At 39.8% G+C, this 274,698-nt stretch overlaps 1 protein-coding gene across 1 annotated transcript; it reads left to right on the forward strand.

Annotated features, from left to right (window-relative positions):
• Positions 1-10,107: 10,107 nt before the first annotated feature.
• Positions 10,108-164,840, forward strand: STAC (SH3 and cysteine rich domain). Its single transcript, XM_032269715.1, has 11 exons — positions 10,108-10,373; positions 75,437-75,713; positions 101,709-101,809; positions 103,711-103,792; positions 104,854-104,969; positions 110,565-110,643; positions 122,381-122,445; positions 123,716-123,804; positions 146,037-146,088; positions 146,208-146,345; positions 163,034-164,840. The coding sequence occupies exons 1-11, from the start codon at positions 10,263-10,265 to the stop codon at positions 163,130-163,132; spliced, it is 1,209 nt and encodes a 402-aa protein (XP_032125606.1). The 5' UTR covers positions 10,108-10,262; the 3' UTR covers positions 163,133-164,840.
• Positions 164,841-274,698: the final 109,858 nt, after the last annotated feature.

Genomic DNA, 274,698 nt, shown 5'->3' on the forward strand with positions numbered 1-274,698 from the left:
GGCCAAAAAAGCTTTGTCAGGTGATTCTAACATCCTGTCATTTCTGTTGGTATCTGTTGATTGCTTTTTTTTTCATTCTGTTTGCTGTCTTCCCGTTTATTGATCTAATGAATACTTTTATTGAAACATGGACAATTTTATATTATGTCACAAGACTCTGAATCTTATCTTCACTTTTAGCTGGCTTTCTCTGACACTGCTCTTGCAGAGGAAGTCGGGCAGGCACCACTTTGTTACAGCCAGGTGGAGACTGAAGTCCTGATCCTCTAGGGGAGGAAGATGGTCTTTATTACTGTTGGATGAAGATGAAAGTCTCACTCTTCACTGCTCCCCACTGATACTATCTGACACTATGGATGGGCCTTATTACCAGCTGGTAGGGCTTAAAGTCCTGATTCCCTACATTTTTTTGAGGCACCTCTTTATACCCTAATGAGTGTGAAAATTTGAGTTCCCCCTTCAGCCTATACTGGCATAGGTCGGGGGAGAACTATGGTGTTTTCTGCATGTTTGGCTAGAATAGAGCAATTGTCTAAAAGTTTCTGTCTTGCTGGTCTGCTCCCTTTTTTGGTCCATTGGCTAAAGAGAGCAGGCTTTTGTTAGTGCTTTTTTTGTCTGTTCCCACTGGCATTTCTGGGTTGCAAGCTTCTTCATCTCCAAGTCTGGGATATATAAGGCCAAAAAAAATCCAGGGAACTCACCAATGTGTCGTCCCTCGGATCCTGAAAGCACGTATGAGTGCATTCTTTTCTCTGCTTTCTTTAATCTGTCTTTTAGAGTCTTGTTATGTCAGTTTTATACATAACATCCAGGGATTTTTAATTGTGCTGAGACAATTAAAGAACTAGGGAAAAATATATCTACCCCTTCTACTAACAAACAGAGGTCTACTCATTTTATTCGGATTGTTTGTCTACATCTTATCAAATTTTTAGGTAAATTTTTAGGTTTTATTGAAATATATCTACAGAAAATCTCATAAGTGAGCTACCACCACCAAAAGTGAGGTGATAGAACTTTACTAGCACCCTAGAAAGCTATAGCGTTTCTTCCCAGTTATAAATTATCCCTCTTCCCCAAAGATAATCATTGTCATCACATCTAATGCTAGGGATTAGTGGGGGCATTTTTGAACTTTCCATATATTATATAATACACTATGCGCTCTTCCGTGTTGACTTTTTTAACTCTATGTTTGTGAGAGTAACTGAATGACTGATAACCACATGACAAAGTGCTAAACTTCATTAATCATCAGCAAAATGCGAATAAAATCACAGTGATAAAAATTAAAAATAATGACTGTATAAGTGTGGAAGAAAACAACTGGAATCCTTAATTCACACTTACATGTTAGCATCAAAAGTCACACACAAGAAAGTTCATAGTAGCACCATTCATGAGAGGAAGAAAACAGAAACGATTCAGCTGTCCATCAACACATAATGGATGAAGGAAATCATGGCAGATCCAGACAATAGAATTCTACAACAGTGAAAGAGAAAACATTCAACAATACGAGTATTCAATGATTTTTAAAACTATATTTTACTTTTAATATAGTTTTAAAAATCAAACTATGTTTCTTGAAATACATTAGAAAGAAGAAATATGCCATAGTGCAATATGTTGAATGCAACTTAAAACACTTCTTATACACAAAAATTAACTCCACATATTTTTAAAATATGCATGCATGTCTACGATATACATTTTTTAAACATTATGGTGGGTATCATTAGAAGGGAGGGGATTTTGAGTGAGGATTAGAGTAAATTTGGAACAGCTAATTAAATAAGTTAAAAGGAGAGATGAGATGGCAAGGACTGATTTTGACAGTGCAATGAATACAACAATTCTGGATCCTTTCAATATCTCCAAAGTAATAATAATAAATATAAATAAATAGCTAACACAGCGTACCACAAGAAAACATAAGCAGGATATATACCAATCTTAAGATGCCAGGAATGACCTTCCTCTTCTCCTCCTGGAAAACTGTCATTATCTTTCACTATTAATTTTTTTTCTTTGGTAAATCCTCCCTGGACCCCTCAGTTCAATTAACCCTTTCTTTTCCAGATTCCCACAGCTGTCTTCATACCTGTGGTTGTTATTATTTTATTTCATTTCATTTTATTTTTGAAATGGAATCTTGCTCTGTTACCCAGGCTGGAGTACAGTGGCATGGTCTCAGCTCACTGCAGCCTCCACCTCCTGGGTTCCAGCAATTTGCCTGCCTCAGCCTCATGAGTAGCTGTGATTACAGGCATATGCCATCATGCCCAGCTAATTTTTGTATTTTTAGTAGAGATGGAGTTCCACCATCTTTGCCAGGCTGGTCTAGAATTCCTGACTTCAGGTGATCCACCCGCCTCAGCCCCCCAAAATGCTGGGATTAAAGGTATGAGCCACCACACCGGGCCCACCTCTGGTTATTATTTGTCCCAAATTCTGCCTTTCTAATAAAGCTGAATTTTCCTCTGGGTCAGGTAATCTGCATATATCTGTCTATATTCCTAGAACTAATAAAGCACCTAGTATGCAGCAGCCCTTGGCAACCTTTGATAAATAAATAGGTGAATAAAATAAAGACTTTATTCATTTAGACGTCTACACCTTATTTCATAAAAATCTCAGATATCTTAAGCTCAGTACTAACTCCTTGACCCCATGTCCATACAAGAGGTAGAAACAACAGGACACGGTGACTCACTACATAAGTGGGTTGAGGAAAAGCAAATGGAAAAATAGGATATATTTTAATTTAAAATATGAATATTTATTTCATTTCATCCTCTAGCACTGTAATTGCATTCTAAGGAACTCAGTAATTCCTGTGCAATTCAGAGTTGGTACCCAGGCTGGGCTTCCTCAGAGTACTGGGTCATTTGCTTGGTAGACTTTGGCATTTTGGCAGGTTACATTTTAGGGACAAAACAGGACAAAGAAGCAGTCAAAAACCCCCTCAGAAGGTCCGCCTGAGTAACAACTGCATTGACACTGTCTCCCACTGTGCCCTCTATCTGATAAACTGTCATTATGAACTACTGTTAACTATTATTATCAATGTTGGAGGAGACAAAAATCTCCATTTTTTGGCCAGTTCTGCAAGAACAAAGGTAGATTAAACATAGGTCTATTTCTCAAGTCCAGGCTTTATGGGTAAGTTTGCCTCAGCTATAGAGGGAAGAAACTTGGCATTTAAGGCTTAAGGCTTGAGTCATCTTTTCCAGGCCAATTGTCAAGTGCCTGATGGATGGTTCATGGCTGCCAAGGGAGCAATTGGAGAAACACAGAGGGTTATAGGAGGTAGAAAGACAAAGCAGTCAGATAACCCCCATCCTGAAAAATATCGTAGAAAGAATTTTTGAGATTCATTTGCTGCCAGCATAGCTCTACAAACTTTTGGAACATATTTCAAAGTAAGTGCAAAGCATTATGAATAAAGTGCATCGACTATTATCCATTTTGCTGGAATTCTTGTTCTTTGTTTTGAAAGTCAGTCCTACTGCCCACTTTTTAAGAGCTTCATTTAAGACACATATGATTAAGTGGGATATTCATAATCCTTTAAAGGTTATAAATGTGCAAGCTATATGTGTATTTAAATATTAGGGCCCTATATACAGAATGGGTTTCTATGTCAAAGAGAACCAGAGTTCTCTGTGTCTGGCTGCCCAGAATGGAGATTCTATGTGTGTCTCTCAGAGCTCTGAATTTTAGCTGTTTTTCACTCTGTGACCCATTTAACCCTCCAGCAATCCCTATGATGCTTTTTTTCCCCTCCCTCTATTACTAGTTAGAACAGTAGCATTCCTCCCAGGCTGACTGAGATCCAAGTTTCCTCAAGGGCCATTTGTAAAAGTACTTAAAACTATTATTCAAAGAATTTTTCTAACTCTAATCTTTCCCCTTTTTTCAAGCATTGCCCGTATGATCAGTAAATGTTACTCCCAAAGGTGGGGGGAAACTGTGGAACCAAAACTGAACAATGCCTGCACATGCCCATCTCCGTGTTTGTACTGACATGGTACATTTTGCCCAAGATTCTCTGCTTCCTCTTATCCTTCCAGAAAAATCACAGTCACCCTTCAAGTTACACTGGAATCTTCTCCATCATCCTTTCTATTTGGTAGAACTTATCCTTCCCCTAGACATGCTCTCAAATCAGGTTTTGCAGGTCTCTTACACAACAGTGATCACACTGAGTTTTACTGTTTGCTTAGGTACTATGAGAAGCCTTAAGTTTAGAGTTTGAACATGTGGGCTGACTCCCTACTCTGCACTTACCATATCCCATTAGAGAAGTCATAAACCCTCTCAGGCTTCTGATTACCGTATCTACAAAATGGGTCTAATAGTACTTACCTTACAAGGTTGCTATTTAGAAAGAGATAATGAGTTTCTAATTGCTCTCTAACAGTTCCTAGAAAAAAGCATAAATGATCCCTCAGATATAAATTACTGTGCATCTGTACAGAGGGAAACACACAGTCATTAGAAAAGGATGATGTATCTTTATATTTATTGACATGGAACTATCTCTATGATGTATTACTGAAGGGAAAGGATGTTACATAAATGCTTAATGTCCTGAGATCATTTTTATGTAAATATGAATAAATATAAATGTAAAATATACCCATATATGCAGGTACTTCTAGAAGGAGGTTTACCAAAATGCTAATAGTTATTACCAATGGGTGGTGGAAATTTAGAAGATTTTGAATTTCTTCAGTATTCTTGAATACTGCTTGACTAATGATAAAGCTATTTGCAAAAGAATATTTCGAGATATTATACATATCAAAATTAATTTGAAAACCTGGAAAAGAAAGTTGTGCAGCTAGTAGTTTGGACAAATATTTCAAAGCTGAATAAAACAATGACCAATGGGATTGGTGAGCAAGTAAACTGACACTGGTTCATGTGTCACATATTAGTTGACTTTGGGCAAGTACTTAATCTGTTTAGGTATAGATTTTCCCCTCCATAGAATAGGTTTTTTTTTTTAATTAGATCTACAAGTTCTTCTATAACACTGACATTTTTTCATTTATCAGTTCATTAATTTAACAAATATTCACTTATGATATAAGTACCTAAGCATCAAGGATATATGGTGAAGAGGAAAGATGAGGTCTTTGACCTCATGAAGCTGACATTCTAGATGACATCAAATAAGAAAAGAAAGAAACAGTGCTTTCAGATGGTAGGCACTGAAGTCTAAAACATGAGGAGAGCTGGCCATAGGGAACGGTGGGGAGCCCTAGGACACTAAAACTTGGTAAGAGACCAGGCATTTTGGGGGAGCAATAAGACCAAGGTAGGCTGGATCATACACCTCTTAACTATTACTCTAGACTCCTAGAAGAAAAAAATATAAAGCTAAATGTTAATTACTGGTCAAAGGACCAAAATATACAGGATGAATTTACTTAACATGCATTTCCAAGAAATTTTAGATATTTGCTGCTTCTAAACTCTAAACAAAAGCTATTCCCTGTTTTAGCAATGTAGAATACATCTAATTTTGATATTGCATATGTATTTGACTATAATAAATGTAAATCCAACTCAAATCAAATACATTTGCCCATAATCCTGTGGACGATGATGATAACAACAGCAGACCCTATTTTGATTAGGCACTCATTCTTACAGGAACTCTGTGAAGTAGGGATTATTATCCCACTTTAGACTTGAGGAAATTGAAGCTGAGAGAGATTAAATCAGTTATCTAAGATCTCACTGCTTTTAGGTGGAAGAGCTGGGATGTTTGGATTTTAGTTTCCTGGCCTTTCCACTAAATATAGAACAAAGATTCAAGCCATCCTCCATCTCAAAGAGGCTATAACCAGTTAGAAGCAGCCATACACGTTAGAGAAGAGAGAGAGTCTTAAACCAGAAGGTAAACAGCTATATGAGGACTGGGCCTTGTTATCTTATCTTTAGCTGAGCATCTCCAGTAGACATAACTCTAATGCAGACACACCTTGCTTTACAATGTGATCAACTATTATTGTTGTTATTATTACTAACTGGCACTTAGAAAAACAAGTTAAGGATGCTCACAAAAATGAGTCTCTAAATTATTAGCTTTGATTCTGAGGAGAGACCAATCATAAGTTGCTATGAGACCATAATGAAGCCTAGCATTAACAGCTGTTCAAAGTAAGAGGCAGTGCTGGTAGTGGTAGCGTCAGTGGTAAGACTTTGGGCAAAGCATTTGGTTTCTCTAAGCTTGAAGGCAGATCCATTAGGCTGGATCTGGAGGGTAACAAGTGATGCTAACAGTGGATGCCTCCTGCTTACATTTGTCTAGACTTCTTGGCTAACACCTCTAACGTGTAAATCTGCTCATTATTTACCATTAAGACAAAAGAATGGAGTGGGCAACTCTTTATTATTTGGAAGCTCACCCTGTGTCTTCTATTATGCCTCTGGCTCTCAATTTGCATAGCTCCTTCCTTTTAAGGTCTGCTGCCTTTCCAGGACATCCTGGGTTCTGCTGTTGTCTAAGTGGCAGCAAAGCAGAGAGGCCAAAACTTGGCCCAGGAGCAGGATACATCTGAGTCCTTCTTCCTAAACTGTAGAACCTAGGATAATTTTCTTTATCTTGCTAAGATTTCAGAGTGATTAAATGAAAGAACAAGCATACAATGTCCGTGATATATTAGAAACTCAATACATGTTAGCTATTATTGTTATCAGCAAACTATGCCTTTCTCGTATACCGTGTTATATTGCGTGTCCATCTTGACCCTGGTGCCTCAGGCATGGAGAGCCATCCCTTCCTTGAGATCCTCTCCTTTTTCCTCATCAGCTCTCCATATTATCTTCCCTCTTCTCTTTTCTTGTTGTTCTTTTCAGTACCCTTCGTAAGTATGACTGTTCTATTTAAGAAGTCTTTTTTCTTTTTCTCATAAGACGTATGCCCAAAAGAAGTCTTACTAGTATCTTTTAACCAAATGGTTCTAGAAGAAGCCAAGGTCCATAGGACGAAATTTAGTCTCTTTATACAAACTCAGAACAAATAAATGAGAGAAGGCTGGCAGCATTACACCGTCTTCTGCTTAATGGTGTTTACTGTGAAAGGCCCTTGGATGCAATCAGGAGGAAGGCTTTGCCCGCTTTACAAATTATTGAATAAGTAAATGAACCAGGAGTGAGGGCTTCCAGTTCAAGTTTGTGCAGATAAATTTCTGTATACCTCACACTTCTGCTGGCTTGATGTTTACTCAGAAACCAGAGTGAAATAGACCACGAAGGGAATCTACAAAAATCACAAAGTCCTGCTACAGACTTCAGATTTAGAATAATTATTCACAACCTGTTTTCTTCAGGCTTCACCAGACTCCAGTAGAAATTAGAAATCTTGACAGCCATAGCTGAAATGTCATAAAGCTTCTAATGTAGAATTTCAAGTCTTCTGTGAAGTCTCACCTAAGCATTCCTGGGTGTCAGATGGGGTAACTCACACGTAGCCATTAAAATGTACACTTCTGCTCAGGGATATCAATGCTTCACGAGGATCACCTTTGCTGGTCTCCCATCTACTGACTCAAATCACTGACAAATTCCATTATTTTACAGAAGCATTCAGAGTCTTTCTCCATTCAGTGTTTGCAGGAAATGTGCAGTGACTAATGCCTAGACCATTTCTAGAGCTCAGAGGATACAAGGGTAGCCTCTTTTCACCATCTTGTTAACAAGCGTTATACCAGGAACTAGAGAAACAAGATGAACATGACATTGACCTTGCCCTGGTGGAGTTAATAGCCCAACAAAAGAGCCAGCAATCTTGTCATTGATTACTTAGGAAAGGAAGTCATGGGAACATGGCATTGATTTAAGAACCTAAATCAGATAAATGGGTCAAGGAAGGAGATTTCAAGAGTAACAAATACTTGCATATGTAATTTGAAGAATAAGGTAAGTTAGCTAGATAACAAAAGACGGGATGGAAAATCATTTGAAACAAACACATAAACAAAGACTTGATTTCGTTTGGGACATAATGGCTAATTCCCACGGTAGGTATTATTTACAAGACTAAGGATTTCTGTTGCAGGATCAGGCAATGGGGGAGGTATTAGCTTCTCTAAATTTCCTTCAGGGGACAACATTTAAATGTATACCATTGGCTAATACTGTTGCTAACCTGAGCTAAGCACTTACTAAAAGGAAGGGTGACATCTTCAATTCTTAAAAAGATAAAATCCAAAGATGAAAAATGTATTGTTGTAAGCCATGGCATGCTTGTTCACCAAGACTGGAATTACCAGTAGACCCCGGGAGTTTTGTTTCCTAAGGAAACCCTGGTCTGGCCCCATGCTAGCTCAGGCTTCACATTTGTGCACAGTCATCAAAGTCTTGTACTTTCCCTTATCATAGTTTTTTTTTTTTTTTTTTAATGTGTGTGTGATTTAATTAATCGCTCTTTCTCCCACTAGACTTAAATTCCAGGAAAACAGATTTAATCTATGTTTTCTCTCTGCTGTATCATTAGTTTCTGACACAATTCTGATTCAGAATAGATGCTCCATAAAGATGTGTTGATATGGCTGCTCCTGTCATTATGTCTGTGACTTTGGCTACTAGAATTTTGTCTCCGCTGAACAATCAGGAACTCTGCTGTGAGAAGGAAAAAGCTGAGGCGATTTGGGCGCGCCAACCTGTCCCGGTTAAAGAAGAGACTGATCAGAGAATTTAGAGCATTTTGAAAGCTAAACGCTGAGTAAGAGGCTGACACTTAGACCAGTAGCTTTCAATTGATGTCTGGGATGGGAAGAGTAAGAGTGGTTCATTCTAAAGGACATGAACTGGGGCATGCATGCAGGACCAGACACATAATCTGCAGGGTCAAGTACAAAATGAAAATGTGGTCTCCTGTTAAATATTTTTACAGAATGTCAAGATGGCAGCATTAGTGCAGGGCCCTGTGTGACTGCACAGGTTACACATCCATGAAGCTGTTCTTGCAAACATCTACAGCTAATTTTAAAAATCTGAACAGAAGTTTGCAATCTTCTTTTAAAAAATTGAGAGTGTTTAGTATTAAGGTGGGAAAGGAGGCTTTTAAATATCTAGGTGTATTTCCTTTGCCCGCACACTGAGGTTGTCTTTAAAATAAACTGGACCCTTCTTGTATCTTTATTCAATGGGGTTATCCCTGTGTTTCCAAAAGATTTAGTAAGACAGGCTGGTTTGCCCCTCTGTGAACAGTCCTCAACTCTTGCTATACTGCAACACCCAATTGCTCTTCAGCCAAGACCTGGCCTAGACTTGAGGCTCCACAGTCGGAAATGCATGGATTTTGAAGCCAAAATGAGTTCAAATTCCAGTTTCACCAGTTACAGTTTTAGTAACTTAAAGCAAATTACTCAGCCTTCCTACAACCTCAGTTTCCTCATCTATAAAATGGAAGTCATAATCCCTAGACCCAGAGTAGCTGGAAGGATTAAGTAAGGTAACAAGAAAGGATTTAGCACAAGAAGTGCGGAACCGACGAGGAACAGGTGTCCATATACACACCGCCTTATCGCTCTGCTTTAGATCAAAGCTGAATGGAGGAAGCGCAGTGCCCGTGACTCGGGGACCCCGCACTCGGATGGCTGCTCTCAGTCACTGAACCCTATAAATAGCTTAGCTAAGTCACTGTCTCTCTCAGTCACCATTCCTTGGGGTGAGGAATGAGGGAGTCGTTGCAAGTGGTCCCTTCTGGCCATATCATTCACAGATTTTCTATTCCTTGCGGTTTGGGTCTGAATTTTCGGCATCCTCTCTAAAGAGCCACCCTCACCCGGTGCCGGCGCGCACCCCGCTTTCCACCCTCACCCCCTCTCCAGGGCGCTGCCCCCTGCCTGCCCTCACTACTCCAGGCGTTGGCCGGGCGGCCCCGCCCCGGAGCTGCCCCCGCCTCCTCCCTCCGCCCGCGCGCCAGCTGAAGCCCAGCTCGCCCCGCTCGCCCCGCTCGCCCGCGGCCGAGTGGCAGCCACGACTGCCAGGTCTCCGGCGAGGTGGCCGCGGGCGCGGCGGGGCAGGGCGGGGCGCACTGTCCTCCACGCCCGCGGAGGTGGGCAGGGCCGGGCGGGAGAGGGGCGAGGCTGGAGGAGGGCACGGCGGCGCCCGGGCGAGGATGGGAGTCCCCGGGACCCGGAGCTGAGCAGCCGGGCGCGCGCGGCGGGCAGGGCGCGCAGGGGGACTGCAGCCTCGCTGTTCCCCCGGGAGCCCAACACCGTTCCCGCGAGGCCACGATGATCCCTCCGAGCGGCCCCCGCCAGGACGGCGTGGACGGGCTGCCCCGGGAGGCGGCGGGCGCCGAGCAGCCGCCCTCTCCTGCATCCACCGGCAGCCAGGAATCCAAGGTACCGCGCGCACTTGCCCCAGGAGAACACAAACTCACTGCCCTCTCCTTTCGGTCCAGCGCGGGCGCGGGGGGCTGACACCTGCTTGGGGGGCCGGGGCTGGACAGTGCCTCCCCTGAGACTGAAACGTCCGGTGGGACCCGCTGCCCGCGATGCTGGACCGCGTCCCCGTGGACCCAGCCTTCTCACCCACACATTCACACACGCAATTCGTGGTGGCTCCGGGTCCGGAGATCCATTTCCTGAGGGGTGGCGGCTTGGTTGTTTTGTGCTTTGAACCCGCTTGTGTCCAAAGCACGTGTAGGTAATGGGTGGGCTCTGAAGGCCGAGGGATGGAGACAGCCGAGGGATGCTCTTGCAGAAAAGCAAGTATGTATCCCAAGGGTCTCAGAGACCTTTTGCTTAACAGGGATCATCCCTACCTTCAGATGCCACTCGCTAAAAGAGAAAAAAGAAAAAAGAAAAGAAAGGGGAAATACTGCGTTTGTTTGAAAGTTGATGTTCCTCTTGTGGAAGTTAATACTCTAAGAACTTACACTTGCTTTTATGAAAGTTACACTAACATATACACACAAAACCAAGCCCACGGCACTTCTCCTGTCACTGTTACACTTCTGAAACTCTCGTGGGTGCCAGGCACATGTTTGAAAATCTTGGAAGAGGATCCAGTAAAATGTGGCTGCTTGCAGTGCAATGCCAAATGGCAACTCAACTGGTGGTGCAAAGCCTAAGATGGAGCTTGTAGTTATGTGGATTCTTTTAAGTGTAGAGCTCCTGGCTCTTTATTCTGATTTCATTGTGAGATCCCCAAGCATTTGGGGGAATGTGAGGCAGTCCCTGTATACCAGCAAAGGAAAGGAAAGGCCAGTTGGTAGGATAGGAACAGGTCAGATGGGGCAAGGAAAAGTGCCATCCTGTCTCCCTTCACATGCATCCCTGGAAGCCATTGATACAATCAGGAGGATGAAAATCGCAGCCTGAGTGGCTCTGGGGATTTGGGGTGGTACTGGGCACTGTACATTTCTCAGCCCCCTGAAATTAGCCGTCAATGATGGTAATCTAAGCCTGAACGCTTTGCATCTTATTTACTTTTTTTTCTCCTGTCAATTACTAGCTGCCAGACCTGAGGCATGTGTGTCAACTTTTCTGAAACTTAGTTGGAAATGAGGGAAAAGGCCCCCACCTTCCAGAATCATTGTGAGGGGTACATGAGATGCCCTAATGTCCCCCTGGTTTAGTTTAAGGACTCAGTCATGTTTATCCTTTTCCTTCCTGAGATAAAGAGATGGAATCCATCTCATCTCAAATGACCCACTCCAAAACAATCTGATAACCCATATACATGACTCCTCAGTCAAAAAGGTTCTGGGTGTCATTGCCTGCCATTGAACATCAGTCCCCAAAGTGATATAGGTTAGTGGCCATTTTAGAGGAAAGCTAGTATTCTGTAAAAGAATGTAGCTAAACTCAAGAGTGACACTGGTATTAAACTTTTTGAATTGGCCTGCTACTCTGCAGTAGGTGTGTTCCGGAAAGGGCTTAGCATTTGGGCAAACAGCGGCATGATTCAAACATATTGTATGGATTTGCTATTTATAGATGTCCTAATGGAAATTATTTGGCAGAGCAAAAACCACATATGTAATGCCCGTAATTATCCGCCAATTTATCTGGCTTATGGCTTTGTACAAATTAGTTTTTCTCAAAGTGGTCGATATACCGGATGTGTATTTCTACATTCCTAAATTTGATGTCATGACTTCAGAGTGCTTAATTAGTGGAGATGAACTATGGGGGCCCCCGAACACTAGGAAATTGAATGCAATATTGTATGCCTAAATGTGACTTTTTCTTGGCATAGCATTTGTGATATTCCCAAAGGGATCCATGCCCCTTAAAAGAGGCTAAACTGCTAGTACAGAGGAACATGTGGTAAGGTAAGACAAGGATGACATGAAACTAGAGGAGAGGAAGGCTCAATTCATTCTACACTAGGAAGGCCACGTGTTAAAGCTCACTGGAGTTTACAAGGATCTTCCACCCTGAGCACGAGCGCTTGGTGAGGAAAATGTGAACAAGACCATAATAAGCATTCCATCTTACTCTTCCATGAAGTGGTCTTGTTTGTAAAATATCTTGTGAGACAAACATGGCTCAGACTTCTTCAGGCATTAAACTCTCTCAAGGAAGACTTTTTAAATTACTTTTTTTAAAGACTTATGTTTTTTGTCTTATTATAAGAGTAACAAATATTCTTTGTAGATATTTGAACAGTCCAGACATAAATTATAAAAAGAAAAAAAAATCAGCTGTTGGTTTATCATCCAGAGGCATCTATTAATAGCATTTTGATCTATATCTTACATCTTTTTAAATCTATTTTTATATTTACATAGTTGAGTGAACAATAGTGAGCATCTACTGAATGTTTACTGTAAGTCAGGTATAACTTTAATCTTCACAATAGAAGATTCTGTTAATATTTCTGTTTTATGGATAGGGAAGTGGAAGCTGAGAAAGGTTAGATCATTTTCATTGTGAAAATTTATCTTATTATGGAAAATTTCAATATACACAAAAGTAGAGAAAACAGTATAAAGAACTGTCATGGATCTAATCATGTGGCTTCACAATCAATTCATGGACAGTAGTGTTTTATGCATTACCACCCCCACCACTACCACCACCCTACATGTACTAGATCATTTTAAAGCAAATTCCAGACAAGAACTCATTTCACCCATAAATATGCTATCAGGTTGCATTTCTCAAAGATAAGGGTTATTTTCATAAGCGTGACTATAATCCCATTAGCACATATTATAGGTATTTTAAACTAAGGGCCGGTATACTCTTTGAAAGCCTGTGAATAGTCTTTGGAAAATCTGTGAACAACCTGAACCGGTATTCAAAGTTGTGCATGTACGTGCATATGTGCACCATTTAGGGAAAGGATTCATAGCTTGCAGCAGATTCACAAAGGGTCTACAGTTTCAAAGGGTATTTTATTTTAATGTCTTTTTTCTCTTTCTTGAGGAAATTGAGGCCCAAAGAGGGGCAGTGACTTGCTTGAAATCACACAGATAGTTACTGGCAAAACCCATGTCTATGAACCCCACCTTGGACTTTGGTATCCCAGTACAGTTTCCTTGGAATAAACTCTTGTATGTAAGCACAAGTCATAATATAGTTTAATGTAATTGTGTTTTGTCTTTTTTATGAAATTAGTTGAGCTGAACAAGTTTGAAAGCCACTGATGTATCATACCCCTCTTTCTTCCCACTATTTCAGAAAGATCACAGCCTAATTTATTTTCTAAGGGCTTGGCAGAGACCATTGAATATAAACAAAAATTTCATGTCCCATTATCCCTTATTTCAATGAATGTCTTTTCTCCCACTGACTTATTGACAATATAGAAAGCTTGCTAGTGTCTAATATGAAGGTTTGGTATAAATCTCTGTCATCACTTGTATGGCACAAGTTCACATTTTGATGATATTGAGGGAATATAGGCTTTGAGGTTGACACCTCTGTGAATATGGGCAAGTTGTCTAACATCTCAAAGCCTCAGCTTCCTCATGGGTATGCTGATGGGGCTGCTAATACCCAATTGGTGTGGTTTTTATAAGGCCTAAGAATATGTAATATATCTAATATGTTGTAAGCATACACAATCATAAAGCATTATTAATTTTCTCTCCTTATTTCAAATCGGATGACTGCTACCACCAGCCAACCCCAAATGTCATCATTGGAATAACTTCAGTAATCACAACTAACATTCCAGTAACGTAACTGAGTTTTCCTCTTTGGCCTTTTAGTTATACTAATTGACTACAGTAAGACTTCACTTCAGCTATTTTGCATCCCCAAGAAGATGAGCCATAGACTCATTAGCATGTGACTTAGATTTTGAAATGGTGATATAAGCCACCCAATGCCCCAGGGGAGCCATAGACCAAAGTAAGCCTCATTCCTTGATGGTTCTTTCTGAACCTGGACCTCGATCCAACCTATGAAAAAGAAATCTCTAGCCATGAAGACATGCCCTAAATCTCCCAGAAAGGTTTCTGTGTCCATCCATCAGGAATTACTTATGTATGGAGTGCCTACTTTGTGCCCAGCACATCTCATACATATTTATGAAGCTATTATTAATAAGGAATGTAACTTCTACTCAGGGAAAAAGATGAAAGAAAACAAAACCTTGGCTTTGCAGTGAAATCACCAAGGGAACCCAGGCCATAGGCTAGAACTACTAAGTTGAAGTGTCTGAGAGAGATCTCAGGCATCAGTATTTTCTATGCAGATGTCCACTGAAAACAGAATTAGAGTAGTGTATACACAAACACAAATTTTGCTTTTTCTTCCACCTAATGTTATAGTCTTCCTATACTCTTAAATAATCGACAACACAAATATTAAAGATGGCATGACATTCCATTTCAATGTTCTACCACATCTATTTCATCAGTCCCTTCTGATTTCATAATTAGGTTCTTTCCCAGATTTCATACATTTAAAAATTTTAAAATAGACATTCCAATGCATAAATATTTGTATATGTTTGTGATAAGTTTCATGACAAATAGAATTACTAGGTCTGAGTATAAATACTTCTAAGGTATTTTATTCACATTACCACAGTGACCTCAAAAAAAGTTACAGTCTTTTTTAGTAAACTTTTCATCGAAGTATATCATCCCCAAAACTGCACACATTAAAAGATTATAGCTTAATGAATTTTCAAAAATATGAACTCTTTATCTTTGTGTGACCACCTCATAAATCACAAAAAGAATATTACTAACACCCCAGAATCTTTCCTATATCCCTTCAAATCACTAAAGGTAAATAGTATCCTCACTCTGAAAATATTATTTGCTCATTTTTGAACTTTTGATAAATGGAATTATACAGTATTTTATGCTTGACTTATTTTCCTCAACATTATGTTGAAATTTTCTGTGCCATTGTAGGTAGCAATAGTTTTCATTTTTATTACCATGTAGCATTCCATTGTATGAATTAAACACAATTTATTTACCTACTCTACTGATGATGGACATTTGGATTGTTTCTTGTTTTGGACTGCTATAAGCTATACTGCTATGAACATTCCTTGTATATATTCTCTGTGGCACCTATGAAGATCTCCTATTGGGTATATACCTAGAAGTGGCATTTTGGGGTTATAGGGTATACATATGTTCAGCTTTAACATACTTTTCAAAGTGGCTGTACCAATTCATATTCCTGCCAGCAACGTATAAGAGTTCAATCCACTCTTTGTGCTACCATCATTTCATATTATCTTTCTCATTTTGGCCATCTCATAGTGATTAGTGATATTGCAATGTGGTTTTAACTTGTATTTCCCCAACGATTAATGGGCTTAGCTGTTTTTATATATTTGTTGGCATTTGATATCTTCCTGTGTAGTTGTTCAAGTCTTTTGCCCATTTTTCTATTGGGTTGTTTTTTTCTTATTTGTAGGGGTTATTTACGTATTCTGGATATGAGAACATTGAGAGAAAAATGTATTGCAGACATTCTCTTCTACACAGAAAAAAAAGAGGCTTACCTTTTTTCTTCTTCACAGAAATTCTTAATTTAATGTAGTCTAATTTTTAAATTTCTCTCCTATGGTTGTGCTTTTTGTGTACTGCTTATGAAATCTTTGCCTATTCCAAAGTCATATAGATATTCCCCTGTTATTATTTCCTAGAATTGTTATTATTTACCTTTCACGGGTGGATCTATAATCGATTTGGAATTGCTTTTTTGGTATGGTGTGAGGTAGGGGTCAAGATTCATTTTGAGTACAGGTATTGATCAACTTATCACCTATGCAACTTACGACCATTCAACTTTATGACCACAGTCACTAGCCATGACTGCTCCACATCTGGCAGTGCAAACATTGCCCAGCTGGGCATACAACAGTGCGGACCAGCTTCCGGCAGCACTACCATCTCCACGTGCACCATTTCAACTGTACATATAGCCTACTCAACTTACAACCAAATCGTGTTACGACCGGTCCGCGGTCTCGACCTTGGTCATAAGTCAAGCACCAGCTGTATACCACTTCTGACTGAATATGTGGAAGTTTCTATTCTGCCCATTGGCCTCTTTGTCTATCTTTCTACCAGTACAGGACTGTCTTAAATGTAATGACTTCATTTAAAAGGTCTTGATATCTGGTAGAGTAAGCCCTATAGCTTTGCTCTTCAAAACTGATTTGGGTTATTTTTGACTCCTTGCATTTCCACATGCATTTTGGAATCACCTGATCAATTTACACAAAAACACCCGCTGGGATTCTGAATGGAACTGCATTGAATCTATAAATCCATGTGGAGATAATGGGCATGTTCCCACTCTAGAGTGTTTGTTTTTGTCAAGTCCCCTAGGACATCATTGGCAGGAACGAAATTTTGTTATTTTTTCAGTTTGGGGTTTACCAAACCAACTTTTGTTGTCTAAATTCAATCCTCAAAACCATGTGAAGGCAGATCCATGAGTAGGAACTCCAAGAAGAATATTTTATTTTCTTATTTATTTTGACCACCTGAAGTCTAAACTAAGATTTCTTAATCATCAACCCAACTTGGTAATTTGTTTCTAGTTCATTTTTTTTCTTCTTTTTTAGATTCCATTCCCTGCAGACATCAAAACCAACCTAGGTTTTTCTTGACTGTGGTAAAATATGCATAACATAAAATTTACCATTTTAACCATTTTTAAGTGTACAGTTCTACAACATTAAGTACATTCACAGTGTTGTGCAACCTTAACCACCATTCATCTCCAGAACATTTTTATCATCTCCAACTGTAACTCTGTACCCATTCAACACTATTTACTAATTCCTCATCCCCTTCTTTCCCCAGTATCTGGCAACTGCCATTTGATTTTTTTGTCTATATGAATTCAACTACTCTGAATTTATCATATAAGAGAAATCATATAATATTTGTCCTTTTGTGATTGAATTATTTCACTTGGCATAATGTCTTTCTGTGTTGTGGCATGTATCTGAATTCCCTTTTTTTTAAGGCTGAACAATATCCCATTGTATGTATATACTACATTTTGTTTATTCATTCATGCATCAGTGAATATTTGGGTTGCTTCTGCCTTTTGGCTACTGTGAATAATGCTGATATGAAGCGGGTGTACAAATACTTGTTGAAGTCCCCTCTTCCATTTCTCATGGGTATATAACCAGAAGTGCAGTTGCTGGATCGTATGGTAATTTTTTAAGAAATTGCCATCCTATTTTCCACAGTGGCTGCACAGTTTTGGAATCTGACCAGTAATGCACAAAGATTCCATTTTCTCTGCATCCTCACCAATACTTGTTATTTTCTGGGTCTTTTTGATCCTGGTGGGTACAAGATGGTATCTCATGTTTAGTGATACAGAGCAAGTTTTTATGTGCTTATAGGTCATTTGTATATCTTATTTGGAGAAATATCTAGTCGAGGCCTTCGTTCATTTCAAAATTGGACTGTTTGGTATTTGTTGTTGAATTGTAGTAGTAGAGCCTTTGAACAAGCAAATTTGAATGATGCAGAAGTATTGAATTTTATTATTGTTTTACTTACATTTATTCATCGAAAGGGTTATTTTTCATGCCTTTTTTAATTACTTGTCTTTTTTGGTATGTGAATTATCTGTTCATGTCCTTGTCCATTTTGATACTGTTTACTCATTTCCTGTTGACTGTTTAAAAATTATTTATAAATATTAAAATCAACCATTCATATACATTGCTAACATTTTCCTAGATTGAAATTTGTTTTTCAATTTTATTACATTTTCAATATAAAAGATTCCTTTTTTGTAGTTTTAAATGTCTCAAATTTATTTAGCTATGTTTTCTTCTTTTCAATTATATTTAGAAAGGACTTCCCAATGCTGAGAACAGAAAAATAAAATAACCTGTATCTTTCTCTAGATCCTCAATATGTACTTCTAACTTTTATCATTTTCATCCATCTGGAATTTGTCATTATGTAGTATGAAGAAATCTATTTTTTCCCAAATGATTAATCATTATTTCTAAAACCATTTGTTGAATAATTTATTCTTTTTTCACTGATTCAAAATTTTACATTTATTATGCAATAAATGGTAATATGTATGATTCTCTTTTAGAGTTATCTGTTATATTCTAATGTTTTGTAAATTTATTTTTGCACTTATTACTGTACTGTACTTTTATATTACTATTATCATGTTTTAATTATTGTAGCTTACTAATAGTTTGATAATTAATAATATAAGTACCCATGTGGAAGTTTTTTGTCTGCACTCAAATTTTCATTTTCTACCAAATTATAAAAATAATATTTTGAAAGTAATTCCATGAAATTCCTAATATAATTTCAGTGAAATTTTTAGAGTAATGAGATTTCTCATCCAAAAACGTATATTTCCAGTTAAAATTGAAACACCTTTTATGCCTCTCATAAATACTTGGAATTGCCTTCAAATATTTCCTGCCCAAATTCTTTGTTATTTTCCAAGTGTCTTGGTCCATTCAGGCTGCTAAAACAACATGTCATAAACTGAGTTTATAAACAACAGAAATGTATTTGTCACAGTTCCAGAAGCTGCAAAATCCAAGATCAAGGCACTGGCAGAGGGCCTGTTTCCTGGTTTATAGATGGAGCCTTGTACCTATGTCCTCATCGTGGAAGGGGCAAGGTAGTTCTCTGAGACCTCTTTATAAGGGCACTAATCCCAATCATGAAGCCTCCGCCCTCATGACCTAATCACCTCCCAAAGGCCCCACCTCTGAAATCGTAACACTGGTGGATTAAGTTTTGACAAATGAATTTCGGGGGGACACAAACATTAAGAACATAGCACACAGTATTTTATACTCTGAGTTGCTATTATGAATTACCATTTTTATATTTTTTAACTGGTAATAGCTGACACATAAGAAATTATTCTTCTATTAGCTTTATAATCTAAAATCCTTTAGCTTCCATTTCTTATTCATTAATAAAGAAATAGAATGTTGCTTACTGGTTCAGAGCATGGGCACAGACACAGTTGTGTTCAAATCCCATTGTGCTGCTTTGGGACGCCACTTAACAAGCTTTCCTGTCCCTTGCTTTCCAGAGCTTCACTGTGCTTTCCATAAAGCCAGCATAATAATGTCCTCTGCAGCATTGCCATTCAAGTTAATTAGAGTATGTAAGGTGCTCAACACAGAATCTGGCATATAGCAAGTAAAAGGTAGCTGTTATTTTCAGATTATTATAATATGTGAAATAATAATTTTGCCTCTGTAACTGTAATTCTTTCTCATTTGGAGGAGGAAAGGGAGTTGAAGTGGGTAAGGACAGGGATTTATTAAGGGAGAACTTCCAAAAGTATGGTAAATATTAGAGAGATACGAGGCTGGCACCTGACTTAACTTTAAATGCCACTAGTATTTTACTATCATGTAATATTGTACAGTACTGGTGCTGACAGGTGGCCTGAGCTCTCATATAAAACACTAGCCACTCTAAAAGCCACCACAAGCATGTACATAGCCTGAGAAAAGCATGTGCACTGCAAATTCAACATAAAGATAAATCCATTTCCAACTAAGTCATTTCTTAAGATTCCCTTCTACGCAAATTCCAGACATCCCACTCATGTTCACAATTAAACTAAGGCATCCTTACTCGTTTTAAAGATACATCATGTTCCTAGCTTACGAAGAATTTCCATCAGGAATACATGTGGAATTATTTCAAATGACTTTTTGGCAAGTATGGAGGTAATCATGTGATTTTTTTTTGTCCTTTGGCCTCTTTATCTGATGGATTATATTAATAGATATCCTAATATTAAACTCCTCTTACAATCCTGGAACAAGTCCTACTTGGCCAGGGGGATTTTCTTTTAATAAACTTCTGGGTTTTGATTGCCAATGCTTTATTATTTTTACCTCCACATACATAAGGGAGATTATTCTATAACGGTCACTTTTGTGTTCTTGGTCAGACTTTATTTTTAAGGCTATGCCAAGCTTCAGAAAATGATTTGGGAACATGTCCATGAATGTTTTTGTTTTGTTTTTGTCTTTTTATGTGTGGAAAATTTCATGGAACCCGGAAATAATATTCTCTTTGAATGTCAAACAAAAATGCCAGTAAAATCTAAACCTACCACCTCTTTTAAAATAAAATTTGAAAATATTTTTCCATTTTTAAATTATGTTCGTTTTTTCCTAAATTGGCTTGAATCAGATTTAACTTTTATTTTACCAGAAAATTATCCATTTTACTTAAATCTTCATAACATCTCCAAATGTGTTATAGTAAGACAGCCCCAGGACTGTCCTTCAGTCTCGTCCCATCTTCCCTCTCTCTAGCAGGATTCCCATGGCTTCCATCTTGTTCATACCCTCTTTTGTACTTCTCTATTTCTGTGGAACACTGGTTCCTTAGATGTGGATTTGAAATCAGAAGTGTTAAGCACCAGTGCTCACATATCCACCTTACCAAGAGAAAGGATCCTTTGCTCCCTCTTTCAATCTCTCACCCTTTTTTGGTTCCCCCATGACAGTTCCTCTCTGATCCCATTGGCAATCTGTCCTCTGACCATCCTTCAGATGTTGTTCTTCCCCAGCATTCTGTTTTCTACCCCCAGCCCTTCTCCGTCTTCATAATCTCTCTGTAATGCATCTTTCCCCTTCTTATTATTTCATCCACCAGCTGAAAACTCCCAAATCTGTATCCAACCCAGACATCACTCTTCTGAGCACCAGACCAGTATATCCTGCTGCCCTTTGGACAGTCTCTCTTGATGCCCACATTTTAAATTCAACCTACCCTCAACTGAATGTATCACTCTTGACTCAGCTGTCACCCATTTCTTCTTATGTGCTCTTTTTTTTTTTTTTTTTGCTGTTGATTTGTTTTTTCTTATGTGCTCTTCTTCTGATGAGCTCCTCCATAGAGAAGCATCATCCATGGAGTCAACCAAGCCAGAAAACCAGAAGCCCTTGATGATGCTGAGTGGAGCAGGCTGAGCAGGGAGGAAGCTCTCTGGCAGCAGGCAGAGAGAAGACAAGATGGCTTGCAGCTCCCAGAGGATGCTTCATTTGTCTGAAAATGAAGCATGTACCTGTTGTCTGTTTCTAATGGTCCCCATAGCTGAAGTTTCAGCCAGCATGTTTTCCTCAGGTCTGGAAGCAGCTGTGACTACAGAATGAAGGATTGAGGTCGGACACAAAAACAGGAATAAAGAAGGAAGACTCAGAACACCCTGGGGCTCCCAGGAATTCCACTGCTCCCTTGCCTTCCAAACTAACATCAGGGGAGTGAAAAGCAGCACCAGAGTTCTGTGTGCCTTGATAAGATTCCACATTCCCTTCCCTCCCCTCCAACACTCTCAGTTTTATCAGAACAAGGTGACTTGGAGACCTCAGAAAAGATTACCATCACACCCCTTTCCCAGTGCTGTCAATCACTAGAAGCACAAGGCTGCAAGTCCCCTTCCTCTCTCATAGTTTCCTCTCTCTACAGATCTGCACATCTGCTAATCCAGCCCATTGCCCAACCTCCTAGAGGTCAGTACCCTCCACTCTACCCTCTAGAATTCACGTTTTGGCAAAATCTTCTGTATCCTCAATATCCTCTCTAACGTGTCCTTTACTTCTTATGTTAATACCTAGTCCTTTCCTTTCTTTCTTTTTTTGAGACAAGGTCTTTTTTTTTTTTCTAAAAAAAAAAGAAGAAAGAAAGGAAAGAAAGGAAGAAAGAAAGAAAGAAGGAAGGAAGGAAGAAAGAAAGAATAAAGGAGAGGAAGAAAGAGAAAGAGGAAGACGGAGAGAGAACGGGGGTGTTGCTTTATTGCCCCGGCTAGAATGCAGTGTAAAAATGGGTATGCCTATAATTGTGCTTAATAATAAAGACATGAAAAAAAAATGAGGGAAGAAAATAACAAACAAGCAGCCAACCAATATTTCATTGAAACCTGTAAATAGATGTGATGTGGTACTGATAAGAGTGTATATTTTGTGTATTTAAAGTGGAGAGTTCTATAAATGTTAATTAAGCTTACTCGTTCCGGATCTGAGTTCAAGTCCTGGATATTGATGTTAATTTTCTGTCTCATTGATCTGTCTAATATTGATGTTGAAGTCTCCCACTATTATTGTGTGGGAGTCTAAGTCTCTTTATAAGCCTTATACATCTGGGTATTCCTGTATTGGGTGCGTATATATTTAGTATCTTCTCCTGCTTTCCATTTATTTATTATTTTTGCTCTCCATTTCGTTGGTAAATTTTTCTCCGTCCCCTTGTTTTGAGTCTTTGTGTATCCTTGCATGTGAGATGGGTCTGGATGTAGCATACCAATGGGTCTTGGCTTTTTTTGCCTGTCTGTGACTTTGGATTGGGGGATTTAGTCTATTTAAATTTAGAATTAATAATAATTTATGTGAGATTGATGTTGCCATTTAATGTTAGCTGGCTGTTTTGCCCATTAGTTGATACAAGTTCTTAATTATGTTGATGTTCTTTATTTTTTGGTATTTTTTTAGAAAGGCTGATACTGGTTGTTCCTTTCTATTTGTAGTGGTTCTTTCAGAAGCTCTTGTAAAGCAGGCCTGGTGGTGATGAAATCTCTGAGTGCTTGCTTGTTCACAAAATATTTTATTTTTCCTTCGCTTATGAAGCTTAGTTTGGCTGGATGTAAAATTCTGGGCTGGAAGTTCTTTTCTTTAAGGATGTTGAATATTGGCCCCCACTCTCTTCTGGCTTGTAGGGTTTCTGCTGAGAGATCTGCTGTGAGTCTGATAGGCTTCTGTTTATGGGTAATCTGACCTTTCTCTCTGGCTGCCCTCAGTATTTTCTCCTTCATTTCAACCCTGGTGAATCTGGTGATTATGTGCCTTGAGGTTGGTCTTCTTGAGGAATATCTTTGTGGTGTTCTCTGTATTACGTGGCGTTGAATATTGTCCTGCCTTGCTAGGTTGGGAAAGTTTTCCTGAATAATATCCTGAAGAGTATTTTCCAGCTTGGATTGATTCTCTGCATCACATTCAGGTACACCTATCAAATGTAGATTAGGTCTTTTCACATAGTCCCATATTTCTTGGAGACTTTGCTCGTTCCTTTTTATCCTTTTTTCTCTAATCTTGTCTTCACGTTTTATTTCATTAAATTGGTCTTCAACCTGTGATATCTATTCTTCTGCTTGATCAATTCAGCTGTTAAAACTTGTGCATACTTCGCAAAGTTCTTGTGTTTTTCAGCTCCATTAATTCACTTATATTCCTCTCTAAATTGTGTATTATTGTTAACATTTCGTCAAACCTTTTTTCAAAGTTCTTAGTTTCTTTGCATTGGGTTAGAACAAGTTCTTTTAATTCCTAGAAATTTCTTATCATCCACTTTTTAAAGCCTGCTTCTGTTAATGGAACACAGTCTTTCTCCATCAGGCCTTGCTCCGTTGCTGATGAGGAACTGTGATCCCCTGTAGAGGGAGAGGCGTTCTGATTTTGGGTATTCTCAGCCTTTTTAGGCTGGTTTCTTCCCTTCGTTATAGATTTATCCATCTGTGGTCTTTATAATTACCGTCTTTATAGTTGGGTTTATGAATGGACGTCCAACTTGTTGATTCCCAGCGCCAAAATCTGAGCAACCCACTGCACCGGCCAAAACAGCAGCTTTAGGATTGATGGTGCTTTTCTGACTCTGTACCAAGAACCGCCGCACCAAGGCAGCGGCAAAACCGCCTCCCCGGCCACAAGAGTCACGCTGGTGACCCGTGGGGCTCCTCCGCTAGGAATCACCTGGTGTGTGAGCAGCAAAAATTGATCTGAAAATGTGGCATCCTCTCGTTCTCTGCGCTTTCGGTGGGAGCTACAATCCCGAGCTGCTAGTGATCAGCCATCTTGGATCTCTCTCTCGAGACAAGATCTTACTCTCTCGCCTAGGCTGGAGTGCAGTGGTACAGTCATGGCTCACTGCAGCCTCGACCTCCCAGGCTCAAGCAATCCTCCCACTTCAGCCTTCCAAGTAGCTGGGATACAGGCACACACTATCATGCCCAGATAGTATTTATTTATTTATTTATTATTGATTGATTGATTGATTGTAAAGATGAGATTTCACTATGTTGCCCAGCCTGGTCTCAAACTCCTAGGCTCAAGCAATCCCCTCACCTAGGCCTCCCAAAGTGCTAGAATTACAGGCATGAGCCCCATGCCCAGCCCCTGCAGAGCTTTCAAGTAGTGGTTGTCCTCTCTTTCATCATGCCTGGTGGTCGCAGAGGCAGCCTTACTGCTGTCTCCAGTTTATTATTTGTCTTCCCCTAAAACTTACAGCTTTAAAATCCATGCTTTCAGATTCTTACACTTCTTGCTGTCATCATCAGTCACCTCCCAGCCCCAGGGAGGTCTCTTCTCTTAAAGCCAGGCCTACTCTAGTTCACTCCAGCACTATTCCTGTTGTACATAATCCTTTATGATTTCACACACTGAAGATGACTCTTCCAAATATCCTGACCTCCTGAGTTCTCAAATTTTTCTACTCCTATGATCTTGTCTTCTACTGTCTTCCATATCAGCCATCACTTCCATAAACATTCCCAAGACTTCATTCAAACAAGCATTACACCCTCTCTAGAATCTCCTTTTCCAGCTTCCAACTCTCTGGCTACCATCTAATTCCCTTTAGCCTTTCTATTCCAATATTATTTCGGCCACGCCAGAGCATAAAACCCATTAAATTAGTGAACTTACTTTTCTTTCATTATTTGTCACCCATTTTACGTTCTTAGATTCTACTTTTCCATCATTGTAATTACTTCTTTGCAAACACCCTCAACTCCCTTGCTCCTGTGTCCCTTTGTTCAGAGTCACCTAGAAAAGTCAGTCTACCCAAAGCTCATTTTCCACCTGCTCTGTACCTGTACTTCTGGAGAAAGTAGAGAAGACAGATGATAAACAAGGTCAAGAAAATGCATAACATTATTTTAGGCAGTGATAAAGCTAAATAGAAGAGTACTTGTGGAACGGGGTGGCATGGGTAGCTATTTTACATAGACTGACTGCTATGGACTGAATATGTGTGCCCTCCAAATCTATATGTTGAATCCCTAATCTCCAATGTAAGGATATTTGGACATTGGCCTTTGGAAGATAATTAAGTTATAAGGGTGGGAGCTTTATGACGCAATTAGTATCCTTATAAAAACAGACAAAAGAGAGCTTCCTTCATCTCTCTGCTTTCCCTCATGTGAGCATATAGCAAGAAAGCAGTCATCCGTGAACCAGGAGGTAGGCCCTCAGCAGGAAATTGATCATATTGGCACCCTGATCTCAGACTTCCATCTTCTAGAACTGTGAGAAATAAATGTTTATTGTTTAAGCCACCCAGTCGGTGGTATTCTTATTACAGTAGCTCAGACTGGCTAAGACAGTGACCAGAAAAGGATTCTGTGAAAAAGCAACTTTTGTTTCAGAAACCAGATGGAGTAAGGGCATGAGCTGTGTGAATATCTAGGGGAAGAGAAGAGCCCAGTGGGGAGATCTGGGCAAAGCCCCAGAGGTGGGAACAAGCTTGCATTTTTTAAGAGCAACTAGAAATGTTGGGTGCTTATTGTTGAGTAAACAACAGGAAAAATAACAGGAGGTAAGTCCAGTGGCTCGATCTTCATTGTCCGATATAATAGCCATTAACCACATGTGGCTAGTTAAGTTTATATTTAAACTAATTGAAATTTTAAAAGCAGTTTCTCAGTAACACTAGCCATATTTCAAGTACTTGGTAAGCACATGTGGCTAATGGCTACTGTATTAAACACCACAGATTAGGGGACATTCTCATCACTGCACAAAGCTCTAGTGGACAGTGCTGGCTTGGTCCTATGGATTTGATTGTCCATGCTAAAAATCTAGATTTTGATCCAAGTTTGAAAGAAAATCACTGGAGAAAGCCAGGGAGGAGGAGGATCTGGACCGTACATGACTCACATTTTACAAAGATTACTGTAGCTGCTGTATGCAGTGAGACTGCAGCATAGCAAGAGTGAACATAAGGAGGCCAGTCAGAAAGCTATGGTAGTCCAGATTAGGGAGAATGGCATCTTAGACCAGGGAGCAGCTAGTGGACAATTTAAGAAGTGATATAGGCGAGGCACAGTGACTCACACCTGTAATCCCAGCACTTTGGGAGGCTGAGGTGGGTGGATCACCTGAGGTCAGGAGTTCGAGACCAGCCTGGCCAACATGGCAAAACTGCCTCTACTAAAAAATGCAAAAATCAGCCATGTGTGGTGGTGCATGCCTGTAGTCCCGGCTACTCAGGAGGCTGAGGCAGGAGAATCGCTTGAACCTGGGAGATGAAGGTTGCAGTGAGCTGAGATCGTGCTGCTACACTCTGGCCTGGATGATAAAGTGAAACTCTGTCCAAAAAAAAAAACAATATATTTGCATTATATTTTGGAAATAAAATCAACAAGAGTTTCTATGAATGTATACTGTGAAGTGTGGAGAGAGATAAATCAGGATGACTTTTAAAAGGTTAATAGGCGAATCAAAAGATATAGATATAGATATATAGATATATCTCAAAATCTTTTATGATCCAAGAAGCCCTGTGCAAATGTAAGTTGGTAGCAGTCACAGTAGCCTTCAAAAAGATGGGATGTGGACTTAATCTTCTGGGCAACCTTGCAAAGGTGGAAACAATATAGTTGGCTTGACTGAAATTGCATACTGGGAAGACACAGACAAGAAAGTTGAAAAGGTCAGATGAAGGTCTTGGAAGCTGGGCAGAGGGATTTAGATTTGAAAGGGGAGGATAAGAGAGGTCACTAATGATGCAATAGTGAAATGAAAGATGGATTGGCATGGGGAGCACCTAAAGCCAGGGAGGTGAGCGGTCCATTCTTTAAAAGATGACAGAGAGCAAATGAGAAGAAAGAGAAAAGAGCAGACATGAGAGGAATTGCAATGACAAGTCAAAGTGTCTGTTTCCTCCTCAGGGAGCCATCTTCACACAGCCTGCACAAGAAGTGGAAGTTGGGCTCAACCAGAAGGGCCCTTATCTGGCTGCAGACGACTCAGTCAGAGTGAATGACCAGAGTAAATGAATAGAGATTCTAAGATCAGAGGCAGAAATGTGGAGACAGGAAAAATTCCAACGGTGGGATGAGAACCAAGAGAGCAAAAGGGGCTAATGTTAGCAGTGAGAAGATAAGAAGCAGGATGGAATGAGGTGCAAAGTCATCAAGAATTAAAAGCGTTAGTCTCACTCCTTATGGAAGCTCTTCTCTTCTTTGTTGCTTGGTCCACGTAGGTTATCAGTCAACCTTCAGTCATTAGGATTAGCTGTTGGTCCCAGTAATCTACATTCAAATCTCCTCATGTGGCAAGAAGATAGCAGCAAGGGCCAGAATCACAGAATCATCCAACAAGAATACACGTTGATTTTTGGTGTTCTATAAGCATCTCTCCACAAAATTAAAAAACAGGTGAGAGTCAAGTAGAAAGACATTGGACTAGGATAATTTACTTCAGTCCAAGAGTCTTTGTGGTAAATAATACTTACCTCTGTGATAAAGAAAACCCTCTGATCATAGTTTTCATCATAGAAATTTATTTTCTCCTCTCCCAGTTTATCTTATTCTAAAAACACAATTGGGAGCCCCACCCTGGAGTTCAACAAGCTTGGAGATTTTCAGATTGATTTCTTTTTTTCTATTTTGTTTTAGCAGATATTGGACCAAAGTTTTATCAAGCAGAGTATACATGACTTAGATATTTATAAATTGGATCTCTGTTTATTGAACAATATTTTTTCTACTAGTTTCAGTAAGAAATTTGAAATGAAATTCCTTGGGAAAATAACATTATAAAAATAATAAAAATCATAGCATGCAAATGCAATAAATATTTTACATCAGATTTATGGTTGAAAATGCTAGGGATAATTTTCTGATAACACCTTATTACTACTATACAACGTTAGTCACTACTTTTTTCCAGAGTTCCATATTTTAGGGGAAATTAGCACTTCCCATCTCACAGAAGTACAGGGAAACTTCATCAGAATGCTCAGGAAAGGAGTCATCCAGGAGAACCAAGCTATACTGATAAAGGAGGGCATGAAAATGTCCCAAGCATTTTTCCTGTTCAGAATTTTGCTTTTAAATTTTTCTGGCTCACATTTCCCTGCTTTCAAAAACAGAATATACCAAATGTAATTTAATGCCCATATAACAGCATTGCAAATGCTTTGTAAATTTCAAAACAATTTTATTGTTTTTATAATTTCCTTTTCCTAATTACTCAGAATCACTATTCTGAATGCCAGTTATTGAACTTACTATATGTAGGGTAGTTTTTTCCTCACACTAATGACTCTATATTGCTATTCTCTCTTAGTTCTTATGTCTGATTCTTACATTTTACTATCTCCTCCCTCATAGAGATCATCTCTCTCTCTAGTTTACTCTAAGGCTTCTAATTTGCTTTTGCTAATTTGCATTTGTAGTATAAAATAAACCATCAAACCAGTTGGGGTTTTTTGTTCCTCAAAGCAAAGTGGACACTGAATCTAATGGACTATCAGAAAAGTAAACATGGTTTTGTCTTTTAGTGTTTTTGTGTTTTGTTTTTGTTTTTTATTTAGTAATTAATCTGGTAGTTCAGACTTTTTGTTTATGTTTTCTGATTCTTGGCTATGTGTCCTATTAGTCATTTTGTCAAATGCTGAGTTCCTGACAGGTTTGAAATTTCTTAATTCTTGTTTAAAAGGCAAATCAATTAAGCTAACATTGCTGGTACTCACTTATTTAATTAATACATTTTTGCTGGATGCTTTTGATCAGTTTACTGGTAGTTAGTCCCAATGGACCTGACCTTCTAATTAACATTGAAGATATAAATTTTCAAATATAAGATTTCATTACTGTCAATATCTGAGTGGATATCTTTTTTAACTGCTATATTGGATGCTCTCTCTTCTATCCAGGTATATGTCCTGTAAGTGAAAATGATCAAAACAAATGTTCCATGAATATGTTGCATGAGGCGAAAAAAAAAATGGCAAAAGAAAAAAATCCAATTTACAGAAATAAATCATACAGTTTATGCTTCTTCCATGAATACATGAACATACGTGATGTAAAACCAGGAGGCCTTATGTCAGACCACCACTCAGCCCACTGAAGGCTCAGAAATGGCAGATATTTAATCCCTGTGAAATAACTTCAGAAGGAATAACTTCAATGCACTTCAGATCGCCCAAGTGCTCTAGAATTTCATGGATTTTATGAGCTCGTCTGAAAAAGCAATATATGTTGTTTAATATGTTATTTCTTTGTTTGTTCTTGTGGTTAGGATTATTTTGGCAAAGTTTCTTTCGTAGAGTGCTGATAGGATGACTTTTGCATGCAGCAGGCAGCAAAAAAAATAAATAAATCAAACAACCTAAGCTCAATTTGTAATAAAATATAGTGCTGATGATGGGAGATATTTCAAACTTGTGTATCGGGAGCCAAGAGCAAACTGCCAAGCCATCTAGCTCCATGGCAGGATCTTTTCTGGCTCTCAGCTGGACCTTCACTTGTAAGTTTGTCCATGGCCTGGTTGGACAGCTGCACAAAGAGCCTGATTCTAGCTCTTTGAGCCCATGCACCTGGTTCCCAGACTCTAGACAGCAGCTGTGAGACAGAAGGAAGCTTATGAGGAGAGCAGCAACTTTGACCTCATCCCCCAATAGTCGGACTAAAATGTTACCTGTCAGTTTATGAGCTTTGTAGTAAGATTATTTTACTGCCATCTATGAAGGTATGGAAAAAAGGAAGGAAGGGAGGGACGGAGGGAGGGAGGGAAGAAAAGAAAGAGAGGAAGAAAGGAAGGGAGAAAGGGAGGAAGGGAGGAAGAGAAGGAAGGGAGAGAAGAAAACAGTCACTCATCAGATCATATCATCTGACTTTGAAGAGCCTCTTTCTGACATACAGGTTGCTGTGCTGTGGAAGGTATTGAATTCGGGTTTTCTATCATCCCTTATTCGTCACCTCTAGTTGGGGTCTCTAAAACACAGAGCCTGATGTTCAGAAGCATATAATTCATGGAGGGTGTGCTGTCAGGAGAATATCCTAGATGGAACAGAGCAGGAGAGAGAGCTGAACAAGAATGTGGTCTCATGTAAAGTCTTACCTTGGCCTAACCCACATGGGGTACAAAGCGCACCAGAGTTGCCCCCTCCCTTAAGGAAATATGGCAGGACTTTTTTTTTACTTTGTATCAGCCAGTCTTTGGCCCCAGAAATGGAGGATGGAGGGAAGCACAATCTCCCAGAGGGGACAGTTCCCATTAGTTGCGTGTGATTCTCTAAAAGAAGAGTGATCTGCCTGCCAAAGTCACTGAGAGATGGGGCAAGGGCCCCAACAGGGAGGGTCTGGGTGAGGAACCCATTGCACCCTCTGCAGTGGGGTCCTGCCTGTGCCCCTTTAGCCAGAGCAGTCATTTCCTTTTTCCATACTGCAATATTTGGAACTTTTGCTTCAAAAGCAGAGTGCTACATTTTACAATGGATTGATAGACACCTGACATAAGTCAGTGAGGGCTGCTGGCCCTGGGAACTGGCTGATTACCCCTAGCACGACACTGAGTAACATAGCAGCAAGAGTGAACCCAAGATCTTCAGGGAGGGTGTTTCCTCTCAGAAAGCACCATTTGGAGAGAAAGGATAGCACTCGGCAAGATGTCATTTGGCCAATTTAAAGTGCTGAGTGGTGGCAGACAGGTGGCCCAGCTGCTTGGTCTCCTAAGATAGCCTTAGTGATCTTGTCCCTCATATGGTCATCCTTCAATCTAAAATAAGTCAATTCATGAGAAACCCATGGCTCTAGGGTAACACACTCAGGAATCTTGGAAAGATTTCAATTAAATTGACTCATATACATTCATGGCTTTTTTAAAGGGTCTCCCAACTGACACCAAAGTCATAGATAAATCAAAGCCCAGACCTGGAGTTGACCTGGATCATGCCTCAAGGTTAAGCCAGGTTTGACCAGCCACTGCTAATTCTACGGCTTAGGCATCCCAATCCTAAATGGAGGCACTCATGCACAAGTGCTTTGGAAAGCACTGGGGGAAATTAACAAAGGGAAGGAAAGAATTAAAGTGCTTAAAATGGGGGTGGGGTTATGCACTGGTCTAAGGAGGTACAAGCAATAAAGTAATAGTGAGTGACGTTTGGAAGCTTTCCTGTTCAAGACACAGCGCTAAGCCCTTTGCTTTCAATGTCTCATCCCCTGTGAGTTGTGTGCTTTTTCAGTTTCATACAGGATAAGTAGTCAGTGTCAAATTCAGGTCACCTGACTCCCAAACCTGGGCTACTGTTTTTCAGATTCAGATACATAATAGAGAGACAAATGGATAGATGCAGATATAGAGATATATAAATAAAAACATAGAACTTGCTGCTCAACTACTGTCAAATGGTCACTTGTCCACATGTTATATAACTATGTGAGAGCCTTAATGGAACATTCTGAATCTCAGTTCACTGAAAATATAATGTGAAGGAACATTTGAGATCATCACAGACAACCCCATGATTTTAGGGTTGAGAGAACTGAGACTCACAGAGCTTGAATTATTCTCCCAATCACACACACACACTACACGCAAAATCCACAAGACAGACCACTTAGACCATTTAGACACATATCCTGGGTTGGGACATCTCATAATGACCTTCAGGAATGTTATAGAGCAGTTGGCTGCAAACTTAAGTGCATCAGAATCACCTAGAGGGCTTATTAAAACACAGATTATTGGACCTCATCCCCAGAGTTTCTGATATGGTAGGTACTGGGAGAGGGCTGAGATTTTTCAGTTCTGACAAGTTTCTGTTGATCCTCATGCTAGAAATGCAGAGACCAGACTTTGAGGACCACTACCGTAGAGGTAAATGCCTACCATGAATGCCTGTGATACCCATCCTATTTATTTACTGCTTTGACCATAATTACATCCAGGTGTTCTGTTGACCCAGGCTGGTCTGTAGATATTCCCTTCATTTGAAAGGGCTCTGATTATAGCCTCTGACATTCCATGGATGGCCAGAATTAATTCAAGCAGCAAGGAGGAAAGTGCCAGGACCACACTGGCTCAGCCTAACCTTTCGTACCTCATCCCTTCTTCCCCAGCTATGGACTTGGTTAAAGGAGGAAAAGGAGGTCGGCTTCATATGGCTGAGACGAGCTTATTGAAGCCTCCCTATAATGTTCTGTGTTTATTTTGAAACTACTCAGGAGTCAAGCCTCTAAAAATGTACCTATCTCTACATTTTGGAGTCACTTTTTGTGGCAAAAAAAAAAAAAAAAAGTATCTATTCCTTCTGGAAATAAAGGAACAGATGGTCAACCGGGTCATGAAAGAGGCAAAGGGAACCTCCCAGCTATGCATTTCCTTGGCAGGGATTTCACACTGAAGGACACACTCTAGTTCTTCCACAGCATGAGCCTGCCTTTTTCTGTATATTCTTAGAGGATTTCTTACACTCACTAAAATGCTCATTCTTTGAAAAGTCATTAACGAAAAGGCAACGAGTTGCTTTATTTCCAAAACCTTGTAGAAAGCTACCTTAAGGACCTGGATAGAAAATAGCCAGTGTGTCAAATTGGAGCTATAGTTAGAAATGCTGCAGGAACCCAAGGAAGCCCTCACTGGCTGCTTTAGGAACTTGGGTAGAAATGACGCTGGGAGAGATGTAGCCACAGATAGGATTCCCCAGATGCCGCCCTTCGGCACCTGGGAACCTGCTTCCTCCCTGTCTACTAGCAAGACAGAAATATGGATTGTTCAATGAATTGAATCACAGAAGGCAGAACCAGATGCATAATTTGTGGGGCCCAGCGCAAAAGGGAAATAGGAGCTCCTTGTTCAAACACTTTGTAGAATTTCAAGACAGCAATGGCAAAAAGCTCTAAACGAAACTCAGGGTCCTTCTAAGTGCAGGGCCCCATGCACCCACACACAGGTCTCACCTGTGAAGCAGGTCCGCAGCATGATCGTCATGGCACAGATTCGCAGAACGAGAGAAAGGGAAAGAGAGGGGACAGACATTGCACTTGGATGTGCTGCGCAAGGTGATTTAGCTACATCATTTTATTTAGTCTCGTTTCACAGGTGAGGAAACTACAGAGGTGGAGGCTTAGAAAAGTAAAGCCGCTTGCCCACGGTCACATGCCTGATATGAGTCTACACTAAGATTCGTTTCTGACTCTAAGTCCCCATTTGTTTGTTTTAAACTTTTCCACATCCATATTCCTGAAGCAGAATTGGCCTTTAGGACGAGCTCTTATCTATGTCTTTAACTTCTATTCCCTACAAAGCCAAAGAATGACAACGTAATGAATAAGAGAATTAGCAAATGGTCCAAATCCTGGTATAACGATAATAACAAAGGAAGAAACATAGGACATGGAGGGGAAGAAGAATGAATGAAGGAGGGGAAAAGGGAAGAGAAGAGGGAAGAAGAGGACGGGGAGAAAGATGGCAGTGAGGAAGAAGGAAGGTGAGCGTGTGCTGGACAGTTACCACATACAATCTTATACGCCTTATTCCATTTAATCATTACAACAACACTCCCAAAGGAGCCTTGGTTTTGTGCCCGCTCTGCAGATGCAGAGCTAGAAGCCTACAGCACTTAGTTAACTTGCTCAATGCTAAAGGCTCAAGGTTTCTGTCTAAACAACATCTAACATTAGCCTAGGAAGTCACCCAAAATGGATTTGGAGGCTAGGCAAGGGAGCGGAGTCCAAGATAATTGTAGACTTCAAAAATTGTAAACTGCAAGAAAATAACAAACAGAAGGCAGCTCTATGCAAGAATAATAAGGAGGAGTATAAATAAAAACATTCAAATCCCAGAGTAAAAGCCTCCATACATTGGCATTTGTGGGGGGTCTCCATCCTGCCTGCTTGATCCCACCCACATATCCTAAAGCTAAGTCTGCCTGTCAGTCTTCCCACCTCAGATGGATTCAGGGGACTGATCTACTCAGAGCCTTATCTGCAGAGAAGAATCATTCCAGCTACCTATACAATCAAGCTAGTTCTTCACCCTTAAATATAAACAAACAACTAAAGCATAAACCAAAAGGACCACTGCTCACAAACCAAACAGCTAAACCAGAGAAATAAGATATAACACAAGCATTATGGCTAACCTTGAAAACTTTCTAACTGATATCTTCAGAGGGATTCAAGAAGTATTGTGACCATTTCAAAGGAACTGGTTTTTATTTCTTTTGAAAGGGTATAATCAATGCCTAGGAATGAATTTTTTGGAAAAGTAAGATTTACATGTAATTTTTGTCAATTATAATAATTTTTTAAAAATCAATGCAAGGCCTGAAAAACAGAATGAACAATTCTGAAGACTGAATCAGATAAATGAAAGAGAAAGCTGGGAAATCTCCCAATGCATAGAACAAATGACAGATAATTAACAAAAGAAAGGTCTTGAAATATTGGAAGTTGACATAGGTCAACCAGTCAGCACCTCCACTGGGGGAAAAAAACAGATTTTTGTTTTAGTTCTCAACTTTCTTCTATTTTTATCTTTAATTGTCTCTTCACCTCCATTTTAGGTGAGATATTTTTAATAGGAAAAAGAAAATAAAATTCAGTAGAAAAAAATAGAGTTATGTGTTCAAATTGAAAGAACTCAATAACCAATGAGCAATGAAAGTAAAAGAGAAGTGCCAAGCAGTAAAAGCAAAAACTGTAAAAATTATATGTGGAAAAATGAAAAATCAAATGGAAAGAACTTTGCATACACAATTAGCAAAATCGTGACATTTATAAACTGTAAGAATAGAGAAAAATCCTTGATATTTCCAGAAATTGAGAAACAGGTGACTTCTCATGATGAAACTCAAAGGGCATCAAACTGAGAGTAAAAGTCAAGGGTGCCATGGTTTCAGATTCTAAGCAGAAAGTCAATTCAATCTGGAATCCAATAGTGAGTCATGTGAATGACTCTGAAAAAGAAAGTCATCAGCATGTCTCCCAAAAGAGCATAGATGCACATTAAATCCTGGATAGAACATTAACAAAGCCATCAGTATATTTAAAAATGTCTCCTTGGTTACAGAACCAAGGAGAATGTATCCCACATAGGCAAGGGCAGTGCAACATTTTTTTAAATATGTAATCGGCCAGGCACAGTGGCTCAAGCCTGTAATCCCAGCACTTTGGGAGGCCAAGGGGGGCAGATCACAAGGTCAGGAGATCAAGACCATTATAGTTAACATGGCGAAACCCCGTCTCTACTAAAAATATAAAAAATTAGCCAGGCATGGTGGCGTGCACCTGTAGTCCCAGCTACTCAGGAGGCTGAGGCAGGAGAATTGTTTGAACCCAGGAGGCAGAGGTTGCAGTGAGCTGAGATCACACCACTACACTCCAGCCTGGGTGACAGAGTGAGACTCTGTCTAGAAATTTTATATATATATGTATGTGTGTGTGTATATATATATATATATGTGTGTGTGTGTGTGTGTGTGTGTATATATATATATATATAAAATCATCTACTTTTATTGAAAAAAGGAGAAAATTGCTATGACTCCAGTGATACAGAATCAATTGGAGTTTCTGATTATCAAAAAGAATCCTAGTAAATTAGTATTTGTTTATTTATTAAAAAGTATTCACCAAAAAACCAGCAGCCACCCCATAACATAAGATTTATGGCTAGCCTTGAAAACTTTCTAACTGATACCTTCAGATGGATTCAAGAAGCATTGTGACCATCTTAAAGGTACTGGTTTTTATTTCTTTTAAAAAAGTACAATTAATGCCTAGGAATGAAATTTTTCAAAAAATCAGATTTCTGTGTAATCTTTTGTCAATTATAATAAGTAATTTTTTTAATTATTGCAAGGCCTGAAAAATAGAATGAACAACTCTGAAAACTGAATCAGATAAATGAAATATAAAGTTGGGAAATCTCCCAAAACATAAAACAAATGGCAGATAATTAATAAAAGGAAGGTAGCATTAAATCGTGAGTTCCCATAAAGTAAGGAATGATACAAAATACACATTTGCTTGTGTTCCTCAACATTGTTCTGGATGTCCCAGCATGGGAAAAATAAGCGAAAAGTATAAATATTGGAAATGAAGAGACAAAATTGCCATTATTAGCAGTTGATATGAGAGTTGATTTAATCAACTGAAACATGTGTGACTAATAACACAATTCTGTATGCTATAAGCTCAAAGTACAAAACACAAATTCCATTAAATTTATTTACACCAACAATACCTATGACACACCTATGACTCTCTCTAACAAGAAATATGTAGGTCCTATGTGAAAAAACATGCAAGCATTATGGAGAGAGAAATAAGGAGATCTAAACAAATGGAAAGACATGACATTTAAATGAGAAGACTCAATACTGTAAAGATGTCAATCCACCCTAAATAAATAAGTTCAAGTTGATTCCAATCATAAACCAACAAGTCTTTCTTAATGCAAATTAGCAAGTTCATTCCACTATGCTTCTGAGAAAATTAATGGCAAGTTACTTAAACTTTCTAAGGCACATTCTCTTCCTGCGTAGGATCGGGATCCTAATGAAACCTATTTCAAACGGTAGTTGTGAGAATTAAATGAGGTAACACACGCAAAGCACTTGGCACAATTACCAACTGGTAATAGCACCCACAAATCTTAGTTTATATCATAGTATGCTCTTGCATATAAATACTCATATATGTATGATGGCGTTCATTGCAGCAGTATTTATAAGGGCAAAAATTAGTAAAGCCTCAAATTTCTATCAGTATCACAATTATAATAATTAAGCATAATATACTATATCCAAAGCATGGAAAAATATTAGTAACTTTATTATGACTGTGTCTACAATCTGACATGAACAAAGTAAGTCACAAAACAATGTGTGTATGCATTCATGTAAAAAGTATATAAAAATTGGTAGACAGATGATAGATGTTTTTAAATAAAAGTAAATATATATTAGTAAATTCTCAGAAATGGTTCTGGAATTATACACACCAAACCGTCACCAATTGTTTGTGTATACAATACAAAGATTGATGATACAAAGTGCATTTCCTTTCTTTATTATAAGTACATCTATTAGGTTGGTGCAAAAGTAATTGCAGTTTTTGTCATTGCTTTAAATGGCAAAACCACAATTACTTTTGCACCAACCTAATATATTATCCAAAAAATTTAAAATATTATACAATTCTTGTTTACTTTAAAAACTATGAAATAGGAAAGGACAGTGTTTTCAGACTGCAGTTAAGCTTCAGGAGATCCTTGTGCCAGCAGAGTCGCCCTCAGTGCAGAAGAAGCCTCACACTAAGCTGCCAGCCTCACCTCGGGGCCACCCATGCTTAAACCTGAGTGTGAACCCCTGAGCCACCAATTCTCTCTTCTGCTTCATCTCCACTCCTATCTGAGCTTGCTACCCCTGACTTGCTCTGCCAAACTCCCCAAGTGTTCCAGCCCTCCACCATGTCCTCTGGAACCTTGAGGTGCGATAACCATGCTTTCTTGTATTCTGAGAGTCTTCCCAGTTTCTCTGTCTTGTGACTCACTGAGGCTTCCTGCAGCCCTCTCCAGTGGAGGCTTCTCCCGGCACCATACCTCCAACTTTATGGTAGGAACGTGGAGAAGGGTCTCCTTCACCATCCAGGGCTGTCTCTAGGCAGTTACTCCATCCCCAGATATACGACTGACCACTGTTTAAAGACCCTGCACAATCTAGCCCTTGCATCCCCCTTAGCATTATATATAATATAGCTAAATCCCAGCCACACACGGCAGTTCAGCAACTGTGAACTACGTATGGTTCCCTGAACCCATCATGTGTTTCTTGCTTCAGTATATTCACCCTTCTAGCCAGACCTCTTCTTTCTTCTTTTAGAGATAAGAGTTTCGCTCTGTCATCCAGGTTGGAGTATAGTAGCATGACTATAACTCACTGCGGCCTCCAAACTCCCAGGGCTCAAGCCATTCTCACGTCAGCCTCCCAAGTAACTGGGACTACAGGCGCATGCCACCATGACCGACTAATTTTTTTTTTAATTTTTATTTTGTAGAGATGGGGTCTCACTTTGTTGCCCAGGATGGTCTTGAACCCCTGGATTCAAGCAATTCTCATGCCTCAGCCTCCCAAAGTTCTGGGATTACAAGCATGAGCCACCACAACTGGCAGATCCTTCCTTCTGACCAGAAGACTCTTTCCTATTTCCCCTACTTCTTGCCCCGTCTATTAGCATGGTTCCAGTAGTGCTTTAAGACACAACTTTGATCAGGAAGCCTTTCTCTTCAACCCCCAACCCCCTCCCCACCCAACAGCCTGGATTAAATGGCCTACTTAGGTCTTCTTCACTGCACACACATTCTGAGGTAGAGAATCACTTGCAGGTGGTTTCTGAGAGGCATTTTTGGGAACAGGCCCTGGAAGACACTAGAGAAAGGGAGAATGGGCTAAGGGAGATGTTGAACTGCAGTGCAGTCACAGCAAAGGCCTTGGTCGATTGCATAAGGTGCTCTGAAGCTGGAGTGGTCCATCAGAGTCATTACAAATTGGCAAAAGAGCAGGGGGCCTATACTCTAACATCTACCAGCCATGCCTCCAAGGAAAGGGTTTGATCTTGATTGAGGCTGCTCCCTTCACTGTGAACCTGCAGCCAACAGTGCTCCAACAGCAGGTGAAGGAGGCTGGCAATCCGGGCTGTGCACCACAGCTCCTGCTGTGTGACCCTTCTCTGCACTTACCAGCATGTGTTATAATGCGTCAGTCTTCCCTCTAGACCAGGGCTGAGCAAGCTACAGCCTGCAGGAGAAATCCAGCCCACTGTCTGTTTTGTAAATAAACTTTCATTGAAACACAGCCATGTTCATTCATTCACGCATTGTTTGTGGTTTTTTTCGTATTATAATGCAGAATTGGGAAGTAGTGACAGACTATGTTGACCTCAAAGCCTGAAAGAGCTACTGGCTAGAACTTTACAGAAAAAGTTTACCAACTCCTGCTCTATTATCTTATACATTATTCACTAACTAGTGCCTGGAAATCAAGTCTTAGAGGAATGACAAATGAGTTAATGTATGGATGAATGAGTCACATGGACTTGGGTTTGATTCTTGGCTCTGCCACTCAAAAGCTATGATCTTGGGCACATTGATTAACTTCTCTAAATTCAGGTTCCTCATCAACAAATGAGACTTATTACTTCCTTTCTAGGGTTGTAGTAAATGTTAAATGGAAAAGTATATGTAGTCTAAAAGCACAGTACCTGGCACATACTATATGTTCATTTAAGTGAGAGCCATTAAGTCTATTCAAAAAGTTGTACTACACTTTAAGGCTGAGAAAAAGGCTGAATTATGTCCTTCTCCCCTATATGAATAGACCAGATAGATGTTAGTAGTGTTTGTCTTATCAAAACAAGAAACAAACAAACAAACAAAAAATAAATAGATAAACCTTTAGCACCTGCTAGAAACACAAGGGCTTTCCTGCTGCATAAATGTGACAGATAATCCTGGTGGTTCTCAGAGGTATCATGCTTTATATATCTGGCCCAGATCCTAATTAATTGGTGAAAGCCAGATCCCATAAATGAGAAGTGCCAAAATTTGAGGATGATGACTAATCTGTCGTAGCCATTCAGAATTCCATTTCATTAGCAGGTACAGCCATGCTCTGGGCAAGGCCCAGAAGATTGTTTCCAAAGCAAGATTTCCAGAGGGACCAGTCATGGCACATTTGATGGGGCTGTTGATGCTTTTATATGAGCCACTTTGTTAATGATGTTGTATTTAGTTAGGGTAACACTAGATGCTGTTAACCTCCAGAGTTCAGTGGTTTAGCACAAAGAAGTTTATTACTCATTCATCCAACAGTCCAAAGGGGGTGTGTTAATTTTCTATTGCTATGTAACAAAAAACACCACAAATTTAGCAGCTTAAAGCAACACAAAGGCATTATCTCACAGTTTTTCTTATACAGGAGTCTGGGTATAGGTTAGCTGGATTCTTCCTCAGTATCTTATCTTACAAGGAGGGAATTGAGGTGTCAGGATTTCAACCACATCTGGGGCTTGGGGTCCAATTCCAAGTTCACTGCTTGTTGGAAGAATTCACTTCCTTGCAGCTGTAAGGCTGAGGTCCCAGTTTTCATGCTAGCTGCAGTTCAGGGATGTGCTCAGTAACCAGCGGCCACTGTAGGCCCTTGCCACATGGCCCCCCGCCTCTCGCAACCTAGAAGCTTACTCCTTCAAGGACAACAGGATAGTCTCACTTCAGTCTGCTAGGGTGGACTCTTGCATACAATAACATATCATAGCAATCAGCACAGTGACTAGCCCATCACCTTTCCCATACGATGTAAGCTAAGGAAGGGAGTTACTACCCCATTCTATTCATGGGTGCTGTCCACACTTTAGGGGAGGAGACTGCGTACTCCTGCTCCCTTCAGTCCTCATTATCCTCTTTCTCCTCTTCTCCTTAACCCCTTCTTTCTGTTCATCTCCTCCTACTTCTACCACTAGCCCAGTTATTGTCATTCTCCACCAGGGGTCTCTGTATGTTTAGGAGACCCTACTGTTTGTCTACCCCATAGCCACTTACTCCTCTTTTTCCTTTCTAATAAAATGCTAATATTGCTCTGGTATCCACCCTACTCCGTATAACCATATTCTCAGTCCAAACACCAAAGACGCAAATCCTGATGGGTTTAAGCAATCGTGGTTGTTAAAATTCTGGCCAGTGAGACCTGAAGGAAATCTAATGGTGAGCTCCTAGAAAAGGTTTTCCAGACTGATGAGAACACATACAAGAGAAAATGTCATCATTCTTCTGCTGCGGAATATTTGCAAATGGATAGCCATTTGAGAAGCCAGCTTTAAGACTGGAATGAGGAACACAAAGTTAAAGGATGCAGAGAACCTGAGTCCTTAGTGATGTCATTCTGCTGCTGAACTAACTATCCCTAGAGTCTCCCTGCATTAAGACCTGTTGTTGTATGAAACAATATACTTATTATTTAGATCAGGTTGAAACTGGATTTCACACACCTGCAATTGTAGACACCTAAATGATTGGGAGGGTGTGTGTCAATTTTTAATTGTGACACCATCCGCAGAGCACAGCAAAATTATGTAAAATATTGTGGTGCCCTTACTTCACATACTATAGTGGGAAACACTAATGATGATGACGATAATGATAACCTTAGCAACAAAGTAGACAGGAGCTGCCTCTGGCCAAGGATTGATGTCAAGGTCACCAACATGACATTTGCAAAACCAATTGCTGCTGATTTTACTGAACAGCATCTAGAAGTAGATAAACGTGGGTTTGACATATTTTCTATAGTCTTCCAGATTTAGCATTATCCAGTCTGAGAATTCAGAGTAAAGTGTCCCAGTGACAGACTTTAGAGAAGCCGTTAATGAGTTGATATTAAAAGCTTGATTGAATGCCCCTTTCCAATCCAAATCAGTGGAGCAGAGTAGTCCAAATCAGAATTTCGTTGATTTATGCTTAATGAGGTTGCAAGGAGGTAAATAGAATTCATGCTCAGGCTCCATTAGCATTGAGTCAACAGTTGATATTCCCAATACAAAAATGCATTATCAGTGAGGTTTGTTTGTTTTTGTTGTTGTTTTATTTTTGCCATAAACATGCATCCCACCCATATGGATGATGTGAACGGAGTGGTCCTTGACCCAGAAAGCCAAGTGAACTCCTGAGGAATTGTATCCATTAAACATTTAGTTGGCCTGTAGTGCTGACAGCAATATATCTGATTCTGCACAGTGACTCAGACCTGAAAGGTATCTTGTATCACTCCATCCATCCGTGTGCATCTTGGGGGAAAATAGAAAAGGCAAGCCATGCATTGAGTTATCAAGGTAAAATATTTCAGGTAAGTGGCTCCAGAAAGCCAAACAGAATGAACATTCTACTGGCAGTGTCTGGAGAAATCTGTCAGCCTTATATTTCTATTTTATGTGAATCCAATAAACAGATGAGGCCAAACTAGGGCATTTTGCAGACCTTGAGAGGAGATTTGTTCATGTTCATCAAGTCACATTGCTTGTGATAGGTTAGCAGCAGGTCTCTAAAAGAATGGAATTTTTCTTTTCTTTTAAAGGTGTATTGAAATGAGAATCCAAGCCAAAGATCATCTGGAGTGGTCTATTTTTAGAGACAGCGATTTGCTGAATTTGTCATTCATTCAGACGACAGCACGCTGCGAGCCATGGCAGGCATCAGTAGTAACAGCCAGCTCTTAGAAGAAAGCCCTTTCCATCCTTGGAAAAAATCTTTCCATTCTTAAAAAAGCATGAAAAAGGAATATTATCAAGTGCAAAGGCAAGTGAGACAGGAAGCGAGGGAATAAGAAAATATAAGGCATTTTCTGTATATTTGTGTACATGCTACTATACAAATAGTTTTACTAGTGTGTGTTCATCTGCTCATAAGCTTTATCAGTGCATAGGTGTTAAGATATATGTTTCATGGGTATGTGTGTCTATATCACATGCTCTATGAATGTAATAATAACTAACTAATGTTTATTGGGTTGATACTCTGTCCCAGACTCTGTGCTAAGAGCTTTATGGGGATTCTCTCTTTAAATTATCTCAATGGCCTACATTTTCCACGCAACAAACAGCCTGATAGAACTATTAGGATTCGGAACCAAAATTTGGATCCTGACAGCTTGATCATTTTGGGCAAACAGCTCCCCAGGGTCTTTGCCATTGTTAGGTTATGCTGTATGGTGACTGTGTTTATATGTGTGTTTGGATATTTTCTGTTTGTTTGGAGAAAAGCCTAAAGGGTATCCGTACTTTTATTGTCTGTATTAAATCAGCACATTTACTCAGACTGAGACAATTAACCAAACACACATACCCATATTCTTGGTAACACACTGATGTATTCAGCAGCAAATCGAAACTGAAAAACTAACATCTGAGGGCATTTGTAATTCCTGATTGATCTTTTCTTTTTTTTTTTTTTTTGAGACAGAGTCTCACTCTGTCACCCAGGCTGGAGTGCAGTGGCTCTATCTCGGCTCACTGCAACCTCTGCCTGCCGGGTTCAAGCAATTCTCCTGCTTCAGCCTCCCTAGTAGCTGGGATTACAGGCACGCACCACCAGCTAATTTTTGTATTTTTTAGTGGACACAGGGTTTCACCATGTTGGCCAGGATGGTCTCGATCTCTTGACCTCGTGATCCGCCCACCTTGGCCTCCCAAAGTGCTGGGATTACAGGCGTGAGCCACTGCGCCCGGCCTCCTGATTGATCTTTATCTTCAAATATTATATGTCTCATAATCCACTTAGTTCACTCTGGTGCCTTGCCATCTGGCCTCTGGCTATACAATCAGTTTGTGTGAGGTTTTGGACTATACATTTAGGGGATTCGAACTCTTTTTACACCACACCTTCACATGGATATCTAATAGTCATCACAAAATTAACCCATAAAAAGCAACTACCCAATATGCATCCCCTTCATGAATCAGACATCCTTCTTCACGCTATCATCTAAGTAAATGGCCACTCCCTCCAAAGGCAACTATAGAAACCACAAACCCTAGAGTCATCCTTGGCTCCTCCCTTTTCTTCAAACCCCACATTCAACCCACTAAGAAATTCTGTAGACTATAACTTCAAAATATGTCCAGAGGACACCACTTCTTATCACGTCCACTGCCATATCCCTGGCTTAAGCCATCTTCTGTCTATAGAAATGCTGGTCCTTTCTATAAGTCGTAAGTCAGGACAATCTTTTTAATAGTCAGGTCTCTTCGAATCAAGTAATGAAATTCTATAACCCCGAGAATAAATCCAAAGTCCTTATCGAGAATCTGCTTGTGTAACTTTATCCTTGTCTTTTGCCTCCTCTCCCTCTCCTAGTCTTCTCCAGTCATTGAAGCTCCTTGATCTTCCTGAAACACACAGAACATCTTTTCATCCTCGCTTGGGAAAATGACCAGGATCAAGGAGTGCTAGTGGGAGATGTTCCAAAGTAGCTCATAAAAGAAGTGCCCAGGAAAGGCAGGGAGTATTTTGCTAACTACTTGCACCATAGGAAGTAAGACCACAGCAGCTAGGCCCAGGAGAGACTGTCCCACCATGATTGGGTCTTCAGGCGACAGTGATGACTGGTCCCCAGGTCTCCATTAGGCCAAGGGTTGTAGGCTGTGAAGGCAGCACATATGCTCAGTCATGGGTCAGTGTGGGTGGGTCATGAGCATGGCTTTTGAGGTCTTAAGAGACATACATTAAATTCCTGACTCTACTGCTTACTATCAGCATGTAACTGTGGGCAGTCACTTGGTCTTTCTGAGTCTCAGACTCCTCATATTTCAACATTTTGCAGATTTAATCTCTCACAATAATATTTTGGATTTATCAAAAATCTACATATGCCCATGAGAGTATAGCATATACCTGTTAAATATATTAACTAGACAAATTAAAGATAATTGTGACTAAAATAACATACACAAAAACCCAACTTACAATAATTTAAGCAAATATGGGTTTGTTTTTTTCATACAAAGCAAGAAGTCTGAAGGTAAGAAGTGACTGGCTTAGTTCAGCTACTCAGCAAAGCCATGAAGATCTTCCTTTGCTCGGCCACCTTGTCCAGTTCATTTACTTACTCATTTATTGCACTGAATGGCAGGAGGGCTGCTGCAGCTCTTGACATCATTGCCTATGTTCTGGACTAGAAGGGAAGAGAGAAGGGGAGAGACAACTGTGTCTTCTCTCTTTTATTAGGAAACCAAAACTCTCTGGAGAAATCTACATTGGATGTACATTTCATGGGCCAAAACAGTCACATGGCCATTTCTAGCTGTAAGGAAAGCTGGACACATTGCTGTTCCAAGAAAAATTGAGGGTTGTTTTGTTTTTTTGTTTTTTTGGTTTTTTTAAGAGAAAGAAAAGTAGGAATTGGAAATTGAGTATACAACTAAAAGAGTCTGCCGTGGGAGGAAAAAACAACTCAGAATGGCTTTGAGAAAAATACAAAGTGCCAAAGATATTCTTCTACGTTGTCATGTGTTAGTTTTCTTCATTCACATTTAGATTTTTAATTCAACTGTAAATTTCGGTGTGGTATGAGGAGACAAAGGAATCCAATTTGTCCTAAACCATTCTTACACTCGCAAAATTCTACCCGCACTCACCCACCTGTTTCAGGGCTCTATGTTTGGTTCAATTCCATTGATATATGTTGTTTTGCATAAATATCAGGTATTTTTTTAATTCCTATGGTTTTGTAGTATGTCTTAAAGCTGATTGGGATATCCCTATCTTTGCTCCTCTTTCTAAATAGGCCTAATCCAATCTACAAGGAATTTACAAATTCGGGGTGGTGAGACACACACAGAGTGAATTATAATATGATACAAATTGAAATAAGAACTATATATTTGGAGTGCAAATTATGGGAGACCCAAAGAGAAATCTGTTGATTGGAATAATGGAGAAATCTGCATTGATCCAGGCAGCAGTTTTCTATTAGGCACTGCCTGTGTACCAAGCATTTCAACACTAAGTGTTAAGCTCTCTGCAGTGAACAAGATAAAAAACATCCATACCCTCATGAAGGTCACATTTTAAGAGAGACATAGACAAGAAACAGGTTAGTAAAATAAGTTCCAATTATGACAAAATCTAACACAACAGGTGGCTTTCTGAAAAAGTGAGAGCCTGCTCCCAGACAGAAGAACAGCGTGAACAAAGGCTCAGAGGCAGGAAAGTGCCCACTACTAGTTTATCGCAGCTGAAATACTGAATGTGAGGATAAGGAACATGATCAGAGTAGGCTGGCAGTAAATATCTGGCTTGGTCAGAGTGAGCAGGACTGATTCCTGGCTTCACCATTTACTTGCACTGTGACCTGTATCACTCTGACCCTCAGTGTCGTCATCTATTAATTGGAATATAATTCTTTGTAAAATTGTATGGTGGGTTTAATGGGAGAGTGCACATTAAGTGTCTGCCATACAGTTACTACTCCATAATTGAAATCCATTTTCAAATAATCGTGCTCTGTTCACTGTTCCACTTCCTGTGGAAACTGCTAAATTAGACTCCCGGCTGAAGCCGTCCCTTTCTCAGTTGATAAAATATTTTCAGTTATATTTAAGGACATAAGACTGAACAATAAATGTAAAAAATGAACCACTTGCTAATTAAAAGTTTCACTTGAACTAATTCACTCATTCATTCTTTCCTTCAATATCTTTTAGGCCAACAATGTGCCAATCATTGCTCTAGACAACCACTTGGTGTCCAATCAAAATATAATAACAGCTACACGTGTAATTTTAAAAATTCTAGTTATCATATTAATAAAAGCAAAAAGAAACTAATGAAAATAATTTTAATAAAATCTATATAAAAACATGACTCCGATATTTTAATTCATTTATATTGCCTCCCAAATCAAGTATGTATTTTACCTGACAGCATATTTCAGTTCAGACCAGCCATGTTCTTAGTGCTCAGCAGCACATGTGGCTGATGTCTGCATTGTTCTTGTACAGCACAGTGTGCATGTAATATCTACATATTCACACTCCTGGGAAACAGTGTGAACTATGAACAGCACTGACAAGACTCTCATCTCAAGGGCTTTACACTTTAGTGAAAATAACTGAACATGCCTCTGGATTTCTAATTAATTGGAGTACAAGGGTTATATCTGGCTTTTGGTATGGTGACATTAAAGCCATGGGACAAAGAGCATTTTCTTTATCTCTTATTATTTCTAGGAGAGTAATCTACTCAATTTTCATTCAAATTCTAAATATTGATCTACCATTTCACTATTAGACACTTACAGTTCTCTTATACAAACAGAAATCCCCAACCTCCTGCTAGACCCCCTTCAATTAATACCAGACATAAGCCATACTAACCCTCTCCCTCTTGCTATACTAGTTCTGTTGATCAGTTGTTTAACTACGGAAACACACAGTCCCCAAATCTCAGTGGCTTATCACCATAAATGTTTATTTCTTACTCTTGTCACAGATCAGTGTCAGGAACTTGCCAAAAATTCTTATTTTAATGTTGTACAATCCACCAGAGTTTTACTTTATGACTTGCGATCACTGAGTCTATCTAAGAAATTCCTCCCTACCCAAGGTGCCAAAGATATTCTCCTATGTTTTTGTTAGTTTTATTCTTTCACACTTAGATATTTAATTCAACTGTAAATTTGTGTGTGGCACAGGGAGAGGAAGGAATCCAATTTGTCCTAAACCATTCTGATACTCACAAAATTCTACATGCACTCACTCACCTTTTTCGGAGTTCTATGTTTGATTCAATTCAATTGATATAAATGGTTTTATATGGTATAAGTATACATTTATTTTAAAAATAAGTATCATGTATTTTTAACATTCTTATGGCTTTTTGGTATGTCTTAAAATCTGGTGGGGATACAACTCTCTTTGCTCCTCTTTCTAAATAGGACCTTGGCCCTTTCTTCTGGTTTCTTTATTCTGTAAATATTTTCATTTGCAGATGTTAATTTGTTCAGTATCCTTTGGGAATTACTTTTAATTTTTATAGTAAGTGGGAAAAAATTGACTTACTAAAACTGTTAGGCCAAGCACGGTGGCTCATGCCTATAACCTTAGCCACTCTGGAAGTTGGGGTGGTAGGATCTCTTGAGCCCAGGAGTTCAAGACCAGCCTGGGAAACATAGTGAGACCAGGTATCTACAATTTTGGTTTTTTATGTTAGCCAGGTATGGGGGCACATGCCTGCAGTCCCAACTACTTAGAAGGCTGAGGTGGGAGGATGGCTTCAGCCCAGGAGTTTGAGGCTTCAGTGAGCCATGAGAGTTCCACTGCACTCCAGCATAAACATGGTATACCTTCCTATTATGCAGGTCTTTTCATATATATTTTAATTAAACATTTTAATTATCTGCACAAAATTACCCTTGCTGCTCTGCAACCCTTCTCTTGGTCTCTTTATATCAAGTCTTGTATTTTTTGTGCTCATCATCTCCAGTTGGTTCCCTGTGAAAGACTGCTTATTGCATCGTGCCTCCGACATTGCCCCTTAATTCTTTAGGATACGCATTATGCCTATATTAAGTTTATATTCTGTTCTGGTCCACTCATTGTCTTCTCTATGCCCTGTTATTTTTTCCTGAGGGTTATATTCCCCTGGGAGTATTTGCCGCCTTAGCTGGGGATTTGTATGTGGTGGGGGAAGCAAAAGCGCAAGCCATCGAGCATGTCCCTTGCTGTCATTTGAGGAGTGAGTAATGTACCGAAGAGCAGACTTCCTCTGGTCCTGTTATCTGGATTCAATCACTCCCAGTTTACAACCCCCATCACCCAACCAATTAATGCTTCTTTTCAGGAAACTTCCTGCACCTTCACATTGGGCACTTTTTTTTTTTTTTTTTTTTTTTTGGCCAAAAGCTGTCTTATAGCCCACAAATAGAGGGGAGGCCAGGGACAACTTTGGGGCAGGTCTTTGACCTACCCCTGATATATCTGCCCCCACATGGCAGCAGGCATCCAAAGATTTTCTGCAACCCCACAGCCTCCAGTGTGCCCCAAACTGGCATTGCTGCATAAATGCTTTGCATGGACAAGAGTGTGGGAGGCAATGAACTTCTTAAAGCCATGAAGGAGAGGGAAGAGACCCAACAATAACAAAAAAATAATACCCTGTATATGCCATGGTATTCAGCTGTCTTCTAAGCTTAAGACTTTTTTTCCCATATAAATGGAACCGAAAGGTCTGCTGGTTTCTCTCTTTTCCTGTGTCCTTGGAGCCTTCAACCTTCTTCCTGTCCTATGTGGAATATCCAGGAATGGATTCAGGGGAATCAGCATAGTTTATCTTCATTCTTCTTTCAGTCAGGTGTACTTATACACACACAAACATACTCAGACACACACACACATGTAAATTTTTCTATTGTTTGCTTTACTGTTTATAGCCAGAGTTTTCAAAACAATGTAAAAAATAGTTTTTGTTCCTAGAATAAACTCTATTTGACCACAGAGTATAATTCTTTCAATAGATTTATTTGGTTTCCTAGTATTTCACTTATAATGTTTTTCTTTGTATTTAGAAAGGAAATTGGTTTGTAGAATGTGGATGTTTGTATATTTGTGTTCATGTGTTCTTCACTGGGTTCCAGCAAGGGAATCGTATAGGTTTGAGAAAAAAGTAAATTTGGATCTATTCTATGGGACAGATTATGTAGTATAGAATTTGCGTTTCTTAAAGTTTTGAAGAAACTTGCCCATAAAAAACTAGTCCAGGTCTGGTGCAGTGGCTCACACCTGTAATCCCAGCACTTTGGGAGGCTGGGGAGGGTAGATCACCTGAGGTCAGGAGTTCAAAACCAGCCTGGCTGACATGGTAAAACCCCATCTCTGCTAAAAATACAAAAAATTAGCTTGGTGTGGTGGCAGGCACCTGTAATCCCAGCTACTCAAGAGGCTGAGGCAGGAGAATCGCTTGAACCCAGGAGGCGGAGTTTGCAGTGAGCTGAGATCACGCCCTTGCACTCCATCTGGACGACAAGAACAAAACTCTGTCTCAAAAAAACAAAAAAAAAGAAAAGGAAAAACAGTCCAGCCACTCTTTTGCAGATAATTATTTAGAAATCATTTTGTATATTTTCTCTAATAATTGAGCTAATCAGCTAGTCTATCATTTTAAAATTAATTTTAGCAGTTTACATTTTCCCCGAGGTTATTTTTTAAGGCCAAATATTCTAATATATTGGTGAAGTTTCTCAAATCATTTGCATTTGTGGTTACACCACCTTTCTTATTCTAAATTTTGTTTTAGTGGAGCTATTTTCTTTTCCTATTGATTAGACTAAGTAAATTTTTTCTATTTTGACATTTTTTCAAGAAACTAGTTCTTAGATTTATCTATTTTATGATTTTCTGATATCTCCCCTGATTTATTTGGCCTCACTTTTTCTTTTTATAATTCTTTAGTTGCCTCTTAGTTCACCAATATTTATTATTTCATTTGTAACAATGAACTTTTTAGTGGCTTTGAAGTTACCCTTAAACACAACTGTGATTATATCTCTTACACTTTTTACACTTATTATTTTCACCACTATTTTCTAATACCCTGAAACAGAAGAGGATGTGTGTGTGCGTGCATACATGCTAATGAGGGGTGAAGGTTAAGTTCCAGTTGGTTAGGTGTGTTAATGTTTGCCTTTGGGTTATTAAATGATTGTTCCACAGTTCTGTGCTAATAGAATGTGGCCTGTTTAATCATCTAGTCTGAGGAACTCATTGAGAAGTCTGTGGTGGTTTCTTATAAGGTAATTTTTGGTGAGTGTTTCATAAGCACTTGAAAATAAAATGTATTTACTGAAGTGTAAAGAACTTAATACTCTAGATTAAATCAACATTATAAGTTCAATTGTTCATATATTTTATACTTTCTTTTACAATGTGAGATTTAGCATAGATTGAAGGATGTCAAAGTATTTTACTACTGGTTCATTTCTATTTCTTTTATAGTTTAAAATTTTTTATCTTCAATAGTCTAATGTCATGTTATTTGGTGCACAATAACACATAACTGTTTAAACTTCATTTTGGATTGTACCATTCGCCACTAAATTCGACTCTGTCTTACTCATTTCTTAAATTCAATTTTATCCAATATTAATACTGCAAAGCTCTCCTTTTTATCAGCATTTGTCATTCTGTTTGCTAATCCTCTGTTGATCTTTATGAGTTATTTTGGTTTTAGTGTGGCTCTTTCAAACAACATCGTAAATGTATTTAATGTGGAATATAACCCATTAACATTTACTTTGCAGGGGCAAAGGAAAAGCCTCTCCTTCACCTCCTAAAGGCTCACTGAAAAATTCAACACACAAAAGGCAAATTAGTAGAAGAAATGGCATACAAATGTGTTAGTGTGTTGGGGGGAGAATCACAGAGTGATTGCACCACCTACAATGGGGTAAATGTGAATACATACTCTTCTTCTTAGGGGAAAGGGAGATGAGGAAGTGTGGATGATTTAGCAGGGGCAGCATATGATTTTTAAGGGAATTCAATGGCCTTGAAGAGAATACAGTGGCCTCAGAGAAAGTTTTTTGGACCCTCCGAGCAGACAGTGGTTTCTGACAAAAGTCTGTTCAGGTCAGGGAAGGGACCAGAGGTAACTGTTTTCTTCTTTGGCAGGTCCAGACTTTAGGCAGATAAGAGGACTTCAGAAAACAACTTCATCCCGTACTTTGGAAATCACAGAGGACTGAGAGACAGGGCCGGGGAGGGTCTGAGACACTATGAGGTGCTTCAGTTTCAGTCTGTCAAAGCACCATATTTGGGGTGTCCCAGCCACTGCCATATGTTTGACTTTGCCTCTGTCATTTTATTTTTTATTTCTGGAGATTATCATATTTCTTGCTAATTTTTTTGTTTACTTTTTAAATTATTCTTTGCCAGATGAACTTTTCTCCTGATAAAGTGAAGACAATCTAATTTGTAAAATATACTAATGGCTACTTTTTAAATTCTACTTAACTCTATTGTAACTATGTAACTCTAAAGTATTAACACTGAGAACAGAATAACACATCCTTCTCCTCTTCTATCCTAAGAGAGAATAATAATAGGAACTACCAGATAGTGTTGATCAGAAGATTAAAAGAACTGTAAAGTTCTGTGAACTGTATCTGACACATAGAAAGACTCAAATGCTACTGTAACTGATACCACTGCTGTAGTCATTGTTACTTTTTCTCCATATAAAATGAGGAAATTCATATAACCTGACTTCCTTTTTCAGTCCCTTCCTTTTCCAGTAGTAAGCATTTTCACCAGGGATCCCCAACCCCTGAGCCATGGACCATACCAGTCCATGGCCTCCTAGGAACCTGGCTACACAGCAGGAGGTGAGCGCAGGGCTGGTGAGCATTACCGCCTGAGCTCTGCCTCCTGTTAGATCAGTGGTGGCATTAGATTCTCACAGGAGCAGAAACTTTATTGTGAACTGTGCATGTGAGGGCTCTAGGTTGTACACTCCTTATGAGAATCTAATGCCTGATTGATCCGAGGTGGAGCACTTTCATCCCCAAACCATCGCCACCTCCACCTCATCCATGGAAAGATTATCTTCCATGAAACTGGTCTCTGGGGCCAAAAAGGCTGGGGACTGCTGCCCTACACCACTTGTGTTTTGCTACTACAATTTACGGTACTTTTTATTATTAAAACATTTCTAAACAATGTGTCATCTGTTTCTTTAAGTATTTGCAATGAGTTAATTTTCTTTGTAAGCTATATCTATACTAGTCATTTTAACTTAGCCATGTTTAAATTATTCCAAGCACAAGTATTTTTGTGCCTCACATTTCCTATATTTCCCAATGCTTTTGTTTTCTCTGATCATAGATGGTAATTTGTCTGCTTTAAGAATATTTAGGTTATAACTTTGTCTTACATTGATTCATATTGTGGAAGGGAAATTTGAAGTGATCTAAGATTTCTTTCTTTGTGGTTTACCCATTTTCCTGTCTATATGCTTTGATATCCTTCCTTCCTTTTTTATCTCTCTGATTCTGCAAATAATATTTTAATTCGGTTCCACTTTTAAAAAAGAAAAGTAGTTTCCTTATTACCTCCATAATGAGCACATTAACTAAATTTTCACATACAGAAAACTTAGATACATTCAACTGTTTACAAGTCATGTCTCCATATGTTTACATTCATGTGAAGTATATGAACTTATTTACTTGTATATATTTGTAACTCTTACATATTATACTTTTTAAAATAACTAACACATAGTATGCTTATTTCCTAAAATTTCATTCCTCTGTGATTATTTATGGTGAGGAGAGTCTCTTTTGAAGAATTACAGTAGTTGTAGTCATACTATGAGAATTCAATTAATTTTTGGTACCATCACCTTCTGACGGGTTACTTTAACTTGCTGGCAGGAAAAGAGGTGTCTCTTTTCACTACACTGACCTGACACATGGTGATCCCCCCACTGACAGAGTTGGGTCTTCTTTCTTCATTTAACCCAGAAGCTCTCTCTTATCTTGATTTTGAACAGTGCTTATGCCATAGTCATTCTGAAGTCTACTTCAGGATCCAATTATTTCTTTATATCTTCCTGAATGTCTTTAGTGATTTTCAACTTACTGTACTTTTACTTTGCCTTCCATGAGAATGTCCCAAACATACCCACACATAACCAGATTGCCTTTCTGCAGACAGTCTTTCTCTCGTTCACCTTTCCTACCGTTTTACATTTTCCTATGGCATATATTAGTGGTTGCTACAAATTCTTCCTGAACTCTTCAAGTCCCCCACTTTTCTAATCTAGTTTGGCCATCTCAGCTTTCATATCTTATTCTGAAGATTATGTTTCCTCATATGTATTGAGAGAACAAAGTAGAGAGTATATAAAATTTACTTTTTATTCCAACAGTAAGCATTTTCCTAGTTATGTTCCCCTTTTTACTACCTGAGTGTTACCATCCTTACTTCATTTTATGTTTTAGAAGTTTTCATTGGCACTAGAGCATTGATTGCTTTTTATGTTATTTTATTTCTAAATGAAAAAAGAGTTTCCCAATATCTACAATATGTGCCTAAATTTAGTGAGCAAAGTATCCTATTATGGCTTTAGTATTCATATGGGTGATTTAAGAGTCGTGTAATTCTTGATCTTGCTTTCCCGGTCTAGGAAAAAAAACTTTTTAATCAATTAAAAAATAAAAATAAATTTCAAAGGAGTCATATTATTTTTTAAGCTAGAAGAGATGTCAGGGTATGTACTTGGGTAAGAAAACAACCTCAGAGATCAAAAGAATAAGCAGATTATAAGTCTTCCACAACTGTTGGCCATTGTCAGCATTAGCATCATCATTGATAAACATAACTTCATAAAAATATTGTTATAAACTCATCCACTAAACATATTCAATGAATAAAGTTAAAGATGAATGACAAACTAGTCTCTGTCCATAGAGGCCACATAAACTGATTTATAAACATATAAAAAGATATTTAGCCCCAATGATACGAAATTAAAAGTTTTTTTTTTTAAGTTTTGGTGTCATTTTTACCTATGAAATCAGCAAATATTTTAAAAATTAATTGTAACAAGTACTAGTTAAGGTATATAACAAAAGACACTGTCTTATGCCAGCAAATGGTCATTGTTTATGCAAACATGTAGGTACAAAATGTTCATTCCAGTACAGTTTGTAATAGAAAATATACCAGTAAGGATAAGGATAGGCTGCTATCACAAAGAAATCCAATAAACATTCAGTGACTCAGAAAATACAGTTGTTTATTCCTCTCTCACATAGGTTTCAAGGAAAGCTGTTTAGGTTAGCAGGGCAGTTGTACTCCTTTCATTATATGGCATTATATATGAAAGACCTTGGAAGGCCCAGTTCCTTCGAAGATCCTGTTTAGCCCTTCCCTGGGACATCTTCACAACCTCCATGTTTGAATGGGGTCCCCACCACATCCATGTTACAGCCAGTGTGAAAGGGAAGAGAGAATGAGGTAGGCATGCACACAGCCTTAAGACAATTTCAGAAGGGATACACAGCATTTCATTCTATTCCATTAGCAAAAACACAGTCTAGTTTCTGCCTTTATCAGCCAGAAGCTTTGAAACATATAACCTAGCCACATACCAAGGAAGATAATTAAAATGGATTTTGGTTAAGAACTACAGGTCTCTGCCTCAAGAAAATGGAATTATTAATTAATCTGGTACTTCCATTCAATGAAATATTAGGCTTCAATAAGAAATAAGTTAAATCTCCCATGCTACTAGATACATACAATAAAAAGATCCTCAGTATATATTATGAAATGTAAAAACCATGATACAGAAAAAGATACATTGTATATTAGATGAGTGGTTTTTAAAAGAGGCAATCTATACACTTATACACAGGCATACAGACAACAGTGCTGGAAGAAGAAACTTCATAAAGGTTTTATCCTCAGTTGAACTAGAGATCTGATGTGAGAAAACTTACTTTTCAATAGGTTTCTTTTTTGTACTGTATTTTGTTTACCATGTGTGTATCATTATTAATATTGTCAAATGTAAATATAAATATGAACAAGTTCTTCCCTTGCTTACCACATTCAGCAATTATCTGTTGCTACTAGATGTTGTCAGGCTTATTAACACATCATCAAGCTCTTTTCCTGTCTTAGGCTTTGAACTTGAATCTCCTTTCCTCCTCATTTTCCTTCTTTTGCTCATAAATATTGTCCTAAAATATGCCTCCAAAAATGATCCTGCCTATATTTTTATTTTTTTCTCACAAGACTGAGTTTAATGCCATATAATGAATGTAATAGATCTGTTCATGTATCTCTCTCCCCAAATGAGTGAAAACTTGAGGACAAGGAGCATGCTGTTACTTCTCCTTGTCCCCAACAGAATGGATGACAAAGAGCATGTAGCCAGTAAGTATTTGTGGAAAAGATCCCCCACTCACTTAATTTAACAAACATTTATCAAGGGACTATATGTCTCCTCTTTTAAGCAGGTCATCTGCTCTTCATATGTTTTCCTATTTCTCTTTTTTGCCCTGTGCATTTTCTCCCAAAAAATAACTGTTCCCTCTCCCTCAAGTATAGTTTAAAGGACAGTAGTTTTAGAATCTAGTCATGTAAATATCAATCCGGGAGCAATGAAATTTATTTTAATAAAGAACAACATGCATTGATATGAATACTTGTTTTTAATATTTCTACAGATTGATATAAAAACATATATACATATAGGTAGGTGTATGCATACTCATTTATATATTTCATAGCTCTGTCCACTAAGAAATCTGGAATTTTAGAGCCTAAAATTAATGCCAACCCATAGCAATAAACACATCTAGTCCCCAGACATCCCAGTTTCCAGATGCCATTCCCCTATAAAAGTAACCAGTTTCCTTGAAGAAATGGATGTTGCTTGGGACAGGAAAAATACAACATAAGCCTAGAAAACTCCTGTAGAAAGCAGGGAAGCGTTCGAAATTGACTGGGACAGGGGACATGCCTAAAAGGAAGTAGGTACCAACTAAAAGGAGCTCTGAATGAGCAAACGTGGGACCATTTGAGCAGCAAAATCAATCATGATAATGAGGAATTGTAACCCACAGAATAAAGCAAATATCTATCATTCCATACTGATAGAAATGAATAATTTATTAAATGAATAAATAAATGAAGGATAATTCTGCAGTATGATTCTAATTAATAAATGTAGAATGACTAATAGAAATAGAATACCACTATTAGGCAGACAGCTGGTAATAAGTTTGCAGGCAAAATTCATTAATGGATGTTGCAATTAGAGGGCAAATGTATGGTGAGAACAGGATTTTTGCCATCTCAAAGTCTCACAGTCACATTTTGAAATGAAATATAGGATAATTTTTTTTAAGTCTCATAGTTACATGGTATTTATTGCAAAGGGGAAAGGGGTAATGTCACAGTGGAGCAACCCGGCAAATACTGCTTTAACCCAGTGACCTAATTTAAATCACCAGTAATGGAAGATGTTGACATCAGGTGTTTCCTAATATGATGAACTAAGAAAAGCATATCGCTTTTGTCCTAGACTTTTGAAAAATACATAACCTTGATATAATAATCAGAAAACATCAGACAAACCCAACTTGAAGGATAATCTACAAAATAGCTGGCTAGTAGTCTTCAAAAGGCTCAAGGTTATGAAAGACAGGCTGACTGAGGAGCTGATACAGATGGGAGGAAATTAAACAGAGAAAACACTTCTGTGCAACATGGAATCCTGGATTGGATCCTGGTCTAGAAAAAGGACAGTAGTGAGACAACTAATTCTGACAAGGCAAAATTCTACTAAGATCTGTTAATGTTTTACACAAGTGTTAATTTCTTGGTTGTTTACTATGGTTATATAAGGTGTTAAGTAGGGGAAGCTGGATGAAAGGTGTGTATGAACTCTATCCTGCAGCTTTTCTATATGACTAATAACATTTTAAAAGAAATGTTAGAAAAAGAAATATTTCAGGCTGGGAGTGGTGGCTCATGCCTGTAATCCCAGCACTTTGGGAGGTGGAGGCAGGTGGATGGCTTGAGCTCAGGAGTTAGAGACTAGACTGGGCAACATGGTGAGACCCTGTCTCTCCAAAAATACAAAAAAGAAATAGTAAGGCATGGTAATCTGTGCCTCTGGTCCCAGTTACCCAGGAAGCTGAGGTGGGAGGATCACCTGAGCCGGGATTGCGGGGGGAATTGCGGTGAGCTGAGATTGCACCACTGTACTCCAGCCTGAGTGACACTGAGACCTTCTCTCAAAAAAAAAAAAAAAAAAAAAAAAAAGCGTATTTCAAAAATGTATTACTGGTTTGCTCTTTCACAGATAAAAGGAATCCAAAGCCCTCCTCAATTGAAAAATTCAGAATAACTCTACAACACCTAATAGCTAATGTTTAAAATCAGTTTTCTTTTTCTCATTTAACGTAATCTAACTCCAGGGTTTTTCTTAATTATCAGGAGGAAGCAAAGTCTTCCTTGTTCATTTGGGAAAGGAAACTGCCCTTATCTTATCTCTTGCTAGAGAAATTATAAAAATCAAGGAAAGTATCAGATGAGGCTCTAAACATCGTTGGGATTGTACTTGCTGCTCTGATTCTCCAAGCAGCCTTTAAAGCTGCAAGCTGTTTAATCAAAAACCATTTAGTAAGTTCCTATAAATCTAACATGTGGCTTTAGCAGTATACTGCAGTGGTTTGAAAATAAAAAGTCAAGGATTATACACATTGTTTGAGATACACCAAGTATTCTGAATATAAATTGTTGACTTAAGCTGTTAGCTCCTTTTTTCAAGCCATAAATTTTTCTTGAGTCAACACAATACAGAAAAGCAGAACCAGACTAGAGGAAAGATCTCCAGATGTGACTTAGAAGCTTGGATTCAAGTTCTAACCCCACTAACTCATTTTAAGATCAAATGATATAACGTATAAGAAAACAAGTTTTTAAATACAGATAGGGTCACCAGTTTAAGTAAGCTGAACCCAGAATGTTACCCTCAGCTATTAGCTTTATTTTGCTCCCATCACACTCCTCTAACGTGGCTGGGTGGAATTCTGTTCAGCACCTCGACAACATTTTGGGAAGATCTCATGGCTTTCATTGCTGGTCATAAGAGTCTCATTTTTAGGTATTAAAAATCCATCCCATCTAAAGCAAAATGTATGACAGCTAATTCATTCCCCTTCCGCTCATCCCCATCAACAGCCTCCTCCTTGCCCCGTCCATGATCACCCCAACTGAGGCCTTACCCTTTGGTTGAGAACCTGTGTTGGGAAAATAAGCTGTGCTCTGTTCTTCCGTTAGCATCAACCTTATTTTTCCTCTCCACTTTTCTCACTTCCAAGTCCACAGGGGATTTTGCAAACAAGAGCCCTGGGAGGTCTTAATCATGTCCCACTCTGGATAAACGATGAGCAGAGCAGAACCTTGTTCATGTTCTTGAGGCCAGTGTGACTCCATGAAGAACACCGTGAGTCTGTGAAATACCTCGACCTTCTCTCACATCCTAATATATGTCATATATGAATTCTTCTTTGTGAAATCTTTGCAAATTCTCCTCCAACCAGGGTTGTCACAGGCCCCTAATGCAGTGTTCCCTCTGGGCCATCCTCGGAAATAAGTGCCAGAGAGCTCTGAGCCATTTATGTGCTTTGTTCTGCCCAAGGTGTCTACCTTTGTTCTGCAAGGTGCCTGACATGCCGTAACTGCTGACGTATATGTAGGATAGGGACATTTTTCTGGAATTCTTTGGAGGATGGGTAAGCAGTTCGTCTAGCAGTGAAGTGTACCTGGGCTTTGTAGTCAATCACGTCTAGATTCAGTCTTTCAACCAATATTTATTGAGCATCTAACATGTCCCAGGCTCAGTTTGCAATTCTGAAAGGCAGAAGTTAATAAAGCAGTGAAAATTCTCTACCCTTGTGGAAACTGCATTCTAGCTTGTAAAGCAGATATGCAACAAAGAAACAAATAAATGAGTATATAATGTAAAGAAATTACATATCTCCTGATAATGGTGTACCCAGAGGGACACAGCGTCACTTCTGTGATAATTCTACCAAAAAATATGTGTAACCTGACAGAATTGTGAAAAAAATTCAGACAAGGCCACATTGGGGAACATTCTACACAATCGTTCTGTACTCTTTAAAAATGTCATAAAAAAATAGTGAAAAGCTGACACTATTTCAAATTAAATGAGAATAAAAGTACCTGAAAACTAAAAGCAATGCATAATCCTAGATTAGATCCTGAAGCAGATTTTTCAATGCTATGAAGGGTGTTATTAGTTCTGCTCAAGTTCCGCTCTGCTCATCACTTGTCCAGACGGGGATGTGATTGGGGCCTCCTAAAATGTGAGTGTGAGTTGCCTGTTAGATCCTAGTATTACATTAATGTTAATTTACTATGTTGTATTTACATGAAAATATGGTAATTCTTGAGAGAAATAGACTGAATAAAGTATTTAGGAATAAAGGATCCTGATGTAGTTTATTCCCAGAGAGATCAGTGATGATGACAATAGGAATGACCATAGCAAACCACAATAATATCCGGATGTCAGAGAGGACAATAAGAAATAGTGCAAAATGTTAAGAGTTGTTGAATCTGGGCGAAGGGCACACCAGCACTCATGGAGCTATTGTTGCCAATTTTCTGTGTGCTTACAAGCCTTCAAGATAAACAGTTAAAAAATAAAATCAAATAGTCATAAGTGCTCTGAAGAGGAAAGGGAGACAGAACACAGGGATCGGGGAAGTCTCTAGTGAATGACCTTTGAGTAGAGACCTGAAGCAGGTGAGAAGTGAGAAGACCATGGGAACGGAAGAGCATTGCAGGAGGACAGAGCAACAGGAGCAAAGGCCCTGACATAGCAATTTTCTGGTGTGTTTGTGATCAGCAAGGAGGCCAGAAGGACTGGTGCAGAGTGAATAGTGAAGGAGAATGGTAAGAATGATCAGAGGTCAGATCACAGAAAGGACATAACATTTTACTGTAACTACAGAGAAACTATGCTAAGGTTTTGAGCAGAGCAGTAAAATGGTCTGACTTCCATCTTAAGTAATCACTCTTGGCCACTTGGAAGGAAGTGTGGAGGATGGAGCAAGAAATAGAATATAGCTAATTTATTCAGTCAGGGAGACTTTGAGGAAGGCAGTTGCACAGGTGAGACAGGATGTCAGATTGGGATGATAATAGTAGAGGTGGTGTGAAGTGGGTGGATTCTGCATACATTTTGAAAGTCTCATTGACTAATGTATTGGCTAATGGACTGGATATGAAGAGGAAGGGAGAAATTGGAGTCCAGGATGATTCCAAGGTTTGCGGGCTATTAACTAGATAAAATGCTATGCCCTTTGCTAACCTAGAGACTGTGAAATGAGGAAGTATGCTGAAGGGCTGCTTCCTAGAGGCCCTCACGGGCACACCAGTCAGCAATTCAGGATCCTTTCTCTATAAGAATCCAACTGTTGCATCTAACCTTCCCAGGTCCCACTATGAACCTCTGGTCCTTGTGCTGCCCCAGAAAACACAAGAGGGGCGCCAGAGCAGAGAGAGAGATGTTCCTTATGACTGCCAAGGTGTACCTGCACCCATCTAGGCCTTGTCCACTGTTGGAGGAGGCCTGGGAGTGGTGGAGAACATTGAAACCTGCTCAGAGTCTTCACAGTTCTCACTCTCCCTGTCCATAAGGGGTAACATATGTAACCTGGGAGAGGCTTCCTCTCCTTGCATGTCCTTGAGCCATCTCAGGGCTACACACTTGTTTTCTGGGTTGAAAACACTCTTTGGTATTGCCTGACCACCATGGTGGCTCTTCAGTCGTGAGTATGTGCCCCCACTTCTCCCTGCCTCCTTGGAATTGAGTTGTAGAGCTCTGCCTTTGTTTTCAGGCCTCAGGGTCCACAGGAACACTGTCATCTGTGTCAGTCTGCTCCAATTCCTTACATTATAGACTGGCCTGATACCCTCATGTACCCACATGGTTCCTTGAATCTGGCCCCTGCCTGACCCAGGCTCCTGGAAGAGAAGGCTGCAAGAATATACTATAAAGTGAAATTGGAGGTCATAATACAGGTGAAAAGGGTCAAAGCTGGTATGTCTTGGAGAGGAGAGATGAATACAGGAGATATTTTAAGGAAAGGGAGATTAGCCTTGGTTATTGGTAGAAAATGGGGTTCAAGTCCAGGCACGGTGGCTCATGCCTGTAATCGCAGCACTTTGGGAGGCTGAGGCGGACAGATCATGTGGTCAAGAGATCGAGATCATCCTGGCCAACATGGTGAAACCCTGTCTCTACTAAAAGTACAAAAAAATTAGCCAGGCATGGTGGCACATGCCTGTAGCCCCAGCTACTCAGGAGGTTGAGGCAGGATAATTGCTTGAAACCAGAAAACAGAAGTTGCAGTGAGCCAGGATCACACCACTGAACTCCAGCCTGGTGACAGAGAGACACTCTGTCTCAAAAAAAAAAAAAAAAAAGAAAAAGAAAAGAAAATGGGGTTCAAGATGAGATAAGGGAGGACTCAAAGTGTCTTCTAGGCCAGAACATTGTTCTAGGCCAGAAAATTGAAGGAATGACTATTAGTCATTTTCTTCCCACTAAATGTGGGGAATTCAAACATGTAAGGCAGGCAATCTATTCATTCAGTTACTCACTCAACATAGAATGCCTATCCTATGCCAAAACCTGTAGCCACGTGTTGGAGATTCAAAAATGAAAAGAATAGTCCTTGACCTCAGAATAAGAGTATGCGGAATGCCAATTGTGGTGACGTACTGCTGCAGGTATGGTAGAGAATAAAGCACCTGCATGCATGGAATATGGAGCTCTACGTGGAGGGGTCAGGGAGAGCCTGAGGCAGGGCATTAGAAGCAATACTGGAGCTGAGACTTAGATAATGAGCAGCAGGTCTCCAGGAACATATGTGAGAGAGACATCCCAGACAATACAGCATGGACAGGACAATCTACCCACGTTTCCATCTTTATTAATTAGCCAGTGGAGCACATGCTAGATATATTTGTCCTGTGCAACAGTAGAAACACTACAGAAATATCCTCAGTGCAGCTCTTTCTGATTGCAATTGCTGTTTTAGGAGCATGATATTTACCTCGGCGAGCTTTTATGGAGTACCGTATTAATTTGCTAGAACTGTCACAACAGAATGTTTGGGTGGCAGAATTTTATTTTCTCGCAGAGATTTATTTTCTCGCAGCTCTGGAGGCTAGAAGTCCAAGATCAAGGTATTGGTTTCTCTGGGAACTTTCTCCTTGCCTTGTAGATGATCACCTTCTCACTGTGTTCTCACATGATTTTTCCTCTATGTTTCCAAATTTCCTCTTCTTACAAGGACGCCAGTCAGATTGGACTAGGATACAACCTAATGACTTCATTTTAAACTGCCTCTGTAAAAGCCCTATCTCCAAATAAAGTCATATTCTGAGGTACTGGGGGTTCAGGCATCAACATAAGAATTTGAAAGGGAATACAATTCAGCCAATAGCAAATACCCACTATTTGCAAGGCATTATGAGAAGCAGTACTTGATAAATGAAACCTAGCATCGGACCGAGTATAAATCCTTTTGTTCTGCTGCCCATCACTTAATCTCTAAAACCACTTGAGGTATAAATCAGAATCTAGAAAGGTCCGTACTGTAAAATCCTCACTGCGCTCCACACAGTTTTTCTACCTTTTAGACAGCCAGCCAGCCAGCCAGCCATCATATTTCCATCTTCTCTGTTTTTCACTGGCCTTCTTGGGGCCCAGCACTCTCTTTGTTCTTGGGAAAAAATGCCAGTGTGGTCCCTGGGACCGTACACCTTCTCCCCACTGTCATACAGCAGCAGGAGCAGCAACTCGGAATGCAGAGTGGGGAGTGGCCTCTGTCACCCGTGGTGGGCTTGGTGGCCATGGCATCAGACAGTTTGGCGGGATTCCTACCTGGGGGCTGGATGGCTCAGAGCCCATACTCTCAGTTGCAACCCCTATGCCACCTGGGCAGGCAGGGCCTCTCTCTGACAGGATTCCAGATCTGAGGAGTGTGCTCTGAAACTTGCCATACAATCCACTATGATGCAGGTCCATTATAATGCTGACTCTCTGAACCCACCTCTTCATCCTCCCTGAAAAAGACGCCTCTTACCCAAAACATCAATGAGCGCTGTGCTGAATTTACTGAAGAATTTGAGGAGGGAAACAAAGGGAGAGAGGTTTATAAAGCACATTCCTGTCAGTACTTCTCTTACTCAGAAATCTCTGCCTGCGTACCACCCCAGAATTTGTTTCCTCTCTGCTCTTTCCCCCACAGCTCCCTCACGGCAGCCTCTTCTACTGCCAACCCCATTTCTGTTACTCCTTGTCATCTTGTAGCTCAGGCCTTAAATGTGCAAACTTCACTCTTCTCAGTATTCCATAAAACAAAGGATTATTATTTTTAATTTGAGATTGGTCCTTGAGGAGCCATCTTCCCTAGCCAGTGGCTTCTCAAAGTATTTCTTCTGAATACGTCCAGTTTTGTTTCCCAAGAGGAATCTTTGAATCAGCTCTGACAGTGATACAATCACCCTGTATTGTTACACTGGCATCAGGAGATGAGGAGAGAGGACCATCTCATGAATAAAACATTCAGGAGAGAGGACCAAAAAGCAGTGTTCCTCCACCTCACACTCACCAGATATGGCAGGGGTACGGCGGGGATTTTAGGAAATCAGAGTTATGAAGTAGCCCTTGAGTGCCAAATGCTTTGCCAGGTACTTTAGATGTTTTATATTATTTAATCCTCACAACAAATCTGCAGGGAACCTGCTATTACTCCTATTTTATAGAAGGGGAATTTGGGGCTCAGAGAAGTTAAATAATTTTCCTACGTTCACACTACTGGAGACCAGCAGAGCTGGGAAGGACAGCAAAGCCATTCTGACCCTAAAACCTTCACTGTATCTCATCCTCAGGTATGAAAGGCTCCTCTATCCCTGCGCACAAGGGGAACCTTAAAACTCTACCTTTATTAAGCAACTCATCTTCTAAGGACCTCAGGCATGTCACTTAACATATTTCTGTCCCATTTTCTTCATCTGTAAGATTTGACCTGAGCACATTATTTAACTTCTTTCTACCACCCTCTCCTTGTCCATAAAATAGGGATAGTAATAGTACCTGCCTCATAAGGTTAGCATGACAATCAAAAGATAACCCATGCAAAATGTTTAGGATGGAGTCTGGCATATAATAAGAGTGCAGTAAGTACTTGCCAGTAAATTAGTATCATTACTATGTACCACTGTGCTTCCTGTTGGAAGTAGCTTCATGGTCTGCAGGAGAGCCCCAGAGCAGAAGGTAGAAAGGGTGGTGACACATTACACGTGCTTCACATTGGGGGTCATGTGGAAGAGAGTGTCCAGAGCCACCTGTAAGGAGGGCCAGGCTAGACTCCACAGAGAAATTAAACAATTAAGGAGAACCAGGCATGTTCCAGATACACTGAATGAGACACAGATCTCCCAGGAAGAACAAACCAAGGCACTGAAGGCTCGTGTGTTATTGGAAAACAGGGTCCTGCTTTTAGTGTATCTAAGGTGAATAGGGTGCAGGAGGGGATGACTAGAAATAATACTGGACAGACCAAAAGAGAGCCTGCATAGACAAGTCAATTCTAAGCAAAAAGAACAAAGCTGGAGGAATCACACTACCTGACTTCAAACTATACTACAAGGCTACAGTAATCAAAACAGTATGGTACAGGTACCAAAACAGATATATAGACCAATGTAACAGAACAGAGGCCTCGGAGGCAGCGCCACACATCTACAACCATCTGATCTTTGACAAACCTGACAAAAACAAGCAATGGGGAAAGGATTCCCTGTTTAATAAATGGTGTTGGGAAAACTGGCTAGCCATGCGCAGAAAGCAGAAACTGGACCCCTTCCTGACACCTTACACTAAAATTAACTCCAGATGGATTAAATACTTCAACATAAGACCTAACACCATAAAAACCTTAGAAGAAAACCTAGGCAATACCATTGAGGACATAGGCATAGGCAAGGTCATCATGACTAAAACACCAAAAACATTGGCAACAAAAGTCAAAATTGACAAATGGGACCTAATTAAACTCCAGAGCTTCTGTACAGCAAAAGAAACAATCATTAGAGTGAACCAGCAACCAACATAATGGGAAAAAAATTTTTGCAACCTACCCATCTAACAAAGGGCTGATATCCAGAATCTACAAAGAACTAAAACAGATTTACAAGAAAACAACAAACAAACCCATTCAAAAGTGGGTGAAGGACATGAACAGACGCTTTTCAAAAGAAGACATATATGAGGTCAACAAACATATGAGAAAATGCTCATCATCACTGGTCATTAGAGAAATGCAAATCAAAACTATATCGAGATACCACCTCATGCCAGTTAGAATGGCAATCATTAAAAAATCTGGAGACAACAGATGCTGGAGAGGTTGTGGAGAAATAGGAACACTTTTACATTGTTGGTGGGAGTGTAAATTAGCTCAATCATTGTGTGGTGATTCCTCAAGGACCTAGAAATAGAAATTCCATTTGACCCAGCAATCCCATTACTTGGTATATATCCAAAGGATTATAAATCGTTCTATTATAAAAACACATGCATACGTATGTTCATTGCAGCACTGTTTACAATAGCAAAGACTTGGAACCAACCCAAATGCCCACTGATGATAGACTGGACAGGGAAAATGTGGCACATATACATCATGGAATACTATGCAGCCATAAAAAAGGATGAGTTTGTGTCCTTTGTAGGGACATGGATGAACCTGGAAACCATCATTCTCAGCAAACTGACACAAGAACAGAAAATCAAACACTGCATGTTCTCACTCATAGGCGGGTGTTGAACATTAAGAACAGATGGACACAGGGAGGGGAGCATCACACACTGAGGCCTGTTGTGGGGAGACTAGGGGAGGGACAGTGGGGGGTAGGGAGTTGGGGAGGGATAACATGAGAAGAAATGCCAGATACAGGTGACGGGGATGGAGACAGCAAACCACATTGCCATGTATGTACCTATGCAACAATCCTGCATGTTCTTCATATGTACCCCAGAACCTAAAGTGCAATTATGTGTGTGTGTGTGTGTGTGTGTGTGTGTGTGTATACACATATAAAGAAATATAATACTGGACAGGTGGATGAACAAAATCCAGCAGAAAGGTTCCATACCCCACATTCAGGAACCTGGTATAACCAGAACTAAGGGAGGCCATCAGAGCACTTAAACAGTTGAATTACATGTTTTAACATCGATTCATACTTCAGGGTTTGAAAGAATGTCTCTGTTTCAGCCTCCATTGATAGCTCCTGTTTCTGACATATTAGAATAGGCAGTGATCAAAACACTGAACTTATCACTTGCTAATACAAATACAGGGGCTTTTGTCACCCTCAGAGAGTTTTATGCATTGCCATTTGTCTCTAGGATTAGATCTTAGACTTCCTACAAGTTGAGACTATTTAAAGTCTTTTGTATTTTCTCACCATGCTGAATTCTCAGAGCTGGAAGGGAACTTTGCAGCCACTGAGCTCACTCTGTATATTTATTGGTATAATCTAAGCCAAGAAGCTTGAGAGGTTTGCCCAAGACTACACATTTTATCAGTGGCAGAGCATGCAATCAATCATATTTAATAACTGTTGCTTTACCAATATATTCATTAACAACTGGTTTTTGCAGCTGGGTATGACAGAGCCAGGTCGATGTAAAAAGAGTATTTCAACTTTGAAATCGCCATCCAAATGAAAGAAAATCGATACCTGGAATATCTTGTACTTGCCGTAAAAGAAATCAAGCTGTGAGTGGGTAAAACTGTGGTTGAGAAATTTAATCCTCATACTGAGCACTCCATTCCTGAAGACCCCCAGTGCTCACTGTCTGCCTGTCTAGCTCAAGTGTAAAATGTTAGAGGTGAGTGTGGAAAGCGCTTTGACAAACTACAGCATCAACCAATATTGGAATAGATGAGGTGAGTCTGCATGGCAGCTGGAGCGTGAAGGGAGCTGACTTCCAGAGCGAATGCACAAGGGCTATTGGGCCACAGTATGACAGTTATTTCCTCAGTTTTTAGATGTCATCATTTAATGGTTTATTATCTTCTCACAAAAAAAATGAGAATAATGAGCATTTCAATGCTCTTAATTCAATGAACAAGACATAACTATTTTAGAAAAATTAAGAGATAAAAAAGTGTTCATTTAAAAATCAAAGATGTAGCCCACATGTGAGTATCAAGGAGGAAACATTTGCTTGTCAAAGGTTTCCCCATGACGTCATTTCCACTCAGAAGTAAAAGCCAGCACATTTGTGGTAGTGTTAAATAGCCAAGGAAATGTCCGTAGCATGGAGGCCAACTTTATGGTTAAATGTGAACGGGCAGGAAACCGAGTTGATATGGTGACTGTGCCTCCTGATTTACCGCCTGTGTGTGCAGACTCTTTGCACCAGAACAGCCCCTTTCCCATCTAGTGTGGACTTCAGATCCTGGCAGAAATGATCAAGTGCACACTGGTTAATTAACTTGATGTGCCACTGCGGAACAGACTGGTAAATCAATACACTTGCTATTACATTCACCTTCAGGCTGCAGTTCTCTGTGTTCCAATGCTCTCATGACTCCCAATTTCTGCATTCCCTGACTAATTGCCATAGAAGTGTTGCTCAACCTGGCAACCACATGGATTATTGCTGAAATTCCAGCTGGCACCAGAAAATAAAACACACTAAGCAGAGAAATTTTACTAAGCGCATGTCAAGGGTGGGATACCGTCTCATGAAAGTCCATTTGGCTTTAGGAGCTTTGGAAACAGAGAGGTCTGTATGTGGATCTTCATTCTGCAACTTACCAGCCATTTAACTTTGGGCAAGTTGCCATTTTTCTGTTTTCTCATCTGTAAAATGAGGCAATAACCTGAAATGGACCCTCTGAGCTACCTTCCCATCCTACCACTGTGTATTCACCCTCCCCTATCTCTGAAATGGTTATTCCACATCTCCCTCTTTCAACTTCTGACATCTCCTCCCTCCACCTCCCATTGTCTCTGACTCGGGGGATAGACTTGTTTCTGTATTCACTGAAAACACAGACGCAATCAAAAGTGAAAAGCCACATCCAGCCCATACCAACTACTCCAACCTTTCTCCGTCTCTCTCCTTATGGAGGCCTGCCTCAGTCCAACCGAAAGACAACCCTTCTTCTTGGTTACTGATCCCTCCTCCTCTCAACTACCCAGGAACGTGGTGCCAGCATCCCTCTTTCTCTCTTATGCATCATCCGATTTAACACATGCTGGAGTAAGCTCCCGTATTTAAACAAAACATGCCCAAAAAAACTCCATTTCCCTTCAGGTATTGGGATGCAAAATTTCCCTTCAGATTTTGCCTCTTTTCACCAACCCTGTTTATAGCAAAGCTTCTCAAACCAACTGTCCATGCCCACTGCCTCTGCTCACTTTTTTCCAGCCATCCTCTCCTGAAACCTCCTCAGTTAGGTTTTCACACTCACCGCTTCACTGAATCTGCTACTATTCCCTTTACCACATACAATAACCAATTCCCAAACCTTGCCCTACTTGACATTATTATTTAATATTCATTTGATGCTTTTGGCTATTCTCTCTTCTTTGAATCATTTTCTTCCCTCAGCTTCTAACACACTCCTTTCTTTGGGTCTTCTCCTTCCTCACTAGCCTCTCCTTCTCACGTTCCTTTTCCCGTCCTTACCAATCATTTGTCCTCTAAATGCTGGAATGCCCCAGGGCTCTGTCCTCAGATCACTTCTCTCCGCTGTCTGCACTCACTGCCTATATAGTGATCTCATCTAGTCTCATGGTTTTAAATACCATCAATATGCTAATGACTCCCAAGGTATTACTCCAGCTTGGACCTTTCCCCTGAATCCCAGAATCATATATCCAGCTACCTAACTGGCAGCACCACTTGAATTCAAAATAAGCATTTCAAATGTATCCAAAACTCAACTCCAAATTCAGCCATATCTTACCATAACTATACAAAACCAAGCTAAAATTACTTCTCATCAGGATTATTGCAAGAGACTCCTCCCCCAACTTGTCTCCCTGTTTCCAGCTTGCCCTCCTACAGTCGGTATTTCACACAGCTGCTAGAGTGACCCTTTTAAATAAAGGTCAGAGCCTGTCACCTCCCTGTTCAAAACCATCACCCTTAGGATAAATTCCAGAGCCCTTGCTGTGACCTGCAAGGTCCAGCAGGAAGCTAGCCTGGACACCTCTGCTCTTTCTCTCCCCCATCATTCTCATCCAGACGCACCGACCTCCCGGTGCTTCTCAAACACCCTGCCCTTGATCTCTTGTTGGGGCCTCTGCTCTAGGTCTCCCCACTGCCCACAATGCTCTTCTACAGCGTAGCTCAAACACTCACTAGTTCCTTCAGTCTCTGTTCCACTGTCACCTGTCAGAGAAGCCTTCCTTGTTACCTTCTAATGGCCCATCTCTGACCTTATTTTCCTTGTTACCTCCTCTCCCTGTCCAAATTTATATTATTTATCACTCTGATTATGCACCTATAGTCTATCTTCACCCACTAGACCTTAAAAGGGAGGACTTAATCCTTTTTTCACCGTCATAGCCCCCAAATCAAGGTCTGTGCTTAGTTCAGAGTAATACCCATGACAGATATTCACTGAATGAATTATTTATTGAATGAATGATCCCCTACCCATAAAGTTACTAGGATGATTACATGAAGTAAACTATATAGAGCAGTTTCAAGCACATGGTAAGGTTTTCAAGAATACGTTTCTTTTACCATTATAAATAAAATGGAGCTGGGCCATGGCAGTGGTATATGGAAGCTAATCATTTTGTGGCATCTGCCATTGTCAGGTTTTGCTTCAATTACTGCATTTCATATTTTCTCTCTCACCTGGCCTCTGCTCTTTTAGAGATAATTAGAGAAAGCGTGTTCCTTTGAGCTCATGTCTAGGGCTTAATTTAACTTGTAGGTATTTCTTTTAAGTTCTCCACTTGAATAAGTCACATTGACTTCCAAAAAAAAAATTCTCCAGTTCTAGAGGCAGGCAGGTTCCAATGGCTTGATACAATTTCCAAGCCACATCCCCTAGAGCAAGAAAAAAGCAAGAGGTTTCCTGGCATTATAGTTGAACATCATATACAAGCTTCCAGGGAACACAGAACACCACACCACGTATGAAGAAGGGTTTGAAAGGAGAAGTAAACCACATGAGCACAGGAGGGAAACGAGACTGGACATGCGTAAGCATCCCCTGCTCACTTGCCCTGTCCTGGCAGGAGAGGCCATGCAGTGACCTTTGATGCTTTCCTTTGATACACAGGGCATGCTCTTTCATCATTTTCTAGAAATTTGAAATATATAAAAGAAATAGCTCCCCAAAAAGCAGATTTGCATTCCTGCTCCACATCCTCACTGACAGCCAGAAGTAGTTGTCATCCCCCTGGAGGTGGGGGGCAATGCTCCTCCATCCATCCCCTAAAGACTCACCAGCAGTAGAAAGAGCATGGGGATCGGAGTAAGGCAGATTGAGTTGGAGCCCTGTTCTTCATTCACAGAAGCTGTGTGACCTTAGGCAGGTTGCTTAACCACCCTCAGCTCCATTTCTCCAGAAGTAAAATGGCATCTTCACCAAATGGTTGGGAGGTTGCTTCACCTGGTGAAGCACTTAGCTCAGCTCCATATTCCCAGCTTCTTGCTTCCCCTGTTTTGCACACCCCACATCATCCTCCATCCACTTATATCCTGTGGAGTTCTCAGAGGGCTCTCCCAGACATTATCCTCTGCGACCCTCACAACAGGGTGAGTGCTATTCTGATTTTGAGATATGAGTAGTCAATGTATTGGGTCATCTGAATTCAGTAGGCAACAAACAGAAAACGGTTTTTATTTTTCTGTGTGATGATGTTTACTTTGATAAACCTCTCCCTTGGCTGCACATCCCATGACAAAACCTTGGCAGGTTCCTTACCTTCCTGTTCACTTTAGGGTACTAAATGTCCTTCTAAAATAAAAGCTCAGTTTCACCTCCTGTGTAAGCCTCCCTTCCTCCAGCACCAATCCAGTTTATAGCCTGAAGGACTTGAAGTGAAGAGGGTCTGTTCAGCTCCTTTGCTGCATACAGGTCCTCACTCGAAGGGGCTCCATCTCAATGAACGTCTCATAGCCCCTCTCACTTAACTTTTTCAGAGATAGAATGTCCTCTTCAAAGTCAGTGCTATGCCCCCAAGGACACAAAACTCGCTGCCCTGTATCCATGAGGATACGCTAGCTTATGCCTCAGCAACATGCAACTGCACAGTAACTCAGGGAGACCGCCCTCTTCCTCCTTCTTTGGCAGCTCTGACTCATCTGTTACTTTGAGCTGAAGGGAAGGGGACAAGAGTCTTGGCCCACTGTTTCTGATGTTTCTGCAGGTTGTTGCAGTGTCTCTGGCTAGCCTTTTCTAGCTGATGATGTCCTATTGGCAGCCCTAGTGGGGCTTTTCAGAAGGTTTTGCAGGGCCTCTATTTTGTATGGCTCCCTGGAGAGTTGGCTTTACACAACCACACCTGACTTCAGGTGGGCAAAAAAGTACAATCCCACCACATTCAGGAGGGTGGGGAGAACAGCATTGTACTGGTCATCTATTCCTGTGTACACACAATAGCTACCTAATTTAATGACTTAGAACATCAGTCATCTTTTTAATTGAAGAGTGTGTGGGTTCACAATTTGAAAAGGACTCTGCTGGACACTGCTTCTGGTCTCATCTAGGCACCCTTATGCCTGCAGGGCAGCAGGGTGGCTCTGCTTCTGGGCTTTATCCTAGAGTGGCAAGGAACTGACTGGACCATGTGTCTTTCATAATCCTTCAGGCTACACTGGGCCATTTGGCAGTTTTCATGGGGGCAGACAGAAGCATGCAAGGCGTCTTAAGGCCTGGGCTTGGAACTCCCTTAAAATTGCTTCTGCTACCTTCTATTGGTCAAATTTCAGAAACCAACAAGATTCAAGGAGTAGGAAACTAGGCTCCACTTTTGATAGACTGAGATGCAAATTCACATTGCCAAGTGCATGGATAAGGGAAAGGGGAGAGAACTGCAGCCTTTTAGTAGGCTACCCCAAACACTAATGAGCACCCTATCTTCCTGGACTTCTGAGGTGGAACTTAGGGGGTTCAGGCACAGGTGGTTGGGCTTGGCAAGGCCTTGTAAACTTGTCTGATATATTGTGTAAAAGGAGTCTAACCAGACTTATGGAGATCCTTATTAGACAAAGAGTACTGAGTATCTTTTGTTTCTATTTTTTAATTACTTTTATAATTTTATTTTTAATTGATCATATAATAGTTATACATATTTATGAGGTACATAGTGATTTTGCAATACATATAACGTATAGTAATCATATCAGGGTAATTAGCATATCCGTCACATCAAAGAGTTATCAGATTTTTGAGTTGGGAACATTCAAAAGTATCCTCCTTCTAGCTATTTGAAGCTATATATTATTGATAACTACAGACATCCTACAGTGCTATAGAGCACTAGAACTTATTCCTCCTATCTAGCTTCATTTTGTTTGTAAAAAATCTCTCCCAATCCTCCCTTCCCCCTGCCCTTCCCAGTCTCTACTATCCTCTGTTCTACTTTTAACTTCTATGAGATCAACTTTCTTTAGCCTCCACATATGGGTGAGAAGAAGCAGCATTTAACTTTCTTTTCCTGGCTTATTTTATTTAACATAATATTCTCCAGCTCCATCCATGTTGCCACAAATGACAGAGTTTCATCCTTTTTCATGGCTGAATAGTACTTCATCATGTATATATACCATATTTCCTTTAACCATTTATCGTGTTGTTGGACACAGGTTGACTCCATATCTTGGCTATTGTGAATAATGCTACAATTAACATGGGAGTGCAGATGTCTGATTCCCTTTCCTTTAGATAAATTCCCAGCTGTGGGATTGCTGAATCATAGGGTAATTCTATTTGTAGTTTTTTGAGGAGCCCCCATACTGTCCTTCATAGTGGTTGTACTAGTTTACATTCCCACAAACAGTTCTCTGAGTTCCTTTTTCTCTGCATTTGTTATTTTTGTCTTTTTCATAGTAGCCATTGTAACTGCGGTGAGATGATGCTTCACTGTGGCTTTGGTTTGCATTTCCCTGATGATTAGTGGTTTTGAACTTTTTAAACGTATTTGTCAGCCATCTGTATGTCTTCTTTTGAGAAATGTGTGTTCAGATCATTTTCTCATTTTTTAAATTGGAGTGTTTGGAGATTTTTTTTGTCACTGAGATGCTTGAGTTTCTTGTATATTCTAGATATTAATTCCCTGTCTGATGAATATTGTGCAAATACTTTTTCCCAATCTATAGGTTGTCTCTTCACCCTGTGTCAGTGGGGAATGTGCCGTGTACACAGCAGACCTCACCCCCACAGCCTGGGTCTGCATGATCTATTGATCACAAGAGAGACTGTTCTGTCATTGCATTGCAGCTCCAGAGACTAAAACGATCACTCTCTTTCAAGACCAAGAGTTTATGGAGCAAACATGCTGACAGCTTCTTCCAGCTTCCTTTGCTGTGCAGAAGGTTTTCAGTTTGATATCTGAGCATCTTTTTTCTGCAGCTTTGGGCCATACATGTTTATTCATGGCAACAGAAAGAACTACCATGGATATTCAATTACAAAAAGAAACCACCGTAAAAATGAAGTGACCTGTTGCTGAGTGAAAAAAAAAAAAAAAAAAAAACTATGTACTAAGGGCTAGTGATGGGAAAGCAGAGTAAACAGGAGAGACTTGTAAAAGGCCACTGTGGGGATGGGTGGAGCAAGGTCCACCATGTCCAAGCTGGTATCGGGGTCCAGATTCTTGCAGTTCCTGGAGCCCATGACAGGGAACTTTTCTTTAAGAACAAAGGAAACTTCTTGAGGGACTTTAACCATGAGGCTTGCATGTACGTATCTGTGTTTCCAAAAGATTCCTCCAGCTTTCACAGGAACAGTAGATTAGAGAGGCTGATTAAACTCAAACCCAGACCTGTCAGAAGCTTGTGCTTTTCCACACCTGTTTTGGAGCCTTTTCACAAGTCCCAGAGGCAAAGGAGAAATGGTCTAGTTTATCGTGGCCAAAAGCAACAAGGAGGGCAGCAGGAGGAGCAGAGAAAGTCAAAGGGATAATTCAATATGTCCTATGTCCTAAACACTCACACACACACACACACACACACACACACACACACACACACACACACAGAGGTTACTTATCCAAATGCTTCAGACCCAAGCAGACTTGAGAGTTCCTGGTTTGTGTTCTGCGGACAGTTTAGCAAGATTAATTTTGAGTCAGACAATGGCCTCTTCTGCTTTGCTGTGTGCAGAGACAAGTGGCTGCTCAGTGATCATAAGAGAGAAAGGCCAGCTTTACACATCTAGCCTTTGAGCCCATGAGTTTGTATACTTAATATTTCCGATGATTCTAATTCAAAAGGCAAATTATGTCAAAACCCAATGTGGTGGGACATCTCGACAGTGCACTGGTAAGACTTTAAGGAGGCAGGGGAGGAGGAGCAGGGGGCAGAAGCAAAGGCAAAATGGGACCTCTTTCTGCTCATCTGGCTTGGTGGCAGGGGCGGGGGAAATTCCCTCTTTACTAGGCACTGCCATCACCCCACCCACACAGGGACATTTATGAGCCTCCTCAGAGGCTGCGGGTGTCAGTGGGGACTGTGCAAGTGCACACAGCAGACCTCACCCCCACAGCCTGGGTCTGCTTGATCCATTGATCGTAAAAAAGACTGTTCTGTCATTGCATTGCAGCTCCAGAAACTAAAACGATCACTTTCTTTCAAGACCAAGAGTTTACGAAGCAAAAGTGCTGACAACTTTTTCCAGCGAACCAATAGTGAAGACATGAAACTGCAGGCCCACATGGTGGCTGAGGTCAGCCCCAGCTCCAGCCCACTCCCTGCTCCAGGAAGCCTGACGTCCACACCCGCCAGAGGGGGTCTGCATCCAGGTGACAAGGCTCATGCCTTCCAGGAACACATCTTCAAGAAGCCCACTTTCTGTGATGTCTGCAACCACATGATAGTGGGTAAGGCCTGCCACCCCCTTCTCCAGATCCTAGCAACCCCAGAAAGCTGAGCGAGAGTGGTGTGCCATGGGATGCTAGGGCTCAGAGATTTACATACAGGAAGATCGTTCAGGAGTGCTTTGGGGAACAATATTTGTGAGAAGGTAAGGGAAGCAGCACTGGGTGTGGGAGAAGCTGCGTTGTGATATAGTTGTAATCAAGACTTTAGCTGATCCCCCGCAGATCCCTGGAGCCCTTTAGCGTGCTCTTGCATTGAGATCTGAGGTCTGTGTCTTTGAACACCTGCATCAGCCTGTCACTACATATGGGCAGCGAGTGAGACTTGGAATGCTTGTTGCTTCCCAAAAAAAGCCAGTGTCTGTCATATGTGCATGGACATATCAGTGACATCCAATATGGCCTGAAAGTCAAGGTTCTTCAGTTCTCCTCACCCTTTGCCAAGGCTCAGTTAGGGGGTAGGATATTCAAAATGGGGGGCAATATTAACCCTTCTGACAATCATACACACAAGGCCTGTTCTCATTTTCAGAAAACCTTTATCTACTCACTTTCTCATTTTCTAGTCACTATGATTCATGTTCTTTTAAATGGGCCACATTTGGGAAGAGTGCTTGTGCAGTCAAAGATTTCCATCAGAAAGTTGCCTAAAAGCCACTCTAAAAAGTAGTTTTAAAGTGCTGAAAAGTTTACAAGTTCTTTAAAAATGGCCATGTTGTACTCTCACTCAGGCATCTTCAGGTCGGTTGGTGTTCGGCTGATCCAGACTCCGCTTCACTAGTCCATCTTCTCTCTACTCATCCCCTGCCCTCTCCTTCAACCAGTGTGCTGGCCACATCAGGCTCTTCTCATGGCAAGGACAACTGGGAGCATGCAAAGCCTCTTAAGGCCTTGGGCTGCAGGCGGCATACTGTGACTTCTACTGGCATTTCCTTAGCCAAATTAAATTATGTGGTCAAAGCCATGGTCAAGGCAGGGGCAACCCCAAAGCCCCCACCTGCCATCTCTAGTAGCAAGGACTGCCAGCCACCTGGCAACGGGCTTGGATACAGGGAAGGGTGGAGAATGGGCTTAGTATCTCATCTACCATTTATTATTTTATTTCTCTTTAGTCTAGATCAATTCCTTGCCATTCACATATTTCATAGAAAAAAATGTAACAAACAAGTCAGGGTTGTACCAAAAAAAAAAAAAAATCCAGGTTTATACGGGGCGCTCTATTTACATCTGGGAGCAAGACTGTCCCGGCATCAGACACGGCAGCTGCCCTTGTCTGACGTCCCTTAGCCATTTAGAATGCTCTCTGGGATTACTGATCTTTTTTTGTCTTGTAGAGTCTGCTAAGTCTTGGAGCTCCCACTCTTCCATTTCATGTCTCCATATGGAAGCAATGCCTAGCATCTGACTGTCAGCTTGGGGTGGCTGGGGCGGGGGCAGTGGGAGGGTCTCCTCACGTCTCATGCTCAGAATACTTAGACACTTCGGCCTCTAACTTAGCTTCCGTGCCTGCATGGCTTCTGAATCTGATGTGTCACTTTCAGTTTCCACAGAAATTTCTACCAGGCCTTTTCAAGGCAGCATTATTCATAAATAACCCTTAAATAGGTGATGATGAGCCTCTATTTTAGATCTCATTGTGATGAGTGTGAAAAGACAGAGGATGTGTTTTCCAAAATGAGTAACGGAAATGAGTTCACCTCTGAGGAATGTCATAGTCATCACCCTAAAGAGGAATCTAGGTACACCTTAAGTATAACAACAATTTTGAAAGACTCTAATTTGAATATCGCCAAAAAAAAACAATTGTCCTGTGCTAAAGAGAATTGCACTGTGCCTTTCTCTTGTCAGAAATAAATTTACATTGCAGCTGCCATTTTATCTTTATAAAGAAAGAAAAAAAGCATCAACAAATCTCACTGCTGTTTTCAAGGATAGAAACAAAATAAACCAAATATTAGGCTCCTTCTAGGAAAGAACAAAGGGGTTTAGAAAGGGAATGTGGAGGAGAAGGGGAAGGGGGAGAGAGAAAAGACAGGAGGAAGGAGGTGAGAAGAGGAGGAGAAATTGAGACGAAGTAGGGGCTGGTGCATGCGCTAACTTCCTGAAACAATACAGCGGTGTTTTAATGATCTGATAATGGAGCACAATTGATCTGCCTCTTTATCTTTCTCGACGCTTCCGACATAGCTTTCTGTCTCCGCCTAGATTACCTAAAGATTTGTTTCCCCCAAGCCAGGTTGTCCCCGTATTCTAGATTTTAGGGAAAGATTACCTGCTATTATTGCCTTAGAATAACATCTCAGAAAATATATTAAGGCTGGGTTTTTTTTTTTTCCTTTCAACTGGGAACCAAAGGTTGTATAATGATAATCAAGAAGAATCAATCTCATTTGTGCACTTTCCAGCTCATGGATACTTCTTTAAAAATAAAATGAAGCCGGGCACGGTGGCTCACGCCTGTAATCCCAGCACTTTGGGAGGCTGAGGTGGGCGGTTCATGAGGTCAGGGGTTGGAGACCAGACTGAAGAACATGGTGAAACACTGTCTCTACTTAAAAATACAAAAATTAGCCAGGCATGGTGGCATCCACCTGTAATCCCAGCTACTTGGGAGACTGAGGCAGAAGAATTGCTTGAACCTGGGAGGCGGAGGTTGCAGTGAGCAAAGAGCGAGCCACTGCACTCCAGCCTGGGTGACAGAGTGAGACTCTGTCTCCAAAAAATAAATAAATAATAAAATGAGCCTGACATCCTCAATGGACACTTACAGTTCAGTTTACAAGGACTCACGTTTGTACCTTCCTGACACCTGTACCTTGAAGGTGGAAAGGTCACACCTTTGCCATAAGATCCCTGATCAATAAAAGTAGACCAGGACCCCAGCCTCAATCACTGGCCATCCATTTCTAATTTCCTTAGCTTCTTACTGACAGCTAGGCCCTTGCCCTTGGACTTGACACCTGAAACTGCTACTTACCAGACTCCCAGACCTGTTGTGTTAAGCAGGCACCGTGGCGTGCCCTCCAGTTTACCTAACCTTGCCTTCAACACACTGCTATCCTTTATGATCACCTCTTAGGCTATCCCTTCCCAGAAACTTTGGTCACCTATGCAAGCCCAAGATGAACAACACAGCTTTTTATGGAGACATGATAGAAACAGGCAGTTAGGTGTGCCTGTCAGCTCCAATGCTGAATGTCCCTGCCTTTGAGTCACTGGGACTCAATACTGAGTCTTAGTCTAAAAGAATTCTGAGCTGTCACTTGTACTTGGCTAGAGGAACATATTTCCTCCACCAAGCAGATTCACTCAGGTCTTGACAATGAGAGTCAGGGGTGGGAGAACTCAGCTTCACTGTGTGTGACCTAAATGTATTCCATCCGCGGCATTCTATCTTACATTGAATTAACTGCCTACAATGACTCATTCGAGGAGAGCATTGAATCTGTGTGATAATCTGCATCTCATTGAAATTTCAAAGACTTCAACAAGTCAACATGTACTATTAATATAACTAACTCAATACATGGGTCTACTTCATCAAATAAGGAGATATTTCTAAGGGACTCCATTCTGTTTATTGCCAGATACCTTGCTTCCAAACTATTTTTAAATTAACTAAATGTTTTTAATGAAGCACACTTAGAAGACACAGCATGTTAAATGGAGTCATATTTTCTAAGCAGATATTTAGAAAAATGGATTGCATTGCCTAAAATTTCAAGTTTCTTTACACAGTTGCTGCACAATGAATCATTCACTTTCATAACTGGCATCTACTGGGGAAAATAATAATGGCAATGTCTTAGGAAAGCATCCCTAGAAGCAGGGCCTGAGGTAGGCTGTCTTATGAAAGGGATTTGCTGTGGGGAGTGCCCTCAGGAGAAGGAGAGGCACAGAAGCAGGAGAGGCAGGGGAAGTAGCTAAGCAAGGATGTGGTCTCAACTGGAGTCCACTTCAGACTGATTCCACTGAGTGGTCCCACCTTCAGACAAAGGACTAGCCTTTGTACATTTCTGTCCCTCAGTCATTGGCCATGCCTGCCCCCAGGAAGTAGTGAGAGTATTGCATTTCAGACAAGGAGCATCCCATTTGGCCAAGGATAGCTCCCTAGGAAAAAAAAATGGCAGGGGGCGGGGGCATTGGCATTTGTGAGTCATTGGCTGCCAACACTCACAGCATTACAATGGTAAATAAGATATGGAGAAGGGTCTACTATATCTGCAAACATACTTAATGCTACAAGATGAAGTACAAAGCACTCTCCACTAGGAATAAATTTTTAATGCAGAAGAACCTTGCAATTGCTGTACCTAAAACATTATATTGCTATTATAATGAGTGATATAACATGAGAAAATACTACATTACACTGAGTCCAAGACCTTCCTGCTGTGCTGTTGTCTGACCATTAGGTTGTTTTCTGACCTCTTCTGACCTCTTCCCATTGCCCAATAAAGCCATTAGCCATTAACCAAACCTTGAATGGAAAAAAATATATATGTAAACACACCACACACGCACACATATATATAAAGACATTGAACTAAAAAGACAAAGCAGTGTTTGCTCATCAATGAAGTTGTCTCTTGGAGAGAATGGCCAAACAAAGATCAAGGAGAATATTGAAAAGTAAATGCCAACTCTGTGTATTCTTAGAATGGAACTGGATCTCTGAGGTTCTGTCCATCATTTAATTGAAGTTGTTCTAGGAGCTGTACAGCTTGTAAATAATAAAATACAAATGCTGTCTAAAACTCTTATTTTTTAATGTTTCACATAGATATTCTCCTTTGCGCCATAGGAGGCTTCCATATTGAACTCAGTGGTTTGTCCAGTGCAATTATTGATCTCTGCTGTCCAGAACTTAGCTGCCACTTTAGTACTAGAGGACAAAAGTGCGGTTTAATGTCTGATCCAACAGAGGCAAATAGCTCCTTTCTCTTCTTTGCACATTTGGCCCGCTTGAGAGAATCCTGTTGATTATGGTCACAGTATTTTATTTTGCTTTATTTTATTGATTTATTATTCATTTATTTTGGAGATGGAGTCTCGCTCTGTCACCCAGGCTGGAGTGCAGTGGCATGATCTTGGCCCACCGCAACCTCTGCCTCCCAGGTTCAAGCAATTCTCCTGCCTCAGCCTCCCAAGTAGCTGAGATTGCAGGCAGGTGTCACTGCGCCCAGTTAATTTTTGTGTTTTCAGTAGAGATGGGGTTTCGCCATGTTGGCAAGGCTGGTCTCGGACTTCTGACCTCAAATGATCTGCCCACCTTGGCCTCCCAAATTGCTGGGATTACAGGCATGAGCCACCACACCCAGCCTGATCACAGAATTTTAAGTGAAAATAAGTAAAGCTGGAACATAGTCATGGTAAGGAGATGGTGACCTAGCAGATAAGGAATGTTTGCAGGAGGTGGCAATGTTTGGCTTGGAAACGACTTTGAAAACTATTATCTTAAAATAGTTGAAAAGATCTCATCTGGAAGAGCATTTAAACTCACTCAGAGTCCCAAGTACAAAATGACAGATGATACTGTGAGGCAGAGTTCAAGACATTAAAAAAAGGAGTTTCTTAAAGCAGTTTCAGAAGTAGGCTCCACTGGACACAGTGGCTTGCACCTGTAATCTCAGCTACTGGGAAGGGTGAGCTGGGAGGTGAGCTTGAGGCTAGGAGCTTAAGACAGTGAACCACCCCCACTCCCGACCCAGTCTCTTAAAAAAAAAAATAAATAAACAAAATTAAATAGGATAAAGTTAGCCGGGTATGGTAGCAGACACCTGTAGCCTCAGCTAATCAGGAGGCAAAGGCAGAAGGATCACTTGAGCCCAGGAGTTCAAGGCTATGATGAGCTATGATCACACCACTGCACTCCAGCCTGGGCAACAGAGTGAGACTTCGTCTCTTAAAAAAAAAGAAAGAAAGAAGATGTAAGCTATGTGGATTTGAGGAGGGCATAAAATATGTGCTTGGAAAATGCTGTCTAGCCTACTCCCTTTGGATATCCATAGCGCACATTAGCATTTTGAAGTCCTGCCATCCTGAAAACAACCCAGGGGTTCTCAGTGGAGAACGGAGGCAGTGGGGCAAATGGATTGTAACTAAGGCGTTCCCTATCAACAGCTACTTTTCTGTAATTCCATTTGGCTGCTATTGAACACAATCTGGCATGTATCTCTTTAACATACATAATTCAGAAAGAATTTCCCATGCACGCAAGGGCAAATTCATTAAAGACTTGTTAAGACTTCAATATAAGGTCCATCCAATGTTCTCACAGAGACTATTAAGTATAAATGACACACATGAACGTATGGCTTGTACACAGCACCTTTAAAATAAAAAAGCGCAACATACTTTTAAGCTAGTATCTGCTATTAATCTCCTGAAATTTTATGCCTGCTGCCAAGTACTGTGTATTTTAAGAAATCTCTCATTGAAAATTACTTAAATGAAAAAGTAAACCACAATCCTTTCAGCAAAGATTGAGCAAAAATTGATGCCGGTAGCTCCAAGGAAGGACGTATCCTAGAGTCTCACACAGAAATGGAAGTGACACTTGTTAGGGGATACTGTTGTGCTCTGGACCATTGCGTGTCATCTTAAAAAATCTTGCACTGCTGTCAAAAGGGAAGACAGGACAAGAGGAAGTGAGGGGGGCTGCTCTTGTTATCAATTCCCCACTGCTCTCCCACAGATACTCACTTCGCCATGGAAGGTCCTAATACCATTTTCTGGGCCCATTTTCAGTGCCCTAGCATTTGGCTCTTCCTTCTGGAACATCTGAATGCTGTTCCTTCCTACTCTCTCTCCCCATCAATCCAGTTCTACATCTATCAAGATTCAATTAAAACGCTTTTCCTAGTTCTATGGTGATCATTTATTTTCTCTGAATTTCCATGTTGTTGACAGTGTAGACTTTGTTAAGCTTCTTAAAGGCACAGCCAGCTCTAATTTATGTACCTATTCCCACTGCAGCTACACAGCATATACCTGGCACACAATCAGTATTTTTAAAACAGTCATTAGTGAATGGGGGGAAAAATAGTCTGCCTTGAAATAAAAGCAACAGAAATAGAAGCAAATTTAAACAAAAATAGAAGAACAACATGGAAAATTTTCTAATTTTTCTAAAAGTCACTCCCAAGTATATGAAGGCTCCATCCAGCCCAGAAGGCAGCCTGACACAGAGACTATTTTCCCTCATCTGTCATCTTTCTTCTCATTTCTCCTTTGTGTTACATATTTTAATGCAAAGATACTCAGTGCACAACGTCATAACAGGGATATTTTCATTGTGAATTATACCCATACCCAAATAAAATGGCATCCTATTCAGAGCGTCACTCTGTTGTCCAGGCTGGAGTGCAGTGTCACAATCTCGGCTCACTACAACCTCTACCTGCCAGGTTCAAGCAATTCTCCTGCCTCAGCCTCACAAGCAGCTGGGATTACAAATGCCTGCCCCCACACCTGGCTAATTTTTGTATTTTTAGTACAGATGGGGTTTCACCATGTTGGCCAGGCTGGTCTCGAACTGCTGAACTCAGGTGATCCGCATGCCAACAGCCTTCCAAAGTTCTGAGATTACAGGTGTGAGCCGCTGTACCCAGCCAGTGGCATCCTATCCTGTTTAAAGCTTCTGTCATTTATTCAGCTTTAATCATAATATTTCCACCTTCGTTTTTTTATGTTTGCTTGATAGGCCTTTATCTACATTTACACCCAAACTTTTTTGTCATATTCTCTAAGTGCTTCTTTGAAAAATAAACATAATTCGTTTTTAGATTTCTTTTTTGCCCAACCTGAATTTTTAATTCTCAAACAGAAGAGGGTTTACATTTCTTGTCGTGAGTGAAATATTTGGCTTTTCTTCTGTCACAGGACTTACATGCTTTCTAATTCATGTCACCTGTTTCCTTCCATCGTGTGTGTGTGTGTTTCACATGTGTTCTATGTGTTCTTTCTTTTTAATAGCCTCTCATCTTTTGGGAGATACATGTTTTTCTACTCATAATTACTTCTGAGATTTTCAAAAAAATTCTTTATTCTACATTTCTACATATATATAATATGTTCTATTCTTTAAACATTCTTTATTCTACATTTCTACATATATAATATGATCATCTACTAATAATTATCTCTGAGATTTTCAAAAAACAGGCTTTATTCTATATTTCTTAAACTATTAAAAAGTAAAAATAAATATGATATTTTGTTCCTCTATTATTCCAGATAAATTTACCAAACTTTTCATCTCAACTCCCACCTCCCTAGCAACAGTATTTCTACTTAATTTGCAAATTAATCCAGATTTTTAAAATCAATCTAGATTTTTATTGTTATTTCTGCGTTTTGTAATTCAAACTTTTGATTGAGAATAAATCTTAAGATATATACAAATTTTATAACAAGATTTATACATCTTTTTAGATATTTCTAGCTCTAACTGGTTTTAATATTCACCACCATTCTCTTCTATTACTACGTAACTCCCCAATTCTTTTTCTTCTTTTCTTTCCTTTTCATTGATACATAATAATTGTACCTGTTTATGGATTACATGCAATATTTTGATACATGCACACAGTGTTTAATGATCAAATCAGGATATTTAAGCTGTCCATCACTTCAAACACTCATCATTTCTTTGTGTTGGGAACATTTCAAATCTTCTCTTCTAGCTATACTTAACTTCCCTGTTCTTAAGCTCTTATCTTTGTTCTATTTGTCAGTTGTTCAAAGTATATTTTCAGTAATATTTTTTCAAGAAGGAAACATGAGTAGCAAATACATAAGGGAGTCAATTGCCATGGATCCCACTTGTTCAGCTAATGAGTCTGTTGTAGGTGGGGGCAGATTGGTGAGCAGAGTTCAACTCAGGGCTTTCTGCTCACTTTCCTCAGCTCCACTCTTTAGCATTGTTTCCCTGTCTGCTTTGCTCTCACTGAGGCTACTAGCACATTCTTGCCTTTTATACTAGTCTATAAAATCTAAAGACTTGGTCACTGCTGCTTTATGTTAGCAATTAAATCAGCTGCAGTATCAGGTCTGTTCTTCACTGCCTCTAAGAAGGATTTGGATTGTGAAACTTTTTCATTCCCTATACCCCACACATTAGCATATTTTAAAAATTTTTTTTCTTTTGATTCCTTTATCATACTATCTGATTCTCTTGTATTTTATTGCCAACCGAAAGCAGATTCTGTTTATAATTGCCTTTTGTTTAATATAGTATAACCTTCTAAGGCATGTCTTCCGTTATAGCATTGTCTAAAGGGGTAAAGGAGACAGATTGTGTAATGCAATCACATAGACTGGCACATGGCAAATGTGACACTATAAATTCCAGAGGGCAGAGGCCATGGTGTGCTGTGTTCTCTGGAGTGTCCTTAGCACTAAGCCCAGCACCTATCTAATAGCTGGCCAATATGAATTTGTTAAATGAGTAAATGAGTGTTCAACCAGTGAGAAATATTATCATCAGAAATTTGGTTATGATGATTTTTATGATATGTGAAGCAAAATTCCGAGAATTAAGAATGTAGAATTGCAGACAACTTCAGTCATCTGTGTGAGCATCCCTGTAATGATACCTGGGAACACCAAGTCTGACATCATCATAAATTCGATGAGAGACTGAGAGGTAGCAAAGGGAAGGGAAATAGACATTACCTAGAAAGTGGCAGAAGGGAGGAGCTCTTGCCACTATAAGCCAAAGGCCTGTGGGGCCGCCTTCCGTGACTGACTCTTCAATTGTAGGTGGACAAGTTGGGCTCAACAAGCCTCCTGGTGCACTCACTGGCCTTCCAATGCCAACCCACCCAGACCCCTTTCCAGGTGGTTAGGCTAGAATGTCTTAAAGCCAAATTGCTGCTGAACGGATATCTGAACCCCATTTTGGGTACCAGTTTGTGGAAGTCAGGAAGTCAAAGGAACAACAGTTCCTTAGAACTAGAGCCTAGTTCATCTCAATGACTTTGATCATCATACTAGTACATATTTCTCTAAATCTGTATTCCTTAATACACATATATGCTAATCTTAGAAAGACATGGACACTATCTTCTCCCTCCACCCCATCCTTAAACATCTCATGACTATTAAGAATGAGAAAGGGACCAACAGCAAGAGAAAGTCTTTATAGGCATACAACATTCCAGAAAATAAAAATTTGCCAAGTTGTCAGATGCTGCCTCTATCTTATCAGTGTAAGAAAAAAAAATACAGACCTTCCTCCCTGTAAACTATTTATCTTACTATTAATAGTAATTGACTGAAGTCTTAAATGATCAAATTTGGGGGAGGAGGAATTTTTTTAAGTCAGCCAAAGGAAAGAGACTGTCTCTCTCTCAAATGACAGCTCATGATGTTTGCAAGTGCTTTGGTGATTTCTTGAACCACTGGATAGAGATGATCTTTCAGGAAAGTAAACTTTTTCCTGTCCCTAAAAAGAGACTTGTATTTTAAGAGCATTTTCATATCATACCCGAGCAGAAAGAAGTGACACACAGGAACATATTTTCAGTGCCTATATAATAGACCAGAAAGGTGAGAATGTCTGATCATTTAAGGCGGCCTTTTGTTATATTTTTAGTCATTCCCTAGAGGTCACCAAATCCATACTATTTAGTAATATCACAGCACATATATTCTGACTACATATTTCTATGTTCTTCTGAGACCAGCTGTGCTTCATATATTTTATCCCTGTTCCATCCAGGAAGAAATAAAAATATTGCCCAGGACAGAAGGAAAGGAGATATTATCTAAGGTAGAGTTTGGGCGAATCTTGGGGGTGGACAGAAAGTAGACACAAAAATGAATCCTAGATGCACTTAAGAGTTTTCTATACTTGAAACTGGAAAGCCTTTTCCTGCCTGTGATATTGCTGATTCCTGCCTTCCTGCCCGAGGTTCAGACCAACCCATGACAAAGTTGAGAGGCTGAGAGGCCGCCTGCCTTTTGACTTATTGTTACTTCTTTGTGTAAAGCCTAGGAATCCACAGGAATAGGATATCTGCAGCTATAAACACAAAGAAGATAGAGACCAGTTGGAAAATGTGCATCCTGCACTATCATTCAGCTGCCATAACAGGGAATGCTCCACTGACCTAATTTAGAATGGTCCCCTTGGTTATGCAGCCACAGTGGATACCACATCATAAAATGACAGAACTGGGCCAGTTTTATAAAATAGGACGGTCCTTTGTACATGTCTGGGACTCAGTGAAACAGGCAGGGGTGTGTGTGTGTGTGTGTGTGTGTGTGTGTGTCTACATTATGACCCAACTATTAAGGATAGAGGGAAGAGAAATACATGGCTAAATCCTATTCAAGTGTTTTCTCCATAGCTTATCAAACACTGTCTGATTGCTCAACCACAGAAACAAAGCAGGTATCATTCTATCACGTTAGCCGTACCTTAGTAAGAAAATGCAAAAGCTGTCCCTGCCTCAACAACATAACAATAAATAAACATAGGAAAGCCCATACATACACATGTACATGTGTTACATGCGACACACACACACACACTCACACACACACACACTCCTGCCTCTAGTCAGGGAAGTATGTTTCTGTTGTCATAGCAAGATTGTGGCTTAAAGTCTTCATATCCACTGCAGCTCGTACCAGATCCCTTGCAATCTAAGATCCAGACACCATGCCCCCGTTTATAATGCCATTAAGAGACACACATAATTAAAGAATCACATATAATTAAAACTGATGAGAGATGATAAACCAGCCTGACTGTTGCCTGGAAAGAACGACCTCACTTTGCCTCAGGTTATCCTAATATTTGTTTGTAAGGAGATTTCAGGGAATACCTTCTAAGTATCTATTTTCTCATTTTAAAATATAGAAAAAGACACCTACCTAATAGGTGTTTTGTAAAGTTTAAATGAGTCAGTACCCAAATGCAGTTGTGCTCAGGTTCTAGCAACTTTCAAGGCACCTTGCTTCTTCCCTGACTTACTGTCTTGCTTCCTGCTGTATAGGGGCCCTGCACTGCTGCTGCAGGCCTCCTGCTCTCCAGAGGTCTAGTCTCTTGCACCGACTGCCAGAAGTTTGCTGCCCAGATGCCTTCTTGATGCCAAGATGCTTAAATACACCCACAGTGAGACAAAGCATCTCCTCCCTCACTAAAACCTGCCACTTCACTGATGTTCTCTCTCATCTGAGGGCAGATGGCACCTCATCCTCTCAGCTACCTGGCCTTTTTATTCAGAAATCCCTTCCACGACCACAGTGTCAGGGCTACTTCTGTGGCTTCTCTCCCATCAGCACCCACTTCTCTTCCCCACAGCTCCCAGCCGCGTCCAGGCTTCAGTACATCTCATACAAACTCTTTCAAGTACTTCCTAAATTACGTTGTTTCCTTCTATCCCTATCTCCCCGTCCACTTAACACATTGCTGCCAAATGTCTTCTGGAAGCAAACTGGCATCCCATTACTGCTTTCCTCAAGAATGCTTGCACTACCTCATTGCCTGAAGAATTACAATCATGCTGCCCAGTTTTACTTGCTCAAACCTCCAGTGACTGACAAAGATAAGGTAAGGACTTTGTCTCATTGGCTTCATAGGAAGTAACACTGTGTTCACTGTCCCTAATAGGCATCAACAGTACCACAGGTGAACATCAGTAAGTGATCAGTAAGGATCATCACAAAGAGACTCACAATATAGACCTCCGAGATGTAGGAGAGAGGCAGGGTGGTACTAAGAAGTCAGAGGGTTGGTAGATCGAGTGATCTCAGACAACCGATTTACCTTCTCTCAATCCCAGTGTCTTTAAAATGAGATTAGAAATAACAATACCTACATCATAGAATTTACTGACAATAAAGTGATACCTGTGAAAGCACTTTGTGGACTATAAGACTTAAAACCTGTTCACTATTATTAAACCTATCTCTATGTGTGAAAAACAGGTTGATATTAATCATATCAAAATCCTAGGAAAGCAGTCTAGAAATAGGGGAAAGGGGCTGAGCATGAATTGGCCAATTCATTCTTTGGAGACTTGGGTATCAATACAAATTCTTTAGCCTTGAGCTAGAAGAGCAATTCTGAAGAAAGGACATGAAATTTTGAACACTGCAGACTTCAGAAAAGAGAATAAGACAGCATAGCAGATATTATTAATACCAGGGTCAGGGATGTCAAGTCCAGATGTTTCCCAGATGGTCGTGAGAAAATGAGCATCCAGGAGGATACCTCCTCCCAAAACTTTAAGCAAAACACACAAAAGAAAAGAAGAGCCTACCAGCCATGGTATTAGGATGTGAACCAATGACCCAGAGGGCAAAGGCTGTGGACTCCAACCACAAGGCCCTCAGCCAACCACTCTAATTGCTATTTTTAAAGCCAAGTGAGGTGAGGGGCGGGGGAAGTAGAGAGAGTTTTTCCACTAGTAGTCAGGAACCGAAATAGGAAAGATCAACAGAGGCATTTATAAACAATGAATGCCATTAATTTTTTTAAAGCTAAGACGGGGTTGGAAATGATGTAGCATAGCAAGGAGTGGTGAACACAGGCAGGGAAAGATGGTCTTGGGGTCTTCACGTTTTTAAAGGGTCCTTTCTGCTTGCTTGATGACATTTCAAAAGTTGCTGGTGAATTATATTATTGAATTTCCTGGAAAACTTGGAGACCATCTTATTCAACTGAACTTGGACTAAAGGAGAGATGGAAGGGGTTATTTTACATGAAGGCCCCATACTAGAGTTCAACTGCACTGGAAAATGTGCTCCCTTTCTCCCCTTTAATAGAAAATTTTGTAACGATTGAGGGATGTCTAAAGTTTAAGGGCAGTTTAAGTTGTAATGCTCTAACTCCAAATATCAAGGTCTTTCTAAAACATCACACTGAGAAGACAGTGACAAGTAATCTAGGTCTCCCGTTGGAATGATGAGAAAGAGGTCATTTGTAAGCCCTGGTTCAAGCTGTGTCTGCTTACCTTCCCAGCGTGGTGTGACAAGACCATAAGATCGTGAGGCTGGAGATTAGTATTTTAATTCCAGCTCCGCCGTGAAGGAACAGTGTGATATCTACCAAATCACTTTGCTTCTCTGAGCCTTAGTTTATTGGTAAAATGAGAGGGTTGGCTAGATCTGGAAGGGTAAATCAACTTCCATACTAATTGATTGAAAGTGCCTCCCCAGAGAAGCTTCTAAAGCTGCACCTCAATTTAGAGAGAAAATTATTGTAATGGGTTAGTGATGTTTGTCATATGCCCCAAATGAAGGACTTCAACACATATGCTATGTATTTTCTCTTCCTAGGCTCCTGATCTATAATGCAGGACAACTAAAAAATTTAGTGAGTATTTAAATCACTCAGAAGCCTTATTGGAATACACATCCTGATTTAGTAGGTCTGGCTAGGCCCTGAGATTCTGCATTCCTAACAGGGTCTCAGATGATGCTAGTGATGCTGGACCATAAACTACAGTTTCAATTGCAAGGCTTTAGTATAGCTTCCTGATAAAATTCTCTGAAACTAAAGCTCAGCAAGTAACTTCAGAGTTATGTGAAAGGCCTTAGGTACTAGAGAAAGAGAAAAGGAAATACAAAAATAGTTGAGAAAAGAACTAATTTTATTTTTTAATAACACCTTTACTTTGTTTCTTGCACAGATACTCATCTTATTCTTTATTTTTTCCCCACAGATGCCTAATAAATACAGATTTTCCTAGTAAATAATTGGGAATATGCATAAAAACACCTGAACCAAGGCATATACAAAGTACTAGGGAAAGCCAAGTGTAGAAACAATAGTTCTACCTCAGGAGGAAGAGGCCAGTGAAAGTTTCATAAAGAATGTGGTATTTGAGTTGGGTATTGAAGGATGAATAGGAGTTAATGACTCTCTACCAAACTATCCACAGTTCTTAGCCGCAATTTCCTGTTATGTACAAAGAACCAAAACATCCCATATTTTCTTTAAAAGAAAAGCATAACAGAATCAATTTTTAATTTTACAGAAGATTCCTACATAGTTTACAGATTTCTCTTGCTTAACCATTGTCTGTCTTGATGGACTCCTCATTTAGGAGGCACCATAGCCAAAAGGAAAATAAAATAGTTTCATGATTTGGTTTAGTCAGAAACCGTATTTTTTTTTAATTCTGAATCAGTTTATTCTTTTATTTTTGATTTTTAAATTATGATAGATCAAAGAACTGGTATCTTGATACAACCAGATAATCTAGCTAGAAGGTTTCAGGTAAACCTAGTTAATGGAAGAGGGGGAGAATAAATAAGTAAAGGACATCAGCCAGAAATGCAATGTCAGGTTTGCATTAAGTCAGACCTACCATTCTAGCTCTACCATTGACTAACTAGTTTATCTAGTAACTAACTAGGATTCCAGCTCTACCATTTACTAACTAGTTAGTGTAGTAACATTGCTTAAACTCCCTGATCCTCAATTTTCCACTGTTAAGTGGGAAACCATAGCTAACTTCAAAGAATTGTGTTAGAGAAAGCATATGCAGTCTCTACTTCTTGGCAACCCTGGGTACAGTCCTGTGTCAAATGACCTTGATCTTTATTATCTCTCAGTTTCAAGCCTTCAGGAATAAAGATAAATAGTTCTTCTATGCAAAGGAAGGAAGAAGAAATGTATATTCAGGATACCTGGGTTCAGATCTCATCTCTGCAGCATTCTTGCCCTGTAGCCTTAGACCAAGGACTTCCCTCATCAAGCCAGTTTCAGCTACTTAAAAAAAAAAAAAAAAAATGGCTGAAACCAACTGTAGCTCTACATTGGTGGTTTTCACCTGAAGGAATTTGCCTCATGCGTTAGCAAATAAAGAGATACAACACCCAGTGAAATTTTAATTTCAGATAAACAACAAATTTTTGTAATAGGTCACTGGCAATATTTGGGACACACTTGTTTCATGCAATATTTGGGAAATACTAATACAAAAAATAATGTATCACCTGAAATTAAAATCTAACTGGGCCCTCTGTATTTTATCTGGCAACCCTGTGCCCAGGGGACATTTGGCAATGTCTGGAGATATTTATGGTTGTTACAGCTGTGGGAGAAGGGGTGCTGCTGGTATTAGTTGATAGAGGCCAGGGATGCTGCTAAATATGCACAGGACAGCCCTGCACACATACCCGGAACAGAAAATGATGAGGCCTCAATGTCAGTAGTGCAGAAGCTGAAAAACCTTGATCAGAAAATGTGAATTAAAAAAACATGCTTTGAAATCTATAAAGCATTGAAAGCTAACTAAGGTGTTTAAAAGTCAATATTACCCAAAGCTATTTACAGATTCAATGCAATCGCTATCAAAATTTTCAAATGTCCTCTCTCATAGATGTTTAAAACACAACTCTAAAATTCATATGAAACCACAGAACAATCCTGAATAGCCAAGGTAATCATAAGCAAAAAGAAAAACGCTACAGACATCTTCACACTACCATATTTCAAACTATATTACAAAGTGATAGTAATCCAGACAGCATGGTATTGGCATAAAAATAGTCATAGACAAATGGAACAAAATAGAGAGCCCAGAAAAGAACCACACATCTGTAGTCACTTGATCTTCAAAAAAAGGTGCCAGGAATATACAATGGAAGAAGGACAGTTTCTTCAATAAATAGTGTTTGCAGCCCTAACTTCTAATGTGTTAGTGACAGTGTATGTAATCACCAGCTTAGAGGGCTTGGCAATAGTGTGTGCAGTGGGAGGAAATCTACTTCCACGCTTTCATGCTACATATTTCAAAGGCCTATACTAGGCTGTAGACCAGTAGAATAATCCCTTATAGGAATTATGGGTACCCACATCTCTATAGCAGCTGGCCACCCTGAAAAGTCCTGTTCACATTTGTCAACTATGAGAGCCCATTTGTAACTCACCACAAACATGATGAGAATCACATTTCTCTTCCAAAGAGACGAATGTCTCTTCCAAAGTGGGTGTTGGACCAGAATAGGTGCAGCCCCAGAATCTTCTTAGGAAAATTTTTGGCTCCTGCAAACTCTTGCTGTTTCTCTTTCAACCTCATCCTCATTGACCATGGTTACATATACATATTTTAATTTTATCATTATAGTAGACCATGTTGAGAGCCACAAATGCCCTTTCACTTTCAATGGAAGAAATCTAGACCAGATTAGGGTAGATCAGAGATACGTTAGCGTGCAGATGGCTGGGAGAGGCGGTGAGGAGAAGGGAAGTGAGCTGGGCTTCAGAGTTGTGTAGACATGGATCCTAGACCTGTTCCTGTCCTCCCTAGGTGCATATCCTTGGGCCTTCATACGTAATTGGTAAAAATGAGGCAATAAAAATGCCACACAGACTGCTGAGATCATAAAAGGAAAGAAAAGTTTCAATGTTGAGCTCCACAGCCAGTGAATTATATACCCATCTCAACTCAACATTTGTTCATTCTTTCCAATGAAGTTAACTGTTATCCCTACTTCCCCAGTTGTGATAATATTTTTATATAAAAGGTAATGTTCTTTTGTTAATAAAGTGAGGAAGCATCCAGGAAATTGCCCAATGGTGCATAAAAGTTCAATAATTGTTAATGCCTTCCTACCTTTTTTCCTTCTTATTCAAATGTAAGAATACAGGAGTAAAAAAGTAGAATCAGGATAAAAATTCAAGTTTCTGACTTGTCATACAATGTCTTTTCTCGTGTGTGTGTGTGTGTGTGTGTGTGTGTGTGTATTCACTGACAAACTCCTTCAATCTTAGTTTTATTTTCTCCTCAATTCATTTTCTTTTCTTTCAAATTACCCTCTGTCTATAGGAGAAGGAAAAAAATCATGCTCAGTGGCTCCATTTGGTTTAGATAGCTTTATGTGACTTCAGAATGTTAGAAATTGTCTCCACATCATTACTTCACATCAAAGAGAAGTGGCATGTGAAAGTAATGAAAATACATCGCATATTACGTTTTTATTTTAAATTCTGCTATGGAGCATTGACTTCTTCAAATCATCATGATTTCTTAGATTTTGAAGCCACAGGTGTCAATAGTGACACTAAGGGTGTAAAATTTATGCATTCCTTTGATTGTGGAACTCCATATTACACATGTGATCATTCAGGCCATTATTCATGTGTTTAGTCAGTTGCCTTTACATTGATTCAGTACATGAAACTATGGCTAAATTATTATGCTTCCACACTCCTATTATTATGTGTGTTTCAGTATATGATGGTGGGCACTTCCGGGTTACATATGTGAGGTAAAAGTGACAATAGAAATCTGAGGCATCTGTCAGGATAACTAAGCATTCACAGAGGCTGTCAAGGGTCACCTGTGGAGGCATGGTGAGAACTCATTCTATAAGGAGTAGGCGGAGGCCAATGTCAGCTATTATCTGAGAAAAGTCCAGAAGCAACATTATAAAGGTCAAGAGGCACAGCTAACTTAGTTCTTGTCCAGATAGTTTCCAACATCTGCTTTGAGGAGACTATGAGGATATGAAAAGCCAGCAGCAGAGACAGAGAGTGATTCCCAGAATCAGCTTTCAGCCAGCCACCTAGGTCAGGCAGGTGTCTGATGGAACAGTATCTGGCCTGCATTGCAGGGTGACCTGGGAATTTGGAGAGTTCTGGATGCGGTCACATTAGACCATTGGTATAAAAAGCAAGGTCAGCCATGAAGGATCCCATACATAAAGATCTGAAGGCACACTCAAACCCGGTGGTCATGCAGGCCTTCATTCTATGCAAAGAAGCCTAGTCCTTTCCATAAAATGAAAGGGGTGAAGCCCCAGTATTCTCTCAGCCTGGACACTTCTCCTTCCCAGGCCTGGGTAGGCTGATCTTTCCTGATGGACAGTGATGTATGTTGTATCAGGCACTTCACTGACCACAGGGGACCCAGAGGTTAAGGATCCACCATTTCATGTCAGTTACCACAGAATAGAAGAGGAGCTGTCCTGTTGTAATAGATGCTCTGAGAACAAGGAGGGGACAGAGGAGAGTGGAGGGTTCTGCAGTTGTGGAGCATGGGAGGGTATATGTGCAGGAGGCTTTGGAAAGTACTTAGAGGTGGTTCGTAGAAAGTAAGACTGTTTACCAGTTGAACAAGAAAGGCAGGGAAGGCAGCATGAGCAGCTCTCAAGAGGCACCACCCAGCCACCCTTACCAGGAATCATAAATGATCTGATAAAGCAAAGGAGGAACCCAAGGTTTCATGTTTAAAATAAATCAAGGAAAGTAGGCAAGGGTTGCGTCTTGGAGAGCTGCTTCAGTGGCCTTCATATGATTGTTCATTCCTGCATTAGTGTATATTTAAGAGCAAGCTGCTAATGAATAGAGCTAGCTGCATTATTAGTCCTGTTTTCATTGTCTACCCTTTAGTTTATAAGCACTGACCATCACTGTTCCTGCTGTTTGCACCATCCTTAGCCCTTAAATTCCTCTGGTCTGCCTTAGCACTGAAAACTGTCCACTGCTTTTGCTCTCCTCTCTCCAGCTTTGAGACCCTTCTGTGACATGATCATTTGACCTACTCTGGGCTCTGCACAACTCTTGATGTAGGCATCCCTCACAGGCTCCTCTCCCAGCCATGCCCCTTTCCTGGTAGAGGTTGAGAGGGGCCCAATAGCTAAACCTGGAAAAGCAGAGACCTAGGAAGTGTTTGGACTACCATTTTTACCTTTGAATCACTTATCGATATTTCATATAATCCAAGCGATATTTATGGATATTTCTAGATATTTCTATTTTTATATATGTAGTTACAGATTTAAAAATTTTTTTTCTCAAATCATAGTAAAGAGTCTTTTTTTGTCTAATCTATATTAATTTAATCAAATACATTATAGGAGTAATTCTAAACTTATATAACCTGGAAGCAGACTAATTCTTAACAGGAATTATAACTTGTTCACTGCTGATTTAAGTACTGTACTGATTACATTTCTTTTCTTAGACTAGTTTATGTTTACTCATTCTCCAAATTATTTTTGTAGTTAAGTGGTCTCAGTTGTAAATCACCATTTTATCCTGTTTTATCTTTAACTCTGACATTACATGACATTGGATTGAGGATTCAGCAATGCCTCAATGGCAAAATCTTATCAAAATGAGTCCAGCCAATTATTTTACAGATATATGTAATTAATCTCATTTCTTTAAAAAAGCAGAAGCATGCCATTTAGTGTAGTAGATTCAGCCACTAGCACTGAGAGAAGTTTTTCAATATTTTCTTCCAACATTTATGTACAGATGTCTTTATGCTCCCGTATTTGGCTCTCTGCACACAGCTCACTTACCCATAGTGGTAAATGACACCATGGTCATAAAACAGCCCACTGCCTACCACCTAATCAGTGTTGTATTGGCTTGCCTTGATCCATTCCAAATTCCATTTGAACATTATCACTAACGTTTTTAATAATTTTCAGCTGTAACTCATCAAACTGTCTTAGATTAAGCCCAGAACTTCAAATGCCCAGGGAAGAACTGATGACTTACATGATGAGCTAGCCCCATGTTTTCCCAACATCTCTGTAACCCAAGAGCCACATCATTCCAAGGGGATGACTTGACCCTGTTTCCAGAGACTTCATTTTTTTAAATCTGCTTTTTGTTACAGTAGTTCATGAGAATAGTTTAAAGACAGATGGTACTGAAAGTTCTACAACAGAAACTGTCTCATCCCAGACTCACGTCTGAAAGGCAACCACTTTTGTCCTCTTTGTTTCTTCTGTCATTTATTTCCGCATTTCTAAATGCTATGCTCCTGCTGCTGTTCATTGACTTTGTTGGACTCCTGCTACAGAAGATGAGGGTTCAGCTCTCACGTCTCCAGCAACACCCCTTGTTCCTTTCTTCCTTGCTGTCGCCTTCCACAAAGAGTCATATCACAATCTCTGCTCCCTTGCTTCCTCCTTCCAAGCAGTTTTATCACAATTTTGTGATACACAGCCAATTTATGCACTATTGTAACTGTTAACTTCTGATTCAAGTATTGTACATTTCTTACAATCTTATACAGATTTTATTTTTCCTCAGATTAAAAATTGCCTTTATCACTTCCTGAACTTTTCATGTATCTATAATTATTTTTTTCAAATGCCTTCACAGATTCGTGAAATGCCATATCTGTTATAATATCAAAACCTCAAAGGTATCAATAAACTTCTTTCTTTTTTTTGAGACGGAGTCTCACTCTGTCTCCCAGGCTGGAGTGCAGTGATGTAATCTCAACTCACCGCAGCCTCTGTCTTCTGGGTTCAAGTGATTCTCATGCCTCAGTCTCCTGAGTAACTGGGACTACAGGCATGTGTCACCACGTCCAGCTAATTTTTGAATTTTTAGTAGAGATGGGGTTTCATCATGTTGGCCAGGCTGGTTTCGAACTACTGACCTCAAGTGATCCACCCACCTCCACTTCCCAAAGCATGGGATTACAGGCATGAACCACTGCACCCAGCTAGTTTTTGAATTTGTAGTAGAGATGGAGTTTCACCATGTTCCCCAGGCTAGTTTCCAATTCCTGGCCTCAAGTGATCCACCCACCTTGGCCTCCCAAAGTTCTGGGATTACATGCATGAACCACCATGTATGGCTATCAATAAACTTTTAAGTGCTGCTTTTCTCCAAGTCTACTGCCTTACTTCTTCTTGACGTTCCAGTGTATGGGTACTGCAGGCTTATCACAGTGGGATGCCGCTTACCTCTCCTCTGTGTCAGTTGTCAGTTCTTCTGTTAGGTATTCGATCTGATATTTTCCCCTTTCTTGATTTAGTCCCTCATTTCTCTGAATCATATTCTCTAGCAGTTTTCTAAGAAAAGGTATGTGTAAAGTAAATATTCTGAACCCCTGAAGATTGGAAAATATCTTTAATTCTACCTTCATACATGTTAATAATTTGCTGGAGCATAAAATTCTGGTTTGGAAATCATTATTCTTCTCAGAAAATTTTAACAGCTTTTGAAATTTCATCTTCTTCTAGTTTCCAAGTTGCTGTTGAGAAATTCAGTCTTCCTATCATCTACTGAATTGCTTACCATATTTCCACTTGCCTTTATCTTCCAAATATATGTTAAACTCTTGTCTATTCTTGCCATTTCTCCCAGTAACCTTGTTCTTTGGAGTATATGTTTTTTTAAAAAAAATTCTGGGACTGTAATTTTAGGAGGGTGTTTGTAGGACTAGGTGGGAAATTCTATGATCAGTCTACCATCATTTACCCAAAGTCCAGTGGCATCTTTGTTTCCAGGTATTTAAACCCATGCAATCCCTTCGCATATGCTATGACACTATTCTCTTAGCAACTCTGAGAGTACATATACTAGTTCCATTTTTTTTTTTTTTTTTTTTTTTTTTTAAACGGAGTTTCACTCTTGTTACCCAGGCTAGAGTGCAATGGCGTGATCTCGGCTCACCGCAACCTCCGCCTCCTGGGTTCAGGCAATTCTCCTGCCTCAACCTCCCGAGTAGCTGGGATTACAGGCACGCGCCACCATGCCCAGCTAATGTTTTTTGTATTTTTAGTAGAGACGGGGTTTCACCATGTTGACCAGGATGGTCTCGATCTCTTGACCTCGTGATCCACCCGCCTCAGCCTCCCAAAGTGCTGGGATTACAGGCGTGAGCCACCACGCCCAGCCTTATACTAGTTCCATTTAATGATTTAGCTGAGGTTCCAGGAATACGAGTAGTTTTCTTAAGTTTAAAGAGCCGACCTGAGACAGATTCAAATTAAAACTATGTTTTTCCTACTCTACTCAGGAATAAGGGTCACATGAAGCAATGACTTTGTGATGGAGGTCACTAGTAATAAAACAAGTCAGACCATGGCTTCTCCATATCTTGCTACAATAAACTAATGCCACTGCTGTGATGTGAATTATTCCTTTGAACTATTCTCTGAGCTGCAAAATGCAAGCTTTCCTCTTCAATCATTCTTGTTATTCCAGAGTGGAAATTGGAACATCTGAAACCAAATAATTGCTGGTGGTCTGGTTCATACAAAATGGTGTACTGTATAAGAACAGACAAGGAAAACTGAAATCATGGTGTTTGGGTCTGAATAAAATACACACAAACACACACACTCACAATGATGCTATTTCAGAGTCCAGCACACCATGAAATAACTTCCTCTTTGAAGTTTTTACTTAAATTCCCATATAGGGCACAAATAGCATTCTCTAATTTGAAAACGAAAAATAAGTAATTGCTTTGTCTTTTGAAAGCATAGCAGTCTTTCAGCTAAGTAGTTATTCTCAAAAAGGAAAAGGGACTTTTTAGTGAGTATTTATAAACTAGCATACGTACCCAATAATTTATAGTGTGTTTATGTGTCACTTCAACTTTCTGTCTGTGATTATAACAGCAGATACACATTATGTTAGATGATGCCTTCCTGAAGGAAGTTTTCAGGTAATATCTCCTGAAGGGTTTCTAACTCTTCACTCATTCAGGGGTTTGTCTGTTCCTTTTCCAAGTTGCATGCCAGGTTCTTACCCTCCCTTACTTTATCATCCGATTAGCCCCATCCTCATCTTCATGTAGGTTAAACAATCTAAATGAAGAGAGGAAATATCTAGGACAAGCAGTGAAAGAGTGAAATCTGGCAGGAACTTCTCCAACCTGGGGCAAATGTTTTGCCACTTGGACCCTCAGGCAAATCCTTAGATCTTGTTTGAAATGAAATAATGCAAATAGCTGTTCAAATTCCACCTTTCAGATCTTGGACACTATTTATGCATCATTGATGAACCAGCTTCCATGAATTATCTCAAACCAGTCACCATTGCTTCAATTCATGAGTGACCACAAAAAAAATATGCTCATTAATTTATTTAATGTACGTTTATCAGGCATCAAGCTCCGAGATGGGAATATAGAGGCAAATTAATAGGCACAGTCCTTAACCTCATCGAGTTCATGGTCCAGAGAGAAAGGCAGAATAAAACAAACTTTCAAATGAATAATAATTGTGATAAATGATGTGAAAGATAACCAAAGGGTGTTGGGAGAAAAAATAATAGGAAAAGGATAATTTAGACAGGAGTGGGAAATGTTTTCAAGAACGCGTCATTCAAATGACGAGAGATCCAGACCGAGGGGTTGCTAGCCAACTGAAGAGTGATGGAAACAGCATTCCAAGCATATGAAGCAGCATGTGTAGGGAGCTGAGGAATTAAAGAGCTCATGCATCCAAGGAACTATAAGAAGACCACATGTCTAAAGCATGGTGAACAAGAGGGACTGGCCTGAGATCAAGTGAAAGGTGGGCTCCCAAAGCATGCAGAGCCTCGCCAGTATGATCAGCATCTTATAATACATCGAAAAGGCAGAGAGAACCTGCTGAAAGATGTTTAAGCAAGAAATGGAGGTGATTTAATTACATTTTTAAAACATTATCCCGGCCACTGCACACACAATGAGGTGGAGGAGGGTAAAAACAGGTGGAGCTGTGAGAGTGGCCAGATGGCGAGGCAGCTATGGAGAAGAGGGTGAACTTTGTAGTCTTAGGACATCCTCACTTTGGGTCTGTGGCCAGCTGTGATGACAACGGGGTATCTTGACTTCATAGACATATTCATGCCTATGTCTCCCCTCTGAAGAGACTTACTTTGTTGAAATCCTGTTGTCTCTCCAGGTCGTCGTCTTGGACAGCATCCTACATAATCCATATCTGATCCATGAGAATCACACACTTGTTGGACTTACAAGTCCTTTTCCTAACAAGCTTTTGGAGTGTAGGCCTTATTCACACAGTGGTCTCCTCAGCAGGCCGACAGGACCCCTGGCTATCCACATCTTTTATTTTTAGGTTTTTTCCAAGCATGGGTGTGGCCACAGCCACATGTCTCACAGACTCCAGGGGACACAGGCCAAACTGTTAAAATAGTCTTTCTGAGAGCCTCTCAGGACTGAGGACACAACAGAGCACCCCATCCTTCTCATCATGGTAAAGGAGAAGGGATAAAACTGATAGTTCTCAACGATTCTGCAAAGAAATCTTCTCTTCACTATCTCCCCTTTCTTCCTCTTTTCTAATACATGAAGTGCTCAGTCAACTAAGAGTGGCAAAAATCCGTTTTGGCACTTTTTTTGAGACCTGCCTGGGAACCTACCATCTTACTTTGAGATATCAGAGCAGATGGCACCTCTTGTCCTGCATTCTCTTGTCTTGGACTCGACAAAGGCAGAACATACCCATCTTAACACCCTCTCTTAACCTTTATCCACCCACCTTCTGAAATAATGAACACCGGTGTCCAGTACCTGCCACCTTGCTGAAGCTCCCACACCCTACCCTCTTGTTGGGCCTCCCAGTTCCTCTCCAGTGCTCCTGCCTTGGGCCTGTCTGCATGCAACTACCAGGATGGCTCTCTGCCTTTTCGTCTCTGCCTTCTTTCTTCTCACTCCATGATAGCACCCTCTCCCAAGAAGCTAAGTGACACTGCAGCCGCAATTTCAGTATCATTCACATCCTCTTCCTCTTTGCCCAGGCTGGGTTTGGCATCTGATTGAGTCCTCTCTCCCCTACTTTAGAAGACTGTCAGCCCCACTCTCACACAGACCTGCTGCTCCCCCTGAAACATTTTCCTGAGAGTTTATCCAACAGCTCAGATCCTGTGATAGAAAGACAGAAGAAAATAGGTGAAATTTCAGGACTTGTACTAGTCAGTAAGACAGAGAAAAGTAGAACTGGGTAACCTACATGAAAAGCAAATAAAATGGAATTTACTAGCTCGAATTAAGAGAACAGAGGGCATGGAGGAGGCTTAGAGTTGCTGGGTTAGTGAATAGGAAAGATGGGGCGAAACCAGAGCATATACCTTAGGTAGAATATGTAGGAGATTGCAAAAGAATCTACCAGATTTTTTTTTTTCTATTTTGAAAGCCTCATGAAAAAGTCATAGGAAAGAATTACCTGGCTATAGAGGGAATCTCGTTTTCTGTGATTTTAGACTAATCAGCAGGAAAGGGCAGGTTGTATCCTAACCAAAGTTTGCCATGTGCCTGACAGGAACAAATGCTAAGCATGGACTGCGCTGCAAAGCCTGTAAGATGAGCATCCACCACAAGTGCACAGATGGCCTGTCACCCCAGCGGTGCATGGGCAAGCTGGTAAGGGCTTGTGCCAGGAGTGAGGCCCACACCTCCCTGCTAGGGCACTTGCCTGCAGCAGTGAGATCACTCCCTCCAAAGTCCTTCCCTGAAACCCTGAGCAAAGCACCCCAGAACTGGCTGCCAGCTTGGCTTCCTAATTGGCATAATCAGAAAACAGATAAGGAGCTTTATCAACCTAATCAGCAATGCTCCACCTTGAAAGGGAGTCAGGGTCATTAATAGAGCGACCGGCTTCTCCCAGGTTGGCACTTTCTCAGTTTTAATACTGCAAATCCCATATCCTGGGACTGCTCGGGTTTTAAAAGTGAAAGTCATGCACCTCAGGAACCCCCTAAGCCCCAGGCAAACTAATTACTAAATAGTAATGGTTGATCACCCCAGTGCTTTCTTTATTGGTTGTCAGTTCAGTGGGTAGCAAGAGAAGACAAGAGCTAAGCCCCCAAAAAAGAGGAAAGAGTAATAAATATCTGCACCACTTTAACAGAATCATGTTGGCCAAACCAAGGGAGATTGAATGGCCCTTGAGATGGCTGTTCACACCATCTCAGGAGGATAGGCTTCAGTTCTGGTGCCACATACTGATTAAGAAGCAATTTAGGCCGAGCACAATGACTTATGCCAGTAATCCCAGCACTTTGGACATCAAGGTGGGTGGATCGCTTAAGCCCAGGAGTTCGAGACCAGCCTTGGCAACATGTCGAGGCCATGTCTCTACAAAAAGTTTCAGAATTAGCTGGCTGTGGTGGTGTGTGCCTCAGCTACTCAGGAGGCTGAGATGAGATGATCACTTGAGCCTGGAAGGCAGAGGTTTTAGTAAGCCATGATTGTGCAAGTGCACTGTAGCCTGGGTGACAGAGCAAGAACCTTGTCTCAAAAATTTTTTTAAAGAAAAAGTAACCCAGAGCACATTTGAGGGTATTTGAAACTAGGATAGCCAAAAAATTCTAGAAAGGACCAAGAATGTCTACCCTAAAGAATAATCAGATAGACATCAACAGCTGCCTTCAAAAAATTTTAGACCTATCACATAGAAGAGTAATCCTGTTGTCCTTTGAGGCTCCTGGGGAAAGACCTAGGATCAGGGGAAACTAAGTCTTAACAAGAAGAGATGTCTTGCCTCTAGGGTTAGTGCATGCTCCTTCACCCCTCCCATCACTGACACTGTACCGACAAAGGACACCACTTGCCAGGAACATTAGAAAGGATTCTGGAATTCTAGTAGGGACTGAGCCACCAAGTTCCCATCCAGTGATGGAGTATAGTAAGTCCAGGTTTTTAGTTTATCAACTTACTCTGATTTGCAATGTCTCTTTTCTCAAACCTCTGCCTCCCCTGCTTCCCCTTCTCCTTCCTCAGTGGTGATTCCCATAAGCCAAGACAGACCATGAAGGAGAGGTCAGAAAAACAGAAAATAGAGTCCAGAACACAGAGCAAATGATTCTGGGTAAAGCTCTTCAGATACACAAGAGCCTTTAGGCCTCCCTCTGAGGCCGACTTTCCCATTCCCAGGCCTTTTATTTATATCATTTTAAAAACCACAATAACAAACTGTGGTGAAATAATATGTGGCAGTCCACTTGCAATCCAGGAGGCAAAGAACATCTGGGATGCAAAGGAGGATGCCGTGTGCTGCAGGAGGAGGACAGGCAGGACCGGGGAGCCAGGGCCAGGACCTTGCTTTCTGGATAGAGTGTAACTTGCTTATTGCCACCTATACCTCCCTGCCTCTATGTCCCTGCTGGAGTTACATTATAAAATTATAGGATAAGTCAGCATCTTAGTGGTAAACAGGAGCATGCTCCTGGAGAAACCAATTGCTTTTATTTTGGGGGCTCTTGTATGGTTTTCTCCATCTCATCAGTGACATTAACCCCTTGCCTTCCTCATTCTCTCTCCAGCCAAAGGGGTTTCGGCGTTACTACAGCTCCCCCTTGCTCATTCATGAACAGTTTGGCTGCATTAAAGAAGTTATGCCCATTGGTGAGTTGGGACATTGATGGGTTGAGTTGCGTTTGGAGCAGCAAAGTGAGCATCAATGGCTGCTGTCCTCCCAGGGCTATAAAACCTGTGGGGCATCTCTGTGTGTTTCTTTGGTGGCTGTTTTGGGTATGACTGTGTTTTGCTGGAAGGAAAACATAAAGTGGACCACATATTCCAGGAATTTTCATCCTATCTCTGATGAAGCTCAAAAAACACCTAGGTCCCAAAGGCTACTGATTAGTAATCCCACCATCAACAGCTTGGTGGAGTGAAAGAACACGAAGCATGGCACCCCCTAGACCAGGCTCAAAGCCCAGCTCCCTGTTGACAACGGTGTGTCATTGAACAAGCTACTTGACTTGTCAAGCCCCACAGAATGAGAACAGCAATTGTTGCTTTTCATAATTGCTATAAAAATAAATATAGGTTATATACCAATGCTTAGTGGAACTCAGTGAATATATTATTCTCTAATGAAGATGAACAATGCCCTATATTTATTGATAGTTCTGGCTTGGATTTCTTCTTTAACAATACCTTTCAGTTTACTTTCATTATTTTTTTCTCTCTCTGAAAATCTCTACATTTTTGCTTTTTATAGGGGGTCAAGTTTTAAACTAGAAATTTTAAATTAGAAAGCTTTCAATTAGAAATTAATGAGGCCCAGTAGTGACAAGCTCTTTCTAAAACACTTGCCTCCTACTGCAAACTTTCAGTTTCAAAGCTTTGTACCTTGGTGAGCACAGCCCCCCAGTAGAGGAAACTAAGCTGGTCCCTGCAAGAACCTTGAAATTAGAGACAAATAACAAAAGAGGAAACCCAATCAGGAAGAATTGGGGGGCAGAGTACTAGTTAGTACATGGCAGGACCTGCAAATAGGAGCATGCTGGGTGGGGGCGCATCATGAGGAAGGCATGGCCACAAAAGCCCTGTCTACCCAACGGCTAAGTTCCTCTGCACAGAACCTGCTTCTTAGGTGCTGTTCACCAGGAGACGTGGTAGGCAGTTGGCTGGGTCCTCTCAGATGAGCTTCCTCAGATGAACTTCTTCTTCTGTTGCAGCCTGTGGCAATAAGGTGGACCCTGTCTACGAGACCCTCCGCTTCGGCACCTCCCTGGCCCAGAGGACAAAGAAGGGCAGCTCCGGCAGCGGCTCTGACTCACCTCACAGAACCTCTGTAATTGTCCTCTGCCTGCCTTGGTTTGTCTGTGGTGGTCTTGGGTAGAGCAGGCCTCAGGCACTGCAGTATGTGGGGATGCCACCTAACTGCCTCATGAGGGTGGGTCTGCAGGGAGTCAGACACCCTCCAAAGAGAAACCCACAGTGCTTTGAGCCACTAAAGCTTCACTTCCTGTTGTCAACACCCAGGGATTATTTTACTGTCCCACCCAAAGCCCATCCCCTTGGACTCATGCCCCTTGACCTTCCCAGGGATCCCCTCTCCTTTACCCTCCAATATTAGATATTAGATAACATATGACATATGAGTCAACACACAGAAATGTTTGGCTCAAACAATGGTCAGCAACTCAGAAGTCCTGGCTATTCCCAGTTTTCCTTGTAGCTACATTCCAGTTCAAAGACACAGCTATTTCTCACATCTTCTGTCTTTTCTCTCTAAGAGAGGGCACCTCTTGATTTCACACACAAACTGCCCTCTCAAAGGTACTTGAACTATGACTCTGTGGGCACTCAGCCTTCTAAGCACCTCTCCTAAGTCTTATCTGACTTAAACTGACTGTTCCATGCATCTCTGTGACCTGTTATCATCTTGTCTCTGGTTGTTTCAACCAGAATTTCTATAAATGCGCCAAGATGACATACAACTCTGCAGCCCAGGCTGAAAGCCACCATTCCTCCAGCAAAGAGGCAAGGACCTTCCACTTCACATGGCCACTTAGGATAGCCGGCACCTAGTTATCAGTTCCATTGTGGCAGCCCCCACTGGACTGCAAGCTTCCAGGCAAGACACAGATGAGCCTTCAAATGGTCTGCCCCACTGAGTGCTCTCAACATCAAGTGATTAGGTGGATTGCGGGAAGAGGAGCAGGGCACGGGCCTGGGAGGGGTTCTCAGAGACTGAGTTGAAGCAGCTTCCTCACTGGGTGCAGGTTAAGTCATGAGATGATCTGAGATTGTAGGCAGGTGAGTAGGAATGTAGGTTGGGTAGGCAAGTTGGTAGGTTTATAGGTCCTCTGACTAATGCCACCTGACTATCCGTGAAGACATCTTTAAACTCACGGAAAACCCTGTCCTTGCGTCCACCGATTTCTAAGAGGAAAAAACTGAAAAACATTTTTACCCTTACAGTACATAAAATTAACGTCAGATAGTTCTTTCTTTTCCTCGGTTAGCAGACATGAATGAAGAGTCTACAGTTTACTAGCATTGTAGGGGATGCAAAAGAACAGGAGGACATAGCTTTGTGTCCTTAGAATTCACAACTTATTTCTGAAGACCAAACCAATAGTGAAGAAATCTGCCAGTGGTGGCACTGTTGACCATTTTTTTTTAAATAACACTTTTATACGTCTCATCCTGTTTTATTAAGATTGAGAATGCAGCATACATGTGTTAAGGATATTATAATGACTGTGTCATATGAGTACTGAGGCATTTCACAGTAAAGATGAAAAATGTTTCACTTCAGTAGATTTTGCCTCAAAGCAGTGAGGGGATAATGTGTGACATTTTAAGATACCTGATGACCTCCTTAGGGAGGAGATCATTGTCACTTGGCATCCAAAAGACAATGCTAATTCTTTTACTGAAAGAAGGATTAAAATGGTGCTAAATGTCATGAAAATATGCAAAGCATACATGGGTACGATTTATACATAAATAAAGGCTGCTTAGGTTGGGTGACGATAAAGTACATAACATGTTTAGCACAGGGCCTGACATAATTGACAGTCAGTAAATGGAAATTGTTGCCATTTTATATTTTAAGTCATTTTTTAAATTTTTTTTAGAGATGGGGTCTTGCTATGTTGTCCAGGCTGGCCTCAAACTCCCGAAGTCAAATGATCCTCCTGCCTGAGTGTCCTGAGTAGCTGGGATCACAGGGGTATACCACTGCACCCAGCTGTTTCATTTTCATTACGCATCTAGGCCTTAGCTGTGTTTTCTTTGAACCTGAGTTATTATGAAGTTAAACAAGGGTGTAATCCATTAACAAGGCAAATATGTCACCTGAGAAGGGCATTTCCCAGACACACTCATGCTTGGGCAGTGTTAGAAACCCCTGACTTACTCAAGGGTACCTCCCTGTTCTGCTCAGCCCATCTCCTTCTCTGATGTGTCCTCCTGTAACTCCTTAACTCGGGCATTCCCGGGGGTCTGCTTTTGCTTGGTCTTCTTTTTCTACTCTCGTTGATCTCTTTCACATTCCTTTAGTCCAAGCACCGTGTCAAAACTGATGACTCTCTTAGCTATTTCCTCTTTCCCAAGCACCAGACCAGTCCTACAGGTATTGCAAAATCAGCAGGTTCAAACTAAACTTACATTCCATTAGTTTGAAACAGAGATCCAAAAATGCTAATCATCTCCCTAACCCCAGGTACCATGTGGCAACTCCTTTCTCAGGGGGGCAAGGAGGGCCATTGCTGTCAATAAGTTGCCTCCCCAAAGCCACACAGAGCTCACTCTCAGCCTGCAACCATCTCCCCTTACAAGTCCAGACTATAGATGCCACCCAGCAATCAAAGGAAAAGCACAAACAAAACTGGTCGCAGTAGAGAGATCTCTGTCCACCTTGACCTGCATTCTGAACAGGCCTTTCTGCTATCTTTGGTGGGAACCAATATGTCATCCCACTCCAGCACACACCTCTCCCATGCTTGTGTGAGGCCGGCATTGGTGGAAGGGCAACTGAAAAGCCAGCATGTCGAGGCAATTGCACAGAGGCGGCTCCCCAGAGATGGCTCGATCTACCCGCACGAGCAGTAGATGGCTGCTCCTATGGTTCTGAGCTTTGCTGAACTATGACAAACAGACCTCCGTGGAAACATTGCATAGTAGGCAAGGAACATGTCAGCCTCCTCATTTGGGGCTGCTGCTAAGAAGCAGCAAGACCACTAGAGGGACAACTGGGAATGTCCACTTTGCTCTCATCTCTAAAATGGCTTTGTCTCTAGCAACATCTGGACCCTACAGGCTGGTTTTAGGAGCAAAAAGCATAGTTTTCTGAATGTCAAAGGGATGTCCATTTATCACTGTCTACTTACACTGGCACTGGTTCCACCAGGAGATATTTGTTGGAGCTTTGCCCTGTGAAGGCATTGTTCTGGGAGCTGCGGGAGACAGAGACAAACCAAATTGTACCTAAGTATCTGTCACTTCATTCTTTCCCCAAAGTCCAACTATCCTCAAAGGAAGAAAACAGAAACAATTGATTGGTACTTTAAAGTGATTTTGCTTCCTGCCTGCAGGTCAGTAATAATGAACTTCAGCATCTTGCATTTTTTATTTATTTTTTTATTTCTAGTATTTTTATGTCCTAAAGCTAACATATTCCCATGGAGCCAAGCTTTGTTCCACGGGTTTATTTTCTTCCAGGGCTGCAGAGGTATTTGTTTTACGTTGCTGAAAAGTCACTGCTTGGCTGTTTCCAAATCGTTGTGTTTTCCTTAATGTACATTCAAATGTTCTAAAATATAAAAGGCTTGACGGCTTTGGGAAGGCTAGAAGAAACCAAATTCAAACAATATTCTGGGAGTTAGTTGGCTACTTTATGAATAATCTTCAGTTTCGTAAGATTAAATTAACATAAATGAAATTCTCTGCAAACCAACTTCTGTACAGAAATTGTAAACTTCAAAGGGAGCAGGGTGTGAGTGACTACAATTCCTATGACTTTTTTTTCTTCTTTCTGCTGCATCATGATATTAACAGCGTTCGAAAAAATTTTAAAGCTAAATTATAATAAAAATCCGTCTGGAGGGTGGTACTAAAGGGCTTTAGAGCCGGCTAAGAGAGCTTAGAAGATAACTTGTCCCTTTCTGGTAAGATATAAATAAATAGCTTTTTTAAATATGACTCTCAGGCCAGGTGTGGTGACTCACACCTGTAACCCCAGCACTTTGGGAGGCTGAGGCAGGCAGATCACCAGAGGTCAGGAGTTCAAGATGAGCCTGGTTAACACAGGGAAACCCTGTCTCTACTAAAAATACAAAAATTAGCCAGGCATGGTGGGACATGCCTCCAATCCCAGCTACTTGGGAGGCTGAGGCAGGAGAATCTCTTGAACCTGGGAAATGGAGCTGAGATCACGCCACTGCACTCCAGCCTGGGTGACAGAGTGAGACTCCTTCGCAATATATGTGTGTGTGCGTGTGTGTGTGTGTGTGTGTGTGTGTGTGTGTGTGTGTCTGTGTATACACAGATATACATGTATCACACTGGTGGCATGAAATCGATCACCATAGGAGCTTTACTCCATGGAACTGGCAAACGCTACAAATCAGGGTCCAGCTCTGAGCTGGTGGCCTCTTTCAAAGGGCCAGGTGACCCAGCTCTGTCTACCTGGCTCTGTCGTCTTCAAAAGGGGCCTCTGAGGACACTCATAAATATATATATATACACACACACATATACATATAACATATAACATATATGATATATAAATATATATGCATATGTATATATTTATATATCTTATGTGTATATATATATTATTTATATATATATTATGTATATATGCGTATATATATATTTATGACAGTCCTCAGAGGCCCCCTAAATTCCTCTTTTGAAGAGGACAGAGCCAGGTAGACAGAGCTGGCTTACCTAGCCCTTTGAAAGAGGCACTCAGTGGTGTGCTGGTAAATGTTTAACCACCAGCTGGACCCTGATTTGTGGCATTTGCCAATTCCATGGAGTACAACTCCTACAGTGATCCATTTCATGCCACCAGTGTGGTAAGCGTGAGACTCTCACCAGCCCATGGAGATGCTCTAGCGCACCAAGGAATGAAGCACAGTACTTATGAGCACAAGCTCTGGAGGCAACACCTGGGATTCACAGCCCCAGCTCCACCACGTATCACTATGGGGCCTCAAATAGAGCTACTGATTCTCTCTGGGCTTCACATTTCTCTCTGAAAAATTGGTCTATCATAGGATTAATTTGGGCAGTAAATGAGATGGTATCTATAAAGTCCTTAAAAACACTACATGGTAAATGATGAGGCACCATTAGCTATTTAGAGTGATGTTATTGTCATTGTTGTTGTTTTTGTTCTTGTTATTTCTGTAACCTAAGTGGAAGAATGATTGTGATTTACTTTAAAAAGTCAGGATACATTTTATTAAAACAATTAATTTTGCCACAACGGGAATGATATTTAACTTGTACCTAAGTAGTGCATGCCTCCATAGGACATCCCATTCTCTAAAACTTGTATTTAGAACACCTATAGAAAGAGATAGAGTTTCACTGAATATTTTCAGCGATAGGATGTGGGCAGGATTTCTGATTTCTCTCTGTTGCCTATTCCTGGCTGTGGCCTGTGCTTCTAGGCATTCACTCAGCACTCACTGAGTACCTACCACTGCCAAGCCTGAGCCTGCCACAGGCACCTGAAGGGAGGTACAGTGCCCATGAGTGGACATAGCTTCCTCCAAAGTTAGCCAAACAGCCAGGACAGCAATCACCGGGTCCTTATGTGTCACGCAAATTCTACCTAAGCTCTCTTGCTGACACCAAAATCCCTGTTCAGTTGCCTCACAGACATAACATTGCTCATCCCATGCTCTTTTCTCTTTCCCCCAAGACTTCAGATCTTGTGGAGGTTCCTGAGGAAGCCGATGGGCCAGGAGGCGGGTGTGACCTAAGGAAACGCAGCAACAGTGGTGAGTGAGGGGGCTGGCACAGCACCAATGTGATCACGTGAGTCGGGGTCAGCGGGCCGGTCAAGCTGATTTCCAGTTGCCTTGCTTTCTCTGCTAGCTCTGGAATTTAATCAGGGCAAGTGTTCAATGTTCTGGAGGGAAAGTGAGCATTGTTTCTGGAGCAATGTATGGAGTATATATATACACATTATATATGTATATACACTCTTATAAAGAGTATATATTATATATGTGAGTACATATTATATATGTGAATATATATATACTCCATGCTCCATGAGAGTATATATACAGATATAATGAGTCATATATGAATATATATTATATATAATATATGAGTATATATTATATATATATCATATTTACTATTATATGAGTATATATCATATATATGAGTACATATACTCATATATATTATATGAGTATATATAATATATATAGTGAGTATATATTTTATAGAGTATATATTTCAATAGAGCTCAGTATATATATATATATATACTGAGCTCTATCGAGGTTTAAGAGTCACTTCCAGAGCTTTTTGTGAATACGTCATTATCCCCACTGAGGCAGGTTAAATTAGCAAACCATACCACAGAGAAGCTAGCTTGTGCCTGAAGCCAAGTGGTGGTGGGTCCAGGCGGAGGAGTGTGACCCTCACACTTGGCTCCTTCCCCAGCAGAGACAACGAAGAAGCTAAAAGAACTAATATGTACAACCCAGCCAAACATTCTGTATTATAATTATTTAATCTTCTACTCGTTTATGCCTTAGTTATAATAATTTGTAAAATGTTTGTTAAACGCTAACTTCGTATGTTCACTTGCTGACATTAAGAAAGAGCCACCTCGTGATCCAGAGCTTAAAGGCATGTGACCAGACCTTTACAGATGTATTCTTCCTGAGTCTTTTTGACATCAATAACTGCTTAACCTTCACTTGTTTATCAAAAAATATTTATGAAGCATTTACTGTCAACAGCAAAAGTGTATCAGTCACAGTCCCGCAGGACCTGCATTACATTGTTAACTTGAGCTGAAATTCTCATGTCATTCAGCTCCAAGCTCCAATCCCAGCCCCTGCCTTGTCCAGCCTGGATGCAGAAATTCTTCATTCAATGCCACATAGCTGTTTTGTCAACAGCTGTCTGATGAGATATCGCTTTCACTTCCTTCGCTCTGGGAATTCATTTATGTCTCTTCTCTAGTAAGGACTGTGCCTGTGTGATTCCCACAAGGCGCCATGTGCTCAGCTGCCCCATGACTTTCCTTCCTAAATAAGCGCCAGCGTTCACCCTGCCCCCTCCTCCCTTGCCAGGCCCACACACATCTGCTAAAGCTCAACACAGGGGTAAGGATTCTTTGGCATCACATGGGGAAAGCTGTACTTTTAGATAACGCAAACAATCACTGAGCACTTAGCAGTGCCATTTAGAAAGACAAAGTGGAGTGTGCTGGCTTCAAGGCGAACCTCATAGTGGTCAGCAGCCCAGCAGGGCCACCGCAGCCCAACTGTCTGGTATTGCAGGACCAGCAACTGAATTTAAACAGCAACCTAGAGTTTCTAGAGTTTCAGTATCTGGAGATCTGACTCACCAGAGACTTGCATGTTAATGCTTCAAGTGTGGTCAGCTGCCCAGTCCTGAGTCTGACCTCTGCCTTCCTCCTTCCCTGACACTCTTCCCCCCCACATCACTGCTGGCCTCCTCCTCACCAACTTCACTGGAAACATTTGGTCTTTGGCCCATCTTTGCTCTGGAGGCAGACTGCTAGACGTCACTTAAGGATCATGCGATCCTGAAGCCAGTGACCTAGCTTCTCTGTGCTTCAATCACCTCATCTCTAAAATGAAGATAGTAACACCAAATCCACAGGGTTCTGATGATCTTTGGATGAGATAATGAATATAAATACTATCCATACATTGATGAGTCAAACTTCATCTCCAGTATTAGGCTTCCTTGCTCCCTCCACATGCCTATCGCCTATTGGACATTGCCATCTGAATGCAGAATAGTCATCTTAAAGTTAACGTACCCAAACATTACTCTCGATCCCCTCACCCAGCCACACATCCAGCCTGGCTCTTTCCACAACTGTCTCTGCTCAGTAAACAGGAACTCCATTCAACCAGTTGATTAGGCCAAAGTCTTTGACATAAGCCCTGACTCCTTCTTCCTCTCACACCTCATATCTAATCCGTCAGCAAATTCTATCTGCTGCTTCTCAAAAGTATGCCCAGCATGTGCTCACTGCTTAACTCTCTGCCTCAGTCATCCTGGTCTGGCTCTTTCTATGCTGTTGCTCACCAATTCTTTGAGGAGTTAGGACTCAATTTACACTGAGGATTTCTTCTCTCAAAAGGTGGTCCTTAATAGGATTTTATAATGGGGAGAGCTATATTTAGCAATCACTGATATGTAGCATCGCTGCTATTAACAAAGCCGTCATACAGTCATAAAGTGTCAGAGATGCAGGTAGAGCCTCACTACTCTAAATGCTCACATGAGCATCCTTTGAAAGCCTGTTAGAAATACCAAGTATCAGGCCATTCCAGACCTGCTGAATCGGAATCTGCCTATGAATCTGTGGTTCAAAGGGTCACTAAAGTTTAAGAAGTAGGATTAGAGGTCACTTAGTCCAATTCTCTCCCCTCCAACACTCACACATGCACACCACAATACACCCCGTATAGATTAGGAATCTAAGTCACAGAGTCGTGCACACAAAGACACCAAGTTGATCATTTTCCATGTCTTCTATGTTAAGGGGCATTTTCACAGCCTTATTCAAAGAGATCTGTTGAAAGAACTTAGCAAGCAATAAACTTCCAAAAAGTGTCAGAGATATATTAACAATTCTTTTGATCAGCGATAGTTTTCTCTACAATGCACCCTGAGAAGCTAGGCTGATTAATTATGCAGCCGTTGGCTTCAAAACACTTTCTTTGACTGGCTTTAATGTCCTGTCCATGCAGTTTGAGAAGCAACTTGGAGAAAACACTCTATATATGTGGTTCAAGTTCCCACATATCTTCTCAGTCATGCAAGGAAGGAATTCAGAAGCAGTGTGTGGATTCCAGTCACAACCGGTTCTGCATTACATGTTTCATTTATGTCTTAAAAAATATGCAGTGCATACAGGTGTTATTTCTTACAGCCAGGTATCATGTCAAATTCCTTCAGGAATATCTCCAGAGCCACCTTGGAGGGAAGTACAGTTCACACGAATTTCCTTACTGCTAAGAGTACAGTCTCTGCTTTCTCTCTTATAAATGATCCTTGGCAGGTCTGAGTGTTTCTGACTGTTGTTTTGAACACTATTCCTGGATGCATCATAAATATACATGGGGAAAATTGCTGGTCTTCACCTTTCGCTTAACTGCTAGAAACTTTACTCATAACAAAGTAATGAGCAAAGAGAGAAGTAAAATCTCCCCTGAAGTAAAATCCGGCCTGCCTATTTCAGCTCCAAATGGCAAATAATAATGTTATTGGCTGCCTTCAATAATTGCATTTCAGAATGACTGTATGTGATCATAATTTTCCTGGAAGAGAAACAGACAGAAGAGGACATAAGCAATACAAATTCCTAGAATTTTCTTCAAACAGGGCTGGATTAATCCAGCCCTTAAGGATATTACAAAATATCCTCAGCCACTTAAGGATATTACAAAATCGAATATTACCTCACTTTGCACTAAAGCAAAGAAATTTTGTTCCAAAAAAAAAGGCAAGATTAGATCTGGAAAGTGTACACTAGTCTTTAGCATGTATTAATTCAATAACTCAAATTTTAAGGCATTACAAAAAAAAAGAGCAGATATTTTAAAGGTTAAGTAGGCAGGTGCCTCTGGTTTTGGTACCACTCCAGTGGATAATTTCTAAATTACAGATGCAATTATCTGTGGTATGTTTGTGCGACACATGCTTTGTATCAAGTTCAGGTAAAGATCTTGTTAAACTTGAACAGAAGATTCCCTTTCCAGCAATGTGGAGAACTGGATATTCAGAGGAATTTTTCCCAGTTTAGCATTCCTAAAACTGTTAAGATAAATAGTTTTTTAAAATTTCTAGTTAATGCATTCCTGAGCTGGCAGCAAATAAGGCAATTCCTTAGCGTCTAGGAATGACAATAAAACATGAATTCAGAGATATAAGCAGGTAAAGGCCAATGTTTACTGTGCACATCCCTAGGACCTTGGCGTGGGAAATAAGAGGCCCCATTAATGAACAATAGAGGATAAAATGGGGAATGGCCTGGGTATTCGGTTGCATGAAAGGCCCTTTTGAAAAATATTAATACCCCAAAAGGTACCCTAGGATCACTGGACAAAAAGAATTCCCTGCAGAGTGTTAGCCTTAACTTAGATGGAAAAGAAAGGAAACAAAAAGGTAGGGAGGAGAGAGAAAGAGAGACAGGTAAAGGAAAGAGAGGGAGGGAGGGAAGAAAGGACAGAGAAGAGGAAAGAAAGAAACAAAGTCTTCTTACTTGGGTTTTAGGGCCTGAATTCATACTAGCTTCAGAGCAAATATGAAATTTTAGTTTAATTTAGCTTCAAGTGGCCCAGGTGCAGTAACATCACCAGGCATTTGCCAGAAAAAATGTAAACCCTCTCTAGAGGAAAAAAATTTTAAACCAGACCTCAAAAAATTCCCACAAATGAACTTTCAAAGAACAGAAGCTAACAATCAAAACTCACAAAGCACATGAGAAAATGAACCATCATGAGTATTAGCAGAAGCAACCAATTTTATGGTCAAATTTTCAAGACTGTACATGTCAGAATTACTAAATGAAGAAATAGATGACTATATAGTTGCATACATTTAATATGTTAAAAATGAACTAGAAAACATAACAAAGGAATAAGAGACTATCAAAAGTAAACAGGCAAACATGAGGAAAATCAAATCGAACTTCTAGGATTTTTTTGAAGTAGAAATTTGGTTGATGGGTTTAACAGCATATTAGGCATAAAGAAAGAATTACTTCCCTAAAATACAGATACAAAGAAATAGTAGGTTATAGCCAGGAAGACAAAGCAGTGGAATTTGTGAGAGTTACAGTGACATGGAAGAGGAATAAGTCCAACATGCCATCTAACTGACAATTTAGAAGTACAGAAAGAGAGAATGGGGCCCCAGGCACGGTTGGGTTGCTCACACCTGTAATCTCACCACTTTGGGAAGCCGAGGAGGGAGAATTGCTTGAGCCGAGGAGTTTGAGACCAGTGTGGGAAACGTGGTAAAACCCCATCTTTACAAAAAATACAAAAATTAGCCAGGCGTGATGGTACCTGTCTGTAACCCCAGCTAGCTGGGAGGCTGAGGTAGGAGAATTGTTTGAGCCTGGGAGATTGAAGCTACAGTGAGCCATGATTATGCCACTTTACTCCAGACCGGGAGAGCACCAGACCTTATCTCAAAAAGAGAGAGAGACAAAGAGAGAATGTGAGAAAGGCAATATTTAAGAACATACTTGTGGATAATTTTCTGGAATTGATTAAAGACATTATTCCTTAAATTTAGAAATCTATACCTAGACATATGTTAGTGAAACTGTAGAATTTCAGAGATGAAAGAAAGCATAAAATCCAGTTCAAAAGACAGGTTACATATAAAGAAATGAAAATTAGACTTACTTCTTACAAATTACAATAGAAGTGAAATAACAGTAGAGTGATATCTTCAGTTTGTAGAAAGAAAAGTACCTAGAATTGCAAATGAAGCAAAACTATCTTTCGATAACATGTTTTTCAGACAAAAACTGCATTTACAGTTCAATTAAAAAAGACCAATATTCAAAACATTTTTAAAAGATGTACTTCAAAGAGGAACATATGACCTCAATGGAAAGACTGAAAAGTAAGAAAAAATAAAGAGCAAAGAAAGTGGTAAACATGTGGTTAAATCTAAGCAAACACTGGATACATTTTTTAAATTATGTTTTTTAAAAGTTGTTTGATCTTCTGCTCTTCTGTCAGTTTGCTGAGAATGATGGTTTCCAGGTTCATCCATGTCCCTACAAAGGACCCAAACTCATCATTTTTGATGGCTGCATAATATTCCATGGTGTATATGTGCCCCATTTTCCCTATGCAGTCTATCGTCGATGGGCATTTGGGGCACTACACACTGGGGTCAGTTGGGGGGAAATAGGGGAGGGACAGTGGGGGGTGGGGCTGGGGAGAGATAGCAAGGGGAGAAATGCCAGATGTAGGTGATGGGGAGGAAGGCAGCAAATCACACTGCCACGTGTGTACCTATGCAACAATTTTGCATGTTCTTCACATGTACCCCAAAACCTAAAATGCAATAAAATAAATAAATGGGGAAAAAAAGTTGTTAATAAAATATTAGCTAAAATGCTGACTTTATGTGGGAAGTGGGCATTCAAAGATGCACGTGTTGCTTGGGAGGAGATTAGATATATTATTTCACTTTTGGTTTTGTTAAAACATAACCCCTAAAATTTCTAAGATGACTGCTAAAGGAATAAAAAAATAGATTCCACCTTCCAAACCAGAAAGGGAGTCAAATGGAATGATGAGGAGGAGAAAAAAATCAATTCAAAAAGCAAAAGAAGGGATGGAAAGTGGCAAAACAGAAGGAAAAGCCTAGAAAATTTGGGACAAATACAAAAGAAAATGTTGGGCAGGAATCCCAGCGTATCGGTGATCAAAACAGACGTAAACCGAGGTAAGCACTCCAGGTAAAAGATAAAGGTTTTCAGACCAGATTTTTTAAATGACCTATATCCTGCTTACAAATATCTAAAACATAAGGACACTGAAGTTAAAAACAAAGGGTTTTGTTTTGGTTTTTTTAACTTTCTGCAGAGGGGAAAAGAAACACATAGGCAGATTGAATAACTTTTCAGATCTAGAAACAAAGGGGCAATCACAGGCAAATATTAAGCAAAAAAATTATACAGCTGTATTAATGTGTGAAAATTGACTTTAAGACCAAGAAAGCATTACAGAGTTTAAAAGTGTTATTTACATGGTCATGTTCACTTCATCAGAAGATATAAATTCTACACTTGTGTATACCTAATACATAGCCTGAAAACTGATAGAAACTCAAGGAGAAATTGACAAAAATTATTCCAAATTAGTGAGTGATTTTAAGATGCCTCTCAGTTATTGGCAAATCAGATAGACAAAAAGATTCTGTACCGATATAGAGGATTTGCTGACATATTTGACAATCCTAATCTAATTGACCTAAAAAGGACATTCCATGTAACAAGTAGAAGAGTCACATTCCTTTTAAGAACACATATGGCACATACATGCCATGGAATACTATGCAGCCATAAAAAGGAATAAGATCATGTCCTTTGCAGGAACATGGATGGAGCTGGAAGCCATTACCCTCAACAAACCAACACAGAAACAGAAAACCAAACACCACATGTTCTCACTTATAAGTAGGAGCTGAACAATGAGAACACATGGACCCAGGGAAGGGAACAACACACACTGGGGCCCGTTGGAGGAGTGGGGTAGGGAGAGGGAGGGTATTAGGAAAAATAGCTAATGAATGCTGGGCTTAATGCCTAGGTGATGGGTTAATAGGTACAGCAAACCACCATGGCACATGTTTACATGTGTGACAAATATGCACATGTACCCCTGAACTTAAAATTAATTTCAAAAAGAACACACAGAATGATTTAAAATACTGATCACTCACTTGGTCAGAAAGCAAATTTCATGAATTTCACAGAATTATTATGTAGAATACATCTTTGTGACCAAAGTGCAATTAAGATAGAAATCAATAGTCAAAAGAAAACTAGGAAAACCAATAACTTGTGAAACAAAAACACTTCTAAAATGTTTATAGCTTGGCTGGGCATGGTGGCTCACACCTGTAATCCCAATACTTTGGGAGGTCAAGGTGGGAGGATCATTTGAGGCTAGGATTTCAAGGCCAGCCTAGGCAATTTAGGGAGACTCTGTCTCTACACAAAACTTAAAATAATTAGCCAGGCAGGGTGGCACATATCTATGGTCCAGCAACTCTGAAAGCCTAGGGGGAAGAATCACTTGAACCTGGAAGATTGAGGCTGCAGTGAGGTGTAATTGTGCCATGCCACTCCAGCCTGGGCGACAGGGCAAGATCCTGTCTCAGAAACAAAGCAAAAAAACAAAACTGGCCGGGCGCAGTGGCTCACGCCTGTAATCCCATCACTTTGGGAGGCCGAAGTGGGCGGATCATGAGGTCAAGAGATCGAGACCATCCTGGTCAACAGGGTGAAACCCCGTCTCTACTAAAAATACAAAAAATAGCAGGGCATGGTGGCACGTGCCTGTGGTCCCAGCTACTCGGGAGGCTGAGGCAGAAGAATCAGTTGAACCGGGGAGGCGGAAGTTGCAGTGAGCTGAGTTTGCGCCACTGCACTCCAGCCTGGGGACAGAGCTAGACTCCGTCTCAAAAAAAAAAAAAAACCAAAAAAACAAAAAAATCATATGTTAAAGGAATTCATAATAAAGACTGGAATATATTTAAAGTTAAATAAGAATGAAAACATATCAAAACAACACATATCAAAAATGTTAAAGTTGGGATTTGAGTAGTTAGCTTTAAAATGATGGTTAAAAAATAACAAAGTCTGAAAAGTAATAATCTAAGCATTATACTTAAGAAGTCAGAAAATGAAATAGAATTAACAAAAAATCAGAAGGCAATAATAAAGACAAGAGAGGAAATTATTAAATTACAAAGATCAATAAATCTTGAGTGTTTTTTAAACAAAATTACAATCTCTAATGATTTTTTAAGATAAAAGAGATTTTTGTTTTATTGAAACAAAAATCACTACGAAAAAGGGAAACATAACAGAGATTGGAAAGAAAACCAGAGAATTTTATAACCAACTGAATGCCAATGTATTTTAAAACATTTTTTAAATGGGCAGATATAAAAAAAGATATCAATGATTAAAGCATGACTCAAGAAATAGTAATAGGAAGCATAAATTTGTTTATAATACTTATAGAAGCTGAATCAATATTTTAAATTTTACACTATGACAATGCCAGGCCTGAACAGCTTTACAAGTAAATTCTACCAAACATTTAAGGAAGAGAAAATTTTCAGATTACATAAGCTATTTCAGAGAAACAAGAAGTAGCAAGGAAGAAGGACAGCAGCATTCTCCAACTCAGTTTATCAGGCTAGGATTACACTGACTTTAAACCCAAACAAGGATGACATGAAAAAGGAAAATCACTGGCCAGTCTTTCTCTTGAATACAGATGCAGAGATCTCAAGCAAAATCTTAATAAACTGAACCTATAAAGTAGTTCCAAAAGACATTATATGATTACCAAGTTGAACTTATTCCAGGGATGCAAATTTGGGTTCACATCAGGTAATCCAGGATCGTAACTTGCTGCATTAGGTTAAAAAAATAATAATCTAACTAAAAAACACAGTGGTCTTGGGTCTCACAGGTCTGCAAGGTAAAAAACAAAAGACAGCATATAGGATGGGAAAAGAAGAAAGTTCTTTGGGAATGTGGTAAGAACTAAAGGTTCATTTTGCTTCTGTAGCATTAGAAATTATACCTACATAATGGACATATTCTTTGAATACTTGTTATGGGTGAAATAAACAACCAAATTATTTTTCATGAAATAATTTAAAGCACCAAAAGTAAAAGGTACATGATATGTTTTTGATAGTTACCTTTCTCTTCTCCCCTTCCTTTAAATCAAAGTTTTAGAAATGGTTGGAATAGGTTTTAAAAATTATTTTTGCACCCTTCCATTCCTGCTTGCAACCGTACATCTGAAAACATATTTGAGGTTACTTCAAATATTTTTCAGCAAAGTTTACGAAGATGGTACACATTTTGAGCCAGCTGGCCAGAGGGAGATTCAGTAGAAAATTAAAACAATGTGAAGTTACAAAATTGTAAAGTCAATCCACACTGAACATTGTGTGTGCACTTTATGTAGATGCCCTTTTAGTCCAAATCAGGAATTTTCTAGGAAGATTCTCTTTATATTCCCATTCAAATATTTAATATTCTTTTACAGGTGTCCAGTTTTATACTTAGGGAATCACGTGTTTACAGTAGGATTTCAGACAGTCACACAATACCAGAAAAAGGTTTTGTTAATCTGTACTCTTTTTAGACTGGTACACATCAAGCTGAGTGGCCAAATATTGAGACAAATGAGACTCACAGAATCAGGGCTTCATTTTCTGGTTACTTACAAACCAGAGCTCCACCAGAGACTGCATATTGGCTTCCTAGGGATAATGGAATTGCATCATAAACTCTGGAACTACAAGCCATGGAGAACAGATATTTGATAAGCATTACTACATTTGCAGAGGCTTTTGTTCTGAAACACGTTTTCTATATCACTGTTGTTGAGGCTATTTTAAGAACAGTAAAGGCCATCAGTGCTCTAATGAAATAGGTTTCAGAGCTTTCCATGGTGTTCCCCTCCCTCTGCTGACATTTCCTTGATAATCTGAAGGCAAATCAAAGAGAAGAATAAAGCAGCAATGTATAATCTTAAAATTTCAAGTCATCTAACTGGTAGAGTAATTTAGACAACAAAGCTTTATTATATAAACTTGGAAATATTTACCACATTTTTGTTTAAGGAAAATACACATAGCTAGAATGATAAAGCTATGCCATTAGTCATGGAGGTAGGTTAGGTTGACCAAACTAGATAAGGCAGAAGTCCCAGTATCCATCACGGACCTCCCACAGCTGGGTATGTGGACAATGAAAACTCCTGGCCATTTTGTTTTTTGGTTTTTTTTTTTTTGTTTTTTGTTTTTTGTTTTAGATGGAGTCTTGCTCTGTTGCCCAGGCTGGAATATAGTGGTGAGATCTCAGCTCACTGCAACCTCCACCTCCCACCAGGCTCAAGTGATCCTCCTGCCTCAGCCTCCCAAGTAGCTGGGATTACAGACACGTGCCACCACAATCAGCTAATTTTTGTATTTTAGTAGAAATGGGGTTTCACCAAGTTGGCCACACTGGTCTTAAACTCCTGACCTCAAGTGATCTGCCCACCTTGGCCTCCCAAAGTCTCGGATTATAAGCGTGAGCCACCATGCCCGGCCTTCCTGCCCATTTTGTGAAAGCTTGTCCGCTATCGAAGGCTGCAGAGTGGATACTTAAATACAAGAGGAAGAAAATTGTACTTCCCAAGAATAAACTAAAAGAAAAACCATATAATAGCCCCAGTACATTGACAATAAGAAATCAAGGAAATATTTTGAAGTTTAAAGCTTAAGTAGAATGTAGATATTTTCAAGAAACTAGAATCAAGATATTGAATATAGATTAAGGAATCATATTTAGATGAGGCAGCTCAAATAAAACTAAATTGGACTACACCTCACCCACCAACCTATTAACAAGCAGTTTGATACATTCGACAAAGACAGATGCTCCTGAGAAGTCCACTACCAAATGAGATCAAATATGAGCACACTATTGCCAATAATTATAAGTGCAAGTGCTAACCAGGCATGTGCAAAAGTTGTGGGATCACAGAGAAGGCGGTGCAGAATGCTGCATGGGGAGGTGGGAGAAGAGTCACGTGGAAGATGACCTGAAAGCTGGGTCACAGAGGGTGAGGAACAGGCAATAAGCAGTAAAGTAGAAGCGAAGTTTGGTACTTAGAATAAATAAAGCCATCTTTCAATGGTGACTAGATTCATAAAGCACCTGCTTTCTCTTGTCTCCTTCAGTGTTTACATATCCGGAAAATGGCACTGATGATTTCAGAGATCCAGCAAAGAACATAAACCACCAGGTATTTACAGATGTCACAGAAGACTAGTCAGACAGGTGTCCTTAGATAGAACCCAAGTGGGTCATGAAATCAATTTAGTGGGTCCAGACCAGCATCTTTAGAGAATAGAATAACATAGCACAATGTACCATAGCATGGTATAAACATAAATATCACAGTGCACAAAAGGTAAAACAGTAAGCATTGCACTGTACACCTTTTGTTTCTGTTTATATAAAAGATTATAGAATTATATATTATCACTGTATTTTATAGCATATAAGTATACATCATATTTTATATGTTTATTTATATATGTAAAATTAAGACAGACTAGAATATTATATAATGTACCTGAGCTTTGAAGAGGAGAGTTAAACATAGCTAAAAATGATATACATAGTTGTGTACAGCTTTTGTGCATGTTTTCTATAAATTTATACCACGCATTTATTATGTTACTATATAGTTATATTATGCAACTATATATGACATAATACATAATTTTAACTTCTTTATTATAAAGTATAAATGTTTTATAGCACTAACATTTATTTGGTTAGTAATGATAGCTAATATTTATATGACACTTACAAGAGTTTTTTTATCATCTGTAAATTAGGGACAGCAATAGAATCTACCTAACAGAGTTGTTGTTAAGTTCATGTATGTTAATGCATGTAACCTAATGCCTGGCACACAACAAACTATCTAAACGGCAGTTTTATTGTCATTATTGCAAGGTTTCATAGCTGATAGATGGTGGTACCATAATGTAAACTATATCAATCTAATGCTAAAACCTATGCTTTTTTCTCAACATATATGAACTCATTGCCAGATGAATATACCTGGTTCCCTTTGATATTCTAGATACCAATTTTTTGGCTAACTGATAAAAGTTAATTTTAGGAAGCAAGGGTTATGCACTACTATTCATGTGTCCCTCTTTCTTTAGAGAGAATATTCCAATTTCTGAAGTCTAACTTGTATCATTTTTCATGAACAAGTATATTATCAAAGAAAATTTATTTGAGGAAAATTGCAGTATTTCCGGCAAACAGTTCCAAGTAATTGTTTTCAAGTTGTTTATAGTGAAACCAACCTGTTAAGAAATTAATAATAAATGCAAGGTTGAAAGAAAATCTTTAGTAATGGTTAGATGTTTTAACACTTAAGATCTATACACTGAAATTACATTGAAATAACTACTCCATTTCCTGTTTCTTTCTTTCCTCTCTCAATTTCTTTCATCTTCCTTTTCTCATTTTTCTTTTATTTTCTCTTTCAGGGATCTCTTTCCAAAGACCCATTACAGATGAACACCTACGTTGCCTTGTACAAATTTGTACCACAGGAGAATGAAGATTTGGAAATGAGGTAAAAACCTTCTGTAAAGAAAAAGAATAAAATTTTAAAGTCAGTTTTTCTTCATGTGAAAAAGTAATTCCATTTGTGCCCCCACTAATGCTTTAGAGCAGTGATTCTCAAACTTTAGCATACATCTAATGACCTGCAGGACTGGTTAACACACAGGCCATCCCCAGAGTTTCTGATTCATCAGGTCTGAGACAGGGCCTAAGAAGCTGCATTCTAAGGAGTTCCCAGGTGGCACTGATGATGCTGGCCTAGGACTACACTTTGGGAAGCATCCCTTTAGTACATGCTCAACAGAACTGCTAATGGGAGTTTTCATGAAAGTTGAACATTAAATGCACTTGGTATCCTGTGGGGTCTAATAGGAAATCAAAAAATATATTTAATCAAAGATCAGATGGTTGTAGATCTTTGGCATTATTTCTGAGGTTTCTGTTCTGTTTCATTGGTTTATATATCTGTTTTGGTACTAGTACCATGCTGTTTTGGTTACTGTAGCCTTGTGGTATAGTTTGAAGTCAGGTAGTGTGATGCCTCCAGCTTTGTTATTTTTGCTTAGGATTGTCTTGGCTATACAGGCTATGAAATTTAAAGTATTTTTTCTAATTCTGTGAAGAAAGTAAATGGTAGCTTGATGGGGATACCACTGAATCTATAAATTACTTTGGGCAGTATGGCCATTTTCACAATATTGATTCTTGCTATCCATGAGCATGGAATATTTTTCCATTTGTTTGTGTCCTCTCTTATTTCCTTGAGCAGTGGTTTGTAGTTCCCCTTGAAGAGGTCTTTCATATCCCTTGTAAGTTGTATTCCTAGGTATTTCTCTTTGTAGCAATTGTGAATGGGAGTTTACCCATGATTTGACTCTCTGTTTGTCTATTATTGGTGTATAGGAATGCCCATGGTTTTTGCACATTGATTTTATATCCTGAGACTTTGCTGAAGTTGCTTCTCAGTTTAAGGAGATTTGGGGCTGAGTTGATGGGGTTTTCTAAATATACAATCATATCCTGTGCAAACAGAGACAATTTGACTTCCTGTCTTCTTATTTGAATACCCTTTATTTCTTTTTCTTGCCTGATTACCCTGGGCATAAATTCCAATACTATGTTGAATAGGAGTGATGAGAGAGGGCATCCTTGTTATGCTGGTTTTCAAAGGGAATGCTTCCAGTTTTTGCCCATCTGGTATGATATTGGCTGTGGGTTTGTCATAATAATAACAGCTGTTATTATTATGAGATACATTTCATTGATATCTAGTTTATTGAAAGTTTTTAGCATGAAGTGGTATTGAATTTTATCAAAGGCCTTTCTGCATCTATTAAGATAATCGTGTGCTTTTTGTCTTTGGTTCTGTTTATGTGATGGATTACATTTATAAATTTGTGTATGTTGAATCAGCCTTGCATCCCTGGGATGAAGCTGACTTGATTATTGTAGATAAGTTTTTTGATGTACTGCTGGATATGGTTTGCCAGTATTTTATTGAGGACTTTCGCATTAATGTTCATCAAAAATATTGGCCTGAAATTTTCTTTTTTTTGGTTGTGTCTTTGCCAGGTTTTGGTGTCAGGATGATGCTGGCCTCATAAAATGAATTAGGGAGGAGTCCCTCTTTTTCTTTGATTTGGCATAATTTCAGAAGGAATGCTACAAGCTCCTCTTTGTACCTCTGGTAGAATTCGGCTGTGACTGTCTGGTCCTGGGCTTTTTTTTCTTGGTAGGCTATTAATTATTGCCTCAATTTCAGAACTTGTTATTGGTCTATTCAGGGATTCAACTTCTTCCTGGTTTAGTCTTGGGAGGGTGCATGTGTCCAGGAATTTATCCATTTCTTCTAGATTTTCTAGTTTTTTGCATAGAGGTATTTATAGTATTCTTTGATGGTAGTTTGTATTTCTGTGGGATCAGTGGTGATATCCCCTTTATCATTTTTTATTGTGTCTATTTGATTCTCCTCTCTTTTCTTATTAGTCTGGCTAGCAGTCTATATAATTTGTTAATCTTTCCAAATAACCAGCTCCTGGATTCATTGATTTTTTGAAGGGATTTTCGTGTCTCTATCTCCTTCATTTCTGCTCTGATCTTAGTTATTTCTTGTCTTCTGCTAGCTTTTGAACTTGTTTGCTCTTGCTTCTCTAGTTCTTTTAATTGTGATGTTACCATGTCAATTTTACATCTTTCCTGCTTTCTCCTGTGGGCATTTAGTGCTATAAATTTCTCTCTAAACAACTCCTTTAGTTGTGTCCCAAAGATTCTAGTACACTGTATCTTTGTTCTCATTGATTTCAAAGAACTTACTTATTTCTGCCTTAATTTCGTAATTTACCCAGGAGTCATTCAGGAGCAAGTTGTTCAGTTTCCATGTAGTTGTATGGTTTTGAGTGAGTTTCTTAATCCTGAGTTCTAATTTTATTGCACTGTGGTCTGAGAGACTGTTTGTTATGATTTCCGTTCTTTTGCATTTGCTGAGGAGTGATTTACTTCCAATTATGTGGTCAATTTTAGAGTATGCGTGATGTGATGCTGGGAAGAATATATATTCTGTTGATTTGGGATGGCGAGTTCTGTAGATATCTATTAGGTCCACGTGGTCCAGAGCTGAGTTCAAGTCCTGAATATCCTTGTTGATTTTCTGTCTCGTTGATCGGTCTAATATTGACAGTGGCATGTTAAAGTATCCCACTATTATTGTGTGGGAGTCTAAGTCTCTTTGTAGGTCTTTAAGAACTTGCATTATGAATCTGGGTGCTCCTGTGTTGGGTGCATATATATTTGAGATAGTTAGCTCTTGTTGCATTGACCCCTTTACCATTATATAATGCCCTTCTTTGTCCCTTTTGATCTTTATTGGTGTAAAGTCTCTTTTATCAGAGACTAGGATTGCAACCCCTGCTTTTTTTTCTTTCCATTTACTTGGTAAATATTCCTCCACCCCTTTATTTTGAGCCTATGTGTGTCTTTGCACATGAGATGGGTCTTCTGAATATACCACACTGATGGGTCTTGACTCTATCCAATTTGCCAGCCTGTGTCTTTTAATTGGGACATTTAGCCCATTTATATTTAAGGTTAATATTGTTATGTGTGAATTTGATCCTATCATTACGATGCTGGCTGGTTGTTTTGCCTGTTAGTTGATGCAGTTTCTTCATAGTGTCGATGGTCTTTACAATTTGGTATGTTTTTGCAGTAGCTGGTACCGGTTGTGTCTTTCCATATTTAGTGCTTCCTTCAGGAGCTCTTTTAAGGCAGGACTGGTGGTGACAAAATCTCTCCACATTTGCTTGTCAGTAAATGATTTTATTTCCTCTTCGCTTATGAAGCTTATTTCACTGGATATGAAATTCTGGGCTGAAAATTCTTTAATAATGTTGAATATTGGCCCCCACTCTCTTCTGGCTTGTAGGGTTTCTGCAGAGAGATCCACTGTTAGTCTGATGGGCTTCCCTTTGTGGGTAACCTGTCCTTTCTCTTTGGCTGCCCTTAACGTTTTTTCCTTCATTTCAACCTTGGTGAATCTGATGATTATGTGTTTTAGAGTTGCTTTTCTCGAGTAGTATCTTTATGGTGTTCTCTGTGTTTTCTGAATTTTAATGCTGGCTTGTCTTGCTACTTTGGGGAACTTCTCCTGGATAATATCCTGAAGAGTGTTTTCCAACTTGGTTCCATTCACCCCATCACTTTCAGGTACACCAATCAAACCTAGGTTTGGTCTTTTCACATAGTCTCATATTTCTTAAATGGCTTTGTTTATCCCTTTCATTCTTTTTTTTTTCTAATATTGTCTTCATGCTTTATTTCATTAAGTTGATCTTCAATCTCTGACATCCTTTCTTCTGCTTGATTGACAAAAACAAGCAATGGTGAAAGGATTCCCTACCTAATATATGCTGTTGGGAAAACTGGCTAGCCATATGCAGAAAACTTAAACTGGACCCTTCCTTGAACCTTATACAAAAATTAATGCAAGATGTATTAAAGACTTAAACATAAGACCTGAAATCATAAAAACTGTAGAAGAAAACCTAGGCAGTACCATTCAGGACATAGGCATGGGCAATGACTTCATGACTAAAACACCAAAAGCAATGGCAACCAAAGCCAAAATTGACAAATGGGATCTAATTAAACTAAAGCGCTTCTGCACAGCAAAAGAAACTATCATCAGAGTGAACAGGCAATCTACAGAATGGGAGAAAACTTTTGCAATCTATCCATCTGACAAAGGGTTAATATCCAGAATCTACAAGGAACTTAAACAAACTTACAAAAAAAAACAAATAAGCCCATCAAAAAATGGGTGAAGGATATGAACAGACACTTCTCAAAAGAAGACATTTATGTGGCCAACAAACATGAAAAAAACCTCATCATCACTCGTCATTAGAGAAATGCAAATCAAAACCATAATGAGATACCATCTCATGCCAGTTAGAATTGCAATCATTAAAAAATCAAGAAACAACAGATGCTGAAGAGGATGTGGAGAAATAGAAATACTTTTACACTGTTGATAGGCATGTAAATTAGTTCAACTATTGTGGAAGACAACATGGCAATTCCTCAAGGATCTAGACCCAGAAATACCATTTGACCCAGCAATCCCATTACTGGGTATATATCCAAAGGCTTATAAATCATTCTACTATAAAGACACACGCATATGTATGTTTATTACAGCACAATCCACAATAGCAAAGACTTGGTACCAGCCTAAATGCCCATCAGTGACAGACCGGATAAAGAAAATGTGGCACATATACACCATGGAATACTATGCAGCCATAAAAAAGGATGAGTTTGTGTCCATTGCAGGGACATGGATGAAGCTAGAAAGCATTATTCTCAGCAAACTAACACAAGAACAGAAAATCAAACACAGCATGTTCTCACTCATAAGTGGGAGTTGAACAATGAGAACACATGGACACAGGAAAGGGAACATTACAAATCAGGGCCTGTCGGAGGGTGAGGGGCTAGGGATAGCATTAGGAGAAATACCTAATGTAGATGACAAGTTGTTGAGTGCAGCAAATCACCATGGCACATGTATACCTATGTAACAAACCTGCACATTCTGCACATGTATCCCAAAACTTAAATTATATATATAATAATTTATTTTATATATATATACATATATATATATACACACACACACATATGTGTGTGTGTGTGTGTGTGTGTGTGTGTGTATAATCTCCAATTAACATTGAGGGAAAAATCAGACTAAAACTATCAGAGTCAACTAGGAACTATCCACTTAGTGGTAACTGAAATACTAGAGAGAATAGATGAGTCTTGTGACCTTCTCAAAATCTAAACCATTCTCTTACCATAGCTTGAGGTTCCTCATGTTTCAGCGATTGCTAAGCTAGAGTCAATTCTGGGTTCACATCCTACTTGTTGTGTGACCTTAAGTAATTTATAAACATCTCATTACTCTGATTTTCTTATTTATCAAAGAATAATAATGACCTCTTTCCCTGAAGGTATGTAGTGAGACTAAAATGATAGAAAGGAAATTAAACACCTAGTGTCTAAAATCATAAACACTCACTAACAAGTACTTATCCAAGTTTTTATAATGTGGTGTTCACTGGCCTATCCCAAGAAAAAGACTTCTGCTTCCATGCATTCATGACCCCAAAACATGAGCAATCTCATGATGTGGCTCTCTGTTTTCCCATCCTAGAGCAGAATAGAAAAGATTACTTTCCCAGTCAAATGGGCCCTTGGAGATTGGCTCTTTCCTCTTCTAAAAAAAAAAAGTGGAGAGATAAATTAGCACTCAAAACTATTTAATTGCCCGTGCATTGGGAAAATAGCCTCCATTTGGAGGTAGATGCCACTTGTCTGAATACTGTGCCAGCCAAATTATCAATCACCAGTTACTCTCTTCACATGGCTTCTGGGAAAGCCTTGCCTCACCACACTGGAGCTAGCTGGGCTCCTCCAAATCTTCAGGTTTGTGTCATTTTTCAGGCATGGTTCACCACCTCAGTGAAATTTCCCTTCTCCTCTTTACTTTCCCCAAACTCCTTAAATTGGTGAAAGCCACTGAAGGGCTTCAGTTAGACCCTGTTTCCCAGGTTCCATATGCCATCAGGATCAATTCCAGCAGCTCTGCCACACCTCATGGTGGATTTAATATCCAGCAAGACATCATAGCAGATTTATTTATCCTGCTGGAGTCTCACAACTCCCCCTGGCTCACACCCTGGAGTCAACTTTGTTTCAGAATTAGTGTGGGATCTGCTGTCAGGTGATACTTGGGTCTTTCCAGAGCAGTTTGGGGCCTAGGTCCTGGCTCCTTCGATTTGTACAGACAATTAAACTATTGTACATCTGAGTTTTCTCCATTGCTGAGTAAAATCATCATGACGAACTCCCTGGCTGAAGTTGTAACCATTACCTGAACAGTTCTGACATCATCAGTGGGAGAGGAGGGGGCAGCCTTTTTCAAGAGAAACCCTGTTCTGTTAGAGATATGACAAGCCCTGTGAGCCAGAGCAGCGCCTGCATAGGCTTCATTGCTGGGATGAAGCCATGCCTTCACCGGATGACCCACAATTAACTATCTGCTGATGAAGACAAGGATGACATACATTTACTTTGCAAATAAGTACACCATATTGCGTCCTTTTTGAGATTGTCAGTTGGGTGTGTAACATTTAAGATTTAACAGCTTTCTATTATAGAAGTCCTACAGCTTTGTATTAGATTATTCTTAAATCATAACTTTAAAAAAAAAAAGGCAATTTCAGAAAAATACGGCATGTTACTGGGATACTGAGGAATGATGTCTAGTCACCTGGTGGTGGCCGTCACTCTGCTGCTTGTTTTAGTTGGTTGCAGGCCATTAGAAGTCAAGTTGTCTGGTCACGAATGAAACGTTTACAGTCTGCCTGAAGGCAATCAGGACTATCCATTCCCAGGAGTGAAACGTCTGCATTACATGGACTTCGAGATTGGAGTGATAAATCACACTTACTTTTTTTTTTCTTCTTTTCTTTTTTTTTTTTGCCAAGAGATTGTAGGTTCCCATTTTAAAAGCCAGGCACCTGATTTAGAATGTGTAAGGCAACGCTTTGGAGATTCAGCATAACTCCTTGAATGAACTGGAGCTTTGTGAATTATCTTTTTCTCCTCAGATCATAAAGTAGAAAAAAATCCCTTTTAACACAATAGCATTCTTATCCACCTGCATTCTGATCCAGGGGAGCACAATGGGTATTGTCCTCAGGATAAAGAACAAGGGAGCGTACAGGAATTGTGGGGAGTGTGAGCCTGAGGACAAAGACACCCAGCTGGCAAAGTCAGCAGTTGTCAATCATAGCAAATGAATCACCACATTAGCAAGTATTCATTACATATCTGCTCAATAATAAGGAAAGCTTCTGCCAAAGGCCAGTGATCCAGACCTCTCCCTGGACCTCCAGATTCAGTTACCCACCTGTCTACCCCAGCAACCTACAGAGCACGGCAGCTCTGCCCTCCCTTCCACAAACCTGCTCCTTAGGGTGAAAGATGTCACCCTCTGCCCAGGCCTCAAGCCGGCCAGGGAGAGGCCTCACTCTACTTTTCCCCAAAACATATTTGATGCTCAATTCCTGCTCCTTCTCTTTGCCTAAAATCAACTGTATCTACCCCCACCTTCATCTCTCACCGGGATTGTTGTAGAAGCGCTTTCCTGGTGTCTGTGTTTGGTCTTCCCCTCCCTTCCTGTCTGCTACGGGCGAGAGTGCACTAAGGTAACAGAACAGTGTTCCGGGCTTTGTCTAATCTTTGGAGTCACACAATCCCTTCTCTATTTTCCAACAATAGGGCTTACTAGCTAATTTTCTGAACCTGTTTTCTCATCTTGAAAACAGGGATAATAAGCCTTGCTCTGACTCCCCTTACTTAGATCTAGGATCAAGGTGATTAAATAAGATAGCAATATCTGGTACACAGTAGGACCTTAATAATATTAATTCCAGTCAGTTCTTTCTTGTATTTCAAAACTAGATGCTCCCTTTCTAGAATTAAGGAGGGAAGGAGGGGGGAGGGGAGAAGAGAGAGAGACTGTATTAGCATTCACTGAATGTTTAAGAATAACAATTGTGAGCATCAGTTGACCTCAGTTTAAGTCCTAGCCAAGCCACTGTCTAGCTGTGTGACACCCCCCTACAATGAATCTTGCAAAAGTTACCCTAACCATCTGAGCCTCTGCTTCCTGACTTGTAAAAGGAAATAATCATTTTGCCTGCCTTAAGATTGCTCAAAAAACACGTATTTGCTCAAAACTGTCCAACGTCCTCCCATTGCCCTTGGGGTAAAATCTAGAATATTTGTGGGGACTCCAGGACCCACAGTCTCATCCATGGTGACCTCTCTGATGCACCTACACAGGGCTTCTTTTTGTCACAAAAGGACCACACCACCTACTTTCCAAAGGATTTTTCTTCCTGCAGTCTGCTTCTCCCTCCATCCTCCTGTCCACCCACCACCACCACATCAAACACACACATTCACACACACACAGGTATGCTCTTCCAGTTGACTATTATTCATCCACTAGATCTCAGGTCAAATTTCATTTCCACATTGCAGCCTTTCCTGTTACCCCACTTTGGATTACATTCTTCTGTTAGATTCTTTCATGATGCCATAGTTCTCTCAAACATTTACCTCTACTTGTATTTATTTCTGGAATTATTTGGTTGATCTCTGTCTTTCCCATAAACCCCATGAGAACAAGTCTGTAATTACAAACCCTCATATCCTTAGACATGAGTTCATTCTTGAAACATAGTAGATGCATAGTAGATAATAATTATTTGATGAATGAATGAGTATTGTGGAGATTAAATGACCTAATGCTATGCCTGGCATATACACTTAGTGGGCAAATCAAGTCTATGATAATATAATGGAAACTCTAAATGAGGAAGCAAACCAAACTGAGAGGCATTAGTTAGTCAGAGGCCTGTTTCCAGGAAGAGATGGGCATTGATCCCAGGATACATGTGATTCGTCAAAAAGAAATTGTAAAGAGGGAGACAAAAAGTAACCTGTGGTTCCATTCACAAATAACAAAGCGTTTAAGACAATTTGGAAGAGGCCCTTCTAAGCCTTTACTGAAGCACTCACAGCTGAGAGGAGGTGGGGGACCTCAGAGAGTATAAACCAAAAACGGAGACAGGTCTCAATTATTTTAGAGATTTATTTTGCCAAGGTTAAGAACGTGCCTAGGAAAAAGAAACACAAGCTACAGTAAGATCAGTGGTCTGTGCTTTTTTTCCAAAGAGTGTTTTGAGGACTTCAATATTCAAAGGGGAACGGGCATCAGTAAGGTAAGGAGGAGAGAAAAAAAGCAGTGAGAGTGTGTAGAGAGATGCGTAGTCACATTCTTGTGAGGCTTTGATTCATCCTCACTGAATCTACGTGTTACAAGTGAAAGGGGGATAGAGGAACAGTCAATCATACATTTGTCTAGTGCTCAGTAAATCTGCATTTTACGTAAGATATGAATCAGCATACAGTAGAGGAAGCAGTCAGATAACATTTGTCTTGGGTGGGTGGAGGGATGATTTCTAGCTTTGTCTTTATCCTGTACCTGTGAAGAAAAGCTGTTAATTCATATCGTCAGGATGAGATTCAACAGAACTCTGTTTTAAACAGAGTAAATAGTTTGGGGCCCACAAGGAATCTCCTTGTGAGCAATTTGTGAGGGAGCCCACCTGGGAAGCTATGTGGCCTTCCATCTTTGCAACTATCTGTTTAGGAAAAAAAAAGGAAGGTAGTTGTTGCATGACTCAGATCCCAAAGTTAACATTTTTTCCCTTTGATATAGTGAGTTTAGAGTCCTGAGATTTTCTTTTTCTTTCACAAGAGGAAGAGCTATTTGCTGCTCTCTTGTTCTTAGGTGAGTGAATACTCTGCTTAGACATGCTGTGTTCCAATCATTCGTCTCCATTCCCATGTAAAGGCAGAGGCGTCACAGTCTACGTTGCTACAGTTTCCGTGCAAAATAAACGTCCTTTATTTATTTAATTTATTACACTGCTGTGAAAAGGTAGAAATATACTTCCTTCATAAATTAATTTGCTATTGCCCACCTAAACCTCTAGAGCTAATGCAGACCATGACAATTCTCTATCTGTCCACCATCAAGGGCAGACAGCAGGAGAGCAAGGTGGCAAGGCAGGAAAAAGTAACTCCTGGCTGTCAGATAGGCCTGGGTCTAGTTTCCAACTATGACGCTATCTGTGTCAATTTGAGCAAGCTGTTCAATCTCTTAGAGCCTCAGTTTTTCTCCTTCCTAGGGAGACTGAGTATTAAACGAGACAATATAAATAAAAGGAGGGATTTCATGCCCAGTACAAAGTGAGGTCACAGTAGCCTTTAGATACCTTCTCTTCATAATTATATCTTTTCACAATATATTTTCTCTCCTAGTCTTCTGAACAACCTCATTAACACCACCCTAAGGATACAGCATAAAGAAAACACAGTAGTTAAAGGCTCTCTCTTTAAGCACACACAGTGAGACCTTGTCAAACGGGTCCAGCAAAATGGAGCTGTGATATCCAATACTTATCTTGGGAGCAGGTTTTGTAGTTGCTGACATGATGAGCTATACGTATGAAAATTTATCACTGACACCCAAGATATGCTGCCATCATGCATGGAACCTCTAGACCATTGCTGACGATTTGAGGTCTGCTAACATCTGAGATCCACCCAGGTTCTTCTATCAGGGTATAGCAGGCTGGTACAGTAAATAACCTCCTGAAATTAAGGGTTTTAGGCAGTTTCCACCAATAACTTTTATTATCAAGTTTTTTGAAGAGCCCTGGTAATTCCACTTTATGGACTGCCAGTTTAATTCATGAACAAAGCTCTTAAGCGATGCTAAAAATACATGGCCAAGTGTAGTGGCTTATGCCTGCAATCCCAGCACTTTGGGAGGCTAAGACAGAAGTATTACTTGAACCCAGGAGCTCAAAACCAGCCTGGACAACATAGCAAGATGCCATCTCTATGAAAATAAAAATAAAACATTAGCTAGGCATGGTGGAGCATACCTGTAGCCCTAGCTCTTCAGGAAGCTGAGGCAGAAAGATAATTGAGCCCAGGATGTTGAGGCTGTAGTGAGCTATGAACACACCACTGCACTCCAGCCTAAGTGACAGAGCTAGACCATATATATATATATATTAATTAATTAATGAGCATAAAAAACAACCTAAAGAACCGTATTCTAATCAGCACTGTGACATTATTATCATACACTGCTCCATGAATTAACATAGCTCATGTGTCACATCATCCTTCTGGCCAAGTGGGTATGTACATGTGTGTGATACACTTACATGTGCAAATGACCTCGCACACAGACTCACAGTCACACACACACATACATGCACATACACACACACACACACACACTCAGGTACACATTGACACACATGCAAGCACACACACATTGTTAGCCAAAGCTTGACAACCCACACTCAGTTTTGACGAAATTAAATCCTGCCTTCAACACTTACAGTGTAGCCAGTCCCATTACCCTCACTGCTTTTGGGCTCAGTAGTCTGCAAAACAGGGTCTTGGAGTCATCACTTATTATTCACACCAAGGCACGTTTTTTAAGCCAATAAAAACTTTTCAATCAACAATAACTTTCATGACTTTCCTGAATTGATATTTTATGTAAATAATCATTAGAGATAAATAACTTCAAGTAAATATAAACCTCTAAAACATCTTAGGGACACTGAAACAGAGGATTGAGAGTAAATAAAAGATTTAAAGGTTCACATGCATATTTTAGCAATCATACAACACCTGTTCCAAAGAATTCATATTGACTTCCCATATCTAAATCATTTTCATTTTTATTAGTTCTCCTCAAACAGGTTTATATGATAATGGCCATGTTTCATAAGGGTGGGAAAAAGAAGGGGAAAAAGACTAAGAGCCAAGACAGGAAAAGAGGGAACTGTTCTCTCAGTATTATTATATCCTAAAAGAAATACAAATTAATTACTACTTCAATGTATGTTAGAACACCTACATTTGGGGGCATTCAAAGAAAAACCTATCTTCTTTTGTAACTCCAAGTGCAAATTTTAGATTCCTGAATGGCCACTCCTAGAAGCAGCAAGTCTCAGGTTCTCCATGGGCAAGTCTGAATGAAAGCAAGCAACTATTTTTCTCATGAGCTAGTATTTTCAAGAATCTCTGGTGATGGGATGGCCTGGTTTATCTCTTTGGGGTATTTTCAAAGCACTACTTTAAATCAAGTTAAAAGTGATTTTAACTCTTGTATGGCTATATCCAGGATTTACTTCATGTATTCACCCCTCGTCACCTGGTAACCAAGCATTTGCTCTTTGCTGGGAGAACCATTCACAGGCTTTGTTCTCAAAGAACTCAAGGAGTCATGGGCCAGGGGCCAGCAGAAGAGTAGACCAGAAGTTACAACCCAGTGTGCAAAGTTGTGGATAGGAGGTAGTGCAGGTGACTTTACAGCAGCCTCAAAGGGATGTGGAGGAAGCTGGGCTTCCAGAGAAAGAAGGGTCATGTGTGGCTGGGAAGCCTGGTTAGTGAGCATTCTGTCTCCAGTGAGGAAAAGATAAGGGAATAATAGGGTTAAACTTCAGAACCAGAAAATTATTTTAAGAGGTGCCAAACCAGGGGCAAAACCAAGCCGCATTACAAAAAGTGGTAGTGAAAATTCATGGCAGAGGCAGAAGCATATTTAGATAACTACATTAATTCCAGTCTTGATTCTGGAAAGACTGCCTTAAAACTTGGTAATGCTTAGTAAATGGACACTTGGCTGTTTAGTTAATATTCCAGTGGGATAATGTATGGTTCTTTTTTATCTTTCTGGAGGTGAGGTAGGAGAACCAAGCCCAATAACTCACAGGTAGAAAATAGAAGCTTAGGACTAGAACCCTTGGAGGTGATTCCCAGTCCACTGATCTTTCTCCTCCACCAGACTTTCCATCCTAGGTTCATTGTGCTAGGTTTTCTCTCTGGTAAAGTTGACAATTATATTTTAATAGGCAAGGTTAGGCAACATTTTACTTTATCCCTTCTTGGCCACTCACATCACTTCTTTCAAGTGTATTAGGTTTGTTAAGTCTGATTGGTAAGACAAGAGAGTTTGGGATCTATAGATTGTGTTTCTGAGAAGTCACCTGTTAAAGCAGAATTTTTTTTAATTACCATAAAAACATGACTCTCATGCAATATAAATTGAACACATGTCAGAATTTTTATATGGCTTATTAACTAATGAAAGAGCCAGTAAGATGTTCCACCTGATTCAAAGGAGAACTCAATATATCATGTATACATAGGCAATGAGGAATGCTGACAGGAATTTATAAATAGATGCAAAAGCAGTGAGTATTCACAGGGTAAAGGGTAATAACTGATTATATTCCACCAGGCAAAATTCACTTGCATTTCTATGGACAAAAATCATTTGCGTTAATATCAGTTTTCTGCAACTTGCTTGAGATGTAAAATAGCTCAAAGGCATTGACAAGGGGGAGGTCATCTGAAAGGACGTACCAGACAGGACATCCAGATCAATCATGTTTTTTGCCCATTTCAAAGTCTGTCATAATTTTTCCTAACATCCTTGTGAGTTATTTTAATAAATCTCAGAGGTTATCCAAGCAAGTAGTATTTCACAGAGGAGAAAACTCAAGTCAGAACGGTGAAGCCACTTGTTACAAGCCATAAGAATCTCCTAAAGAATATTATTAAAATAGAGATTCCTGGGCTCCACCTAGACCTAAAGAGTCAAATCCTGCTTGGAAACCTGCATGGTTAAATGTCCTCCTAGATTCTGATTATCTGCACTATCTGAGAACAACTGTGACTTATCCAAAGATATACAGTGGGCCAGTGGCAGACTCAAAGCCAGAACAGAGGCTTCCCAATTCTGTCAATGCTCCCTGCACAGGTGTGCATTGGCTTTCTGACCTGTGACTTGTGTACACTTGAATGTCCTTCACACTTTTCGAGACAGAGTAAAACTCCCTTGGTGTCTTGTTTCCATTTTCTAAGTACATTACTGCTTGGCAAATGCATCAACTTAATTAAAACTAAATGTAATTCTAATGCACCAATTTGATTTAAAAATAATCTTCACAGTCACCAGGACATCAAAATGCAATTAAGGCTATTTGAGGAGTCTCTGATGCGTATTATGTTCTGATGCTGCACTATGTCAAGAAACCCAGATCTTCCCGAATGTCACTAATGTGTTTAGCAGCCTCCCTCTCACTCAAATGCCCCTCTCAATTAGGTTCTGGAGAGCGTGATCCATGACAGTTCAAGAACATTTACCAAATTCCTTCCAAATTGTCTTTTAGGTGAATGCTTTTTCTCTGATCTGATCTATGGACTTGGGAAAGTGCAGGCAGTCTTATAGTTAGCAGGCTTAGGACAAAATCAAAATGTAAAATTCAAGAGTTCCTTATTACATACCCATGTACCAAGACTGTAAAAGGTTCTGGACAAAGATAATGCAACTTGGGAAATACGTCTGGTGAAAAATTAGGTTATAGATCCAAGATTAATGGAGTCATTTGGCTGGCTGCTTCTTCCACTCCCCTCAGCTTGGTTTTTCAAGAATATCTGTTTTTGCTGAGTGACTGGTTGCTATAAACTTGATTTAAGGTTCTTTTTGTCTAATGAATGAGAAGGGGTAAGAAATATTAAAGAGGCTCAAAACAACTATATATAGTAAAAAGGGCAGTTCTGATGAGTTTTGACATGGCATGGGTGGTACAAGAGGCAGCTTGATTTAGTGGAGTTAGTCATAGATTCAAACCTTGCCTGTAAGTGGTGAACTCTCTCTCAGCCTGCTTACTTGTATGAAAATGCAACTGATCATGACAACTTCATTTAGTGAACATTGCCATTACCCTCTAGGCTCAACCCTGCCAACATCTCCATTACAATCAGCCACCTGGACAGTAGAATACTAGGTCCGGCCCCTGGGCCCTGAAACACCTTTGTGGTCACTAAGTAGAGTGGAAGAGGAAGGGAGAATGGACATAGTATGAAGAGAGGAAGAAGCTTTTCCATAGCTCTGATCACACCAAATGTCAGTGTCGGAAGCCACTGAAGTCAAAGGCTATTTCATTAACCAACCATCCCTCCCAAAACCCTAATGAGACATAAACTTAAAAGGCAATGATTAAAATAAATCTTCTAATTTACAAGTGAAAAATTACAAGTCTCTATGGAAATTACCAATTTTAAACCCTATTATATATCAATCACAGTGATAAAGACTTCATTTTGAGGCCAGGCATGGTAGTTCATGCCTGTAAGCCCAACACTTTAAGAGGCTGAAGCAGGAGGATCATTTGAGGCCAAGAGTTAGAGATCAGCCTGGGCAACATCACAAGACCCTATAAAACATTTTAAAAGTTAGCTGGGAGTGGTGTCATGTGCCTGTAGTTCTAGCAACTTGGGAGGCTGAGGCAGGAGGATTGCTTGAGTCCAGGATGTCAAGGCTGCAGTGACCCATGATTACACCATTGCACTCCAGTTTGGACAACAGAGTTAGACTTTAAAAAAAAAAAAAAAGTTTAAACTTTGCAAAGTAAATATAGCTCACAATAATTTATCATTCACAATATATAAGTATATAGATACAATTGAGATAGCCAATCCTCAAAGAGACATATGTATTTGGGATTTTTGTTTGGGATCAATTCTATACTTGTTTGTCACCTCCCCACCACCCTAGCATTTGCTTCTCCCTCAGGGGATGACCCTTATTTTAAACAGTTTACTGGCTTTATCCTTTGAGATTTCTGACATCTCGAGGGCATTAACTAATCTTTACAGTAATAGCCACCGTCTACTGTGGGCTTATCTAAACATGCATTACAAGTATTATGTCATTCAGTCCTCAAAAAAATATTGATGGGGTAAGTGCTATTACCCTAACCTTACAGATAAGGAAATAAAGGCTTAGAGAACTTTTTTCATTTTTGTATCCCCCAATGCACACTTCCAATACCTGAAATTTTATAAACATTTAGAAAATACTTGAATGTCATATAGTTTTCCTAGGATAAATGGGCAGAAATGGAGGAGTGAGACAGGCTCATTTTCTTCTAATTTTAAAACAGTCTGAAAGCAAGTGTCTTAGGGCATTCTGCTTTGAACATTGGCTTCCCGAAGTAGGGTCAGTCTGAGGTCTCCGCTTGTCTCAGACGATGGAGAAGGTGTTTCTCTCAGAAGCAGTGTCCTCATCTGGAGGGTGCCATGTCTCCTCTCCTAGGAATTTGTGTTCTACTTGGGGATTAGAGGGAGAGGCCCTCAGGACAACTCACACTCCTCCCTCCAAGAGCCCACCCTGGAAGACCAAACCATCTTTCTAACATCTTGCAGAAGAATTTCATACAGCTGGCCAAACTCAGCTCTGATCATTCATACCCTCTGTGTACACTGAGCCCCTGCAGACAGTTTACCTGGTAGTGGAAGAGATGGGTTCCAATGCCCATATGAAAAATTGAGAAATGATAGAGACAAAAGGACTGCTGAGAATGAACCCGGAAAGCAACCATTGGTTCTTACACACATGTATGCAGGCACACACACTCACAATTAAACCCTGTCCTCCTCACTGGCAAGCCATAATTCTATAGTTACTGTTGCTAGCCCACAGCTCTTTCACTATTTCAAAAGTTCCAATAAATCATTATATAACCAACTTGAAAGTTTTCCTCTGGTCCTATGGTAAATCTTCTTGAGCAAACAAAAGCAAAGGCCAGTTGTGGTGCTCTAACCTCTTTCACCAAAAGAAACTGATGCTTCAATTGTTTATAAATTTCATTATACTTTACATCATGGCATACAATTATGGATTACAATGTAAGCAAAACCTTTCTTTGAATGTACAATGCTCTAATTGAATTAAGCAAAGGAGACTTTTTTTTAAGTATTTGAGGACCCATCAATTTGGTCTCAAGAATTTGGAAATAAAGAGTTAAACCATAAAATCTACACATAATGGATCAGGAATATAAAGTCTCCTGAAAGCAAGAGAATAACTATTGGCCAGAGAAGGAGTTTTCTCAAATGTGCCTGTAGTGTAATAACCTGAATGAAGAATGATTTCATGGAAAGGGCCTGACAGCCACAGAAGCACAGAACAATTGAGGGCAGAGTCACGGATCAGCCAATGTTCAGCCTGGGGAGAGGAGGATTTTAAGCATTAGGGCTCCATTCCTGTGGGACCAATGGCAAGGCTCTTTCTAAATTGAGCCAGTTGATAGAATGTTTTAGTTTGTTTCTTTGATGACATCGCACAACACACGAACACCATGGCAGGAGAAGAGGACTGAACTGAGAAAGGGTTCAGAAGAAAACTCACTAAGGGCAACACAGAAGGTTGCCCGGGGAGTCAGGGTAACAGCAAGCCAGAGCTACGTAGGCAGATTATGTGTGGCAGGCAGCGGGATAGGCTAGGTTTCCAGGGGCTCCCTGTAGATTGATTAATTTGAATAATTTTCACAGGTTCCAGGGCACGGGGGATGTCCTCATTGCCTAGTACCTGGCTCTAGAGTAGAACATTAGGGCTGGTGCAGAGGGGCCCAGAGTCCAACAGCCCAGATCAGGGAGTTGTTGGGGTGGGGATTTAACCATCTGCTTAAAAAGGGGAACTGACTAGCCTTCAGCTAGAACCTCAAAACTGCTTCAAGACTCATTTTTTAAAAATAACAATAAGCAGGCCGGGCGCGGTGGCTCATGCCTGTAATCCCAGCACTTTGGGAGGCCGAGGCGGGCGGATTACGAGGTCAGGAGTTCAAGACCAGCCTGGTCAACATGATGAAGCCCCATCTCTACTAAAAATACAAAAATTAGCCGGGCGTGGTGGTGGGCTCCTGTAATCCCAGCTACTCAGGAGGCTGAGACAGGAGAATTGCCTGAAACCAGAAGGTGGAGGTTGCAGTGAGCCGAGATCACGCCACTGCACTCCAGCCTGGGTGAAAGAACGAAACTCTGTCTCAAAATGATAATAATAATAATAATAAACAGGCTATGTTACCCAGAGTGGCTTTATCTTGCATGCCTACTCATATCCACCACTTACAGTCCAGTGTTGAAAAGAATTCTACATCAGAGCACAGGCTCTGGGGGAAAGGGTGCTGAGATTGTTGCATGGTGCCTGGAAGGGTAGAGGCAGTAAAGATTCCCACAAGCCAGAGATTTGCTGACCCAGATGCTAGAGAGTTACTATCTTGGATTCAAGGGCTACCCTAGAGCAAGATGTTCTCTATAATGAAAAAGAGTCATTAGCTGTCTCTGCCGGTCCTCTCAAGAGGAATCTACTGGTCCTTTTTGGCTACATCTTCTAATTTCCCTCACAATCCTTAAGCCAATTTACAATTCTATACTTACTAATTATACCTACATATGATATATTTATTATTTATATATTTATTAAATGTTTTATTACCTATTTACTTGTTTATTACCCATCTTTCTCACTAGACTATTAGCTCTAGTGAGGATTTTATTCACCAAAGTAAACCCAGTGCCTAGTAAGATGGCACTCTTTCAGAGTCCACATTCTATAAATATTTGTTGAATGAGTGGAGAAACAAAAACAAAGGAAATAATAAATGGATAAATAAATTACTCACCAAGCAATATTCTGGTCCTGGTGGAGTTCTTTTTCAGGAAAAGACAGAACACTCATCACACTTCCAGGAGTATGTCTGGTATTTTTCATAAGATTATAGCCTGTTATCCCAATGAATCCCTTATTCTAATGTATAATTTAATTAACAAGGGGCAAGTAGTAGGGACTGCTCACCTCTAGGCACAGTCAGGGGTGAGTCTCTCAGTAGACTATAAAAATAGAGGTTGGATTCAGGCAGCACCCTGTTTCACCCTTAGGGAAAGGTACCTCCTCCAGCTTTATTCCCTACTTACACTTTCTACAAGAGCAGCAGCAAAGTCGTATTTGATACTAACTCATGGCTTCTTAGGTTGCTGGTTTAAATAAAATCTGCTGGGGCTTAGAAGATTTTTCTACCCTGACTTTCATCCTTGCTGCTTAATTAAATCCCTGACCTGGGAAAGTGATTTTCAGCCACCTCGCTTTCTGTGGCATCAGCATGAAACTGTGACACTTGAAATACCAAAATGCCAGTTGTGCTTAATGCTCCAGGTACAACAAGCCTGTTATATTTGGAATCCCTGATGAAGACAGATATTAACTGAGAATTGAAAATGACAGCAAAGGAGATTGAATCCGAATAGCAAAATGAATACGCAAATCTACTTTTGCTCCAATTCCTAGACGTGTCAGAAAATATCTTTTTCTTTTAACACATCTATAACAGTACTAGAAAACAAGAACACATGCTAGGAGAGAACCAGAAATATTGGGAATTTCCTCGCAGACTACAGCAAATGCAATTGAGTTGTGAACAATGAAGATGACCAGAGACCAAAGAACACTCAGGACAAAACCGCTGTAGAAGGGGGAACAACTTAAAGAGACATGGAATGCACAGCACTTCACTGAAGAGCATGAAGAGTCTGCAGTGGATTGACTGCATTAATAGCCTGAATTATTCACCCCTCCCTACATGCATACCCCTGTCATGAGACTTTGCAGTTTGTCTCACAACAGAGGAGGAGCCTGTGACCCATCCCCTGAGTCTGAACTGGCCTTGAGATTTGCCTTGCCAATGAAATGAAGCAGAAGTGACAAGGCGTCAGTTCTGGATCAAAGCCATAGAGGCTTTATGTGCTTTGCATGTTTCCATGCTCTGCTGCTGAACCTTGACCACTGCTATGAAACGGAGCTTCCGGGGAATGAGAAATGTGGAATAGGACAAAGTCACCCCAGTCACCTCAGCAAAAGCCAGCCAACACCCAGGCCTGTGAGTGAGTCATTGGGGTTTGTGGCTGTTTATCACACAGCATTACTGTGACAATACATAACTGATACAGCCTCAACTGTATTCAAAACACCATATTATTATTTATAATGAACAATTGGCAGCAATTATGTTGTACTCCAGAATCAAGCCAACAGTTATACTCTAAAGAAAGGGAACCCATGCCTAAGGAGGACTCTTACGTGAGCACAGAAGCCTGGGAAAGAACTGTGTTGAGATAACTATGGACCTTCAGACTTTCTACAGGGCATGGAAAAAAGGAAAGGGCAGCTCTACTTAGGAGAAAAATAAACTGATCTTTTCTCTCACCAGGGGTAAGAAAAATCCTCCTTGCTGGGCCGGGCACGGTGGTTCACGTCTGTAACCCCAGCACTTTGGGAGGCCAAGGCAGGCAGATCATGAGGTCAAGACTTTAAGGCCAGCCTGGCCAATATGGTGAAACCCTGTCTCTACTAAAAATACAAAAAATTAGCTGGGCATGGTGGCACGTGCCTGTAGTCCCAGATACTTGGGAGGCTGAAGCAAGAGAATCGCTTGACTCTGAGAGGTGGAGATTGCAGTGAGCTGAGATTGTGCCACTGCACTCCAGCTTGGGCAACGGAGTGAGTCTTCATCCTCCCCCCCTCCACCACCACCAAAAAAAAGAAAATCCTCCTTGCTACAGCCTTTAGGCTGGGAGAAGAAGGCGGCACCATCACTGTTTGTCTGCTACACATTCAAGTATCCAAAAAGGAGATGGACCAATTGACACACCCTGCTCCCTTAAACGAGCCTGTAAATAGCCCTTGCCCTTGAAAGAGAGACTCATGGCCGACCAGAGGTACAGAACAGCAGAGAAGCCCGTCTACATCCACCTGCCTCCATTTTCAGTCTTTCAAAAAGGGGACAACCAAGAAACACTAGATTTTAGTAAAAATACTTGACATGAAAAAGAAGTAATAAGATAAAGTATGGGCCAACTAATTTTAGAGGAAACAATTATTCAGTACAAGAAAGAACTACTGTTTTGAAAATATAATAATATCTTATAAGTTATAAGAATACTATAGATATTTTATCTCACATACAATATCTCTTATAAGAATAATCTCATATTATAAACATATTTTGAAAATAGAATAATCTCATATTAATATCTCTTATATTAGAATCATATAATACAATCCATTATAATATTGCATCCATGATGGAAAGCCGCGTTCAGAACTCTTTCAGAAAAGAATAAGGAAACAATAAGAAAGAAAGAAAACTTTCAGAAATAGTAAAGATCCCTTGGAAATTATTTTTTTCTAAAAATGTTTTCTAAAATTATTTTCCAAAACAATTCTCATTATTATGATAAATAATAGAAGAAGCGAGCCCAAATACAAAATAAATGATCAGGAAAATAACATTGAGGAAAAAATTTAAGAACATGGAGGAATATAAAACTAGAGGTGTGTAAGACAGAAAGTGTGAGGATGGATTCAGAAGGTCCAGCATGTGTTGGCTAGAAGTTCCAAAAGGAAAGAAGAGAGAATATCATAGATGGGAAAAAAACATGAAAGAAATAGTAGAGAAAATTCTCCCAGTGTGAAAAATAACCATCTTCTGATTGTGATAGCTGTGTTGAATAGAAAGAATTAAACAACAAAAACACATTAGTCTTCAGACAAACCCAAGTAATTATTGATGAATGATGCAAACATACACACACACAAACACACACACACACACACACACACACACACACACACATCTAGTACAAAATTCCAATCATACCGGCATAAAAGGTAGGCAGGGAAAGTAGAACTAAGCAAAAGCATGCCAGGTTTTGAGAAAGTATTGGGAAGGTGTAGATAATGATAAAGATAATGACCAATTCTAGATCTCAATACTAAATTTAACAATACATGTATTTATTATCTATAAATGTAAGAGTGTGGGAAGGAGTCTAGAAGAACACACAGGGCAAGGGAGGTAAATCATGAGCTGAGATGAAGGGAGACTTGTACATTGAAATGTATCAACTTCTAACATTTGGAGCTTTTCCATAATTTATATATCAAAATACAGGTAACAGTTATTTTTAAAATACAGCATAAAATCATGTTTGCTTTCAATGTGTAATAAAGCTTTTTTCTTGAATTGGAAGAACTGGTAAAAGTTATATTTACTTTATTTCTGTTTCTTTTAGGACTACATGTATAAATGAGACATGATTACTCATGTCTTTAAAGTATCTTTTTTTTTTTTTTTTTTTTTCTTTACCTAATTCATTCATTCTTCCTTTTAGGCCAGGAGACATAATTACTCTTTTAGAGGATTCCAATGAAGACTGGTGGAAAGTAAGTGTTTTTCATTCTCAAAAAAAAAAAAAAGAAAAGAAAGAAAGAAAAAATCATTTGATAAATACAATCACAATACATGCTGCGATTGTGGATGCATACCTCCTTTTTCCTTTCAGGGAAAAATTCAAGACAGAATTGGCTTCTTTCCAGCCAACTTTGTTCAGAAAATACAACAAAATGAGAAGATTTTTAGATGTGTTAGAACCTTCATTGGGTGTAAGGAACAGGGGCAGATAACACTGAAAGAGAATCAGGTGAGTAAATCGTACAAACACATTTTCCAGATATGAGCCAAATAGGATGTCATTTTAATAAACATAATCACGTGTATAAATCTGAATGAGTGGAGTCATATTCAAAGTATTCACTTTGAGAAAAGATATACTTACTCTAATGATGTCAATGTTGTAGGGGCTAAACATGCAAACCAAAATTTTAGGAATCTCACTTGGTGGCTCCTGTTCACAAAAGGAAATGTCAAAGTGGCAGGGTGAGGACATCTAGTCCCCCATGGTCTTCTCTGAGGACCACTGGTCTCTCTAATGTGGGCAGCTTCTGTTATTCGGGCTCTGAGTTAATGTTCACCAATGGTGTGGTTAATTCCTCAATGCTCTCTAGTGAATACTTAGTTATTAGTTGTTGCTATTAGGAACCTCTTGGGTTTTCTTATCTGGATCCAAGCCTCTACCTGCTCAATGAAGCTCGTAACACTTTCATATCACTGCAAAAGACATGGACTACACTTAGATAACCAGATATTATCTCAAGCTCATAAATGAACGTCTCTGTATATGTAATCTAGAGGTGCCTGTCACTGTCTTGCTCCAGGAATGTAGAGTTCTCTTTGATACTGTCAATTTTCCTGAGAAGTAAAATGTGAACCCCCACATTTGTACGTCTTTCAACTCTACCATCTCATGACTGAAACGCTGATAGAGACAAAGAGGCAGCATACTCACAGCTCAACTCTCTGGCCTGCTTTTCCTCTCTTTGTCTTCCAGCAGAGAGAGGCCTTCCTACACTCCCTTCTTCTCTGATTTCAGCTCCCCTCAGGTCATATCCTGTGTCCTCACTACAGAGTAAAATAATATACTCCAACATCCAAGTTTTTTCTTGATATACTAGTGGAGAATTTGGAGAATTAAAAATTTATTTTCTCTCCCAATAAAGTCTCACAGAGGACCTTAAATTTCAACTTTGGAAGTCAAAATCTTTCCTCTCTTTCTTTCTGCATTTTTGGTATAATAATTTTATCATTTCCCAAGGCAATGAATGCCTGGAGTTGACATTGATAAAGCTCGCCCTACAAAGAAGTTCAAAATGTAAAAGGCATTAATAATTTTAATATATCTCTGTTCAGCAGAGTTGCCCAAAGCACATCTTAAATGCCTTTTTTAGGGTTGTTTCAAAGATAGTTTCTAAGTCATACCAAAAAAATCAGTCATCACCTTATAATTATAGCTGATTTGTAGCTTTAAAAATTGTTTGCCCAGTTCATCAAACATTGTATATTCCACATGTAGCCTCAACTGACTTTATCATTTTCAAACTAACAAACATACCCTCAAAAAATAATAATTTACCTTTTCTTTATGGCTACTCAAAATCATCTTTAAAAGAAAAATGATAATATGGAGGACAGCTTTTAAAAAAAAATGCAACTCACCCTCCCTTTATATTCAAGTAAATGAAAATCATTGAAAATGAGAGATCAATAACTCTGAGTATTATTTCCCCTATATATTTTAACAAAGGTGGGGATGGAGTCATTGAAACTGGCACTTTTGTAAATGCTAGGAGACATTAGTCCACTCATCTGGATACTGATTTGGTGCCATAAATTTAGAGCCATGAAATTGCTCAATTTCATGAATACGTTAATTCCATTTTCTATAATGTATCAAAAAAAATAACCTAAGGTAAACAGGGGGAGACTTTATGTGAAAAAAAAAAAAAGGTGTCATCAGAGTGATATTCATGACGGTGAGAATTAGGAGCAGTTGCACAACAATGGAAGTGATTAGCTCAATGATAATATTTTCTTTAATGGACAAAATAAGCAATTTTGATGGTGTTGTGATAATATTATGGAATTGGAATACTGGGATCTGGACCCGGATTTCAGCCCATGTTCTCCCAAGGTAAACACAAAGGGAGAGATGCAGATGGGGCCTGAAGCCCTGTTTTCGTTCATGGAACCACAGCGAACTGGATGGTGTACCAGGTGTGATCTGGAGCCCTAAGAGGCCTCACCAGAGCCCATCCACCTTACCACCACCACCACCACAGGCTGCTCTGAATCTAAGGATCCAATGGTACCAGATGCCCTGTGGGAGAAAAGGAGCAGGAAGGACTACTGCAAAACTGGCATAAGATGCCCTGATGCCCTCCCAGGAAGAACAAGAGAAGAGGAAACTTTAAGAGACAGTAAAAAACCCCTGGCCTATGTGGTGCAATCAGATCTGCCTTTGGAGAAGTGAGGAGAGACCTAGGAGAGAGGGCAGGTATCTTCAGATATAGTGTTGCCATCTTAAATGATGGTTTCATAAACCATGAACAAATAAATATTAATGATACAATAGCAGTAAAATATGTAAGGGCTTTTTTCTCTTCCATTTAAATTTCTTTTATTGTATTAATTTACAAAAAAAAAAAAACTAAATTTAAAAAGAAGGACAATTTAAAATACTCAATCTTGTGTTTCTAATCTAGTAACAGAAAGGTACACAGTGTTGCTGTAATTTTCCTGAGCCTCAATTTTGCACGCATGTACACAAATGCACGCATACAAACACACATCACCATATCCCAGCCCTGCTATACAGAACTGCATTCTCTGCTTCTTATATAGATGCAATAACCCCAAGAGCTGTATGCCATCTAATGATTTTTGGTTGTTAAAGTCTCTAATATCCTTAGGAAATTGGGTCACTAGGCTCTATGGTTTCATCCTGGTTTTATAGTTTTACTTGAAACTGACATTATTCCCTTTCATAAAAATTGCTTATATGATGTGCCCACTTTAGGACACACCTCATTTTGTAAATTGCACAAGCTGTCTTTTACCAGGTCACTTGTGGACAGAATATCTGTTTAAAGAGATCAAAAGCCATCAATGTGCTGACATGAAATACATCTCCCTTAAGAGCACCTGATCCTTCATTTTCTGCCTGAAGTTGCTTGTTCTCCGTGGGGCTGTTATTTGCCCATCTACCATTTTCCTGAACATTCCTCAAAGAGGAAAGAGCAGAAGCTAGCATCTGCCTATACAGAGCAGTGGCATCTGAGGGTTCCCCTTAATGACAACGTCTCTGGAAACCCACTACCCCTACCCCTGGAAGATTTCAGTGACCACTCTACTTCCCATAAAAGTATGTGCAAACCTTACATGGCTATTCCTTTTTGGATGTAATGACCCTGTTTTGGGGTCTGCTTTTTGAAAGAGAACCTTTTATCTCTAGTCCCTGGCTCAAAGGAAAGGAAAGAACAAATTAATACTGTCTTAAACATTGTCACAATAACAATTGTTGTCAGTATCATTATTATTAGTTATTATTTAATGTCACACAGATACATTGTTTATATAAAGTTTATATACCTACAACATTTATTTGGGGGTTCATACACATGCCCTTTGAATTTTATGGATTCTTGTTTCTATTTTATAAATGAGGAAACAAACACTCATACAGGTTATGTGTCTTGGTCAAAGGTCAAAAGCCTAGTAAGTGTCCAGGCTGGAATGTAAACACAGGTCTGCAAACTCCAAATCAGGGCTTTCCACTAGCTATGTGCCCTGAACAATGAGGGATGAACTCTGAGCAGTAAAGAGCAGCTTAGCTCCCAAGGATGGCAAGTGTCATAAAGGCAGGTGTCTTGGAACCAGAGAACTCCTTGAAAACAAGTTCTTGCTCATGTGGGCTCCCGATTGAGTCATTCTTGATTCCAGGCAAAGGCATCATTATCACAATAACACCCTGTCTCTGATGCCATACACAACCCACAAAGCAAATGGGCACTTTTCCCAGCTTGATTCTATGCCAACACTTCAACCTTCTCTAAGTTTACCCAACTTCCTGTTCCAAAAATTTGGGAAGTCATTTGAGAGAAATAAATTTGGGAAGAATGTTCATCTTTATTGGCAAAGTGTTATTCAATAATCTTGCTAGCATGTTTTTTTCTCAGAATAATCTTATGCTTTTTCATTTGAGAGCAAACATTGTTTCTATGTTACTAAAATACAATTGGTGAAGCCAAAAGACAAATTAAAATTTGCTCAAGCTGATCAATTTCTAGAAGCAGAACATCTGTTCAGTGACTCCCACCAATTCCTTGGCATATTCCCCCCATTTTTTTTTTCTGGGAATGGGCCTCATACCTGAATTCTACGCCTACATGCTTAAACCAAATCTGCTGGGGTTGGGGTGTGGAGGAGGTAAGACCAGCAACTCAGCCTGTTCAGCTAGACACATTCAGGATATAATAGAACATTTCAGCCCGAACATGGAACCAAATGGGTCTGCTCATAATTATTTTCTTCTAACTTTTACTTTAGGTTAGGAGGTACATGTGAAGGTTTCTTATATAGGTAAATTGCATGTCACGGGGGTTTGCTGTACAGATTATTTCACCACTCAGGCAATAAACATAGTACCAATTTTTTAAATACATCAGCCATTTCAAAGAAAAGTTACCTTTTAAAAATCTATTTCAGAAACAAATTTCAAAATTTGTCTCCGCTTTAGTGTCCTAAGTTATTTTAGGTAGAAGATTTCAAAATATGCTTGTTAATTGCAGGGAGTATGTAACAGAAAGAACACAGATACTAGTGTCATACAGAAATGGATCTATATCCTGTGCGATTTTGACAAAGTAGCCTCTGAATGTCAACCTTCTCATCAGCATAGTAGCATCTCCCTCTTGAACTTTATGTGAGGGTTAAACGTGCTCACCTATGTAAAGCCTTAGCACAGAGCCCGGCCACTGCATATGCATAGCAGAAGTCATTTTTCTGGCTACCATCATCACTCAAGAGTAAAGCCTAATGAGGAATTCATCTGCAGTGATTAATGCCACCTAAAATTACCCAGTAAGCACGAGAAAGTTGCCAATATATTTATAACCCTACAAATATAAAGAGATAAATGCTCATTAACAAGAAAATAAAAGAAATTTGATTCTGAAGATAAATGGGATGCATATCTCTGATTAATTCACATTTTTAACCTCAGGGGTTAATCTGTCTTATTATTATTATTATATTATTATTATTATTTTGCAGAGCTCTAGTTTCCAAATACAATTAAGTTATCCATTTGTTATGAACACAGTGAGAGTTTGCATTGACAGAGTATGCTTTCTGTTTTCTTCGTCTTCTTCTTTTGTGTGTGTGTGGTGGGGCAGGGTTTCACTCCCTGGGCTCAGGTAATCCTCCCACTTCAGGCTCCCAGGCAGCTGAGACCACAGGTGTGCACCATCATCCTCAGATAATTTTTGTATTTAATGTAGAGATGGGGTTTCAACATGTTGCTTAGGCTGCTCTTGAAGTCCTACGTTCAATCGATCTGCCCATCCCAGCCTACCAAAGTACTGGGATTACAAATGTAAGCCACTGCACCTGCCCTTTTTATTTTTAAAATTTAAAACATATCCTTATTAAATCAATTTTAAAATACCATTAAAACATTTCTTTTTTTTTTTTTTTTTTCTTTTTTTTTAAGATGGAGTTTCACTCTTGTCACCCAGGCTGGAGTGCAATGGCGTAATCTTGGTTGACTGCAATCTTCACCTCCTAGGTTCAAGTGATTCTCCTGCCTCAGCCTCACAAGTAGCTGGAATTACAGGTGCCCACCAGCATGCCCAGCTAATTTTTATATTTTGAGTAGAGACAGGGTTTCACCATGTTGGCCAGGCTGGTCTCAAACTCCTGACCTCAAGTGATCCGCCTACCTCAGCCTCCCAAAGTGCTGTGATTACAGGCATGAGCCACCACACCTGGCCAAAAACATTTCTTTAATGAGAATAACACTGAATCTATAAATTACTTTGGGCACTATGGCCATTTCCACAATACTGATTTTTCTCTATCCATGTGCATGGGATATTTTTCCATTGGCTTGTGCCCTCTCTTATTTCCTGGAGCAATGGTTTGTAGTTTTCCTTGAAGAGGTCCTTCACTCCCCTTGTTAGTTGTATTCTAGGTATTTTATTCTCTTTGTAGCAATTATGAATGGGAGTTCATTCATGATTTGTCTCTCTGCTTGTCCGTTGCTGGTGTATAGCAATGCTTGTGACTGCACATTGGTTTTGCAAATCAGCTTAAGAAGTCTTTGGGCTGAGATGATGTAGTTTTCTCAATATAGGATCATGACATCTGCAGACAGAGACAATTTGACTTCCTCTCTTCCTACATGAATACCTATTATTTCTTTCCCTTGCCTGTTTGCCCTGGCCAGAACTTCCAATACTATGTTGAATAGGAGTGGTAAGAGAGGGCATCTTGTTGTGCCAGTTTTCAAGGGGAATGCTTCTAGCTTTTTCCCATTCTGTATAATATTGGCTGTGGGTTTGACATAAATGGCTCTTATTCTGAGGTGTGTTCCTTTAATACCTAGTTTATTGAGAGTTTTTTAAATGAACAGACATTGAATTTTACTGAAGGCCTTTTCTGCATCTGTTCAGATAATCATGCGGTTTTTGTCTTTAGTTCTGTTTATATGATGAATTTCATGTATTTATTTGCATATGTTGAACCAGCCTTACATTCTGAGAATGAAGCCAACTTGATCATGGTGAATAAGCTTGAATGTGCTGCTGGATTCAGTTTGCCAGTATTTTATCGAGGATTTTTACATCAATGTTCATCAGGGACATTGACCTGAAGGTTTCTCTTTTTGTTGTATCTCTGCCAGGTTTTAGTATCAGGATGATGCCAGGCTCATAAAATGAATTAGGGATGAGTCCCTCCTTTTCAATTGTTTGGAATAGTTTCTGAAGAAATGGTACCAGCTCCTCTTTGTACCTCTGGTAGAATTTAGCTATAAATTTGGTCCTGGGTTTTTTTTAATTGATTGATAGGCTATTTGCTACCACCTCTATTTCAGAACTTATTATTGGTCTATTCAGGGATTCAACTGGTTCCTGGTTCAGTCTTGAGAGGGTATATATCCATTGACATTCTTCACAGAATTAGAAAAAAATTCATATGGAACCAAATTTGAAGATCCTGTATACACAAGGCAATCCTAAGCAAAAAGAACAAAGCTGGAGGCATTGTGCTCCCTGACTTCAAACTATACTACAAGGCTACAATAACCAAAACAAAATGGTACTGGTACAAAAACAGACACATAGACCAATGGAACAGAATAGAGATCTCAGAAATAAGACCACACATCTACAACCATCTGATCTTGACAAACCTGACAAAAACAACCAATGGAGAAAGGAGTCCCTATTTCATAAATGGTGCTGGGAGAATGTGCTAGCCATATGCAGAAGATTGAAGCTGGACCCCTCTCTTACACCTTATGCAAAAATTAACTCAAGATGGATTAAAGACTTAAATGTAAAACCCGAAACTATAAAAACTCTAGAAGAAAATCTTGGCAATACCATTCAGGACATAGACACAGACAGACATTTCCTGATGAAAACATTGAAGCAATTGCAACAAAAGCAAAAATTGACAAATGGGATATAATTAAACTAAAGAGCTTCCACACAGCAAAAGAAACTATCAAAGTGATCACACAACCTATAGAAGGAGAAAATTACTGTAATCTACCCATCTGACAAAGATCTAATATCCAGAATCTACAAGGAACTTAAATAAATTTACAATTTTTAAGAAAAACAACCCCAGTAAAAAGTGGGCAAAAAGTGGGCAAATGACATGAACAGACACTTCTCAAAAGAAGATATTTATGTGGCCAACAAACATATGAAAAAAAACTCAACATCACTGATCATCAGAGAAATGCAAATCAAAACCACAAGGAGATACCATCTCACTCCAGTCAGAATGGTGATTATTATAAAGTCCAGAAACAACAGATGCTGGTAAGGCTGTGGAGAAATAGGAATGCTTTTTCACTGTTGGTAGGAATGTAAATTAGTTCAACCATTATGGAAGACAATGTGGCAATTTCTCAAAAACCTAGAAGCAGAAATATCATTTGACCCAGCAATTCTATTACTGGTTGTATACCCAAAGGAATATAAATCATTCTATTATAAAGATAAATGCATGCTTATTTTCACTGCAGCACTATTCCAAATAGTGAAGACATGGAATCAACCCAAACGCCCATCAATGAAAGACTAAATAAAGAAAATATGGTATATATATATACATACCATAGAACACTATGCAGCCATAAAAAGGAACAAGATCATGTTCTTTGCAGGGACATGGATGGAGCTGGAAGCCGTTACCCTCAACAAACTAATGCAGGAACAGAAAACAAAACACTGCATATTCTCTGTCATAAAAGGGAGCTGAACAATGAGAACACTTAGACACAGGGAGGGAAGCAACATACACTACACTGGGGCCTGTTGAGGTGGGGCCGTGATGGAGTGGTGACAGGGTGAGAATCAGGATAAAAAGATAATGCATGTGGGCCTTAATACCTAGGTAATGGGTTGACAGGTGCAGCAAACCACCATGGCACACATTTACCTTTCTAACAAACCTGCACATCCTGCACAGGTATCCTGGAACTTAAAATTTTTAAGAAAGAAAACGAAAAATACTGATCTAAAAAGTGGACTTTGAAATACTTAGGAAAATTAATTAAGTTCATAAATTAAACATTCATGTGGAATTTAGTCTATTCTATCCTAGTCAAACATTAATTAAAGATCCTCCCGAAAAAAAAAATTCTTTAAATTTATGCATAATTTTATTGCACCTATAGAACCATTTCATTGTTTGTGGTCTATCAAAGCTGTAGAAAAGAAACAAAAATACTTTATATTACAAAACCAAAATGCATTTATTTTGGAGAAAATTTGAGGGAAAATATTTTTAAGAAGTGTAAAAGATAAAATAGAAACCATAAGCAATTCAGCGATTAAATTATTACCAACATAAACACTTGGGCATATTTCATGCCAAACTTTTTAATTCATATTTTGATATCATATCCTCTTTAGTTTCCTAACATTTAAAAAATGCCATTAAATGTTTATCAAAACACAGCTTTTAAGAAAGTTGTATAGAAAATAGCTAAATTTATTCATATATATACGGTCTGTGGATGCTTTCATGCTACAACTAAATAGCTGAGTTGAGTCACTGCAGCAGAGATCAGATGGCCTGCAAAGCCTACAATATTTACTATTTGTCCTTTTATAGAAAAAGTTTGCCAATCCTTAGTGTAGATGCATAGGAATGTGTTTATCTCCTATTATTGGATATTCAGAACGTTCATTTTTTAAACTATTGATAACTACAATTAACATCTTTAACCTATTTGTCTCTATCTCTGATTATTTTCTTAGGATGTACTTTAGAATTTAGAGGAAAACAGATCAAGACTTTACAATTCTTGATGCATACTGCCAAATTGCATTCAGAAAAGTTGTACCAACCTACACTCACACCAGCTGTTCATGCGCATATTCAGATCATCACATACTTGCAAGAATTGAATGTTACTATTTATTTTTCTGTTGTTTTGATAGATTAATAATATTTCATGCTAATTTGCATTTTCTGGATGGTTAGAGAGGCTTACATTTTATCTCATATGTATATATAGGGAATTTATATTTTTTAATAATCTATTTATATGCTTTGCCCTTTTTCTTACATTACTTAAAAAGTTTTCTACCTTTGAAGAATATTTATGCGTGGCATACCACATGTGACCAATATTTTCTCTAGTTTATCATTTGTCCTTTGCTCTCAATGTCTCTTTCTCCAGGAGCTTAATCATTCTTTGGTTGGATCATTTCTAGTTGACCATACTTCCCTTATTGTTTTAATGTCTTTGTCATTTTCCACTTCTTTATCTCTCTCTAACTTCTCCCAAGAGACTCCTTCAAGATAGTCCTCACTTCACTTTGATTTTCTGAAGTTTAAATTCAGTCTTTTAGTATTTCTAAGATGTTAGTTTGGTATTTATTTCCTTGTAGACTTTTCTCAGTCAGCCCCTTTCTTCTAGAGCACCTTTTCTTTTCTTTTCTAACTTTTATTTTAAGTTGAGGGGTACAGTGCAAGTTTGTTATATGGGTAAACTTGTGTCCTGAGGGTTTGCTGTACAGATTATTTTCTCACCAGGTATTAAGCCTAGCACCCATTGGGTTATTTTTTCTGATCCCCTCCATTCTCCTACCCTCCATACACCCTTCACGCTACCCAAAATGTCCCAGTGTATGTTATTTCCCTCTGTGTGTGCACATGTTCTCATCATTTAGCTCCAACTTACAAGTGAGAACATATGGTATTTGGCTTTCTGTTCCTGTGTTAGTTTGCTAAGGATAATGGCCTCCAGCTCCATCCATGTCCCTGCAAAGGACATGATCTTGTTTTTTCATGGCTGCTTAGTATTCCCATGGTGTATACGTACCACATTTTCTTTATCCAGACCATTGATGAGCATTTAGGTTGAATCCATGCCTTTGCTATACAGCATGTTTTCTTTGAGTCTCATTGCATCGTCTCTTTTATCTCTAGATAGTCTCTCCTTATAACACTGAGGCCAAGTCTTCCTTTGACCTACTGCATTCACTATGTCTGAAAGGAGAACTTTGAGACATATGTACACTTTTTCTGAAATTTTTTAAATGTTTTATAGTAACAGTCTTGGTCCTTTTATCTTGTGGTAGGCAGAATAACAACTCTTCAAAGATGCCCAGGTCCTAATCTCCACAACTTTGAATATGTTATTTTATATGACAAAAGGTACTGTGTAGATGTGATTAAGTTAAAGTCTTGTGACCATTAGATTATCTGGATTATCAGGGTGATCCCAGTGTAATCATAGAGATCCTTAGAAGAGGGAGACAGGAGGACCAGAGTCAGAGGAGATGTGATGATGGAAGCCGAGGTCAGAGAGAGAGAGATTTGAAGATGCTATGCTCCTGGCCTTGAAGGTGGAGGAGGGAGCTGTGAGCCAAGGAATATAGATGATGACCTCTAGAGCTGGAAAAGACAAGGAAATAGATTCTCTCTTAGAGCCTCTAGAAAGAATACAGCCCTACCAGCACCTTGTTCTTATGACTTCTGAACTCCAGAACTGTAACATAATAAATTTGTGTTGTTATAAGCCACCAAATTTGGGGTAACTTATTATAGCAACAATGGGAAACTAATCCAGATTTCACATAAAAAGAACTTTGCATATGTGATGAAGGTTATGGGCCCTGAGATGGGGAGATATCCTAGATTGTCTAGATGGGCCAAATCTAATCACTTGAACCCTTAAGAACAGAAAAATGTATCTGGCTAGAGTCAGGGAGATGCAACAGAAGAGGCCAGATGAGAAATGAGGGAAAGGGGTAAGTCAGAGAGCGATAAGTATGAGAAAGACTCAGCCTACCATTGCTGGGTGTGAAGATGGAGAAAAGGGACCACAAGCCAGAAGATGAGGGTGGCCTCTAGAAGCTGGAAACAGATATCTCGGTCCTCAACTCAGCAACAACCTAAGGGATCCTAAAATTAAATACTCCCCTAGAGAAATAGCAAAGAAAGAAAGGAATAGAGCTCTCTTGACTCCCTGATTTTGGCCTTGTGAAACCCAGAGCAGAGAAAACCAGCCAAATCCTCTAGACCTACAGAACTGTGATAAAATAAATGGTGTTTAAAGCTTCTAAATTTGTGGTGATTTGTTACAACAGTAATAGCAAATGAAATAAATATCTCAAGTTACAAAACTCAAACTCAACCTCACAGGGTCTATTTTACTCCTATAATAAAAGCTCTGGTACAGGTCAGTTGTTGGGTTGATAATTCAGTGGCTTGATCCCCTGTTCAGAGAACCAAATTCTTCCACATTTCTGCTAAGCCATCCTTGAAATGGTAGCCATGTCCCCTAGTGGTCACAGGGTGGCTACAGCCACTCCAGGAATACTTCAAGACAAAGAAAGATTTTTTTCCTAAGGCATCTCTTTTAATAGGGAAAAAAACACTTTCCCAGAAGTTCCCCAGCAGATATTTCATCTTGCTTCATTGACTGGATCTAAGGTCTATGTAAACCACTAAAAATCACTAACAAGGAGAATAGAAACAGACTTGGATCAATTAAATTTACCCAGGTCACATAGGATAGGGCTAGGCAACAGAACAAAAGGCAGGACTCTGCTTCGTGGGAAAAGGACAAAAATGACCATGGGTACCCATCATCAGCATTTGCCTCAAGGTTTTAGTTATCCTAGAGCAGTGAGTTATTGATGCAGAACTAAGGTTGCCCAGCTGAAACAATGAGTCACTTAGTCGGAGTCCAGCTCAGTTCCCACCAAATTCAAAAACCAGAGTAGACGACATGGATGCGTGATCAGAAGTCTAAAATATCAAAGACTGAACACTGAGTGTCAACATTTAACTCCAAAGCAGGGACCTACAAGCCATTAAAGAGTCTAGAGAGAATGAGATTGAGAAGAAATTGAGTAAGTCATTCAAATCCAGAAGACCATAAACTATGTGTGTCCCATACTAGGAAAGCAAAGTCTTTGAGAGATGCTGAGGAGCTGGCCATAGCTGAGCTACATGGCTAGGTAAAAGTGCTGGGCTGGCTGGAGATTGGTTGCTGTGTATATGGGGTGCCTCTGCTCTGCATATGCTGCGCCTACCTTGGTGTTGGGGCATCCAGTTTATCACTGCTGCATACATGATGTCTTCATGTCAGCAAGCTGGCTGGTCAGGTCAGGATTTATCAGTATGGGAAGAAAATATGTCCAACTTTCAAGAAGTCTCTTTAGGTTAAAGAGCAGGAGGGAAGATGGAGAGAGAATGGGTGGTAAGAGAAAAAAAAAGAGGACAGATGAAGATGGGAAGGGAAGGAGGAAAGTCAGAAGGAGGGGAGTAGAGAAGAAGGAAGGGGAAGTGAAGACAGGGGAGGGGAAAGGAGAATAGAAAGAATTGTTTTAAATAAATCTGAGCACCGCATCCCTCCAACTAAAACCTTTTCACACCCTTGTGGTTAATACCAACAGTCATGTTTGCCCTTTTCCCATGCTGTAGAGCCCTGAGTTTTGTTATGTTGTTCACCTGTATCTTAAACGACTCAGGCAATGCTAACTGAATTGATCTCATTCTCTTTGTCGATGATGATTTTAGTGTTTTGCTTATGGCCCAGTTCCAGTCCATGAGACAGGTCAGAAGGTCAGCCAAAGGTCTTAGCAGAGTTTTAGCATGGCTTGTGTTTCTTGCACACTCTAGGCTCTGACAGATTTTGTGGCTTCATCTTACACCCCTTACTCCCTCCACCTCTCTATTCTGGCTACACTGAATTTTTTCCACAACTTCAAAGTGTCACAATCTCTTGATGCCAGAATTTGTTCTTATTCTACTCTTGTTTTCCCCCTTCCCACATCTTTTTCTCCTTCTTTAATGTCGCTTCTTCAAGAAGGCGTTTCTTACCCCATTGGCTAGATCAGGTTTCTATTTTTACATTAGTACTCTTTTCTTCATTCAGTAAATCATGCAAAAAAATATTATGTTTTATGTTGCCAGTCAGATTACTAAATGTTGTCCACGGGACAGTCAGCCACCAAAACAGCCACAGCCCTTGCACTCACCACACTGTTGATTACTCAGTGAATGTCTGTCTTCCCAGTTGTACCCGGAAAGCTCTGTGAGGGATCTGTCTTGTATTGCACTAGTTTCCCAGCTTTTGGAATGGTACCTAACACGTAGTAGGTACTCAATAAAGAGTTGTTGAATTAGTGAATAAATAAGGAAAGTGGGGAATTGAGAATCCTTAAGCAATGGAAATACCTCTAACTGGCCCTGATGAGCAAAACATTTCTGCTAGGGAGATCAACTGTTCAATTCCAGTTTGGAAATGAAGGGTATGGGAGGACTTGGGACTTTCAGTGCTAAAACTGAGAAACTCCTGAGCAAACTGAGACTAGTTGGTCACCCTCTATTTGTGGCCCTCCAAACCAAAGGAGTTCCTCTGTTTGTCCTCACTTTCCACTCTTTTCTACCCATAACTGATCTTTTGGGAAGATATTTCCATTCTGCTTCTAAACGAATGGAAATGTTTCAGGCTCTACCATTGTTTCCTGAAATGGTAGTTTCTCAAGGCTGACAGGTTATGTATTTTACCATCAGAATTTTAAACTGTGGACCCCTCATCTCTGGGTAGAGTGAAAGCTGCTGATGCATGTGTTCAGCCATTTGTACTTATCATCTTCAAAACTACTCATCCTTAAAAAGGTTTCCCAAAATCAAAGCACTTTAGAGACGCCAAACTAGAAGGTTGAAAAGCCAGCGCATTCAACAAAGCATGGACCATTGTTCATCTATTTCAGAGACACTTCCGAACAGTTCTTCCACAGGCTCTTTCAAGCAATGTTTCTCTTCTACATGAAAACTTTGAAAGAGAAGAGAGAAAAGCAAAGGTCTATCTTATATACAGGCACGCATTTGAACATCAGTGGTTTTTTTGCTCCAAGAACTGAAATTTGCTCTTCACAGAGATGATAGAATGCTCTGAAAATGACCCAAAAGACCAATGAAAATCCAAACCGCAATCTGGTTTTTGTTTGTTCCAAGGCACAGAGTATTGGCATTAGGTTCTTAGCTCTGGCCAGAATTCCAATGTTTTGACTCCTTGCTTGGTATTCTCACTCCAACATCACCACAATGCAGCATCACTGTGTGTATGTGTCAATAAATTGTTTTCAAGTTTGATTTTCTTATTTAAATTGAACATGTTTTCATGGTTCATGTTTCACCTAGAACCAGCCTACTCAAAAGGGCAGGTGTTCATATTTTTATTGATGCTGACTGGTAGAGCTTATATTAAGGGTTATTGAATTTTGACACATATAAATAAGGAAGAAAACACACACTTTGGCAAATTGTAAAGGTGAATCCTCCTGTCAAGGCGTTTTTGTATGTTCTTTTAGACATACTCCCTGCTCATCACTGGAGGCTCTCCCTTTCAGTATTACTGGCATGGGCAATGGCAGGTCTCAGCCTTTTGTGTTTGTTTGTTTTTTGAGAGGGAGTCTCACTCTGTCACCCAGGCTGGAGTGCAGTGGCACAATCTCGGCTCACTGCAACCTCTGCCTCGAGGGTTCAAGCAATTCTCCTGCCTCGGCCTCCCAAGTAGCTGGGATTACAGGCACGCGCCACCACGCCCGGCTACTTTTTGTATTTTTAGTAGAGGCAGGGTTTCACCACAGTGGCCAGGCTGGTCACAAACTCCTGACCTCAAGTGATCCACCAGTCTCAGCCTCCCAAAGTGCTGGGATTACAGGCGCGAGCCATCGTGCCCGGCCAGGTCTCAGCTTTTGAAAATCAAGTAGTCTATCTCTTTTGAAGTCATGTCAAGGGATGACATGTATGTCATCCATCAGCGACTTCTCTCATAAGTGACCCACATCTGGTATTCATGAAACGGTCAGCGCATCCTCTACTGTTACAAATTAGATCCTCTTCACTTCACTGTCTGCGCCTCTTTCTGGTCAAGTTTCTCACACAGTAGATTTCTGAAGCATGAGCCAGATACTAGTCCATTATATGTTCCAAGCTCCAGGAGCCACAAATCAAGCTCTCTGAGTGTCCTAATCAAGCCCCTTCTTCTTCTTGACGGAGGAGCCCACTGTGGTGGCTTCTGTTGGAGCCTTGCCCACATCCCTTCCACCAGGTAGGCGCACTCATCTCCCAGTTGCTGTGTTAGCCACGAACAACTCACAGCTGCCCTTCTCAGGGAAGGCCTCTTGAGAGAGCAGGACCATCGGACCATCTCACCTGGGAGGTTATGCCTCTCACACCACAGGCCAGTCAATGGCCAATGACTCACTGACATGGGGTCCAAAAGTCTGAAACCCTAGCTTCAAAGTGAGACAATTCTGTGATGTGATTCATGCTGCAGAGCTCCCAGGGAAACCAAGCTGGACTGCTTTCCAACTGGAAACCTCTCATTGCTTGGCTCCTTCCCTTATCCCATCCTATATCCCTTACTTCCCACCTCCTGAGAGCACCCACTCAGTAAGTCACTTGCACAAGGACCCCTGTGTCAGGCTCTGTTTCTAGGGAATCCAATCTAAGACATGGCCTGTCACCCATGGAAGCAGGTAAGGCAGAAGAAACTCACAGCACAACAGAAGTTCTGTTCACAAACCTCTTCTAAGTTTCATCTGGCCACATCCACCCTTCTTTGCGCTTCAGTTGCCAATAAGTGGTGAGCAGCAACAGTATCCAAATGAATGTTTATCAACCCCTCTTTAAAGTCTAGCATAGGTGGCCTTACTTTGGAATATGGCATCTATTTGCTTGAGCCCAGGAGTGAAATAGTTCCCTTTGACTTCCTGATGTTATATGAGGCACACATAAAATTCCGAGCACATGACAGGAGTCTGCTGAATGCTAGCTATTATATTAAAATCTTTTAAAATCATGTCTTGAGAACTCATTGCATGCCACATGCTAGGCTACGTGACAAACACTATTATCTCATTCTGTCCTCACAGTGACTCTTCAGGGGGTCATAGTACTATTAATCCTCATTTTGCTTATCCTCATTCATAAAGCCAAATTTCAGAAAACATTCAATGCCTGGGACTTGTTCCAAACCTAGGTTTCTGCCTAATTTTTTTACCAAACCTTTTTCTCACTGTGCTCGTTTCCCCACCCTGAAACTGTGCTCCCTTTTGCAGTTTGTTGCTCCTGCAGCCTGTCAGCAGGGGTTCCAGCTGCAGGTTCTAACTTCTTTCTCGATGACAGTAAAGTCTTTTGTTTTCTTTCTTCCTTGGCATTCAGATCTGCATGAGTTCTGAAGAAGAACAAGATGGTTTTATCAGAGTCCTCAGTGGAAAAAAGAAAGGCCTCGTCCCCCTGGATGTCCTCGAAAACATCTGATCCTGACTCCTCCTCTGTTTGCAGTAGGCAAGCTCTGCTGCGATGCCTCTGCCTCATCTCACACAGCGTCAACCCAGAGGAGCTGCCGCACTGACCCAGCCCCCAAGGAAACAGCGAGACAAGACTCAAGGATCGGAGACTGTGACGTAACAGCCACAAAACAGAGGGCCCACTGCACAGCATACCCAGGCTGCCCAAGTGGGGACGAGGCTGAGAGAGTCGGCAGGCAGAGCCAGATGCCATGCCTGGCAGCAGCAGCAGGACTATAAACTACAGCCGTCCCCCGGGACCCCACTCCTTTCCTGTCTGTGTGGTGTAAGTTCACACCCAGAAGGGTGCTCCAGTTTGCAGGGTAGCCCAGTGCAAGGTGCAGATCCATGCAGCCACGTATGATTCTGGTTCCAGACCTGTCCCCAGTACTGGTCAGTCAGTGTCATCACATTTCAGGCCCCAGCAATCTCTGTGCAGAGCATCAGAAAGGCCTGCTTCCCAGCCCTCAGCATTCCAGTGCTCCTCAGGCGCCCTCTCTTTGCGATTGTGCTGTTCAGAGTGTCTGATGTGTTCTTTCTTTCTCTTCAGTCCTCTGAGTACCTCTGCTGGTGTGCATTAGATGTGAGGGCTATGTTGACATGGCATTACCTGCAAAGACCTGACCTGCCTAAAGATTGCCGACGGGCCATCCTTCCTGCTGTCCTAGTTACTGACCTGGGTGACAGAGCAGGACATGAGACATAGACACAGTGAGGAAGAGAAGTGGGGGAAGGTGGGGCAGAGAGCTCTTACTTATTGAAGATTATACAGCCCTTTCAGTTATGAAGTCCCTATTTGAAGGAGATGGACCTGGGAAAGAGACTCTAACAAAAAGTCTCCATTTTCACTTTGCATCCTCTCTGTTGGAGGCAGCATTTTTCCTTCATGCTGTCCTGTAGGACTCCACTTTGGAGGCTGAGCCTACCTTGTGGAGAACCAGGAACATGGAGGGGAAACAACAGCGTCTTAGAAGAAATGTAGCCAAATTGGAATCCATTCTTCTTTAGGGCAGTATATTATATCCTAGCAGATGTAAAATGGAAAAGAATCCTCATGCTTCATCCTTCTGAAAGTAGAGGAACTAGGAGCCCAATTAGCATCATCTAGGGGAATCCCTATGTCTCTGTACTTGTACTAATGTTTACAAGAACGCAATATACTGTGATGCCTTCCTACTTAAGCCTCCTAGCATTCAAACTTGCATCCTATTAGTCATTAATATGGTTAAACTTCAATTCACAATGACCTTGGAATCAAAGTCAGTTTGATTTATTTTGTTACAGTTCAATAAAATCCTTAGAACAGTGGTTTTTAAAAGACTTAAATGGGTGCATCCTATGCATGTAAACATCATTTCCCAAACTAAAGCATCATTAGTCTCCATTTATTTCTTTTATTTTTACTCATTGTGAAGTTGGGAACTGAGAGGGGATGGCTGCTGGTTTCACAGAAGTTTGGATGCCTTACTCTTATCTTAAAGCCAGCATCCATAATTTCCTCCCTCTCGGATGCCACATGCAAAACCAGGTACAATGTCAAGATGGATTCTTTGAGAGCCAGGGTAGATCATATGACTGTCTTTCTGTAAAATTGGATGCCTAGTACAAAGGCTCTTTGCCTCTAATTCAGTATTCCATTTAATAAAAACAACACAGTGGCTGGAAAGGAGCATCAGAAACGTGTCCTGATCTCTTCTTTCTGTTGCGATATCCATTGAATTTTTGGTACAGTGATGTCACATCATATGCATGTTAAATTAAGAAGAATCTTAAAGATCAGTTTGCCTTTTACAGTTGAACAGGAGGAAGATGTGGTATCTGGCCTCCAAGGTCCTCTCCCAGCGATCCCTACCTCCTCATATTCTTTCCTTTGTCTAGTCCCTTCCCACACGGAATCGCGGCTGGTCTTAAGTGGCCAATAGAATACAGCAGAAGTGGTACTACAAGGCTTAGTCTATTTTCTGTTTCTATAACAATATATCTGAGACTGGTGAACTTATAAAGAAAAGAGATTTATTTAGCTGACAATTCCAGAGGCTAGGAAGTCCAAGAAGCATAGCACTGGCATTTACTTGGCTTCTGGTGATGGCCACATACTGTCTCTATCATAGCATGGTAGAGAAGCAGAATAGAAATCAGGCATGTGCAAAGAAAGAGAGAGACCAAACATGAGGAGCAGCCTTGATTTTTAACAACGCACTCTTGAAGTAACAAATCCAGTCCCAGGAGAGCAAGAACTCACTCACACCCATGGGATAGTATTATCTCTTCATGAGGGATTCTCCCCATGACCCAAACACCTCCCATTCAGCCCCACCTCCCAATATAGCCACAATGGCAATCAAATATCAGCATGAGTTTCAGAGGGGACAAACCAAATTCAAAACATAGTAATGACCCCATCCCAGACTGTATCTGAGGTTAAGTTTTAAACTCAGCTTTAGCCTTGATCTCTGGGAATACTCATTGTTAGAACCTTGAGATACCATAGAATTTCAACTACTCTGAGGCCACCATGCAGGAAAGACCCAGTGGAAAGACTACATGTTTTATCATCTGAGGTGGCAGACATCACAGAAAATAGATGAGTCATCCCTGCTGAGCTCTGCCCAAGTTACAGATTTATGAACAAGATAACTATGTGGGGATTTTTTAAGTCACTAAGTTTTGGAGTGATTTGTTATACAGAAACAGATAACAGAAGCAGGGGTTTTGTAATTTGAGTCCATGTTAGAAGAGAAAGACACTCTTTCTGCACAACAAAGCCCAAAAGTTTTGCAAACATCAAGTGTTAGAAGGCAATTACCCCTCCAAATAAAAGATATCTAGGATTCCCTAAAGATCTAGAGTCATCCAGACATAAGGGAAAAAGCTAGACGCTCCTCATAGTACAGATTTTTATGAATGCTTACACAAACACATAGATTTTAGGAGTCACAGCTTTTCTTCTCCTGCCTGTCTGCACAAATTAAAAGCACAAGGATAGCTATGGCCTACCAAAGTCTTAAAGATTTGTAAGACACAGAAAATGGCTAAAAGAAGAACCACATTTTTGAATGGAGAAGAGATGAAGACCTCAGGAGATAGACTCTGTTGAGGAGACAGGGAAGGAGGGATATGTCCATATGAAGAATCAAAAGGGAAGCTGAGGGATGTGCTTCATAGTGCAAGAAAACAGCCTGAGACCCCTCACCTTCTGCCCTGCCTACAGCCAAGGGATGGTACATACCTAGCTACACAAAGGAAAATACGCCCTATACTTCACCACCAGTGCTGTAAGACTTGACTTCTATTATAGTAAATTTGATATGAATAACTGAGTGAACCTTCCTCAGGGCTCTGGATAGTGGAAAAGAGAACTCCCTTTATCTCCTGTCACTAGCAGATGTCTACAGCACCTTTCATGTGGGCAGCAGGGCTACAAAGAGAGCCCATGTGTAGATGTCCAGATGGCTAGATTTCACAGATGGTTAATTTCACAGACCACTTTTCCTCCCTAACTACACACCACACACCACCACCACCACCACCACCGCCCACACACAAACACTCACTCACTTCCATTAAGAGGAAGAGTGCAGCATTTGGGTTGCATGGAGCTGGTAGTGGAGGCGAACATGGTAGGATCTATTAGAGTTAGTCTTCTCTGCTATTAAAGAGAGAAAAACAAAACTAGTGGGAAGATCACAATACCTTGGTTCCAAGTACTGTCAAAAGGCAAAAGATCCAGTTGTCCAAGAAACTCGTACTCCAAGGAGGAGAGAGCCAAGAAGGAAATCTACTGGCCAGCCTCAGCCTAGAGCCAGCTCAAGGCAGAGATGCAGCTGTGAAAAAGTGGTGCGTGGGAGGAAAAAAGTGAGATTTAACTGAAGCAAACCTGACTTCTTTACTCAGGACTTCTCAGAGCATTTAATTTGCTAATTCTCATGGTTAAGTCTCTAAAAAGGAGATTTAAAACTGTGAATCACCTATTAGGCTCTCCTAAAACAACATTCCAAGGAACATAACTTGGGAAATTCTGCAGTAAAGAATTCTCATACAAGATCACCCAATAGCCCCTATGCTTCTATTACCCCCTCTCTTCCTACATCTCACTGAAATACTTTTAAAGGGCAAAAGCACACAATCATAATGATAAGGATGAAGACAATCTACTCTGGGATCCGAGCTGGTACGAGAATAAGTGGGAAGGTGTGTACTCCAAGAGTGAAAAAACTTCAAAGGAAGAGTAGCTTTATCACACTGATAGCTGTAGCAAACAACATCAGGGAGTAGGCTGCAAAATCTGGGAATAAAAGAAAATTCATCCTTTCCCAAAATAGCATCCCCAGGAAACTGAGTGAGCAGGTGTGCTCCACAGATTTATCACAAAACAGAAACTCTTAAAAATAACTCGGACAAAAAATTAAAACGAGTTTAATGACATCCTGTAACTATCTCCTGGATTTTGCTAAGTTACCACTCTGCTGTGTGTTTCATACACCACCTGGTGTTTTGACCCTTAGAACATGTTTTTTCTTAGATTCCAATGAGAAGTTTTCATAGTCTTTAATCTTCCTATGGATTATAAAAATTTATTCATACCTTGAAATCTTAACAAGAAAATGGCCATTTATTTTAACAGTCCCCTCTTGCAAATGAAAACATGGCAGGGTTTTTTATCAGCTCATTGCCAAGTTTATGCAATTATTGAACATCCTCCACGTCTTCATGGAAATCAGGACATACAGAAGTCCTGGAAACACACCCAGGAAAAGTACAAGACCTATTTCCAAGATACCTGGCAAAATTTTTCTTTTTCTATCTTTGTTTTTATCAGCTTTTTGAAAATTATATGCTTATTAACTTTTATTCTTGATTTAGGTAATAAAAACTATCCAAGGTTATAAATTTTCCTCTGAGTTCAGCTTTGACCATATTAGATAGCTATTTCTATTTTCATTCATTTATAAATTCTCTTTAATTATAGTTTTTTATTTTTCTTTCATTTTTAGTGTGTGTTAATTACACCATTGTGCACTATAATCAGAAAATTTGGCACATATGATTTCTGCTTTGAGGAATTAATTGCCATGTTGTTTTGTGCTCTAATAAATGTATTATTCATCCTTATAAATGTCCAGTAGATGCTGGGGGAAAAGTCATGTCTTCAGTATACAGAGTTCAGCATGTATCTATTAAACAAATCCTTTAAGTATCTGTATTCCTATTTATTTTTGCTCATGTGTTCCATCAAAGACAAGGACAAGAAACAGTGGGGTTGTAATAAAAGATATTCTACAAGGACCTCCAATCACTTCCTTGGCGCTAACCTTGGAGGGAGGAAACAGCAGCCAGTTCTCTCTGCCACAGCCTCCCTTTCTGCAATACACTAGGATGAATCACTCAGGTCGCTTCCTAAGTAAACATTCTCTTTAGCTCACTGAAGCAAACTGTAAAGAAATCACTTTTAAATGAAGAGGTTCCAAAGATATTCTTAGAAAACTTCAATTTCAAATGCAGAGAATTTGGGTCAGGAATCTTGACAGAAAGATAAATTACAATGAAACCCACAATCACTGTTGGAAAGCTCTTAAAGGTTTTTCTGATAAACTCAAAGAAACTTTCAAGTTCCTACTTTTAAGTTATTTGAGTCCTTTTCTTCCTTTACGTTACGTATACAAGAAATGAAATACTGAAATATGTCTTCTACTGGAGTGGTATTCCTAGAAGCACATAGCTAAAGAATGCATAAAGTAGGCTTGGGATAATCTGTCTTATCCTGATATAAATACTTGCTGCATGGTAAGAATTCATTTACTCCTGACAATAATCCTGATGGCTGAGTCTTACTGTCTCCATTTTTCAGTTGGAGAAACTGAGACTCCGAAATGTAGGATCACTTACCCAAAGGTGGAATGAGGTTTTGCACCTGTATCAGTATCCCCAGTACTCCTAAGTGGCTGGCTACCTAGGAGAGCATTTGGTTGCAAAGTTAAATGCTAGAGTTGCAGAATAACAAGGAGGCAATAATTATTATTAGTGCCATGCCTTACTATACACCGTAGTTTACTGTAATTATTTCCTTGATGATAATAATAGTTTCAAGTTAATGGATTTATAGATGATTGTAGTAAAAAGCACACGATGATGTAGAAGAGTTGGCATTACAGGAGAAGAGTCTGCATTACACTTACGAATTTCCAAGGATCCATGGGACACACCCTCAACCCTGCAGAAGCAGGAATCTGATGTGTTGGTGCATGGAGGAGAAATCCAGTTCTCAGAGTAGAACTTACATTTGCCAACCTCAAGAAGTTACATAGGCCCAAAATAATAATTTATGAGCTGACATTGAAAGTAATATAGTCACTATGTTGAGGAACAAACTTCACTGGCATATCTAACCTACTTGGTCTCCCTAAGGGCAACTGCATGGAATCCCTCCTGTACTTGGAAGGGCACTCAATGACTATGAGGGTTACAGATGTGTTTGGCAGCATCCAACTGACATAACCTGAAAGTCACATGCACAATAAGAATGACCTTGATGATGATTCCCACCATGCTGAATACTTGTTGGAGAAGATTTCCTCTCTTCATCCAGTGCCTAAAATGACCAATGCTCACTTTTGCATTAGTGATCTCACTGTATGCTTTCATAGGATTGAAATGTGTCCTTACTTTCAGGTAAGTCTTGCCTCTCTTGCAAGTCTTGCACACACCAGGGTGTGCCTCTCTTCAGGGTGAGTTTTAATCTCTCCAATTTTATCTAGTCTGTACTTAACTTTTTGAAATTTTAACTTTCAAAAGTAAGTGTGCCCTTATTTCCAAGTTCTCAAAGGTTGGGTCTTTGGATGGGGGCCATTTCTCACAGCTCCAAGGCATGCCACCTACAAGACTGGTAAGGGTGAAAATCACATAATGAACGAATGAAATATATTCATACCTGAGAGTATCTAAATCTAGACCTGGTGAATCACAAGCTTCTGGTTTCAAGGCACAGAGTTTTCTTTGGCCATGACAATGTATTATGGTTTGAATGTGTCTTCCAAAGTTCAAATGTTAGAAACTTGATCCCCAATGCAGTAGTGTTGGGAGGTGGGAAGTGTTAGGAAGTGTTTGCATAATGGAGTCTCTGCCTTTATGAATGAATTAATGCCTTTATCTTGGGAGTGGATTCATTATCTCTTTTGCCCTTTCTTTGTCCTCTGCCTTTCATCATGGGATGATGCAGCAAGGAGGTCTTCACAAGACACTAACACCTTAATATTGGAATTCCCAGCCTCCAGGATTGTGAGCCAATAAATTTCTGTCTATCATAAAGTATCCAGCCTGTCATATTTTGCTATAGCAGCACAACATAAACTAAGATACAACGTTGTTATTTTAGCAGTAAAATCAACAGGTATTTGTTATAGTCTACTGGGAAAAATGGTAATCATACAAGTAATACTAAAAATGTGTAATTAGTGCTACAATAGAGAAAGTACAGTGAACCATAAGAGTACGCTGGGTCTTTACTGGTTTCATTAGAAATAGGACCTACAGAGCTCAAAGTCCTCATGCTAAAAATGTTCTCACTTTCCAAAAAGGCAATTTTATATTGGAAATGTGGTAAGGCACCCTTTCAGCTCTTTCTCATATAATTTCCCAACACTTGAAGCACTTTACTTTCACTAGGACTTATGGATGATAAGGGAGGGTATTTGGGGGAGACTGGGCAGAGTTACATTTTGTGGGCTAAGGGTTTTTTCTTTTTTTTTTTCCGCTTTTTAACACGAAAGTTTCCAATTGTATGGGCCCTTCACGTTGGAGTGTTGTGTATTTGAGCAATATTTGCAGTATTAGTAGAAGATTGGGGGAGGAATAGAGGAGCTAGCTGGTGAGGAAGAGGGGATGGGGTTAGGTGGAGGCATGACGGGGGCCATAGGAGAAAGAGGCTGCTTACTTATGCAACATATCATTCCAAAGAGGGTTTAGGCTTGTCTCTCATCTTTAGAGAAATGTCCTAAGAAGAATAATCCATCCAGGTAAGGCCCCATCTTTCCCACATCTGTCTCGATGTTTAGGACCCCAGAAGAAAATTATTTATAGAAATAATAAGGGTTAAAACATCATCAAAATGGAAACAAATACATGGGCTTCTTCACAACCAAGGGAATCAGGTTTCTTTTTTTAATCACAGGCATGTTGTGATTTGGGCCAAATTTCTGTCATGCATGATGGATCTCACAGGAGCCTTCCTGATATAGAGAGACACCAAACCTGAAAACGCTCACCCCTAGTGCTGCCTAAGTTGCTTTTGTCTCTTTCAATTACAGGCGCTGGGTCAGGGCGGGTGGGGGGAGAGTTAAGACCTTAAATACTAAGAAATTAGCTTACAACTTTGCAGATGTAATATTAAAAACATAAAATTCAATACAATGAAGCAGTGCAGGGCAAATCTTGTTGATCCACTGCTAGGAATAAATCTGTGAGTTTTCAGGACCAAGAAACACGTATTGCACTCACTGGAGAATCAGCCAGGTGAGTACACAATACACTGAGCAGTATTGTATACTTTGCAGAAAAAGAATAGAACAAGGAGGTTAGGCTGGGCACGGCGGCATGCACCTGTTTTCCTAGCCACTTGGGAGGCTGAGACAGGAGAGTCACTTGAGCCCAAGAGTTTGAGGCTGCAATGAGTTATGATTATTCCACTGTGTTGCAGCTTAGATGACATAGTGAGACCTTGCCTCTAAAGCAAAATAAAAAGAATAGTTCAGTGAGGGTCTGAGGACTCAGCCAAGAGGACAGTAGCAGGACTCAGATGAGGACTCAGATATAGCAAGCTGATAGGTTGGAGTGGGGCAGCACCACGCAATGAATAGTCACCAACAAGTAGCAAGACTGAGCAGGTTATACTCAGCTCTGTGTCTACCAAAGCAGAAATACTCGAAGAGCCCTTGGTTTGAAGTGTGAGATCCTCAACACACCAGCTGAAGTAACAGCAGATTGACACTAACCTGACTTCTAGGCACGGTAGTTCCTGTTTCCTGTGGGGCTTTGGTAAGGAGCCTGCAAGCTGGACCATGGCTGAACTTTCTTGAACTTTGAAGAAAGCCCCTGGCACCTCTAGCCCAATGAGACCATTAAGGACCTCTGATCTCCATAGTTCTAAGATAACACGCTTGGATTGTTTAAGGCACTAAGTTTGTAGTGATTTGTTACAGCACCAGTAGGAAACATACAGCATTGCACTGCCACCTGGAAACTGGAGAGATGACAGGAGAAATTTAACTGAAACCCATTGTTATGCCTAAAGAACACTGAACTCCCAAAACTCAGGAAAAGCCAACTAAAGAGAATATGAAAAATACAATATCATGGTGGTAATGTGTAACCAGTGTAGGAAAGTTTTTATCTCCTTCACCACGCTAGCCTCTGAGGATGAGAAAAGTGGAAAAAGATTCCTCCATTTGGCCACTAGGACCATATCCAAGGTCACACTGTCCCTGCCACCTTGGAGCCTACACTGAGGATGCTACTGCAATGTATGTCCTAATCAGAAGGCAAGGAATTCCAGAATGTGTGCATACACACATACATGAACACATGCACGCGTGCGTGTGCGCGCGCACACGCACGCGCACACACACACAGACACTCAGGTGGCATTTGTACTGCACTCCGGTGAAGATTTAAGCAGTTATTTGTTCTTTGAGTCAGTTAATTGATTTCAAAGCCAGAGCCTACCTGTTTTCTACACAAGAAGCAGTGTCAGTGCCGAGGCCTCTGGAGGGTGTCTCCCATGCCCCTCTCACTTCTTGCATCTCTCTTTAACCCTTTCCTTCTCCACTGTCCCCATCACCAGCACCACCCAGAGACTACCACACTCTGAAATAGTCCACCTTTTTTAGGAAATAATACCTTTCTTCTATCTTGTAAACTTCATAGCCTCTAGAGATGAATATTAAAAATCTGTTTTTCTCCTAGTTTTTATTTTTCTCAGCAGGGAAGGGTAATTTTTGGTCACAGTGATCCCTGGCTTTGTGTGATCTGGGATAGCAAAAGCAGAGTTGAAGATAAGCTCTGGTCTGATGATAAGGAGACGATGAAATATGAGCATTTCCGCCTTTGCCTGCAATTTGTTTCTCAAATACATTCTATATTTATATCTCGAGGCAGATCAATCACTACCAGCAATGAGTAACTGATAAAGCATGAGAGAAAGAGGTGTCTGAGCAAGAGAAGATTGTGCGAAACAAGAATATAACATGCTTGGGGTGATACAGGTAGGTGAAGGAACCCAACATGAGGTTTATGGGGCATCATGAAGTATAGGTGAAAATAACATTCAGTAAGGGTTCTAACATATTGGGGTGAAAACAGAGTTGGTATTGGGAACGCTGAAACAGAAGAGAAGACACTTTCAGGAACAAGAGAGGAGCAGGCTAGGAACGAGCGAGGCCGTGACTGAGCGGTAGTCTGTAGCCATATAGGGCAACAGCAGGAGACGGAGGGCAGCACAGCATGGCCAGGCAGCCTGTCTGGCAGCAACCTGCTGGCACCGTGTGCTCAGAGCTCCTCCACCATGGCAATGCCTTTTTTGGTAATGGTTCTTCCCCAGAGCCAACCTCAAAGCCAGAATCATCCTCCTAAAGTATCCCTTTGATCCTGTTGCCACCCTGTTAAAAACCCTCCAAGGGCTTCCCCAGGGAAACAGAAGCAAGTCCAGCCTCTGCAGTGGAGGTATCTCCGGAGGCCTCAAACCAAACTAAGCTATCCTGAAACTGCATAGCCCTGCCCTGAACTGCTCAAGTAGTGTCTATCATTTCATGTTTGACTAGTGATGATTTTAAAAAATGATTTCAGTGAATAGACTTTTTGAGGGCAGAATGCTAGGCTTGACTGCCTTGCAGACGGGAGTCAAGGGAAACTATCTCTGTGAGTGATCATTTCAGACTCTCATGGAGGATTGACAGCATCAGAAAAATCACTGTTACCAGCACCCTTTCACCTCTTACATACCCAGGTCATGGTACTAGATGACCACGACCTTTGTCTGTAGGAGGCTAAATCAGTCAACAAAGCCCACCGAGACAGAGATCAAATTCAAGACCTGGACTAGAGATTTGATTACATTCTATTCCTTGGCAAGAAACTGCAGCTCCAGCCCCAGTCACAAGGCGTGGGTGTGGTGTTGTAAATCCATCGCCACCTCCACAAAAGCAACTTAAAAGAGCACCCACTGGCAGGGCAGCTCCACAGGGTCCCCGTGCATCCACCCCTCCAGTCTCTAGTGCTCGTAGAGACACCTCAGCTCAGGTAGGGATCGGGGAAAAGGGATAGGAATTATTTGCATGTTATGATTTTTAAGTCCCAAATCACAAGTAATCTTAAAAGTAAAGAGCACTGAGTAAATCTGTGTCTTAGATTAGCTGTAGGACTTGTGCGAGCACCCAGCAGGAGGGACTGCAAGCTGTTTCTGAGCTGCACTAGCTCAAGCTGGAAGCGAAATTCAGTCTTCTCACCGCCGTTTACGAGAAATCCACTCCCATAAATCATGTGTTGAGTTTCGTAGACCTGACCCGATGGCATCAACAAACAGTCTCAGGAGGAGTCCTGGCGCTTGGCTTTTCACCATCCCCCTGCCCTTCTTTCCTGATCCCTTCTGATGCTTCCCACCTGGCTCCCAGGAGCTCCAGGAACTGCTTCTTTTTTTTTTTAATTGCATTTTAGGTTTGGGGGTACATGTGAAGAACATGCAAGATTGTTGCATAGGTACACACGTGGCAGTGTGATTTGCCGCATTCCTCCCCTTCACCTATATCTGGCATTTCTCCCCATGCTATCTCTCCCCAACTCTCCAACCCCCGCTGTCCCTCCCCTATTTCCCCCCAACAGAACCCAGTTTGTAGTGCTCCCCTCCCTGTGTCCATGTGTTCTCATTGTTCAACACCCACCTATGAGTGAGAACATGCAGTGTTTGATTTTCTGCTCTTGTGTCAGTTTGCTGAGAATGATGGTTTCCAGGTTCATCCATGTCCCTACAAAGGACACGAATTCATCGTTTTTTATGGCTGCATAATATTCCATGGTGTATATGTGCCACATTTTCCCTGTCCAGTCTATCATTGATGGGCATTTGGGTTGGTTCCAGGTCTTTGCTATTGTTTACACAAGAAGCAGCCTCAGTGCCCAGGCCTCTGGAGGGTGTCTCCCCTGCCTCCCACATCTCCCAGTCCTTGCTCCCAGGGCTGATTCTTTAAACAAGATTGCCTGTGACTGTATTCATGTCATGTTTCTGACACCTACTTCTGAAAGTTTCACTCTTTCAACTCAGCTGACTGACTGTTCATAGAAATACAATGCGTGCTTACCTATGCCTTCCCTTCACGCTGCACACAAAATGATTTTTATAGGTCTCATGGTTTGAGATGTGGATAATTCCTCTCACTCTTTTAAACAATGTGTTTCTCTCCAGCTCCATCCTTCCCTTTGCACAGCCTAACACACCAAAGTGCTCAACAGGACTAGAAGTCTCCCTTTTGACAAGACTTACTCTCTATAGATGAACTTAGATGACAGTTAAAATTATACAAATGCCATGTTTAGTTGCCAAGGAAAGCCTCCATTTAAAACAATGACTTAGAAGAGCTCCAAGGGTTTCTCCCCTAGGCCCCTTCCCTGGTTCCTGCCCTAGAGGACACATCTCCACGTCCAGCATCTCAGTGTACTTCCTCATACACTGTCAATCTGTGCGACATGGCAAACCAACTGGGATTGCCTTTCAGGGTATTCGTGTCATGTTTCTGACACCTACTTCTGAAAGTTTCACTATTTCAACTCAGCTGACTGACTGTTCACGGGAATGCAATGTGTGCTTATTTATTTATGCCTTCCCTTCATGCTGAACACAAAATGATTTTTATTGGGCCTAGGGTTTGAGATTTGGATAATTAAAGCAAATAGATTTCTTTTGGAAAGTCACTTTTCCAACATAGCACACACTAGAAACAATGAGGGATTCTTAGTGATCGTTCACTCTTGGAAAAATAGAAATCATACCCTTCACCAAACAGGAGAGTCATAATTACCCAAAATGCCATGATTTCACTGCACGGGTCAGTAGTTTTTTTAATAATATTTCTGCTTTCTCTTGAATATTCGTCTTCTTCGGTTTCCTAGAGCTTCCCAGCACTGAATGCATGTGGCCTTCCCTTCACATGAACTCAGCTGTTACTTGTTTCCCACTTACACCACCATCCCTTGAAGGAGTCTAATCCGTTTCATAAGTGCACAAGAACAGCAACAACATTGTTTGTGCTTATATAAGTTTAGATATACTACAAATGTAATTGTATGCCCTAAAATATAATAGCTTTCGTCTTTAAAAGCTTATTTTATCTTTATTTTACTTATATTACCACTGCATCACAAAAAAAGAACGTAAATAGTAAATCTTAAATAATACAGCTGTTAACCTAGAAGGCAACTATTAGCGTTTGATAATATAGTAAGAAGAGCATAGGTTTTTTAACACAAGCAACCTAATTTCGTTCCTTACTAGCTGGTGGCCTTGGACAAATATTTAACCTTTCTAATCCTCAGAGATAATAATATCCACCTGGGAGGATGTTTAGCAAATTAAAGGAGATATTTATGTGAAACGGTATATTGCAGTGTGTGGCACATAGAAGGGTCACATTTCTTTTTTTACTATTTTTGTCCCCCAAGAGTGGTATTATCTTATTAAGAGGCAGTTATACTGTAGCAAATTTTTGAATATAAAAATTCTAACTGCACAAGTAAGTAGTTTTTTAATAATGACTTAGTCTCATATGGTAAATATTTTCAGAGTATCTTTAGTTCAGTATGTGAATAGTTAATAGTTTTAAAACCAGCATAGTACATGCTGATCACCTCCAATTCCACATTTAACTTGCCTGAGCAGAGTGCAAAGCAGGATGAACCAAGGATTGTCCCAGGCCTCTGCTGACTGACTGCCATCTCTTTTAAGAGCTATGGGTAAAATTCTTTATGCTTATATGGTCCCTAGGTTTGAAACGCTCAAAGCATTTCTCCAGAGATTAAATCAGGGCTTTCATATGACCCTGGTTAATAAATGTCAACCCTTCAATGTGAAGCCTCAGAATATCCTTTTGAGGAAGGTGGCTGACAACCTTATCTTCCATGCAAATAAACTGAGGCAGAAAGCAGACAAATCAGAGGACTTGTTATGGATTCTTCATTCTTTATGTGTACATTTTTAGTTTATATCTGAAGACCAGTGTTTCACAGGGGTACACAGAAAGTCAGCAAAAATCCCCAGAGAGCACGACTATGATTTCTCGGAGAAGGCACCCCACCATTCTAATGTGGCTGAGCGGATTAAGGACTGGGGTCAAGGGGTGCTGAGGCAGGGTCTGCTTGAACTGGGTAAACAGTCTGAGTCTGTGAGGTTAGGGCAAGCAGATGAGCTGGAATTCCAAAGGTGTGCAGTGTGGTACCTCTCATGGGAAACACAAGATTCCTGTTTTGGACCAGGTTTCCATGGCTACAGTAAATGTCTTCTCAGGAGGAAAGAACAGCTCCAGCATGGCCTAAGAGGAAAAGCCTTTGTGCATGGAAAGGACTAGAATGCTCTGAGCTGCAGCTGTGAGAGGACAGAGCTCCAGGATGCCAACTTGAAACAGTGTCGGCAACGTGACGGAAAGAAACAGAAAGATTTCCAACTCATGAGAACTACCTCCGCCATAAACACGTGCTCCAGTGGCCCTGGAGACCAACACCCTCCTTTACACCATGACAACATAGCTAAGCTCAAAATGCTCTTCCCAGAATCCCCATCCCCGAATGACGACATGTCAGTGAAGGTCACAGGAAAAATATTGCATGAGATTTAAAAGCGGAAATAAAGCTGCTGCCATGTGTTTGATGCTCTGGGAGGCACGAGGCACTTTGGCAGCTCACTCACATTGTCACCGGCTGTTCTTGTGATTCCTGCTTTACCTCCTCCTTCAGCTTCTCCACACGTGTGCACAGCATCTTGGTGAAGGGTGCAGCTGCTCCTGCATGTCAGTCATGGCGTCGGGTTTGCTGGTAGGAAGAGACAGACTTGAGTTCCAGTTCATCCTCATAGAGTCCAGTTTGTCCTTGCTTTGGCTCACACCCACGTTTCTATCTAGCTGCCAGCCTGGGTACCCTCATGCTACATTAGGCTCTACACTAGATGAAGAGATACATAGTCTGGCATAGAGGCTCATCCCCCAGTCTCTACAAAATCGCATGCGTATAATACATTTTGTTTATTACTTAGAGTAGCTCTGCTTTTCTGATGGAACCCTAAGTGATATACATGTACTGTCTTATTTAATTCCATTTGACCCAGCAATCCCATTACTGGGTATATATCCAAAGGATTATAAATCGTTCTACTATAAGGACACGTGCACACAAATGTTCACTGCAGCACTGTTTACAATAGCAAAGACCTGGAACCAACCCAAATGCCCATCAATGATAGACTGGACAGGGAAAATGTGGCACATATACACCATGGAATACTATGCAGCCATAAAAAATGATGAGTTTTTGTCCTTTGTAGGGCCTGGATGAACCTGGAAACCGTCATTCTCAGCAAACTGACACAAGAGCAGAAAATCAAACACCACATGTCCTCACTCATAGGCGGGTGTTGAACAATGAGAACACATGGACACAGGGAGGGGAGCACTACACACTGGGGTCTGTCAAGAGGAAATAGGGGAGGGAAAGAGGGGGGTGGGGAGTTGGGGAGAGACAGCATGGGGAGAAATGCCAGATATAGGTGATGGGGAAGAAGGCAGCAAATCACACTGCCATGTATGTACCTATGCAACGATCTTGCATGTTCTTCACATGTACCCTAAAACCTAAAATGCAATTTTTTTTAAATGGCCAAAAAAAAAAAATCCTCCCAACAGTCCTAGAAGGCAGGCACTATTATTATTCTCATTTCACAGGTGAAGAATCTGAGAAACAAGATTATCTTACGTCAATTAGCTGGTATGTGGCGGTGCTGGGATTTAAACCCAGGCAGCCGGAGTCCGGAGTCCAAAGCCTGAGTTTTGGCTCTTTACTGATTTCTTCCTTAATTCCATGAAGTCTAGGTTCTGTTCTCACCAGTTTTTTCTTTTCTTAAGAAAAGAATGTCCTTAATATTTTAAAAAATGATCCTGAGAAAACTTTCTGTCATGCTTCTTCTAGACCTCCATAATGCCTCTGATATGTTCCCTTATTCCTTTCCTTTGACTATGCTGAAGTTTCTTTTCTGTTTTCTTTCCCAGCTTGTCTGCTTTCCATTGTCTTCCATACACATATGCACACATACATGCATACATGCACAAACATACATACACACATGCACACACAGGTTTGACCATGCCATTCTAGCTCCAGGTTGCATGCTCATTCTTTAGCCCACACTGCCTGTCTGACAGTGATCCAGCGTCAGTCTCCTTAGCCAACCCAGATCTCTGCCATCTCCCACTGCCAAAGCTCTACCCCTGCTACCCTTTAATGGTAAAACAGAAGTGATCGAACTGATCAAGTATAAAGCACACAGAAGGACACAGGCCAGATGGAAAAGAAAGAAGACAAGGGAAGCTGAGGAAACAAGCCAAACTAAGGTTAACTGAGGAGCAGGGCAGAGCCCAGTGAAACCTTCTAAGGCAGAAATATACTCCACGGGGGAAAAATGCTTTTGTGACTTTTACACAGAGAGAAGACAAAGGGCCACGCCATAAAACAGAGAGATAAGAGAGGAAAAAATATGGATTTCCTAGAGAAGAGGAACCAGAAGGACCAGAGCAGATTTATTCATGGATTCAACTGGGCAGTAAAAACTGTTCCAATGCAAAGTTAATCTGCAGATATAGGTCCAAGAGAGAAGAATTTACACTGCCTGAAACCAGGACCTGAGGCTGAGGACAGCCAGAAGCCCAAGGGATAGACCTAGTGTCAGGATGTGCAAACTCAAGAGAAGTGGCCAGCCACGAAGGAATTGTTAAGTTTATCGAAACTTTTCCAAATTAAGAAGCATGAATTGTATGTATGAATGACCTTAACACTCCTGCCTTTCATTACAGAATGTCCTGAGAATGAGAAACTACAGTTTTCCAAGAATGAGACAGTGTCTTGTTCCTATTTTTCCACATACATACTAACATGAGAATCATGAACACCAAGAAGTAAAATAGAATTCAAACCAGGCCCAGAAATAAAATTTGGCTTTGTGAACTCAGTAAACATGGTAAACCTTTGCAGAAGAAAACTTAGCTGACAAACGCATGAAGGCATCCAAAAAACGAGACAAGAGTTTAAAATATGAAACTTGCAGGCCTTATACCCAGTGGTCTTGATCCCAGGAATTAATCCTATTTCTGAATCTCATAACTGGAAAAATGCCAAATAGAGAAACAGCTTTTTACCCAAAGTTGTTAATAACTAAGTGCTACTTACAGTAGCATAAAATTAGAAACAGTCTATACATCGGGTGAAAGGAAATGGTTCTACAGTAATATAAATAAGCTGTGTAATACATCTCTACCATGGAAATAATAGAAGCATTTCTTTAAAATGAAGTGTGTGTGTGTGTGTGTGTGTCTGTGTGTGTAGAGACAGGCAGTGACAAAGAACAACAGAAATATTGGTAAGTTAAAAGAGAAAGTTGTTCAATGCTATGTGGAACATGCAGTCATTTTGGTGAGTCTCCCTCTGGGGGCTCTTTATCTATGATTACATGTATAGATGCCTAGGAAAAGTCTGAAAAGAAATACTGCAAACGTTAACAGTGGTGACCTCTGGAAGTAGAGAAAATGGAACTGGAAAGCCAGGGCATTTGTTTTCCTCTTTTTTATTCTTCCAAATTGCTTGAATTTTTCTAGATTTCAAACAGAAACCTGTCCATTAAAAACTCTTCTCCCTGTTCATGGCTGCATCTCAGAAGCTGCTTTTTTGACAGGGACTAAGTTCCCGAGTTCTCCTTGGAGCTTGATGTGGCCACATTTGCAACAGAACATGAGCAGAAATATGAACCACTTTCAGGTCAAGGTTTTGCAGACACAGAAGGCCATCCCAGTCTCATACTCTCTTTATCCTTCTACCAGTGGGACTATGGATACCACAATGGAGCCTCAATCATATATAGCAAGACTCTAATGGATGCTGGAACCATACCCTTGTCTCTGAATCACCCCGAGGAAGAACCCACCTCTTTCCTTGAACACTTACGTGGGGTAGTTACATGAGCAAGAAATTAACCTCTATGTGTTTAAGACATTACATTTAGATCTGTATCTTTTCACTTTAGGTTAACCTAGTAAAAGTTACATTATTGCTTTTTTTAAGTGATTTTTAAAAGTATACTTATTTTGAGAAAATTATAGATTTACACATAGTTGTAAGAAATAGTAAAAAGAAATGCCATATACTCTCTACCCAGTCTCCCCCAGTGGTGACGTTTTGCAAAATCATGGCACAATATCACAATAGAATGTTGATATGCAGTCAAAATAAAAAACATTTCCATCCCAACAAGCATCTCTTACGTTGCCCTTTATAGGCACCCCCAATTCCCTTCAGCCCAAATCCCCACCTTAACTCCCAGCAACCACTAATCCATTTCTAGAATTTGTCATGTAGGAAATGTTGTATAAATGAAATAATATCGTATGTAACCTTTTAGGGTTGGTGTTCTTTCACTCAGCATAATCCTTTGGAGACTTGTCCAGGTTGCTGCATCGATCAACAGTTGATTCCTTTTTATTAGTGGGTGATGTTTTATGGTCTGGGTGTACCACAGTTTGCTTCACCACTCGTCCGTTAAAAGATGTTTTGTTTGTTTCCAGTTTTTTATTATTGTGAATAACACTTCTATAAACATTCATGTAAAGGCTTTTGTGCAATCATAAGGTTTTATTTCTCTCAGATAGATGCCTAAGAGCATGATTACTGAATCATACAGTAGTTGGATTTTTAGTTTTTTAAGAAACTGATAAATTGTTTTTCACAGGGATGGTACCATTTTACATCCCCACTAGTAATTAATAAGTGGTGGGATTTCTCTGCATTCTTGTCAGCATTTGGTATGATCACTGTTTTCTATTTTTGTCATTTTTGTAGGTTTCTAGTGATTTTCTTTTAGATTTACCTTTTTGATACATTATATTTGTACATATTTATGGAGCACATGTGAAATTTCATTACATGCAGAGAAATTGTGATGTGATATACACAATGTGATACTTCATTGTGGCTTTTATTGGCATTTCCCCAATAGCTACGTTTGCATGTGTTTGTCAACTGTATATACTCCTTTTTTTTTTTTTTTTTTTTGAGATGAGTCTTGTTCTGTCGCCCAGGTTGGAGTGCAATGGCACGATCTTGGCTCGCTGCAACTCCACCTTGCAGGTTCAAGTGATTCTCCCGCCTCAGCTTCCTGAGTAGCTGGGATTACAGGCGCCTGCCACCACTTTCAGTAATCCCACTTATGAGGACTCCACCCTCATGACTTAATTTCCTTCTTCTAACAGTTCTGCCTCTTAATACTATTGAATTGTGGATCACGTATCAAAGTATAAATTTGTTTGGGGGACACAAACATTCGGACCATAAATTTATGTATTTCTCACATGCAAAATACGTCCATTCGATCCTAATAGTTCCAAAAGTCTTAACTCATTCCAGGACCAACTCAAAAGTCTAAAGCCCAGAGTCTCATTTAAATGTTATCTAAATCTGATATGAGTGAGACTCAAGGGTGTGATTCATCCTGAGGCAAATTCTACTCCAGCCATGACCCTGTGAAATCAAACAAGTTATGTGCTTCCAAAATACAATGGTGGGACAGGCATAGCTTATACATTCTCATTCCAAAATGGAGAAACAGGAAAGAAGAATGGGATACCAACTATGGAGGGGGACCTGCGTTCCCTCCAACCTGTAATGAGGCCTACTCCTCCAGCCACTGTGTCCGTTAAGACTAAATGGGGAGCTTGGACTTCTACCCACTACCTGACCAAATCTAAAACCCAGTATGGAAAACATTTCATCTTAACACTTAAGAATGGTCATCTTTGATTCCATATTCTTCCTTCTGGACACAATGAAGAAAGGAGTAGGCTCCTGTGACTATAGATGATCCCACTACCATGGTTTTGCTGGGTGACATCCACACTGCACCTACCACAGGTTGAAGTCAAGTACTGTATTAGTCTGTTCTCATGCTGCTAATAAAGACATACCTAATCCTGGGTAATTTATAAAGGAAAGAGGTTTAATTGACTCACAGTTTCACATGGCCAGGGAGGTCTCACAATCATGGCAGAAGGTGAACAAGAAGCAAAGTCACATTTTACATGGCGGCAGGCAAGAGAGCTTGTGTGGGGGAACTCCCATTTATAAAACTATCACATCTCATGAGACTTGTCCACTACCATGAGAACAGTATGGAATAAGCCGCCCCCATTATTCAATTATCTCCACCTTGTCATGCCCTTGACACATGGTGATTATTATAATTCAAGGTGAGATGTGGGTTGGGACACAGCCATATCTAGTACCCATGGTTCTCCCAGGCTGGAATCATACTTCAGTGGTTCTAACAGTCCGAGATATTGGAGACTGCCCCACCCCACCAGCTCCACAAGGCATTGCCCTAGTGGAAGCTTTCTTCAGTTGCCCCAACCCCATGCTCCACTAGGCATTGCTCCAGTGGGGGGTCTCTGTGGTAGCCCCATCCCAGCAGCAGTTCTCTGCCTAGGACCCAAGGGTCTCCTGAGCACTCTGAAATCTAGGTGGAGGAAGCCATGCCCTTACAGCTCATGCACTCTGAACACTTATGAAGACGGCACTGCTTGGACACCTATGGTAAACATAGATTTACCACCTATGCCCTCCAGAGGTGAAATCTAAGCCATACCTGGACCTGCTTGAGCCACACCTTGGGTGGTCAGTGTGCTGTGCCAAAGTGTGGGGAGCAGAGACTTGAGGCTGCACAGGGCAGCAAGCCATGAGGTGCCCTGGCCACCTGAGACCTCTTTTAACATCTTCTGTCCCTCAGATAATCTGGGTCTGTGATGGGGGTAACAGGCCTGATGATCTTTGAAGTGCCTTCATGGCCACTATTCCATTGAATTGATGAATAATATCTGACTTCCTTCTATTCACACTAATTTTAGCAAAGGGTAGCTTGGCCACATCCTTAGTGTTCTCTCCCAAGCATGCTTTTTTTATTCTTTAAAACATGGCCAGGCTAGACATTTCCAAATCTTTAAGTTCTGCTCCCCTTAATTTTAAGTTCTGTCTTTAACTTGTTTCTCTCTTGTTGATTTTACTCTAAGCAGTCAAGAAAAGCCATGCCACAGCCTCCATACTTAGTTTAGATATTTCTTCACCAAATATCTTATTTTATTGCTCAGAAGTTCTACCTTCCACAAAACACTATGACATGAATACAGCTAAGTTTTTTGCCACTTTATAACAAAGATCACCTTTCCTTCACTTTCCAGTAACACGTTCCTCATTCCTATCTGTGACTTCATTGGAATAGACTCTTTGTCCATATTTCCATGAACACTGTGTTCAGAAGATCTTACATAATCTCTAAGAGGATTAAGGCTTTCTCTGTGGCTCTCTGCTCTTCTGAGCCATCACCAGAATTGTTCTTTGTAATCCACTCTCAGGAATATGGGCTTTTTCTAGCATGCATCTCAGAACTCTTCCAGCACCTATCCAGTACCCACTTCCTAAGCTGCTTCCACATTTTTAGGCACTTGTTACAGGAGCACACTTCTCAGCATCAATTTCTGTATTAGTGTGTTTAGGCTGCTATAACAAAATGCCTTAGACTGGGTAATTTACAAGCAACGGAATTTATTGCTCATAGTTCTGGAGGCTGTGCAGCCTGAGACCAAAGCACCATTAGATTCAGTGTCTGGTGATGGGTCCATTCCTCACAAATGGCACCTTCTTGCTGTGTCCTCATGTGGTGGAAAGGGTGAACAGTCTCCCTCAAGCCTCTTTTATAAGGACACTAATTCCATTCACAAGGGAAGATCCCTCATGACCTAATTGCCTCCTAAAGGCCCCAACTCTTTTTTTTTTTTTTTGAGATGGAGTTTCACTCTCGTTGCCCAGGCTGTAGTGCATTGGCATAATCTTGGTCCACCGCAACCTCCACCTCCCAGGTTCAAGCAGTTCTCCTGCCTCAGCCTTCTGAGTAGCTGGGACTACATGCATGCACCACCACTCCTGGCTAATTTTTTTTTTCTTTTTTTTTTTGAGACGGAGTTTCGCTCTTGTTACCCAGGCTGGAGTGCAATGGCGTGATGTCAGCTCACCGCAACCTCCGTCTCCTGGGTTCAGGCAATTCTCCTGCCTCAGCCTCCTGAGTAGCTGGGATTACAGGCATGTGCCACCATGCCCAGCTAATTTTTTGTATTTTTAGTAGAGATGGGGTTTCACCATGTTGACCAGGATGGTCTCGATCTCTTGACCTCGTGATCCACCCGCCTCGGCCTCCCAAAGTGCTGGGATTACAGGTGTGAGCCACCGCACCCGGTCGAGGCCCCACCTCTTAACACTATTGCATTGTGGATTAGGTATCAACATATGAATTTGGAGGAGACACAAACATTCAGACCACAGCATTGAGTTTCCAATCTATTCATAGGCACAGATAGCTCTGTAATTACAAGGTTGAAAGTTGGGCTGAGGAACTCGTCTCTTTTATGCCATGTTAGACATCTTCTGAAGAACGGGGTCAGCATGAAGGAGTGACTGTGATGGGCCTATGGCTGATGAGAGAAAAAGCCCCAGGGCAGGCCCACTGGATGTTGCTCAGTGGGACTAGTCAATGCTTACAAGTGTTGGCAAGAGGCCTTACCCACCACCCAACCCCACCAGCCTCATACAGCTTCTTCCAGAAGGGAGGACTGCCAGCAGGCTAGAGCTCTGCCAACACCATTTCTGATCCTGGCAATGAAAACTCCAGAAATAAGCCTTTTGGAGGCTGGGTTCTTAAATATAAAAAATCAGATCAGAACCAAGGAGGGAATGTTGACACAAGGGGAAGAAACTCTTTGTTCTTGTTCACACATTTAATGACTGCAAGGTGAAATGGGGACAGCAAAAATACCTTCCTTATAAGGTTGATATGGGATAAACTGGGGCTATAAAATGAATGTATCCCCCAAGATGTATATGTTGAAACTTGTCATTGTGATACTATTAAGGAATAGGCCTTTAAGAGCTGATTAAGCTGTAAGGATAGAGCCCTCATTAATAAAATTAATTACCTTATAAAAGGGCTGAAGGGAATTAGTGTTGGTCCCTTTTCCCTCTGCCTTCTGCCACGTGAGGACACAGCATTTGTTCCCTCCAACAATAAGGTACCATCTTGGAGGCAAAGAGGCCCTCACCAGAAACTGAATCTTCTGGTGCCATAATCCTTAACTTCCCAGCTCCTAAACTGCAGGAAAATAAATTTCTGTTCTTTATAAATTACCCGGTCTCCAATCTAGGGTATTTTGTTATAGCAGCACAAATGGACTAGAACAATTAGGATAACACATATTAAGTGCTTAATATAATACTAGTACAATGGCAGACTTCCTATAAATGGTGACTGCTAAAATTAATATTATTTATATTCACAGGTCAATACATCTTATCACATGAGCAAATTGGCATGGCGATATAAATTACAGCCATAAGGTGTTATAATGCATAAAAATGCAGAGAAAATAGAAATTTGGAACTGATCCCAATGCATGATGCTCACATCTCTAAGAACAGCAGGGCAGCCAAGAAGACTAGAACACTTGTGCACAAAACTTCCTCTCAGAACCCCTTTCCATATCTCACAGATGCTTTCTAGCTCTCTGGTTGCCTCTTTCGATGTGTTAATACTAGAAGATAGGCCAATGTTTAAGCTGCTTTTTGTAGACAGCTCATTACATCCATGCCCTTTGGATTTACTCTAATCCATCAGAGTATCCTAGTATTCAAGGCTGTGAAGATTCCTTTCTGATCCCGCATTATTGAGTTACCATAGCTTAGGGGTTATTTTTGTCCATAGGCATGTCCTCACTTTTCTATCTGATCAACCCACAATTTCATTAAGAATTAATCATCTTCCTGAAAAACAATGTATAATAAAAACAAGTGTTTCATAACTCATCCTCTGTCCTAAAGAGACGCATCAGTTTAAATTTGTACCACGAATGATTTTATAGCATAATAGAAGTATGAAAGTTTGCTTGCTCAATAATGAAGATGGAAAGTCAATAGGCTTAAAATTTTTCTTTTCTTTTCTCTCTACATTTCTGAAATATTCTTAACTATTCTTAGAAAAAACTCATTACCTGCTCCTTTGATGAGTAATAATATAAGCCAGATGCTTAGAAAACTAGAAGGATTTCTTTTATTTCATAACTAATGTAGTTAGTGAAAGAAAAGTGAATTTGTAAAATGAGAAAGAACATTTACAATAAAACCTAAGTATTTGGAATCTCCCAAGAAAGCCTCTAAAACACGAAAGGTATAAACTATTACAATTGTTACTCTTTAAAAATGAGTCCTCCATAAGCCTTTTGACCGGAATTAATACACAAAATTACATATATGCAGAAAAAGTAAACTTTTAAATCTTTATCTTTACAGGATATTTTTCAAATAAAGCTTTATGATATGACCATTTTCAGCAATTCATATAGCGCTCACCCACACTTGCAGTATAATCTGTTTGTTTCAAAATGCATAATCACGTGATAACCTGAGTAGCAAATGCAGAGAAAGGCCTGCCTTCTCAATACATTTTTGATTTACAACATTTTCAAGTTATATTGGCTTTTAGAAGTTCATTTTTTCAGAACAGTTTAAAGCTATATGGAAATTGAGACCCAGTAAACAGATCACGTTTCTGTTTTCTTTCCTAAAAGTTGTAATACACAATTTAAGAACATTTCATATGTCATAACTGATGATTTCTGTCTTCTTGCCTTTCAAAAAGACTGTATCTATAGATGTGAAATCACTCTTATATTCCCATTTATATGTATTTGCCTTCAAATTGACTTCTTGAAATAGAAGTTACTTCTACTTCTATATTTCTATAAACAGAAATAGGCATCATGTTTAATTTGCTTCAAATTTGAACTAAAGTGATAAAACATCCAAGCTAGAAGAGAAAACACTCTGGGCTGTGAAGAAGAAGGAAGTGACTAGGGAGAAATGGCAAAAAGATGGAGTTCTCTTTTCAGTTCTACCATTAACAAATGAATTCTCATTTACCAATAGAGATAGTCCCCAATTTATCATGACTCTACTATGCAACTTTACAATGACTTGAAAGTGATAAGCATTCAGTAAAACCTGAACATTGGATCTGGAATTTTGATATTTTCCCAGGTGGCAGTCTAATATTCTCTTTTAATGTGGGGCAGCACCACTGAGCCCAGTTAACCATGCTAATGATGTAATGTTCTGAGCACATTTACGGTAGGCTGGGCTGAGCTATGATATTCAGTAGATTAGGAGCAGCTTACATAAATAAGGCTTACTAGGGTTGTTTTTAACTCATTCTAATGCTCTATGATTCTAAGTTATTTCTTAAAGCAGTTTCATACAAAACTGAGACCCTTGCCACAGCATGCTGTAGAGCAATCAAGACCACAAAAGCAAATTAAAAGTTGTGATTTTCCTGCATTTTTAGTGTAAGTCAGTTTTCTAGAAATTTCTACTTTTCATTTGAGAGTTTATAAGACTGGGAACCCTGTTCTGAAAGGCATAATACCTGTCATCTAGTCCTCGGACACCAAGGGCCTTTTATTATAGGTAAATTCTATTTCATTCCTATTCATGATGTACCATAACACCAAGATCATTGTCCTGAATGTTTACTTTACATTTCACGTGTGAGCTCAACTCATGTTATAAGGCAATCAAGTCATTATTGGGCAAACTCTCTGAAGTTGAGTAGCTTTCTAGAATTAAAGGAATGGTAGGGTTTCCTGTGGTGCCATATTGAAAATCTGTATCACATTTCTGTTCACTTCAGCTCCCAAGTTGTCCCTCATTGAAGGGAGTGAGACTGAATGGGGATACCAGAAACCTGGCTTTGTCTGGATGATTTTGTTATTTCTGTTGAAGAAACTTCTTCAATAAGAAACTACAAACTACATATGTGCCCATGATTTTCTAATTAAGCAAGTTCTGCTGTTACTGTGGGGCCAATTATGACTAACAATCTCATTCACTCTCTGGGGCCCACACCTATTCTGCTGTTTCAACAACTAAAAGGAAAGCCCACAGTCTATGGACATGAGTGCCAATTCTTCTCTTGAACATGACCCAGCAAAACCTACAGCACACTTGCCAATTCTCACAAGCAGGTGCTAGCCTTACGTCTGTGTCCCTGCAGGACACTGAGTCTTTTTCTTACCATTTACAACAGGGATTCTCAAACTTTCAACATTTCTGTGTGATCTAATTGCAGTGTTGAAAAAAAGGTATATGTAGTCCAAAACTTGATGTTTTAAAAAGACTAGCTTCCCCCAAACAAAATAGAGATTAAGATGCTTTAGTTCTAATACTTTTTCAGAAAATAAAATTGATACTCATTTGATGTGAAAGCTACATTCTTATAAAAATAAAAACCTCCAAATGAATGAATATATGTATGCAAGAGTCTTCAATATGATAGGGGAGTAATTCTCTTTTGAACATTCATTCAAGACAACCCTAATTTAGGCTTTTTACCACAGATAAAAAGAGCTCCTGGAAATTCATACATTGGTAAGTTGGTGCCTTAGACCTGATGTTTATATCTTTATCACCATTTTCTGATAACTGGAAATTGTAGCTGTTCTGTATTAAAGTGGATTTAATATTCCATTTCAAATTTTGTGCCAAGTCCTAAAGTAGGAGAAACTTTTAATGTTATGGGAAAGTTATGGACCAAAGTTTCTTTCGGCTTCTTGTAGATGGCTGTTTTTATTCCACAGCTTAAGTGACTCCGTATGAGCAGAATGAGGTTGATACATCTCCTTCCAAATCCTCATTGCTATTTCCAGAACTTTTTCTCCCTTCACTTCCAAAAACCTCAGCTCCTCTGAGATGCATGCTCAAAGCCTATGTCATTTGTGTTCCCACATACTACAGCCACCTCCTAACTTCTCTGACATCGTTCCTATTTCATATTTTTCCTCTCAATTATAGTCATTGTTCTTGGTTATTTCAACATGATTGAAAATCCAGTCAATGTCACAGCCACATTGTTCCTTGCCTTACTTTCAATTATATTTTCCTCTACCACTTTATCTCAGCCACTTATTTTTGCTCATCTCCAAAACATTAGTGCCAACCTTCTCATTCTTCATGCACCATCTCAGTAATTCTTATTGAAAATGACCACCTAAGATTGTTGGCTTAAGCAGATTATAATACAAGAATGCCCTCAATAAGAAGGCATATATTAGAGGCCTGGAAGTGAAGAAAAATGAAAGATAGTAGTGGCAATCAGAAGTTATTTCAAGATAAAAAGAGAAAACACTAAGATGAAAAAATAAAGATGGTAAATGCTACTATGAAAAAAAAAACAACAAAAAAAAACAGATCCCCCTCTACTGACATGTCCTATTTATCAATAGCATTCATATATGTGAACCTTGGTTGAAAGTTTATTAAGAAGAGGAAGGAGCAAGATGATCAAATAGAAGCCTTCACCAATCATCCTCCCCCCATAGAAACACCACATTTGTCGACTGTCTACACAAAAAAGCACCTTCGTAAGAACCAAAAATCATATGAACAAGTACAGTACCTGGTTTTAACTTTATATTGCTGAAAGAGGCACTAAAGAGGGCAGGAAAGACAGTCTTGAATTGCTGGTGCCAAACTTCCCCATCCCTCCAGCAGCAGCCATGTGATGTGGAGAATCTATGTGCTTGGGGAAGGGAGAGGTCAGCAATTGTGGCACCCTGCATTAAACTCACTGCTGCCCTGTCACAACTATTAATAAAAGCAAAACCAGGCTAAAGTCAGCTGACACCCATCTATGGTGGAAGTATTCAGACCAGCCCTAGCCAGAGGGGAATTGCCTATCCCAGTGGTCAGAACTCAGGGTACCAGCAAGCCTCCCACGGTGGGCCAAAGGACTGTCGGGTCCTAAATAAACTTGAAAGGCAATCTAAGCCACAAGGACTAAAATTCCTAAGCAAGTATTAGTACTGTGCTGGGCTCAGACCCAGTAGGCTTGGAGGACACATGACCTTCTGAAACACCAGCCAGGTGGCTAACGGAGGGCTTGTGCCACCCCTCTCCCAATACCAGGTAGTGCAATTTGCAGCAATAAAAAAGCAACTCCTTACTTCCACTTGAAGAGAGGAGAGAAAAGAGTAAAGAGGACTTTATCTTGCATCTTGGATACCAGCTCAGTAGGACAGAGCACTGAGCAGAGTTGTGAGGCCCTCATTCCAGGCCCAAGCTCCTGGATGACACATGTAAACACACCCTGGGCCAAAAGGGCCAAAAGGAAACCAGATGCCTTAAAGGAGAGACCCAGTCCTTGGAGGATTCACTACCTGCTGACTAAAGAGACCTTGGACCAGCAACAATACCCAGCTGGTATGCCATGGGCCTTGGATGAGACTGAGAAGGGCTGACTTCATGTGAGATCCAGCACATTTCCAGCTATGGCTGTTGCAGGCGGAGACTCCTTCTGTTTGAGAACAGTGGAAGGAAAAGTAAATAGGACTTTGTTTTGTACCTTAAGTATCAGCTCAGTCACAGATGATAGAGCAACAAGTAGGCTCTTGGGGTCTCCAAATCAAAGCCTAGGATTTTGAATGCTATTTTTGGGCTTGTTCTGGATCAGAGGAGCAGACTGCCCTGAAGGGTGAGTCCCAGGCTGGGGAACATTCACCACAAGACGATTCAGAGCTCTTGGCCCTGAAGAGAACATCAGCAGTGGTCTGGCAATAGTTCCCATGGGCCTGTGGTGGTGGTGGCCATAGGATGAGGCTCCTCTGCCTATGGAAAAGGAAGGGAATAGTGGAAAGGACTTTGTCCCATCATTTGAGTACCAGCTTAGCTACAATATAATAGAACAGCAGGAATGTTTCTAAGGTTTTTTACTCCAGTCCCTGGCTCTTGACGGCATCTCTGAACCTACCTAGATCCTAGCAAAACTTGCTGCCCTGAAGGGAAAGGCAAAAATCTGGCTGGCTTTGCTATATGCTGATTGTAGAGCCTTAGGGCCTTAACCAAACATAGGCCACAGCCAGGTGGTGGTTACCCTGGGCCTTTGGAAAGACCAAATGATGTGTTAGGCTCAGGTTTGAACTACTGAAGTCCCACTGGTGGTGGTCAAAGGAGTGTTTGTCTCCCCACGACCTCAGCTCCAGGCAGCTCAGCACAGAGAGAGAGAGACACTCCATTTGTTTGGGGGAAAGTAAAGGGAGAGAACAAGAGTCCTTCTTTGCCCAGTAATTTATATAATTCTTCTGTATCTTATCCAAGACCACCAAAGTGGTATTTCTACAAATTTGCAAGAACCACACCATTACTGGACTTCAAGTGCCCCCTAAAGCAGAAACTGTTTAGATAAAACAACACATAAGTCCATTCAAGTATCTGAAAAGCCTTCCCACGAAGGATGGGTACAAACAAGCTCAGACAATGAAGACTACAATAAACACCTAACTCTTTAATGCCACACACCAAAAAACACCTACTAGCATCAAAGCCACCCAGAAAAATATGACCTCACCAAATGAATTAAATAAGGCACCAGGACCAATCCTGGAGAAACTTAGATATGTGACCTTTCAGACTGATAATTCAAAAGAGCTGTTTTGAAGAAACAAAGAAATTCAAGGTAATATAGAGAAGGAAATCAGTATTTTATCAGATTTAAAAAGAGATTGACATAATTAAACAGAATCAAGAAGACATTATGGTATTGAAAAATGTAATTGACATACTGAAGAATGCATCAGAGTCTCTGAATAGCAGAATTAATCGAGCAGAAGAAACAATTTCTGAGCTTGAAAAAAAATGCTATTTGAAAATACACGGTCAGAAGAAACAAAAGAAAAAGCAATAAAAAACCAAAAAGCATGCCAACAAGATCTAGAAAATAGCCTCAAAAGGGCAAATCTAAGAGTTATTGGCCTTAAAAAGGAGGCAGAGAAAGAGACAGGAGTAGAAAGTATATTCAAAGGGACAAAAAGAGAGAACTTCCCAAACCTAGAGAAAGATATCAATATTTAAGTACAAGAAGATTATAGAATACCAAGCATATTTAACCCAAAGATGACAACCTCAAGGTATTTAATAATCAAACTCCCAAAGGTCAAGGATAAAGAAAGGATCTTAAAAGCACCAAGAGAAATAAAACAAATAACATAAAATGGAGCTCTAACACATCTGGCAGCAGGCTTTTCCATGGAAACATTACAGGCTGAGACAGTGGCATGACATATTTAAAGGAAATATGTGAGAAATAAACTGAAGGAAAAAACTTTTACACTAGAATACTATATCTAGCAAAAATATCCTTCAAGCATGAATTAAAAATAAAAACTTTCCCAGACAAACAAAAGCAATCCCATTACTGGGTATATATGCAAAGGATTATAAATCGTTCTACTGTAAGGACACGTGCACACGAATGTTCATTGCAGCACTGTTTACAGTAGCAAAGACCTGGAACCAACCCAAATGCTCATCGATGATAGACTGGACAGGGAAAATATGGCACACATACACCATGGAATATTATGCAGCCATCAAAAATGATGAGTATGTGTCCTTTGTAGGGACATGGATGAACCTGGAAACCATCATTCTCAGCAAACTGACAGAACAGCAGAAGATCAAATACCACATGTTCTCACTCATAGGTGGGTGTTGAACAATGAGAACACATGGACACAGGGAGGGGAGCACTACACACTGGGTTCAGTTGGGGGGAAATAGGGGAGGGACGGTGGGGGGTGGGGAGCTGGGGAGAGTTAGCAAGGGGAGAGTTGCCAGAGGTAGGTGATGGGGAGGAAGGCAGCAAATCACACTGCCACATGTGTACCTATGCAACAATCTTGCATGTTCTTCACATGTACCCCAAAACCTAAAATGCAATAAAATAAATAAATGGGGGAAAAAAATACATACACTTACTGTGTAACCATAAAATTAAAAAAATAAAAACATATTTTTAAAAGTTAAACATAAACACATACATTAGCCTAGGCCTACACAGTGTCAGGATCATCAGTATCATTGTCTTCTGCACCCATTCTTATTTCACCCTGAAATAAGCTCTTCCGGGGCAATAACATGCGTGCAGCCATCATTACCTCTGATAACAATGCCTTCTTCTGGAATATTTCCCAAGGACCTGCCTGAGACTGTTTTACAGTTTTTTTGTAAGTAGAAAAAGCACACTCAATAATAATGATAAAATGCATAGTATAGTAAATATAAAACCAGTAACATGGTCATTTATTATAATTATCAGGTATTACATATTATACATAACTGTATGTGCTATACTTTTATATGACTGATAGCACAGTAGGTTTGTTTATACCAGCATCACCACAAGCATGAGAGAGAGAGAGAGAGAGAGAGAGGGAGAGATCCTATTGGTTTGGTTTCTCTGGAGAACCTCTGACTAATATATTCTCCGTTTATCAAGAAAGGCTTCTATCCCACATCATGTAGCCTTTTCTCTCCCAACAATGGGCAGCTTCTCACCTAAGTCCTATACAAGCAGCTTCTGTTTCTGTTCCAATTGTCTTCAGAGCTATTTCATCTCACCTATTTCATATAACAGCATTTGAAGTCAACATCATTAGATTATAGATAATGAAGCTGAGGCTCAGAAAAGGTCAGTAACCTCCCCAGGCTTCTACAATTAGTTATACTGCCAGATGTGAATCCGTAATTATGATGTGTCAGACCCATCCTCTTTCTAATTACTTTGGAACTATTCATCTTTGTAAGTATGAAATCTGTGGCATGATGCCTGACACCTATTAGACACTTAATTATGTGTAACTTTTGGCTTTTGATTACAATCAAAATTGTACTGGTAATTCCTTCACCAGAAAGTGCCATTCTAAAAACTTGTCTTTATGGTTTCTTGGGTTTTTCAAGCTCTGAATGAGTCTGAAAATTATCCTCAGGTAATTTCTATACTTTCCACTAGTGATCACATGTTTTTTGCTGACACACAATTTTCTGATATTTTGTTGACTATAAATAAACCAAGTGTTGAGGTCCAAGACTTGGTTATAACAATTCCAAGGTGAATAACTTATTCACCTCCAAAGAAATAGACATCCATATGGTACATCAGAAACTTCAGAAATGTTTTGAAAGGTAAACAAAGAGATTGCTCATTCACATATTGACCCTTGTTCTAAGTTATTTAATGAGTTTGGACTTTGAATAGATGCTCTTTTTCTTTCCTTCATGATGCAAACTTTTCTAAGATTTAGATTTAGTGGGGAAATATTTTCTCAATCTGGAAAGTTTTGCATGTTTGTGGACATGTATTTAATAAAGATGTAATTCATAATTAGTTTTCCGTGAAACAATCCAACTTAAGTTTTAAGCCCACTTTAGTTAGCGGTTTTCTTTTGAAAATCATTTTTGTAATGGAAAATTTTAAAAAACAAAAATTCCCACAGGCAAATGAATGTGTGTTTTTAGTGTTTCTAAGCCAAATGGAGCTTCACCTTCTTTCTTTCTACTTCAATAATGAAACCATGTTTCATGCCTGTGATTCCTTGAACCGTGCCTTTCTACCTGGTTGTAGGTTAAGCACTCAAGAGAAGCTCCAAGAGCAGTTATCTATCTAAAGAACAATGAAGTTGTGGGAGCCTATAGATATTATTTGTGCAGTATAAGTCATTAATGGTTCATTATAATAAATATGTTCTGTGTCACAAGCTAAGCTATGTGGCTACAGAGAAGTAGATGGTCCGCTTGCTCAGTGAATATGCATTCTAGCTAGAGAGATAGATCATGTTTCTAAACAATAACTTTAAAAAGACAGAAAGTATAAAATTGTTATATGAATGGTATAACACAAGCACGTCAAACATAGGGCTACTCCTACCATTGATATCTACAGGAGACATTCCCAATTAATCATATTTTCTGTCTTAGCTCAGACTGCTGTATCAGAAATACCACAGACTGGGCAGCTTAAACAACAGACATTTATTTCTCATAGTTCTGGAGTCTGAGAAGTCCAAGATCAAAGTGTCAGCAGATCCAGTGTCTTACAAGGGTCACTTCCCGGCTTGTAAACATCCACCTTCTCACTGTATCCTCACAAGGCCAAGAGAGAGAGAGAGATCATCTCTCCCCTGTCTCTTTTTATAAGGGCTCTAATCCCATGTATGAGGGCTCCACCCTTATGATCTAACTACCTCCCCAAAAGCCCGCTTCCTAACATCATCACATTGGGGATTAGGCTTCAACATACTAATTTGAGGGGGCCACAAACATTTAGTTTATAGCACTTCCTTTTCCCAATGAGCCTGGATAGACCCTGAGTTTAATATCATCTCCACACAACACAGTGGTAGCCACCAGGAGTCAGAGTATGCGTATGCAATGACATCTATTTGCCATTTGCATACAGATAATATTCTAGGAGTTCAAAAGAGAGTAAAGTCATGTAAAGAATTGGACAGTACAGATAAAAAAGACTTTTTAAGGACAGTGGGACATGATCTTGAAACATGAATGAAATGCAGCTTAGTAGAAAGGAGAGGGAATGGTGTGAGAAAAGGCGTGACAGTGAGTATTGGTTCAGTGGGTTTGGGATGCTGAAGAGACCTTGCAAATAAGAAGTCTCCCATCCTATTGCCTAACTCAACAATTGCTTTCCTATATTGAAAAACAAAATAGATACAATAAATAGTAATTTCTGATTCTTCTCTTTTTCCTCTCCTTGAAGGATTTTAAGGCCCACTTTGTAAAACTCAAAAAAACATTCAGAAAGAAAACTGACTTTAAAACCTTTATAGGCAACCTTCTCAGAAACCTACAAACTTCAAAGAATATGTATCAGACTAAAACATTTACTCAAAGTATATTGGACACGAAGTAACTCAACAGAGCCTCTAATCTGCAACAAGAGTAAATGTTTGGTGAGGTTACACAGGAATTGTCCTGGTGCCCTGATTCATCCCAAAAAGGGATCTGTTTTCAGCTCAGACACTGATCAGAATCATTTCAGGAAAAAGGCAGAGTATAATGCAGAGCAGAATAACAGAGTTCCAGCACATGGATGCAGGCCCTAGGCAGACAGCAAAAGACCTCAAAACAAAGAGAGAAGCATTTCCCCAACAAGAAAGATTTAGCACTTAGCATTTTTTTCCAATCATTTAACAATATTTAAACTAAACTTCAAACAAGCATGTAAGGAGAGACTGAGACTCAGCATTGTGAAATGAAAACCCTGCTTTCCTTGCATGCCAGCAAAAAATGAGAACAGTGTGAGACAAGAGTAGCAATTTACTCACAACAGAACACAGACAAATGGAAGAAAAGAAAGCACAGACTGGATGACAAGCGAGAATAGGCCCTTGGGGAAAATCTACCTGGTTAAGGGGGAGAACATCAGAAATTAGTACATGACCCTATTACATAGTATCCATAGTTGTTGGATTACTTAAGTTTGAGTCAACTTTCTTGAAAAGTCTATATAGTTGTTATTTTAAAAGTGGGTTCAGTTGTTCTAAAATAGCCTTTTTAATGTCTCCAGAATCCGCTAAATAACCCTTTCAGATACAGTTAGGGAAAGCTGTTGGAAATAAAATAGATCTTGTTCAGCTATTAAATTCAAGATTCTCTGCTGAGCATGGACCAGCCCGATATCAGCAGCCTACTTTAGCTCAGCATCTCTAGAAGCAAAGCCTGAGACAAGAATCAAGTACATGTGGTTTTCTGGGAAAGCCCTCTCATGAGAAACTTGTGAAGGAAGGAAGGTAGGAAAAGCAAGAGAAAGACGCTGAGCAAGAACCTGGTCTCAGGCAGAGTATGGTCTAGCCCTCACATATAGAAGGGTCTGGAGAGATATCCACACCTCAGAGGCATCCCTTTTGAGAGAAGAGAAGTTCAACCCATAACTTTGTAGGCCAGATAGTTTCCCTCATTCCAGGATAATTTTCCAGAAAAGATGGATATCTGTGAAACACGAGCAGCTGACATTCACAGAAGCTGAGAAGATGGGTGCACAACACAGGGGAACTGGGGAAGGCACTAGTGTTTACTACAAAGTCTCTTTGCAGAGTATTGTCTTACTTGGCCTCATTTTTGTCTGGCAAAACTGTATAAGAACCAATGCTAGAATTCCAGCACCTCCAGACCCTTTTGGCAAGGCCCTTTGGGAATAGCTCCTCTACCTGGAACTAACCTCCAGGTTGTTTATAATGTTCCGTTGATGCTGTTGTTTCCTAAAAAGGAAACAACAGCATCAACGGAACATTATAAACAAGTGCTGTCATATCAGGCTTTGACATGCTACAGGATCACACAGGACCTATCACTGAACACTGGGGACCAGGTAAAAGGAACTCAAAGAAAAATGGGACACGAAAAAAAAGACCTTGGAAATTTCAAAATGAGGCAGGCTAGCCTTCTGATGTTATTGGAAAGATCACATGTTCTGGAGTCAGACATATCCAATTACATTCCCAGGTCTGGAAATTTACCGGTACACTCAGATTCACAATCTCCTCATTTGTTAAAATGGAGTAATAATATTCATCTTGCATATTTGTTGGAGGAGAAAATGTTTGAAGACTCCCTTAATGCAGTGTTTGGCTCATTGTGTGCACAGCCTAATAAATAGTATTTTATTGCCGTGGCATAATTTCTAAGAATTAATCTATGCTCCTTACTTGCATCCACCGAACTTCATTTCCCAAGTCCAAACAACTAGATTGGGCCTCTGCACTATAGAACTACCCCCAACAAAAAAAAGCCATAAATACCCATATGTTAGCCAAAAAAATCCATGCACCAGAGCACAGGTGAGAAAAGCAGGGTTGCATTCTTATAGAGAACATTATTTGCCTAAAAGACAATTTTAAAAGACACACAGCACTGAGGAAAGGAGGAGAAAGCAAACTTTTGGAATAGAGAGGATAAAATGGAGAATTTGCAAACCACAGCAAGCTATTGCTTGCATCACCATCCAAGAAGAGCTTTGAGTAAATCAAGATGGTGCTAAGTTGCCATCCTTCCCATTGCCTTCTGATAAGGAACATGAATTACCAACAGCCAATCTGTTACTCCTTGTTATCTGTGTGAAGTAATACTTGTCAAATCTTGGAAATTCTCTCCAGTCCCCATCCAAACAATTCTATGTGGACTACCACCATCTGATAGCCTAGGTTACTTATAGGTCTTTTTTATCCCTGTCCCCAGCCTGCATGATGAATAATGGGGACCATGGTGACGAGTAGAGAGGATGCAATACACTCCTTGCCGCCATGTTCTTCTGTCTTGCCTATGGTCAGCCCATTCCAATTCTGCATTTACACAACAAGACTCCAAGAAACACCAGAAACTGTTTAGGACTGCACAAATCCACCACCCAGAGGCAACTTGGCCAATGTGCCCACTCTACTCTGCCCACAGAGTTGTTTGGGAGACGAGCAGTGGGATATAACCATTTATACTTGAATTTTTCTTTTATTTGTTTAGAATGTGGTATCCCCTTCCCTTTCTCCTTCTCCTTTCACCCCAGCTCCAATTAGAAAATTTTATTATACAAAATTCCACTCCACAGGAATCTATTTCAAATTTAGGAAGCCATTGGTATGTAAAGAACACTTATTTTAAGAGGGCAGGACAGAGTGTGCCATGTAATCAAAAGCAATTAAAGACATTCATGCAATCGTGAATATACTCCTCTGCATATACCATTATGGAGAATCGTTCAGAAAGCTTATACGCTGCGGCACTGGATGGCTTCCAAGTGGCATTTAAGGCACAAGAAGCATTTATCTGAGGCTTGCAAACATGAGTTTTGTTTGTGTTCTTAAGCATGTTTGGCAAACACAATGCAAGCTCTGCTTTCAGAACATTTGGCCCTAAATAAACAGAAATGTGTCAGCAAATCCACCAAGGAGTACAGTAAACCCAAAACTTCTTCTGTTGGATCCAGAGAGAGACCGAGGTAAATTTTGTTTGTTTTCTAGCTGAAAGCAACATCTGGATGCAATCCCCAGGAGTCCTGGCTGCTTTGGCCACCTTGAGCCAAGAAGCAGAAAATCTTACCAAAGGTCCAGTGTATTCATGCAAAGTTGCCCAATACTTATAGCACACCTGAAGCACAGGCTGGAGGCAAATGTTTATGTGAGCTGACTGATCTCATCTTGTGCCTCTCAATGACCTGAAATGTTTACCATCTGCTCCAGGATAGGCAAGGTAGCACCTACATGTCTACTGGATTTATTGGAGGTACAGGGTAATCACGTGGGGGAAAAGGAGGTATTCTAACACCTTTATCTAGTAAATACGAAACAAACCAAGACTTTGCAGTCCATCACCTAGGCTTAAATACCAACTTTGTCACTCAGTCACTCCATGACTAAGCAAGTTATATATTATCAGCCTCATTAACCTCATTTTAAAATAAAAATAATGACAGTACCTGCTTCATGAAGCTTGTGAGGACTGTTGACAAATGTAAAGTGGCCGCTCAGAGTAATCGCTCAATGAACGTAGGCTAAAGGTGTTAAGTTATTATATTCTCTCTTGTGGCTTCTTTTGCACTTCTGTGAGAAAATTCTCCACTGGGGGAAAGATATGCCACTTTGATCTACCACCCTCACAACTTACCACACCTCCAGTTCCTTAAGTGCTAAGTTCTTTCAAACTCTGCACGTGTTGTCCTGCCCTTACTCCCATTAACTCACACCTCCTGCTCCCTCTCCTATAATGAATAATGAGGCTCACTCATCAACAACCTTTGCCACGTGACTTTGAGTTCTCCCCAGTTGGCAGGATATACTTCTTTACCCAGGGTCCTCCTGGGCCCCTCGTTGGCCACATAACTGCAATGGGACAGTGGAATGTGGACAAACATGAGATTTGCCACATGTAAGCAGAAACTTTAAATGTGCTTATTCAGTCAGATTACTCTCTTGCATTTTTGCCTTTTGCTACAAGAGCAGTATGAAAAATAGAGGTTACTCCTCTAGCCTGAGTCCTGGGATGACAAGACGCCTGGAGGCCGGGAAAGCTCTCCACAATCACAGCCAACTTGTGTATTTCACGTAATGTCAGAAAGACGTAAGTGGTTTCATTCTGTTGAAAATTGAGTTGTTTGTTACTGCAGCAAAAGATGACTAATGCCTAGCATCTGTTCTCCTACCAATCTAATAGTTTATCACTATAATGATCAATAAGGGATGGTCTGCCAAGGACCATCCCCCTTCTTCACAGAACTTCCCTTTCTCCTCCCTCCCCCACATACATGATTCCCATGAATATTGCCATGTTTGAAACTGTTAGCTTCCCTGACCACCAACTATTGGCTCATGGGTGGATATCTAACCCAGTCTGCCATGGGAGAAAAGCATGAAGTGATCGTACACACAGTAGCAGACATTAGGGGGAGGATCCAAGGGAGCTGGAAGCCACTGGTTAAGGTTGTTGTATTTCTATGGCTAAACATTTATGCACAGGACAGAGTTCCCAGCTAAAAGGGGAAGGGCCAGGATGACCGCAAGTGGCCAGAAAGGCAAGAGGTCCTCTGTTCAGACAGGAGGGGCTTCCCACATGGTGGCTGGGGGCAGCAGTTTGAAGGGACAAATTCAGGCTGAACAGGTCAGTGGTTTAAAGCAAGTTCAGACCAAAAACTTGAGGCACTATCCAAACTCCTCCATGTTGTGAAGTTAGGTCTAAAGGAAGAATAAATACAAGGGCTGTGGCAAAGCTGTTGGAACTACAGCTATGGGAACAGGACCACCAGGCAGACCTGAGCCACTAGAGAAGAGACTGCAACATCAGTGTTCGGAAAAGTCATCCCAGGAGAGCGAATAAGAGACCTTTTCAACCCAAACAGCACCTTGTCAGAGCCAGCCTGGGGCCAGCCCCCCGTTTGTTTCCAGTGTAGCAAGCCTGATCACAATTAGAATTGCTGGGGATGCCCCCAGATCCCCCATTCTGATATTTCACAAGAAGAGATTTGAGAACAAACACAGGAGTGTTCTAGGCCTTAAAAGTGAAATGGCCTTTCACTCCACACCCCAATTATGGCTTTTCAGTTGTGGTGATAAAGAGAACTCTGTACCAATGAAAAAGTATTCACAAACACACCATATTTCTCCTTTTACAAAGAGAGAGAGGCTAATGCAAGCAAGGCGCCCACCTAATACTTACCCTTCCAGGGTTTAAGTTCAGAAACCTGTGGGTTGTTGGGTTGGGGGCCGGGAAAATCATGACAGGGGACTGCCTGGGGAGTTCTCCTGTTGGCTCAGTCCCTGTTGACTCTTGTGAGGCTGAGGTACGTCTGTAACAGTCACAACTTCCCCAGATCTCCCTCTTCAGGCCCCTGCAGCCTTGGACTGACTTGGACCGAGGATAAATTTAGCACAGAAGATGGCCTTCTGGGAGCGAGGGCCGCCGCAGCTGACCTGCAGCTGAAGAACCAGGTAAATCAAGGGAATAATGAGCACAGCCAGGTAGGATTCCAAACTACCAGGTGTGGTGATAAAATAAGAATCAGCAACACCTCCTGAGTGATAAGGAAGTGCTAGGCTGTGACCTACACATGCACAGGGAATACTTATTTTAACCCTCATATCAGCATTCCAACGCTGATGCTATTAAATGTCCCAATTTACAGTTGAGAAAACTGAAGAATGAGAAAGTATAATGTCCCCAAGATTTATCCTAAAGATGTTGTTAAGGGTGTATGTAAAGATTTAGCAGCAGGGACATTTATTACAGCACCATTTTTAATAATGGTAATATTTTAATAGTCACAGTGCCGACAAATGTTCAATGAGGAATGAATTAAATAAACCACATCTAAACAACAATTTAAAATAATCTACTGGGTGTATGGTTTTGAAATTATAATCTGTCAATTATATATTATTCAGTGAAAAATCAGGGTACAAAATAAAGTATAATCTCATACTTTGGTAATTATAAATATATATGTTTTTTTAATTTCTGGAAGAATAAATATCACAGTGTTAACTGTGATCTACAAATGTAAAGTTGTAGGTTCTTTTTGACTACCCTTTCATTTACGCAAATTAGAAAATAAAAGAAAAGCTATATTATTTTTTAAATAATAAAGTAGATGGAGGATTATCTACACATTGATATCATGTTTCTGGAAGGCTCTTAATTCCATGTACATAAAAGCAAGTGGAATTAGTGTAACCCAGCATTTCCCAAAAGCGTATTCCTAGGAAAAACGGTGTTTCATGGTCAAATAAATTGGGACATTCTTCATGCTCCTCTTGAATATTCACAATGCATAAATTCTGTTAAAAAAGAAAAAACAGTTTAATGGGTTCAACCCAGCATTTTCCAATCTTATTTAAATGAAGCTCCTTTATTTATACTTACTTAACAAAGTATAAATAAATATGTTCAAGAAACCCTCACACATTTTGGAAATGGTAGTTTTATTCATCACTCATTCTTCTATCAAGCATACAACCCTTATATAACCCTTATAGAATGTTACATATATAATGCTGTCTATATATAATTACAGGTATATAATTATAGATATATATAAATTATATATATTCTATATTATATAATATATATAATTATAGTTCATTTTTATGTAAATATATATAACTCTTAGGGTATATATATATATATATATGTATATACATATATAAAATGGGATTTGGAAATATCACAGATTTTGAATCTTTCTTGCTCCAGTATTCAGTGACTGTGGGGCCCCTAAGCAACTTCCTTTTTAATACAGAGCTCCCACTAATTGCATTTTAAGCTCTGTAATAGAGTCTGACTCCATTTTTTATGTTTGACTACTGACTTCTTGTTAAGCTTCACCCACTCCTTCTTTGGCCCCACATATGGTCAGGCTGGTAAGAGAGCATCTGCATGCAACTCCTCCTATAGCACTGGCAGGAAATTGTCCCCAGTCCCACCTGCTAGCCACTGTAATGGCCCAATCCACTCCTGCTTTTTCAAAGCCAGCCTAGACCTGCCTGTGCCTTTCAATTTCCTCTAGGAGTCCCCTGTTTGAATAATAAACTTTCTTTCAAATTTTCTTGGTATGCAGATTCACTAGCCTTAATAGTCAAACCAAATTCTAGGTGAAAATTTATTCTGATTCTGCAAGGTGAACACAAAACAGGCTCCTTATGAGACTCAAGTTAATTGTGTTGACCACATAAGAGGTGCTCAAAAAATGTTTGTTATTTTCCTTCTCTAAAAGTGTACTGCCCTAGAAGACTAGCTGCTAATTGGACACAGGAAATGAGATAAATAATTCTGACTGCTGCTGTTAGAAGAATGCTAATTTCAGAGTTTGTTTCCTAATTGAGCTGCTAAAAGGAAATATTTTAAAAATATATTAAGCATAAAAATAAATTTTTGAAATTACCCTTTTGCTGCAACTAACAATAGGGACTTTGGAAAACACAAACCATTCTGGTCCAAGTAAATGCTAATTTCTCAGCCTAAAGTTTAAAATTTCAAAATTTTCCAAACATTATGACAACAATCAGGGATGCTTTTGAGCTAATGATGATGTTATTAATGGAGCAGGAAAGTGACATGTGAGTGGAGATCACATGGCCTCAATTCTGTAATAAGAAAAAAGAGTCCCAAAAAGTTTTTCTAAGCAACATGCCACTCACTGGTCAGCCTAGACTATGAAGTGAACACTTGAGTACAGAGCAGTAAGACATTAAATTGTTGGGTGGTGCTAAAATATAGTTACCACATTGACCTACTCAATTCTCATTGGTGTGACAGCAAGCAAGAAAAAAAGAAGAGAAATTTGCTGATGATACCACTGCAGAGAAGTCCTCCATTGTTTTAGTTCTAATTAAACAAGAACTTTGACATTCCTTCCTAATCTTGAAGGACTACTTGCAACTATGCATTCACTATAAATTGCTTATAAAATCTGTATAAGCAGATTTATTTTGATAGACTGTAGGGGATTCTGTGGTACACTATCTAGATCTCCCCTGTAGAACCGAGGTACAATCCCCACTCCCAAACCAACTGTTGGGAGTGTTGGCTGTTGACAGCTCATTTATGCCCCATGAGAAGAATTGCCCTCAGCCACAGGGAATGACCACTCCTAAAGTTGTGCCAAAGTTCTTCTTTCCAAGAGAACCACCAGAAAACCTCCAGCATTCAAATTACCATCTCAGAGTCCATTCCAGACAGTGACATTTGAAAAAAATAAATAAAAAGAAGAAAATACACATAAGGCAAGTTAGAAAAAACAAGATTCATGCTTATTTATTATTCTCATGTCTTTGAAAAATCAAACTTTAGAAATTAATGTTTTTCTTTCTTTTTAGCAAAATAGAAGCTAGTTTCAATATCTCATGAAGGGAAGCAACACAGAACGATTACAGAACTGCATCCGGACCTATTCTCTTAAGCAGTCTTTAGTTTTCCCTCAACTGAAGCTTTAGGTGACCTTATTAGGGTTCACTCTACTTTCTATATTTGTCATATTTGCAGATTTCCAGAATGTTTTCAATACCCTTCCTGTACTGTGGTAATTCTCCAGACTGCAAGACCCACCTGTGTAAGACAGAAACCAGAGAACTTGCTTCCCCCACTTCCCCTACACTCAGGGCAGAAGGAGGCAAAACAGACACAGATTTCAATGAAGAAAACAAGACAAGAAAAGATGCAGCACTGAATCCATCTTATTGGAAAGGAAGAAGGAGCTTGGAAGAGAAAAAGTAAGCTTTCAGAGTCACTGCCCTCTGTGAAAACTGGGGGCATGTGCCCACCGTCATGGAAATGAGCCCGAAGGGGTCCTAGAAAATACCGTTTTGGTTTTCTTCCTATTTAGACCCTAAGCCTGATACTCTGAGTATTCAGTAACTTTCTTTTCTCTAAACTAGCTTAAAAGGATGAGCCATACATTGTTCAAGAAATAGAAGATGTTTAGACACAATATAGCGTCTTTTAAATCCTTATCTCAACTGCTCTACCCTTTAATCCAAAAACATGATGTTACCTATTCTCACAGGATGAATAAGGGATGCTGGAGATAAGGCAGGTTATTTTTTTCCTGATATTCCAACGTTAAGTAGATGGCTATTCACTTGATTCCAGCAAGTTCATGTTCAATTTTATATGTGGCTCAGTGAATTTGACTTACTCTAGCAAATCCATGTTGTCTAAACAGCTAATTTAATGGTACACCTAAACAAGTAAGAGCAGCCTTTAACAGAGCCCTATTATAGACTACTTGTTCAGATTCCTTGTTTCCTTTGCAGAATCCTTTCTTGGATTCCGTAACACAACATCCCCTCATTTTCTTTCTACATTATTAACTCCTTCTCTGCTTCTTTGCAGACCCTTTCTCTTCTACCCCAAATCTAAATGTTGGCATTACTCAGGACCAGACCTTTACTTTTCCCTTTATACCCTCCCCTGATAAACTCAAGTTTTGTTGTTTCTAGTAGGAACCTATAGATAGGTGACAACTACATTTACATCTCCAGCTTTGAACTCTCTTGTGAGCTCTAAACTTTAGATGGCACCAGAGGATTATTTTAGGAGATATCAGGAATTTAACATGCCCAAAATAATGGAATGTTCTAATCACAACAATCACAACAGAGTCACCAGATTCTCCCCCACCAAACACCTAGGAGCCTTTTTTTTTTTTTTTTTTTGGAGATGGATTCTCACTCTGTTGCCAGGCTGGAGTGGAGTGGTGCAATCTTGGCTCAGTGCAACCTCTGCCTCCGGGTTCAAGCAATTCTCCTGCCTCAGTCTCCTGAGTACCTGGGACTACAGGCACACTCCACCATACCCAGCTAATTTTTGTATTTTTAGTAGAGACAGGGTTTCACCATGTTAGCCAGGATAGTCTCGATCTCTTGACTTCATGATCCACCCACCTCAGCCTCCCAACCATTTTTCATTCATCTTTTCCTCTATTACCTGCAAGATTCAGAGACATAGCAGACATTTCGAAGAAGCTGATGAGAAATATTAAAAAAAAAACTCTTTGTATAAGCCTGATTTGTGCTTTCTTTTAAATATAAGAATGTATCAACTCTGTTTTAAAAATGCAAAATCAACTTGAAAATTAATAGGCTAAAATATGGGCTGAAATTAAAAGCTACCTGGAAAAATGAAGAAGCCATTGTTTTATGTGAGAAAATAGGCCAAGGAACCACAAACACAAAATCAGAGTTAATTTCTGTTTTGATGTTCATAAAGAAGAGGATCAAAACTATACACAGTGTAATATTTTAAAAATGATTAAATAGTAATAATAATCTGATTTATAATCCTAGAGCGTCAAAAATCAGGAAATGGTCTGACAAATGAGATAAATGTAAGCAATTTCAGTTTCAAGAATAACTTAGGAAAGACATAATCATTGAATTGATCTTAAATTTTAAAATTGAAAAAATAGAGATTAATGTGTCTTAGAAAAGCTGAACTACAAAAGCAAAACTGAAAGCATGACATATTATTAACAAGTGATTGGGAAAATTAAATGTAAAGGAAGTATGCAGATGAACAAGCAGATAAGAAAGCTGTTAAAACACTAAATACTTCAATTAGAACAAAAATGGCCTGAGTTATCTTCCTCAACAAAAGTGCCAAGAACACACGCTGGGGCAAGGACAGTCTCTTCAATCAGTGGTGCTAGGAAAGCTGGATATCCATAAGCAGAAGAGTGAAACTAGACATCCTATCTCTTGCCATATCCAAAAGTGAAATAAAAATGGATTCAAGATTTAAATCTAAGACCTCAAACTATGAATCTGCAAAAAGAAAACATTGGGAAAACTCTCCAGGACATTGGCCTAAGCGAAGATTTCTTGAGTAATATCTAACAAGCACAGGCAACCAAAGCAAAAATGGACATGTGGGAGCATATCAAGTTAAAAAGCATCTGCTGAGCAAAATTAATAAAGTGAAAAGACAACCCACAGAATGGGAGAAAATGTTTGCAAACTACCCGTCTGACAAGGGATTAAAGATCAGAATACATAAGGGACTCAAATAACTCAATGGGAAAAAAATAGAATCATCTGATTTTAAAATGAGTACAAAATTTAAATAGACATTTCTCAAAAGAAGACATACGAATGGCAAACAGGCATATAAAAAGGTGTGCGACATCACTGATCATCAGCGAAATGTAGATTAAAACTATAATAAGATATTATCTTAGCCCAATTAAAGTGACTTGTATCCAAAAGGCAGGCAATAACAAATGCTGGAAAGGATGTAGAGAAAGAGAATCTTTGTACACTGTTGGTGGGAGGGTAAATTAGTATACCCACTATGAATAGCAGTTTGGAGGTTGCTCAAAATACTAAAAATGGAACTACCATATGACCCAGCAATCTCCCTAATGGGTATACACCCATAAGAAAGGAAATTAGTAATTTGAAGAGATATCTGTACTTTCATGTTTTTTGAAGCACTGTTTACAATAGCTAAGATTTAGAAGCAGCCTAAGTGTCAATAGATGAATGAATAAAGAAAATATGGTACATATACACAATGGAATACTATTTGGCCATAAAAAAGAACAAGATCCTGACATTTGCAACAACATGGATAGAACTGGAGAAATAAGCCAGGCACAGAAAGACAAACTTCGCATGTTCTCACTTCCTTGTGGGAGCTAGAAATCAAAACAATTGAGCTCATGGAAATAGAGAGTACAAGGATGGTAACCAGAGACTGGGAAGGGTAGTTGAGGTAGGGGAAGTAGAAATGGGTCATGGGTGCAAAAATACAGTTAGGTAGAATGAGGAAGACGTAGAATTTGATAGTGCAACAGGGTGACTGTAGTTGACAATAATTTATTGTACATTTTAAAGTAACTAAAAGAGTTTAAGTGGGATGTTTGTAACATAAAGAAATAATAAATACTTGAGGTGATGATAACCCATTTACCCTGATGGGATTATCATGCATTGTGTACCTGTATCAAAATATTTCATGTACCACATAAATATATATATACCTGCTATGTACCTACATAAATCGATAATTTTGAAAAATAAATTGAATGTGTTAAATTCCTCTTCCAAAGGAGGAAAATTCTCAGATTGTTTTAAAAAGTAAACCCAGCTATATCCTACATATAAGAAAGGACACCTGAAATAAAATGGCATGAAGAGATTAAAAGTTAAACTACTGACAAAACAATAATAATAAAGAAAAACATTGGCAATATAAACATCTAATTAAACAGAATTAAAGACATGAAAGAGTCATTTTATAAAGCAGACTATAATTAAAATTAAACAAAATTGGGAACCTTTACCTGTTAATAGCCTCAAAGTGTACAAAACAAAACTTGTTATTGCTCTAGCTGGTTTTGTGGCAACCAGGGTGCTGTACCCACCCACTCTCCCAACTCCCACCTCCCTCCTCCCTCCGGATCTTCCTTTCTAAACCTAATTGCACCTACAACTCCAAGAAAACAACCCTAGAGGAAGAGAGAGGGAAACTGACAATTTGTGGAGAAAAGATCACCAACAAAGGAAGCCCTTTATGCTCTAACAGCAGCAGGTAATGCAGACTAAAGATTGTTGAACCCCATTTGTTTAAGAAAAAAAAAAGACAGTGGATGTTAAAAAATATATATTCCATGATTCCATCTTTCCCCTGCCAAGGGACCCAGAATGAACTGGGCTGGGAATTATTCACATTTATTCACCTCCAAAGAAAATTCCAGTAGAGCCTGCATGGACTTAGAACAGGACCAAGGGCATCAATTCCCATCCCAACAAATGGCAAAGATCATATCCAGAAAGGGCTTTCTTATTCCAGCAGCAAAAAGAAAAAAAAGGAATACTATTTTTTAAAAAAAAAAACCTGTAGATCTACATAAAAAGCCTAAGTGAATGCTATGAAAAACAAAAATACCATGATATCCTTTTTAGGAAAAGAAAAAAACATACTTTGTGTGTGTTTACATGTATATACTTTGTTTCAGAATGTACATTTATATGTTTACATGTATACATACATATGTATATCCTCTGTGTGTGAGTGCGTATGTGTGTGTATTTATGTCTTGAAAGAAATGAGGCCCTAACCTCATCCTGCCAACACTGAAGTGTATCACGTGGCATCCCATAGATTCTGTGGATTGAACTGAATTAACGACAGCCCTGTAACTGAATGAAGCTCAGCTTCCCAGCTCTTAAGCACAGGGCAGCAGATGGTACGACTTGAAGACCATGATGCAGGCGCCTCCAATTTTCCCTTGCTTATAAGAGTTTATATCAGAAGCCCAGTAAGCCTCTGGAATGACACAGAAGAGTGAGTGTCCACTGGGAACAGGAAACAAGATTGGGAATGGGAGATGAGGGGACAGTAAATAAAATAATTAAAGAGAGGTCATACAGGAAATAAGGAAATCATGTACTATAAACTGAGGAATGGGGATGATCAACCTAATTCTCCATACCTAGGTGGAAAAATATTCTTCACTGAAAACCGGGATGTTGCCTCTTTTAATCCTTACAAGACTGAGGTATACATTATCCTCATTTTATTAGGGAGCAAAAAAGGTGAACTCAAGATAGGTACTTGCATAAGTTCACTCTGTTGACAAACAGGGATGCAAACCCATCCTTACTGCTCCACAGCCTGTGTCTCCACCACAACACATTTTTCTTTTCTGAAGTTTGTGCTGGATGTGGTTTTCTATTAATGTACAATATTATGGTTGTGTTGTAGTAAAGCACTCTTCCCATGGGCCATATACATTTCATTTTTTTCTCTGAATCTTAGTTGAGTTTTCTTCATTCTAGAGGCAGACTGCAAATATATGGAAGATAGAAAGAGGCTACTTTTGGTGGCATCTATGTAAACATACAGCAAAAAATATATAACTAACATTCATATCCCTCAAAAAGAATATCTGGATAATTCAAGTGACTGTATTAAAACTTTCACATTTTACCGCCACTTTGGTACATAAAAAGAGCTGCAGAAATCCTGACCACAAGGTCTTTGTCAAATATCCGTACTATGTCTTCATATAACTCACCAGGATTCTTCAAAAAAAAAAAAGACATTTGAAAAGTCTCTGGGTAAGCCATGATGAACGAGCCCCACTCCCGCTTCATAAATCACTCTATTGTGTAGTGATGCACCATCAAGAGAGGCCACATTTATCTCCCCAAAGCAAGCCTGGCAAGAATGTGTTCAGAAAATATTGGTCATGTTATCTTTCCAAAGGTTAAGAGAATAATTTGCTTATCTATAATGATTTATGGAACTGAGAAGTGGGTGTACAAATGTGGCCAGGAAATGCACAAGAGTAGACAGAATGGCTTAGAACAAAATTATATTGTCAGGGCACAAAGCAGATAGCTCCATTCTCTAATAAGACAAGAGATCTGGGATTCATAAATCACATTTGTCAAAAATAAATAAAAAGAGAACCAGGTGAGGCCAGTGTCCCTTGTTGTTTTCTATCTTTTCATAATTTGTTGACCTGCCCTGCCTGGCTTCTGTCAGAGATAAGAGCCTCTATTACTTCCTTGCTATCTCCAGATTAGGTCTAAACACCAATAAATAAGACACACTGGCTTCTGTTACTGTGTCATCTCCAGATTGGACTTTCCTTGTGACTGTTAAATGCTTTTCTGTGACTTGACGATTTAAGCAGTGAACAGGTGTATCTGAGCAAGACCCCATGTCAAACTCATCCAATGAATAAATCTTCAGTGGCTACAACAAGAATGCCTGAATTCTAGTTCTAGTTCTGCCAGTATCTATGTCAGTGACTTTGGACAAGTTTCTTGTTTTTCTTTTTTTCATTTTGCAACACCATTTAAAAAAGAAACATCATCCATCAGGTAGAAAAGCTGAGCTAATAATACAGTCAGGCCAAGAAAAACCAAATGAAGTCATTCCCATGCCCTAATCCCATGGCTATTTCATTTCCAAGCATATTGGAGGGTTTGGGGGATGGGGGGGACAAGCAGGCAAATATTTATAAAGTTGACTTAAAGACATGTCTCATATATTTAGATGAAGCAATGGAATAGATGTATGCTCGATTTGTCAGCCTTTTAATTCTGAAATTACATAATTAACCTTAGAAAGAAGGATAGCTAACCATCTGCTGATTTAATTGACATTTTAACACCAACTGAACTGTTTTGGAATAAAAATACTTTCTGACTTCCTGGTTTTTGCAAAACATTTTCTCTTGCATTTTACTTTGACCCTAAATAAGTTCAAAGACAAACAAAGTTTAATACAACTCCCACTCCTGGCCCTTGTGCTATTTTAAGCTCTAACTGCACCATGGGTAGCAATTGATATAAGCACCTTGCCAGAAATCCTTTAATTCCCTAGAGCAGGCAGCTAACCTCCAGGTGTTCCATTCAATAGATACTGCTCATGCTCTCCCGAGCATACACTTGTTTTTATAAATTTTGAAGTCTGAGCTTAGAGCAAATATTGTTTCAAGACCATTTGCAGGATTAAAATATGGAAAGCGTCACTGGTCAAGTGCTTGGCCCCTGCATCCTCTCCCAGCCTGCTCCATGAATGGTCTATGCACTGACAAGGAAGCAGCAGTGTCTGCCTCAATCAAGCCTCACCTCATGCTTTACCTTTGTTCTCAACCCCAGCTCCATCCGTTCTGGCTCCTGACTTGCTGGCTTCATTTCCCATGTTCAATTAGCACTCACTCTTTATACCTGACTCAGCCACTCCAATTTGGACTTTGCTGCTATTTCTGCACGAAAACTTGTACTGGCTCTGCAGATCTGCCTAATTTTCAATGAGGCCATCCAGTCAACGTCTGGCCCTCTTATCCTAAATTACATGGTTCTCCCAGAACTACCAGGAGGGAAAATGTGGCAGGTCATCTGTATGGGGCTGCAGCATTCATACCCAGCCATCTCAGAGTATGGACACAGAGCCCTCCACTTCTTCAGTTCCTTAAGCAAGAAAACACAAGAGAGTAAGAGTCAGGAGAGTTGCCAAAGAAGGATGATCATCCCAGGACAGGGAAAATCCAATAAATATGGGAACCCAGGATTTTGTCAAATGATCTTTTTATTGAACTATAGCATATGTATAGAAGAGTTCAAAATTACACACGTATAGGTTGATGACTCATCACAGAAAAACACTCATCTATCAAGTACCCAGATTCAGAAAACAACATTACCAACATACCAGATATCCCCTGCAAGTGCCCCCAGTTAGCAGTCTCTCCTTCCTCCTCAAAAGAAACCTGACTTCTGTCCCCAGACATTAGTTTGCCTATGTTTGAGTTTTATATAAATGAAATTACACAGAACATATTATTTTGGGTCTTATTTCTCTAGCTCAATTTTGTGAGACTTTTCCACATTGTCACATGTATCTCATTCATTTTTATTTCTGTATTGTATTCTATTTAATGAACATATTAATGAATGAATATTCCACAATTTATTTATTCATTCTAATGCTGATGGACTTTTGGTGTATTTGCAATTGGAACTACTATGAACAATAATGCTACAAATATTATTGTACTGACTTTTAGCATATATATGTATAGAAATCTGTTGGGTAGATACCTAGAGTAGAATTTCTGTCACAGACTTTATTTGATGCTGCCAAAGAGTTTTCCAAAGTATTTACATCCATTTACACACCAATTTACTACCAGCAGTGTTTGGAGTTCCAGAAGCCCTGCCTGATCACCCATACTTGATATTGTCAGTCTTTAATTTTAACTCTTCTGATGTGCGGATGACAGTACTATCCTAGACCCAGGCAAAACGATGACCTACTCTAGGCCATAGGCTTTAGAAGGCCCTGGTCTGGCCCTCCTACTATACCACCCCACAAAATTATTCTAGGCGAAAGGCAAACAGGGCCAAAGAGGACTGCCTGACAGAGTTAGCAAGAGAGGCCTGACTGAGATAGAGTTAACTCTTTACTCTGAAGACAGAGAATGAATTTTATAAAAATTATAAAAACTTGGAAAAATTTTTATTACAAAAATAATTGTACCCAAAAAATGAAATAGAAAAGGATAAAGTGAAAAAATTTTTAAGAACAACATTAGATTTCATTACTTAACTCTATGAAAAGATGAATGAAATATGTATTTTCCTAAGAATAAAAAGTTATGTCAGGAAATGAAGAAATTCTAAATAGATTGATTTTCAAAGAAAATTTAGAAAAAAAAAATTAACTTACCAACTCCGAAATGAGTCCTAAGTCTAGGTTATTTGCAGATAAATTGTTTCAAAATATGAAAAAGATTTTTTAAAAAAGAGAAAGAAAATATTTACATTTTTTTAAAAGTTATGTGATTATAATATTAATAGCAAGATTTGATAAAGATCATAAAGATGGCCCAAAACAGAAAAACTTAAGTGGCTTTTACTTATGTGTATCAGTGTAAAAATACATATTAAAATATTAGGAAAGACATTCTAGCAGCACAGAAACAATACATACTGACTAGGTAGGTTTCTTCAGGGATGGTTCAGTATTAGGATCTATTAGTACATTCTACCATATTTGTATAAGTGAAGAGAAAAACATGAGATTCTGTCTGTAGACAATGAAATGGCATTTGACAAAATTTGTTAACCATTCCTAATGTGCATAAATAAATAATGAAAATATTCCATACAAATGTCTAAAAGTATACTACTCTAACATGATTAAAGATGCTCTTTTCAACCCAAATGCCAGCCTCATGCTTATAGAGAAACACCAAGTCAGAATGAGATGAGGACATCCACTATCACCACTAGCACATAACATCATACTCTAGGTCCTGCCCAGTGTGATCAAACAACAAAAGATGCTGCAGGATTAAAATTGGAAAGAATGATGTAACACTTTCACTGTGAACAAATGATTTTATTGTATACCTGGAGTATCTTCCCCCCTAAATTGGCTAAGAAACTATGACAATGAATTTTTCTATGTTAGCAAGGAACAAACTTAAAATATATAAATCAATGGCTTTCAGGTATATAAATACTGAACAGTTAGAAGACATAATGAAGGAAATTACCCCATTTACATGAGAAATAATATAAAATAGCTACTCATAGTCTTAGCAAGCAATATTCAATAACTACAATAAGAAAACCTTTAAATTCTAGTAACTAACCCAAAAGAAGATTTGAAACAATGGAAAGGCATATCAGTTTACTGTATAGGAAGATTCAACATCATAATGATGTCAAATCTCTCTAAATTAATTTCTAAATTTAACAGTATTTTTATAAAAATGACAATAGGTACTTTTAGAAGCAGATATGCTTATTTTAATTTTTATATAGAAAAAAGATATACAAGCAAACAAAATCCACTGCACATCAAAAAGTTAATTCACCCTGATCAAGTAAAGTAGGCTTTATTCCTGGGATGCAAGTTTGGTTCAACAAGTGTAAATGAATAATTCACCACATAAGCAGAATTAAAAACAAAAAACACATGATCATCTTAATAGACACAGAAAAAACATTTGATAAAATCCAACATCCCTTCATGATCATAACCCACAACAAACTAGGCATCAAAGGAACATACCTCAAAATAATGAGAGCCATCTATGACAAACTCATAACCAACATAATAGTGAATGGGTAAAAGTTGCAAGCATTTCCCCCTAAGAACTGGAACAAGACAAAGATGCACACTTTTACCATTCCTGTTCAACATAGTATTGGAAGTCCTAGCCAGAGTAATCAGGCAAGAGAAAGAAATAAAAGGCATCCAAATGGGAAAATAAGAAGTCAAATTATCTATCTTCACTGATAATATGACTCTACACCAAGAAAACCCTTAAGACACTGCCAAAAGGCTTGTAGATCTGATAAACAGCAAAGCAGTGGCATCTTTATATACCAATAACGTTCAAGCTGAGAGCCACATCAAGAACACAATTATATTTACAATAGCCACAAAAAATAAAATACCTGAGAATACACCAAACCAAAAAGGTAACAGAGCTCTACAAGAATAACTACAAAATGCTGCTGAAAGAAATTAGAGACAACACAAACAAATGGAAAAACATTCCATTCTCAGGGATTGCAAAAATCAATATTGTTAAAATGTCCATATTTCCCAAAGTGATTTAGATCCAACACTATTCCTGTCAAACTACCAACATCATTTTTCACATAATTAGAAAATACTATTCAAAAATTTATATAAAACCCCCCAAAAACATAAAGCAGTCCTAAGCAAAAAGAACAAATCTAGAGGTATCATATTACCCAACTTCAAACTATACTACAGGCCTACAGAAACCAAAACAGCATGGTACTAATACAAAAATATACACATAGACCAAAGGAACGGAATAGAGAACCCAGAAATAAAGCTACATACCTACAACCAACTGATTTTTGGCAAAGTTGACAAATATCAGCAATGGGGAAAGGAATTCCTATTCAATAAATGATGCTGGTATAACTGGCTAACCATATGCAGAAGAATGACACTGGACCCCCACACTTTACCATATACAAAAATTATCTAGAGATTGATTAACAACTTAAATATAAGAGGTCAAGCTATAACAATCCTGAAAGAAAATCCTCTCCTGAGCAACACCTTAGACAGAGTCTATGACCAAGCCTCCAAAAGCAATGCAATGAAAACAAACATCAACAATTGGGACCTAATTAAACCAAAGAGTTTCTGCACAGGAAAAGAAACAATCAACAGAGAAAACAGACAACCTACAGAATGAGAGAAAATATGTGCAAACTATGCATACAAAAAAAATCTAATACCAGAATCTATAAGGAACTTAAGCAAACCAACAAGAAAAACACAAATAACCTCATTAGAAAGTGGGAAAAGGACATGAACAGACACTTCTCAAAAAAAAAAAAAAAAAAAAAATACAAGTGGCCAATAAACATGAAGAGATGCTCCACATCACTAATCGTCAGAAAAATGCAAATAAACACAATGAGATACCATCTCATATCAGTCAGAATAATTATTGTTAGAAATTCAAAAAATAAGAGATGGTGGTAAGATTGCAGAGAAAAGGGAATACTTACACACTGTTGGTGGGAATGTAAATTAGTTTAGCCCCTGTGGATAGCAGTTTGGAGATTTCTCACAGAACTAAAAATAGAACACTATTCCACCCAGCAATTCCATTACTGAGTACATAACCAAAGAAAGGAAAATAAAACATTCTACCAAAAAGACACCTACATTTGCATGTTTATCACAGCACTATTCACAATAACAAACACATAGAATCAACCTAGGTGCCCATCAACAGTGGATTGGATAAACAAATTGTTGTACTTATATATCATGGAATGCTATGCAGCCATAAAAAAGAAAGAAATCATGTCTTTTCCAGCAACATGGATTAGCTAGAGGCTATTATCCTAAATGAATTAACATAAAAAACAGAAAACCCATTATCATATGTTCTTACTTATAAGTTGGATCTATTGGAAATATATGGACATAAAAATAATAGCAGTAGACACTGGGCTTTCAAAAGTAGAGAGGCAGAGAGATGGGGCATGGGCTAAAAACTTCCTATTGGGTACTGTATTTACAGTACACTATACAGGCGATGAGATCAACAGAAGCCAAAACCTTAGCATTATGCAATATACCTTTGTAAAAAAAAAAACCTGCACATGTACGCCCTGAATCTAAAATAAATTTTAATTTTAATTTTTTTATTTTAAATTATTGTGGGTACATAGTAATTGTATATATTTATGAAGCACATGGGATATTTTGATACAGGCACACAATGTGAAAGAAGCACGTCGTGAAGAATGAGACATTTATTTTCATACCCTCAAGCACTTATCCTTTGTGTTAGAAAACATAGGCATAGAAAGTTTATTCAGAGGTATAATAGCATAGAAATTTTCAAACCTAGAGAAAGACATCAATATCCAAGTATAAGAAGGTTATATAATACCAAGCAGATTTAACCCAAAGAAGACTATCTCAAGGCACTTAATAATCAAACTCCCAAAGGTCAAGGATAGAAAAAGTATCCCAAAAGCAGTACGAGAAAAGAAACAAATAACATACAATGGAGCTGCAATACATCTGGCAGCAGACTTTTCAGTGGAAACGCTACAGAACATGAGAGAGTGGCAGGACATATTTAAAGTGCTGAAGAAAAATACTTTTATCCTAGAATAGTATATTCAGGGAAGATACCCTTCCAACATTAAGGAGAAATAAAGACTTTCCCAAAGAAAAGCTAAGAGATTTCATCAGCATCAGATCTGTCCTATATGAAATGCTAACTTCAATCAGAAAGAAAAAAAAAAGACATTAATGAGCCATAAGAAGTAATGTGAAGGTACAAAACTCACTGGTAACAGTAACTACACAGAAAAACACAGAATATAATAACACTGTGACTGTAGTGTATAAACTACTCATACTAAGTAGAAAGAGCAAATAATGAACCAATCAAAAATAAAAACTATAGTAATTTTTCAAGAGATAGTGTAATAAGACAGAAATAGAAACAACAAAAAGTTACAAAGCCAGATAATGAAGCTAAGGCATAGAGTTTTTATTAGCTTGTTTTTGTTTTTGGTTTTGGTTTTGCTTCTTTGTTCATTTATGGAAACAGTGTTAAGGTGTTTAATCAGATTAAAATAATGAGTTATAAGATAGCCTATGCACACTGCATAGTAACCTCAAACCAAAAAACACACAGTGGATACACAAAAAATAAAAACCAAGAAACTAACTCATATCACCAGAGAAAATTACCTTCATTAAAGGAAGACAAGAAGAAAAGAAAGAAGGAAGAGAAGACCACAAAACAACCAGGAAAAAATATATATATATCAAAATGGTAAGACTAAGTCCTTACTAATCAATAATAACATTGGATGTCATTGAACTAAACTCTCCAACCAAAAGATACAAAGTGGCTGAATGAATGTAAAAACAAGACCTATTGATCTGCTGCCTGCAATAAACACACTTCACCTACAAAAACACACAAAAACTGAAAATAAAGGAATGGAAAAAGATATTCCATGCCAATTAGAACTAAAAAGGAGCAGGATTAGCTATACTTCTATCAGACAACTAAATTTCAAGACAAAACCTATAAAAAGAAACAAAGGTCATTATATAATAAAAATAGGGTCAATTTAGCAAGAGAATATAAAAATTTTAAATACATAGACATCCAACATTGGAGCACCCAAATATATAAAGATATATAAATAATATATAAATATTATTAGAGCTAAAGAAAGAGCTAGGTCACAACACAATAATAGCCAGAGACTTCAATGCCCCACTTTCAGCATTGGACAGATCTTCCAGACAGTAAATCAAGAAAGAAACGTCAGACTTAATCTGCACTATAGACCAGATGAATCTAATAGATATTTACAGAACATTTCATCCCAAAGCTGTGGAATACACATTCTTTTTCGCAGCACATGACTCATTCTCAAGGCTAGACCATATGTTAGGTCACAAAACAACTCCTAAGACATTCAAAAATTTTTGAATTAATACCAGGCATCTTCTCTGACCACAGTGGAATAAAACTAGAAATCATGACATGAGGAATTTTGGAAAACAAACAAATACATGGAAATCAAGCAGTATGCTCCTGAATGACCAGTGGATCAATGAAGAAATTGAGAAAAAATTTCAAAAACTTTTTGAAACAAATCACAATGAAAATACAACATACCAAAACCTATGGAGTACAGCAAAAGCAGTGTAAGGAGAAAAGTTTACAGCTATAAGTGCCTACATTAAAGAAAAGAGAAAAAACTTCAAATAAACAATCTAATGATGCATCTTAAAAAACTAGAAAAATGAGCAAATTAAACACAAATTTGGTAGAAGAAAAGAACTAACAAAGATCAGAGCAGAAATAAATGAAATTGAAATAAAGAAAACAATATAAAAGATCAATGAAACAAAAAGTTGGTTTTATTGAAAAGTCAAACACAATTGACAAACCTTTAGCCAGACTAATTAAGAAAAAGGAGAGAAGACACAATTAGATACAATCAGGGATGAAAGAGTAAACATTACAACTGATATTGCAGAAATTCAAAGGATATCAGTGGAAATGATAAGCAACTATCAGCCAATCAATTAGAAAATCTAGAAGAAATGGACAAATTCCTAGACACATTACAACCTGACATTACTGAGCCAGGAAGAAACCCAGAACAGACTAATAACAAGATCAAAGCCTTAACAAATAGTCTCCCAGTAAACAAAAGCCTGGGACCCTAGGTTTTACTGCTGAATTCTACCAAACATTTAAAAAAGAACTAATCACAATTCTACTAACACTGCTCTGAAAAATAGAGAAGGAGGGAATATTTCCAAATTCATTCTACAAGGCCAGTACTACCCTGATACCAAAACCAGACAAAAATATATGCAGGCCAATATCTCTCATGAATATTGATGCAAAAATCATTAACAAAATCAATGCAAACCGAATTCAACAATACATTAGAAAGATCATTATCATGTGCAAGAGGGGTTTATCCCTGGGATGCAAGGATGGTTCAACATATGCAAATCAATCAGTGTGATACATCATATCAACAGAAGGAAGGACAGAAGCCATCTGATCATTTCAATTGATGCTTGATATTGTTTGGTTCTATTTTGCCACCCAAATCTCATGTCAAATTATAATTCCCAATGTTGGGGGAGTGGTCTAGTAGAGGTGATTTTATCATAAAGGTGGATGTTCCCCTTGCTGTTCTTTTGATAATGAGTGTGTTTTCATGAGGTCTGATTGTTTAAAAGTGGGTGGCACTCCCCACTTTGTCCTCTCTCCACTCCACCATGTGAAGAAGGTGCTCGGTTTTCCTTTGCCCTCCTGCCATGATTATAAGTTTCTGGAGATCTCCACAACCAAGCTTCCTATACAACCTGCAGAACTGTGAGTAAATTAAACCTCTTTTATTCATAAGGAACCCAGTCTTAGGTAGTTCTTCATAGCAGAGGATGGAATAAACCAATACAATGCTGAAAAAGCATTTGATAAAATTTGACGTACCTTCATGATGAAAACCCTCAAAAAAAAACTGTGTGTACAAGGAACATACCTCAACATAACAAAAGCCATATACAACCAACGAATAGCTAATATCATATTGAATGCAAAACTGAAAGCCTTTCCTCTAAGATCTGGAACATAACAAGGATGTCCATTTTCACCACTGCTATTCAACATAGTATTCGAAGTCCTAGCTAGAGCAATCAGACAAGAGAAAAAAATAAGGGAATCTCATTTGTAAAGAAAGAAGTCCAATTATCTTTGTTTGCAGATGATACAATCTTATATTTGGGAAAAACCTGTAGTTTCCACAACAAAACTCTTTGGAACTAATATACAAATTCAGTCAAATTACAAGATACAAAATCAACATATAACAATCAGTAGCATTTCTACATGCCAACAGTGAAAATCTGAAAAAGAAATAAAAAAGGAATCCCATTTACAAGAGTAACAAAAAATTAAAAACCTAGGAATTAACCAAAAAGTGAAAGATCCCTATAATGAAAACTATAAAATACTGATGAAATAAATCAAAAAGGACACCAAAAAATGGGAAAATATTCCATGTTTATGGATTGAAAGAGTCAATATTGTTAAAATGTTCATACTACCTAAAGCAATCTATAGATTTAATGCAACTGTATCAAAATACCAGTGACGTTCTCCACAGAAATAGAAACAAAAATCTTAGATTTAAATGAAATCACAAAAGACCCAGAATAGCTAACGGTATCCCAAGCAAAAAGAACAAAACTAGAGGAATCACTTTACCTGATTTCAAAGAATACTACAGAGATATAGCAACCAAAACTGTGTGGTACTGATATACTACGGAGATATAGCAACCAAAACAGCATGGCATAAAAACAGACACATAGACCAATGCAACAGAATAGAGAATCCAGAAACAAACCCATACACCTATAGTAAACTCATTTTTTACAAAGGTGCCAAGAAGATACACTTGGGGAAAAAAGGCAATCTCTCCAATAAATGGTGCTGGGAAAACTGGATATCCATACACAGAAGAATAAATCTAGACCCCTGTCTATCGCTATATACAAAAATCAAATCAAAATTGATTAAACACTTAAATCTATGAGAAAACATTGGGGGAAATCTTCATGACATTGATCTGTGTAAAATTTCTTGAGAAATACAACACAAATATAGGCATCCAAAGTAAAAAGAGACAAATAGGATCACATCGAGTTAATAAAAGCTTCTGCACAGTCAAGAATACAATCAACGAAGTGAAGGGACAACCCATAGAATGGGAGAAAATATTTGCAAACTACCTATCTGACAAGTGATTGGTAACCAGAATTATAAGGAGTTCAAACAACTCTATAGGAAAAAAATCTGATAATCTGATCAAAAGATGGGCAAAATATCTGAATAGGCATTTCTCAATAGAAGACATGCAAATCATAAGCAGGCATGTGAAAAGGTCATCAACATCACTGATTATCAGGGAAATGCAAATCAAAACTATAATGAGATATCATTTCACCCCAGTTAAAATGGCTTTTACCCAAAAGTCAGGCAATAACAAATGCTACTAAGGATATAGAGAAAAGAGAACCCTCATACACGGTTGGCAGGAATGTACATAGTACACCTACTATGGAGAACAGTTTGCAGGTTCCTCAAAATACTAAAAATGGAGCTACCATATGATCCAGCTATCCCACTGCTGGGTATATACTCAAAAGAAATAAAATCAGTATATTAAGAAGTTACCTGCATTCCCATTTTTGTTGCAGCACTGTTCACAGTAGCTAAGATTTGGAAGCAACCTAAGTGTCCATCAACAGATGAAAGAATAAAGATATGTGATGCATATACACAACGGACTAATATTCAGCCATAAAAAATAACAACATTCAGTCATTTGCAACAACATGGATGAAACTGGAGAACATTAAGTGAAATAAGACAGGCACAGAAAGACAAACATCACGTTTCATACTTATTCGTGAGATCTAAAAATCAAAACAATTGAACTCATGGACATAGAGAGTAGAAGCATGGTTATCAGAGGCTGGGAAAGGTAGTGTGGGTGGTGTGGGGTGGAGGTGAAGATGCTTAATGGGTACAAAAAAATAGAAAGAATGAATAAGACCTACAACCTGAAAGCACAACAGGGTGACTATAGTCACCAATAGCTTAATTGTAATTTTTTTTTTTTTTTTTTTGAGATGCAGTTTTGCTCTTGTTGCCCAGTCTGGACTGCAGTGGTGAGATCTCAGCTTACCACAACCTCTGCCTCCCAGGTTCAAGTGATTCTCCTGCCTCAGAGAAATCCAAATCAAAACTATATTGACAGTCCCTCCCAAGTAGCTGGGACTACAGGCATGCGCCACTACGCCTGGCTAATGTTTTGTATTTTTTAGTAGAGACGGGGTTTCTCCATGTTGGTCAAGCTGATCTTGAACTCCTGACCACAGGTGATTCGCCCTCCTTGGCCTCCTAAAGTGCTGGGATTTACAGGTGTGAGCCACCACACCTAGCCAATTGTACATTTTTAAATAACTAGAAGAGTATAATTAGATTGTTTGTAACATGAATGATAAGTGCTTGAGGGGATGGACACCTCATTCCTCATGATGTGATTATTTCACATTGCACGCCTGTATCAAAACATCTCATGTACTCCATAATATATACACCTACTATATACCCACAGAAATGTAAATTTATAAAAGATTACATATCAGTAAATATATCAACTAATAAATATAATCAGAGCAAACATGACAGAAAAAGAATAAAATTCATGTATTGTATACCTTGAAAGTGTGCATAGTGACAATAAACATAGAAAATCTTCAGTATTGTCATAACTTTTTGTCATTTTACACTCACAACTAAACTAAAAATTGTAAGTTAGCAATTTTCCAAATTAAGCACCTTTGTGCACATATTAAGTAAACACCAGTATGTCAGCATTTAACAGTTTTGGTGTAACACATAATTTGCTAACCTAAATTAGATTGATACTATTCACAGGGAATACTATATATAAATTATTTCTGTATTTTTGTTTTAATAACACTAATAGCAGATAAATCAATCCCACAGGGATATGTTGACAGAAATGGAAGAACAGCATTTAAAGCAATTTCAACAAGCTCAAGATATTCATATTAACTTTTATTAATAACACGGCCCTACTGGCCATGAGGGTTTGCAGCTCGTGCCACATGCAACTCACCATGCAGGTTCACCACCAGAACTGATCCTCTATTCCATTCAAAGACAAAGCCACTGATCATTGCTTAGATACAGCAGTAATGGCAAATTGCCATCAGCGTCCTCTCCATTTCTGTACTCATAGCCTCCTGGGCCACTCACAAACAGCTGGCAGCCTGGCACAGTCTGTAGACCACACTTTGAATAGCACTGACGCCTAGGACCTGAAAAATTGGTCTGTCAATACTTTCATTCTGCAAATCTCAAGGTCAAGAGGCACAGCCTCTTACCAGAGAGTCATTCGAAGATCTGTGAAAAGTTAGCATATTTGAGGCAATGCATCAGACTGCTTATGCCTCCAAACCCATGCAGATGGCGAAAGAGCTGACAGACATTTGTGTCTCTAGTTTTAAAATTATGCTGTTTCCACACATTAACATTACATTCATTTATAAAAAGCATGTTTCTGTTTGAAGTTCTCGTAAATAATGGTTGTCATTTTACATTCATTATGATAGCAGAAAACAGTTTCAATCAGACAAATCCAATTAACATGAACATATTGACTTTCACCAGCAAACAAAAGAGAGAGAACCACAAGAATAAACGCTGCCCCCCGCCCCGGAGGAGGAACAGCAGTGAATTCTAAAGACTCATTTCAATTCATACTCTAATTACTGAATCCATACTCACTGGTTGAGAAGCTCAGCATTGTTGCAGCCACACCAGCTAATAAAGGGATGTATACAGTCAGTCCATACATGGGGCAGATGTTATTATCTCCATGATGTCAGAGAAGGGAGAGACTGGGTTCTTACCTTGACTTGGGAATCGTTCCCAACCACTTACTTCTGTAAAAAAAAAAAAAAAAAAAAGATTTTGTGGATACACAAAAAAGAAAAAAACCTCTGTAAAATACTTAAAGAGGTTTAATGTGAGGACAATAACCCATAACACAGCCTCAGAAGGTCCTGAGAATACATGCCCAAGGTGGTTGGGTTACAGCTTGACTTTATAGATTTTAGGGAGACTCCGGTTACAGGCAAAAACATGAATCAATTAAGGTAAGGCATACATTGGTTTGGCCCTGAAAGGTAGGACACCCTAGAGCTGAAGTCAGCAGAAAGAAATGCTTGGCATTAAGATAAGGGGGGTTGTGGAAGCCAAGGTTCCTGTTATATAGACGAAGCTTCCAGGTAGCTAGCTTCAGAAAGAATAGATGGTAAATGTTTCTTACCATACCTTAAAATGTATCACACACTTAGGTAAATCTCTCTGGGTTTGGAAAAAGGCCTGGAAAAGGAAGGAGATTTTCTACAGAATATAAATTTTTCCCCCAAGAAATGGCTTTACAGAGTTTTATTAAGCCATTCTTGCATTGCTATAAAGAAATATCTGAGACTGTGTAATTTATAAAGAAAGGAGGTTTAATTGACTCATGGTTCTGCAGGCTGTATAGGAAGCATGGTGCTGGCATCACCTGGCTTCTGGGGAGGTCTCAGGGAGCTTTTACTCAAAGCAGAAGGAGAAACAGGAGCAGGCACATCACATGGCGAAAGCAGAAGCAAGAGACAGAGAGTGGGGAGCGGGAGGTGCCACACACTTAAACAACCGATCTGGGAGAACTCACTATCATGAGGACAGCACCGAGCCATGAGACATCAGCCTCCACAACCCATTCACCTTTCACCAGGCCCCACCTCCAACTCTGGGGATTACATTTCAACATGAAATGTCGAGAGGAACACATATCCAAACTATGTCAAGGGTCATTCCAAAATATGTCAAATAACTATATTTTGGGGTAAAATACTTTGATTTCTTTTAGGGCCTGTTATCTGTCAGGTGATGTTACGCCAGAGCCCGGCTGGAGTTAGTGTCTTATTGCTACAAAGAGCCTGTGCTGTCAGTCTCAGGATCTGCATTTTTATCTTAGTGCTGATCAGTTGTGTCTAACCTCCAAAAGGGAGAGGGAATAATGAGGCACGTCTGACTCTCCTCTTCCTGTCATGGCCTGAACTAGATTTTCAGGTTTCTTTAGAATCCTCCCCTTGGCCAAGAAGGGAGTCCACGCAGTCAGTTGAGGGGCTTAGAATTTTATTTTTGGTTTACAATTCACGGAAATATTTTTGCCCTTTCACTGTTATTAAATGATGCCCCATCTGTCTCTGTGTGGTTCAACTCCCACTTTGGTGCTCTGCAATCCCCCTCCCCCATCTGTCTATGCCAATGGCTCTAAGCCGAATGCTCCAGAAAACTGCCACACAAGTATGCCCCCAACTGTCGGCGACTGTAATTAACTGTAGAACATCTGCACTTGCTACAACAGGGGATGCCACTGTTAAGATCCAGTCCATTAATCCAGTTCACACCTTGAGCTGCATAGGACAAGTGGCCCCATGTAGAGGGAAGCACATGTTCTGGGAATAAGAGATGGGCAGCACAGCAGAAACTCAAACAGGACTCAAAGGAAGAATGCAAGAAGTTTACTCCCTCAGTATATTCAAGAGTGTGGTCAGAGCAGTAACAGTTTAGCTCAAATAGAAGCATGATTCTGAGAGGCAAACCAGAGACGAGTGGAGCGATGGGAAGCCTTTAAAAGCAGCATGAGACATTGTTGCATGGTGGTGGGGATTATACTGGAGCGATTCCTTGTTTGCAGGGACAGGTTGATTCCTGTGATCCTTTACAGTGTGTTTCCAAACATTCAAAAGGGTACTAAAAACACTAAAAGGGGAGAATACCACTCTTCTCATGTATCTTCCTATATTAACCTTCCATACATTTATCTTCATGCATTCCCCCATTCTTACTAAGCTGGCCTGAGTCTGATTTTCTGATTAGCTCTCTAGAGTTGAACTAGAAGAGCTCTACCCTATAATGATTATAACAACCAGCCCTGATGGTTAAGAACCTACTGCGTGCCAGATACCACATAGGGTGCTTTAAGTACCTTAGAGCATCCTCACAGCATCATTCTAAAGTATGAATTATTATCCTATTTTATAGATGTGAAAAATGAGGGCCTGAGAAGTTAGTACATAATAAATAATACAGGTGGTTGTCTCATCTCCCATGTACAAAGTTGGACAATGGCTGAGACCTGAAAACCCCATCTAGTTCTTGTCACCTTCCTCTTCCTGACTTCAATCCCATTTCCTGAAACCTCAACTGTCAAAAGCCCTCCAATCCAGTGGTACCATCTGGAGTCAGGCTGGTATTGCTGTTATCTATTAGGCCTAATCCCTTGACCCAGGGTGTCAACCTGGGGCTGGATCAAGATAGACTTTGTTTCCTTCTGCAGCCTGTTAAGACTTGTCACCCCAGCAGAGAATCCACCCAGATATCCAGATTACATCCCTGGACCCAGTCCTGGCACTTTCACCCTTGTGCAGCTGATGAGGTCTCTGGAAACCTGGAAATCTCTGGAATCCTCTAGGAGGATTAACTGCAGCTGAGTATACAAGATACTAGGTCCTTCATAGCAGTTCCATCTTGTTAACTTCCTTTTTCTTTCCTTTGCTCTTAACATGGCTGAGCTAAGTTTTTATGAGTATTGTTATAAATTACTTCAGAAAATCAATTATATAGCCATTCAGAGACATGTTTGTAAGGTGAGGACGCTTGTGGATTCAGGAACCACCTGGAAAGTCTGGTTTGGGAGGACTCAGAGGCATCCGGGAATTTTTGGTTTTAAAGCAGCCCAGGTGATTCTGATGCAGGCAGTGCAAGGGCCACCCTTTGAGAAACATTCCCCTATTGTCAACCAGAAAGGATTGGCTGAGGTTCCCAAATCCCAGAAATATAGAGTTTTATATCTATATTTATTTCCTGCAAACAAATGCAGGTATTTCCCACTTCGCCCACTGCAAACACAGCCATATGTATACAGAGACATGAACATCTGTGTACAAGTCAGTGTTGCACTGAAAGCCCTTGTGTTTCATCTTTAGCTCTCATGTTTTCTGCCCTGACAATGTGGTTCTGATCTGGAGAGCTACCATCATGACATGGGAAAAATTTAAACGATTTTTTTTCTGCCATTATCACTGGTGCCTTGTCCATCTTCTCTCTGGACTTTGGTAGCTATCTCTTCCTTCTGGCCACAGATCTGATTCCCAGGCACAGACTGTACATCCCCTCACAGCTCTCACTAAAACCAATTTCTTTCTCTTTGGATAGGACAAACCACCCTGTCCCCCACCCCTCCATACATCAGAGGACTTCACAGGTCCTCCAAGTGGCTTCTGCTGTGTTATCCTGGGAAATCCTCTCCACGGAGTCTTAACAACCTTCAAAAGTCTCCAGTCTGAACAACTTTCCTAACACCACATGCTGCCACTTCATCCAACTTATCCAGCATCTCACAGTGAGGGGCTTTGTCTTATTTTGAAATACGTTCATGCATGTTCCCACATTTGAATGCTAGATCTACCACACAAGAGATGCTTTGTCCTCATTTCTAGTTAGACACAGACATCCAGGAAGGATAAATCACTGGCCCAAAGTTACTGAGACATTGCTGAGGATAGAACCTGGGAACTTCCATTCTTAGTCCAGGGCTCTCTTCACTCTAACAAGCTGCCTCTTGTCACATCCTCCTTCCTGTCTTTTAAAACTGGATGGATGTTGCCTCTTGCTCCAAAGACCAGTTCTATCAAGGAGAAAAGATGCTTTAGCAATACCATCACCTCCAACCCTGGCAAAGTCCTAGTCATGTCATGGAACAAATGTTTAGTGGAAAGAAAGACCACCAATAAAGTTGTCATTTGTGTAGGTGTGGAGATCTGGAGTCTTCTCATAAGCCTGGGACATTGTGTCATCAGGGCCTGTGACCACCTTACCTGGGCTGAGCTTGCAGACAAGACACTCTGTCAGCCTGTACCCCTCAGCCAGCTGTTCTTGGGGGGTCCTGCCCCTCTTGGTTGCCAGGGTCATCATCAGTGAGAATGACATTCAGATGCTGATTGAGTAAGAGGGAGGCATCTCTCCCTTCCTATAACTTGCTCCTTACCTGGGACAGCTCTCATGCCTGAGAGTGAACTAGGGTTTTGTATGGCCTAAGGTGGGACAGTAGAGAAAATATGAGTGGAGAGGGATGAGTGATCAGTTCTAAGAATTGCAACAGAGATTTCTGTGAGAATATCCTCAAGGAGCCCTCCAAGCAGAATTTTGTACAGTTTTGGGAAAAAGGATCTGACATTTTTTTTGACATCATTTGAAAACGAGTGCTCCTATCAGATTCCTCAGCATTCCATTCATCTTTTTCCTATGTAAAGAAAGCTAGATGTCTTCCCAAATTTGTTTCAGAAAGTTGTCCCTTTAGTTCCTCATTTTGGTCATGGACATTTGCATGTAAAAACACACATAGTACAATATGCAGTGGCTGGACACAAAGCCACATATAGAAATGTGGCCATATGCAGCTGAGGTTATGCAAAATAAAATATAAAAAATGAAAGAATGACAGGGTCAGGAGGATAGCATTCATTGAACGAAAGAATGCGAAACCAGTAGGTCAGGAGGTGATTCTAATGAGAATAATGAAAATGTGGCACTTATTTACAATGGAGTACTATGCAGCCATAAAAAAGAATGAGATCCTGTCATTTGCAGCAATGTGGATGGAACTGGAGGTCATTAGGCAAAGTGGCATTTTCCAGGCACAGACAGACAAACATCACATGGTGTCACTTATTTGTGGGATCTAAAAATCAAAATAATTGAATTCATGGTGATAGAGAATAGAAGGATAGTTACCAGAGTCAGGGAAGCAGAGTGGGAGGTGAGGGGCTGGTGGTGGTTAAAGTGTACAAAAAAATAGAATTATTAAGACCTAGTATTTGATAGCACAACAATGTGATTACAGCTAATAACATAATTGTACATTTAAAAATAACTAAAAGTATAATCAGATTGTTTGTAACATAAACAACAAATGCTTGAGGGGATAGATACCCCATCTTATATGATGTCATCATTACTCATTGCATGCCTGTACCAAAACATCTCAGGCAAAATCTAGCAGAATCATATAGATGAAATTTTAATGTGGAGAGCAGTACACCTATGGGCCTTAAGAGTAGCTGAAATTTAACAGACAAAATTATAACTTTCTTCCTCAAAATATGGATTGTTAAAGAATATGAAATATTAATAGAAAATGTGTATGTAACCCATACAACGATGAGATGCAGCTAATACTTGTCTGGTTCTGTTGATTCTCAACCTACAAGTTCACAGTCTTGGTTTGATTAAGTCTGGTCATCACCCCACACCCATAAAAACCAAGGGAGCATCAGTTACATGCAGGACCCGTTCCCTTCCCTGAGAGGACCTGGTGGATATGTACAGTGATGGAAAGAAGGCACCCAAACTGACATTGACTGAGCACCAATGTGCTGCTGCTTCACACTTGCTGACCATTTAATCCTCAAGACCACCATAAATATTCATACTATTATCATTGCCTTCCAAATAAAAGCACCAACAGTCATGGTAAACAAGGATTTGTTAAATATATGTTGACTTGTAGACCCAAACATAACACACATGTGTGATTATAAAGGCTGACACCTGAGGTCTTCCTAAGGCACTCACAAAGGAATAAATAGCTTATGAGCGCAGTTAAAGAATGGCTGAAACAGAGATCACTGCAGCAAGAGTTCAGTGAGGGGTTGCATTACATGGTGAAAAGTGATAGAAAAATCTAGACTTCATAGAAATCTCACAGATGCTCTGTCTGCAGCCTTAACTAGGGTCAAACTGTGGCTGTAGACTTAACCAATAAAAGATAACTCAAGTAATGTTTCAAAGTCAGTGCAAGCAGTATACTCAAAGCCCTGGCTCCGTTGTCTCTGAATTGTAACAGAAAAATAATTGTACCACATCTGTCACATCTTTGCAAATTAACAAATTTATAATCAGCAAAATTGAAGAGTGTTACCCTCTCTGTTTCTCAAATCCCTGAGGAAATGCCAAGGAACAGAGAAATATGACACTAACTGATATATTTTCCAGAACAGCAAAATAACTCAAATAATACTGTAATTTTTATATTCAATTGATTAAAGACATCACTCTTGCCTCAACAAGTTTCGGAAACTGATCAGATGGATCATTTTCTCTCATTGCTCATAAACTACACACATTGCTGAATCTGTAATTCATAGAAACATATCATGGTGACCGCCTTGTAAATGCCAATGCCAAGCCACCAGTCCCTTTCATTACATGCTGTGATTATGGATTAAATGATTTCACAAACATATTGGTTGTTTCAAATTTGGCATGAGGCTGTCTTAGAGCCCCTGCAATCTGTCATCACTGTTACTGATACATCAACCTCCTTATAATCCAAGCAAAAAAAAAAAAAATTCTCTTTGAATGTCAGCCAGGGGGGAAAAAAACCCTCCAGAACTTCTGCAGACTCTGCAACCTCCTCTCAAACACCATATCCAGAATGTCTCCAGGAAAAGGGCCAGTGACATGATCAGATGACAAAGGCAGCACCTGCACAATATAAAGTGTAGGCATTGATGATGTCTGGGATTCTTTCTCTTCTCACAGTAGCAAGGACCACCTTAGGCAGGTGAAGCGCTTAGAACAGGTTCTTAATTTTCACTGAAGACCTTCTAATAGTAAAGAATAAACTCATACACTCAGGGGTCTTGGAAGCATGGCTTCTAGATCTTACTATAATTTCAAAACATCCTACGAATCTTGAATAATATATCTAGGTTTTTATCATACACCTTGCATCCTATTTTACAATATGTCTAGGCTTAATTTAGTATTTAGAAAGACGTGGAGATCTATTGGAAGATGGCAGATAGGGGGAAGAACAAGCTTGCAGATCCCGCTCATACAGACAAAGCATCGTGTAGAGACTCACATAGTGAACTTTTGCTCCAAGAATGACACCAACATACCAGGAAAGCTGAGAGAATCCATACACCCTTTGAAGGAATTGTATCTGTATCACCACTGCAGACTCCTTGAGACACTGAAAAATGGTAAGTCAGCTTGGTTTCTCCATGGGGAGGCTGGTGGTCCGGGGCAAGCTCTCAGCCCTAGTCACTGGCTGCCCTACTAGACTCGGTGCTGTCACAGGGGCATGGTGGGAGTGAGACCAGCTGCTAGGACTACAGGCTACATGGGAGCAGGATGAGGCCTGTGACTGCCAGCTTTCCCCAGCTTCCCTGGTGACATGTGTCACTCAGCAGAGGCGGCCATAATCGCCCTGAGAACATAACCCCATTGGACTGAGAGTGACACTCCCATCCCTCACAGCAGCTGCCCCAAGCCCTGAACAACGAGAAGCTGAGCTCAGACACAACTATCCCTGCTCCCACCTGGTGGTCTTTCTCTACCTGCCCTGGTTGTGGAAGACAAAGGACATAATCTCTTGGGAGCTTTGTGGCCCTGCCCACCACCTGAGAAACTTGAATATTTAACCAGGCCACCCTAGGGCAAGTCTGCTTCCTTCCTATAGTACCACAGGTGATACACTCTAGAAAGCTCCACCTCCTGGCTGGAGGTCAACCAATACAAAACAGGCTTTAAAGCAACAGCAGTTTAAAAAGACAAAGAAGGACATTACATAATGATAAAAGGACTAGTCCAACAGGAAAATATCACAATCCTAAATATATATGCACCTAACACTGGAGCTCCCAAATTTATAAAACAATTACTACTAGACCTAAGAAATGAGATAGATGGCAACACAATAATAGTGGGGGACTTCAATACTCTACTAACAGCACTAGACAGGTCACCAGTCAACAAAGAAAAAATGGATTTAAACTATATTCTAGAACAAATGGACTTAATAGATATTTACAGAACATTCCACCCAACAACTGCAGGATATACATTCTATACATGAGCACATGAAACATTCTCCATGACCAAGAACCCAAAACTGAATACAACAAAAATAAAGATAAACGGATGGGACTTAAGTAAACTAAAAAGCTTCTGCACAGCAAAATAAATAATCAGCAGAGTTAACAGACAACCGCAGAGTGGGAGAAATCTTCACAATCTATACATCTGACAAAGGACTAATATCCAGAATCTACAAATAACTGAAACAAAGCAGCAAGAAAAAAAAATCCCATTAAAAAGTGGGCTAAGGGCATGAATAGACAATTCTCAAGAAAAGATATACAAATGGCCAACAAGCAGATGGAAAAATGCTGAACATCACTAATTATCAGGGAAATGCAAATCAAAACCACAATGCAATACCACCTCACTCCTGCAAGAATGGGCATAATAAAAAAGTAATAGATGTTGGCATGAATGTGGTGAAAAGGGAACACTTTTACACTGTTGATGGTAATGTAAACTAGCACAACCACTATGGAAAACAGTGTGGCGATCCTTAAAGAACTAAAAGTAGATCTACCATTTGATCCAACAATCCCACTACTAGGTATCTACCAGAGGAAAAGAAGACATTGTACAAAACAGATACTTGCACATGCATGTTTATAGCAGCACAATTTGCAATTGCAAAAATATGGAACCAGCCCAAATGCTCATCAATTAATGAGTGGATAAAGAAAATGTGGTGTATATATATATATATATATATATATATATACACACCATGGAATACTATTCAGCCATAAAAAAGAATGAAATAATGGCATTCACAGCAACCTGGTTGAAATTGGAGACCATTATTCTAAATGAAATAACTCAAGAATGGAAAACCAAACATTGTATGTTCCCACTCATAATTGGGAGCTAAGTTATGAGGGTGCAAAGGCAAAGAATGATGCAGTGAACTTTGGGGACTCAGGGGTAAAGAGGGGGAGAGAGGTGAGGAATAAAAGATGACATGTTGGGTATGGAGTACACTGCTTGGGTGATGGGTGCACCAAAATCTCAGAAATCACTACTAAATAACTTATTCATGTAACCAAATACTACCTGTTCCCAAAAACCCTATTGAAATAAAAATTAATTTTAAAAGAAAGATCTTTTGACTTTATGTCCTGACTTCTCTGAAATAGGCATTCATTATTTGTGGTAAGTTGAAAAATAATTTAAAAATTGAGTTACTTTATAAACAACATAAAAGTAAAAAGATTGAAGAAGAAAAAAAAAAAAAAAAACAGAAGCTTTGGTCAAGTGAAATTGATATACCAGGAAGAGAAATCATGTTTATCCTGGACATTGAGTAGACTATGGTCTTCAGCCACACAAAAGCCCTGGGGGTTTATATGTCCAACTTTAAGATTCTCAGTTTTAGGGAATTCTCTCAAAATAGAGACAGTTTCATTTAATCAAGAATCAGAGGAATTGATAAAATGTCTCTGTTCTTAGGTAAACTAAGCCATTCCCCTATTCTTTTGCCATATTTCATAAGAAATGTTGCCTTTTTGCTACTGTTAGTAAATTCATGGGTCAAATATATAGATACTTGGATTTTCATTTATATCTCTTTCTTTACAGTGGAACTAAAGGTTGAAAGAGACATTGTGGAATAAGCACAGAAAGTAGACCAGATTACTCATATATAGAACAAAACTTGGACTTGGGACTTTAGGGTTTTCAAGGGTCTTTATTAGCTGAATGGTCTTTAAGATACCATCCAGCTGTACTTATATATGGTGATGGTCTTCAAACTTCTTTTTCACATATGCTAACAGAAATTCGAAAAACAGTGTACCTGGTCATCCATTTTTCTGCACAAATTTTAAAAAGAGCAAAGATATAACATCCAGCATATAAGTACTGTTTTTTTTTTTGAAATCAGACTTGTTAAATATCACTCATTTAAATATTTCTAAGGGAAATTAAGTATCATCATAGTTTGATATCAACTATCATCTCCTTTTAAAAAAATACATGAACAGGCTCTTCTTGTCTTTTGATGCCTTCCTTTTCTTGGACTTGTATTTTCATTATGTTTTCTCTATAGAATTTTGTCTGAATGTGACTTTATATTTCATGCTTGAACATCTTTTATTATTTACACTAATAATATTCTCTATAATGAAACATGTATACAAATAGAATTTTTAATTTATTTCATTTGGCACACATCTCTAAGTTTATTAGACAGGTTTTGCTGTAATAATGCTGCATAAACAACCCCAGAATCCCAATGGCCACAATAAAAGTATTTATTTTTCTTACTTCAGAGTCTCTGGGTCAATGGAGGTGTCTCACCCCAGGCCACAGGTCAGCTGGACTTGGTTCCAGAATTTGGGGTGATTCAGGTCTGGTCCCCATCTCTTCTTTCTTAGACAAGGGTCACACTGAACACGTTCTTGTAAAGGGTGGATAACATAAGTTCAAGAGGGGAGGTCAAATCACAAAAGCACATTTAAGCCTCTGCTTGCCTCACATCTGCTAATATTCCATTGTTCAAAGCAAGTCATATGGTCAAGTTCAACATTAATAGAGTGGAGGAAATGCACTCCTTATTGCAAAGATAATGAGTGAAGAATTGAGAACAGAAATCCAATTGATCATTTAAGATTCTAAAACTTTCTTCTGTTTAAATTACCATTTTAATTACTCTCATGCAAATATCAAAACAACAAAAACATAATTTTTGAAAAATAATAAGCACAAAAAATAAATTTTTATTGTAAACACATCTTAATAATATGGATTTTTTTAATTTCATCTTATAACTGTGAATAAGTATTATAAACATAAAATGAGCAGAATTTAAATTAACTTCTTATCTAATTTTTATTTTTATGGATAAAAGCATTGAGGAACTTTGTTTACATAAATAAGTAGAAATAAAAAGATTTTTATAACAATGTTACACAATTCTTTGAATTCCTTCTTTTTTATATACCAAAAATCACACAGTGATCCGTGAGCAAAAACTAATTTCACTGACTTAGATGCTGACTTTATTCCATCTTCTTTCCATTTTGCTGAAGGTAAAGAATCAGAAACTATGTGTTTTGAAAAATATTTTATTACACAATAATTCTATTTATTTTTTTTGTTTTCTTTCTTTTTTATATTTTTTTTATTACATTTTAGGTTCTGGGGTACATGTGAAGAACATGCAGGATTGTTGCATAGGTACATACATGGCAATGCGGTTTGCTGCCTCCATCCCCATCACCTATATCTAGCATTTCTCCCCATGTTATCCCTCCCCAACTCTCTACCCCGCACTGCCCCACCCCTAATCCCCCAACACAGACCTCAGTATGCGATGCTCCTCTCCCTGTGCCCATGTGTTCTCATTGTTCAACACCCACCTATGAGTGAGAACATGCGGTGTTTGATTTTGTTCTTGTGTCAGTTTGCTGAAAATGATGGTTGCCAGGTTCATCCATGTCCCTACAAAGGACACAAACTCATTGTTTTTTTTGACTACATAATATTCCATGGTATATATGTGCCACATCTTTCCTGTTCAGTCTATCATCGATGGGCATTTGGATTGGTTCCAAGTCTTTGCCATTGTAAACAGTGCTGCAATGAACATACGTGTGCATGTATCTTTATAATAGAATGATTTATAATCCTTTGGCTATATACCCAGTAATGGAATTGCTAGGTCAAATGGAATTTCTATTTCTAGGTCCTTGAGGAATCACCACACTGTCTTCCACAATGGTTTACACTCCCACCAACAGTGTAAAAGTGTTCCTATTTCTCCACATCCTCTCCAGCATCTGTTGTCTCCAGATTGCCATTCTAACTGGCGTGAGGTGGCTTCTCAATGTAGTTTTGATTTGCATTTCTCTAATGGCCAGTGATGATGAGCATTTTTTCATATGTTTGTTGGCCTCATATATGTCTTCTTTTGAAAAGTGTCTGTTCATATTCTTTGCCCACTTTTGAATTGGTTTGTTTGTTTCTTATAAATCTGTTTTAGTTCTCTGTAGATTTGGGATATAAGTCCTTTGTCAGATGGGTAGATTCCAAAAATTTTTTCCCATTCTGTTGGTTGCTGGTTCACGCTAATGATTGTTTCTTTTGCTGTACAGAAGCTCTGGAGTTTAATTAGATGCCATGTGTCTATTTTGGCTTTTGTTGCCAATGCTTTTGGTGTTTTCGTCATGAAGTCCTCACCTATGCCTATGTCCTGAATGGTTTTGCCTAGATTTTCTTCTAGGGTTTTTATGGTGTTAGGTCTTATGTTTAAGTCTTTAATCCATCAGGAGTTAATTTTAGTGTAAGGTGTCACGAAGGGGTCCAGTTTCTGCTTTCTGCACATGGCTAGCCAGTTTTCCCAACACCATTTATTAAACAGGGAATCCTTTTTCCCATTGCTTTTTTTTGTCATGTTTGTCAAAGATCAGATGGTTGTAGATGTGTGGCATTGCATTCAAGGCCTCTGTTCTGTTCCATTGGTTTATATCTCTGTTTTGGTACCAGTACCATGCTGTTTTGATTACTGTAGCCTTGTAGTATAGTTTGAAGTCAGGTAGCATTGAATCTATAGATTACTTTGGGCAGTATGGCCATTTTCACGATATTGATTCTTCCCAACCATGAGCATGGAATGTTTCTCCATCTGTTTGTGCCCTCTCTTATTTCCTTGAGCAGTGGTTTGTAGTTCTCCTTGAAGAGGTCCTTTACATCCTTTGCCAGTTGTATTCCTAGGTATTTTATTCTCTTTGTAGAAATTGTTAATGGCAGTTCATTCTTGATTTGACTCTCTTTAAGTCTGTTATTTGTGTATAGGAATGCTTGTGATTTCTGCACATTGATTTTGTATCCTGAGATTTCGCTGAAGTTGCTTATCAGTTTCAGGAGATTTGGGGCTGAGATGATGGGGTCTTCTAAATATACAATCATGTCGTCTGCAAATAGAGACAATTTGACTTCCTCCTTACCTAATTGAATACGCTTTATTTCTTTTCCTTGCCTGATTGCTCTGGCCAGAACTTCCAATACTATATTGAATAGGAGTGGTGAGAGAGGGCATCCTTGTCTAGTGCCAGATTTCAGACGGAATGCTTCCCGTTTTTGCCCATTCAGTAAGATATTGGCTGTGGGTTTGTCATAAATAGGTTTTATTATTTTGAGATACGTTCTGTTGATACCTAGTTTATGGAGAGTTTTTAGCATAAAGGGCTGTTGAATTTTGTTGAAGGCCTTCTCTGCATCTATTGAGATAATCATGTGGTTTTGTCATTGGTTCTGTTTATGTGTTGAATTACATTTATAGACTTGTGTATGTTGAACCAGCCTTGCATCCCTGGGATGAAGCCTACTTCATCGTGATGGATAAACTTTTTGATGTGCTGTTGCAATCGGTTTGCCAGTATTTCATTGAAGATTTTCACATCTGTGTTCATCATGGATATTGGCCTGAAGTTTTCTTTTCTTGTTGAGTCTCTGCCAGGTTTTGGTATCAGGATGACATTGGCCTCATAAAATGATTTGGAGAGGATTCCCTCCTTTTGGATTGTTTGGAATAGTTTCAGGAGTGGTACCAGCTCCTCTTTCTATGTCTGGTAGAATTTGGCTGTGAACCCATCTGGACCTGGGCTTTTTTTGGTTGGTAGGCTATTAATTGCTGCCTCAACTTCAGCCCTTGTTATTGGTCTATTCAGGGTTTCTACTTCTTCCTGGTTTAGGCTTGGAAGGGTGCAAGTGTCAAGGAATTTATCCATTTCTTCCAGATTTACTGGTTTATGTGCATAGAGTTGTTTGTAGTAATCTCTGATGGTCGTTTGTATTTCTGTGGAATCGGTGGTGATATCCCCTTTATCATTTTTTATTGCATCTATTTGATTCTTCTCTCTTTTCTTTTTTATTAATCTGGCTAGCGATCTATTTTGTTGATCTTTTCAAAAAACCAGCTCCTGGATTTATTGATTTTTTTGAATGGTTTTTTGTGTCTCTATCTCCTTCCGCTCTCCTCTGATCTTAGTTATTTCTTGACTTCCACTAGCTTTTGAGTTTTTTTGATCTTGCTCTTCTAGCTCTCTGTATTTGTTAATATTGACCATTTTAATGTTATCATCCAATGGCGCATGCAAAATGTGATTTAACTTTTGGAAACCAAAGCTTTTTGTAAATAAAGTGGTATTCCCAAGTTCAAGGAAGATTAAAACCACAGACAGTAAGAATAAAGTTGATATTTTCCAGTTATTGAAACAGCTTGTGAGTGGAAAAACTTACATACTATTCACAACAAAAGCCCAAACCAACTCATTGGGAGGACCGGGCATATGCTGAGGTGACCAAAAAGAACAACTCAAATCACATTGAGAAGAAACAGTGGCTCTGTAATGTAAAAATGGTATACAAGAATTTCGCTAAGCCTGTGTTGGCATTGTAAACCTCTAATTATCTTATACATATCTGACCAGAGACCAGCAAATTGCTTTTTTTAATCTCCTCCCCTACTTTCATGGACCTTCGGCCTTCCAGACTTCCAACTAAGAAAAAAAAAAAAAGTGAAAATTAAACAAAATGATTGACAGCTGGCAAGAAGGATGAGGAAGCAGATTGTTTAAAAACTGAAGGGACTGAAAAGAGTGTGGAAAGAGAGAGTGAGACTCCTGAAGGGTAAGTCTCCTCTAGGGGCTGAGAGAAAGAAAGCTGGTAACAAGCAGGATGCAGGAGGGAAAACTGAAGTCCACCTCCTCTCCCAATTCTCCACTCCAGGAGGATTCTGTGTGGGGATTACAGAAGATGATTCAAATTTGAAATAATTAACTGCCTTGAACATTGTTCTGGAAGCCTTGTATGTCACTGATGGACTAAGAAAACTCTTCTTCCTCTACGGGACCTCGCTATCCTGCCCATCACATATTAATGGCTTTGTAAATAGACTTGCATTTAGGTTCTGTTTCCAACATACATATGATTTAGAAAAAGAAAAAAAAATTAGTTATGTCTAAAGTGTTCACTTTTCCAGATGGATGAAGGAGAGTGGCCTGCCACCCATGGAAACTGCCTGAGATCCAACAACAGTCTGCAGAGCTAGAGAGGAAATACAACATGCATCTGTTGAACACCCCAGACCACGTGTCTTCCAGCCTGCACAAGCGAGTGGATCCTTCACACCTCAGTCACATCCAAGCACCTACACCCTAGAGTGAGACAGGCCCTCAATGTTGCTATCTTTAATAAAGTGAACTATAATTATCTTCAGGAACCAAATGAAGGTCAGGCTTTCCAGGGTCTCTAAGTTTAGGTTAGGGCCAAGAGACTAGAGTTCAAGTTACGTGTCTCAGCTCAAAGAGGTAAGCACAAAGAGTACAAAGCAGACATGCATTATTTTTGTTAAGCTCCAAGATCATAAAATTAATATAGAAGAATCACACATCTGAAGTTTATCACTCCTTCAGCAATTTATTTTTTTCTTTGATCTTGCATTTTTCTCATTCTCTCTCTCCTTTTCTATAGAGAGAATGTAATGGTGCCTTTCTACTTTATAAAAATTAAACATTTTTATTTCTATTATTAAATCCTGAACAGCTGATCTCTATACCCAAGAGATTTTTTTCAATGCACAAAGAAACTGATCATCATTCTTTATCATTATCACCAGTGGGAGCTAGCAGACTTCTCAGATGACCCTGCAATAACATCTCCCCTTCTATAAGCTCTGCCCTTTGTACGTGGGTAGAATTTGTGATATGATGAGATATTACTCCCACAATTAGGTTTTGTTATATGCTGCAGTTAAATTTAAGGAAGGAGATGGTCCAGATGGGGCTAACTTAATCTGAATTTTCTCCAGCTGATGGGAGAAGAAGTCAGAGATTCAAACATAAGTAGGATTCAACATGCTGCTAATGCTGGCTGTGAAGGTAGAAGAGATCACGTGAAAGGAAACTAAAAGCCACCTCTAGAAACTGAGTGACCTCCATCCAACAGCCAGTAAGAAAATAAGACCTCAGTCCTACTGCCACATGGAACTGGATTCTACCAACAACCTGAATGAGCTTGGAAATCGATTCTTCCCTAAGCATCCCGATAGACACTTTAGACCCTGTGCAGAGAACCCAGCCATGCTTTGCTAGACTTTTGAACTACAGAACTGTGAGCTAATAAATGGTGGTGTTTGAAACTTCTAAATTTGTGGAAATTTGTTACGCAGCAATAAAAAAGGAATATGCCAGTCTTGGACTTAAAATAAAAATATTCACACACCAAATAACAAGATCAAGGACAAAATTCCCAAGAAATTTTGTTTCACCTCAAAATTAAATGACTGGACATGACTTTATGTGTGCAGGACATGCTGTGATTGGCTTGGTGAAGGCTTTATCTATTGAGAAAACAAAGTTGCTTTCAAACAGTACATGTAGTCATAGTCACCCTCATCTGCTTCTTACAATTACAAATATTGAACTTTTGAATGGAGAACAGAAGCCTCAAAAAGAAGTAGTAAATGTTTCTAGAGCCAACGAGGACAATGGGAAGGGTTTTCTATATATCAAACTTGCATTTGAAAAACAGGGGTCATTAGAAGCATCCCTCTTGTCATGATTACATCCAAAACTCATATACCATCTCCTCTGGAAGATACTCACCTTTTAAAAGAGAAAGCTAAATATGTAAAAGCCAGAAACACAAGATGCCCAATGTAAATCTATAGTTTTAGCAGTTGGGCATGAATGACAGGAAGGATGAACATCCCCTGGAAAATATCTTTAGCTGTCACTGCTGGGATAATAAATTCAACTAACTGTAAAAATGTGCCTCTTAAAGAAATGGCTTTGTAAAATTATTCTCTAGGAAGTGTGAAACTTCATGCACTCATTCCACTGAAGGAGAATTTAAAACCACTCATACATTACTAGCAAACAGCAGAGGAGAGATGAAGATTCTGTATCAGTAACAGCAGATATACTGCTATAGTTGAGATGCTTTCACAATGGTGGTACAAAAAGGAGCCCTGTGCCAGCTTCCCAGACTCAGAAACATAACAAGAGCTAGCTTTCTGACTCATACACAGGTAACTCAGCTGTGCCTTTCTCAGAGGTGGAGAAGAGGATATTTATCAGTGAGGTTGAAGAACCTTCCAAAACATTCATTCAAATATTCCATGGCCTTTATTTTCTTCTAATAGAGCTACCCAATAGTAAAACACCAGCAAAAAAAAAAAAATCTATGCCTTTGTACCACATTGTTATATTTATATTTTAATTTGGACCAAAAGACAAAATATGTACCAACACACTCAATATGAAAAATGTATCATGGCACATTGAATGAATATGAGTTTAACTTTTCTAAATATTTCCTGATTCATGTCCTCTTAGCAGTAAGCCTGTTTCTCTGCCTGCACCGCATTTACCACAGCCTGAAAAGACAGCAGGGCAAATGCTGTCTCAGCCAAGAGGAGAACATAATGAAGGAGAGTCCATACCCAACAAGAGAAAAAAATAAGCCCACCCAATAGCCCTGGAAGTCCCAGGCATTTCTTAGTCTCTAGTAGGGTGGAAGCTCTGGAAAATGTTGGATCTAGAATAAGCAAAGTAAAGAAGCTAACTTTTCACATCTGAATCTGCTGGAGGTAAATTTGGAACACTCTTGTACAAAGATTTCATGTAGTTTGAACAGTGGAAAGTGAGGAAAGAATTGAGTCATCCACTGGCCCACAGCGGTAGCGTCAATGAATTCAGAAACCTGCCTCCTTGACATCACTGTCTACTTTGTGCTACAAGTTCAGTATACTGTGAAATCTAGTGTTACCAACAAGTCCTGGTTTACCTGGGAATTTCCCAGTTTTAGCACTGAAAGTCTCAAGTCTTGGGAAGCCCCTCAATCCTCCATGAACCCTGTCTTTGCATATGTCAGCTTACAACCATTCATTACAAGTAAGTGTACAAGTAAACGTAAAGCAGAATAATTTAATTGAATTAGATATCCACTCAACACAGGTTTTAGTATTGTGGTATAACTCATGTTATCTTTAAAGAAACATAAAAGATTTAGAGTTATCAATGGACACATTTAAACTGTCTTTTGAGAATTGCCTACTAGCAGTTTTGGCATGAGGTCTGATATCTTGAAAAAGAAGAAAGTGTTAAACTGATCCATAATGTCTTGGACAAGTACTTAAAAGAACAATCATTCTTTGCATTGAAATTATGCCAGGATAACATACACAGATGTCAATTTGTGTTTGTTCTAGTTGCAAAACACCTGAAGCATCCAAAATGATAAAAGCACTGATATAGTTTGGCTCTGTGTCCCCACCCAAATCTCATATGAACCATAATCCCCAGTGTTAAGGGAGGAGCCTGGTGGAAGGTGATTGGATCATGGGGTGGATTTCCCTCTTGCTGTTCTTGTGATAGTGAGCAAATTCTCAAGAGATCTGGTTGTTCCCCAGTGTGTAGCACTTCCCTGTTTGCTCTCTCTCTCCTGCTCCACCATGTGAAGACGTGCCTGCTTCCCCTCTACCTTCCTTGCAAAAACACATGTTTCCTCCCTAGCCATGCTTCCTGTCAGCCTGTGGAACCATAAACCAATTAAACCTCTTTTCTTTATAAATTACCCAGTCCTTAGGTGGTTCTTTATAGCAAGGCAAGAATAGATTAAAACAGGCATACTGGGTAGTAACATGGCAAAGACAGTGGCTATAAATGTATCGCCAATATAAATTATGTTGGGCAGAAGTGGAGAGTGGAACTGATTAATCAGCCCAATCTCCTCTGTCAACCTCCTGCCTACCTGCAGGAGGGAAGAGCAGAAGGAGGCAAGAATGAGAGAAGGCCTGAAGGTCCTGCCACCTCCTTACCCTTACACCCAACAGAAAAGGAGTCACGTGTCCACTCCCTTCAGCTACTAATTTTACCTTCTAGAATTGATCAATAATGTGTTGACTCTCATCAACCAAAATCAATAATAAAACTGCTAATAACATCACTGCAAATATGACTAGTTTTAGGGAAATGTGTCCTGTCAAAATGAGTTACACTAATGCAAACACCATGAAGAAGGGGTCATTACTAACCTGGCTCATTTGAATTTTAGGTCCATTGAGTGTCAGCTTCTCACTTTTCACCTCCCAGTTTCCCTATGGATGTGATAATTAAAAGTAAAATGGTATCAAACTGCCTGGATAATTGAAAAGCCAAATCATCGCCTTGCGGTAAAAAGAGAAGTGGTTATGTATTTTTTTGAAATATGCTCCTTTGCTACAGCTTTGGGCTGTGATACAGTGAGTGGGCAGCCCTGTGACCTTGTAAAGAAGAAGCAGGAGTCAAGTGAAGTGGCTCATGCCTGTAATCGCAGCACTTTGTGAGGCCAAGGAAGGAAGATCACTTGAAGCCAGGAGTTCAAGACCAACCTGGGCAACATAGTGAGACCTTGTCTCCACAAAACATTTAAATATCAGCCAGGTATGGCAGCACACACTTTTAGTCCCAGCTACTCAGGAGGCTGAGATGGAAGGATCACTTGAACCCAGAAGTCTGAGTCTGCAGTAAGCTATGATCACACCACTGCACTTAAGTGCACTCCAGCCTTAATGACAGAGATAGACCCTGTTTCAAAAAGAAAAAAATAAAAATGGATTGATGGTCTGCCTCCAGAGGAAACATGCAAAGGAATGTATAGTAAACGTATATTTTCTATATGAGATATTGGGAGGAGAAAGCCTGGGGGCACAACCTCAGATCAGAAGAGAGAAATGAAAATGGAAAGAACTATCAAATGTCAAACCCTGTGTTAACTGCTCTACCAACCAAGCACTCTCAATATGTAAGATTCAAGAGGCATTTGCCGTCAATGTTCTGCCCATATTCCCTGGATCTTCTCACTTATTAAACATGCCCTGCCTCCAGCCTCTTCATTCCTCATTCCTAATAGCTCACACCTGAAATCTCTCCAGAGCACTACCTTTAGGCTTCTAGAGCTGCCGGAAGCTCCTAGGAGTTTACATCCTCCATGGCCAGTGATTGGCAGGTGCAGGAGCATCAAAGTCTAGCTCCCTGTCTTGAGGCTGGATAAACTCTGCTGTGTGGTTTACACCCCAGAATTAGGCTTAAGCGAGGACTTACCCTAAACCCCACCCTTGGTTGGCTTCCCCCGCTCCCTCTCCTGCTAGTCCTGCGAACAGTTTCTTCGTAAATCACTGACACACAAATCCTTGTCTGGAGGCCTGTTTCTGGGGAACATAACACGGCTCCCATTCCAATATTTTTTTGGAGAAAGAAATGTAAAGTTAAATGTTATCAGCCAACATAAATCTCAGTATCACTTCTAGTGGAAAGCCAAGCTGATTTTTGTGTGTAAAATATAGAGTCTGAGAAAAGAACCCAGACATAGGCAATGAGCCAGCTGCTACCTTCCTTGTACTGCTAATGTCATGTGTCACTGAGAAATATTAACAAGAAAAAACATCTCTGCAAGTGTAGATCACAAGATGATAAGAGAACCAGATCTCTGCAAAGGTGAACTCAAGGACCAAAGCCAAGCTGCCTTCCAAAACCTTATAGGAAGAAGGTGGCAGCCTTTCCCTTACTCTAATAGCATTGAAAATGTCAAATGTTATTTTCATATTTAAGAACATAGGGTCTTTTTCCTCCTGATGCTGCCCAGATATCAAGCTTCAATGGAAAAATCATGAGATGGGATGGGAAAAGCCATGTTCCATACCAGCAATTAACAATTTGGAATTTAAAATAAATAAATAATACAATTTACATTAGCACCCAACAAAATTAAATACTTAAGTATAAGTCTAACAAAATATCTACTATACATGCAGACTTATAAAACTACTGAAAAAAATCAAGGAAGATTCAAATAAATGGAAAGAGATTTGTGTTCACCCACTGGAAGACTCAATATTGTTAAGATGTCAATCCTTAAAATGTCAATTCTTCCCAACTTGATCTATAGATTAAATGAAACCCCAGTCAAAATCTTAACTAATTATTGGCCGGGCACAGTGGCTCACGCCAGTAATCCCAGCACTTTCTGAGGCTGAGGCGGGTGGATCACTTGAGGTCAGGAGTTTAAAACCAGCCTAGCAAACATAGTAAAACCCCCTATCTATGAAAAATACAAAAATTAGCTGGGTGTGGTGGCAGGTGCCTATAATCCCAGCTACTCAAGAGGCTGAGACACAAGAATCACTTGAACCCAGGGTGTGGAGGTCGCAGTGAGCCATCTTGCTACTGCACTCCAGCCTGGGCAACAAAGCAAGACTGTCTCAAAAAAAAAAAAAAATCCCAACTAATTATTTTGTAATATATTCACAAACTTATCCCAAAGTTTATGTAGAAAAGCAAAATACCTAGAATGGCAACACAATTCTGAAGAATAAAGTTGAAAAACTCACACTGCTAAATTCCAGGAGATATTGTAAAACTACAGTAATCAAGACAGCATGATATTGGTAAAAGAATACAGACAGAGAGAGTCCAAAAACAGACCCACATCAATAAAATTATATTGTGAGGAGAGATGAATAGGTATAGGGGATTTTTAGGATGTCATCCACTATTCTGTACAATGCTGTAATGGTAGATGTATTAGTCCATTCTCACACTGCTAATAAAGACATACTCAAGACTGGGTAATTTATAAAGGAAAGAGTTTTAATGGGCTCAAAGTTCCACATGGTTGAGGAGGCCTCACAATCATGATAGAAGGCAAAGGAGGAGTAAAGGCACATCTTACATGGTAGCAGGCCAAAAGATCATGTGCAGAAGAACTGCCCTTGATAAAACCATCAGATCTTGTGAGACTTATTTGTTACCAAGAGAACAGAATGGGAAAACCCACCCCCATGATTCAATTACCTCCCACCAACTCCCTTCCATGACATGTGGGGATTATGGGAGCTACAGTGGACATATAATACTATGCATTTGTCAAAACCTATTGCATATTACAGCACAAAGAGTGGACATTAATGTAAGCAAATTTGAAAAAATTAAGAAACAATCAGGAGGTCAGGAAAATCCTAGGACAGAAGGCAGAACATAGTTTTAAAAATATATACATATATCATTTTTAATTTACTATATATAAATATATATAGTAAATACTATGCATATACATAGTAAACATATACATAAAGATAGACATATAGTAAATACTATGTATATATATAGTATTTACAACTGTAAGAAATAATCTTACTAAAGTAGATAGGAGGAAATTATATTGACCTAGGTATTTTTGGAAATGGATAGAGTTTATAAAACTAAAGGCAGAAGAAACTATACATAAGCAGTGTACTGTGGTTTACAAAGTTGTTTCTCAAGGAGGTATCAAGTAAACAATTGTGGTACTGCTATACATGGGTACCCAAATTAAACAATTAAGCAAACAGGTGGCAGATGATGGGAGCCAAGTTTCTCACTGTTGGAACAGGAAGTTACAGTTAAACAAGGGAAGAGGTTAGAATGATCCATGTGGCAATAGATTACAGTTGGAGACATCAATATGAGCTTAGGTTTAGCTTATATAGATACAGATGGTTACATATAGAAATATTTATTAAAATATGTATATACATGGGTTAGTATATAAACATATGCGTTCTTGTACTGTCAGCTGATAGTGCCTAGGAGCAATAATATCTCAGCAGCAACAAACATGCCCAAATCTTGGATTCTGTATCAGTCAGTGTTCTTCAGAGAAATAGATCCAATACAAGATATATATGTGTGTACACACACACGCACACACACACACACACACACAGACACACAGACACAAGATGACGTATTATGGGAATTCACTCCATACAACTATGGAGGCCAAGAAGTCCCACAATATACCTCTGCAAGCTGAAGACCCAGGAAAGCCAGTTCAAGTCTGAAGACCTGAGAACAGGAGCTCTGATGTCCAAGGACAGAAGAGGATGGATGTCCCAGCTTAAAGAGAAAGGGAAAATTTACCCTTCCTCTGCCTTTTTGTCCTATCCAGGCCCTCAGTGGATAGAATGCTGCCCATCCACACTGGTAAGGGTGGATCTTCTTCACTCAGCCTATTGACTCAAATGCTAATCTCTTCCAAAAACACCCTCACAGACACATTCAGAAATAATGTTTTATTGGCTATCATCTTGGCATCCCTTTACCAAATCAAGTTGACACATAAAATTAACCATCACAGCTTCTAATATCATTCTCCAATAAAAGGAACCAGGGCTCCTTGGGAAAATGGCTAATTGTAAGACTGAGGCAGGAAATATACAAGATGAGCCTGGCTCATCTCGAAGTGCCAGAATGTCAATACTCAAAACAAACAAGATGGGGGTGTGTCAAAGGGACACAGGAGCCAACTGAAACAGCTCCCAGTATTCAAAGCTGAAACCATTTGAGCAAAAGAAATAAAGTAGCATTGTATTGTAACCCAAAATACAAAGTAAACACTCATGAATCCATACTATCAGTGAAATAACAGACCTTGGAGACTCAGCAGGGTAGAAGAGTAGGAGGAGGGTGAGGAATGAGAAGTTACTGCATGAGTACAATATACACTATTTTGGTGATAGCTACACTAAAAGCCTAGACTCCACCACTACACAATATATAAACATTTTTTAAAGTTTGTTTTTATAGATTTAAGGGTTACAAGTGTAATAACAAGTAACAAAACTGCACTTATACCCCCTAAATCTATAAAAACAAACTTTTAAAAAAAAAAAAAGAATGTGTTTCTTTCTCCATTGGTACCTACTGGGAGAAGGTGAGAAACCCAGCAATAACAAGCAACTGTAAGTATGCTTTCTTTTATATATAGATACAGAGAAAGAGAGAGAGAGAGATTGAATTGAACCAATCTACCATAACTGGGAACTTGACTACAGGATATATGAAAACGCTCTGTACTACTTTTGAAGTTTTTCTGTAAATCTAAAACTGTTGTCAAATTAAGGGGTTTTTTTGTTTTGTTTTGTTTTTTAGAAAACATGTTGTATTCTGCTTCCAGCATCAATCAAATGATTTGGAAAGACCCAGGAAATTCTCTGGGTATTAGCTAGCTACCCCACTTCTATAAAATGATATTCTAGGTTCGGCCTTGGTGAATTAAGTCTGTAAGGGTGCGGAAAAAAAAAAAAGAAAGAAAAGTTACTGTGTATAAAAACAGCCCTGAAGATTTGAAGATTCCTTTTCTTTCTGGTATTCTAAATCCTTGCTATTCAAAATATGTTCTATGAACCAGCAGCATCTACACTGGGAGCCTGTTAGAGAGGTCGAATCTCAGAACCTGCCTCAGGTCTGCTGCAGAATCTGCATTTTAACAAGATCCGGGATGAATGGTGTACAGGTAGGAAGCATTCTTCTAAATGGCAGTAAGGACATGGACTCCATGCAAATGTGTCATATACCAAGAGTTCATTTGGGATCTCATTCAAAGCTGTATACTTCCATTTAACTGCACTGGCGGCTGCCATCCACCTTACAAACTTCTTTTGCCCAACACCTCAAGTTCAAAATCCAAATAAGAGCTTTCATTTTTAGGTGAACTACTGTATACCACAGTTTTTGTAGCAGGATAAGTCGTGTAGCTATAATTGAATGTGTGCGTCACCCCCATACATGGTGTGACTGTAAGCACCCAATGGGTTCACCTTGCCCACAACCTAGAAAGAGCCAATTTATCAAGGCAAGGGAATTGCAAAGGAGAAAGAGTAATTCATGCAGGACCGGCTGTGTGGAAGACCAGAGTTTTAATATTACTCAACTCAGTCTCCCCAAGCATTAGGGAGTTTTTAAAAACAACTTGGTGGACTTGGTGGGGGGAGGAATGCCAGTGAGCTGGGAGTACTGATTGGGCAGGTGGGAGGGAGTTGAAGTTACCTTCTTGCATTAAGTCAGTTCCTGAGTTGGGGCCACAAGATCAGATGAGTCATTTTACCATCTGGGTGGTCTATCAAGTGCAGGGTCTGCAAAATATCTCAAGCAGTGATCTTAGGTTTTACAATAAGGGATTTTATCCCCAGGAGCAATTTCAGAAGGGTCAGAATCTTATCACTGCGATCACCTGCATGACTCCTAAACCATAATTTCTAATCTTGTGGCTAATTTATTAGGCCTAGAAAGGCAACCTAGTCCCCAGGCAAGAAGGTGTGTTTTGGGGAAAGGCTGTTATTGTCTTTGTTTTTTCTTATAACTTAAGTTCCTCCCAAAGTTAGTTCTCCTACTCCCAGGATTGAACAAAGACAGCTTGGAGGTTAAAAACAAGTTGAAATTGGTTAGGTCAGACTTCTTTCACTGTCTCAATTATAATTTTGCAATGGCAGTTTTATGAAATACAGACCAAAATGCCTTTATGAGAACTCCAAAAACCAGTCCTCTAAGCTTTAAGACTTTGTTTATTGACACCGAAAGTCATCATAAAATGTATCTTGTAGGCCGGGCGCGGTGACTCAAGCCTGTAATCCCAGCACTTTGAGAGGCCGAGGCGGGTGGATCACGAGGTCAAGAGATCAAGACCATCCTGGTCAACATGGTGAAACCCCGTCTCTACTAAAAATACAAAAAATTAGCTGGGCATGGTGGTGCGTGCCTGTAATCCCAGCTACTAAGGAGGCTGAGGCAGGAGAATTGCCTGAACCCAGGAGGCGGAGGTTGCGGTGAGCCGAGATCGCACCATTGCACTCCAGCCTGGGCAACAAGAGTGAAACTCCGTCTCAAAAAAAAAAAAAAAAAAAAAATGTATCTTGCTACAGCTGTTACCACTTCACTGAAGCCTACCGAGGCCTTGCCCAGGAATTTTCTTCTTAGCCCTGCGAGAGTATCAGATCTGCTTCTATAAACTCAGGCCATCGGCTGGCTTCTCCTGTGTCACTCAAGCTACACACTCCTTCCTGCTTTTACTTACTTGAAAACCTGGCCTCCCATCAAAACTCAGGGTCTCCTTATGTGTCACTACTGGATAAATCCAGAACGAACTTACCCTTTTCCAAGGGAGTCAAGCTTAAAAGTTTCCCAAGCCCACCAGCCGACCTCAGATTATTACATAGATTCACCAAAGACATAAGCTCTTATTAAGCACATCATGAAATCCTGAACACACCAAAGGCAGGGCTCAACCATGTATCGTGTCTGCTGCTTTGAAACATTTTGTGTGTTCCTTAGATATTACCAAATGCTCTAGGAAGAAAAAGAAAAGGGTTTCCACAATCAAATAGGGTTGTGAAACTTCTTGTTCTCTTGGAGATTTACAGTGCAGCATATTAAAGGTTCTGGGTATTCTTTCAAAATAGAAATCAATTTAACCTTGATTAAACCAGAATTTTCCAAGTTTATTTTGTCATTGAACCATCTTTGGTTAAAATTTCTCAAAAAACTAGTTCATGGATAATTGGCTTAAAAAAAAAGTATAGCATTATTGTAAAATCTCAAATTAAACAAAATTTTGGCATAAAAATGTTTGTTTCAGAGAAGAATGGCAGAATAGAAAGTCCCAGCCCTTATTCCCCAGAGAAAATACAACTTAACAATATGCAGATCAAAATGCTTTTATGAGAACTCCAGAAACCAATGAAGACCTGCAGCAGTACTAAGGGAGTGAAAGGCCTAGAACAGCTTCATTACTGCAGATAATAAGAGCCTGTTTCACTTTATTACTAATTTCCCCTCCCCCAAGTCAACACAGCTTAGCTTGTCTCACAGCTTCTGGGGAGTGCATAAGAAGAGTAGAACGTGTATCCAATGTTCTAACATTTTTCAGAGAGCTTCCTGAAGGACAGGTTTCTGTCTTGACTAACTTGGAGCACTAACAGAACTAACATAGCTTGCATGCCTGGGAGTCACTGAAGCCAGGACAAGATGAGGCAGCTTGCTGCAGCACCGGAGAGCCCACAGGACCATATAGAGAAGCTGAGACATCTCAATACAATCAGAAGAAGGCACTAAGCTCACAGCTTCTCCCTAGCGAATAGTGAGAAGAGTGAGCATATGTCCAGCATTCCAATTTTGCAGAAAGCTGCCTAAAAGACTAGTGTCTGTCTCACCCGATTCTATGTACTTACAGGGAGCTGTCATACTTTCAATGCTTGGGGACCTGAGAACAAAGGAAAAGAGGGTGGCTCATTGCTACACCAGAGAACCTGCAGAACCAGAGACAGACACTAGAAAAAGCAAGAGATTACAAGTCCTGAAAAACAAACTAGCAAATCTTTCTAATTGGAAAACAATGGGCACAAGCCAGAAATATTGCAGCCCTCCAAAAAAGGTTTCAGAGGTCCCCAGAATCTATAGCCAGGCTGAATGGTGAGTTCTACCCTCAATTAAACCAGTCCATAAAGACTGGGAAATGTCACTATTCTTGCAATACATAAAACTCAGCTCCCATGTCCCCCCACCCCAAAAATCACAAGGCACACAAAGAAACAGGGAAACAGCCAAATCTAGAGACAAAATTAATTTCCAGGAATCAACATCCAAAATTTGATGCAATCAGGTACACCAAAGTCTCACAAATCACCACTAAAGAACTTACTCATGTAACCAAATACTATCTGTACCCCAAAAATTTGTGAAATAATAAAATATAATATTTTTTTTAAATTGATGCAATCCCATTTACAATAGCATCAAAAAGAATAAGATACTTAGGAATGAAGTTACCAAGGAGACAAAAAGAGATGTGAGGGTGATCTTGCTGCAACATCTGTCACCCCATTGATTGCCAAAGCTGATTTGGCTGATCCAGCTGGATAGGTGGATGTTCCCTTTCTCCCTTACTGCTCCATGTGCATCTCTCTTGAAGCTGTGCACTGGTTGAAGAGGACAACCATCCTTGATACAGAAGTACCAGTCTTCAGTCAAGGGTATATGAAGAGATGCATACCCCTGCTAGAACCTCCAAACAAGCTCTCCAGGTCCATTTGCAGGGGAATGCAGGGTAGTCAAGCTTCCAAGACTCCAGACACATCCAAATAAGGTGCTGCATGTGGCAGTCTGCCTTCTTTTGGAAAAACACACACACACACACACACACACACACACACACACACACGGAGACAAAAGACTTGTACAATGAAAACCATAAAACATTGCTAAAATAAATGAAAGAAGGCATAAATAAATGGAAAGACATCCTATGTTCGTGAATTGGTAGACTTCATTTTGTTAAAATGTCTGTACTACCCAATGTAATCTACAGATTCAATGCAATCCCTATCAAAAGCTCAATCACATTTTTTGCAAAAATAAGATGAATATCCTTAAATTCCTATGGAATCTCAAGGGACCCCAAATAGCCAAAATAATCTTGAAAAAGAAGAACAAAGCTGGAGGCTTCACACTTCCTGACTTCAAAAGCATATTACAAAGCTACAGTAATCAAACCAGTGTGACATTTACATAACGTCAAACATACAGGCCAATGGAACAGAAAAGAAAGCCCCAAAATAAATCCATAGGTCAAATCATAGCAAGGGTGCCAAGACTACACAATGGAGAAAGCATATTGTTTTCAACAAATAGTAGTTAAAAAATTCAATATCTACATGAAAAAGAGTGAAGATGAACTCTTATCTCATACCAGATACAAAAATTACTCAATATGGATTAAGCACCTAAACATAAGACCTAAAACTGAAACATTCTTAGAAGAAAACATAGGCTTTATGACACTTGAATGGGCAGTGATTTCTTGGATGTGACATCAAAAGCACAGATAACAAAAGCAAAAATAGATAAATGAGATAACATTAAATTTAAAAACTTGTGCAGCAAAAAGAACATTCAATTGAGTGAAAAGGTAATCTACAAAATGGGGGAGAATATTTGCAAACCATATGTTGGATAAAGGTTTAATATCTACATATTTTTTTAACCTCCTGCAACTTGATAATAAAAAAACTCAAAGGACTTGAATAGACATTTCTTCAAAGAAAATATACCAGTGGCCAATAACCATATGAAAAGATGCTCAACATCTCTAATCATCAAAGAAATGTAAACAAAACCACAATAAGATATCACCTCATATCCATTAGGATGGTCACTATCAAAAAGATAGAAATAATAAATGTTGGTTAGGATGTGTAAAAATTGAAACCCCTGTACAATGTTGGGTGTGTCTGTAAAATAGTGCAGCTGGTCTGGAACAGTATAGACATTCCTCAAAAAACTTAAAGTAGAACTATCACATGACCCAATAATCCTACTTCTAAGTACACATCCAAAACATTTGAAAACAGGATCTCAAAGAGATATTTGTGTGCCCAGGTTTCTTGCAGCATTATTCACAATAGCCAAGATATGGGAGCAGCCTAAATGGCCATGGATGAATGGATAAAGAAAATGTAGTTGCCAGGGGCTGCAGGTAGGGGGAAATAGGGTGCTGTTCAATGAGTACAGAGTTTCAGTCATGCAAGACAAAAAAGTTCTAAAAATCTGTTTACAAAAATATGCATAAAATTAACAATACTGTAATGTACACTTAAGAGGCAGAAAACTAGAAAAAGAAAAGCAAATTAAATCCAAAGTAAGTAGAATAAATAAATAAATAATAATAAGTCATAAATTAATGAAATAGAAAACAGGAAATCAATAGAGAAAATCAACAAAACCAAGAACTGGTTCTTCAAAAACATATATATAAAGTCCATAAGCTTCTAGCCAGGCTAAATAAGAAAAAAAAAAATGGAGTGAACACAAGTCACTAGTAACAGAAATGAAAGAAAGACATTACTAAAAATCCCATAAACATTAAAATAATAATAAAGGAATACTATTAACAACTCTATGCCCACAAATTTGATAACCTAAATGAAATGGACCAATTCCATAAAAGACACAATCAGTCAAAACTCACACAAGAAGAAATAGACAATTGTAATAGGCCTTTATCTATTAAAGAAATTAAATCAATAATTTATTATCTTCCAAAACAGAATGAACCTCACCTAGATGGGTTCACAGGTGAATCCTAGCAAGCATTTAGGAAGAAATACCAATTCCCTACAATCTCTTTCAGAAGACAGAAGCAAAGGGACCACTTCGTGGTTCATTTTATGAGGTCGACATTACCTTATTGCCAAAACCAAACAAATATATAAGAAAATAAAACTACAGACCAATATCTGTTATGAACATAGATGCAAAATTTCTCAACAAAATATTAAGAAATCAAACTGAACAATGTATAAAAAGAATTATATACCACAACAAAGTGAGATTTATTCTAAGTATGCAAACCTTGTTTGGCAATAGAAAACCAATTAATGCAATATATCATATCAACAGGCTAAAGAAGAAAAAATGCATGGTCACATCAATCGCTATAGAAAAAGCATTTGACAAAACCCAACACCCATTTGTGATTTTTTAAAATCTCTCAGCAAATTGGAAATACAACTTCCTCAACTTCATAAAGAAAATCTACAAAAAATCTATAGCTAATATACTTAATGGTGAGAAACTGACAGTTTTCTGACTAAAATCAGGAACAAGCCAAGGAAATCTCCTCTTACCATTCTGTTTCAACATTGTACTGAATGTCTTAACTAATGTAATAAGATAAGAAAAGGAAATAAAAGCTACACTGGTTAAGAAGAAATAAATAAAACTGTCTTGCTGAAATAAATTTAAAAAAACATAAATTAATGGAAAGACATTCTATGTTCATGAACTGGAGACTTAATTTTGTTAAAATGTCCATAGTACCCAGAGTAATCTACAGATTAAATGCAATCCTTATCAAAAGCTCAATCATATTTTTTACAGAAATAAAAGGAATATCCTAAAATTAATATGGACTCTCAAAGGACCCCAAATAGCCAATCTTGAGAAAGAACAATGCTATAGGCCTCACACTTCCAATCTTCAAAGCATGTTACAAAGCTACAGTAGTCAAACCAGTTCACAGTCACATGATTGTCTATGAAGAAAATCCAAAAGACTTCACATACACACACACACGCACGCGCGCACACGCACGCACGCACACACACACACACACACACACACACACACACATATAAAACCTGGAACTAAAAGGCAATTTTAACAAGGTGGCAGGATACAAGGTTAATACACAAAAGTCAATCACTTTCCTGTATGTCTGCAATGAACAAGTAAAATTAAAAATTAAAAAATAGTACCATTTGCATTAGCACCTTCTAAAAAATAAAACACTTAGGTATAAATCTAATAAAATATGCGTGAGATCTATATGAGGAAAACTCCCAAACTCGAATCAAAGAAATCAAAAGAGCTAACGAAATGAAGAGATAGGGTAGAAAGACCCAATATTGTTATGACAGTTCTTCTCAGCTTGATCTATAGATTTAATGAAATCACAATCAAAATTCCAGCAAGTTATTTTGTAACTATTAACAAACTATTCTAAAGTTTACAGATAGAGGCAAAAGACACAGAATAGCCAACACAATATTAAAAGAAGACTGATACTACCTGAACTTATGACATTATAAAGCTTCAGTAATCAAGACAGTGTGGTGTTGGTGACAGAAAAGACAAATACATCAGTTTAACAGAATGGAAAGCCTAGAAGTAAGCCCACATAAATGCAGTTAACTAATCTTTGACAAAGGAGAAAAGACAGTCAATGGAGCAAAGACAGTCTTTTGGATGAATAGTGCTAGAACAATTGAACATCCAGATACAAAAAAAATAAAATAAATTTGATCTAGAAGCAGACCTTACACCCTTTACAAAAATTAACTCAAGATGGATCATAGACCTAAATTTAAAATGCAAAGGTATAAAACTCCTACAAGATAACATAGGAAAGAATCTAGATAACCTTGGGTTTGGTGATGACTTTTTAGATAGCCAAAGGCATGATCCATGAAAGGAAGAATTCATGAGCTGGACTTTATTAAAGTTAAAAATTTTGGTGTGAAAGATACTGTCAAGAGAATGAAAGAGCAAGCCCCAGACCGGGAGAAATATTTACAAAAGACATAGTTGATAAAGAACTGTCATTCAAAACATAAAGATATTCAACAATAAGAACACAAACAACCCAATTTAAAAATATTCCAAAGACTCTAATAGACACTTCACCAGAGAAGATGCACAGATGGCAAATAAGCACATGAAAAGATGCTCCACATCACATGCCATCAGGGAAATGCAAATTAAAACAATAATGAGATATCCCAAGTTTAAAAAATGGTTGTTTCGGGATTTTCCCCTTCTTGGGTCCCCTTCCACCCTCATGGAAGCTGCTTTTCCTCTCCTAGACTCCATCTCTCTCTCAATTCCCTTTGACTCAGTGTGGAAGTTGCTTTCCTCTCCTGGATTCCACCTTTCTGGATTCTCTCAGTGTGAGAGGAGCTTTCCTTCTCTGGTTTCCCCCTCTGGGAACCCTTCTCACTCAGTGTGAGAGCGGCTTTTCTTTCTCTCACTCACTGTGAGAGCTGTTTCTTTCTCTCTCCTTCTCCTTTTTCTCTCTCTGCTTAAATAAATCACTTTCTGCAAACACACACACACACACACACACACGCACATGCACAAAAATAGTTGTTTCAGTGGTTATGGGGGAGAAATGGTAAAGAGGTGGGGCCTCAAGAAGTTTAGATTCACAACTTAGTCTTCCTTTGGTATTTTAATGCATTGTGGCTTTTAGGTAGAAAAATCCAGTATATTTGAGCTGAAAATGTTTATCATAATCTTCTAGGATGTACCAGAAAATAATACATTTATTTATTTTTACATCATTCTTTCATCCTTTAAAGAAAAAAAAAAAACAGGAAAATAAAATCTAGGGAAAAAAATATATACAACTTGATATTCCCTTAAGTTGGAGAAAACATGGGGGTGGGGGTGGAGTCTAACAAGTTTCCTAAAGCTGCAAAATCAAGCACCACTGAGCACATGGAAGATCTGACTCCGCCTGGCTACTGTAGAAGACTACTGCATGTTTTCCTTTCACTACTGGCACATTTATCAGCCCTGCTCCCCCGCACGTTCTTATCACCTTTATCCTGCTTATGATCTACTTTGCGTTGTTCTGCTCATTCCTCTCCAGCTCTTGACCACCCTTCTCTGCCCTGTTCTGGGCCACAGCAGGCTGACCTTTGTGAGTGCATTTCCCAGGCTCGTTTGCCCTCTGGCTTCTGGTTGGATTTGACAAATGGAGTTACCAGCAAGCAACTGAAGGGCAGAGGGAAGAAATTATGTGTTTATTCCCTGGCTCCCTCCCCACTAGACAATAGTTGGACATGGTCTATGTTTTTCTAGCCATGGTCACATTTCCTTTTGAGAAGGCCCTCTCCAACAGCTATAGCTCCTGCCAACTTCACATCACCATTTGCCCTTTGCTTGTCAGGAAAGGCAATGTCTTCCCACTGATTTTGATCCTACAATGCCTCGCTATTCTTTGTTAGTACCCTTCACCCTATCTACATCTTTGCAAACACCCCTTCATTAAACTTTCCTGAATTATAGTTGCATGCACCATTTATTTCCTGCAGGACCCTCGCCAATCCACCACTATTAAGATAAACTAAACACAAAGCCACTTCAACAAACTATTTGAGTAGCAAGCAACAACCTTTTTCATATGTTCATGGAGCAAGCTCCGAGTTAGAATGAATAGCTGTCTCCACATTGCAAACCAGGCTTCCTAATTAATCTATCCCATTATTTCCAGTTTGCCTTACGAAAACGTGTGCTGAAGAGAAACTTTAAAGAGATCTATGCTGTGAGATCTTGCCACAAAGGGCAGATCTTTGCAATAGATCTTGCAAAGGAAGAGCTATTCCAACATCAAAGCAGAATGGGGGTAGCAGAGAGGCCCCAGCCTTCAGCAGGTGGTGTCAGGGAGGGTCAGAAACAGTTGCGAGAGGTTAATTTGGGTTGCTCCGAATGGGCCAACCCCAAGAAGATAGTTCAGGATTGGTGACACCCACAAATAATTGGGCAGAGGAGGATTCTCACAGTGATTAATGAAAGTCTTGGCCTCTGACTCCCGTAAACTCACAAGGAAAATTAAATTTCCCACTAGATTCCTCCCCTGCCTGGGGACAGAAAAGCCTGTTGTTCAGCCCCCTCAGGACGCAGGTAGGCAAAAGAATGACTACAAAAACTTATTTAATTACCTGGGTTCCCAGGGCTGCCTCGCCTTTTTCTCCAACTTCAGAGCCTCCACTAGCCTGCAGTAGAGGCAGGGGGAAGAGGGTTCACCTGCACCAAGCCTCCTGTCTCAGGCTGGGCACTTTACCCACCTTCTTTCCTTAAGGTGACTCTCCATATTACCCCAAAGGACAGATATAGACAGAGGGAGGCACCAACCTTCCTGATGAAATGGGCATCAAGAGGCAAAGCCACTCTAGTTAATATTCCAGGATCATAGAAGATTATCCTGCCTTACTTAACATATTTAACAAAATACAGCAAGGGGGTCTAGGGGACGGAAGCAGGGAAAAGATAAATAGGTGAATAGGTGAAGCACAGGGAATATTGAGGGCAGTGAAACTATTCTGTATGAAACTGTAATGGTAGATACGTGTCTTTAAGCATTTGTCAAAACCCATAGAACTACACAACTCAAAGAGTCAACCTTAATGTAATCAATCTGTTATAGTCAAGAGTAATGTATCAGTAGTGGTTTAATGGTAACATATGTATCTCACTAATGCAAGGTGTACCTAGTAGGGAAATTGTGTGCTTGGGGTGGAGGGGAGTGGAAGGATGCAGATATGGAACTCTCTATGCTACCTCCTCAATTGTCCTGCAAATCTAAAACTGTACTAAAAAACAGCCTATTGATTATAAGACAGGATTTCCCCTGAGCTCTCTGACTCTAAGAAAGGCCCCAAGAGGTGGACTTTGAATTGTTCTTTGACTTCTAGAAAGGTAAAAATATTCCAGAGGACAGCAACATGAACAAACCCCAAGATAAGACCCACAAGATGGGACCAGCAGTATGAGGAGATGGATTCACAGCTCATAAATATATATTTTATTATCCAGTTCATAAAAGACAATTGTCTCATCACCTAATCATAATCAAGGCATAAACTAACAGAGAATAAACTCATAGAGGCAGATCAATGAGGCTGAGAATCAGGTGTTGGAACAAAAGAATGATCAATTTGAGTACCCAGGGAAATGAAAGTAGGACTTGAAAATACCCTCATGAATCGGTCTGTCTCAGCTGTGTCCTAACTCCAATGTGAGAGTAAAAGGGACAGGGTACCTGAAGCTGGATGACGCAGAGGCTCTAGATCCTCTCAACTTTCCTTTCTCCTTCTCCTGGGGAAAAAAAAAATCTACTTATTAAGCATTCAACACCAGGCTGGATGCCAGGGATTTTGGAGGTAGAGTCGACCTGTCCAGCCCTCCAAGAACTGCAAGGAGGAAGCAGATCCTACCTTCCACACTGAAGCAAGAATGGAGCTTAGGCAAACAAGAGAGGGCTGCCCAGGGAAAGGTAGGCATGTTTAAGATGTGTTTGGCTGGGAGGTGGAGGCGGGAGGTATAACTGAAAGGTAGCAGAAAATAAGGTCATGAAGGAAGGTAAAAGATTGCCTTTAGACTTGAGTACCAGGCTAAAGGGAGTGCAAAGCCATTGAGATTTTTTGAGCAATGCAGAGAAGTGTTTCGTGTACACTGTGGTAGATTACATTTTGAGGGATTACAATTTTTTAAACCTCCCTGTGTCCACACCCTTTCCCGTGTGACTTTCCAGTTCCCTGTGTTGACATCAGTGGAGTGTATTTCGCCACCCCTTGACTTTGGGATCAGCTCTAAAAGTTGCCAATGCGATCTGAGCAGATGTGGCACGGAGCTGAAGCTTGACATATGCTTTTGCAGTGGAGTCTTCCCTTGTGTACTTCTGCCATTGCCATAATAAGGACATGCCCTGGATAGATTGTTGGCCCAGGGAAGGATGAAAGACGCTGCCCAAGAGACCTACCAACTTGCAGTGAGAACTTCCCCAGCCATTGTGGTCAAAGCAGATCCACTCAACTGTGTTCTACTTAGATCATTCAGTCCTCAGCCAACTCACAATGCATGGGCAAGTCCAGCTGAGATCAATAGACGTGTCCATTAACCTGCAGATAAATAAGCTAAATAAATGCTTTTTGTTGTATGTCCCTGAGATTTTTGTGCTTGCTCATTACACATAACAGCTGACTGATAATGATGCCATATTTCCCTCCAAAAAAAATTATGGAATACTTTGTCAAGGAAATTAGTCACTCCATGATCAACCATGGGCATTTGTGAGGCTAACGCTAGGGAGCGTTTCCTCTTTTTGTGGACAGAAGGGCAGGAGAATGCTGGAAACAATTGTGGAGAAGTCATGGTTCTGGGCAAGACAACGTGCTCATATCCCTTCTATGTGTCTAACCTAATCCAACTCTCCTAAACCTTCTAGAAAAAAAAAAAAATCTTAGACATTAGGAGCATTCAAGAAGGTTCTGGGAAATGTTCAACCAATTCTGGGGAGTTGACGAGCAAACTGCCCTGGAAAAGTAAAGATTATAAGTCACCAAAACATTGACATTCTTCCACACAACTTTCAAACCTAAGTATTTCTGAGCTTCTGCAGTTTGCATCCATAAAATCACATTTTCATAAAAGCAATGAAATTTGGTTTATAACAAATTGATCTTTTTCAGTATATCTCACATATCTGAAGTCATAATCAACAAGCCCAACATGTCTTGAGCATGTTTAACTCATTTTAATCTTTAAAATTTTGGCTGACCCTCAACTATTTCAAAAGGTTCAAACCTCACAACTGTCAGCAACTCTTATTAGAAAAAAACCAAAACAACTGTGCCATTTGAACATTTCAGTCCCAAGACCTTATCTCCTTTTCATGACAGCTGGTTCCAGACAAGCTTGGGCAAAGCAGCTCTATGCACTTATTACTACCATAATGCAGAAATTGGGGCTATTAGCTGGAGAGAGAGAATGCATTGTCCCCAGGACTGACATTCAAACCCTAACAAACTTTCTCTTTCTCACAGGCAGAGATGGGGCAGAAATGAACCTCAAGTGCTTTGCAACCCTCAGGTGTGGCCACAGCCGCACAGGTGTCCCCAGGCCCCCGGCCCCCTGTCCTTCCAGACATCCCTTTACAGCAGATGCAGCTCAGCTCACGTCCTGGTTAATCCCAGAAAACATGCTCTCCATGGCTGGCACTGCCCATAGGAGGAATCAGAAGATTTCAAATCAGCAATTTAACAAAGCCCTTCTAACTTTTAGGACTTTTAATCTAGTTTTTTATAGCATCTATAACAAAATGGACCTTGTCGAAGTATAAAATTCCCTCTTTTGTGCTTTTCCGTAAATGTGCATCAGCCCCTCCCAGAGCCTCACAGCCCCCTCCAGCGTCACTCAACATCATTGAGCCCTTTCCCATTCAGCACCTCCCTGTGCCCCTCCCTGTCAAAGCATCAGCCCATCCCTGGGCGTGGTCCACCCACACTCACCCTCGCTGACCTCTGGGATGGAGGGAAGCTAAGCCAAGGAGACTGGGTGAGGATCAGAGACCAGGGCTGCACATTTAGAGCTTATCCATGAGGCTTGTCACTGCCATGAGCAAGAATATCTTGTTATGATGACACAATCCTTATCTTGTCAGACAGAAATATCCCATTTTGAGAGACTAAACCTAGCAGGGCAGAAAATAAGAAAGATACCAAACTCAAATTGTCAGGGAAAGCACTTATCAGAAGCCAATATAGCTCCAATCCCTCAGGTTTAGGGCCAGGGGGCAGGAAGCAGGCCCAGGCACTGTTGCACCTAACAAAACTCAGTCGCTCCCTGATTACAGCCAAGCTAGCTCCACTGGCCAGACACAGTGTGCCCCGGTGACAAGAATAGATTCTCTCCTCACCTGGGATGGGAAGAACGTGATACTGCCAACAGCACCATATCCTGGCTCCTTGATGTGCCAAAATGCAGAGCCTGAAGACACCAGCAACACGTAAACCAAAAGGGTATTGGTCAAAGCCTGCTCACTCTTGTTCAATTGCCGATATTTATTCGGCCCTGGTAATGAGGATAATAAGGAACAACTCTGCGAGGCTCAGTAGCTCACACCTGTAATCCCAGCACTTTGGAAGGTCGAAGCGGGTAGATCAAAAGGTCAGGAGTTCGAGACTAGCATGGTCAAACCCCATCTCTACTAAAAATACAAAAAATTAGCCAGGTGGTGTGGCATGCAACCGTAATCCCAGCTACTTGGGAGGCTGAGGCAGGAGAATCGCTTGAACCCAGGAGGCGGAGGCTGCAGTGAGCGGAGATCATACCATTGCACTCCAACCTGGGTGACAGATCAAAACTCCATCTCAAAAAAAAAAGGAAAAACTCAGACATACCCAAGTTCAATTTGAAATAGAGCAGTTTATTCGTTTTCTTTGTTGGAGTGCATTAGACATCAAATCAGCCAGGACCACTGTTGGAATGTGCCAAGATGTGTTCTTTCAGCCCAGCTGGGTACAGACAATGACTATTTCCAGATAAACATATTCATGAAGTTCTGAAAGTGAGCAGGAAAGAGAACCCTGGAGCATCATAAGCAAAGCAGCCCATCAAGGTACTATAAACACTTGGCAGAGAATATTTCCTTTAACATATTAACCTGTGTTCTGCTCAGTGCTGTTTTCCTCTCACTGGATTTCATGCAAGCAGCCTTTGCAATTCTTTGCCTTAGGGCATTTTTGCAGAGCCAGAGACAGAAGCTACTTGAGGTCAGAAACCTGTTCTCCTGTTCTCTGTAACAACCCCCTGATGAAGAAATACTGGGTATTCCATAGACATGTAAAGAAAGATCCTATGCTGGCAAAGAAAGAGTGCTGGGCAGAACTCCTGATGATAAAAATGTCTGTGATCCCCATGAGTTTATGGGGATAGTATTCTAAGCAGGTCTAAAGACCTTGAGGGGATACTAGGGTCAGGGAGCTAGACCCAGTTACCCAAAGCACCAGGCCTCCTGGCCTCACCAAAGGTTATGATGTCTAAAGTGGAACATGAATAGGTCTCAGCACTAGCCAATGTGGACCCATGGCTCAGGACTGGAGAGGTTCCCCTTTTACTTATCTCCACGAATGACTTCCAGGACCTTGGCACAACCCCAGAGTGAAGAGATGCCCATAGTCACACCAGAGTTGAAATTTCCTGTCAGCCTAGCAGAATGGGGCTTCAATATTACAACATAAAAAGGCCAGGTGCGGTGGCTCACGCCTGTAATCCCAGCACTTTGGGAGGCTGAGGCAGGTGAATCACCCGAGGTCAGGAGTTCAAGACCAGCCTGACCAACATGGTGAAACCCTGTCTCTACTAAAAATACAAAAAATTAGCTGAGTATGGTGGCACCACCTGGAATCCCAGCTGATCGGGAGACTGAGACAAGAGAACCACTTGAACCTGAGAGGCAGAGGCTGTATTGAGCCAAGATTGTGCCATTGCACTCCAGCCCGGGCAACAAGAGTGAAACTCCATCTCACAAAAACAAAAAACAAAACAATATTACAACATTAAAAAAGGTGATCCTCCCTGCACACCCTACATTAAAGACTCAGATTTATACCACCCCAAACACATGGGCAGGAACAGACTTTGCAAAACCTGCTACTAGAATTATAGGGACCCGGGAGAAAATATAAGATGGAGACTGAGGACAAAGACTCAAAGGTAAGGAATTAAAACCCAAGCATTTAAAACCCAGAGCCACACACAATCCGCATAATGGACCAAGAGAAACATGGTGTTTGACCCGCATTAGTGAAGAGTGACTGGGTCCTTAGTGAGAGGCACCTGGACACACCAGTCAGCACCTCTGATTAGCAGCTACAGCTGCTGTGTGTGGTCACTTTGCCCTTTGAGTTCTAAATAAAATTGGCTCAAGCATCTTTCTCACAAGGTGTAGAAGGGTTGGTGAATTTCCGAGAATGCATAATCAGAATTTTTTTTTTAAGAAGACCAGGAGAACTTGCAGGATCTCTAAGATTTTTGTCTTTCTTTCCAGATAGGCCTTAGATCTATTGTCAGTTTTGTTCTCAAAAGGCAACTACTCAATTGTCAAAATGCATCAAACTGAACACTAAAGATCAATGTGTTTTACTATATGTTAATTAGGCCTCAACTTTAAAAAAAAAAAAAGCCACACTTGCTATGGGAGTCCCTAAATAGACACATATATGTCATCAAAGACATCTTCAATCTGATGTTAGAATGTCTATGAGTCCCACACTTGAAGATGCCCTAGATTTGAATTACATTATTGGAGACCGAATGTATATAATATTCTCATTCTACAGCATGAGTTCAATCTATTTCAACAATAGAGATTACCTGGGCAGGACAGACCCAGGTGAGCAGCCCCTAGCACAATGTCAGCATGACAATGTACATAGGTTTTGCACTATGGCAGGGGGAAAATTCTGGTGTTTTTAAAAACTGGATTGGAGGAGAAAGATCTAAGCTGTGTTGCTCACGCACTCGGCTCCCTTGAGCAAGTTTATTTTCCCTCTGGGCATTAGATATCCAGATGTAAGAGGAGTAGGGTAAACAAGATGATAGCTACATCTTAAGCCTTATAATTCTATGTTTAATCTCTCCAGGAAAACTCAGGGTGACTTTCATTACCAATCATATGAGTGAGACATCCTATAAATGAACATCCTTAAGAAGATGCTGTTATTCCAAGATTCCAAACAGAAAAGCAAGCCTTCCCATGGTTGACGCCACAAAGCAAATTGAAAACAAAGTGTCTTATGACCCCACATTATTGAAGAGAAGTGTATACTGGGATTTTCATGTTACTAAGGGTAAAATCACCAGATTTGCATTTTAAAGACCCCTTTGACTGTTTGCAGACCAGAACAGAAAGGACTCACACCCCTGCCTTAGCATGTGGGGCTCTGGAGTGGATTTTCTTAGAAAGATCCAGCCTGCCTGTATCTAGGGAGGTACAAAGGTCTTCCCAGCAAGCCACTGGCTATCAGGCTGGGGCCAGTGTTGTTTTTACAGCTCAGAAAAAAACAGAAAATTGAATGTTGCCCAAGGACCATACTGTAGCCCAGCAGTCATTTGCCTGTGCTTCATCAGGCTAAGCTTGGCTGACTCGGCCCAGATAAGGTCATCACGTAGAGAGTATTTCTGAAAGATTAAAAAGCAGCAAACCCACTGCAATGCAACATCAGTAAATTATATCTCATAGACCAACACACCCAGGAAGGCAGGCCTTGTGCGATTCCAATGTCAATAGCACCACCTGCTGCCCAGGCTGTGCAAAGTCTGATGTGTCCTTTTTTTCCCAACATCAACAAAAAGTGCTTCCATGGAGAGGGTCTCAAACTGAGTGAGTATGCTGGTGTTCCACAGTCCAAGACGTGTGATCTGTTGCATTATTTTTCATTTTTATGATAAATTTTAAAAGTTAACCCAAACATATGCCAGGTTGTCAGACTGATAAAGAAAAGGAAAATCATGAAACCAGATTCCAGACCTTTGCCTTGCATTGTTAGGATACTGCCAGGAGGTTGTGTCATGTGCTATTATTTTAATTGTTGCAGGTTAATGAAACAGATTACAAGTGGACTAACTCATTAAGGAAGCATTTATACTAACAAAAGCCAAAGGACTCAGCTGCAAGCTCCACAGTGATTATGGAAAAGTGACGTGGGAATTAAGTCACGTAGGGTTCACAATGGTATAAACATACCTAATTCAAAAGACCCTGAGACAGAGCAGTCAGGAGCTTGTCTGTAGTGCAAAAAATAATTTCATGAAAGAAAAACATCATCTATTCCATTAAGTTGACAAAGATTATCGATGTAGTTTTTTAACTTAATTTGCAATGTTATTTTGCTTTATGATTAATTATTGATTACAGGGATAAGAAATGTATACCCGTGTTTGAAATATTTGAGTTTCATTGTATAAAATAATTTAATTTTTTCTAACTGGTCTTCTTATTTCTCAATCTCTCACTCTCTTTCTCTCACTCTCGCACACACACACAGAGTTATTTGTTAAATGAATTAATAAGTGATATCAACACAGAGAGTTTGCTAGAATTTCCTTCCTCTGAAAAAGAGCTATATGTCACTCAGTATTAGTCAGGTTTTGGCTGAGATGGTGCTATGCTGTGTAACAAACAACCCCAATGTTTCAATGACTTAGAATAACAATCATTTGTTTTTCTCACTCACGAGTCTGCAGGTCACTTAGGGCCATTCTGCATTAGTCTACAGGCCAGGTTTATGTCTGCTCCATGTGTATTTCTTATGTGAACCAGAGCTTCTCAGGACATGCAGATGGCAGAAGTGCAAGAGACCAAACTAAACAGACAAACACATGTAAAGCCTCTGCTTATATCTCATTGGCCAAAGCCAGTCACATGACTAACATTAATGGCGTAGAGAAGCACATTCCCTCCCATGGAGGTTGCCTGGGACGAGGGAGAGGTGGAAAGGTAAAATAATGGGTAAATAATACATCTATTGTAGATCCACATTTTAGAAACACTGCTTGCTTTCAAGGAAAGTAATCACTTACCTTCCCATTACTTTCTTTAAAAAATGTAGAACCTCCAATCCAAGTAGTAAATTAAGTCCATGTAATTCATTCTCTTCCCCCATCAAATCTCCATCAAAATAGCCAAATAAATTTCCGGGTAAAAAATTATAAAACATTGGTTTCTTAACAGGAAGCCAGAGAAGGGCTTTAAGCCTAAAACTTAAAAACTGAAACAGGAGTTAAACTGATCAAGGGACCCTAGAAGAAGTGCTGTCCTTTCCACCTTCTGCTGCATGGACTTCTAAGAAGGGCTCAGCTGGACATGAAGTGATGGGATCCCAGGAACCTGGCTTTCACCTCAGCTCGGGACCAAGAAGCTGGAGATGGAAGTGGATGGTGCTTGCAGTCAGTGGAGAACAATGCCTTGCAGGAGTGGCCCTGTGGCCTGCTGCCAAGGTCCCATGGAATGGAGCTGATGGTGACCTCAGATCTCATTGGCAATCACCCTGCATGCACTGAGCATAGAGAAGCCAGCGCTAGGGTACATGGGGCCTGCTGGGAATGACTCCTGCCATGGGCCACTGGGCTGGGTGATGAGAAGTCCTTGATCTTGGCAGCCTTGGGCTGCTGAAGTGGACATGGAAGGGAAAATGCCCAAAGGTGGCACTCCCATGGTAAGATGCCTACCGACATGGAGAGGAAGCCCTCCACTGACCCTCACAGGACCTACCTGTGTCCAGTGTTATGCAAATGAGACCACTCTTGTCTATGAAGATAACAATCGGAATAATCACAGGATGTGAGAAATGACTCCACAGTTTAAAAGAAGCAGCGCACCTGGGCATGGTGGCTCACTCCTGTAATTCCAGTGCTTTGAGAGGCTGAGGCAGGAGAATCATTTGAGCCCAGGAGTTTGAGACCAGCCCGGGCAGCGTGGTGTAATCCCATCTCTACAAAAAATACAAAACTTAGCCAGGCATGATGGTGCATCATGTAGTCCCAGCTACTGGGGAGGCCAAGGGGGGAGAATTGATTGAGCCCAGGAGATCAGGGCTGCAGTGAGCAGTAATTGTGCCACTGCACTCCACCCTGCATGACAAAGTGAGACCCTGTTTCAAAAAAAAAAAAATAGGAAAAGAAGCCCATACTAACTAAACTATTGCAATTCTGGCACATGGATTCACAGGTTAATAAAACAGAATATGGTCTAGATATAGATTTAAAGCATGAGAAAATGTAGTATGTAATACATGAGGTATTCTTGAAAATTAAAAAAAATGAGTAGATCAATAAGAACTGTGTCAGGACAAGTAGTTAGCACCTGGAGAAGAAAAATAGAGCTGGCTTCCCTACTTAACTCCTTGCACCAAAAAAAAAAAAAAAAAGCCCTGAATGGATGAAATATTAACTATTTAAATATTTAATAAGTGTATACACAGGAGAGTGTTTTAATATTTAATCTTGGTGTGGGGAAGGCCGCTATAAACAATATACCAATATCAGAACCCAAAACAGAAGGCCAGGGAGTGAGACTATCAGAAGATCATGTTTTCTTAAAGGAGAGCTTACCAGGGTGTGCTCCAGAGTAATGGACAGAGAGCAGGGAAGTGTCACTTAGGGATGGCACTAGACATTCTAACCATCTCCTACTCACCCAAGACCCTCCTTTTCTTTGAAATCTACCCACACTCACTCTCCTTTAAAAAGGCCAGCCCATGTACCATGTGACCTGTCGCCACTAGCTGATACAGCTGATTGGACTAGAGGTGGACACCTGACCTAGGCTGAGCCAATCAGTTTCTTCCCCAGGAATTTGGACATGGAACCCTGAGGGACTGGGCCAGTTAGCTCTGAGGAGACAAGCTGTCAGGTAATGAAGACTCAGGGGCCAGAGTGGGCTCCATGACAGCCATAAACGTGAGGGAGCAAGACCCAGGAAGCTGGTATGAAGCACACTGGAGTGCAGCAGAGAAAAGAGAACACCCTGTCCAAGGCCTTGCTGACAGCCCACTGAGGCTCAGAGGGACAGCAAGGCTGGAGAAGCCATGCAAGTCACCTTCTTTTTCTCGTGAAGATCTTTTCCTGGAGATTCCCCCCACGACCTTTCAATAAGCCCTCTTTCCACCTGAGTTGTTTGGGCTGTGTATCTTCCTGGCAACTCTCTGATTCCTGATGAAGATGCAGCTCAGAAGGCATGGATCCATTGTCAGGAACAGTGCCATAAGCAGGAAAGAACAAAGCAGAGGTAAGGGGAGCCCGTCTGGCGGGGACTAGACCCAGCTGCTGCCTCTGTTCTGTTTGAGAGGGATGTGAGCCAGCCATGAAAGCACAACCTGGGGAAACAGAACCAGGGAAACAGCACTCAGTCACTCAGAGCTCCTGGAAGGGAAGACGACTGTGTCGGGAAGCCTGGTAATAGAAAAAAACCCTCAGGAGCAGCAAATGTGGGACAAAATGTCCCATGGTGCTTCTGTTTATTTTCAAGGGAGCAGACAAAGCAGAGAAAACAGAGTGATGTTCAGCCCTTCAACGATTTTTATGAGGGCTGAATGAGTCAAGCCAGGCAGCTTGAAAGCGTCTGCGTCGCAGGTACGAAGACCCAGAATCCTCTGATTCCAAGAGGGAGAGCAGCTCCACTGACTTTTCACAACCTTATATTGTTTCTCTGATTTTGATTTCTTCCCCCCTGAGGGGAAGTTTGAAGAAAGAAGCACAATAAAAGGAATCACCCTCACGTTTGAAGCCTCTGCTGTCCCTCCTTAATGATAGTGCCCAGCTGGAGCCACCGGGCTGAAGTTGGGCCTTTTGTAAAAATAGAATCAAATTTCACTGATCTCAATTTGGGGAATGGAGGCTCTTCTTTAAAAACTGTTTTGGGTTTTGTTTCTTAACGAGTCCAAAAGTACAGATCAGCCTAGGGCCACAGCCAGAAAGTAAGGAGTTGAGCCTCAAAGAAATGAAGAAAAATGAAACTAAGAGACATCCAACAGGTCATGGGCCACTATCATTTCTGTTGCAACGTTTCTAGTAGTGAGACTGTGTCAGTTTGCTATGTCTCCGCAGCCATGAATCTGAGCTGAAAAGCAACTTTAATTCATGCTGATGATTAAGGTGGATGAGGGAGCAAGTGTCTTCCTTTTTACATACCTATCTGAGATATCAACCACAGCCTCATCCTCTCCCTGGTATTAGAAGCATAGGTGGAAGAGCTTTATATATATACTCTTGACTAATGAGCTCTTGAGATAAAGCCCATCCTTCCAATTCTATGTGTGGCTAAATAATGTCCATAGATAGTAATTATGTGGTTTGTCCTCCTTAATTTTCCCCTCTTTCTTTCAATTCAAGCTGGTTCTTAGGGTATATGGCAAGAGAGAAAGGAGATGTGTATTAGTCCATTTGCATTGCTCTAAAGGTATACGTGACACTGGATAATTTATAAAGAAAAGAGGTTTATTTTGACTCACAGTTCTGCAACCTGTACAGAAAGTGTAGTGCAGGCATCTGCTTCTGGTGAGGCCTCAGGAAGATTACAATAATGACAGAAGGCAAGGGGAACCAGCGTGGTGAGAGAGTGAGCAAGAAAGAGAAGAAAAAAAAAACAAAAGAAATAAGAGAGGGAGGCAGCGGATTCTTTTCAGCAACCAGATCTTACATGAACTCATTACCAAGTGGAGAACACCAAGCCATTCCTGAGGGATCCACCCCATTACCCAACACCTCCCATCAGGCCCCACCTCCAACATTGTTAATCACATTTCAACATGAGATTTGGAGGGGACAAGCATCCAAGCTATATCAAGAAGTAAGCCATAGGATCTACCATGTTGATTCCCAAAATCCACAACCAGAATTAGGATGAGATGAGTGAGGCACTATCCTCAATTGCACATTTGTTTTTCAGACTGGGTCAGGCTCTGGTGCCCAGGCTGGAGTACAGTGGCACCATCTTGGCTCGCTGCAACCTCTGTCTACCAGGCTCAAGCCATCCTCCTACCGCAGCCTCTCAAGTAGCTGGGACTACAGGCACATGCCACTATGCCTGGCTAAAAAAGTAAAAATTATAATTATTTTTTTTTTAGAGATGAGGTCTCACTATGTTTCCCAGGCTGGTCCCAAACTCCTGAGCTCAAGCAATCCTCCTTCCTGCCTTGGCTTCCCAAAGTGCTAGGATTGCAGATGTGAGCCATTGCACTCAGACTCGTTGGTTGCAAAATTTAAGGAGCTACCAAAACCTCAGTAATCAAGATAAATAATATTTTTATGAAATAGTTTAGAAAAGCAAAACAAATACCAAAAGAAATTTATTATTTTTGAGGCATGCCCTTAAATGTAGTGGGTGAGAAGGATCTCTGATTCACCTCACCCTGATCCTAGCCCTGCCCAGAGTAGATTTGGAGGTCTGCAGAGGATGTAGGAAGAGAGAAAGGAGTTTACAGAGAGAAAAGAAGGAAGAAAAGGTTCTCCCCGAAGCCACACAAAGAGATCCTCCCTAGCTCAAGGATATTGAGAAAAAATATTCTATAGGCTCTGGAGCCCCAGGGATCCAAGTGGTGACACAGCAAGGGGTCAGGACCCCAAGAAGGAATCATCAGTGTGGTCATGGAAAGAGGACCAAGGGCAGTTGTACAAAGTATTCTTCAGCCCTAGAGTGACAAGGAACCACTGGGCAGATGAGTCAGTAGTAACCCCATGGAAACTAATGACTAAAGGATACACCCCATGACTTAGCACTTCACAAGATGCAGGGACTGCAGTCCAATGTGAAGTGACAGCTAAGATCACTGCTGGCCGGCCATCAGGATGGCGGTACCCAATGAAAACATAATTAGACTTACAGAAAATAAAATTAGGCAATACTTTTTGCATATCTGTGGTTTCAAACAAATATTAACAGCTGCTATATCCAGATAGGGAAACCAAGGTCAATGGGTTAATTAAGCAGCTTGAATTAAGACTGGATGAATCCATATTTGCTGGAAAAACACATCAATTTAAACATGTCAATTTAAAATGACATCTGAGGTTTCAGAAGAATTCCTATTAAAATCATACTTTCTGTTTCCAGAGTTACCTCCGTGATGCTCCTGCATAAATCTCTCACTGTCTAATGCCTGGGAGGCTTTGGTGATGACTGACAGGAAATGAGAGCAATCTGAGAGCCATCTGTCTTCCTCTAACCTCAGCTCCCACCAAAGTTCTTTCGGGAAGTTGGAGCTGAGAATGTACACAGCATGCTTCTCCTATCACATCGGGAGACAGCCCAAGATCTCTCAAGCAAAATTTACTTTCAGATCATGATGAAGTTGCTGGCTTTCTGTTGACATAAATTACACAGGTACCACAATAGAAGACACATCATTTTCCCTGTGCTGAACGGCTTTTATAATAGCAGCTAGATTTCTCAATGTAATTTTTCTTAAGGTCAAATTTTCCTCCCTGAGTACATTCAGAGATATGAAACTTGTCAGAACAAATCTAGATATATCTTTATGTTCCTTTATTATTTGATTCCAAGATTCTATCAGGAAGATAGACAGGGAAAAAAACAATATACCATTAACAACAAAATAAATATCTGATGCTGCTCTGTACCGTACCTGTGTAAAACAGAAAGAATACAACCCAAGGGAAAGAGAGAAATTTCCACTATTTATCTCAACTACCATTGTTTTCTGGAAAACAACTGCAGGGTTTTCACTGCAATCTATTTCCAGATTCTAGGATGCCGTTACTATAAGATACACCCTAGGTTTTATAAGTTCTTTCAAGGGGAAAAGGTAACAATATCAAGCATTCATCAACTGTAAAATGCACTCCAGTTGAAGAAATTCTAAAATGTGAAAAAATATCCATTCAGTGAATGAAAAACAACAATGGAGCTTCCGTCTCATAGAAACTCAGCCATTCGTGCCTGCCACAGAGGAATGATCCTGGGGATTTTACACTGGGACTAAAGGCAGGATGCTAAAACTTCGAATCAAGATACAGGAAAGGGGAGAGGTGAGTTTTCCAGGTTTCCTAGGCATGTGGCATGGAGGGAAGATCCATTGTCTTTGATCATTATGAGTTCAGATCTCAGCTCTGCCATTTGTGACCCCTGTGGCTTGGAACCTCAGTTCCCTCACTGATACATTGGGAATTGCTTCATGCATACAACAGATATTTATTGTGAGCCTACATTTTTCTAGGCATTGATAATACAAAAGGACCAAGACAGAGAAGGTTCCTTCCTGTCCTCCTGAAGCTTACATTCTGAAAGAGGGGGTGGCGGGGAGCAAACAGGTAGACAAACAAAATAAACGAGGTTATTTCAGAGGCTGGTGAGGAAAAAGGGTTGGACAGCATCTGAGGGATGCTCTCGGGGGAGGCAGGATTTGCTCTGAGACCTCAAAGACCTGGAGGAAAATCATTCTGGAGAAAGGAAATGATCAGTATAAAGGCCCCAAAAGGCGATGGCTGTGTTTGAGAAGCACAGCAGCATTTGTGTGACTGCAGCAGAGCTAGCATCTGGAGAGGGTGGAAATGGAATCGTTGAGGTAGGGGGAGCCAGGCCACTTCTCTTCTCCAGGCCATGGTGAGGAGGTGGCCTAAGTTCTAAACTGCAATGGGAAGCATCTTAAGCTGAGGGCAGCATGATTAAATTTCTGTTTAAAATTCATTCTAATGATGGTCATTCATGCAAGAGATTCTGGGGTGGGA

The sequence above is a fragment of the Sapajus apella genome, unplaced genomic scaffold, assembly GCF_009761245.1.
Source record: "Sapajus apella isolate SASKATOON/1434 unplaced genomic scaffold, GSC_monkey_1.0 scaffold4, whole genome shotgun sequence".
NCBI lineage: Eukaryota > Metazoa > Chordata > Mammalia > Primates > Cebidae > Sapajus > Sapajus apella.

Excerpts from the sequence above, each read along its gene's own strand:
- STAC (XM_032269715.1), top strand. The coding sequence starts at position 10,263 with ATGATCCCTCCGAGCGGCCCCCGCCAGGACGGCGTGGACGGGCTGCCC. Across the intron at positions 103,793-104,853 it reads TAAAGAAGTTATGCCCATTG|CCTGTGGCAATAAGGTGGAC; the intron begins GTGAGTTGGGAC and ends CTTCTGTTGCAG. Across the intron at positions 146,089-146,207 it reads CCAATGAAGACTGGTGGAAA|GGAAAAATTCAAGACAGAAT; the intron begins GTAAGTGTTTTT and ends TTTTCCTTTCAG.